The sequence below is a fragment of the Rhinopithecus roxellana genome, chromosome 12 (genome assembly GCF_007565055.1).
Source record: "Rhinopithecus roxellana isolate Shanxi Qingling chromosome 12, ASM756505v1, whole genome shotgun sequence".
Classification (NCBI taxonomy): domain Eukaryota; kingdom Metazoa; phylum Chordata; class Mammalia; order Primates; family Cercopithecidae; genus Rhinopithecus; species Rhinopithecus roxellana.
The window spans coordinates 1,301,783-1,590,140 of record NC_044560.1 but is presented as its reverse complement, the minus strand read 5'-3'; the positions used below and the strand labels follow the sequence as shown (position 1 = coordinate 1,590,140).

General features: G+C 43.6%; 1 protein-coding gene and 1 non-coding gene across 7 annotated transcripts; one reads left to right on the top strand and one right to left on the bottom strand.

The window, feature by feature from the left end:
- Positions 1-53,767: 53,767 nt before the first annotated feature.
- Positions 53,768-53,911, bottom strand: LOC115892568. The gene has a single exon (XR_004052437.1).
- Positions 53,912-57,638: 3,727 nt separating this feature from the next.
- Positions 57,639-189,459, top strand: PRDM2 (PR/SET domain 2). 6 transcript variants are annotated; one of them, XM_030913474.1, is made up of 10 exons: positions 57,639-57,718; positions 72,697-72,770; positions 87,781-87,898; positions 89,580-89,683; positions 101,870-102,022; positions 109,788-109,914; positions 135,392-135,502; positions 141,350-145,748; positions 178,865-179,008; positions 187,533-189,459. In XM_030913474.1, exons 2-9 carry the CDS (start codon positions 72,762-72,764, stop codon positions 178,983-178,985), a joined length of 5,142 nt encoding a protein of 1,713 aa, XP_030769334.1. In that variant the 5' UTR covers positions 57,639-57,718; positions 72,697-72,761; the 3' UTR covers positions 178,986-179,008; positions 187,533-189,459. The 6 variants fall into 6 exon arrangements, with proteins under 6 accessions (XP_030769334.1, XP_030769335.1, XP_030769336.1 ...); XM_030913475.1 differs by lacking the exon at positions 187,533-189,459 and adding an exon at positions 180,955-180,971; XM_030913476.1 differs by lacking the exons at positions 178,865-179,008; positions 187,533-189,459 and adding an exon at positions 149,137-150,697.
- The last annotated feature ends 98,899 nt before the right edge of the window (positions 189,460-288,358 follow it).

The window sequence follows — 288,358 nt, the reverse complement described above, 5'->3', positions numbered from 1 at the left end:
GTCATCACTGGTTGTCATATAAAATCCACTTTTCTTTTCTTTTTTTTTTTTTTGAGACAGAGTCTTACTCTGTCACCCAGGCTGGAGTGCAGTGGCGCGATATCGGCTCACTGCAAGCTCCACCTCCTGGGTTCACGCCATTCTCCTGCCTCAGCCTCCCAAGTAGCTGGGACTACAGGTGCCCACCACAACACCTAGCTAATTTTGTGTATTTTTAGTAGAGACAGGGTTTCACCGTGTTAACCAGGATGGTCTTGATCTCCTAATCTCATGATCCACCCACCTCGGCCTTCCAAAGTGCTGGGATTACAGGCGTGAGCCACTGCGCCCGGCCTTAAAATCTACTTTTCATTGCACGTCACAGCCCAATTGAGAAATGGTTTGCTGTTGTGTGGAGTAAGAGAAGATGACCCTTCAAAACGATGATTTTCTTGACTTTTGATCAGCTCATGAGGCACCCATTTATCAAGCTTTTTCACCTTTCCAATTTGCTTCAAATGCCGAACAATCATAGAATGGTTGATGTTGAGTTCTTTCGCAACTTCTCGTATAGTTGTAAGAAGATCAGCTTTCAGGATGGCTCTCAATTGGTCATTGTCAACTTTCGATGGCCAGCCACTATGCTTCTCATCTTCAAGGTCCTCATCTCCTTTGCAAATCTTCTTGAACCACCACTGCACTGTACGTTCGTTAGCAGGTCCTGGGCAAAATGCGTTGCTGATGTTGCGAGTTGTCTCTGCTGCTTTATGGCCCATTTTGAACTCGAATAAGAAAACCGCTCAAATTTGCTTTTTGTCTAATATTTCCATAACCTAAAATAAACATAAACTAAACAGCAAGTAATAAGTCATTAGCAAAAAAATAAATAAATAAAGCGAGAAATGCCCACTAAAATGATGTATAACATCACCACATTTATTTAGGAATGTATTCCAATATAAAACGGCAAATTCCAACAATGTGAAAACTGTAACTGCTTTTGCACTCACCTATGAACAACCAGGTCTCTCAGGAACTAACAGAGTGAGAGCTCACTCTCACTCCAACCCCTGCAGGGTGGGCATTAATCTGTTCATGAGAGATCCCCCTTAGGTCCCACCTCCAACACTGGGAATCAAATTTCAACACGAGATTTGGGTGGCAAACATCTAAACTATAGCACTGTTGTTCCTTGCAACTGAAGACCTGGTAACTGATACACCATGTGAATTTCTTACTGCTTTAGCAAACGACTGAAATGCGGGGGAATCCATTGAATCAACTTGGTATGTGGAGAACAAGCAAGGATTTCAGTTCTGATCACAGGTTAAGTTTGGATGGGTTTCAGCCAGGGTTCTTTAGTGTGTTTTCATGTAATCAGATCGAGTCACTAAAACGCATCCTTGGGAAGAGGAGCTTTGGCTGTTTTGGTGGCAAGCATCGCCTGGTGGTTAACAGGTGAAGCCATGCAATCAGGCTGGCCTGGATTGAACTCTGGTTCTGCCACTTACTCTTTGTGTGTCCCTGAAAAAGGGAGCTTTATTTCTCTGAGAGACCATTTTTTCATCTGCATCTTCCTTAAAGAGCTGTTGTGAAGATTAAGTGTCATGCTTATGAAGATGTTTTACTTGACATGACCTCAGGGCTATTTTTTGTTTTTCTTTTGAGATGGAGTCTCCCTCTGCCACCCAGGATGGAGTGCAGTGTCGTGATCTCAGCCACTGCAAACTCTGCCTCGAGGGTTCAAGCGATTCTCCTGCCTCAGCCTCCCAAGTGGCTGGGACTACAGGCGCATGCCACCACGCCTGGCTATTTTTTTGTATGTTTGGTAGAGACGGGGTTTCACTGTGTTAGCCAGGATAGTCTCAATCTCCTGACCTCGTGATCCACCCACCTCGGCCTCCCAAAGTGCTGGGATTACAGGCGTGAGCCACCACGCCCAGGCTGGACCTCTTTATACACAAATATTATTAAGCCCACAGAGAGAGCTTTTGTGTATGTGGCATATTTGCCAATAGTTAATATACTAGAAGTTAAAACTGAGAAAATTAAAAATATGTATTTGTCTATTCATTTTAAAATGACAATAATAAACCCATTGCATATTAACATAATGCATTTTATGAAAAATACCTCTTCCAAAACAAAAACAATTTGTGAGAAGAGTGGCATTGTCTTACATTTTTGCAAACCTCCTCCGTGTCTGGCATGATAGGGGATAGCAGGATTCTCATATCTGCTTCTGCGTTCAATTAGTCAGCTTTTGGTTAAAGTATATGAAGAAAATCTTGCCTCACACAGATAGGTTGGAAAAGGGAAAGCAAGTCCTAGGTTCCCTTCTCGGGACTCCATTTCTTCATCTGCGTCTTTCCTAGAGAGCTGTTGCAAGGAATAAGTGTCATGCATAAGAAGAAGGTGCTTTGCTTCTGTAACATGATCTCATGTTACATGCAAGCATTTACTTTACACACAAACATTTCTTAGACCAGGCTTTCTAGTGTGCTCTAGAATCACTGCTGTAGAAAACCAAACATTGATCAATCGATCCAGAAACAAGCTACTGTCTTTTCTGGAAAGTAAGTACTCCAGATAGAAGAAGTATGATGGGCCAGGCGCAGTGGCTCACGCCTGTAATCCCAGCACTTTGGGAGGCCAAGGCTGGCAGATCACGAGGTCAAGACATTAAGACCATCCTGGCCAACATGGTGAAACCTCGTCTCTACTTAAAATTCAAAAATTAACGGCCGGGCGCAGTGGCTCAAGCCTGTAATCCCAGCACTTTGGGAGGCCGAGACGGGCGGATCACGAGGTCAGGAGATCGAGACCATCCTGGCTAACACAGTGAAACCCCGTCTCTACTAAAAAATACAAAAAACTAGCCAGGCGAGGTGGCGGGCGCCTGTAGTCCCAGCTACTCGGGAGGCTGAGGCGGGAGAATGGCATAAACCCGGGAGGCGGAGCTTGCAGTGAGCTGAGATCCGGCCACTGCACTCCAGCCTGGGCGACAGAGCGAGACTCCGTCTCAAAAAAAACAAAAACAAAAACAAAAATTAGCCAGGCGTGGTGGCATGCGCCTGTGGTCCCAGCTACTCGGGGGGCTGAGGCAGGAGAATCGCTTGAACCCAGGAGGCAGAGGTTGTGAAAGAACACAAACATATCACAGCCTTGAGCACATCACATCCCCCCATATGCCTCCACTTCCTGAGCCCGACACAAACACATTCCTCTGTATATTTCAAAGAAAAACAACACCTGGAGAACCTCTGATAAGGTTGCAACCCTTTGTAAAAGCGCAGGAACCAATAAGAAAGCTGCTAAAAGCATAATTTAAAATGTAAACCAATTGTAATGCCTTGTTCCTCTGTAACCTGACAAGTCCTGTTTACCTCAAGCTATAAAAAGCAAGCGCGGGCATTGTTCCAGGCCCTCTTGTATGTTGTAGAATGGAGGGACCAAGTTCGAACTTGCATTAAAGATCCTTGCCGCTTGGCTTTGACTCTGGACTCTGGTGGTCTTCTTCGGGGAATAAACGGTCTGGGCATAACAGTTGCAGTGAGCCGAGATTGCGCCACTGCACTCCAGCCTGGGGACAGAGCGAGACTCCATCTCAAAAAAAAAAAAAAAAAAAAAGGTATGATGGCTGATCCAGTCACAGATAGGGCACCTGTCAGCCTACGGAGCTTTTTATTTGTGAACATGCCTCTGTCATGTACTTTGGCTTGAAACGTACATTTGACATTTCGATGGGCAATGCATGCGTTAAACTGGCAACTGAGTCAGAAAATCAGAAGGTCTCAGAGTGAAAGGGAACCAACAAATGACCTCATAGCTCATGTTCTGTTCATGAATCTCTTGGAAGGAGAAACTCACTGCTGCATGAGAGCGATGTGTTCAAAGAAGCAGCCAAGTTGGGAATCCCCTCAGTGCCATCTCACGCACCATGAAGCAACTTGCTGCAGGCCACACAGTCTGTGATTGGCACAGCTCAGCTCCTCTTATTCCCAACCCAATGTGTTCCCCGGTTTTCTTACGTTCACTTTTTTTTGAGTCCAGATCATAAAAACATGTCTTTTGATGTGCTTGCACTAAAGAAATATTTCTTTCTGGGAATGAGCAAACCAAATTGCTTGGTTTTGCTCTATATATTTTAGGCAGTCAAGGCAAGTCTGGGGACTATGGGACACATTTGCTAAATGAATTGCATCATCCTGTTCCATTGAAGTAAAGGAGGGTTTGGAAATAAAATGTTTCTTTAGTACATAATGAAGACAAAGCAGTTCCACAAGAGCCCCTCTCACTGACTCTTAGTGTGTGCCTCTATTTTTGGCCTGTGTGGAAAAGCCATTATCAGCACAGATGTGACCAGATGGTCCATGCAGAGGTGACCAGATGGTCCATCCAGAGGTGATATATTGATCATCTGAAATATTTTTGGCAAAGTGCCATAATGGTTGACTTTCTTTTTCTTTTCCTTTTTTTTTTTTTTTTTTTTTTGAGAGGCAGTCTCACTCCGTTGTCCAGGCTGGAGTGCAGTGATGTCATCTCCGCTCACTGCAACCTCCACCTTTCTGGGTTCAAGCGATTCTCCTGCCTCACCCTCCTGAGTAGCTGGGACTATAGGCACCCACCACCATGCCTGGCTAATTTTTGTATTTTTAGTAGAGATGGGGGTTTTTAGTAGACATGTTGGTCAAGCTGGTCTTGAACTCCTGACCTCAAATGATCCGCCCACCATGGCCTCCCAAAGTGCTGGGATTACAGGCATGAGCCACCGTGACCAGCCAATGATTGACTTTTAAAAAACATTTTAGTAGAGATGGGGTTTCATCGTGTTAGCCAGGATGGTCTCCGTCTCCTGACCTCGTGATCCGCCCATCTCGGCCTCCCAAAGATACAAAAACCTAGCCGGGCGAGGTGGCGGGCGTCTGTAGTCCCAGCTACTCTGGAGGCTGAGGCAGGAGAATGGCGTAAACCCAGGAGGCAGAGCGTACAGTGAGCTGAGATCGTGCCACTGCACTCCAGCCTGGGTGACAGAGCGAGACTCCATCTCAAAAAAAAAAAAAAATTTATTATAAAGATTTTCATCACAAAAATATAGTAAGTAAGCTAATTAACCCCTGCAGACCCATTTCTCAAATTGAACAATTTCATTGTTTTGATTTTCATCACACTTGCTTGATCTAACCATTCTTTATCTTTCTCTTTCCCTGCCTTTCTTTGTTTTCTTCGTTTGTCATTTAAGGCGCATCTTTGACACCATGTCATTTCACCTGAAAAGACTACTTCACCTCAAAATATTTATGCCTTTGTTTGTTCAAATTGCTTTAAAAATTTTTATTTTAGGTTTGGGGGTACATGTGAAGGTTTGTTACATAGGTAAACTCGTGTCATGAAGGTTTGTCATACAGATTATTTCATCACTCAGCTATTAAATCTAGTACCCAATAGTTATTTTCTTCCTTCAAGTAGACCCCAGTGTCTGCTGTTCTCTTCTTTTTTTTTTGAGATGGAGTCTTGCTCTGTCGCCCAGGCTGGAGTGCAGTGGTGCGATCTCAGCTCACTGCAAGCTCCGTCTCCCGGGTTCACGCCATTCTCCTGCCTCAGCCTCCTGAGTAGCTGGAACTACAGGCGCCCACCACCACGCCCGGCTAATTTTTTCTGTTTTTAGTAGAGACGGGGTTTCACCTTGTTAACCAGGATGGTCTCGATCTCCTGACCTCGTGATCCGCCCGTCTCGGCCTCCCAAAGTGCTGGGATTACAGGCACGAGTCACCGCTCCCGGCCTGTTGTTCTCTTCTTTGTGTTCATGAGTTCTCATCATTTAGCTCTCACTTGTGAGAACATGTGGTATTTGGTTTTCTCTTCCTGCATTAGTTTGCTGAGGATAGTAGCCTCCAGCTCCATCCATGTTCCCACAAAAGACATGACCTCATTCTTTTTTTATGGCTACATGGTATTCCATTCACCTAAAAATATTTCTAAAAAATAAGGCCATTTCTCCTATCATTATCATGTCTAACTTACATTAAAAAATCCTAAATAAGAATGATTAGTCAGTTTATAGTCATATTCCTCCACTCATTGCGTTTGATTATTATGGCTCTTAAGTCTTTTTATAAGCAAGAACATCCCCCACTTCTTTTGCCTCCTGTTTTCCTTATGTCCTTGACTTGTTTTGAAAATTGGATCCGTTTTGCTATAGAATGTTCCACTTTCTGCATTTGTTTGATTACTTTAACTTGCTGGTTTGTCCCTTGTTTCTCTCATAATCTGAAAGGGAAGTCTAAAGGCTGAATTAGGTTTGGTTCAACCTTTTTGACAAGCGCATGTCATGAAATATCCTATTTATGCATCAAACAGTGCATAATCTGGTGCATACATTTAGTGAGGTGAGTCATTTGGTTCAGGTGATGACAGTCCAATCCTTCCACTGTAAATTTCCCTGTCAACCATTTTCCATTAGGTGTGGTGTTAATCTCATCTCTGGACCTACTATTCAAGAAGGGCTTGAAAAAGATGATTTTTAATCTTTTTTGTTCTATTATTCCTTCTAAGTATATTAGCTGGATTTCTCCTGTAAAGAACTTTCCCTGATCAAGTAGGGCTTCTTAGTAACCTGGAAATACAGTTCAGATGTAACAGGCAGGATAAATGTTAAATTCTTTTTCTTAAATTACCAATTCTCAGAGTAAGCAGTTGGTTCCCTAGCTACCTTCAACAGAGCCCTGTGACTTTTTTTTTTAGCTGCTATTGTTTCTGTCTCTGTTTCCATTTCTTTCTCAATCTCACCTCAGTTATCATTATAAACATATTGATTTTTATATACTTGCTATGTTTTAGTCAATTATGGTCATTCTTCTTTTTGATGCGCTAATTATTTTATCTTAGGCCGGGGGAGCCTCACAAGTTGGCTTTTTGATGTGGCTCCCATTAGTCTTTGATAGCATCCTTGCTTCTAGTACAAGAAGCCCCAGGATCAACTCATACTTTGCCTGCCTCCAGTTTGTGCTTAGCCATTTCTCTAAGGAGCCCTGGCTTGTTTTAGTGGGGAATGGTGTATTCATTGTTGTTGTTACTGCTTCTGTTGACTAACCTAGAAAATGAATATTTTTAAAGCCTCAAAAGTTAATGATAATAACTCTATTTCAAATCTGACATCATTAAGTTTTGACTGAACTTGTGTTTTTGTTTGTTTGTTTTATTTTGTTTTGTTTGAGATGGAGTTTCACTCTTGTCGCCCAGGCTGGAGTGCAATGGCATGGTCTCAGCTCACTGCAACCTCTGCCTCCCGGGTTCAAGCCATTCTCCTGCCTCAGCCTCCCAATTACTGGGATTACAGGTGCCTGCCACCACGCCCAACTAATTTTTGTAATTTTAGTAGAGACGGGGTTGCATCATGTTGGCCAGGCTGGTCTCGAACTGCTGACCTCAGGTGATTTGCCCACCTCAGCCTCCCAAAATGCTGGGATTACAGGCGTGAGCCACCATGCCTGGTTTGATTTAACTTCTTTTATTTTATATGTATGTGTCTTTTCTGTTACACACACAAAAATCTTGATTTCTAACAATAGTTTTTATTGCTATAATAATGCATTAATCTTCAAAACGTATATAATAATTTGAAAATTATAGTACCAACATTGCTACTAACCGAAAGACTACTGAATGAAGCTTACATATTTTTGCAGTTCTTTTTTTGACCTCAGAATACATTCTACTAATGATGTACAGTTCAAATGCAGCTTCCAAAAGTACCTTGAACTAGCTCTTTTATCTTTGTGGTACACCATCAATTTGATACATAATTTAGTGCCTATTTGGATTCATTTTCAAGTTTTAAGAGATGCTTTATTTCCTATCTTTTGATTTAAGTTAATTTTTGAATATATAAAATATTCAAATGATTTCGAAGTCAAAGCTTTAGAGCAAGATACATTCAGAGAGGTCTCATTTCCATTACTGTTTCTGCCTCTCACTCTTTCCTGCCTTCTCCCAATATTTCTCCCACTGGTTTTTCCTTCTTGTGTTTTCATTTGAAACTATAAGCAAATTGTGTGTGTGTGTGTGTGTGTGTGTGTGCGTGTGTATTTCCCCTCTTTTTTACTGACAAGGTGGTGTACTACATACACTGTTTTGCAGGTGATATTTTATTTCCTTTTACTGATACACTCTTTTTTTTTTTTTTTTTTTTTTTTTTTTTTTGAGGCAGAGTCTTGCTGTGTTACCCCAGCTGGAGTGCAATTGCACAGTCTCAGTTCACTGCAACCTCTGCCCTCTGGATTCAAGCGATTCTCCTGCCTCAGCCTCCTGAGTAGCTGGGACTACAGGTGTGTGCCACCATGCCCAGCTAATTTTTGTGTTTTTCATAGAGACGGGGTTTCATCATGTTGGCCAGGCTGGTCTTGAACTGCTGGCTTCAGGTGATCCACTGGCCTCAGCCTCCCAAAGTGATGTGATTACAGGCTTGAGTCACTGCTCCCGGCCTTACTGATATATTCTGGGTATCACTCCACATCAGCGCCTATACAGATTTCTTCTTCTTTTTTTTTTTTTCACAGCTTCATTGCACTCCATTATGTAAATTATTATTATTATTATTATTTTTTTTTTTTGAGACGGAGTCTCGCTCTGTCGCCCAGGCTGGAGTGCAGTGGCCGGATCTCAGCTCACTGCAAGCTCCGCCTCCCGGGTTCACGCCATTCTCCTGCCTCAGCCTCCCGAGTAGCTGGGACTACAGGCGCCCGCCAGGTCGCCCGGCTAGTTTTTTGTATTTTTAGTAGAGACGGGGTTTCACCGTGTGAGCCAGGATGGTCTTGATCTCCTGACCTCGTGATCCGCCCGTCTCGGCCTCCCAAAGTGCTGGGATTACAGGCTTGAGCCACCGCGCCCGGCCATGTAAATTATTTTATACTTTAGTCAACTATTTCTTACTGATGGATGTTTGGGTGGTTTCTAATCTTTTGTCATTACAAATAATGTTGGAATGTATAACACAAATATGTCATTTTCTTGTGGTTTTTGTTTGTTTGTTTACAAATGTATCACTAGATTACAGTCCTAGAAATAGAATTGCCAGATCAAAGGATAAATGCATATGGAGTTTTGCCAGATATTGCCAAATTCTCCTCTAAAGAGTTTATATTATTTTGTATTACCACTAATAATTTATGAGGGTTCCTGTTTCCTCCACAGCCTCACTCCAGTCATTTGACGTCAAAGTTTTGAATTTTTGGCAGTCTGTTAGAGTCTGAAAGAGTGTCTTAATGTAATTTTCTCATTTATCCTATGAGTGAGGCTGAGTACGTTTTCATATCTTTAAAGATAATTTGCTTTCCATTTTCTGTGGATTACAACTTCCATCCCTTTAAAAAAAAAATCAGTCTTTTCTCAACTTTTAGGAACCCTCTCTATATTCTTTAACATAAATGGCAAATATTTTTCCCCATTTGTTATTTGCCTTTTGTCTTTGCCTATAGTATTTTAACTATTCAGAAGACTTTGTTGTTGTTATTGTTTGGTAGTTCAATTTACAATCTTTTAAAAAATTCCTTCTAGATTTCAAGTCATTATAAGATTTTTTTCCACTCCTAGACTACAAATGACCTTTATTTCTGCTATTATGTAATTTAATTAATAACATTTAGATCTTTGGTCCAAAAATCATCTTGACTTGTGTGATTGATAGATAATTTTTTTCCTTTTTTCTAAAAATCTATGATTGTGCTTTTGGATCAGTTAATTAAAAAGACTGATAGTTACATCATTAATATCTTTAGTGAGAGTAAAATATTATCTTTTTCAAATTTTCAGCACATTATGATTGACAGGTTAGCACTGAAGAATTTTCTAAAGGTCACAAGTCAACATCATAGGAAACTGTTGTTACTTTCTTTCAGCCCTGTTGTTTTGGAGTTCTCTAACTACACCGCTCACATTCCTCTCTCCATATCAGTGTAGTAGGAAGAGCTCTAGGAAGAGCATATTCATGATTTTTTTGTGTGGTTATCTTTCTACCCCACCACTAATGCCTACTTATGATATGATTGACATTTAAATAGTGAATCAAGCTGACAAGTCAAGCTCCATTTATTTTTTTATTTTATTTTATTTTTTGAGTAGGAGTCTCACTCTTTCGCCCAGGCTGGAGTGCAATGGCGCAATCTCAGCTCACAGCAAACTCTGCCTCCCGGGTTCAAGCAATTCTCCTGCTTCAGCCTCCCGAGTAGCTGGGATTACAGGTGCCCATCACCCCGCTCAGCTACTTTTTGTGTTTTTAGTAGAAACAGAGTTTCACCATATTGTCCAGGCTGGTCTTGAATTCCTGACTTTGTGATCCTCCTGCCTCGGCCTCCCAAAGTGCTGGGATTACAGGCGTGAGCCACCACACCCAGCTGCCCTCTCCATTTCTGATGCATATTATATACCAGATACCGTGAGGGATAGGATAATCTAACACTTGCTATTGACCAAAAACAATAACTCACATGCATCACAAAACATTGCCCATGGGAACACTCTCTGTCTCTGATCGCCACCGAAGCAAACCACTCTAAGTAACTCTTAGAAATGCCATTGCTGACACTTTGGGTGAATTAATTACGCACATTGCAAATAATGATATTTCTGACCCATTTTAATAATTTTTAAAGCAGAATGTATAATGATAATAGTAAAATAAAACAAAACTCAATTTGTGAAAATTTCTTAAGTATTTTGAAGGGTAATAATATACATGAAGCTCAAACAGAAATGGAATTATCAGGATATTTTTACCAACAGATAAATTTTTTCTTCTGTGATTTTTGATCATAAAATCTTCTATCTTTCACTTGTTGAAGATCACAGAAGTGGCCAAAAGCTAGTAGAATGTAAACTTCTGTATTTTTTTCTCTTCAGTAATGGTGAAATACTTACAATGCTCCAAAGCTATAGCAGTATTTTCTTTGACCTCTGTAAAGTGGCTGACTGTAGCCATGGGCTCAAAGGAACTGCACCAGACCAAGAAATAATCAAAATTTTGACTTTAGCCTAATTAGTGGTATACTGTAGTCAACCAAACCAGCTATATTCTAACTGGAATTACAGTTAAGCAACTATTATCTATTACCAGGAAACTGATCACTATTTAAATGTCAATCAAATCATAAAAAGGCATTAGTGGTGGGGTGGAAAGATAACCACACAAAAAAATCATGCAGAAGAAAATAATAATAAAGAACAGAAATAAGAGGAAATAACTATACACTAGAGAGAATCAATAAAGCCAAAAAGTTAGGTCTTTGACATTATAACATTGACAAACTGCTGTGATTCAAATCAGAGAGAGAATTCACAAGTCATTAATGCCAGGAATGAAAAAAGGGGTATCATTATAGGTGCTACAGTCATTCAAAAGAAAATAAAATATTATCGACAACTGTATGACAATGAATTTGAAAATTTAAACCAAATGGACAAATTCTCACGAAAAAATGACTTAGCAAAACTGATTTCAGAAGAAATAAAACTTCTAAAAAGTTCTAAAGTTTCATCAGTAGGGTAAGTCTAACCCTATTGAAGAAACTGAATCAGTAATTTCAAAAGATTTCCATTAAAATTCCAACCAGCCTCCACATGGTGGCTCACACCTATGATCCCAGCACTTTGGGAGGCCAAGGCAGGAGGATCACTTGAGCCCAGAGTTCAAGACCAGCCTGGGCAATATAGTGAGACCTCATCTCTAAAAAAAATATATATATATATATATATATATATTTTTTTTTTGAGATGGAATTTCACTCTTGTTGCCTAGGCTGGAGTGCAATGGTGCGATCTCGGCTCACCACAACCTCCGCCTCCCAGGTTCAAGTGAGTCTGCTGCATCAGCCTCCCGAGTAGCTGGGATTACAGGCATGTGCCACCATGTCTTGCTAATTTTGTATTTTTAGTAGAGACAGGGTTTCTCCATGTTGGTCAGGCTGGTCTCGAACTCCTGACCTCAGGTAATCCACCAGCCTCCATCTCCCAAAGTGCTGAGATTATAGGCATGAGCCACCACGCCCACCCAATTTTTTTTTTTTTTTTGAGACAGAGTCTTGCTCTGTAGCCCAGGCTGGAGTGCAGTGGTGTGATCTCAGCTCACTGCAACTTCTGCCTCCTGGGTTCAAGCAATTCTCCTGCCTCAGCCTCCTGAGTCCGCCACCATGCCCGGGTAATTTTTTTTTGTATTTTTAGTAGAAATGTGGTTTCACCGTGTTAGCCAGGATGGTCTTGATCTCCTGACTTTGTGATCTGCCTGCCTTGGCCTCCCAAAGTGCTGGGACTACAGGTGTGAGCCACCACGCCTGGCCCAATTTTTTAAAAACGAAGCGGGAGGATCGCTTGAGGGTGGGAAAGTGAGGCTGCAATGCGCAGTGATAGCACCACTGCACTCTCACATGGGTAGCCAAGCGAAATCCTGTCTCAAAAGAAAAAAAAGAGAAAGAAAGAAAGAGAGAAAACGAGAGAGAGAAAGAAAGAAATCCAGATCTAGATGACTTTACCGGTGGTTTTCACCAAACATTCATACGAGACATTATTCTAATGTCACACATACTCTTTCACAGAAAAGAGATTTCCCAACTCTTTTTGTGAAGTTAGCATAACCTCAATTCTACACCAAAACAAGATAGCCAAGAAAGAAACATATAAGCAGTCAATCTCACTTGTGAACATAGCGTCAAAAGTCCTGATAGAAAAATTAACAAATCAGATCCAGCATTAAATAAAATGGATAAGCTATGTATTGGGTTTATACCAGGAATACCAGGTGGTTTTATCATTTAAAAATTTCGTTAATGTTACTCACAATATTCAGAAACTAAAGGAAAAATATCATATGCTTGCTTCAATAGAGGCAAAAGAAGTATTTGATGAAATTTCACCCACATTTATGAGAAAGCTTAGCAAAATAAAAACCTACACCAAACACATTAGTGGCAAAAACTCTTCCTTTGCTATCTGGAACAGGACAAAGATCACTGCTATCTATCACCATCACTATTCATCATTGTACAGGAGGCCAAGAAAATACAGTAAGATAAGAAAAATAAAACAAAGTTTTTATTTTGGAAAATATAAATAGGCAACAGAGGAAGAGAAGAACTTGTGTCTACCTGAGGGTGTAATAATACATTTATCAGAAAATGTATCATGTAAATATCACAATGCAAAATAATAAATAGTGGTGCATAGTAAGTAGCAAAAGAGAGCTCTGGCTAGCTAGTTCTGTTTTTTTTTTTTTTTTTTTTTTTTGACTGAGTCTAGCTCTGTCGCCAGGCTGGAGTTTCTATGGTACAATCTTGGCTCACTGCAACTTCCGCCTCCCGGGTTCAAACGATTCTTCTGTCTCAGCCTCCCGAGTAGCTGGGATTACAGGCATGTGCCACCATGCCCGGTTAATTTTGTATTTTTAGTAGAGACGGGGTTTCACCATGTTGGCCAGGCTGGTCTTGATCTCCTGACCTCGTGATCTGCCCACCTCAGCCTCCCAAACTGCTGGGATTATAGGCGTGAACCACCATGCCAGCCAGTTCTGTTACTTTTTTTTAGGGAGGAATTTAACAGCACAAATTTGGGGATTAGTATTTTTGTTATTTATTTATTTTGTTTTGTGGGGGAGGGTTAGTATTTTTATTCAGATACCTTTGTCTTTAAACTCTCTAGCCAAAAATAGGTACCGTTTATATTATCAAATTCAAGACTAATAAAAAGATAAGTTATGTGTTCGAGGTGGAAACGATAGGAAAAACAGAAAATTCTAGTGTCGAAAGAGAGTTTAAAGAGAATCCCATTCAAAAGGACCTCCCTTCGGTGTTTGTAAGTGAAGCTACAGGCTGCAAACACCTGGGCAGGGATGTGAGAACTGCTGCCTCTCTATTGATAAGCCAGACTGTGGACATGATTTAAGGGCATGATGCCAAACAAAGAGGAACGACCCACGCAGGTTGACGAATCATGGCCGGTTCAATGTCACTGCATGCTTACTAAATGGTAGCCTAGCACCAGCTAGTAGCGAGAATTAATGAAGGCATTATTTGCCAGGAAAAATAAAGAGAACATTTGTCATAGGGAAATCTTGTATCTCAATGCCTTAACCTCTTTTTAGGTGCCTTTCACAGTACATAATTTTTACCCTCTTGACTAAATAATACAGACATCGTCATTTAAAATGGTGAAGGATGCTGTTCACCTGAAAAACCAATGAGCGACTTAAGTGGCTCGGTTGTCAGAATCCTGGGAGGATAGTTGAGGATGGGGTGGGTAACGAAGGAAATAAAAGGTCCTCGTATTTGGAAAGAAAGAAATAAACAAAAAACTGCCCTTTAATCTGTGTAGCTTTCACAGATCTTGTTAGCACATTGCAGTTGCTCAGTATTTCACCCTAATTCAGCCTGAAGGATGCTCTAGCTGTCCTCGATGGCTGCTGTTAACCATCAGACCCCAGCCCATTTATCACATCTAATACTATGATGGAAAAGCTGGAGTTTCAAACAGACTCACCAATCACAGTCTATGAGCCAGCTCTGACAAGGTCTTGCTGGCTCTATACAGACAGAAAATTAAGGACTTCTATGGTGTACTTGACATTGGTGGCTATGTTGGTAGCTAACCTGCTTTGCCATTATTACTGTTTACACACCCAGGATATCTAATGAGTTGAGACAAGTACACCCAGCATTATTAGTTCACGATGATTATGAGGTAGGATTAAACTGGGTGCAATATCAATAGCTATTTTTTGTGGCTATAAAGAAAAGGATTGGAAAATGCACTTATCCAAGAAAGATTTATTTATTTATTTTTTAACAACAGCAGGAAGTTTTATTCCATAAAGCTTAAGATATTTTAATGAGAAAACAAAACCTGTTGGGAGAAAAGCTGTGTTGGGAGAGAAGCTGAGGCAGGGCTTGCATGTCTGCTAGACTTGCTGGCTCCTTGCTTCTAGCACTCCCATTATCTCAAGCAGCCATATGTTTCTCATTCACTTGATACACTGTTTCCTTTCAACGCCTGCATCCTCACCACCTGGTTCTTTGTTTGATTACCAATAAATTGTGTGGGCTCCCACAGCTCAGGGCCTTCAAGCAGCATCCACACTCCCAATGGCCCCCTGGTCCCACTTTCTCTCTCAAGCTGTCTTTTTCTCATTCCTTTGACACCTTTGGACTTTGTTGCCCCACCTGGTGTTGGGTCTGATCACCCCAACAAAACCAAACCTTAGTCTCATGTTTCTAACTAAAGACACTCAAAACTAGTTTCTTTCCTGCCCATTCCCCTCCTAGCTGCAACTTTGTGACCATGTAATAAAGGCCAGTTTGAAGATTAAAAAAAAAAAAGTGTAAATCTTTTTTTTTTTTTTTTTTTTTGGGACAAAGTCTTGCTCAGTCGCCCAGGCTGGAGCACAGTGGCCGGATCTCAGCTCACTGCAAGCTCTGCCTCCCGGGTTCACACCATTCTCCTGCCTCAGCTTCCCGAGTAGCTGGGACTACAGGCGCCCGCCACCTCACCCGGCTAGTTTTTTGTATTTTTTTTTTTTTTAGTAGAGATGGGGTTTCACCGTGTTAGCCAGGATGGTCTCGATCTCCTGACCTCGTGATCTGCCCGTCTTGGCCTCCCAAAGTGCTGGGATTACAGGCTTGAGCCACCACACCCAGCCTAAACCTTTTTTAAAAAAAATTAAACAATCAGGTTAGCAAAAAGGTACTCAATACATACTTTCCTTATATCAAACAAGCTAATATTTCAGTACAATATAACTACACAGAATATATACAATACACTTACATTCAGAAAACAAACACTATAAGCTCAGAACAGATTTGTAAAACCATGATATTCATATTGATTACAATAACTCTAAAAACAATTGCAACATTGAAACAGCACTTAGTTTACAGAAAAAAAAAAAAAAATATATATATATATATATTCACCAAGAACTATGGTTCCTGTAAAATACTAATAGCCAGATACTAGTCTATAAAATGTGAAGTTCTGACATTGTATCCATTTTTTGGAAATAAAACAAAATCCAAAACCATTTTTGTTATTGTCAAAAGTCAAACATGCCAAGTAACTTAGCTATGGCCAGTGTCACTAAGTAAAGCCATATTTGAATGAGATGACGACTGGATACAAAGCTGGTGAACTGGGGCCTGGCACAGTTAAGAGTTGTACTAGTTCTAGGACAGGGGTAGAATACATAAAAACACTCATCTGTATAATTTAATTCACATTTTCTCCCCTGCATCACCTTCCCTTGAGAGTTTCACAAAATGCCAGTGCCCAGAAAGAATCATAATGCTATAACTGGCAGGGTAAAAAAGTACTCCCCACCCCGACTGCCTTGCTGCCAGGCTATAGGCAAATATTAAATCATGCACCAGCTACACAAAGTCATCAGTCACCCATCTGGAAGACCATGGTGTACAGTTTCCTCCTAGGCTGGTTGCACTTTTATTTATTTGTTTTTTATTTATTTAGTTTTTGAGATGGAGTCTCTCCCTGTTGCCCAGGCTGGAGTGCAGTGGTGTGATCTCGGTTCACTGCAAGCTCTGCCTCCTGGGTTCACGCCATTCTTCTGCCTCAGCCTCCCAAGTAGCTGGGACTACAGGCGCCCGCCGCCATGCCCGGCTAAGTTTTTGTATTTTTAGTAGAGATGGGGTTTCACCATGTTAGCCAGGATGGTCTCGATCTCCTGACCTTGTGATCCTCCCGCCTCAACCTCCCAAAGTGCTGGGATTACAGGCGTGAGCCACTGCGCCCAGCCGGCTGGTTGTACTTTTAAAACGAAAATCCCAGGAAACAGAATTATCTTGTTAAAGTTAAAATCTGCATTTTAAAAGGTCCTTATCAAAACATTAAAGCTTTACTGGTAGAACATTTTGTTCTATAGTATTTCTAAGATCGGACATATATTTTAAAAAGAGACATACAAACCCACAGAGTAATGTGTTTGTATTAAGAAATTATATATGTGTGTCTATCTGGATATATTTATAAAATCCCAAGACACAATGAAGTTCCTACTGATGTGCTCTGGCCTCTGAAAAGTAATTGACTCAATGGTAATTGGCCTTTAGTGACAATGTACTTTAATGATAGTGGCGTATGTGACCTGCAAGTGTTAAAGTCCCATGTCTTGCTGTGTTCCTTTGTGATAGTGAGTGATACAGTTTGGTTGTATCCCCACCCAAAATATCATCTTGAGTTGTAAACCACATGATTCCCATAATCACTACGTGTCAAGGGGACCAGATGGAGGTAATTGGATCATGGGGGTGCTTCCCCCATGCTGTTCTCGAGATAATGATTTTTCATGAGATCTGATGGTTACATAATCATCTGGCACTCACTCCATGCAGTCACCCTGTGAAGAAGGTGCCTGCTTCTCCTTTGCCTTCCGCCATGATTATAAGTTTCCTGAGGCCTCCCCAGAAATGTGGAACTGTGAGTCAATTAAACCTCTTTCCTTTATAAATTACCAGTCTTGGGTATTTCTTCATAGCAGTGTGAGAACGGACTAATACAGGTTAGTTCTTCTGCAGCTCACCTGCTACTCACAAGTGGAAAGAAGCAGCTCACGGACTCTCCATCTCCAAGAGTCAGACTGTCAGGGCCTCCCTCAGCAAACCTGCATGGCTTCCTCCAAGGCAGAAGTCCAGGGAATTACTTATGTGGTCAGACCCAAAGCAGTCACTCCACCCAATCAGAGGGAGTCCTACGCTGGCTGCTGCCTCCCCACCTTTCTCACCTTGATGCTCAAAACCATGACACCCAGGTCATTGACACCTGTGTCTGTAGCTGGCAGGGTCACAGTTCTGATCACATTCACACAATTCCTTTATTCATCATTTCATTCATTCATATACCCTTATTTGAAAACTGACATATGGTGGATACTGATGTTTCTGAGATGAAGTACCCAGTTTGCTGTTAATGCAAACTAAATACGGCCTGAGAAGGAATCCATACTTCTATATTTGAGTCCCTGTGGACGAACTGTAACCTAGCTTAATAGGTAGACAAGGTTGAAAACCTAATTTAGGAGCATGCACCTGTAACAATTACAATAGTTCGGTCTTGGCCAATCCCAGCGGCCATACTTCAACCACTCAGTGACTGCTAAGTGTTCAAACTGTGTTCAAATAAGGCAAACACCAGCCTGTAACCAATCCAGCTGTTTCTGTACCTCACTGCCGATTTCTGTATGGCACTTCCCTTCCTTTGTCTATACATTTGTTCTGACCAGGGGGCATCCCCAGAGTCTCTCTAAATCTGCTGTGATTCTGGGGGCTGCCTGATTGGCGAATCATGCATTGTTCAATTAAACTCATTTAAAATTAATTTGGCTTAAGTTTTTCTTTTAGCACTGCCATTACTGACTTTGCAGCCCTAGTGGGGAGAAGTCATGTGACAAATACAGAGTGAGGAAAAAACTCCTTAAATTCCTAAACTGCACTACCAATGTGCTAATAACAGATTTATATTATCTCATTTAATCCTCACAACAACATGAGGAGGTGGATACCATTATTATCTTCATTTCACATAGGCACCCCACCCCTGCAAAGAAAAGAGGATTCAGCAACAGACATAGCAATTTGCCCAAGATGACAAAGCTAGAAATGGTGAAAATTAGCCAGGAAGTCACACTGACTACAGACTCTGTGTAACTTACATGTCTCAGGCATCTTTAAAAGAAAAAAGAAAAAAAAAAAAAAAAAGGCCAGGCACAGTGTCTCATGTCTGTAATCCCAGCATTTTGGGAGGCCCCAGTGGGAGGATTGCTTGAGCCCAGGAGTTTGAGACCAGCCTAGGCAATCCCGTCTCGAAAATAAATAAACAATAAATACATAAAAAGCTTTTTAATTCTCTAACCTAGCAATTCTGCTTCTAGAGGAATTGTTTATAATAGTTTATAATGGCAAATAAACTGTCCTACATGTCCATCAAAGAGAGAGTGTTTACAGGACTGTAGTATACTCACCCGGTGAAGTATTTTACACACAGTGAAGAAAATGAGACACGATGGCCACATTCATAAATGTTAGAAACATAAGACTGATTTTATTTTTTTGAGATGGAGTTTTGTTTTTTTTGCTCAGTCTGGAGTGCAGTGGCGCGATCTTGCTCACTGCAACCTCCACCTCATGGGTTCAAGCGATTCTCCTTCCTCAGCCTCCCAAGTAGTTGAGATTACAGGCACCTGCCACCACGCCCAGCTAAGTTTTTGTGTTTTTAGTAGAGATGGGATTTCTCCATGTTGGCCAGGATGGTCTCGATCTCTTGACCTCATGATCCACTCGCCTTGGCCTCCCAAAGTGCTGGGATTACAGGCATGAGCCACCGTGCCCAGCCAAGACTGGATTTTTAAAAGCCCAAGACCACACACCATATGATATTTTGAAAGCTCAAACCCAGTAAAAGAAGATTACACATTGTTTTGACAACACACAGCTTAGGTAAGCAAAAAAAAAAATTTTCTAAGCCAGAGAGCAATAAAGACAAACTTCAGGGTAATGATCATCTGCAGGGATGGATCTAGGGAAGCAGAAGGAGGAATTAGGGGTGGGGGTTGTCCAGGTAAATCTGAGGCTTTCAGTAATGGTTTAATTCCAGGATTGACAAGCTAGAGCCTGCAGGCCAAATCTGGCCCTTCAACTGTTTTTGTAAATAAAGTGGATTTTTTTGTTTGTTTGTTTGGTTGGTTGTTTTGTTTGACTTGGATTCTCGCTCTGTTGCCCAGGCTGGAGTGCAATGGTGCGATCTCACCTCACTGCAACCTCCACCTCCCAGATTCAAGCAATTCTTCTGCCTCAGCCTCCCAAGTAGCTGGGGTTACAGACACCTGCCACCATGCCTGGCTAACTTTTGTATTTATAGGAGGGACAGGGTTTCCCCATGTTGGCCAGGCTGGTCTCTTTGGTGAGGCTGGTCTCGAACTCCTGACCTCGTGATCCACCCAACTCGGCCTCCCAAAGTGCTGGGATTACAGGTGATAAACAAAGTTTTATTTGAACACAGACACATCAATTTATTTACGTATTGTCTATGCCGACACTCACTCTGCAACAGCAGAAATGAGTAGTTGCAATGGAGACTATATGGTCTATAAAGCTTAAAATATTCGCTATCTGACCCTTTACAGAAAAAGTTTGTTGTGACCTCTGTTCTTGCCTTAGATGGAGTAATAGAATCCTCTTTTTAGTAGCAGTAAGACATTCACCTCTCTGGGTCTCAGTTGCCCTATCTGTAAATAGGGGTGATACTACTCTATGAAGTAAGAACCTGTATCATCCTTTAATGTATGGAAATTTTAATGTATGGAAAGTGGATTAGTGGTTTTTTAGGGCCAAAGGATGGTGCTGGGGGGAGATGAGAATATGGAAATAAGGACTGACTACTAACGAGTAAAAAGTTTCTCTTAGGGGGATAAAAAGGTTGTAAATTAGACTGTAGTGATGATTGCACAACCCTACTAAAAGATCCACGGTTTCCTGCGGGATTTCTCAACCTCAGCATGACTGACGTTTGGGGCTGGATACTTCCTTGTGGGGCTATCCTGTCAATGTAGGGATGGTGAGCAGTCTCCCTGGCCTCTACCCATTACGGGCAGTGATGCCAGTAGCACTCACCAAGTTGTGAAAACCAAAATGTCTCCAGACATTGCCACACATCCCTGGAAGCAGCAAGGGGGAGTAAAATCACCCCCAGTTGAAAACCACTGTTCTATAACAATAACCTGAGAAATTTCCTCCGCACAGCATTACCACAGAAAGGAGAGTCAAAAGTCTTGGAGTAAATAGTAGGACCTTTTTACCATGGAATATGATCAGCTTTGAATCACTGCGCAGGGACTGAACTGGGCAAGTCTTTGCAAAGGCAACTTCCAAGGAGCAATAACGGTGGCATTTGAGTTATTTGGAAAGCGATATTAAGCAGGTTGGAAGGCTGCTGTGTTCTGCTCATGAAAACATCTGCACCTAAGTGGTAAGAGTTAGCTGTGTGGTCCTGGCCAATTTCCAGCCCAAGTGATTGCAGTCTTCTGTTCTTAGCCTTCCCTCCAATTTCTCTAGGGCATGGTGCTTTTCTTTACTTCCTGTTCCATACTTGATGACTAAGCCATCGTTAGTCTCTTCTAGTGATTAGTTAGGAAATATTAATTTTAAATCAGCAAAGCACTAGGGGAAGCAAAGGACAACTTGGGTTTCCCTTTTCTTCCCCAAGGGATGTAACAGTGCACCCGTCAAATCCTTGGTGGAGAGAGAAACCTCCTTGAAATTATCTTGCCAAAAGAGAAAAACGGATTAGCCGATAGTTCATAAATTTGAAAGCATAGGGCTTTCTTTTGATGAAGGCCAATTCCTAGAGGAATGGAGAGGAAGCTTGATCACAGAATTTAGACACAGTTGAAGAATGCAGTGTTCCCTGTTTCCCCTCCCACCCATGTCCCTAATCTGATGGGCACCGTACACCCCATCCTTGCAGGAAATTGATTCGCCTTCCAGCCTTTGCTCAATCCTTGCTCCCATTTATTTATTTATTTTGAGATGGAGTCTCACTCTGTCACCCAGGGTGAAGTGCAGTAGTATGATCTCGGCTCACTCCAACCTCCACCTCCCGGGTTCAAGGGATTCTCCTGCCTCAGCCTCCTGAGTAGCTGGGATTACAGGAGCCTGCCACCACACCCCGATAATTTCTGTATTTTTAGTAGGGACGGGGTTACGCCATGTTGACCAGGCTGGTCTCGAACTCCTGATCTCAGGTGATCCACCCGCCTTGGCCTCCCAAAGTGCTGGATTACAGACGTGAGCCACCCAGCCCGGCCCCTTGCTCCCATTTAAACCGTCAGCCCCGAGCTTCAATACTTAGAGGCCTGGTTTCTGCCCAGCATCAGAGTGAATGGGATAGCCCTAAACCGACTTGTCTAGATTGGTCCAAGACTTGGTGGATTTTAGCACTGAAGGAGGTCCCGAGCAATCTTTTGGTCCTCAGCAAAACGAAAGAGTGGGATAGCTTAACTCCCTGAAGGCCACCTCCATATCTCATCTCTCGTAGCCTCAACTCTCTCTGAACACACCTCCCAGCATCCAGGTCAACAAGTGATTGTGCGTCTTAAAACCAAAAAAACAGAGCAAACCACTTGAATGAGACAAGCAAATTGCAAATTAACTGCAACACTTCCTGATGACCAGCAGAGGGCTCCTTCTTCCACATAAACAGCCCTGCTGTGCCCAAAGGGACAGAACATTCCGGATTAGGAGCAATCAAGCAAGTTAAGACGGCTCTGATGGTCACCGCCTCACAGCAGAAGTAAAAGAAGATGGCTACGTCAATGTCATTTCTGCCTCTGTTAACAAACAGAAAACATTGCTTATGAAATGGGTTCTCCATTCATGTTCCAGGAATAGCCTTTATTCCAGATCCTCACCAGAACCTTGCAAAGTGGGAACCGCTGGTGAGTGGCCTAAGGTCACAAAACCATCAAACTTCAAAGCCCGCAGTCTTCCCACTGTACCACATCACCCTGTTATTTCAAAGAACAGTGAAATGAGAGCGTTACAAGCTGTTCCCCGGGCTTAGGGCTGTGGGTGTGGACAAGGGAGAGTGGATGTGGACCCAATGCCTGAAGGGGAATTTGGTCAACAGCCATAATAAAAAGCAGGAATGGGGGTGGGCGTGCAAGGGCATCTCTTCACAGTGTGGACATCAACAGGAGCGAGAGAATAATGGGGAGGCACGAACGACCAGCCCTTGTAAATTCCCAACTCTAAGACAGCTGACAGCAGCGGCCACCATGGCTGCCCCATCTCAGGGAGCTCAGAGCATGCAGCAGATGAGATGCAGGCAGAGAGTTCAAGGCTATTAGGCCTCAGCACTAACCAGGGAGTCCTTAAGGGAACCAGGTGGGACTGTGTGTGCCCCAGGCTCCAGGCCACCTGTGACTGCCACCTGCCAAAAGAAATGGACAGAATCAACCCAAACTAAATTAAGAACCAAAATGCCAAGAGTACCCATAAAAAGAAAGGGTATCTGCCAGTTGTTGTTAAAGGAAAGAAAAAGGAAGAACATGGCAAATCTATGAATGAGCCATGATATGTGTTCACCCTGGGGTCAGTGCAGAGAACACACAACATTCTAGAAAGGGTTGGGATAGTTGAGTGGGGAACTTCTCTTAGAACCGAAATCTTGAAATTCAGTTGGATTTAGACTCCTCTGCTGCTTTCACGCCTTACAGCTACCTGTAGGCCCAGCAGCCCTGGGGTTTGCTTGTTCTCACTTTCTTCTTTTTTGGAGAAAAGTTCAGCATTGGCTTTCACTTTATGACATAGAATAGTTTTTTTTATTTTTCTTTTTGTTTGTTTGTTTGTTTGATTTTTTTAGTCAGTCCCTACCATTTTGACAATCACACTTGGAAGACCTGCTGAGCTGTCAGAAAAGGACTCCTTTCCGTATTACTTTAACCAAAACAACTATGGTTTTTAAAACCATACATTAGGCCGGCCGGGCATGGTGACTCACGTCTGTAATCCCAGGACTTTGGGAGGCTAAGGTGGGGTGGATTGTTTGAGGTCGGGAGTTCAAGACCAGCCTGGCCAACATGGTGAAACCCCGCCTCTACTAAAATTACAAAACTTAGCTGAATGTGGTGGCACATGCCTGTAGTCCCACCTACTTGGGAGCCTGAGGCAGAAGAATCGCTTGAACCCAGGAGGCAGAGGTTGCAGTGAGCCAAGATCGTGCCACTGCACTCCAGCCTGAGCGACAGAGCAAGACTCCATCTCAAAAAAGCAAAACAAAACAAAACAACCTATACATTAGATTACTGTATCGGCCCTCGCTTGCTGGGCTGCCACCAAATGAACGAGGTTATCATTTCTGAGTTGCAAATAATCCTTTCCCCATGGGTATATTTTTATCCAGATAACATCTCTCTAATTCAAGACTTGAAAAGTAGGCCGGGCACGGTGGCTCATGCCTGTAATCCCAGCACTTTGGGAGGCCGAGGCAGGCGGATCACGAGGTCAGGAGATCTAAACCACCCTGGCTAACATGGTGAAACCCCGTCTATACTGAAAATACAAAAAATCAGCAGGGCGTGGTGGCGGGCAGCTGTAGTCCCAGCTACTCAGGAGGCTGAGGCAGAAGAATGGCATGAACCCGGGAGGCAGAGCTTGCAGTGAGCCGAGATCGTGCCACTGCACTCCAGCCTGGGCAACACAGCAAGACTCCGTCTCAAAAAAAAAAAGAAAAATAAAGCCCACGTGATTTCAAGAAGATGAGCACTTCTAAGTCGTGAAGCATGTTGTAGCCTAAAAAAGAAAAACGTAGTCTTCCAAGAGAACCATCTCTCCAGGAAGAAAAAAAAGTTATTTGACTGACAGTTCTTTTCAAGTGCAAATGAGAGTGATGGCAAGAAGAGGTTTAAAATTCTCATTGGGTTGGAGGGTACTTTTGCTTTTTTAATGTAAATATTGGTATGTAATCTGGGTTTGCCCTGTCAGAAAGCATTCATGCATACAAACATGCTCAGGGTTTTTTGTTTTGTTTTGTGTTTGAGACGAGTCTCGCTCTGTCCCCCAGGCTGGAGTACAGTGGCCGGATCTCAGCTCACTGCAAGCTCCACCTCCTGGGTTCACGCCATTCTCCTGCCTCAGCCTCCCAAGTAGCTGGGACTACAGGCACCTGCTACCTCGCCCGCCTAGTTTTTTGTGTTTTTTAGTAGAGACGGGGTTTCACCGTGTTAGCCAGGATGGTCTCGATCTCCTGACCTTGTGATCTGCCCGTCTCGGCCTCCCAAAGTGCTGGGATTACAGGCTTGAGCCACCGCACCCGGCCTGTTTTGTTTTTTTGAGACAGAGTCTCGCTCCGTTACCCAGGCTGGAGTGCAGTGGCATGATCTCAGCTCACTGCAACCTTTATCTCCTGGGTTCAAGTGATTCTCCTGCCTGAGCCTACAGGTGTGCACCACCACGCCTGGCTAATTTTTGTATTTTTAGTAGAGACAGTGTTTCACCATGTTGGTCAGGCTGGTCTCTTACTCCTGACCTTGTGATCAACCTGCCTTGGCCTCCTAAAGTGCTGGGATTACAGGAGTGAGCCACTGCACCCGACTCATGCTCAGGTTTTTATACATATGCTCTGGGTTCCTTTCCTAGGTAGACCCTGTATTCTTTTCTGTCTGTTTTGAGATGGGGTCTCACTTTGTGGCCCAGGCTGGTCTCAAACTTCCAAGTTCAAGTGATCTTCCTGCCTCAACCTCCGACATAGGTGGGATTACAGGCACGTGCCACTGTTCCTGGCCTCTTTTCTTTATAATGCCCTTCTGGGAAGGCAGAGGGTGTGCATTGTGGCTAATTTCAGGAAGGCAACTCTAAAGAGCACCCCAAAAACTTGCCCATAAATCAGTGAAAGAGCCAATATGTTTACATAAATGAAGATCTCATTGTTTTTCTGTCTGGTTCAAGTTTTTTTTCACTAGACTTGTGAAGAAAAGGAGTTGAACATACCGATGTCCAAAACACACACTTCCATATAGAAAGGGAGGGAATGTTGCGAGGCCACCACGGACAGAAGGGTGGCAACACGAAAACCTCGATCAGTGTTTCTCAAATTAGCTGCATCTGTAGAGTACTTAATGGAGCTTTGCTGTACAGCCAGCTGTCTGCATTTTGGTCAACATATTTTAAACTTCATTATAGTTATTTGATATTCAAGCACTATCACAAAGGTGCATTTTAAAATTAAGAATAATACTTGTTTATATTAGTGACCAGGATAATATTGTCTCTTCTCTTTTAAGAAGGAATCCATCTTTTTGTTTGTTTTTTGCTTTCTAGTTAAAACATAAAGTTTATTTTATTTATTTATTGTTAAATTTTACTTTAAGTTCTAGAATACATGTGCAGAACGTGCAGGTTTGTTACATAGGTATACATGTGCCATGGTGGTTTGCTGCACCCATCAACCGGTCATCTAGGTTTTAAGTCCCACATGCATTAGGTATTTGTCCTAATGCTCTTCCTCCCCTTGCCCCCCACCCTCTGACAGGCCCTGGTGGGTGATGTTCCCCTCCCTGTGTCCATGTGTTTTCATTGTTCAACTCCCACTTATGAGTGAGAACATGCGGTGTTCGGTTTTCTGTTCCTGTGTTAGTTTGCTGAGAATGATGGTTTCTAGCTTCGTCCTGTCCCTGCAAAGGACGTGAACTCATTCTTTTTTATGGTTGCATAGTATTCAATGGTGTATATGTGCCACATTTTCTTTATCCTGTCTATCACTGATGGGCATTTGGGCTGGTTCCAAGTCTTTGCTATTGTGAATAGTACTGCAGTAAACATATGTGTGCATGTGTCTTTATAGTAGAATGATTTATAATCCTTTGGGTATATACCCAGTAATGGGATGGCTGGGTCAAATGGTATTTCTGGTTCTAGATTCTTGCAGAATCCCCACACTGTCTTCCACAATGGTTGAACTAATTTACACTCCCACCAACAGTGTAAAAGCGTTTCTATTTCTCCACAGCCTCGCCAACATCTGTTGTTTCCTGATTTTTAATAATCAAGAAGGCCTACATCTTTCATTGATGATGGATAGGTTGAACCAAAATCTGGTTCCAAATCCAATTGGATTTGTCTAGTATTTCTTACTAGTTGCTATATTGGTCAGTCGGCTTTCTGTTGCAAGTGATAAACCTCAAATTAGCTTAATTTTTAAAAAAGGAATTCATTGACTTGTGTAATCAAAAAGTTAAGGCAAACATCTAACTTCAGACACGATGTCATCAAGAAAGGGTCCCTCTTCATCTCTTGACTTCCTGTTTTTGTTTTTGTTTTCTGTGTTGCCTTTATTGTAGGCCTCTGTTCATGTGATGGCAAAGATGACCCCAAACTGCTCCAGACTTACGTGCCCTACTGCCTATGCTCTGAAAACAACAGAGTGTTTCTTTCACAAAAAGCCCTGCGGCCGGGCGTGGTGGCTCACGCCTGTAATCCCAGCACTTTGGGAGGCCAAGGTGGGCAGATCACCTGAGGTAGGGAGTTCGAGACCGGCCCGACCAATATGGAGAAACCCCATCTCTACTAAAAATACAAAATTAGCCGGGCGTGGTGGTGCATGCCTGTAATCCCAGCTACTCGAGAGGCTGAGGCAAGAGAATTGCTTGAACCCAGGAGGCGAAATTTGCAGTGAGCCAAGGTCGCACCATTGCCCTCTGGCCTGTGCAACAAGAACGAAACTCCTTCTCAAAACAAAAACAACAACAGCAAAAAACAACCCTGCAAAAATGTCCCACGGGGCAGATGAATCATTGATCCATCTTCCCAGATGTAAAGCCATCGCTGTGCCCTAGAAATGCTGGTCTCATCTGACAGGTAGCCATCCCTCAAGCACAGGAAGGTGTCTACATGGACCACACAGCCTGGAAGCAGGGAGGGGTAATTTCCCAAGAAAAATGTAGGATGCTGCTATCAAAAAAGAGGGGCATGTCTGGGTGTGGTGGCTCACGCCTGCAATCCCCACACTTTGGGAGGCCAAGGTGGGTGGATCTCCTTAGGTCAGGAGTTTGAGACCAGCCTGGCCAATATGGTGAAACTCTGTCTCTACTAAAAATACAAAAATTAGCCAGGTGTGGTGATGGGCGCCTGTAATCCCAGCTACTTGGGAGGATGAGGCAGGAGAATGGCTTGAACTCGGGAGGCGGAGGTTGTAGTGAGCAGAGATCGCGCCATTGCACTCCAGCCTGGGCAACAGAGCAAGACTCCATCTCAAAAAAAAAAAAAAAAAAAAGTGGGACATAATGCCTGGTAAGTAAAAACAACACTTGTCCACTTCATATACTAACTTAAAAGTTCCTAATTCATAATTTGTGACATTGAGAATGGCAGCAAGCATTTGGTGGCTCTCCCAGGCAGTTCTGAAGATGCAGCTAGAACAAGGACGAGAAACCACAGACAGATCTTTCAGGGAAGTCTGCTCCTTCCCAGGCTCACCCAACCAGCAAGTCCATCTGAAGCTGGAAGATTCTGTGTCCATTTGGGAGGTAGTCGACTGTGAATTCCTCTCTCCTCTTTGGCTGCCATTGTCAGGTAGCATTCCTTTTTGTTGTGTTGCATTTGAATGTGTTACTAAGATTATTTCCAACAATACTTCATTGAGTTATTTCTTCATGGAGTATAGAAAATTCCTGTGTGTTTTTTTGTTTGTTTGTTTGTTTGTTTGTTTGTTGTGAGACAGTGTCTCGTTTTGTCGCCCAGGCTGGAGTGCAGTGGTGCAACCTCAGCTCACTGCAACCTCCACCTCCCAGGTTCAAGCAATTTTCCTACCTCAGCCTCCCAGGTAGCTGGGACTACAGGTGCATGCCACCGCACCCAGCTAATTTTTGTATTTTTGGTAGAGACAGGGTTTCATCATGTTGGCCAGGCTGGTCTCGAACTCCTGAGCTCAGGTGATCCCCCTGCCTTAGTCTTCCAAAGTGCTGGGATTACCGGGGTGAGCCACTGCACCCAGCTGAACATTACTGATTTTTAAGGAAGAAGAAATCAGATTCTTTATGACCGGGTGCATCACAGTTTGATCTTAAAAATCTGAACCTCTTGGCAGGGCGCAGTGGCTCACGCCTGTCATCCCAGCACTTTGGGAGGCTGAGGCAGGCGGATCACAAGGTCAGGAAATCGAGACCATCCTGGCTAACACGGTGAAACCCCGTCTCCACTACAAAAAGTACAAAACATTAGCCAGGCATGGTGGCGGGCGCCTGTAGTCCCAGCTACTTGGGAGGCTTAGGCAGAAAAATGGCGTGAATGAGAGGCGGAGCTTGCAATGAGCAAGTGGTGTGAACCCGGGAGGCTGAGATGGCACCACTGCACTCCAGCCTGGGCGACAGAGCAAGACTCCGTCTTGAAAAAAAAGAAAAAAAATCTGAACTTCTTATAGCTTCAGTGCTAAAATCATGCAGTGTGATCCCTTGAGTAGGAGGCTCAGGTTGGCTGTGAAACTTAACACACACCACACCTGTCTTGATAAAAGTCGTTCTGATCGCATTATCAGAGCAAGAAAGAAAGACTTTTATTATCATTCAGTGTTGAGAACTGTTTAGTTTCCCATTTGTTTCCTCTACAATCTATGAGTTGTTTCTTTCTTCTTTTCTTTTCTTTTTTTTTTTTGAGATGGAGTTTCGCTCTTGCTGCCCAGGCTGGAGTGCAACGGCACGATCTCGTCTCACTGCAACCTCCACCACCTCCTGGGTCCAAGCGATTCTCCTGCCTCAGCCTCCCGAGTAGCTGGGATTACAGGCATGTGCCACCATGCCCGGTTAATTTTGTATTTTTAGTAGAGACGGGGTTTCTCCATATTGGTCTGGCTGGTCGAACTCCCGACCTCAGGTGATCCGCCTGCCTCGGCCTCCCAAAGTGCTGGGATTACAGGAATGAGCCACGGCATCCGGCCAAGTTGTTTCTTAAAGTTATTTAGTTTTCCAGACATGTGGTATTTCTGTGGTCATCTTTTGTTATTAAATCCTAATTTTATTGCATTGTAGCTGAAAAATCTGGTCAATATGGTATGTATGATCCTGTTCCCTTGGAATTTATTGAGGTTTCTTTTATGGCCTAATTTATGGTCTATTTTTCACTAATATTTTTTCCATATGTACTCAAAAATGTGCAGAAAAAGATGATGTATTCTGGCCAGGCACGGTGGCTCATGCCTGTAATCCCAGCACTTCGGGAGGTCAAGGCAGAAGGATCGCTTGAGCTCCGGAGTTCAAGACCAGCCTGGGTAACAGCAAAATCCCATCTCTACAAAAAGTATTCATAAAAAAATTAGCCAGGCTTGGTGGCACGTGCCTGTGGTCCCAGCTACTCAGAAGGCTGAGGTGGGAAGATAGCTTGAGCCTCGGAGGCAGAGGTTGCGGTGAGCTGAGACCACACCACTGCATTTCAGCCTGGGCAACAGTGTGAGACTCCGTCTCAGAAAAAAAAAAAAAGGTATATTCTGTTCTTTAGTATGTAGAGTTTCTTCTCCCTCTCACAAATGTATACATACATATTATATATACAAACGTATATTAATATAAGTAATATGTGTTCTAGATAAACATATGCATGTGTACATATGTTTGTATATGCATATTTATATAGCTTGAATTTATTAATTACATTTTTTAGATCTTTGCTATCTGTGTTTTTTTCCCAAAGAGAAGTTTTTGTTTTTCTTTTGAAGAGACTATGCATCTTGCTGTGCTGCCCAGGCTGGACTCAAACTCCTGAACTGAAACGATCCTCCTGCCTCAGTCTCCACAGTAGCTGGGACTAGAGGTGGGCACCACCATGCCCAGCTTTTATCTGTGTTTTTTATCTCCTTGTCCTATGAGTTTCTATGAAGGTTTGTTGACATCTCTAATGATACCTCTTGATTCATCTATGTTTTAAAACTCATTACTCATTGCTTGGTAAATGTTTGAGCCATAGAGTTAGCAGCATGTATGCTTACAACTGTACACTCTCAGTGAGAAGCAGGATGAAGAGGAGGCTGTGTCTCTGGGCTGAGACCCATGAACCCTGGGAATCTGGAGGCAGAGGGTATTGTTGAGATGACCAGAAAGTAGCCAGTTGGCCCACATCTGTTTCATCAAATCCTCAGCCCAGCAGACATTTGCACTGCCCTCAGACACCAGTGACCTGGGATTTCTGCGGTGAAGAGGGAGCTAATAATGGTGCCAAGCTCACTTGGGGGAAGAAGCAAGAGCAGGACTTAAGATCTTTCCCCCAGTCTGAGCTCTTCATGCCACCCGCCAGCTGCTTCTGCCCCGGCTGGAATCACCAATATCCCACAACCCCTCCTGGGCAGCTTCAGTTAGGACGTCTAACTTCAGTTCCTGTTTTTGTTTGTTTGTGGAGACCATATTCTCTGTTTTTTAAAAATTAATTTCTTGCAGGAGGCTGAGGCAGGAGAATCGCTTGAACTTGGGAGGTGGAGGTTGCAGTGAGCTGAGATGGTTCCCTTGCACTCCAGCCTGGGCAATAAGAGTGAAACTCCATCTCTCACACACACACACAAATTTTAAAAAAGTTTTAAAAAATCATTTCTCTAAGGTTGATTTTGGGGGGAAGGAAACTGCAACCAGCACTGGTTTGCCATTTTGACACAAATCAGAAAAATTACCCCTGCATCCAAAAAAAAAAAAAAAGTGTTCACTTAGTTTTCCCTTCAGTCATCTGCGGTGCTTTCCTTCTCAGCCTATGTATCCAAACTGTACTTATAGCTTATTTTATTGCACCACATGCTCAAAGGATGTAATTCAGTGATAGAGATTTGATTATCTTTGCCATTTTTAAAATGAAGGTAGAGTTGGCATATCATAAAATCACTCCATTAAGCTATACAATCCAGTGATCTTGAGCATATGCACAAAGTTGGACAGCCATCACCAAATTGCAGAAAATTTTCATCACCCCAAAAGAATTGCAGAAAACGTTCATCACTCCATTTGCAGTCATTTCTTTCTGTCCTCAGCCCTGGAAATCACAAGTCTATTTTCTGTCTCTACGGATTTGATTTGGTATTTTGGCTAATTTGTATACATGAAATCATACAATATGTGGCCTTTTGTGTCTGGCTTCTTTCACTAGTATAATGTTTTCAAGGTTCATTCTTACTGACTATTGGTGCTTCATTCTGTTCTGTTTTACAACTAAATAATTTGCATTTTGGGGCTATTAGAAATGATGCTGTACTGAATCTTTGTGTGCAAATTTTTGTGTGAGCACATGTTTTCAATTTTCTTGGATATGTATCTAGAAGTGGAATTGTTGGGTCACACAGGAACTCTATGTTTAACTTTTTGAGGACCTGCCAGACTATTTTCCGAAGCAGCTGCATTATTTTACATTCTCATCAGCAATGAGTGAAGGCTCCAATTTCCCACATCGTTGTCGACATTTGCTATTGTCTGCCTTTCTGATGATAGCCATGTCAGTGGTGTGCAGTGGTATCTTACAGCGGTTTTGATTTGCATATCCCTAAAGACAAATGAAATTGAACATCTTTTCATGTGTTTATTAGTCATTTGTATATCTTCTTTGGAGAAATGTCTATACAAATCCTTGGCCCTTTTAAAAATGGGGCTATTGGCCGGGCGCAGAGGCTCACACCTGTAATCCCAGCACTTTGGGAGGCTGAGGTGGGAGGATCACAAGGTCAGGAGATCGAGTCCATCCTGGCTAACATGGTGAAACCCCGTCTCTACTAAAAATACAAAAAAAAAAAAAAGAAAAATTAGCCAGGCGAGGTGGCGGGCACCTGTAGTCCCAGCTACTCAGGAGGCTGAGGCAGGAGAATGGCGTGAACCCAGGAGGCGGAGCTTGCAATGAGCCGAGATCACGCCACTGCACTCCAGCCTGGGCGACAGAGCGAGACTCTGTCTCAAAAAATAAATAAATAAAATAAAATGGGGCTATTATTCTTTTTATTGTTGATTTGTAACAGTTCTTTATATATTCTGGATATTGGACCCTTATCAGATATATGATTTATAAATATTTTCTCCCATTGTCTGGGTTGCTTTGTACTTTCTTAATAATGTCCTTTGATGCACAGGAATTTTCATTTCTTTTTTGGACTAGGGTCTCGCTCTGTTGCCCAGGCTGAAGTGCAGTGGTGCAATCTCGGCCCACTGCAACCTCTGCCTCCCAGGCTCAATTGATCCTCCTACCTCAGCCTCCCGAGTAGCTGGGACTGTAGGCACCAACCACTACACCTGGCTAATTTTTGTATTTTTTGTGAAGATGGGGTTTCGCCATGTTGCCCAGGCTTGAACTCCTGAGCTCAAGCAATCCACCTGCCTCAGCCTTCAAAACTGCTAGGATTACAGGCATGAGCCACTGCTCCCAGACAAGAGTTTTTAATTTTGATGAAGTTCGAGTTATTTTTTTTTCTTTAGTTGTTTTTGCTTTTGTTATCACATCTAAGACACCATTGCCTACCAAATGCTATAGAGATTTACTCCTCTGTTTTCTTCTACAAGTTTGATGGTATTATCTTTTACATTTAAGTATTTTACTTTTTTTTTTTTTTTTTTTGAGATGGAGTTTCGCTCTTGTAGCCCAGGCTGGAGTGTGGAGTACAATGGTGTGATCACTGCAGCCTCTGCCTTCCGGGTTCAAGCAATTCTCCTGTCTCAGCCTCCTGCGTAGCTGGGATTACAGGCATGCAGCACCACACCTGGCTAATTTTGTATTTTTGGTAGAGACAAGGTTTCTCCTTGTTGGTCAGGCTGGTCCCAATGTGAAAAGTAGGTGTGTTGTTCCATTTTGCATTACTATAAAGGAATACCTGAGGCTGGGTAATTTATCAAGAAAAGAGGTTTATTTGGCTCATGGTTCTGCAGGCTGTATAGGAAGCATGGCACCAGCATCTGCTTCTGGTGAGGAGTTCAGAAAGCTTCCACTCATGGTGGAAGGTGAAGAGGGAGCAGGTGCATCACAGGCAAGAGAAGGAGGTTGTTGGAGGATAGTGCTGCACTCTTAAACAGCCAGATCTCCTGTGAACTCAGAGCAAGAACTCTGAGGGATTCATGAGGGATCTACCCCCAAGACACAACACCTCCCACCAGCCCCACCTCCGACACTGGGGATCACATTTTAACATGAGATTTGGAGGGGACAAGCATCCAAACCATATCAGTTGGGGGTCCAACCTCACTTTTTGCATGTGGCTATGCAGTTGTTCTAGCACCGTTTGTCAAATAGATTATTCTTTCCCCCTTGAATTTTCTTGGCAATCTTGTCAAAAATCAATTGACCATAACTGTATGGGTTTATTTCTGGTCTCTGGATTCTATTCCATTGATGTATGTCTGTTCCTATGCCACCATCACAGTTTTTTTTTGAGATTGGGTCTTACTATATTGCCCAGGCTGGAATCGAACTCCTGGATCCAAGTAATTTTCCCACCTCAGCCTCCTAAGTGGTTGAGACTACAAGTATGCACCACTGTGCCCAGCTTTTATTTTCAAATTGTATATATTTAAGGTGTCCACTATGATGTTTTGATATACATATACATAGTAAAATGATTACTATAGTCAAGAAAGGATTACTACAATCAAGCCCATTAACATATCCATCATCTCACATAGTTAACTTTCTTTTTATGGTAAGAGCACCTAAAATTGTCTCTCTTAGCAAATTCTCAGTATATATAATACAAAATTATTAACTGTAGTACTCATGGCATACATTAGATCTCTAGACTTACATTCATAACTGCAATTGTGTGTCCTTTGACTTGTATCTCCCCATTCTTTCCCTCAAATTCCACCTCTGGTAACCACTGTGTTACTGTTTCCATGTGTTTGACTTTTTTTTTTTTTTTTTTTTTTTGTGAGACGGAGTCTTGCTCTGCCACCCAGGCTGGAGTGCAGTGGCCGGATCTCAGCTCACTGCAAGCTCCGCCTCCCGGGTTTACGCCATTCTCCTGCCTCAGCCTCCCGAGTAGCTGGGACTACAGGCGCCTGCCTCGTCGCCCGGCTAGTTTTTTTTTTTTTTTGTATTTTTAAGTGGAGACAGGGTTTCACCGTATTAGCCAGGATGGTCTCGATCTCCTGACCTCGTGATCCGCCCGTCTCGGCCTCCCAAAGTGCTGGGATTACAGGCTTGAGCTACCGCACCCGGCCCATGTGTTTGACTTTTTAAAGAAAGGTTCCACATATGTGAGAGACCATACAATAGCTTTCTTTCTGTATCTGGCTTATTTCACTTAACATAATGTCTTCCAGTTTCATCCATGTTATTGCAAATGGCAGGATCTCCTTTTTATGGCTGAATAATATTCCATTGCCTATATATGCCACAAATCATTATCCAGTCATCCATCAATGGACACTTAAACGTTGTTTCCAGTACTGCACTCTTGATTGCTGTAGCTTTGTAGTAACTTTTAAAACCAAGTAACCAAGTATGAATCTTGTACCTTTGTTCTTCTTTGTTGAGATTGTTGCATCAATATTTGATATTTGAATATTTCATGCAGACAGCATGGATTACAATGATACCTGTTTCTTTTTACTCTTTTAGTAATTGCCACTAGAAAATTTAAGATTATGTATATGGCTCACATTCTATTTTGATTGGACAGCACTGATCTGTGTGAAGGTATGGTGTCACATGGGATGGGCCAGGATCTTTTGTGATTCTCTCGGCCCTTCTCTCTTTTCTGTGTGTTATGCTCAAGCTGTATCATGTAATGTCACAAGTGACTGCAGGTAAAATTGGGGTGACAAGATTTTTTGTTCATGTCTAACAGGAAAGAGGAAGAGAGAAAAAGAGACTATCGACTATGGGATTTCAGCTCTTCCCTTGAATTGTCTCCAGAAATAATCATACGTCCAATCCCAGTCCGATAACAGCTTCCAGGAGAATGGCACTGTATTAGTCCGTTCTCATGCTGCTAATAAAGATATACCTGAGACTAGGTAATTTATAAAGGAAAGAGGTTTAATGGACTCACAGTTCCAAATGGCTGCGGAGGCCTCACAATCATGGTGGAAGGCAACGTAGGAGCAAAGTCACGTCTTACATGGCGGCAGGCAAGAGAGAGCATGTGTAGGGGAGAACTGCCCTTTATAAAACCATCAGATCTCTTGAGACTTATTCACTATCATGAGAACAGCACAGGAAAGACCCACCCCATGATTCAATTACATTCCACCAGGTCCCTCCCACAACACGTGGGATTTGTGGGAGCTACAATTCAAGATGAGATTTGGGTGGGGACACAGCAAAGCCATATAAGGCACACACTGATTGGCTGCATTCTGATTTTCCCATCTATTATAGAAAAAGGAATGTGATTATCATGATTAGATTAGCCTACTCCAGCTCCACCTCCAAGTCTAGATATCCTCTTGGGGAGGACAACTGAACAAAATATGGCTTCTGTTATGTAAGCAAAAAAGGTGAAGGCACCCTGGGCAGACAAACAACAGAGTCTGCTCCATCTAATTTCAAACTTCTTTCTGTTGGTGTTTCTCTACTTATAGAAGCAGGGTTATTCATTCATTCAATTCATCTTCATATCCCTAGTGGCTAACACGGAACTCATGATGGTGGAGGTCATCTGACTGGTGGTAACAAAGCTTCATTGATGAGTTTTGGGGTTCCCATGGACAACAGGCAAATCTCATAAAACTGAAGATCCTAACTTCTTTCTCAGGTTTCCTGCAGTGTTTATGTTGGAATTTAACTTCTAATGCAGACAAGAAAATAGAATCAAGGGGCCACAGCTAAAGTGTCTTCACATTGTATCTTTTTTTGGTGTTTCTAACTGGATCTGTGATTTAAAGTTAAATAATTAATCTGTAAGTTCATACAGACCCTGGTTCCATAGTAAAAAGCTGATGGCAGGTACAGCTTGCTTTCTAGATCTTACTAAAGTTAGGCACAGAGTTTAGCTTTGATAACCAACTTCTCCATCTCTGGTTCATTCTGCTGGCATGCAACACCATACCTTCCCACAGGCTGGTCCCTCTCTACCCCATAGCCATATTACTGTGACTGCTTTCTTCCCAACTTTATTGCCACCAAATTCATTTTCTTCTAATTGGAAAAACAGCTTCTGCAGAAATCATTTTCTCTGCCAAGGATGGTGTCAGTTTCATTTTTCTGCATACTTTCCATGCGTTTGTTTGAATTATAAATGGTTTAACCTCTCATCTCAGGCTCTTCCAGCATCAGTACCTCAGAGCTCTTGGATATAACTTGATCCTTGCAAAAACAAAACTCCACTTTCTAGTCTGACTTTCAGTATCATTCATAAATTGCCAGTGTTGCATGGAATTTTCCTGCCTGATCTCTAAATGGAAAAGAGAGTCATGGTATTGGGAACATTGGCAATTTGATTTTGATTTTTTTTTTTTTTTTAGACGGTGTCTCGCTTTGTTGCCAGGCTGGAGTGTGATCTTGGCTCACTGCAATCTCCGCCTTCTAGGTTCAAGTGATTCCCCTGCCTCAGCCTCCTGAGTAGCTGGGATTATAGGCGCCCACCACCACGCCCAGCTAATTTTTTGTATTTTAGTAGAGACAGGGTTTCACCACGTTGGCCAGGATGGTCTTGATCTCCTGACCTCTTGATCCACCTGCCTTGGCCTTCCAAAGTGCTGGGATTACAGATGTGAGCCACCGTGCCTGGCCTTTGATTTTGATTTTTAAGAATTTTTTCCCTTTTTAAATAATTTTAGTCCAAGCATGGTGGTTTATGCCTGAATCCCAGCACTTTGGGAGGCTGATGTGGGAGGATGTCTTAAGCTCAGAAGTTTGAGACCAGACTGGGCAACATGGCAAAAACCCATCTCTACAAAAAATAAAACAAATCAGCCAGGCGTGTGCTTGTGGTCTCAGCTACCCAGGCGGCTGAGGTGGGAGGATTGCTTGAGCCTGGAAAATCAAGGCTGCAGTGAGCCATGATTATGCCACTGTACTCCAGCCTGGGCAATGGAGTGTTTTTTTTTTTTTTTTTTTACCTTTAACATAGTTTTATCTCCGAAATGCTGAGAGAAGTAATAATCGTGAGATACTTTCATGTATTTTTATTATCTTGGCAAGATTCAGCTCAGCTTCAGCCTTGTTCTGGCTTCTGGCTCTGTGCCAAAGTGAGGGGCACTCTTCACTTTCATATTCAAAGATATACGTTTTTTTTTTTTGAGATGGAGTCTCGCTCTGTCACCCAGGCTGGAGTATGGTGATGCGATCTCGGCTCACTGCAAGCTCCACCTCCTGGGTTCACGCCATTCTCCTGTCTCAGCCTCCCGAGTAACTGGGACTACAGGCGCCCACCATCCTGCCCAGCTAATTTTTTATATTTTTAGTAGAGACAGTGTTTCACTGTATTAGCCAGGATGGTCTTGATTTCCTGACCTCGTGACCCCCCGCCTTGGCCTCCCAAAGCACTGGGATTACAGGAGTGAGCCACTGCGCCCTGCCAAGGAGATACAATTTTTACAGCACACTGAACTCATAATCCTACCCCTCACGTATTCAATCCACAAACATGTTGAGTACCTGCTGTGGGTAAGGCACTGTGGCAGAGGTAGAGGCGATATCCCTCTTTAATGAACACCATGCCACCATGTCCTACTATGTGACAGAGATTTCATCATAAATGGCTTATTTTTATATGCATTGTCTCTAACTTCATAACCTCCCACTGAGGCAAGTTAATAATTATTTACAATAATAATAATATTATTATTAAACCATTGGCATTATCATTGTTATTCATGGAGAGCTAGAAATGTTTAGTGACTTGTCTAAGGTCACACAGTTAGTAAGTGGTGGAGGCAGAATTTAAACCCAAGACTACTAAGTGCAGAGTGTAAAGCTGATTTTCACACTGCTATGGAGAAATATCCAAGACTGCGTAATTTATAAAGGAAAGAGGTTTCATTGACTCACAGTTCTGCATGGCCGGTGAGGCCTCAGGAAATTTACAATCATGGTGGAAGGGGAAGCAAACACATTCTTCTTCACAAGACGGCAGGAGAGAGGAGTGCCAAGCAAAGGCAGAAAAGCCCCTTATAAAACCATCAGCTTTCATGAGAATTAATTCACTATCACGAGACCAGCAAGGGGGAAACTGCCCCCATGATCCAATTACTGCCCACTGGGTCCCTCCTATGACATATGAACTACAATTCAAGATGAGATTTGGGTGGGGACAGAGCCAAACTATATAAGGTACTAATTAAAAAGTGCTTTAAAGAGATGCCCATTGCAGGAGACCCAAGAAGGAGGGCTTCCACCTGGGAGGTCAGGAAAGGTTTCTCAAAGCAAAAGGCAGTAAATTGAATTGTAAAGGCTGAGAACATATTTAGGAAGCAGAAATAGAGGAAAAGACATTCTTAGGAGCATATTTTGAGCAAAGTTATGCAAGTTTGTGATGGGTTAGAGGAAAAGTGTGAACTGGAACTTGATTCAGCTGGATGTGTAAGGCATTGAGTCTTAACCGAGAGGCAAAATAGATCTGTGGAGAGATCACAAAAGGATTAGGAAAGCATCAGAGAAGGGGTGATTTGAGATGTGAGGGAAGGGAAATGGGAGGAATAGATTTCTGCTCAAGAGGAAGATGACTGTCAAGTCTGATACTGTAACTGAAGATCGGTTGGGTCTGAAGAAGGCAGGGACTGAGGGCCAGAAAACGTTTCTCTACACCCTTTAAAATCAAGGTTATGTATCCAGATTTCTATATAAGGTTGAGATATTAATCATATCCTTCAATATTTAAGGGGAAGTAGGATGGAAAGTTGTCATTGCAAACGTTTCTAGAACTGGAATGTTGATGTTTGCACCCCAACTCACTTTTCAAATCAGACTAAATGAGGTTAAGTGATTGCCCATTCATTAATGTATTTGTCCCATAAGCATCTATCACATGCAGGGTGCTGTGACAGGTACAGTAACAGGAATAAATAGCCTTGGATCCTGTCTTAAGGGAATTAACAGTCTAGTGGTGGAGGTAAGTCAGGCGTGCAAATACAGCTGGTCCCCCACTTACAGTGGTGCGATTTATGATTTTTGACTTTACAACGGTGCAAAAGCAATAAGCATTTAGTAGAAACCATATTTCAAATTTTGAATTTTTATCTTTTCCTAGGCTATCACTATGTTTCACTTTATTCACTTCATTATAAAATAAACTTTGTGTTAGATGATTTTGCCCAACTGCAGACTAAAGTGTGTGCTGAACCTGTTTAAGCTAGGCTAGGCAAAGTTCTGATGTTCTGTAAGTTAGGTGCATTAAATGCATTTTCTATTTATCATATTTTCAGCTTAAAATGGGCTTATCAGCATGTAACCCCATGATGAGTTAAGGAGCATTCATAATGAAATTATAAGGCAGAAAGTTCTAAATGTGATCACAGAGGACTGATGAGCTCTAGGAAGAATAGACAGTTTAGAAATGGAGGGAGGGGCGCATTTCTCCACACTGTGGGGTGAGGAAGAACAAGGAATGGCTCACAAAGAGGCAGGTGGGCAGGGTCTTGAAGAGTGAAGAGAATGTGAACTCATAGACAGGAAGAAGGGCTTCCCTGGAAACAGGGAGTTAGGAAGAGAAGTCATATGCCAGGGGTGGGGATGACTGAAGGGAATAAAGGCAGATGAAGCTGAAAGGTAAGTTAATGTGATGGCGTGCAAGGCCTTGACTTCCAGGCAGAATACACTGCCTTAATCAGCAGATTGTAAATCCCAGTCCCGTAAAGGCAGGGCCAAGGTCTGCCTTGCTCACAGTAAATCTCCCAAACCTTGCACGGTGCTCAATAAATCTATGCGGAATGAATGAATGAATCTGGAATAATTGAATCTCACTTTGACACCTAGTTAATTTAGTGATACCCACAGCAATGTTTTTTCACAACTCTGACTCAATTCATCTAAACCTGAACAGTGAGGTAAAAATAGGTAAAGGATGCAAGGTGGAAGGAAAGCAGCAGATTCTGTTCCTCCAGAAACCTCAAGAGAAAAAGGTTATTTAAGAGAAATAATAATTTTGACACTTGATGATGTTACATTTGCATTCTTCTTTTTGCTTTTAGTAACATCATTATAAATTTTTTCCAATAAATGCCTTGTGTGCGTATGTGTGCGTGCACTAGAACATAAGCATATTTTGTGTGAGAAATATACATATTTCTCACACAAATATGTATATCCTTTAAAGAAATTATCAACCAATAAGAAATGTATGTGCATATTTTTATATGTAAATATATTTACATTAGTATATGTAATTACATTTACATTTGTAAATGTATTTGTGTATACAAATACATTTCTGTCTATTGGTTGATAATGCTTTAAAAGGTGTTTATATTAAAAATAAATATGTTATAGTACTGAAGCATTAACAAAAATTTCACTAGACCTCATGTCAAGACTCATCTGAGGCCGGGCGTGGTGACTCACGCCTGTAATTCCAGCCCTTTGGGAGGCTGAGGCAGATGAATCACCTGACATCAGGAGTTTGAGACCAGCCTGGCCAACATGGTGAAACCCTTCTCTACTAAAAATACAAAAATTAGCCAGTCGTGGTGGCAGGCCCCTGTAATCTCAGCTACTTGGGAGGCTGAGGCAGGAGAATTGCTTGAACCCAGGAGGCAGACGTTGCAGTGAGCTGAGATCGCACTATTGCACACCAGCTCAGGCAACAACAGTGAAACTCCGTCTCAAAAAAAAAAAAAAGAAAAGAAAGAAAAAGACTCATCTGAATGCCACACAGTAATCTGCAGCTAAAGACATGAAAATACTAAAATATCTGTAAACATGATCACACTTGTCTTCACAGTAATGTATTTTGTTTCATAGTAAGAATCTTTACTGGAAATTTTACACGCACAGGAAAAGAACAAAGTACAACCAAATGCAGATTTGACGGCAAGTATGTAGTGCTACCCTTTCAGATGAAATGTTGTAGATCTGTAAAACCAACTTTATCCACAAGCATGGCCTCCAATACAGAAATCATTGATAGCAGGTATATATCAGATGCCATTTAATAGTATTACTCTATCTTTGTTTTGGTTTATATATTTATTTATTTATTTTGAGATGGAGTCTTTTTCTGTTGCCCAGGCTAGAATGCAGTGGCACGATCTCAGCTCACTGCAACCTCATCTCCTGGGTTCAAGCTATTCTCATGCCTCAGCCTTCCAAGTAGCTGGAATTACAGGTGCGCACCACCACGCCAGGCTAATTTTTGTATTTTTAATAGAGACAGAGTTTTGCCACGTTGGCCAGGCTGGTCTCGAACTTCTGACCTCAGGTGATCCGCCCACCTCGGCCTCTCAAATTGCTGGGATTACAGGCGTGAGCCACTGTGCCCAGCCTGTGTTGGTTTATTTTATGTATCAACTTGGAGGGTGTTTTTGCATGAAATCAACACTTAAATTGACAAATTTAGGGTAAAGCAGATCGTCTTCCATAATGTGTGTGGGCCTCATCCAGTCAGTTGAAGGCCTGAATAGAACAAACAAACAAACAACAAATGGCCTCCACAAGCAAGAGAGCATTCTCCAGCACACTGTTTTCAGACTTCACCTGCACCCTCAGCTCTCCAGAGTCTCAAGTCTACCAGCCTTTGGACTGGAACTGGACTATCGGCTTTCCTAGATTTCAAACCCCCAGCCCATACTGCAGATTTTGGACGTGACAGCCTCCACAATCACATGAGCCTGTATGCAATTAGCATATATACATATATATTATCCCATTGATTCTGTTTCTCTGGAAAGCGCTAATACAATCTTTTTTATTTTTATTTATTTGAACATGTTTAAAGAAGGCTAGGCTAAGCTCTAATGTTCAGTAGGTAGGTGCATTAAATGCATTTTCTATTTATGATACTTTCAACTTAAAATGGGTTTAGCAGGATGTAACCTCATGATAAGTCGAGGAGCATCGGTCATGACATTATAAGGCAGAAAGTTCTAAATGTGATCAAAGAGGACTGATGAGCTCTAGGAAGAACAGAGAGTTTAGAGCTGGGAGGAATTTCTTCACACTGTGGGATGAGGAAGAACCAGGAATGGCTCTTCTCCATCCCACAATATCATTGAGTAGCAATGTTGATGTGATTTTAATGGTAGCCCCTGGCAGAACTGCATTCTCTGATCTTAACTCTGTTGTCATGCTACAGCTGGGGGAGGTTACAAAAATCAGGTGTAGGGCACACAGTATATGCAGACAATGGTATAGAAACATCTGTTGTATTCACTTCTTTTTTTCTTCCATTTTGCTTTCTTTACATATTTTTACCCTATCATACTGTATGTATGTGTGTCAGCCAGCCAGGTTATTTTAGGAATTAGGTGGAATAGGAAAAAAACCACAAATGAATGTATTAATGACTTTTCCTTTATACATTAGGCTCAGAAATCTTAGCAGAAAATTTTCAGCGAAACTAGCAAAATTGAATCACCATTATGATATTGACTAGCCTCATACATACCATTCTTATAATTATATTCAGGCTTTTTGTATTGTAACTGCTTGTTAAATATACATTACAGATCTAGAGAAGATTTTTTTTTTCTGTTTTCAAGTCAACTTTTGTTCTACTATTTAGTAATCTTCCAAGTCGGGGAGAGAATATGAATTTTTTGAATTAAAAAGGATGTTATAAGTGACAGTACTTTTGTACTCTGATTCAAAATAGTGACATATATATATGACTATATATTTTACATTATATAAATATGCTTGCCTATTTCATATTATACTTTCATATTATATTTATATGTTTTTATTTTGTATTTTACATAATACATATTTTTATATATATTTTTATATATCCCTATACATATAAAGTAATGAATTTTGGCTTTTTGTCATTGAAAGAACATCCTCATTTAACTGCAAATGTAGTTAAAATTTCACAGAGACATCTTAAGAGGATACAACATGAAGTCTCAAGTTATATAATTGTGGTTTTCTTTGTTTTGCATTGTCCCCCATATGTCACCTGTGATAAAGCTGAATTACATGTGATTTTTACTTTAAAAGTTTTGTTGAAAATTACCAAAAGTTTTCAGAAATGTGTATAAAATGCGTATTTTAGAGTGTTTCTCACAATGTAAGAGACAGCCTAACTACTATTCTATTTCTAACTCAAAATACCTCTCATTGTCAAATATTGCTGGTTTGGTTTTCAATTATAAAGCAGTCGTGGGGTAATTTATATAAATACAACCAGAATAATAGATTTTAGAACTGGAAGGGATCATAGGGGTTTAGTCTAGCTTCTTAATTTGTCACATATAAAATTCAGGCCCAGAGATGTTAGGTATCATAATTAAAATCATACAAATTCTTTTTTTTATTTTTGAGACGGAGTCTTGCTCTGTCGCCCAGGCTGGAGTGCGGTGGCGAGATCTCCACTCACTGCAAGCTCCGCATCCCGGGTTCATGCCATTCTCCTGCCTCAGCCTCCCGAGGAGCTGGGACTACAGGCGCCCGCCACCACGCCCGGCTAATTTTTTGTATTTTTAGTAGAGATGGGGTTTCACTGTGTTAGCCAGGATGGGCTTGATCTCCTGACCTCGTGATCTGCCCACCTCGGCCTCCCAAAGTGGTGGGATTACAGGCGTGAGCCACTGTGCCCGGCCCATACAAATTCTTAAACCACGAATTCTTAAAAACAAAAAAGAACTAAAAAGTTTTTAGAGGCTGAAAAAAATGTTTTAAAAAGAAACACAGGAGTCCATTTTACAGGTAAGAGTCATTTATAATGTTACATCAAAGATGGGTTTATTCCCTGCTAAAATATTTGTTTGCTCTCATCTAACTATAGCCATAACATTTCACCATGGTCAACTATAAAAAGCAGTTGAGGTATTGTGATTTGTCAAGTCATGTGGGATATAAGAAACAATTCATAAGAATGCCTATTGCTAATTTCAATCATGTCAGAAGAAGGAAAGTTTAACAACATTGTCCAGGGAGTGCGGCTTCCTCTGGCGCTGGTTTCTCTCTCTGAAAGTAGACATAATCCTGACTGGCATAAGAGAATGTTAATGATGCTTCAGTCTTGCTAGTAAATTTTTTTGACATTTGCTCTCAGAATAGCATGCATAAAAAGAATATTATTAATATTTAGCTTTCCGTAGTGCCATCATTATGCATTGCATCGTGAAATCAATCTAGAAGGAGACAAGGTCCCTCTCCAGTCTGCATGGAGCATAAGTTTGTCGATATTTTTAGATCAGGTACTCGCAGTATGCGGAAGTGAAGCTCTGGTTTTCTCATTGTAAGGGGGTTTTAGTTGGTTGCTGGGCATGCTGCCTCTTTGGCTCTGCTAAGCACAGTCTTCACGGATTTTATAATGAGGAGCCAGGTGGCATGAAGAACATTCATTATTAAGAATAATGAGAAAATGGTATAATTCAGAAAAATAAACTACAACATCACCATTTTGACAAATGTATTTAACCTTTGCACTAATCAGCTGTTTCCTCCCTTAATCAGAATGTTATTGATTAGAGGTCATGCACTTTCAACGGGGGCAAAAACTGGTTCTTGAGGGGCACAAAATCTTAACCATAAAAACAGTAAAAAGTTCCTGGCCATAAATTCTCATAATAAAAACCAAACACCAAAAAGTTGTCAAAGCCTGAAAAAGATATTTTAACCAGAAGCATAGGAGCTCAATTTATATTTTAAAACTGTTTATAAGTCCAGAAGTAAACCCACCTATATATGGTCAAATGATGTTCAACAAGGATATCAAGATCATTCAATGGGGAAAAGACTTTTTTCGACAGATGGAGTTGGGAAAACTGGATATCCACCTGTAAAGGAATGAAGCTGGACTCTTACCTTACATCATAAACCAAAGTTAACTCAAAATGGATCAAAGATCTAAGCACTAAGAGCTAAAAGTACAAAATTCTTTTTTTTTTTTTTTTTTTTTTTTTTTGAGACGGAATCTCTCTCTGTCGCCCAGGCTGGAGTGCAGTGGTGCGATCTCAGCTCACTACAAGCTCCACCTCCTGGGTTCACACCATTCTCCTGCCTCAGCCTCCCAAGTAACTGGGACTACAGGCGCCTGCCACCACACCCACCTAATTTTTTTTTTCTTGTATTTTTAGTAGAGACGGGATTTCACCATGTTAGCCAGGATGGTCTTGATCTCCTGACCTTGTGATCTGCCCACCTCAGCCTCCCAAAGTGCTGGGATTACAGGCGTGAGCCACCACACCCGGCCAAAAGTACAAAACTCTTAAAAACTTCGTGGCACTAGATTTGGCAATAATCTCTTGGATATAAGAATAAAATCACGGGCAACAAAAGAAATTTTAGATACACTATATAAATATAGATCCAGCTCAAAGTTAAAATCTTCTGTGCATCAAAGGACACAATTACCGGAGTTAAAAGGCAGCCCACAGAATAGGAGAAAATATTTGCAAATCATATATCTGATAAAGGATTAATAAAGAATCCTACAATCCAACAATAACAAAAACAACCCGATTAAAAAATGAGCAACAGACTTGAATAGACCTGTCTCAAAGAATATATACAAATGACCAGTAAGCGCATAAAAAGATACTCAACATTACAGACCATTAGGGAAATGAAAATCAAAACCACAATGCAATCGCATCTCACACCTATTAGGATGGCTACCATCAAAAACAGAAAACAAGCATTATCGAGGATATGGAGAAACTGGAACCTTTGCGCACTTTTGGTAAGAATGTAAAAATGGTGCAAACCCAGGTGTGGTGGCACATACCTGTAGTCCCAGCTACTGGAAGCCTGAAGTGTGGGGATCACTTCAGTCTAGTAGTTTGAGTCCAGCCCAGGAAACAGAGCGAGACCCCCATCTCTAAAATAAATAAATAAATAAATAAATAAATAAATAAATAAATAAATAAGGTGCAGTCACTACAGAAAACAGTATGGCAGTTTCTCAAAAAATTAAAAATATAATTATCATATGATTCATCAATTCCACACCTGGGTATATACCCCAAAACATGGAAGGCAGGGTCTTGAAGGTATTATTTGTACACTCATGTGCATAGCAGCATTATTTACAATAGCAAAAAGGTGGAAGCAGCCCCAGTGTCCATGGGCCAATGAATGGATAAATAAAATATGATATATATATGCAATGTAATACTATTCAGTCTTTAAAAGGAAGAAAATTCTGACACATGCTACAACATAGATGAACCTTGAAGGCACTATGCTAGGTGAAATAAGCCAGTCCCCAAAAGACAACTACTATAGAATTCCACTTATATGAGGTAACTCATCAAATTCATGGAAATAGAAAGTAGAATGATGGTTGGCAGGGATCGAGGGAAGGGGGAATGGGAAACTATTGTTTAATGGGTATACATTTTCAGTTTTGGGCTGGATATGGGGCCTCACGCCTGTAATCCCAGCATTTTAGGAGGCCAAGATAGTAGGATTGCTTGAGTCCAGGAGCTTGAGACCAGTGTGGGCAACATAGTGAGACTCTGTCTCTACAAAAAATAAACAAAAATTAGCTGGGTATGGTGGCACGCTCCTGTAGTCCCAGATCTTTGGGAGGCTAAAGTGGGAGGATCACTTGAGCCTGGGAGGTCGAGGCTGCAGTGAACTGAGATCATGCCACTGCACTCCAACTCGGGCGACAGAGCAAGACTGTGTCTCAAAACAAGTTTGGTTTTGAAAGATGAAAAGAATTCTAGAGATGGATGGTGGGATGGTTGTACAACAATGTGGCTGTACTTAAATGCCACTAAACTGTACACTTAAAAATGGCTTAGACTGTAAACTTTACATGACATGTATTTTTGCCATAATTTAAAAAAAAAAAAACTCTTTACAATCTTACATAAAAGATTAGCTTGTTGCCTGCTACAATATGTTTGCTCTCCAGTAACTGTAGCCATTATAGCTCACTAAGGTGTCTAAAGCACAGATATTCTATTAGTCCGTTTTCATGCTGCTGGTAAAGACATACCCGATAATGGGCAATTTACAAAAGAAAGAGGTTTATGGGCTCACAGTTCTACATGGCTGGGGAGACCTCACAATCATGGCAGAAGGTGAAAGGCATGTTTCACATGGCAGCAGACAAGAGAAGAGAACTTGTGCAGGGAAACTCACCTTTATAAAACCATCAGATCTCGCGAGACTTATTCACTATCATAAGAATAGCACGGGAAAGATTCGCCTCCCATTATTTAATTACATCCCACAGGGTCCCTCCCACAACATGTGGGAATTGTGGAGCTACAATTCAAGATGAGATTTGGGTGGGGACACAGCCAAACCATACCAGATATTTATACAGTACATAAACAGATATACAGTACATCTATGATACTCAAAGTTCATGGCAGTAGGAGGAGCAATTAGGGAAAAACTGTCTAAAGAAGTCCTTGGGGAGGGAAGGGAAGGGAAGAAGAGAGATATACTTCCTTTCCTTGATGAGTCTGCAGTCCATACTCCAACTGAGTACACAAATGTCTAAAGGTGAGACTTGAAAGTCACATACTGAATAATCGATAGTAGAGTTTTAAAAAAGACCTTTTTGGTAGGGCTTGGTGGCTCACGCCTGTAATCCCAGCACTTTGGGAGCTGGGATTATTTGGAAGCAGCACTTTCATCTCAAAAAAAAAAAAAAAAAAAGACATTTTTGATATCTGGGGTTGAATAATTTTGTGTTGTGGAAAGGGACTGTCCTGTGTATTCTAGAATATTCAGTGGCATTTCTGGTCTCTACCTGCCAGAGGCTAGTAGCAGGCCCCACCCAATTACGATCACTCAGACCATCTCCAGATTTTTTTTTTTTTTGAGAAGAAGTCTCACTCTGTCACCCAGGCTGGAGTTCAATGGCATGATCTCGGCTCACTGCAACCTCTGCCTCTTGGGTTCAAGTGATTCTCCAGCCTCAGCCTCCAGAGTAGCAGGGACTACAGGCATCTGCCACCACGCCCAACTGATTTTTGTATTTTTAGTAGAGACGGGGTTTCACCATATTGGTCAGGCTGCTCTCGAACTCCTGACCTTGTGATCCACCTGCCTTGGCCTCCCAAAGTGCTGGGATTACACACGTGAGCCACCGTGCCCAGCGCTCTCCAGAGATTTCAGAATGTTCCCTTGGGGGCCACTGCTCTCCAGTTAAAGTTAACCACAACTTGGCCAATAAATGAGTTTCAGTAGAGGCTCATATAGGCTGGTTAGCAGGCTTATGAACCTAGCTCAGGTGTCTCAGCCCCGGCAGGTGCTGGCAGGTGTTCATCTTGGTTGTGACACCTGCATGGTTCCCTTATGTTGTTTAAATGATGACTTAAATGTGACAGAGGAATGCCATGCGTTTTTGACCCTGTTTGTGCAGCTTTGGAAAGGTACTGTTATTCTACTGTTAGCCAAAACATCTTGTAATGACAATACAGTTTGAATTCTTAGGGAGGGGTGGAGGAGGGAAACATATAGTCAAGTTAAATTGGAAGAAAAATGACTTCAAAATGCAGGCCCTGAGTTCTTACTTAGCTATGGCTAATGTGTTTCTATTTCAGAGATCATATTTAAATTACAAAATGGTTGTTATCAATCAGCATTATTGACGGAGGAAAGACTTGTACTTACCACTGTTTGGATAGCGGAGATGTGCACAACTCTGTTTACACTCTCAGGGGCTTAAGTTCTGTTTGGGACTTAAGATACACCCATACAGACTGGGCTTGGTGGCTCAGGCCTGTAATCCCACACTTTGGGAGGTCGATTCGATGTCGGTGGATCGCTTGAGCTCAGGAGTTTGAGATCAGCCTGGGCAACATGGCGAAACCTTGTCTCTACAAAAAACACAAAAATTAGGTGGGCATGGTGGTGTATGTTTGTAATCCTAGCTACTTGGGAGGCTGAGGTGGGAGAATGGCTTGTGCCTGGAAGGTTGAGGCTGCAGTGAGCCAAGATTGCACCACTGTACTCCAGCCTGGGCGACAGAGTGAGATCCTGTCCAAAAATAAAAAATATAAAAAGAAGAAAAATTTAAAAAGATACACATACACAGCAATCAGACCCCAAGGGAACACAGTATATGGACAATTGCTGATTGAGGTTATACTTGGATTCATAAAATGAGGAAAGAATGGATGTGGGCTCCACTCCTGTACTGGATTGAACACTGTCCTCCCAAAATCCATGTCCTCCTGGAGTCTCAGAATGTGAACTTATTCAGAAATAGTGTCTTTGAGATGTTATTAGTTAAGATGAGAATGAGCTGTGGTCGCAGTGGCTCATGCCTATACTCCCAGTACTTTGGGATGCCAAGGTGGGCAGATCTCCTGAGCCCAAGAGTTTGAGACCAGCCTGGGTGACATGAAAAAACCCTGTCTCTATTAAAAAAAAACAACAACATAAAAGATGAGGTCATAGTGGACTAGTGTGGGCCTTAAATCTAATGACTAAATCTTTATTCTTATAAAGAAAGCCATGTGAAGACAGAGAGACACAGAGAGAAGACGGCCAGATGAAGACAGGGGCAAATTGGAATAATTTATCTACAAGCCACAGAATGCCAAGGCAACCACCAGAATCTAGGAGAGAGGCATGAAACAGATTGTCCCTCAGACTCTGCAGAAGGAACCAACCCCGAGACACCTCTGAGCCTGTAAGAGAACATATTTCTGTTGTTTCAAACCAGAGGTCCTCAACCTTTTGGGCAACAGGGACTGGTTTCATGGAAAAAAATTTTTCCACCGAATGCTAGGGAGGGGTGAGGTGGCAGGGATGGAGGGATGGTTTTGGGATGATTCAAGCACATTACATTTATTGTGTACTTTATTTCTATTATTACATTACAATATATAATGAAATAATTATACAACTCACCATAATGTATTAGGCTGGTGCAAAAGTCATTGTGGGTTTTGCCATTAAAAAGATAGCAAAAACCACAGTTACTTTTGCACCAACATACAAGAATGTGTGGGAGCCCTGAGCTTGTTTTCCTGTAACTAGATGGTCCCATCTAGGGGAGATGGGAGACAGTGACAGATCATCAGGCATTAGATTCTCATGAGGAGCTCACAACCTAGATCCCTTGTATGCACAGTTCACAATAGGGTTCACGCTCCTATGAGAATCTAATGCTGCCACTGATCTGACAGGAGGGGGAGCTCAGGCAGTAATGCCAGTGATGGGGAGCGGCTTTATAAATACAGATGAAGCTTCCCTGACTCGCCCACTGCCCTCATCCTACTGTGTTGCCCAGTTTCTAACAGGGTATTGGTTTGTGGCCTGGGGGTTGAGGACCCCTGTTTCAAACCATTAAATTTGTTTTGTGGCACTTGGTTACAGCAGCCCTAGGAAACCAATGCAACTATGGGAAGATTTCATCAAAAAGCTGGCTTGTGAGGAAAGGCAAAATTTGGATGCAGGAGAGAAGGGGTGAGAAGTGAATCTTAGACAAAAAGCGGGGTGAAGAAAATGAAGAGCATGACATTTCTAGAATGCAGATAGAGATGGTGAGAAGCACAGATCCAGCGTTAAGAGATGGTTCACCTTGGTGATGAGTGAGCACTGACTGAGTAGGTAGGACGGGTCATCTCATCTACAGATGCCCCTGTAAGGCAACACACCACAGCTTTGAATCTGGGGAAAGAAATCCAGGCTTAGGGTTTTACTATCTCCGTGCAATCTGCTCATTTCTGGACCTGATTTATTTTCTGTTCCTTCTCATGCTGCTTGCTATTTCCAGATGAAAAATATTTTCACTTTATGTCTTTGCTGTCAGTGTGTATGTTTTATTCATGCTCTCAGGGTGGTGTATTAGTGAATTCATTCTGCCTTCAAGGAAGACTTAAACTTCCCTTTGTATCCTCTGGAACAAACTACATGGGCCTTTGAGCTTGTTACATTAAAAGTTTTGAAAGGAGTGACATCTGTTTGGGAAATTCTGAACTTTTCAACTGATTTATTAACATGCTTGGTTCTAAAAAATGTGATATAAGAAATGCAATAGAAAAACCTAGAAACAGTACTCTGGATTTTTTTTGCAGAATGAAGTTATCTCTAGAGTCACGTATTTGAATTGGTTAGAAATTTTAGCATCTTAGGCCAGGTGTGGTGGCTCATGCCTGTAATTCCAGCACTTCGGGAGGCTGAGGCAGGCAGATTACTTGAGCCCCAGAGTTTGAGACCAGCTTGGGCAACATGGCAAAAACTCATCTCTACTAAAAATTCAAAAATTAGCCTGGCATGGTGGCTCGTGCCTGTGGTCCCAGCTACTCTGTAGGCAGGAGGATTGCTTGAGCCTAGGAGGTCAAGGCTGCAGTGAGCTGTGATTGCACTACTGCACTCCTACACTCCAGCATGTGTGACAGAATGACAGAATGAGACTCTGTCTCAAAAAAGAGAAAAAAAGAAATGTTAACATCTTTGAGTCAGTTTTCTTTTCTTTCTTTCTTTCTTTTTTTTTTTTTTTTGAGACGGAGTCTCACTCTGTTGCCCAGGCTGGAGTGCAGTGGCCGGATCTCAGCTCACTGCAAGCTCCACCTCCTGGGTTCATGCCATTCTCCTGCCTCAGCCTCCTGAGTAGCTGGGACTACAGGCGCTTGCCACCATGTCTGGCTAATTTTTTTGTATGTTTTAGTAAAGACGGGTTTTCACTGTGTTAGCCAGAATGGTCTCTATCTCCTGACCTCATGATCCTCCCGCCTTGGCCTCCCAAAGTGCTGGGATTACAGGCGTGAGCCACTGTGCCCGGCCTTTTTTTAATTTTTCTTTTCTTTTCTTTTTTTTTTTTGAGACGGAGTCTTGCTCTGTCGCCCAGGCTGGAGTGCAGTGGCCGGATCTCAGCTCACTGCAAGCTCCGCCTCCCGGGTTTATGCCATTCTCCTGCCTCAGCCTCCCGAGTAGCTGGGACTACAGGCGCCCGCCACCTCGCCCGCCCGGCTAGTTTTTTGTATTTTTAGTAGAGACGGGGTTTCACCGTGTTAGCCAGGATGGTCTCAATCTCCTGACCTCGTGATCCGCCCGTCTCAGCCTCCCAAAGTGCTGGGATTACAGGCTTGAGCCACCGCGCCCGGCTTTTTTTTTCTTAAGAGTAATACTGAAAAGGAAAAAGGTGTGCGGAGCGAGCCATCACGGAGCACGCTGGGAGCACAGGAATGTGGGTCCCGTTTCACACTAGGGCTAGCATGCTTTTTAAGTCCTGTCTCCCCCACTGGATCCTAAGTTCTTGGGAGGACAGGGGTGGCATCTTTGCCTCTAGTGCCTGAGCATCTTGATGACCGGAAGCAGAATGCACAGTGACTCATCATGGACTTTAACATCAGACAAGTCCTTGAATCCTGCCTCTCATACCGGCCAGCTGTGTCTGTCAACAATCTGAGCTTCAGTTTCTTCATCTGCAAAATTAGCAGCTGTTGTCGCTGTCGAGAGGATGAAAAGACAACGCAGTATAAAGTGTCGACTCAGACTCGGGGCTCAGTAAAGGTCACCCCCTTTCCCTTTCTCACATAACTACATTTCACCACTGCCAAGATCTGCCTATATGTTTGAGGCTGTGGGGTTTTTCTCACAGAAACTACGCAGCCAAAAGTGCCTATGACGCGATAAGATGTATCTTTAGCCCCCAGAGTTGCTATGTCTGGACTTCATGCGTGAAGCATGCAAGCTTCAGATCTTTTGGTTGCTGGTGTGCTTGCTTCAATGTCATTCCTTGCTCAGGTAAATGACATGGCAGAGGGATGGCGGGCGAGGAGAGTGAGGTGATGTAACAGAGAAGAGACGCTGGATCTCATGGAACACGATTTGCAGTCACAAGAAAAGGGACTTTTTTGTTGTTGTTAAAGGTAAGCGATGTGTTATCTGAACAAAAGGTGAGTTCATTTGATTCAGCTGCACTAGATTCTCTTCCTCTGCCCATGTCTATGATCTTTTAATCGCTGTTCTTGCCTGACAGTCCAGGGACAGGATTTAGAATGGTGGTTTTATGCATCCAATGTTTTCTAATAACTCTGGCAATGAATTAAAAACATTGTAAAAAAAATTCTTCCCAGCCCCTACCCCGAGTATGTCGGTGGAGGAATGACTAGTTAGGCGCATGTAGTAGCCTGGGTGTGTGTACCAGTTCCTGGTCTAGCGCTCAGGCATGTGTGTCTGCATGTCTGTGTGCATGCATGCTCTGGGGGTGGGGAGGTTGCTTATTAGGGAGCTAAATGGTCTAGGTTCAAAACCTGGTTCGATTACTTTTTTTTCCATCTTAAATTGTCCTCTTGCCTTGCAGAGCTAGTCCTATTCTTACGACCGGCCTTCCTAAACTGAAAGGGAGATGGCTGTGTGTCCTGCCAAACTACCCTATTAGCTTGTTTGTATAACTAATGAGGCAAGTCCTTTTTGAGACAAAGCCTCGCTCTGTCACCCAGGCTGGAGTGTAATGGCACAATCTCAGCTCACTGCAACCTCCACCTCCCGGGTTCCAGCAATTCTCCTGTCTCAGCCTCATGAGTAGCTGGGATTACAGGTGTGCACCACCACACCCAGCTAATTTTTTGTATTTTTAGTAGAGACAGGGTTTCACCATGTTGGCCAGGCTGGTCTTCAACTCCTGACCTCAAGTGATCCACCCACCTCGGCCTCCCAAAGTGCTGGGATTATAGGCATGAGCCACTGTGCCCGGCCAAGGCAGGTTCTTGAATCCTTCCTAGCTTCAGAATCCTCAACTGTAAATGAGGATAGTGCTTATCACACAGGGTATGAGGATGAGTGGGAGAGTGCATGTTAAATACCCAGAACAGAGCCCAGCAGAGAATAAGTATTGTTATCATTCGGGGAATTTGAAGTCCACTTACATTCTCATTGGCAATGTATTATAAACTCTTAGATCTTAGCTGTAAGATCTGTAATCGTTTTGGAAGCTGTGCTACAGGTATTCCAGCTGCTATGCAGGGCAGGAGTGCTGTGGTTCCTATTATAACAATATGAATAATATGCTGTCATTTACATGTACAAGCTGTGGTCTACAACATATTTGCTGTAATACCTCCACATTGAGAGGGCCATGGAGAAGACTTTTTCCCAATTAAAAATATCTATTTAGCACTTATCGTGTAGTGGGATGCTGTCTTCCATCACGTCTTCCATCATGGTACTGCCACGGCAAGGTACAAAACCGGCCAGTACCGGTACCAGGTGTACGGGGGTAGAGTGGAGTTTCATTCATGTTGTCAATTTGGACAGAGTGTATTTTTATACTTCCATCCCCATACAGAAACAGCCTGCAATACATTTCACCTTTTCAAAGGGGCAAAAGATTGATATTTAACACATCACATGGATAGTCAGTGCTCATTAAATTGTATTCTTGATAGCTCTCATCTTTTTTGGATGACATAAATTATACATAATTATTTACCCTGAGAAACAGCACAGGTTGAAAAACAGACATATGTTGAAGAAATACACAGACCAAAAACACACAATGGCTGATTAAGGGTGGGGAGATCTCAGAAACGCTGAGGAGACACCCAGTGTGGTAGGCTACACAATACATTTCACCTTTTCAAAGAGGCAAGAGTGATATTCAACATATCACATGGATAATAAGTGCTCGTTAAACTATTGTATTCTTGATGGCTCTGATCTTTTTTAGATTAAACAAATTATATTATTTACCCTGAGAAATAGCACAGGTTGAAAAATAGACATATGTTCAAGAAATACACAGATTAAAAAACACACAATGGCAGATTAACAGTGGGGTGACCTCAGAAACGCTGAGGGGACACCCAGTGTGGTAGGCTACATAATGGCCCCATACCTAAGTCCACATCCCTAACGTCCAGAATCTGCAAATGCCACTTCATATGTAGTCTTGCAGATGTGATTAAGTGAAGGATCTTGAGATGGCCAGGTTATCTGGGTGGGTCCTAAATGCAATCACATGTATCATTGTAAGAGGGAGACAGAGGGAATTTGCCACATACAGAGAAGATGATATGAAGATGGAGACAGAGATTTGAAGATACTGGCTTTGAAGATAGAGTGATGCAGTCATAAGCCAAGGCATGCTGGCAGCCACCAGAAGCTGGAAAAGGGAAGGAGCAATTCTCTGCTAGAGACTCCAGAGGGAGCCCGGCCCTGCTGCCGCCTTAATTTTGGCTTAGTGGTACTGATTTTGACTACTAGCCTCTAGAGTTGTGAGAGAACAAACTTTTGTTTTTTTAAGCTGTCAGGTTTGGGATAATTTGTTACAGCAGCCACAAGAAACTAACATAGCCAGTAACTTTGGATTAATGAATTAATGACCGGAAAGACAACCACTGGCTACTCTGTTAACCAACCATCTAGTATACATTCTGGTTCACCATGCCACTTTGGATTTAACGTCCTTTATTTTCCTTTTGCCTTCTATTGAGTGCCAGGTAGCCCATAGCTTTTCTCTTAAAATGTTGATTTCTATGTCAGTGTTTTGATGGTGGATGGAACAGTGGCGTCTCACTATTTTCTTCATAGATACCCCAGATAATTTTGATGCATGGATTCAGTTGGAAGGTATTAATCTAGGTAAGGAGTGCAGAAGTCTGATGACTTTGCTCCACAACAAAGAATACTACTTTGATGATATGCATGTGGTTATCTCCCAGATCTAGGATCTCTTTTCCTTGAATAGCAGAGGAAATAAGCAAAACCTTGAGCTTTGATTTCCTTTTTTTCCTTATTTTCTTATGCTCTGTCACTTCTCAAGGCCTTAATAAAATTTACTCTGATAAGGTGATCTTCATTTGTTTACTATAACTGACTAGATCATCAGCTATAGCCTCATTCTTTTACAATAAGATAACATGATATATGTTGATACAACACGTTTTCTTCTTCTTCTTTTTTTTTTTTTTTTTTGAGACAGAGTCTGGTTCTGTGGCCCAGGCTGAAGTGCGGTGGCCCCATCTGGGCTCACTGCAAGCTCCGCCTCCCGGGTTCATGCCATTCTCCTGCCTCACCTTCCCGTGTAGCTGGGACTACAGGCGCCCACCACCTCGCCTGGCTAATTTTTTTTATTTTTAGTAGAGACGGGGTTTCACCATGTTAGCCAGGCTGGTCTCGAACTCCTGACCTCGTGATCCACCCGCCTCGGCCTCCCAAAGTGTTGGGATTATAGGTGTGAGACACCACGCCTGGCCAACACATTTTCTTAAGATTAAACCCGTTACATAAATGATCGTTCATAATTTTTGGAAGCACACCTACCCTTAATATTCTGTCTTTGGATTGGGTGCTTTCTGCAGAGGAACAAAGTTGCCATCACATTCGGATTCTTCCTGACTTCATTCTCAGAGGATTACTTCATCTTGAAGTGCTCAAGGCTCCAGGCACCATCTATAACGACAACTCCCAACTTTCCAGCTCATCTCCAGCCTGTGCTTCTCCCCGACTCAACTCATTTTCAACCACGTGCTAGGCCTCCATCCTTGGATGTCGAAGAGCCATCTCCAGTTCCACCCAGTTCATCTTCATTAGAGCATCTATGAGTCGCCGTCTCTGCAGTCCATTTGTTTGTCTGCTTGGGAACAGTAAGCTCCTTAAGGGCAGGGCTACTACCACGCTGTCAGAGGCGCTGCACTGGAACAGCGCGGGCACAGGGAAGCGACGGTCACTCCTCCTGGGTACTAGGGCAGCAAATAAACCCAGCAGCTGCGTCTGCCTGCCTGGAGTTGGATCTTTTGGGCGAGGGTGTACTGGTCCTTCTGACACCAGCGAAGTATAAGGTCTACGTTTATGTACTTGTCAGATACTTAATGCCCTTCAATGACAGACGTGCCCCCCCAACACCTCCTCCAGTCTTTTTGATTCTTTGAGAACCTTTGAACCACGCAGAATCCTAGCCCTAGGGTGCGGTCGGACCTGCCGCGACGCCAGCCGCCAGGGATCCTTCCCGAGGCGCCGCCATGGGATCCGCGGTGACCTACGAGGGGCGGCGGCCGGCTGGTGGCCGTTGGGCGAAGGCGCAGGGTCAAGGGCCGGGCTCCGGGGGTCGTGGGGAGGCCGGGGGTCCTGGAGCCCCGCAGCCCCACAGCCTCGCAGGCCACTGCCGCGCCACCCGACGTCACTTCCGACTGGAGCCAAGATGGCGGCGGCGCTGCCGCGGGCGCCGGGGCCGGCGGAGCAGCAGTGGCGGCGGCGGCCCTCGGCGCTCTGAGGCGCGGGCGCGGCGGGCGCGGGTAAGGAGCGGCGCGGGTGGGCGGCCTCTGGGCTGGCGCCGGGATGCTGGTCCCTCCCTGCGAGGAGCGCGGCGGCGACGGCGGCGGCGACACGCTGGGGACCCGGCGCCGCAGGGATGTCCGGGCTGGCGGACGCGCCCCCTCAGAGGTCCCGGGCGCGCCGGGGACCCCGGGACGAGGCGCGGGCCTCCGGATCGGTGGTCCCGCTGGTGGGTGGCGGCGCAGGGCCACTCCCTGTCGGCCGTGGGGTCCCCGCGGCGAAGTTCGGGATTCGCTTTGTCGCGGTGAAGAGCCGCGCGCCCCGCGGGGCACGCGTGCGGGCTGCAGAGACTGGCCGGGTGCGGGCGGCGGCTGGGCCACCTGGGACCCCACGTGGGGCCGGGCGCCGTCCCAATTGTCAGGACGCTGTGCTTTTCTCTTTTGTGTTCCTACTGAGTGTGTCTTGCACATTTGCACTCCTAATTTGTTTTTTGTCTTGCGTCTTTGTGTTTCCCAAACAGTTTTTGTGTGGTTTTAACCTGGAGATTGTCTCCCTCAGTGTCCCCACAGACCCACGGGTGTGTGTGTGCGCGTGTGTGTGTTACAGACGTGCAACTCTATGTTACTAATTTTGCTAATAAAGCTATCAATGAACCTCTTTTGATGGTGGCAAGTGAGACATGAAGTAAACCTAACTGAGGTCAGTGTTATTCCCCAAACCTTCGTGGTTCCTTCGATCCACGCGTGAGCCACCGACCCTCCAGTCTTATAGCCTTGTGTCGGGGTGTGAGCTGCGGCAACGACCCCACAGTTAACCGACCCCACAGTTAACCGGGAAGTCCTGATTTCCTGAACTACGCAGCTGAAATTTCCCCTAATAGAAATTTCGTCTGGCCCCTCACCTTTTCTTTCAGTGTTGTATTGAGATTTTGGGTGTATTTGAGACGTGGAACGTCTTTTGCTGAATCCCAGTAGGTCCTTAGATCCTTTTAACCAGACACCAGAACAATCATTTTTACCCCAGAACTCGACTAAAATATTTAAGCTTTTGTTTACTCCAGGTTTATTAAAAGTGACCGAAACTTTTAACAACAAATGAAACCCTTCAATGATTTCTTTTACAATGGGACAGACTTCGCCTCGGTTTGATCGGTTGTGTCCAAGTATCAGAAAAATGTAAGCCTTAAAAAAAAAAATGATAGGAAACTTACGTATATTAAGAAGGAGGAACTGAGACACATAGTCATACGTTCTTTTTTAGTAGGGTTCTGTGTTTTTGAGATGGTCCAAGCTGCCCCATCACTCTAGAGGCTTCCAGACTAACACTTATTGGCCAAATTTTTACATGTAAAATCTTAGTTTAGCCTTGAGATGACCTTTAAAGGTCATTTTTGTTAAACCCTCTCATTTCGAGCTATGGAAACAAATCAAAATTCGTAGTGGAACTAAAACTCATTTACATTTTCTGTGATTCCAGGGCTCTAAAAAGAGCTCAACACATCTGGTTTGGTTTGATTGAAATAAGTTAATACATTTGAAGTGCTTAGAAAAGTGCCAGAACATGATCATACTGCTCAGTAAATGTTTGCTTTTGTTGATTCTGAAGGTGGTTTCTTTAATTGAAAGGTTGGTATGTTCAGGTTTGTTTTTTCCTTATTTTGTGGACAGGGCCTGAAACAGTACAGTTTAAATCTGTAAGAATGTATTAGTTTTGTAAGCACAAAACATAACAAAAGATTCTCACTGTAGAAAATTGGAAAGTAGAGAAAAGCACAAAGAAGAAACAGAAATTGGGCATAGTCTTCCCCCTCTTCAGATAACCATTGTTAACATTTGGCAGATCTTCCTGTCTCTCTTGGTGTGGATGTGCGTATTTCTTTCCTTATTTTACAATTCATTCACGTATATATATTTACATTTTATACAGGATCGATAACATAGTGTATATATTGTTTGTAACCTGTCTTGCCTTATGATATGGTGAGCATGTATCCATGCCACTAACTAGTCAATATTATGTTTAATGGCTATTTAATATGTGGATGGGCTGTAAGTTATCAATCAAGTCCATATTGATCTGTAAGGTTTCTCAAGCCTGAGTTTTCTTTTCAGTAAGATTTGTTTGAAAGTTTTTTTTTCAAATTGTGAGTTTTAAAGTACTGTAATATTTCGAGATTACAGTGAAAAATGTAAATTCTGCTTTTTAGCATCTAAATACGCATTTTTCTTGCTGGTGCATTCACAAGAAGTAACACTCAATTTCAGCTTCCTTTTCTTCCCTTCTCGGCTATGGCTGTGCAGTTATGTATATATGTCTGCACACATTCTTTTGATGATTATTTTACGTTAGATGTTTATTTATTCATGGGACTGTTTCTTTAAGCAGGCTGTCTCTTTTCAAGTTCCAAATCTGATTTACAAACCCTTTTTAAGTCCTGTTAAATCATAGACTTCCCAGGATGGAAAGCACCTTAGGTTATTTACTATTTTCATGTCTTCTGAGTAGCTTTTCATGTTACTTTTAATACCCATGCAGAAAAAAAACCAAAACGGTGGACTTCTACTAGAAAACTCCATGATGGGGATTGGAAGAGGAGTAGGTTGATGGTTGGGGGAAAATCATCAAACTTGCATGATGATGGGTAGCTAAGGGAGTTTCCAGATGATGAGGGACATCACCTGACCATCCTTACCGCAGATAACTGCTGCCCTGTGTCTAGGGCTTCATGGTTTATGCGCTGATCATCAGCTATGCTGTCACCTATGGTTACAACATTTGGTTAGAGGCCTGGGGTGGTAGTCCATCTCTCTATTTTTGAAGCTACAAGTTTCTAGTTAGAGCTGTAAAAACCACCGTCATGGAGTGTCTGAAAGCTGTGGACTCCATTACTGAAAACAATACTTAGCCTCCATTAAAGCAGGGTTTCTCAACTTCTGCATGTACTGACATCTGGGTTGGATAATTCTCTGTTGTGGAGGACTGTCCTGTACATTGTAGAATGTTTAGCAGCATCCCTGTCCTCTATCAAGGAGATGCCAGTAGCACCTCCTTCCAGTGTGACAGCCAATAAAATCTCCAGACATTTCCAAATACCATTTGAACCGCTGCAGTGAAGGAAGGCTCGTCTAACTGTATGGTTGAATTATTGAAACAGATTATTGACTCTCTTTAAGAACTATAAGGATAGACTAGGTGGTTTACACCTTGAAGCCAAGGAATGGACTTCCAGGTCTGTCCACGTTCCTTTCCACCTTTGGTTTTGTGACTTCATTGAATGGTCAGTTTCAGCACTTACGCTTCGGCGTCAGTTTTGTGGCGTAAGGTAAAGCAATGTGAGGTGTCCTGGAGATCATGAAAGGAGTTTTTATGACACGGAATCAGCAGTCTAAGTATACAGATTCAATCATGAAATTTGAATAAATTTGCATAGAGTTGATGCGTGGTAAATCATTTAAGCATGTAGACCATTATGCTAAACAGCGCAGAAACAGTTGTCTTCTAGAAAAACAACTTGGTCCAGCAACCCCTTGAAGATTGGTAGAGGCTATGCTGTAGTTTTTCTGAAACCTGTTTTTTTCAAAACAACCCATTTGAGGTTATGCACAGAAATGGTGAATTTGCCCTGAGGCAGTAAGGCTTACTTTTGAAGTGCTTACCTAACTTTAACTTAATATTTTATAATGTAAAGATAGTTCATGGATCTTTGTGGAAAACATGCAGCATTCATGCAGCTTTCCTCTAGGGGGAAAAGTGTAAGTTGCCAAATCCTTATTTGTAATCTTTGTAAGTGTAGATAGTATTGATTGAAGTTTTATTGTGGCATACGTCATCTTTAGTCAGAATGTATTGATAAATAAAACATATGAAAAGAGATGTGCTTTTGGAGCCACATTTGGTAGGGGTGGTTTTCTGAATTACAGAACATCTGTATAATTTCACTGGAATGAATGCATTTGTCGTTTAAATATTCTTTCTTAAAGAGAATGCCTTTCATTCCCCACCCCCACCTTCCTGAGGCGTGAATTAGAATTATTGTATGTAGTAAATCTGGCTCATTTGGAATGAAATATACTTACAATATTTTTCTTAGTACTGTGTAGTATTTATTCTCAGAGTCTTGGTTCATGTCATGCCTATACTGTGTTTTCATTTATTAGTCCTTTGGAACATGCAATAAAGGAGATTTTACTGAATAGTTATTATTTTCCAGCCATTTTGGTGAAAAGAATATTTTGTAGCTCTTGCAATAAATCATACTCTGGGTTTTGCTTTGAAAGAGCTGAATTACTTCTTGGAACAGCTTGTCTGAAATATGTAAAGCTAAGTGCAACTGTTAGTTTGATTATAGGGGGCAGTCTGTCTGGAAATCGGTAAAACCCACACATTTTATATGTGCTTATATGTAGTTCTAAGACCTATGTTAAACTCTAGTAGGATAATTCCGTGGCACTTGCAAATAATTTAAATGATGCCATCAAAATTTGAATTGTAAGATTCACTAAACCCTAGTATACTTCACTCTGAATCCTGTACATTGCCCAAGACCTTGTTAAGAGAATATAAATTAAATATAATCTGGAGTATCAGTGTAAAAGTGACATTCTAAATGTTCCTCATGCTGTGAGACTTATTTTTTAGGGACTGTGCTATAATTCTGAAAGACTTAATTTTACAGTACATCTGAAAGTAGGAGTTTTCAAAAGGATGGCTCTTGGGATAAATTTAGATTCTTAATTGTGAAGCTCTGTTACCACTTGTTAGAAGGCAGGTCAGCTCACCTGCTTGGGGAGATAAACATATGAATGCAACTCTCGAGTAATTTAATGGAGCCCTACCTCAGTGTACAGAATGACAGTATCACAGATCAAGCATGGAGTACGAGTGATTTTCGGCTGTGGTGGGGGTAGGTGGGTCACTTGTCCCCTGTTGTCTCTTCCTATTTGTAAGGTGAAGACTATGATTACCTTTCTTTTTCATCGGGATGTTTTGAGATGAATAAAGAATAGGCAGGCAATTTGAGATACTTCAAGTTTTTCACGAACATTAGTAGCATTTTTTCGTAGATATTTCTCCTAATACCATGAGTGTTGTGAAATAACATGACAGTTATTATTGAGAGAAAAACCCTCCCAGTTATCTGTTGGGTCCTTAGGCGTTTTGACCTCCCCCCCCAACTCTTACAGAACTTGGTGGAAGGGGCCACTATTTTTTCTAGCTCCTTCCGTGCCTTTCACAAAGCCACATCCTTCACCGTTTGCCCTTCTCTGTGGATATTTTTCCGCTTGGCAATTTCCTTTCCTGAGGTACCCACTTGGGACTTCTGAATCTCCATCCAGATGTTGATGGCCTGTTTGTGCTTCGACCTGTTCTTCCACTTGAGACTGATGTGCACTTCCTGGGAAGGTTGGGCATCTCCTTAGAGTCAGTAAAATGGAGCTCACTGGCCAGGTGCGGTGGGTCATGCCTGTAATCCCAGCACTTTGGGAGGCCAAGGCTGGTGGATCACGAGGTCAGGAGTTCAAGACCAGCCTGGCCAACATGGTGAAACCCCATCTCTACTAAAAATACAAAAATTAGCTGGGTGTGGTGGTGGACACTTGTAATCCAGCTACTCAGGAGGCTGAGGCAGGAGAATTGCTTGAACCTGGGAGGCAGAGGTTGCAGTGAGCCGAGATTGCGCCACTGCACTCCAGCCTGGGAGACAAAGTGAGACTCCGTCTCAAAAAAAAAAAAAAAAAAAATGAAGCTCACCACCTTTCACTTAAGTATTGTTCCTACTCTTGACTGCTCTATCTTTAAAATATATTCAAACTACCATTCCTGCAGTCACTCACATTCCAATTTTGGGATTCATCTTTGCCATTTCTTTTTTACCTCCTGTTCAGTTAGCTAACATTCTGCCCATTCCTTCCCTCTGCAGTGTCAATCATGTTTTTTGTTTCAGCTCTTGACTGCAGTTCAAACCCTAATTGCCTGTTCTCTTGGATTCTGAACCGACTTGCCTGGCCCCAGTCTTTCTGGCTGCCCTCTCCTCACCTACTTCCTCATTCTTTTCTGTCAACTTAACCTTCCTGAAATATTCAATTTTGTCTTGTCGATGGTGCCTTCTAGTCCAGAACTCCTCTTTGCCCATCCCAGGTGCCAAAGCTGCCTTCCTAATGGGCTGCCATGAAACCAGGCTCCTCTTACAGGTGATCATAGGCTCTGCTTCTCAGTCATTCCTCTTCCATCTTCCTCCGCAGACCTTTTGGAATAGGGTGTGGAATAGGATAGTAACCCCTTACACGGTATCTGGGAACTCTACCACAAGGTCAAGTTTCGATTTAGCATGGAACTCAGAGCCCCTTAGAACCGCCCATCTGTTCTGTCCTTGCTCTGCACTGATGCCCACTTGAGTTGCACTGTTTTGTGGACTAAAGCAGACAAACATAAAGACAGTCTTTCATCTTTTTTTTTTTTAATCATAAATGGTTAGGCATTTATTTATCTTCACCTTGAAACAAGAACTACTAATGATTTATTTTGAGGAAATATACTTTTTCCCCCCAAAAAAAGCTCATGTGTGTAGTTTTAAGGACCTCTTAAACTGTAGAACAGGGCACACACTTTGCTCTGCAAACAGCAGGCATTGCCATTATTTTTAAATACTCTAGAGAAGTAGTAACATATTTAGAGAATAAACCCCAAATCTCAAATTATTTAAAATAAAAGAGTCACTTTCTACCAAAAAAAAAAACTTAGTAAAATCTTGGGAGAAGACCTATAGAATCTTGTAGTAATATAAGTGTGCCTGACACTGTAGCAAAAGAGTTTAAGTTGTCATTGTATCTGTTATGACTTCCAGTTTTGCTTTAGGTTATTCACCTGTGGATTCAGGAAGCTTCCCCGTCATTTATGTGCAGGTTGTATGGAAGATGAAGAGAGCTCCGAGCAGCTCCTTGTAAGATGTCTGTATTGCTTAGAGACTCTTCATGGGAGAAATGAAGACCTGGGTGCAAGCACCACTACCCTGTCCGTGCTGCTCTAGCGTTCTTTCGCTTTTCAGGAAATTCACAAGTATTTTGCAGGATTCCTAGACATCTCTTAATTTTAAAAGTAACATCTGCATTGGCAACTCCAGTGGAAAAACGGTAACTCACAGGGGTCAACTGAGGATTCATTTTGTTTTGGGAGTTGTGAAATGAGCTATCATATGGCATCTTGCTTTAGAAATTTTGTCTGAGTTAGAAGCTTGGCATTTGAGCGTTAGTAAAGAATTGATTTAATTTTCCTTTTATAAGTTAAAGTTTTTATACATCTAATGTAGGGAAAATGTCAGAAAAGAATCTTTCATGGAAGCTTCTGTTACTTTAATACTGTTTTGCAGGAGGTAATAATGGCCTTGAATCTGCAGCATAGTTCTCATCAGAGAGCAAGGACTGATTGGAAAACTTGTGTTCTGACCTGCCCCCAGATTTTTACATTTGTGTTTCTTGGCAATTAGTTTTGAAAATAAGGAAAGGAAATTAACATTTTAATTCAAGAGTGCTTTGATTGGATGCAGTTACTTCATGCAGGAAAATTGACAATAATTCTTTGTTGTTGTTGTTTTTTTTTGTACCGTTGGAGGGGAGGAATATCCTATAGTGAGAGCTAAGATAATGTTTTAATTTCTTTAGAGAAACTGGGTATTTTTAATAAGGGGGTTACAGGGAATTATTGTAGGAACTCTAAACAAAGCTTGAGATTTGTGTGTAAATTACATGTTCAGTGGAATATGACTTAGGTGTATAAATTTAATCAAAAGTATGAGGGAGAGCATGTATTAACAGCTGTCAATAACAGCAATCAATAATAAAGAATAAATAATCAGCAACTGTCATACGTTTACTTCCGAGCTGGCTCATTATTAATGGATGCTTGGAGCAGTAGCTTTTGAAAATTTCCCCTTTAATCTTTTTTTTTTTCCCCAAGTAAAGGAAGAGATACTCTGACAGGGAAAAAACCCTGGAATGCTACAATCTAAATGGGGATTTATAGTCCTTTCCTAGCATATCAGCAGGTCCCTTATTTGACATTTTGATATGGTGTTATTTAATTGCTTGAGGCCCATTGGAGCTGGAGGGCTGTTGACCTCAGAGCTCTATAAACTTAGATATTTCAAACAAAAGCTTGAATCAGTCTCATTTTCTCATTGGAGCTCTGCGGCTCTAAAGCCACTGAGAACAGCAGACCCTTGCTTTTTTCTGATCTGTTACATGGAATCTGTGTTATTAGTATCAGATCGTCCCACCTGGAGTAAAGCCGATACACTCCACTTGGCTATTTAGGTTTGTCTGCTCTATGCATTCGGGGAATCGGGGCCTGTGATAGTTGTCTGCATTTTCTGGGCCTCACTGAGGAAACTGATCAATGAAATGGGAGAAATTACTGGTTTATTTGTGAACATTCTATTCTTGTATCTCTTCTTATATATTTGTCGGTAGGGAAATTGCTGTATGTGATATACTCTGTGTTAACCATTGTCTTTTGGTCTTGGGAGAAATCCTTCTGGGGGTGAGAGGCATGAGTGGTTTCAAGCAGAAGGAATTCATTGCCTCTGGTTCAGCCGCTTGCCACCCCTTTCCTGTCTGCGCAGTCTCTCTCTCCACACACATGGAATCTCCTCATTCTTAAAGTATCAGATTTGATTTTTCACTTTATTTAATTTGGTAATATAGTCTGCATTTTAATACCAAGGTTGGGGCTATATTTTTGAGTATGAAGCTAGATGATTACACTCGTGAAATTGTATTATTTTAGAAAGGGAAAACTGATGAATTTTCATTTACCAATTCCTGGGCAGATTCAATATCTGTGCTTTTGTTTAATCTAACAAGTGGGTGCTACGTGTTTTCATATTGATATCTGAAGTTTACAGATTCTAATTGTGGAGATTTTCGGAAGAAAGAAAAGTTCAAAGATTGTAATTTAGGAGTTATACGTGGTAGTTTTCTATGACAGTGAATACCTTAATAGCATTTTTAAATCAATAAAAACTGTTTGTGAGAAGTTGGCATATTTCAGACATTTTTATTATTTTTCTAGAAGTTTCAGGATTGCAAGAATCTTTTGGTCAGAGTAAGTTAAGGTCACTGTTAGACGACACTACAAATCTACTCTGCTAAAAGCTGAATCATCTCTGTATTTGCTACAGTATTTATTTGCCTTGAGATCTTCTTTATGTGGTGATTAGCTTTAGAATTTTTTTTTATGTTGGCCATGAACTTTCTAAGACTCCTTTCCCAAAATGGCAACTTTTTTTCTTATGTCTAGTCCATGTTTTCATTCTGATCTTTTAAATTCCATAAAAACATATTCTCTTACTTATTTCTGTTTTACTCTTTATCCATAAACTTCCTGAATCATAAAAGTTAGTTTTTTTCTGATTCTTGGTGTCACAATGTAGAATTTTTTGTAACTTAAAATAATTATAAAATAGTATCAGTGACCTCTATGTGACTATTGCAAAGTTAATTATTTTCCAGATACTCTTCCCTCCCTACCAGAGATCTAAAGTGATCCTAAAGAAAATTGTAAAAATTATATCAGTGATTTAAAGGTGAATGTACAAATCAAATATGTATTTTCCCAATTCTGTCCCTTCCCTCACAGACTTAAACTAATTTTTAAAAAAAATCTGTTGCTCCTACTTTGCCTTTCATATAGATTTGTAGATTTTTAGAAGTCCATAAAGGGCAGATATGAAGACAGTTTAAGTGTAACATGTATTATATTAATGCTAGTTTGTGTCTTTGTTTAGATAAACCTGCTGTATTTCAGAGGATTGGTAATAGAGAGTGCTGGGGCTGCAGGGCTGGTATGACCCAGGGAAAGGGCTGTCCCACATGGGTCTAGATTTTCTGGTCTCTGGACTTCCGTGTCAGAAGACAGCAGCTTAACAGTTGTTGAGGTTGTGTGGACACTTTATGGGACTAGTATCTTAAAAATGACTCAAATTATTTTATTATTGTTATATTGATACTGGTTAATCATCAAATCATCTTTATGCTATTAATAAATGTTTCTAAGACTGATTTGTCTAGAACTTGAAAGCAGTATCTTGAAAAGTTAAGTGCATATACTCATATACTCATATTAAAATGTTAGATATGTAAAATAGAGATCAAACTCTTATTTTCTAAGAGTGTATGCTGTTATAGGACTGATAAATATTAAGGTGGGATAGAAGGGATATGTTAGACTTATTCAAGGGGTGCTGTAGAAATATTCAAGAAGGTTTGATCAGACATGGAAATCCAGAAAAGAAACTAAGGTATAAGTCAAGGTTGGAGAAGTCCTAGGGATTTAAAGATTTTCAGTATCTGCCGTTAGCAAAGCAGAGGCACTTAATTGTTTGCGCTTTAAAAAAGAGCGTTTGGCAGAGTTGTTAAGGTTTCAGTGATACGCTTGGAAAGATTTCTCTCTGCCTCTGCACTGCTGGATTGATCATTCAGTTTCTCACATTTGATAAAACCTTGGCCTGGAGACACCATGTGTTAGTTACATGGGCGTGTAAAGACAGGACTGTTGAAGTCAACACTGAATATGAAAGTTATGTAGGATTGCCATGGCACTTCCACGGGGGTTTTCAGCAGTGCTGGAGGAATCTTAAGGAAGTTATTCCAAACATTTTTAGATGCTGTAGTTGCTTTAAAATACATTATTATCCTGTTGCAGCTCATCACATGGTTACCACATTCAGAGGTTCTCAGTTGGAAGGGCATTTGAGAATGTGTGTAGGTATTTTCGATTGTCAAAATTATTGGAGGCACTGCTAGTGTTGATTGCTCAGAGCAATGTTAAATGCCCATAAGGAAAGGGACTGTCTTGCTCAAGGAGTTGGCCAGTCCAAAATGCAGGGTTCTTCTGTTGAGACACTCTGCCCAGGTCTTACTTCTTTTCGTTTAATACCCCTTGTTTCTGGTATAGTTGAATAAAGAATTAAGTTTTTAAAATGACATTTGAGAATTCACTATCAGATTTACAGTGTTTTTGTTGTACAGTATTTTATGTATATAGATTGACAATTTTGTGAGTCCAAGAGGCAGAGAGGAAAAAATGAGGGTCTGGTTTTTAGCAATTAGGAATTGGAAGTAACAGGGAGGAGGCTCTCCCCACACAGATATATAGTGAATCTTTAAGAAAAAGATGTTATGATCTTTCTTTTCTCTGGAAAGAAATAATAAGTACATTCTCATTAGGACAGAGAGGAAACAGGTGGTGTAGAAAGAGAAGATTATTAATTATGTAACAATCTGAATTATATTCTAACCTTTTTTTAATTAAGAAAAGATGATAGCCTGGGCAGGCTGGCTGCTCACGCCTGTAATCCCAGCACTTTGGGAAGCCTAGGCAGGCGGATCACGAGGTCAGGAGATCCAGACCATCCTGGCTAACAAGGTGAAACCCCATCTCTACTAAAAATACAAAAAGAAATTAGCCAGGCATAGTGGCGGGCGCCTGTAGTCCCAGCTATTCAGGAGGCTGAGACAGGAGAATGGCATGAACCTGTGAGGCGGAGCTTGCAGTGAGCGGAGATCGCGCCACTGCACTCCAGCCTGGGTAACAGAGCAAGACTCTGTTTCAAAAAAAAAAAAAAAAAAAAGAAAAGAAAAAGATGATAGCCTGGGCAACAAGGTGAGACTCCGTCTTTGCCAATAATAATAATAATAATAATAAATAAATACATAAATAAATAAAAAATAAAAAATAAAAAAAATTAGCTAGGCATGGTGATGCAAGCCTGTTGTCTTAGTTACTTAGGAGGCTGATGTGGGAGGATCACTTGAGCCTAGGAGTTCGAGGCTGCACTGAGCTGCGATTGTGTCACTGCATTCCAACCTGGGTGACAGAGTACTACCCCATCTCCAGAAAAAAAGAAAAACATGAGATTCATTGAGATAATAAAGAATACAATGTTTTAAGTACTATTTTAGTTATTCAACATCAGATGTTAGGATATCTCAGCTGTCTGAATTGTGCCCATGAGCTAGCAATGACAAAAGGTGAGGAAAAGAAAAGAAGTGTTAAATAAAGAGGGCAAACATGAAAAGCAGATGGTAAGAATAAGGCAGCATCTCAGAAAACAGCAGCTCCATCCTCCCATGCCCTCACGACAAAAACCTCAGTGCCATCCCTGACTTCCTTTCTTTCATGCCTAAGATCTAAAACTGCAGTACATCCTGGGTGCTCGAGACCATCATAGTCAACATGGTGAAACTCTGTCTCTACTAAGAATACAAAAATATTGACTGGGTGTGATGGCACACACCTGTAGTACTAGCTACTCGGGAGGCTGAGGCAGGAGAATTGCTTGACCCCCGGGAGGCGGAGCTTGCAGTGAACCGAGATCACACCACTGCACTCCAGCCTGGTGACAGAGCGAGACTCCATCTCAATAAAATAAAAAATAAAATAAAATAAAATAAAATAACATAACATAACATAACATAGCATAACATAACATAACATAACATAACATAACATAACATAACATAACATAACATAAAAATTCTGTCCATCTCTCCCTCCGTCCGTCCATCCAGGATCCAGTTACTTCTCACATCTCTTCTACTGCCTGAGCCATGGCCTCATCGTCTCTTGGTTAGACTGGGCATCACCCTCCCACATTGCTTCTTCATGTGCCCTTCACCGACTGTGTACCAGCCACACCAGCATCCTGACTCCCTCTCTGCTTCCCGAGGCTCGCAGCCTTGTGAGGCTTCTCGCTTTCACTTCCACCTCCACCTCCATATAATATTTCTCCCCATACTTTCCTGTTCGAAGCTCGTCCCTTTCCTGGCTTTTACGTAGACTGCCCCTTCTGAGTCCTTCTCTGACCACATTGTTGAATTTGCACACATAGAGGTAGAGACAGAGATTGTGATAACTATCTTCCTCTCCATAACTCTTTATTTTTTTCTAAAGCACTTTCATTTTCTGGCATGCCACATATTTTACTTATGCATTTACTGTAGCTGTCTTCCCCAAAAGGGCAGGGATCTTCCTCTTTTCCACTGCTCAAGGGTAGTGCTTGACGCATAGTGGGTGCTCATTGGGAGGCAGGAGTAAAAAATGGGTGAAATGTAGTTTAGATGCTTTAGCAGAAACCAAAATTATGAGACCTTGACCGAATTATCTTAAGCTCTTGTTAACTGAGGATGCTGGTGCTGTGCTTATTTTGGTAAAGGGGACCTGAGCCGGTTCACTGAAGGCAGCACAGTGCCTGCTGGTCCTTGGAAGAAGTTTCATAAATGATACTGATGATCATGATACCGACGATTCTTGTGAGAGGGAAAAGGCAAACAAAGGGAAATGGTAAAGCATTATAACTCTTTCCAAACATCTTTTATTAAAACCTTTGCATTTTACCACAGATGTGTTTTGTTCTGTTCCTCAAAGAGAACTCCCCTGAGCCAGTGTTAATACATCTACCCATAAAAGCTTTGTAAGAGGACAAGTGAAACCCCTAACATCTTATTCACCTGGGGGAATAAGGTGTCATGCAGGGCCACCATGTGGAACTAGATAGTAGTAGTAAGTAGGCATTTCTAGTCGCGGCTCAGGTGTGCACATCTGAGGGATGACTAACCGCATCACTATTTAATACCAAAATATACATTTTTAACTTGATAACAATCTTAAGTCTTAGAGAAGAGGGTTGATTATGTTCAATATATGATGTTTACTAAGGCAGGACATGTAAATACAGATGAGAAAGATGCTCAGTATTAAAATGTAAAGGAATGGACTTCATGGTTTAACTTTCAATTCTCTGGCTTTTTTTTTTTTTTTTTCTGAGTACTTGCTTACCAAGAGTTTATATTGGTTTGGCTAGCAGTGCGCTCTCTAACAAGATGCAATCTCATGGAATACATCCTTATGCCAATTATGAATAAAAGTAGTTCAGACGGCCAGGCCCTAACTTAAATATAGTGCCTTTGGTGGTTAAGGGTGATCAGGTGAGTGGTTAAATAGATCAAGAAAAGGAAAGAAAAATCCAACTACCTTATTAAAAAACAAGGGTAAAATATCAAAACAGTGGGTAGGCAGTAGGAAGAATGTATTCTTTGGGTTATTAACAATTAGAACATAATGTTACAATGTAAGCAGAGGCTTGTGAGTCAAGGAAGGAAAGATAAGTTATAAACAAGTGCATAAAGAAATAGGAGAATTATGCCTAATGGTGTGTGTATATAAACTTGTGGGAAATGTTTAGAACCTTACAGTGGAAGTTCTACTTAAAGTGTCGTGATTTAATATATTATGAATTATATCATATGACTCTTAAGGCATACATTGCAGAAAGGACCATTTTCAGAGATTATTATTTAGAAACAAGCATATCATATGCACTTACAAGAAATAATTTTGTCTTCTTAGTTTACTGTACTATGAATACATTGAACACGGGTTTTTAAAGGGACAATGTAGCTGTTTCCGAACATCTTTTATTAAAACATTTGCATTTTACTGCCAGTTTTTTGTTCTTTTCCTCAGAGAGAACTCCCGGTGGCCAATGTTAGTAAATTCACCTTTCTAATTCAGGAACTTGAAAAACAGAATAATGTAATGGGGTCTAATGGTGTTTACATTCAACACAGTATTGGTAAAAGAAAAAGAAGGACACTTATATTGCATAATAAGGTACTCAATAATGCTTTGTATTTCTATTAACAAAGCTAATTTATTTCTTCTTAGGAATGATGCAGTTCCAAAGTAAAGATTTGATGTCATCCTAATGAGTCTGCTTTCAGTTGTAGAGTACAGTGAAGCCCTAGTAAAGAGTAGTAAGAAATCTATTTTACTGGAGATAATAAATCTGATAAGGAAGCTCTCAGCGTAGATTGAAGTTGATTTGGCATAGAGTTGCTTTATAAATAGCCCTTTGAGCAAACTCTACAGTTCTGTATGTGGTTTTAAATCCCTGTAAATTTGTAGGCAGGTACATATTACAATTGTCTGTTTTTCTTTTTAGGGTTCATGTAATCAAAGAAGTTTCTTTGTTGTGTGTATCTTTACAGAACACAACAGGAATTGAAAATGAATCAGGTGAGTTTAAAAATCAGAATTTATACAAATACATGACCTAGATGTTAGACCAGCTCTTGATTTTTACAAGATAGTAGCACACACGTTCATTTCTCCTGGATTCTCATTGTTGTTTCTTAATACCATAAATTAGTTCATTGCATTCATACTGTGCATTTGTTCGTGCAGTGGATGGAATGTGCGTTGTTTGGGCATGGGTTGGCGTTTCTGTGATTCCCTGAGTAGAGGACTCATTCTTAGGGATTTTCATTAAGACTTTCTTTTTGAATTCTGCCTTTCCACACTCTAGTGTGAGTTTTTTTTGTGTGTTTTGAAGCTTATTAAGCTTTCATTTTTGGCATTTTTTATTTTGTGATTATCTGTTGGTTGAAAAGAGAGGATTAAAAGTTATTTATAGAGACCGCAAATGTTCAAAGAAGAAACTTTAAGCATTTTGTCCTTGAAAAACCTGTTCTCAGAATAAAAACAAGAGGGCAGATATTGAAATGTAAGATGTGTTTCTCTTTACAGGAGATGTGGGATTACCTGGTGATTAAATTATTCTGCTATGGATATTTTCATAGCCTCAAGGGTGTTCTGATAAGTAGAACCAGTTATGTGGATCTAATAATATATTCTAGAGTAGGATTCTTATTTTCTGGTTTCAATATCATCTCACTTGTAGTTATAGAAATTCGTGGGTGTCAGAAATGTTCTCTTTTTAAAATCTTCATAAGCACTTATTTTTAAAATAAGAAGGACAAAACCAAAAATATGAAGTATGTAATTTTTTAAGTCCTTAGCTTAAAACTCTCAGACTTGAAAACATTTTGGATCCCTCATCAACTGAAACTTTGGACACCTTTTTATCATTTACAGGTGATTCTAACTAGAGATCACAAGTTCAATTTAATTAGCTGGGCCAAGTTTAATAAATTCAGTCCTGTGTTGCATTGAGAGATGTGAAATTTTTGGAATGGATTCTTTTGATTTCTTTTCATTACCTTCTTTATCAGAAATGTTTATTTTAATGCAGAGGACATATATCATAAAAAATGAATCTGGCGAACACATGGGGCACATGCTATTATTTTAAAACTTGCGGATTTATTGACATGCTTTTGAAGGCAAATTATTTTTGAAATGGTGAGGTGGGGGAGGGAAAAGAGAACAAAGTGGATTTCACAGTCATCGTCCATCAAAGTTATGCTCGTATATATTTCATAGATTTCATTTATTTTCCTGTTTTAAGATTGATTCTTAATATGAACCTGGTCAGTCAAAGGAGCTCAGTTTTCTACGGTCTAGGAACTGTTTTGTTGGAGGAGTCTCGATCCTGTGCTAGAATGGTTGTGAGTTCTTCCAAAGTGGAATCTAAATGTTGATATTGTTCTTGTTGCATTGCTGTTCAGAATCATTTATTTGATGTGTCTACACCTTTAACCTTATGATTAATTATGCCTTAATTCTTGTACAGTATTAGGCTTATAATATTTCTAGTGTATTAGACTTGACACTTCAAACTTTTGCTTTGTATTTCAATTATGTCAAACTTGTGTTTAAAAAAGTCTGCATGCCAGTCAAAAAGTGGTAGCAATAACTACTTCTTTTTTTTTTTTTTTTGGCTCTTTTACAATTTCATTTTGCTTTTGACAAGTTTTAATATCAGATCTGCAGAAGACAGCCTTTGATCCTAAAAGCCAAGTATCAGTGGAAAAGTGTCCTTATGTTTCTAATGGTTAACACATTTCTGATTTGGGTGTCATTTAAATGGTCTGGTAGTAATGAAACTTTTATCTGTAGTATAAAAATTGCCCACTTTTCATGAGAAAAGTTTTTAGCATCTTTTGTTATATTTTCATTATTAGAAGAACATTAGTTATATGCTGTTTAGACCTTATTGTTATGGCATAAAATCTATCAGTGTTTTTCGACAATCACCCCAGGAATTTTTAAGGATTAAGACTTATTTCAGGATAATTTACAGTTTTCCCTTCTCATATTTATGGCTGTCATTTTCAGACAGTGAAAATGAGCAGTAAATGCTCGAAAAACTGAGAAGTATCTACACAACAAAATTCAGATATAAAAAAGTTTGAACTTGAAGAAGATTGACTTATAAATACTTATACATACAATCCTGATGGTTATTTTAGGGTTAGGTTATTCTCTCTGGGAACGGATCAGCATTGCTTTGATGGATTTTAGTTTTCAGTTCTGTTTCTTATGATGTGTATGGTCTTGAAGACAATAGCATAGAACAATTTGTTTATATATGCCTGACAGCTGAGTTTCAGGGACTGCGGGATCCTCGTCATGGGCATATCATATTGTTTGTTATTGATTCCTTTAGAAGAAGCAATAGAGTCCACAGCCTGCCAGTATTTTCAGCACTGACTATTGAGGCAGCATTCTCAGATCATCGGTATCCTACTTGCTTCAATTGCACACCCATCCTGATACTTAACTTTTGAGATGTTCCACTGTTTTCCTTCTTATTTTCCTAGACTTATCTAGGAATGGCTTTATCTCAGGAATGGGTTCATTATCTCAGTTGTCCCTAACATTCATTCATTCCTTCCCTCTTTCATCAGGCACAGACTGTACCCCAGTATGTTGTGGGTTCTGCAGTGAACTAAGTGGGCAAGGGCTCTGCCAGTAACATACTCCAAGAGGGAGACGGTTAAAAAAGCAGGAAGACAAGCAAGGTAATTTCAGATAGTGAAAAGTGCTGTGAAGACAATTAAACAAGATCTTGTTATAAAGGGTGATGGCTCTAGGTGAAAGGTGGTCTTTGGATGACATGGTCAGAGAAGACTATTCTGTGGAGGTGATTGCTAGTAGAACTGAAACTTAGGTAATAGCCGGGAGCCACATAGACACATGAAGATCTGGAAAAAGAAAATTCCAGGCAGAGTGAACACATAGTAGTACAAAGGCCCTGGAGTGGAAATGAGCTTGGTAGTTCACAGGACAGAGAGCAAGCCATGGTCTGGAGCTTGGCCCCGTCAGGGGCTCTGGGATAAGAGGACGTTGGTGTGAGAGCTAAGGTTCGTAGGGCCTTTAGGGCTACTGGACAGTGGCACAAGCTGATTTCCATTTTTAGGATGTCCTCCCCACTGTGCTAGGGAAACCGGATTGTAAGGGAGCAGGAGTGTGGTGATAATGTGTGTTCACTACTGAGATTAACACCAGGCTTTAGGACAGTTTCTTCAGTCGGACAACTTAGTGAACCTGACAGCTTTTTGAAAGAGGGTACTTTTTTGTATTTCAGAACTAATTTGACTCCTGTTCTTTTTCAAAAGTGGTGTATAAGTGTTTCTTGGTTTGTGTTTTCATCTGTTTATTGTTATAGCAGTCCTGCTCGTTTCTTAACCAAATATAATTTAATGCCATTTCAGTAAACTGAAGCTTGTTTGATTTTTATTTTTCCCATCGTTTGTTCCAGCATAGTAGCTTAGATTCTTGTTTGCAAATCTATACAAAAATGGGTTGTTCATAGAATTTTAGAGATTTTAATACTGTGTGATTCTAAGCTGTGTTTTGCTTGTAACAATTACTTTGATGATTATTAGTCTATTGTAGCAATAATACATATTTTAGTATGAATATATTATGAATTGTCCTTAATATTAAGGAAAATTGGGTCTAATGTATTCCATCACGTATTGCTGTCACTTTGTAGTTAGTTTTGATCAAGTCAATATTTAAGAAACTAGGTGCTTTAAATGGATTAAACTGATATAATAATTGCTGATAATTCTCTGGGCAGAGCACATAAAAGGAGTTACTTATATAAATTTAAATGAAACACCAATAAAATTTGCTTATTCTTACATAGTTTTAAAAATAAAAACATTAGTGTGTGTTGGCCATGTGGGATGGTGCATGCAGCTTTATGTAACAGCAGCCAGTGTCAATGTTATGCTGTAGAGCAGAGTTACCTTGCTGATGACAGTCAACATTTGTCTGAAGAATATGGAGAGAAGGGCTGGGTAGGGAGAGTGGAGGAGGTTGGTTCTGTGGTTCAGGTACCTGGAGCAGACCTTAGGAGGGTGGAGTAAATGGTCAAAGAAGTGTGGGCTCAGCTCTCGGGTCACCAGAAGGACCAGAGTAGACTTTGCCAGTGAGATGGGGAAACTTTGGGGGGTTTTGAGTAGAGGACTGTTAGAGTTGAGTTAAAAAATTCTTTTTTTTTTTTTTTTTTTGAGGCAGAGTCTCACTCTGTCGCCCAGGCTGGAGTGCAGTGGCCAGATCTCAGCTCACTGCAAGCTCCGCCTCCCGGGTTTACGCCATTCTCCTGCCTCAGCCTCCCGAGTAGCTGGGACTACAGGCGCCCGACACTTCGCCCGGCTAGTTTTTGTATTTTTAGTAGAGACGGGGTTTCACCGTGTTAGCCGGGATTGTCTCGATCTCCTGACCTCGTGATCCGCCCGTCTCGGCCTCCCAAAGTGCTGGGATTACAGGCTTGAGCCACCACGCCCGGCCAAAAAAATTCTTAATAAATACAAATAATGAAACTATTCTACAGGGCAGAACCAGGACTTGGTTAAAAATAATAATAATAAAAAATATTAACTTACAGTGTTTCCTATATGTCAGGCACTAGCCAAAATGCTTTACAGAAGTTCAGTACGTCATTTACTATTGACCGCAACTGCGTGAGGTGGGCACCATTACTATCCCTATTTGACAGATAAGAAAGTGAACACAATTGAAAATATTTTCTTGGTGCATTAAAGTTCCATTTTAACATGATTTAAAGATGAGAATTTAGGATTTATTGACCGGTTTAGTTATTTGACTTTAAAAATCAACTCTGAGGTATAATCTGCATACAGTAAAAGGTAACTGCTTTAACTGTATAGTACAAGTTTCACACCCGTGTAACTCTTAACCGCTGTCGAGTCATAGGACGTGTCCCTCACCCCCAAAAAAGTTCTTTTCTGCTGCTCTGAAGTTAGTCTTTCCCTGCCCAAGGTCACTACTGATCGTCTCTCTGTTCCTACACACTGGTTTTTCCTATTCCGGGGTTTCATGGGAGTGGAATCATACCGCCCTTGCCCTTTGGCGTTTGTCTTGTGTCAACACACACTTTGTCTGCATACTGTTTCTGAGATTCAGCCGCACTGTTGCATGTATCAGTAGTTCATTTCTTTACAGGAGCTGTTTTATGGGAGACCATCTGACCATCTAGATAGGTCTATCATAATCTTAATTCCAAAGAGTGAAACCCTGGGATAGCTTTCTATCTTTTCATCTTAGTTATATCTCCCCCTTTTTTCTCATTCTAAAAATATACAGGATATAAAAAGTTGAAACCACTTTCACTGTTTTATCATTGTTAATATAGAAGTATATTTTTTGTAGATAATTATAAATATGAATCTGACTTTTTCACTTTTAAAAAAGACTTCTAAGTAAGGTGGTTCCTATGTTTTGACTTAAACCTCAATTAATAAATGTGTAGTTTTGGAAATTAGCATGCTGAATGAATAATGGTGGCACTTGAAATCTCATTTTGAATCATGTATTCTACTAGGTAAATTAGCAATTTTTAGAAAATCTAGGACCTTGTCTTTCTGAATGGAAATATTATTTCTGAAATTCAGAAAAAAATTAACCTGAATAGCATTTCCTTAAGTCACTGGAACAAGCTTGTGGCAAGAAGCCTTTTCTTTTACATTAGGATAGTAACACTTTGGCAGAGAAGGAAGCTGTGGGACTGGTTTTCTCTGCCTCTCCTTTGATACCCTGTAACTCACTCTCCTTGGTCAGTTCTGGCAATGCCATTCCAGCTGTGTGACCTTGGGCAAGTCCTCGGCTTATTTGTGCTCGCTTTCTTATCTGTTAAATGGGGACAGTAATGGGGACAGTAATGGTGCCCACCCCATGTGCCATGTGGTTGCAGTCAATAGTAAATGAGTTACTGGACATAAAGCCCTTAGGCTAATGCCTGACATATAGGAAACACCGTAAGTTGTTATTTATTACTGTTATTTTTCAGCCGGTAACCACGTGCTGATTCTGTCCTATAAAATAGTTTGATTACTATTACTGCTTGAATTCAGACCCAAACATCCCTTGTCTGGGCTATTACGAAAGCTCCTGATTGATTTCCTCACCAGCAGTTTTCCTTCCTATGGGACCATTCTCCACAGGCCTTACAGAACATGCAGCTCACCATCTGGGAAATCAGAAAAGCCAGCAGTCGTTGCGAGTTGTTGGGAACGTTTTCGTGGAGGAGCTGGGATTTGCACTGACCTGGAAGGGTGTGGAGGATATTGACCATCAGAAGAATTGAGGGCCAGGTGAAAGCCTAAATTGAGAAAGGCCCAGAGTAGGAAGGGGACCTAGTATGGTGAGGGTAGGAGGGGCCAGAGGGTGTGCCAGGAACCCAGATGCCTGTAGGGGCCAGGGATGACCTGTCAGAGTAAAATGGGGATTTTTCTGTGATTTCTTCCAATAGATTTTTTTTTTTTTTTTTAAATCCATGGGTAGACCAAACAAACCGCATCTGAGATGAAAGGCTGTAGCCCACAGTTTGCTGCTTTGGATGAAGATAGTTTGAGAAGTTGAAACTCAGTATCATCAGTAACAGCCTCAATGGGAGGCAGAGTAGAAAGCTCCTTCTCCTGCTTACTGACTCCCTGTCACCACTCTCACCCATTCCCATTCTGTATTAGAATTGTCTGGACAAGAGGAGGGGATGAGCCCTCAGGTGTCTTATTTTCTTTGCTTCTCTTGAACGTTGACAGTCTCTAAAGCCAGCAGATGAACGACTAGATTTTATTTAGAAAGTTTAAAAAGCGTTCTGAATCAGATGCTTTGTAGATTGCTTATTCAAGAAGATAAAAGGTTCAGAGAAGTTAAATATAGAGTAGACTAGAAGCCAGAAAGCCTCACCCCATCTTGTCACTCTCCTGCCCAAACCCTCTTGTGTCATCCCACTGCTTTCTGAATGCAGTCCAGCTCTTCTTCCTGCCTTGGTTTTGCAGGTTCCAGTGGCAGCTGCCTCTCCTTTTTTCCCGGCTCTACTCTGGTGCAGCTGCATTGGCCTCTTTATTCCTGAACAGCCCAAGGCCCTTCTCTCCTCAGCATGTTTGCCTGGACTCCTCAGTTCTTAATACATGACTCATTTTCATCTCTTAAGTCCAAGTCCCTGTATGACATCTTCTCTGAGAGACCTTCCCCTGCCATCCTAACTAAAGCTCTGCACTGTCCCCTCCTCATCTCTCTTACATCACTCTTTAGGTCATTGAGACGTGGAGCACCCCTAGTCTGCCACATTAGCTTGGGGTGCAGGTGGGCAGGACCTGCCCCTTCTTTTGGTTGCTGCATTCCCCAGGTAGCACTGCTCCAGCACACGGACACTTGCTGCCAATATGTGCAGGACGATTGGAGATTCCTGAATAGCTTCAGGTTGGAAGATGTCAGTGGCAATGGGAACTGGAGAAAGAGATCGGATGTGACAGATTTTGAAGGATCAGCAGCAGGGTTTGGCTCTGTTGACCACCTCACGTCCCGGAGTCTTCCCTGGCTTTGGTGATGCTATGCGCTTGGTGCCTCTTTGGCTCTGCGATGACTTCTAGGACTGGGACTCATTTGCTGCGCTTTTTCTTCCGTTTCATTCTTTGATAAGGGCATTCTGAGGGCTTTGTTTTTGGCTAGTCTCTCCTTCTCTGCTTTCCATGGAGGCCTCTCATCCACTTCCATGGACTCCATGGCCAGCTGGGGCCATACTGCTCTTACAGCCATCTCTCTGTGCCCAGACCTCTGGGCAGTTGATTGCCAGGCATTTGTTTGCTTGTTTGCAGTGACCACTGCTCTGAGCTGGGTGCTCTGTGCCAGGTTTTATCGAGGTGAGTGAAGCAGAGCCTGCCTGTCTACACCCCTAAATTTGCCTCTCTGGAGAGGTGATTAACCAAGCCAACCAGGAAGGGCTTTCACAATACACAGGGCACACTGTTGCAAGTTGTGGAGAGTGTTGTATCTGAGCCATAGGGGAAATCCTACTAGGTTAGGATAGTGGGGACTGGCTTCTAGGAGGCCAAAGTGTACTCTGGGTAGAGCCGAGGCCTGGAATACAAATGCAAATTGGCCCCTTTTGGTAACCTCACCTTGCTGGGGTCTCAGCTTCACCACCCTGGGGTTTAAAGCATCGGGAACTTTCTTCTGCTTTTTCCTCCGTTCCCTGCAAGAGCCCAAATGGGCATTGACAGTAAGTTGTTGTGTTTAATACTCTGAAGATATTGCAACTTATCTCAGTTTATTCTGGTGTATTTTGCTTTTTCTTCTTTAGAGATTAGCAGTGAAACCCTTCAAATGAAAAAGACTCTTGTGCCTGTTTGGAGAGAGCAAATGTCACAGCCATGTCTTGTTCCCAACTTTGCATACTTGACACTGCTCACTCTCTTTTCAAATGTGCATTGATGTAGAAAGTTATAGAAATTCCTTTTCATGGCTTTTTAAATTATTATTATTTTTATTTTTTAGATAGTCTCGCTCTGTTGTCCAGGTTGAAGTGCAGTGGCGCGATCTCGGCTCACTGCAACCTCCGCCTCCTGGGTTCAAGCGATTCTCCTGCCTCAGCCTCCCGAGTAGCTGAGACTACAGGCACGCTCCACCATGCTCAGCTAATTTTTGTATTTTTAGTAGAGACGGGGTTTCACCATGTTAGCCAGGATGATCTCAATCTCCTGACCTCGTGATCCACCCGCCTCTACCTCCCAAAGTTCATGGCTTATTTTTGAGGGAAAATACATAAAACAAAGTATGGAAGAAAAAGATATTGCAGGGCATAGAGGGAGAAAAAGGAAGGAGGAGGAAGAGGGGAGAAAGCTTATAGTTGTAACGCTTGTAGTTTTTAATGTTAACAGTTGTACTCAGGAAGTGGGGGAGGTGCCCAGGAAGGGGAGAACGTAGGACGTGAATGTTTGGATTAAGCCCCCGCTGCCTCCCTCCACTGTTGTAGGTTTGGTCTCTAGGAATCGGTCCTATCTTCTGCTTCTTAGCCCTGAGAGGGGAGGTACGATGGAAGACTGGAGGCGGTCTTAGTGCAGCAGCAGCTCGAGCTTTTTGGTGATGTTTGTTGTATCTATGGATGTTTACCATATTGGCAATTATAATAAATTATTTTGAAATAGTTATAGATCCACATGAAGTTGTAAGAATAGTGTAGAGAGTCCTGTGTACTCTTATTTATTTATTTTTGAGAAGGAGTCTTGCTTTGTCCCCCAGGCCGGAGTGCAGTGGCATAACCTCTGCTCACTGCAACTTCCGCCTCCTGGGTTCAAGTGATTCTCCTGCCTCAGCCTCTGAATAGCTAGGATTACAGGCGTGTGCCACCAAGCTTGGCTAGTTTTTCTTTTTTTAGTAGAGATAGGGTTTCACCATGTTGGCCAGGCTGGTCTCGAACTCCTGACCTCAAGTGATCTGCCCACCTCGGCCTCCCAAAGTGCTGGGATTACAGGCATGAGCCACCGGCCCAAGTCCTGTGTACTCTTTACCCAGCCGTTTCTAGCAGTAACATCTTACAAAGTTTTAGGACAATATGAAAGCTAGGAAACTGATTTGGTATAATAATGCTAGTTAGACTACAGGCCTTATTGATAAATCAGAAAAAGTTAAAACATAAGATTAAGCAATCACACATTTCATGAACCACCAGAATGATGACATTTTCACATACGATAGCCTCCAGAAAACTCCACTGTACACACCTGAGAGTGAAAAAGGCAGACAACGTTTTAGTGTTGTTATAGCAATAGCTCTGACCTTGTGGGCCCCAGAAAGGGAATTCTCAGGTGTCCACGGACTGTGAGGTATGAGACACCACTGGGTTGGTGGTTAGAATGTAGACTCTGGAATCTGTCTGGATCTTATCTTGGCTCCACTACTTTAAAACTATGTAGCTTGGGAAAGTTACTCAGCAGGGCTGCTCTGTGGCATGGTATTTGAGAATCCAGACCCTGAAGCCAGATTGTCTGGATTGAAATTACCTAGCTCTGCCACCTGCTGGCTCTGACTATGGGCAAGGTTTAGTTTCATCTGTAACATGGGGATCATAATAGTGCCTATAGCAATTGGTAGTGTGCAGATTAAGTGAGGTGATAAGTGCTTGGAATTGTGTCTGACATATCTCGAACGCTCCATCTGTGTTAGTTGTGATTGTTATTGTTGTGAGGATTAAATGAGGTAATGCATGTAAAGTGCTTAGCACAGATCTTGGCCCGGAGGATGGAATAAATGTTGTACTCCCTAAGCTCCTCACCCCGTCCAGCATGGGAAGGTCATCCTGGGTCAGAGGAAATGTATCAGGAAAGCAGTAGAAAGGCCCTTCAGAGGCTCCCTAGCAAGGTCAAACCTCATGAATCAAAATCTCTCTAAGGTGTCTTGTCTCAGGGAGCAGGAACAGAGAAGTTCTTCCTCTAGCCAGTGGGCTTCATGAGGAGGGGGTCCTTGATCCTTACCACCTAGCATGGTGCTAGCTCTGAGCAGACACTCAGGGAGTATGTGAGTGTCTGACGAATGGGCTGAATGAAGGAGGGAGGCTTTGGCGATTAATTGGGGGAAGAGAAGCGAGTAGTGACTTTGAGTTTGAGGTAGGAAGTTGGAAACATTGGATTAATGAGATCAATTATTAGTTAATAACTAAATGACATTAAATTGACTTAAATTTAACATGTTAAATTTAATACATATTGTTCCAGATCTGTTCACTGATACATGTTTAAAGACTGTACTTCATTAAGCAGTCAAATAATGAGTCCTCATTGAGGTCAACTAACAGGGAAGCAGAGAAGTCCTTTAGCTTCTTTCATATCACAGTGATCAGTGTTAAAAACCTGTAAGACAGGAACATACTTCTATTCAGGGGCAGCAAGGATGGGGCGTGCTGGGAGATGCCAGCAGCTGGGGTGCCTTGCAGAGCTTGCGATCTGCTCTCTGCTCTCTGCTTGATGACTTCTACTCCGCTTACTCTGGGTAGACGAGCAAATGGCGATGAGTGTTTCTCAGAGGCCTTACCCCTGCCTGCCCCTCCTGCCTCAGTTCTAGCTGCTTCTCCCACCTTCTCTGCTCTGGACACATGGGTCTGTTTGCCTGGATACTGCTTTTCCTCTTAATTTGAGATTTGGTCCTGGCTGTTTTCTTTTCCTGGCATGTTTCCCTGATATTGTCACAGATTTCCTTTCTACTTCTGGAGAGGCCTCACCTTTCTGTCTGAAAAGGCATCCCCATCCCTATTCCATGACTCCATGACTGTGTTTCCTTTTTTTTTTTTTTGAGACAGTCTCGCACCGTCAGCCAGGCTAGAGTGCAGTGGCACGATCTCGGCTCACTGCAACCTTTGCCTCCTGGGCTCAAGCAGTTCTCTTGCCTCAGCCTTCTGAGTAGCTGGGATTACAGGCGCCCACCACCACGCCTAGCTAAATTTTGTATTTTTAGTAGAGATGGGGTTTCACCATGTTGGCCAGGCTGGTCTCGAACTCCTGACCTCAGGTAATCTGCCTGCCTTGGCCTTCCAAAGTGCTGGAATCACAGGCGTGAGCCACTGCACCTGACGTTCCCCTCTTTTTTTCATTCGCCATTGATCAGAAGGCATGTGTCCCCTTTTTTGTGCTTGAGTTTTCTACAGGGCATCAGCCATTGTATGTATGTGTTTAATTTTGTCTCTATTTCTCACCAGAGTAATGCCTTTTTGAGGCAAGTGTGCTGCCTAGAACATTGCCTGGCCCATAGTAGGGATTCGGAAATATATAAATAAATAAATAGAGTAGATGGTGCAATTTATTTTAGACAAAATCAATCTGGGAAATAGTGCCAGGATCAAATTGTGATTCTTTAGTGTAAGAATCAAGATGAACTGTTTAGATATGATATTACCTCTAATCCTATCAGGATATATACCAAGAAGAGATCCCAGTTTATGCGTATGTGGGGGAGAGAACTTTTTGAAAACATTCCTTTGTTCCTAAGGTTTACTTGTACATTGATTGCTTGGAATTAATGGCATACCACATTTTCTAAAAAAGGCTTCTTATATTGATCCAGAAGAATACCTACCTCACATTCAAGAAATTCAGGCACTTGTGGAGAAGATACTTCCTGATAAATGACCCTGCTCTTTTATTTATTTCTATCCCTTCTTTTTAGAAAAAGCTTTAAGTTAGCTTACAAAGAGCCATGTACTCATTCAAGTATTTAAGTGACAACAAACATTTGAAATCTACTGCTAAGCTGGGGGAACACAACATTGAATAAGATAGACACCATCTGTCTTCACTGCAGTCTCACAGAGGAGGCACACAGTAAACACAGAACTATACAAATAAGCATTTAAAACTGTGGTAAGAGCTATGAAGGAGAACCAAGGAAGAAAAGAGGGTGGTTCTATTTAGGAAGTCCAGCCCATGAGTCTACTTTCTACTGCTCAAATCATTGATTTTCTAGAAATGTTCTAGACAGTTTGCAGCCATAGCCACGGCCATGGAGAGCCCAGTGGGGGTGTGGGCAGAAGGGAGGGAGGGCCCTGGGGCTGCCCAGTGTCTGGGTTGTCCTGCTGTGAACTGAGGTGCTCCTCTTGTAGTTCGGTCCTTTTGTAATGTGAAGGATGCGGCAATAACAGAAAAAGCTTTCCTCTACTGGGTGTATGAGTCCAAAAGGAAAACCAATGTGTCCACTGGGACAAGATGTGTAATAAAAGAGTAATTTAAAAGAAAAAAAAAGACAAAAAATAATGGGTTGATTTGAAACAGATAAACAAATGCATAGGATTTTTTGGTATTTCTTTTTCCCAAGGCATCTCTGCTGAGGTCCTTTATGTTCTTGGGTGCTTCAGAAATTTTAATACACGTGATCTCCAACTTGTACTCAAGTTACACATTTCCTGTGGGAATGACCATTCCTGCCTTAAGTACCATCTCCTGCTGACATTTCCATGGAAATCTGGAAGTTTTAGGGCAGAGGTTCTTAGATGATATTCCAGCAGAATCTTAAGTGAAAACTCCATGGTGGTTAGGACTGACTATGGGCACTCAGATCGGACAGATACGGGTTCAGATCCAGGCTTTGAGCCATTTAAGCAACGTCCGTAAGCTATAATTCCCTGCTCTGTGTGGAGAGGGGGAGACACTGATAATACCTGTCTCTTGGGCTATTTGGAGTAAATTCTCCCCAGCACATAAGACAGCACAGTGCCTTGAGCAGGGAAGTTCTCAGTAAATATGAAGTTGTCATTAGAGTTACTGTGAAAGTGCCTGGAAGTATCCGTTTAGGTTAGCAGACACGGTGACTTTTGAAATCGGCTGTGCTTCTGGGGAGAATAAATGGTGCTGCGTGTTTGCCTAGGGTCCCAACTGAGACAGAAGAAGAAGACCCCCTTTTACTTTACTAAATGGCCAGTGCTGATAGGACATCACTCTGGCTCATATTTGTTAATGTCACTTACTTTATCAGTGTTAGGAAATAATCATTATGTAGCTTAGGATGCCAATGGCAACTACCAATGTAATACCTTTTCCCTCTTTGGAAATAAATTGTTCACATTTCCAAAAATCCATCTTATAGATTAAGAATTTAAAAATGGGGACACTATATTTAAAAGTGAAAAATGTCTGTAGTTAATGTATTCACACTTTAGCTAATTAGAAGTACCAGTAAGACCATTTTCTGGGGCTAATTGGCTATCTTATGTTTCGAAAATGTTTCGGGGATATTGTTGGGACAAAGGTGTAAATCAAGCAGGAACAAAGCATTTGTGTGTCTGAAATGTAGGCTCATTTGGCTCGGCTCTGCACGAGAGACGAACCTGTCTCTAGATGCCCTCTCTTGGGCTCTGCAGCTTGAAGCAGGCCAGAGAGTAGTTGACCATGTTTGTGACTGTGAGATTTATTTCTCTTGAAGTAGACTGTTGATAATTAATAAACCAAAAATTAAAATGCTGAGAGTATACCAGTTTGGATGAAATTCTTTTCTTTGTACATATATTATTGAAGACGACAAGGGCTTCATTGTTGTGGGAAAAATTGATCTTTTTTGTTTGGGGGTTTACTTTTGCCTATGTTGGTTCCTTTAAAAGTCCTGGAGAAATGTTTCCGTGTGCAGTGAAATGAAACACACACAGACTACGAAGCCTATCATTCTTAGCAGTGCCTGTGATACGCATATCAGTTAGACTGGATAAGCACATCAGCTCCGTAGGATATGTGATGTACCGGTTACTAGACCCTTGGTGTTCCTTTGATTTGAAAGTTATCAAAAAATAACAGTCATATTCTACCAGTTGGCTTAAATCTCTCCCTTCCTTACATACATACCCAATAGTAATCTTTTCTTAAGATTATGAATTCCAGCCTAAACTTTGAAAAGTAATTTTAAAAAATTCTCTGTTTCTTAGCAACTCGGCGATATCCTGGTGATTTTGCTGTTTAGTGACTTGGTGAACAGTGGTAAATTACTGTTTCCTGGAAAGGTGGCACTTGCAGTGAGGGACCACAATAAGTTGTCGTGTTTTGGAGTGGAATATTCAGGCCCCATCCAGTTCGGGGTTGTTGCTGGAGGGCAACATGGATGGGGCAGGGTTGAAGGGCCCCAGTAGCCTTCGTGGTGTGTGCTGAAAGCATTCATTGAAGTGGGCAGTGTTGGTTTTTATTTTTTAAATGTGCTAAGGTACTGATGGTAGCCTTTGATTTAGAAGTAAGCTTATGCTATATTTTGCTGCCAGATTCTATTTGAGTTTAAAGCAGTATGGTGCCAGAGATTATCATGTTTTGGAAATGGCCACAGGTGGCTGGAACAAAATAGAGTAACACAGACATGCTTGAAGTCTGCAGTGGTTTCCTTTGGACAGTTACAAACAGGCATCAAAGCAGCTCCTCAAATGCTTGACATCATCGTTTTGGTCTGGCTTGCCAGCTTCAGGTTTCGATTACGTTTTTGCATATTTGCTTATTGAACCAGAAAAAAAAAACAACCCCACGATTTGGGTTTTCTTTCTTTTGCTCTGATCCTTCTATTTCTTGACTTACAGAACACTACTGAGCCTGCGGTGGCCACTGAGACCCTGGCTGAGGTACCCGAACATGTGCTGCGAGGACTTCCGGAGGAAGTGAGGCTTTTCCCTTCTGCTGTTGACAAGACCCGGATTGGTGAGTGCTCCTCCTGTCCCGGAGCAAGTCAGGCAGTAAAGAGCAGGTGGCAGTGCGGCTTCCTGCAGGGGCATGTCAGGTAGGGAGCACACCATAAAAGCAGCGGATTTACCCTTGACTTAGAAGATTTTATGGTGTTGATGCATTTTCCAGTTAAGAATCCAGATTGGACATGGGTTGTAAAAATAAAACTAGGAAAACACACACACACACACACACACACACACACACACGTCCCATCCTTCTTTACTTGCCCAAGTGTCCTCCTCCTATGACTCTCCTTGCTGAACCTCGCCCCACAGAATGTGTTGTTCCCTTCTCTCTGATTTCACCATGATGAGCGTGATTGTGCCATTATATTCACTTCATTGTTTTGTAATTATTTTTACACTTGGCCCTGTTGTTTCTTGTGAGTGCCTTTATTTCTTATGTATCTTTGTGCCTCCAGTACCAGACACTTTGTGGACCCTCAGTAGATACTTGAATGAATGACATGCTGTGAGTGTATCTAAATTCTTCTGGCTGGGATTTCTCCTTGAACACAAACCAAGCTTGTGTGTGTTTGCTCTTTTTGTGGCCTAATCTTTAGACAGAAGGCTAAGGAAGTGAATTGTAAAACTAGTTAAAATACAGTCTTGGAATACATCATATTTATATCTCTGTTTCTTTTTTTTAGATGTACTTCCGATACTCCAATTTATATGTACACGTGTGTGAAAAAATCTTAACACATGCTTTTAAAAATTCTCATTGGAAACTTATTCATTGAGCAGTTTGAATATATTGTTCAAATGAAAGTGGTTGATTTTATAGCTTAACTAATTGATTGTTAGTGTTGTCAAATGCAGTTCATAGCAGATTTACAGAAAAGTGGGATTTGTACATCCTAGCAGGATAGGACTGGCCCAGCCTTTACCCCCCATTCCGTACATGAGGAAACTGAAGCCAAAAGGTGAGGGAACCGATCTGAGGTGCTGCTGTGTGCCAGTTTGTTGACTGCTGGGCCAGACTCCTGCCATTTCACTGCCTGCTTGCTCATTAAATCTCTTTCTGTTATGGTCAGTGCATAGTAAATAGAAATAACCCTAAGAATACTGTGGATGAACAGCTATTTTGGCTGTCAGAAACTGAAAAATGAGCCGTTCCAGTAGCTAAGTTTTCAGGAAGCTTAGTTAGGCAGGAAAGCGTTTTCCACTTTAAGCAAATGAACTTCAAAAATATTTATTCATAAAACTATATTTCTAACCCTTTAAAAGAACAAGTCATGTTCATTAGGGACAATTTGAACTTTATAGACAAGCAGACAGAGGAGTTTAAAAATCAGTTGTAGTTTCACTCCATTCCAATATTTTTTCTCGTCAGTTGTTGTGACTGTTATTCAAGTATTTGTGATCCTACTGTATGGATAGTGTTACATGTAAAACATTTAAAAATATATACAACATTTTTTTCTAATTATAAAACAATATAGGTTCTTTGTAGAACGGAATAGTATAAAGAAGAAAAATAAAAATCCCCATTGAGGACTTGACTTAATTTAACTTGATCTCAGGCTATTTAACATTAGCTTGATTTAGGCAGTCTAGCCTTTTACCTATTTTGTGAAACTTAATCGATTTTAATGGTTTGAATCTTTAAAATAACCATGATACATTATAAAAATACTGATTTTATTTTCTAGGTGTCTGGGCCACTAAACCAATTTTAAAAGGCAAAAAATTTGGGCCATTTGTTGGTGATAAGAAAAAAAGATCTCAGGTTAAGAATAATGTATACATGTGGGAGGTAAGAAGTAATTCTGATTCTTTGTTTTTCAGAGTTTTATGAAATAATTATTCTGTTCTCTCAGAATTTGACATTTTGAAATTAAAACAATCATTTTAATGTGTTCTTTAAAATCAAGAATATTTTTATTAAAGAGAAAATGTGTTTCCCTGGATACAGACTGCTATTTATATATGCTTTTGTATTTTGAAACTGCTTGGCTGTCCTCAACAATAAATGTCAAATCCATGTTTTATATTGCGGTGTCCAGGGTGTTTTGCTTTGCAACTAAGACTTTGACTTCCTGTTCGATGGTTTGTCACTTCACAGGCTTCCAGATAAACCCCATAAAAGACACTATGGTGGCTGCAAAGAAAGCACTGTTAGGTTCTTCTCTATATTTTAGAAAGTAATTTCAGTGTTGCTAGGATATTCAGAGTTGGGTATATTTAGCATATGGCACGTATATAGCGCTTGTAATTTTTCAGGAGTTTTTCATCTATTAATTTCATGTTTTCCGAGCAATCCTGGAAGACAGCAGGGCATCTGCACGCTCCTTTGAGAGGGGAAGCAGTCAGGAGACAGAGCTGAGCTCTCCTTCTCTGTGGGGCTCCACTCGAGAGGCCTGTAGATGCAGAACTAGAATGCATCTCTCCCTGCCTCACTGGGAGGCAGTTAAGGTTTTCATTCCATTGTCTGAGTGCAAATCCTACCTCTAGCTTCGTGACTTGGAGCAGGGTATATAACCTCTGGGCTAGAAAACCCTCAATTTAAAAAATAGAGATAAAAGATATCTCCTAGGATAGTTGTGAAGATAAAATTGGTCATTGTTGCTTTTGTTGTTCCCTGGGGTATTGCATAGGAATTCAGCATTTGTGATGAATTTAGTTCAAGTCAGTGCCCCCTGGAAGTCCCCCGAATTCTTAAAGGAGCTCCATGGTGTGACTCCTTTTCAAAACAAGTTAAGTTTTTGGCTGGTGAGGAAAAGCATTCCTATTAGATTGTCTGAAATTGAATCACATCTGTTTTTTACACATTAACATATAAAAGCCTAAAAATAAAATATGGCTAGGAAATGTGTGGACACTTTTCATCAAGAAGTTCTGTGGCATTTGTATGGTTGAGGTGCGCTGCTGTTTTTCTTCATGCTCTAAGCTGTTTCCCAACTCAAAAAATCCGACAGTTTCTCCCAATAATTTTGAGTTCTTTGTTTCTTATGAATTTGTTATAATGTATCTTCTGACTCTTAAAGGGGGGTGTCTTAGGAAATGAGGATTTACCACAAGAGTCATTGCATTCTGTTATTTCACCACTTTTGAGGTGTAAGAGTTCTGTGTTTGTAGAAAAGCTGCCCGGTCAAAAAATGTTAAGATAATGCCTGCGTGATTAAAAATCTCTTGAACACAAAATTATTCTCCCAAATAAACTGCATTTTTAATTTTAGATGTTTCCCAAGGGAAAGTAACAAATTTGCTCACCAGGTTTAGCACTACGTTTAGTGAGAATAATGTCAAGGAACCAGAAACTGCTTACTCTAGTGCTGTGTTTATAACGCTAATCTTGAACAAGTGCCATCAATATTAAACTTAAGTTAGTAGTACCTATTTTATCCCATGTAACAACTTGATGTTGTTGGGCATATCGTATCATTTATTAATAGTCCTTTTTGTAAATTAAGCTTCATTTGCATTGAGATTCATACATAGTATGACTTGATAGTTGTTGAGAATTTGGAACCATGACTTATTAGAATTTCTTCTATAAACCTGTTAACATCCCATTGTTAATGTAAGATACTTCTTATATACTGTACTACTAGAGTTTGCAAATCCTTGATAAGAATCCTAGTTCTTATCAAGCGTGGCTTTTGTCTTCCTGCAATTAAAAAAAATCTCATTCAAGTAGTTCTGACTACAAAGTATACATTTGCTATAGAAACCTGTAAGCCTTTTGCTCTGTTAAAATAAAAGTCAATAGATGTGACATACATGTGTAAGTATGTATATGGCAAAGGAAGTATAAATTATAATGTAAATATTTCTTAGAAAGAATAAAATGAACATTGAGGTAAGACTTAGTAGTTTCCCATTAATTTATTCCAACTCTGCTCTTACCCTCAGACCTGCATCAGAATGCCTTGTATTAATGTAACAGGAATGGCTTATCATCAGAATCTCATCTTGGGTATTTGTTCTTCCATCAAATCCCCTAAGACCATCTTATCTTTTAGCAGCAGGGTCTTAGACCCCAGCCAGAATTCCATCTTAAAGCTAATCTAAGACAAAGTGTTAAATTGCTCTCCTTGAGCCCTTGATTAACTAACCCAGTCTTAAGTTCTCTAAGCTTTCACTGAAAACATTCTGTTAAATCAGAAATAACAGGAGAGAAACAGTAGAGTATCCTCAGGGTGAATGCATAAAATCGGTTCTCACAAGGAGAGCGTGTTCTTCCATGGGTTTCTGGCAGGGAGCCACTAGCTAGCTGGCGCTCAGGACTTGGTGTTTTCGTTCTCTTGACTCTCGCCATCCGTGCTGAGGAATCTGCCATATTTTAAAACCACCTCTGATAAAAGCCTTTTAGATGTACTTTTATGGGACTCAAATTGCTTCTAATTAACAGAACTTTAGAATTGCTTGGAATAAGAATTATTTTAGTAAGCTTTTTTTTTTTTTTTTTTTTTTGAGACGGAGTCTTGCTCTGTCACCCAGGCTGGAGTGCAGTGGCCGGATCTCAGCTCACTGCAAGCTCCGCCTCTCGGGTTTACGCCATTCTCCTGCCTCAGCCTCCGGAGTAGCTGGGACTACAGGCGCCCGCCACCTCGCCCGGCTAGTTTTTTGTATTTTTTTTTAGTAGAGATGGGGTTTCACCGTGTTAGCCAGGATGGTCTCGATCTCCTGACCTCGTGATCCGCCCGTCTCGGCCTCCCAAAGTGCTGGGATTACAGGCTTGAGCCACCGCGCCCGGCCTGTTTTTTTTTTTTTTTAAATATACTTCGTGTTTTTTTTGGTGCAGTTTTAGGTTCACGGCAAAATTGAGCAAACAGTACAGATAGTTCCCAAATATCCGCTGTCCCCACACATGCACTGCCTTCCCCACTATCAACCTCCTGCGGCAGAGTGGGGCATTTGTCAGCCTATGAACCTGCATTGACACATCGTTATTACCCAAAGTCCACAGTTTACATTAGCGGTCACTCTTTGTGTTATATGTTCTAATAAATCTTTTAAAATTTAAAATTGATACATGCTCACTGCAACATAATAGAAACAATACAGAAAAATACATACAAGAACATAAAAATCATTGAAACTCCTACCATCCAGGTGCAACCACTGTGCACATCTTCTGAACATTCTTTTAACTCCCTGCTTCGTTGCTTCTCTGTTTTCAGCCTCACATATACACTGGTATATTTACAACCCGTATGTAGAAATTTTTACAATTGAGATCAAACAGTACATGCAGTTTATAATGCTTTTTTTTCTTTCAGTATCTTGTGGACATACCTATGTGGACTACTTATTTACGTTATTGTTTCTTTCCCTCCCTCCCTTCTTCCCTCCCTCCCTTCCTTCCTTCCTTTCTTTTTTTTTGAGACAGGGTCTTGCTCTGTTGCCCAGGCTGAAATGCAGTGGCATGTTCACAGCTCATCCTCTGCCTCCTGGGCTCAAGTGGTCTTCCTGCCTCAGCCTCCCGAGTAGCTGGGACAGGCCTGTGCAACTATGCTCAGCTAATTTTTGTATTTTTGGTAGAGATGGGGTTTCACCATGTTGCCCAGGCTGATCTTGAACTCACGGGCTCATGGGCTCAAGCGATCTGCCCGTCTCAGCCTTCCAAAGTGCTAGGATTACAGGTGCGAGCCACTGCACCTGGCTTATTTACATCATTATTCCTACGCCTACCCAGAATTTCATTGTATACCATTCATGATTTATTTAACCAAGCCTTATGTTGGACGTTTAAATTATTTTATTGTTTTTATGATTATAAATAATTCTTCAAAGTATAAAACTCACTGTATATAAATATGTGTTGACTTGTCTGTTTTCTTAAATTTCTAGAAGTATAAGTGTTGTCAAAAAGTTATATACATTTTAACTTTTTATAAATTTTGCCAAACGTTTTCCCTCCAGAAGGATTGTACTATTAATTATTTATACAACCACCAAGGGTATATGTTTCTTGCCAGCCAGATTTTAAAATCCAGTATTGTTAATGTTTTTAATATTATATAGTTAAAAATATCAGTTTTTATAGAGGAAGACCAGTGGTCACTGCTTCTGTTAATATTTGCATTTTATTCATTCAGGCAACAAATTTTGAGGTCAGGAGGATAGAGGGAAGAAAGTAAAATTGCATGTCAGTTAAGATTGATAGAGAAATTGTCTCTGTATAATGAGAAGACTTTAATGTAATTTTTAAAAGATATGTCAACATTTTTTATCAGTCAGCGCTGCTATGATTCAATATTAACAGGTGAGTTTTATAGTCCTTGCTATCTCAGTTCTTCTGATTTCAAATTATTTGTAAGTTAAAATTGCAAGCAAGAAGAAGAGAGAGAAGTCAGCCAGCTGATTCTGCGGAACCTTTTCTCAGAAAATACTTTTCAGCTCTCAGTGCTGCTTTCTAGCAGTGGGAAAAGGTTTGGATCACTAAGGAAATCCAACCTGCCACCTGTTTATTTCAGCGCTGGAGCTAAGAATGGTTTTTACATTTTTAAATGATTGGAAAAATAAAAACGTTTTGTGACATATGAAAATTATATGAAATTCAAATTTCAGTTTATGAGTAAAGTTTTATTGGAACACAGCTATGGTCATTCATCTAAATATTACGTATGGCTTCTTTTGGCCCATAATTGCAGAGTTGAGCAGTGGTGATGGAGACCATATGGCCTGCAAAGCTGCAGATATTTGTGTGTGGCCCTTTACAGAAAGTTTGCTCAGCCTTGGTCTTGATGTGTAGGGAAGAGGAGCAGTAGGAGTGAATGTGATGATGTCTGGTTTCAGGTTTGCTGAGAAGCTGAGTGGTTAATAGCAGTGCATAGGTTTTGAACAAAGTAATTAAAGGTGGGATGGCTGTAGAACTGGTTGTCATAGAAACAGATGAGTCAATTACATTCCTCTTCTCTCAGGAACTGCAGGACAGATGAGGACATTGAAGTACAGAGAATTAAATGATCTTTTTGAACAGGTTAACTTGTACTCAGATTGGCAGCTTGGTCTGGTACAAAAAAAAAATTCTCTTTGAGAGTTTGTTTATTCATTCATTTAACCCCTGTTAAACTTTTAGCACGTACCAGGCACTGTCTTAAGTTCTTGAACACCATGCTGGGCATAAAATGTTTGTGGTGTTACAAACTACTGGTAATACCTCACGGAAATTTTTATTTGTGGAATAAAGAAATATTAGAAATGACCTAGATCTTTCCACAGGAGAGAAATCTGAGTTCTACGTGCCTTCATGAAGTTCCTAACAAATCTATTAGGAACTTACTGTCATTTAAAAGTAGGAATAAATTTAAAAAAGATGATCTCACTTTGGTAAAAAAGTGTTTCAATGAAAGCCTTTTTAAAATAAAGGCCTTTTTAAAAATAATATTCTTAGAATATTAGTCCTGGAATCAGGCCAGGAGCCCGTTTCTTGGTTGATTATTCAGTCTTCTTCCTGTTAGCAAAGCCCAGAGACTCTTACACTTTTTTGTGTTGTGGACCCTTTTGAGAATCTCCCCAGAAAACACACAAATGCACATATGTACACAAAATTTTGCATGTTACCTATAGGATTATATGGGATTCTTAAACATCTATGGTTCATAGATAGAACTTCTGATTTAAGAGTGAAAATAAATTATTTGTCCAGCAGCTGTTCATTGGGTGCCTACTGTGAACCAGTTAACACTCATTGTGCATTTGTTGTCGGGAGATTTTCCAGAACATTTGTCTACTTGTATGAAATCTAGTCAGTCTAATTTTAAAAGAGAGGCTCTGTTAGTGCGGCTTCAAGGGCTTGAGAGGCCAAGCTATTTATTTTTTAAATTTGTGTTCTAGAATCTCTATAAAAGTAACTTGTGTATTGGGAAATGTGCTCTGACAAGTGTGCTTATTGAAATAAAATGTGCTGTCACCTGTTAGATTCTCTTTTATTTCCCTTATTCTAGAATTTTCAGAACATTTTAGAATATAGTGATGTATTAGAATAGTTCTTAAAATAAGTCTCGGATCTCCTACAGTCATCTGAGCAGTGAAGTAGCTGATACTGAAGACCCATTTTTGTCTGTGGTCACCAGGAAGTTAATTTTGTAGGATGTCAGTTTTACAATCTTCAGCAAACCCTTCAGGTATCTAATTCTGTAACTGAAAAACAACTGGAATTTGAACATACCAAGAAGGTATAGTATTTTCTAGGTAGCAATGTCAATAAAATCCTTTATTTAAAAAAGGCTTTCATTGAAACACTTTTTTACTGAAGTGAGATTATCTTTTTTTTCTTTATTCCTACTTTTAAATGAGGGTAAGTTCCTAACAGATTTGTTTTACTACAAATTAGATAATGTATATGAAATTAGTTGATATAGACATCTCTGGCTCAGTTAATGTTAGTTGAACCTGAACACCAAAGAAAAACACTTGGATTGGATGATGTTTTTTTTTTTTTTTTGTAGAGTTCTTTTAAAAATATAACCAAGTAGACCTTATTCCTTCTATCCACCTGGATGTTTGTACCCATTAAATGTTTGAGGTGATGAAATCCTTAAATACCCTAATTTGATTATTACACATGCTATGCATGTATCAAAATAACACGTACTCCATAAGTATAATTATTGCATATCAATGATTTTTTAAAATAGATGCTATAGATATTTTCCTCATTAACAAATATGAGTTGAAATAAAAAAAGATTACCAATTCAGTAATCTCTTAATTATTGCCTAGAATCGCTTTTTCCCCTAATGTTAGAGGATATGGGCTGTTATTTTGAACCAAGAAAATGAGAATAATAATGGGAAAGGGTGTAGATTCCAGAACTGACATCCGAAAGTTCTCCGAGTCAAGGTTTACCGACGGGGACTCATTGGAGGTTAAATGTGAACCTCCTGCCTATCTTTTGGGAACAGACAGGGGAAGTGCAAAGCAGGGTATAGATTATAACATTGGAAATTCAACAAGCTAGATCCCCAGAAAAATGAAAATATGAAAAGGAGCCTCAGGAGGTGTGGACAAAGGCCCACTGAAATGGGAGCTCAGGTCTCCAAGAGACATTCTGTCTCCATGTGTTAGAGCCCCAGGTTACGTGCAGTGGAAGGGAAATACAGAACACAGCCAGCAGAAATGGTTTTATTGCTGTAGACTCTAACTTTGGAGAGCTGGTTTGAGTGAAGATACATTTTCTCTCAACGTGGGAGTTGCTATAGTATGAGGAGGTTTCTTCATTGCCTTGTCCTAATTCCTGAGTGGTTTCTATCAAAATAAGTTGGTTACTGTAAGTTTTGATTGATTGAGGTGCTTATAGGTGAACAGTTGAGGATTCAAATGATGGTATGTTTGCAATAGTGGAATCAGAATTTTTTTTAAATTTATAAATTTGAATTAATACATGTAATAGGTAGATGATAAGGAAGGCTATAAGTTATAACCCTCACTCCTATCCCCTGAGGTAACTAATAATTTGGTTTGTTTTTTGCAAACCTTTCTCTATATAGCATAAAATATTTAATTTTGAATGTGTCTTTAAATTGGCACGTGTACTAAAATTTGAATTTAGATTATTTTATAGCTATTTTATAACTGGATTAAATTGAATGGAAATTGGGTGGTATGAAAATTACATTCTGCTTGACAAGAATTACTACTCAGTCTCTGTTAGGTGGTAGAGGCAGAAAGGAGGTAGGGCCTGACCAACTTGTGGGAGGTTAGGGATGGAAAGAGGGGTCTGGAAAGAGGGAAAATAGAAAGGCAAGTTGAGAACTCCTTGCCTGTCTGCATATCTGTTTTATTTTGGCATAGGAAGAAATGAGGGGATCAGGTTTGAATCCTGGCTGTGATTTTTAGTGACTTAATTATCCTGTTGAAGTTACCAACCTTCTATAAGTTTGTTTACTTATGAAGGAGCTTAGTGATATTTCATAGTTATTTTTAAAATTCTTTTTTTTTTTTTTTTTTTGAGACGGAGTTTTTGCTCTTGTTGCCCAGGCTGTAGTGCAATGGGACGATCTCAGCTCACTGCATCCCCCGCCTCCCAGGTTCAAGCTATTGTCCTGCATCAGCCTCCTGCGTAGCTGGGATTACAGGTGCCCGTACCATGCCCAGCTAATTTTTGGTATTTTTAGTAGAGGCAGGATTTCACCATGTTGGCCAGGCTGGTCTCGAACTCTTGACCTCAGGTGATCCACCTGCCTCGGCCTCCCAAAGTGCTGGGATTATAGGCATCACACCCAGCCTATTTTATAAATTCTTAAAAGAGTTAAATAACATGTAAGTCATCTAGCCCACTGCTTGGTTCAGTGGTCCCTCTCTTTCTTCGTTCTTTCGAAGTAGGGAGTTTGAATTTGAAAGTTAGTTAACTTATCAAAATTCATTTTTCATGATATATAATTAGATACCTTTGCCTTTTTAAAAAGGACTGTTTTATAGACTAAATCAATAAAAAGATAATTGATTATAAGGTAGTATTTCTCTGGGATCAAGTCAGTTGAATATTTGTTGGCCCTTATAAAGATCTGGAAATTAATTATTCATTGATAGAGGAAGCAAAATTATGTCACATTTTGGAGATAGGGTCAGTGTGTCAATCACTGAAATTAATTTGATTGGAAACAAAGGTTTGACCAAGTAAGATGGGAATTGTATGAAAACACATTTTAATCTCAGTTTCTTAAACATAAGTTGAACTCTCAATAAAAATGTGAAAGCTATAAGATTTTTAGAAATACCTGTGGAGGAGGAAGAAGATGAGGAGGATTTTAGCTTAGCATTCAGCAGACCTTGGCTACCTTCATTCAAACTTAGATTTTCATTCAGAAGACTAAGTTGCTTTTCCCACCTTCCTCCCATTTTTACCATGTAGAATATACCAAATCAGTGGGGGAAAGATAGAAAATTAAAGAAAATAAAAATTATGGATTATCCCCCTTCTCAGAGAAAACCATTGTTGACATTTTAATGTATTTAGTTTCAGATTTTTTTTTCCTATTCATGTGTTCATATACTTAAAACAAAAATGATATACTTTAAAAATACTTTTTATAAATGCTTTTTTATTTATTTATTTTTTTGAGACAGAGTTTCACTCTGTCGCCCAGGCTGGAGTGCAGTGGCGTGATCTCGGTTCACTGCAAGCTCCACTCCCCCAGGTTCACGCCATTCTCCTGCCTCAGTCTCCCGAGTAGCTGGGACTACAGGTGCCTGCCACCACACCTGGCTAACTTTTTTGTATTTTTAGTAGAGACGGGGTTTCGCCATATTAGCCAGGATGGTCTCGATCTCCTGACCTCATGATCCACCCGTCTCAGCCTCCCAAAGTGCTGGGATTAAAGGCATGAGCCACCGTGCCTGGCCTGTAAATGCTTTATTCAATCAAATGTATTGTGAATGCCTTTATGCTGATAAATGTATTTCCACAACATATGGTTATCTTTGCTCTCTTCTAATTACAGAAATAATGCATGTTTATTGGAAAAAATTTTCAAGTATATCGGTATATCTAACAGGAAATAAATCTTGCCATGTAATCTAATTAATCATTTGTACCACAGTACTTTTTAGTGTCTTAGGTTTCAGCTATATGGATGGACTATAATTTACTGAGTTAATTCCATATTGTTTTCCATTTAGCCATGAATTAGAAGCAATTTACAGTAAACCACACTGCTGTGAGCATTTTTGTATATACATCTGGGTACAGTTGTTCAATGATCTCATTAGAATGAATTCCTACAAGTGTATGTGCTGGTTAGTGTGTGTATATTTTAAAGATTTTTTTTTTTTTTTTTTGGTCAGGTACTGCTAAATTCTTTCCAAAATCAGTGTGTTCTCTGATCAGCAGTGTTTGGGGGAATATCTGTGTTTTTTCACACCCGTTCCTATCTTTAAGAAAAATTTTTTGTGTGTGCCCATTTAAAAGGTTAAAACTGTTTTACTTTCAAGTTATTTTTTATTAACTGAGTTTACTATTAGGAGGTTTTGGCTACATGTATTCGTTTGTGAATTACTTCTTGGCCTATTTCTAAAAATTGAAGTTTCATCTTTTTCTACAAAAGCAAGTATTCCCTTTTTGTACATCAGTCAGTATGACTTAGAAGATGCCTTAGTCTCCTTTGAAACAAAATGAGTTACGTATGAATAAAAAATTTACTCAACTGTAACACTTTGCTTTTTGCATATGGCTATATTGACCTGAGAGCCAGGAAGTTCTGGCACAACCTGTATTTTTATCCTGAGGCAGGTAGATAGACTCCAGCTACCTTGTGAACTGTGTGGTTTTCTTGGCAACTCTCTCTGTGTTTGTCTCTGCAGTCTCATCAGTCTTGGTAGCTGTGCCAGTATTCAGGTGAGGAGTGAGTGGGACTCTGTCATCACTGCAGTAAATTAAAGTGAAACTTACTATCCCTGAGCCCAGGGGCAGTTGATATTGCAGATGGGGGAATAATGTCTGTGTAAGTTACTGTGCACAGATACTCTCCTTGGTGCCTATGGTGATGAAAGTAACTACAGTGCACCTTGTAGCATGGTACCTGTTACACAGTAGATGCTCATTAGATGTTGGTAGTTCAGTTAACCAGGATGGTCAAGGAAGGCAGTGATAAATAGAAGACAAGCAGATCTGAGTTGAGGCCCTTCATGACAATTAAACAGGTGACTTTGGGAAAGTTATTTAACTTTTGAGCCTCAATTTTCACATGTTGAAAGGAGAGCTAATAAGCCTGCTACACAGGGTTAAATGAGATAATATGTCAGGCATGTAGCATTATGCCTGATGTTGGACTTTCCAGAGGAAGAAGGCGGTGTTAGGGCCTGGTCAGGTGGATGCTGCCCCTTGGCAATCACAGGCCTGGACACCCAGGCATGCCCAGAAGAGCAGCATCCTCACCATCAGTGGGCAGAGTGGGAGCTTTGTTCCAGAAGGAAAGGTGCAGTGAAGAAAGGTGGTTAACGTGGGGAGGGGAGGGAAGAAGGCATGAATGATGGGAATCATGAGGAAAAAATGGAAACATCTAGATTATATCCTTTCTTCCTAAAAATCAAGTAAAAGACTCATTTCTTTTGCCCAGCATGTCTGTCAGCCAGTTGATTCTGCAGTTCTGTTTCAGTGCCTACTCGAGTGTTTTGTAGACTGGTTTTGGGAAAATGTGTATATATAGATGCATGTATACACAAAATTAAAGTTAAAAATAGTTGCCAAATAGATGTTCTTTTAAAATGAAGGATGATAAATAAGTGCTGGAAGCCTCTGTGGGAGGAATTGGTGTGGGTGAGAAGGGAAGGCTTCTTGCAAGAGGAGATTTGATTTGACTCCTGAAAGGGGTTGAAGTTTTGGTCCTTTTCTTCTTGAAGGCCACTGATATTTCCCAGTCTGTTCCATTGCCCCTTCGTCCTTGCAGATGCTTTGTTTGGATGGAGTCTATTTTAAGGGTCAGCTGAGTTTGCAGAAGCATCATATCCTGTCACCCATGTGCCTGGTTCACAATGCTTGTTCACTCCTGAAGTCCCTGTCAACCCTGCCAGAAAGGGACCTGCTCAACTGTATAGCCTGGCGGGGCCAGGTGCCATACTCGATTAGCGGAGCAACCCAGAAAGCTTGGGATCTTTGTGCTGCTGAACACCACTGCAAGCTGTTTTCCTTTCTAAGTCACACTTTACGGAGCATAGTTGTCATTTGTCTCTGTGTACATATTTGTAAAGCATTTGGAGATACCAAGCATGTTAACTGTAGCTCTTTAAGTGTGTGTGTGTGTAGGGAGGGGGGGTTGGGAGGTGGGGCAGGTGGAAACAAGCCTAAGTAGAAAAATAGTGAGAATTACACTTTTGAATTCCAGTTTTCACCTTGAATTTTTCTTTTCTCTGTCGCTTGTTTTGTTTTTATGAAATGCTTTATATAGAGTACTTGCATATAATGAAAAAGAATTATCCTTAAAAGTTAAGAATGGAAACATTTTAAAGATACTCCTATTTTAACAAAAGTTTTTTATTTTTCTCCATTTTCAAGGTATATTACCCAAATTTGGGATGGATGTGCATTGATGCCACTGATCCAGAGAAGGGAAACTGGCTGCGATATGTGAATTGGGCTTGCTCAGGAGAAGAGCAAAATTTATTCCCACTGGAAATCAACAGAGCCATTTACTATAAAACTTTAAAGGTAACAGTGTTAGAATTAATTTACTGTTAGTTACACTGCTTATATTTTCCTTTTTTTTTTTTTTTTTTTTTTTTGAGATGGTCTCATTCTGTTGCCCAGGCTGGAGTGCAGGGGCTCCATCAGGGCTCATTGCAGCCTAAGCCTCCCCAGGCTTGGGTGATCCTCGGACTTCAACCTCCTGAGTAGCCAGGACTATGGGCACATGCCACCACACCCGGCTAAGTTTTGAATTTTTTGTAAAGACAGAGCTTTGCTATGTTATCCAGGCTGGTCTCAAACTGCTGGGCTCAGCGATCTACCTGCCTTAGCCTCCCAAAGTGCTGGGATTACCGGCACAAGCCACAATGCCTGGGCGTGCTTACGTTTTTCTAATGCTGTCCTTAGTTGTGACTGACAATGATTTTGCAGACCTGGAAAGGATTATATTTGGAAGTGCTTCATCCACACTCTCAGGATTCTGTGTTTTAATATATGGTTGTCGTGTGTGTCAGGGAGCTAAAGCATGAATATTGTGTTAAGTAATTACACAGTGCATCTTTAAAGATACTGATGAGTTAAGCATGTGGCAGCTGCTTCCCTCCTCCTATGACACAGAGGCATTAGGAAATGTCTGGCAGATTTATCCAAATGTAAGAAACTATCAGTAGGTATGGTGGGTCTGTGTTAACTGAATACACAATGTTAGTCTTTGATATTAATGCAGCCTTGGATTAGCTTTTCTTTTCCCTAAATTTTACTGAGAATAGAAATTGAACAGAACATGTTTCTTCTTTCTGCCAAATTTTTCCTTGGTGATATTAATTGTTGAAAAGAAGAAAGTCATGTTTTAGGATTGATAATGAGATTATGGAGCACATTCAGGGACATGAATGTGAGGAAGCATGGAGTGTTGCTGCATTTCTTCGTGGAGCAAAGGCCATGTCTCCCTAATTTTCATGGGTCACATTCTTTAAGAAGACAAATCCGGCCAGACTTGGTGGCTCACGCCTGTAATCCCAGCACTTTTGGGAGGCCCAGGTGGGCAGATTATGAGGTCAGGAGATCAAGACCATCCTGGCTAATACGGTGAAACCCCATCTCTACTAAAAACAAAAAATAAGCTGGGCATGGTGTCGGGCGCCTGTAGTCCCAGCTTCTCGGGAGGCTGAGGCAGGAGAAGGGCGTGAACCCGGGAGGCAGAGTTTGCAGTGAGCCGAGATCATGCCATTGCACTCTAGCCTGGGTGACAGAGCAAGACTCCGTCTCAAAAAAAAAAAAAGATCCTCACATTATACATGGAGATATTCTAAGGCAAAATTTCAAGCCTGTTAAGATGGATGGTTGTTGCTTTTTGCGTTAGATAGGCAACATTGCTATAAGGCAAATTTCTCTTTATTCACTTCCATTAAAAATGTCATACGTTGGAGAATAGTCTACGAAAAAAATGATCTCCATGGAGTCGAACACTTTTGATGAGCACATATTTCAAATCGTGGCCGGCTTTGCAGTGTGCTGTGTTTTGTTAGTGTAGTGGCAACAGGCCTTCTGGAAGTTTAGTTAACCTGTAGCTGTTGAATTGTGCTGCATCTTTCCTGGCATTGTTAGCCAACTAGACTGACTGTTACCACGTTTCTACCCAGGTCCTTGTGTCCAATCCCTGCAGGCTTTTTGTTACACTTTCTTATTTAGGACTTTAAAAACCTGTTTTCAATTTTTATTCTGCTAGATCGTGGTAGCATGCTTTTCTACTAGGTATTACTCTACAGTTTTCTTATATTGGAGTTTGAAGTTGGATTCAAGAATGCATTCTGTTTCTCAAAAGTATTTAAAGTGAGAAATACCTATGGTTGAATCAGTGAGGTAGAATCCTAGTGGAGATGAAATACTCACTAGGGGGTGAATATGAGACAATCAAGGTAATAGGAAGGAAGTGTTTTTTTTTTTTTTTTTTGACACGAGTGTCGCTCTGTCACCCAGGCTGGAGTGCAGTGGCATGATCTTGGCTCACTACAAGCTCTACCTCCTGGGTTCACGCCATTCCCCTGCCTCAGCCTCCCAAGTAGCTGGGACTACAGGCGCCCGCCACCATGCCCGGCTAATTTTTTGTATTTTTAGTAGAGACGGGGTTTCACCATGTTAGCCAGGATGGTCTCGATCTCCTGACCTCGTGATCCGTCTGCCTTGGCCTCCCAAAGTGCTGGGATTACAGGCTTGAGCCACCGTACCCGGCAGGAAGGAAGTTTTGAAGGCATGCAAGCTCATGTAGATATTAGGACACTGCAATTCCTTCATTATACCTCAAATTAAAATGTGTTCATCTCTGATGCAAATTCACAGAAACACTGAGAAGCAAGATAGAATAGTGGTTGGGAGAGTGAACTCTGAGGCCAGACTGCCTGTTTTAGATCTTGACTTGCTGTGATCCAAGGCAAGTAGGTGTGACCTGACTAGCTTTGCAACCTTAGCTAAGTCCCTCTTTGTGCCTCAATTCCCTCATTGTAAGATACCGGTAATTATGGTATTGACCTCATAGGGTGGTTGTGATGATTGCACGGGTGAATACAGATAGAGCTCCAGCACCTAGTAAGTGCTAATAAATGATTGCTGTTATTTTTCACAAGGTGGTATGGTGTCATGGTCAGGAGTGGGGACTCTGGAGCAGACTGTCTTGTGAGCAAATTTGGGCTTCTAGATATGTGACCATGTGAAGGATCTCTCTGTGTCTTAGTTTTCTCATCCATAAAATGGAGGTAATAATAAAACTGCTTGATAGTTTGTTGTGAAGGTTAAACAAGCCAATATATATATATAAGATTCTGGGAACAGTTCTTAGTTCAGTGTAAGTCCTCAAGTGTTAACTAGCTATACTAGTACTATTATTTTTACCTTTGTCCGAAATAACATAGTTCTGATTTTTGAAGACCTCCCCCAGTCTTGATCTTTGATATTTGCTCAAGTATGTACAAAGCCTTTCAGATTTTTTACTAGTGATTATCTTAACTCTATTCTTCTAGATTAAGTGTTCCGTGGGTTAGGTTTTCTAAAGAAATTACATGTGATGCTCTGTGGGCTCTGTATCTTCTCAGCTTATTATTACACCCAGATAATTGGGAAATCTCAACACTGGTTTTGTTTGTAATATGATTAAAAATGATTTAAAATTCCTGAAAGTTAGCTGTTAAGTCTGCTATCTATTTATTCCTCTGTTCATTAGTTTGGTGAATATTTATTGAGGGTCTGCTGTGTACCGAGTACTCTCCTATGGTAGTGAACAGGATAGACAAGGTTTCTGGTCTGGTGGATGTTCCGTGTTACAGGGGAAGAGGCAGATAGTAAGTAAATAAGAAAGTAATTTCCGGTAGCGATTAGTGTGTTAAGACAGTAAAATGTGGCTGGGCGCGGTGGCTCAAGCCTGTAATCCCAGCACTTTGGGAGGCCGAGACGGGCGGATCACGAGGTCAGGAGATCGAGACCATCCTGGCTAACATGGTGAAACCCCGTCTCTACTAAAAAGTACAAAAACCTAGCCGGCGCGGTGGCGGGCGCCTGTAGTCCCAGCTACTCGGGAGGCTGAGGCAGGAGAATGGCGTAAACCCGGGAGGCGGAGCTTGCAGTGAGCTGAGATCAGGCCACTGCACTCCAGCCTGGGCGACAGAGTGAGACTCCGCCTCAAAAAAAAAAAAAAAAAAAAAAAAAAAAAAGGCAGTAAAATGTGATAAGAGACTAGCTAGGTAGGAGAGGGCTGCTTTGTCTCCAGTGAGTCAGGGAAGGCCTTCCTGAGGAAAGACGTTCGAACCCCACTCCTTGGATAGGAAGGAGCTGGCTACGCAAAGGTCTGCTGGAAGAGCAATCCAGGAAGAGGAGTGGTAGGAGCAAAGGCTTTGGAGTAAGTATAAGCTAATAGTTTTTTTTTTTTTTTTTTTTTTTTTTTGAGATGTAGTCATGCTCTGTCGCCCAGGCTGGAGTGCAATGGTGCAATCTCGGCTCATTGCTACCTCTCCTGGGCTCAAACGATTCTCCTGCCCCAGCCTCCTGAGTAGCTGGGACTATGGGCGTGTGCCACCATGCCCAGCTAATTTTTGTATTTTCAGTAGAGACGGAGTTTCACCACATTGGTCAGGCTGGTCTCCAACTCCTGACCTCGTCATCTGTCCACCTTGGCCTCCCAGAGTGCTGGGACTACAGGCGTGAGCCACCGCTTTTGTTTTTTATTTTAAAGGAATAGAACAAAAGCCCATGTGGCTGGAGGGAGGAGGAGAGGAATCTTAGGAGATGAGGCTGGTGAGGTCCACAGGGATGGGTGAGTTTTAGGCTTAAGTGCTGTTCACCCATTGGAGAGTTGAGGCCGTGAGCTGACCGATGACTTTTTAAAATTTAACCGAGCTGGGGACTGGATTGTAGGTGGGTATGACTGGATGCACTTTGTGTGTTCGAGTGATTCTGGAATACTTCTCTAATTTTCTAATATTTCTGACACATTTTTCTATGATTCCTTATCCAGTACAAAAATATTAGAACCCTTGCTTCTTCCCAATTTGTTTGGTAAACTTTCAAGTTTATTTATATATGCTGATGTTTAAACAAGAGAATATAGAGCAGATTCCTGGTTTTATACCTGTCTGAAGCCAAAGAGAAAGTGGGAAGAGTTTAAAATCTTTGTTGTTGTTAATTTTTTCTTTAATATCAAAATATATTTAAAAAGAGGTTGGTCTTTTGATTTTATTTTTTTAATGTGGATTTATATTTCCATTGTTGAAGGGATTAATTTTTCTTTTCTTCTGAATTTGACTTAAAAATGCTAACCTGTACAGAAGAAAATAAAATATATAGTATGGAAGAAAACAAGCCTTGGTTTAAAAAAAAAATTATTATTTTCCTCTTCATAGGGTCTATTGGTGTAGCTGTTTTAATATAAAGTTGCGAAGCATATATAGCTCCGTAATATAACCATTTCAAGTTGCTAATAATTTTGTGTTGTGTTGTTTTATTTTCTACTACTTGTTTGTTTATTTTTATTTATTTATTTATTTATTTTTAAGATAGGGTCTCGCTCTGTCTCCTAGGCTGGAGTGCAGTGACACAATCTTGGCTTACTGCAGCCTCCGCCTCCCAAGCTCAAGTGATCTGCCACTTCAGCCTCCCGAATCACTGTGACTGCAGGCACACACCACCATGCCTGGTTAGTTTTTATATTTTTAGTAGAGACAGAGTCTCGCCATGTTGCCCAGGCTGGTCTCAAACTCCTGAGCTCAAGCAGTTTGCCCACCGTGGCCTCCCAAAGTTCTGGAATTGCAGCCATGAGCCACTATGCCCGCTAATAATTTTGAAGGCTGTTTAGCAGCTAACAGATATGTTCCTCTTGATCTAACACTTCACCAGTGCTAGAAATTTTATATTTGATTTGTGATACAGATTCTGGTGTGTTTTTAGTTTGTGTGTTTTGCAGCAACAAGAATATCATAGGACATGAGCGCCCTCACCAAGTTGCTAGTTCAGTTATCACTTCACTGACAACTGCCGTGGAGTGAACAGGGAAACTTAAGTTCTTATTCTTAGAGGTATCTTGAAAATGTCCAGTGGTATCTTCTAGCCAGTTCTCTGGTTATGTCATTTCAGTGGGGAATTAATGGGGAATGCCTTTGTTTTCACTCCTTCCCATACTCTTTTTTGCATTGGTTTTAAGACTTTACATATTTCTGAGAACTCTAGTCATTTCAGGTATTAGTTGACAGCACCATTTCTTAAATATGTGACTTTCAACAAAAAATAGAGAAACTATGCATTTGGAATTTACATAATCCAGAAACAGTTTACTTTAACATAAGCCTGCTGTTTCAACAGATTAGCTCATCAGAATGCCAAAAGTTGTTTGTGATGGCTGTGTTAACTCATTACTATCTTATATATTAAAGTAAGTTTTTTGGTTAGATTTAACTGATTCAAGAAGGGAAATCATGTATTGGTTCAAAAATAAGAAAAAGGCAGATTTTAGCCTTCTTAGGGGTGGGGGAGAGCCAAGGAAACAGCTGCCTTTTCTTTTAAATAATTTAGAATATTTTAAAATTTGGACTATAGAAACAGAGTTCTGCAGTGAATTAAACCAAGTAATATTTACTTCTAGGGGCTTTATCTAGACTAGAAGGTATGTTGAAGTGAGGAACTATTTTGTTTCTAAACTGTAGGTGGAATTTCCCTCCCTGCAAAAAAAAAAAAGAAAAAAAGAAAAAGAAAAAAACAAAAAGCAGGATCACTTTCTTAGATAACCATTGTGCAATGATCCAAATCAGGAAGCTAACAGCAACACATTGTTTTATTAGGTAATATGTACACCTGACTCAAATTCTGTCAATTGTTCCAGTCATCTCTTTGTAGGAAAAGAAAACGTTTTCACATTCGGTTGTCATGTCTCATGTGTTTGGCTGGTACCTTAGTCTTTGTTTTTTACAACCTTTCAGTTTTGAGAACTGGTTGGTTATTTTGTAGAATGTCCCAAAGTTTGAGCTTCTCTTATGTTTCATCATGATTAGATTCGATGTATGCATTTTGGGTAGAAATCTACCAGAAGTGATGCTCTGTTTTCTGTGCATTTTATCAGGAGACATATGACGTTGATATCTCTTATTACAAAAGTGTTTTTTTCTTTTGTAATACATAAGTATTTTATGGGGAGATATTCTGAGGCTATGTATTTTGTTACTCCTGCAACTTTTACCTACTTTTAGCATCCATTTATGATTCTTGCCTGAATTAATCATTACTGTGATGATTGCCAAATGACGATTTTCTAATTCCAACATTTCTTTTTTACTGATTAGTTGGGATCTCCTTTAAGGAAGAGCTTTCCTTTTTATTTACTTGATCATTCCTTCATTCATTCACATCAGGCTGGACTCATGGATTCTTATTGCATTCAGTGGATTTTAGATAGAATTTTACTTATATCGATAGCCTTGAAACTTTTCTCACAGATCAATCGCTGTGAGAGAAACCAATAAGCTGTTTCCCCAAATTCTAGGGGTGTGAACTTTGCACTCAGTGGATCTTTTCTTCGGGATCTTGTTCTGGGTGGAATCAATTTGATGGTGGCCCTCACTGCTTCCAGTCATACGTGGCTTAAGAATGTGATGGTTTAGGAGCATAATACATGGGAAATACTTCCTGCTGTATTTAAAAGTTAAAATGTGGAAGTCTGATGTCCGGTAGGAAGAGCGAGGCACTGACCTCCCTGGACCCAAGCAGGTTGGCGGCTCTGGGATAGAAACACGGCGCATTTGTAAGTGCTTGCGCGTGGTTCCTCCTAGTTGTCCTGTTCAAGTTGTTCTTGGTCTGGAAGGCGCGCTGGTTATCTTTCAGCACTCCGCGTTCCACACCGCACGCTTTTCAGTTATGCTTTACACTTCTCCTCCACTTAGATTTCGTGAGCTTTTAAAATGGTCCCATGTTTTATTTTTTCTCGTGCGTGGGCCATCGTGAGGCTTTATACAGGAAGCTGTGACAGCACCCGGGCTCCGCTGCTCGTCACCTGGCCTTCTGCACCCCTCGCCCCGCGCCGCGGGTGCGGTCCTCCCTCCAGCAGAGGGTTCCGGGCGCCCGCGCGGCCCGCACGGGGACGGGAGCCCTTCCTGCCGGCCGGGTGCGCGCCGACGCCGCCGACTGCTGTTCGCCATCGGCGCCGCTCCCGCCCGCGTCCAGGTGCGCGCTCCGCTCCCGCCCGCGTCCCGGGCTCCGCCCCCGCCAACAACCGCCGCTCTGATTGGCCCGGCGCTTGTCTCTTCTCTCCCCGCAGCCAATCGCGCCGGGCGAGGAGCTCCTGGTCTGGTACAATGGGGAAGACAAACCTGAGATAGCAGCTGCGATTGAGGAAGAGCGAGCCAGCGCCCGGAGCAAGCGGAGCTTCCCCAAGAGCCGGAAAGGTAGGAGACCCCGGCCGGCCCGCCCGCCCGGTCCGGGCGCCACGCCCGTCCGGGACGCCGCCCTGCCGCCCCCGCCGCTGCTGGCCCGACCGCGAGGCGGGTCGCGGGCTCAGGCGGCGGCGCCCGCGGCGTCTCGGTGACCTTTTCCGGACTCGGCCGGATCCCGGCCCCGCTCCCGCCCCGCGGTCCCGCTCAGGCCCTACGATCACCGCCCTCCCGCCCTGCCGGCCGGCCCCGCTGCTGAATCACGGCCTCCGCGCGCTCCGGCTGTTTCCTAACTTGTGACTTAGCTCCCGGCGGCGGAAAGTGCGCGGACGCCGCTCCGGGGCCGCACATTCTCCCGCTGGCTCCCCGAGCAGCGCTCCGCAGTTGCGCTCACGGCGGGCGCTCGAGTCGTCTCGCGGCTGACTTGACAGCCCCGGCTCCGCAGACTCGGGCCCGCCGCGCAGGACGCTGGCCGCGTCGGCGGCGGAGTCGGGGTGGGGGCGTGGGGGAGGCAGAGACAGAGAGAGACAAGAGACAGGAGGCGGCGGGGAGGGCAGGGAGACAGCGGGCGCGGTGGGCTTCCGAAAGGATGCCCAGGGGGATATGGAAGTTAGAGAGCGTGTTGTTTTGTCGTTTTGACTTAATTCTCATAGTTTTACGACTTCTGATGATTTCGAACAAAAGGTAAAAGTGTAGTCACACTTAAAAAGGAAGGGGGGTAGTTTCTGGGTAGGAAAATAGTTTGGTTGGCTGTATCGTATTTCCAGCTGGCATACTGACATGTTGGGATTTTTTTTTAATGAAGAATTTTAATGTGAATTCAGGAATCGTTCGTAGATCCCGGTTTGAAAATATGCCAAAGCACAGTATGATAGTTTCCTACTGATTCCAATACAGATTTGTGGTTTGTTTTTTTTTTTTTTGCTCGCCTGAGGTGTTAAGTAGATTTTTTTTAGTCATCTGACCGAACGAGTCTATTCTTTACCCAGAACATTGCAAAGTGAGTTGTGGAAGTCATACTGTAAATAAAATCATGTCGTAAACTCGATTTAGGAAAATGTTAAAATCGACTTTAAGGAATGTAGGCAAGAAGTCTGTTCTGATTTTTCAAGTATGTATTCTTTGTATATCACCACAACATGGAAATACAATTAATTTCCCCGTGAGAGTTAGTAGGCCTTTTACTGAATATGCGTTGTCTATTTATTGAATGTGATTTAGTCACTGCTTTAGAGCGCTCAATGCTTTTGATCCTGAATCAGATGATCAGAGTCTAGAAAATTCCCAGTTTTTTTTTTTTTTTTTTTAAGTTTTAACTGAGTTCTGGGATTTTGTTGATATTAGGCTTAGTGCTTAATTGTTTGCAGTGAAAACTTTTTATGTAATTCAACTTGTTCCTTTATTTAGTCTTCCTTTTGTTTACAACGAATGTTACCAGCCTTCCAGGTAAGTTGTTATTTGTAGGGCGCTGGAGATGGGGAGGACAGGACCCTCTTTACTGTGCCACTAATCATAACTAACTCCTGTACTTAAATAGATGTGTAGTTTAATAGCAACCTTACTTGAACGCTTTTCTCTGTTGGGCATATTTGTTGTGCGTGTTTGGAACATACGTCATTGCTCTGTTGATTTTTTGTTTATCTGTTTATTTTTCTCCGTCGGATTTGGGGAAAAACTTGAACATATACTTTGTTTTATTAGTGATATATGAGCTTAATATCTGCATTTTTATACCTGCGTAAACTGTTGGTGTTTCGTATTGACTTAAATAGTTCATATTTCTTACTATCCTATTATTTTGTACTACTCTGGGCAGCCTATAACCCAGAATCCTAGGTTTTAATTAATTAAAAGACTTATGCTTATGCAAAGCTCTGTCTTGGAACTTACAGTCTGTGTTTAACAGCTTGCTGGTAAAGAGATCTGTTTCCTCTCTAAGACTTAAGCTTTGGAGAGTTTAATGAGTCAAACCTTTTTTACTTTTAAATTAAATACTCAGTTAAAACCGATAAACCGATTTATAGCTTTCAAAGACCTGAAATGGAGTCTTTTTTTTTTTAGTATTAACTCAGTTCTATTTAGGTCTTATGTGTGACCTCAAACATTTAAATAGTATCTTTTCAGGCAGTGATGTCAGAGAGCGAATCAACATAAATGTCATTCAGAGGCAATGTTAACTTAGTATTGCTGAGAGCCGCATGTTGAATACATAGAGCCGACAGGTAGATTGACAGTGGGCGTGACTTCATTTTCATGATGAGACAGAGAAAAACAAAGGGCTGAATTCTTCATAGTTCTGGACCTCAGCTCCTTTGCATGACAGCTGCTATACTTACAGCTGTGCGTTGCATGTGGTGCCTTTCAGAATTCATCAGATCGCTGGTGGATCATAAGGCGTGTTTGGGCAGAGCAAAGCCCTGATTTCTTTACATACGAAGTAGTGGCCTCTCCTCTCTCCCCTCCCCACGTCTCCTTTCTCCTCCCCTCCCCGTATTCATTCATTCATCTCATGTTTATTGAGCCCCTGCTGTGTATTGGGCTCTCTGCTGGGTTGTAGCACACAGTGATGAGCGTAAAAGCAGTGGTAACTCTTCTCATGGCGCCCGTAGTCTAGTGGGGAAGACAAACATTAAATCAGTAAACAGCTGATCAGCGCCTAGATGGTGGGCATGTAGTAGGCCCTCAATAAATATTCATTGATTGACAAGGACTCACACAAATGTTTTAGGAAGGAAAAAAATGCAGTGCGGTGAGAACACAGTTCATATTGGCTGCGACCATGGAGCATGCAATTTTGCCATGGGCCAAAGATGGATGTACATCAGGCATTTTAAACTGGAGTTTAATTTGGATTCCCAGTTTTGTAATTGAGCTTCTTCACTTTTTACACATCTGAGCCGCCTCTATGCAATGAAAAATAAGTTCCTTAGATGGAATAGGTTAAGCTTTCAGGTAGAGAGCAAGGAGGGTTTTTAGTGTCCTGGTGTTTCAGGCTATTTTAATGTGAACCACAGAAAAAGTACAATTATAAAATAGCATAGAAACAGCCAAATTTAGAAGTATTTCTCATCTTCTTGATCTCTGTCCCCTGTTTGTTTTGGTGACAAATGAGAAATTGAATTTGCTTGTTAGCAGTAAGCAATGACTGTTGGCAAATGCTCTTCCAGAGTGTAGATTATAATAGCAGAGTGTTTGCTCTATCAGTTACATAAGAGCCTTACCTGAAGTTCTCTTACCTGGAGAAACAACAGTGGCTTTCTACCAATGGGCTTAGTGGAAGGAATGAAAAAGATGGGATGCCTGGGGCATTTACCAGGTGTGCGACTTTGGACAACTCATGTCACCTTTCTGTGATGAAGTTTCCCTAGCCTGAAAAAGGAATATCATCATATCGATGATGCTTGTGCCACCTAACCTCACAAAGTTGTCAAGAGCAAGTGAGATAATCGAAACGTGCTTTGTGAAGCTGTGGGCTCTTGGGAACTGTAAGTACCAAGTCTTACAACATGGCTGGCGTTTACTTCCCTGCTACTTGCGGAGGAACGACTGAGTTGGTGACTCATTTAATCAATGGGGATTTATGGAGCACCTGTGTAAGCTCAAAATAAGCACTGGGTCTCTTCTTTCCCTCTTCCTTCCTACGTCACAGCCCTATTCTGTGCTGATTCACCCTTATTTTAGGCCTAAGTTCTAACCTATTGACCTTCGCTGTTCACAGAAGATTGAGAGAGAAGAGTTTGTATTTATAGCAGCAAGAAGTTTTCTACCTGAAAGCTGGACAGAGAAGAAGACAGAAGGTTTATAACAAAATCAGTAATGAATTATAAAGAACAAGTTCCTTAAGGTCAGTTAGTAGGTTCAGATAGTCCTTCCTAAAAACCGTAAGTAGTGCCTGAGAATATCAACCGGTTTATAAGTATTTATCTCAGCGACTTTTAGTCGCCACAGAACAGTTAAATTATAATCAGCTTAGCAAAGTAATATTTTATCTGTCTCTACGATCAGAATTTAAATTAAAAATCTTGGTACTGTGAAGAACACTCAAGTTTTTTGAAATTGTATATATTTGAAATTCTTCTATAAAGGTGCTAAATAACAAGCCTTTAGAAACTTAAAATATAGGGAGGTAAGAGAGCCACATGCAAAGATACCTCAGTCTAAGGTAGTCTAAAAAAAAGTGCACCACGGATTGTATAGGCAGTAAGGACTATTGGCCCTCTCTAAGAGCAGGAAAAAGGGATGCTGAGCTGGGCTGGCCAGGGAGCCTTTATGTAGAAAGGGTGGCAGGATAGGGACATTTCAGAACAGAGAGAGGAAGGAGGAGGACGTCAGGAGGAACCTTGGGGCCTGAGAAGTTGTAACTGTCTGGATGATCTTCCTCTCTGTTATTGAACAAGTATTCCTTGTGTCTGTGTCAGGCACTATTCTGGGTGCTGGAGTTTCAGCAAAGAACTAAAATGACAAGGGTCCCTGTTCACATGGAATCACATTCGGGAGAGTGGGGAGTACAGGCCAACAGCTGAAGTAGGTAAACCTTGTCAATAGTGTTTTGTAGGGTGGGTGGGGGAGGTATGGCCTGACTGTAGGTGGGAGGTCGGGGTGACCATTCTGAGGTTGTGACATAAATGACACAGGAAGTTCTAGGGGCTGAGGGCTCCGGGAAGAGGGACCCAGTTCTTTTAGCTACATGAGTATTTTTGGATTAGGAAACTCAGTTCTGCAAATGGACATATATTGGCCCTTTTTCTGCCAGGCGCTGCACCGAGTGGCTGGGTTGGTTGGTGGGGGAGATGAGAGAGATGACTATAGCAGGCACCATCCTCCTCTAGTGTGGAGTCTCCAGTCTGTTTCATGACAGCCACGCGCAGGTCAGACTTAGTGGGTGTTCTGGTTGATGTGGGAGAGAAGGAAATGGACACTTTGCAAAATTGGATTAAGTTGTCCAAGATCGCCCTACCAATGAGTGTCACAGTCGGAATTGGAACCAGGTTTCCCATGCCTTTTCTTCTATGTGATATGGAGCTTTTTGTCCACTTCTACATGCGGTTGACAACTACAGAAGTGACAACATTGGTTCCATTTAAAGTTGAAATTAGAGAATACATTTAATAAACGCAGAGAGTGGACGGGCTTCCGTGGAGTTTGATCTCCTAACCTTTTGTAGCAGCCAGCAGCTATGTTTCAGGCTCCAAGCTGAATGACAGAGGCCTGACTCTGGTGTCTGAGGATGATGATAGATGGGCCCTATGCCTACTGGGTGCCTGGTGGGCAGGTCGTGTGCCCGCTAACTTACAGGGCACTGGCCTGTGGTTCCTGTTTGCAGGTGCTGGAGCAGGATGTGGAGTGCTTGGACATGGCAGTGTGTTCCTGTGTCCAGGCTTTAATGCTGGCAAGCTTGTGGCATTAGACACAAATGAGCTGTTTCCAGGTTGGTCAGTCTTAGAGGGGCCTGTCTCTGCTGTAGCTTTCTGGCTGCCTCCTAGCTGAGGGTGCCTTTTGCTGAGCATTGAATGTTCCATCTCTAGTGGTTGCCTGCCAGGAGGAACTCTCTGCTGCTGTTGTAGTGGTGGTCTGTTTTTAAGAGCTCAGTATGGTTTTAATTCGTACTTTTTCAATAGTAGGAGTTAGGGAATTGTTAAAAATTTGCAGTTCTGCTGCTGCTACTAAATTGCTCCAAATTTAGATGAAAATGTTGGTCAGCATTTTCGTTTTGTGCCTTTGATTCTTATGTCTATCCCTGTTTACAGGGAAATTATGTGGATTAACTTAAATTTTTCAAAGCATTTTGCAAATTTTTCAACTGTATTTTACTTGGTGAATTTGTAAAAATCCTAACATGCCATGATTAAAAAGTTTTAAATATCATAATTGAGTGTATTGGGAACCACGCTGTGCCCTATTTTTAGGTTATTTTGGTTCTCTTGTCCATATGTAAATTGGAAAGTGAGACTTGCCTAATACAGAAAAAAGGTTTGATTATGATTAAATTTTCTAAACAATATAAAAGAGGTCACAAGACCCTTATAGTTAGTTCAAAATACTTTAGTTGATTTTAACAAATGCACTTATAATTTGAAAGTAGAAAACCCAGTTTCCTGTGTTTTCCTTAAATATGAACACTAGGTTATTTTTCTAAATGATGAATTTTTATTTTTGTTTAAACTCTTGCAGTGTTTTTTTTTCCCCTGGGCAATTTCATGTTCCAGTTTACAGATAGCTGTTACGATATTCAAACTTAATGTTCGTGGGAGCATTATAGAGAGGAGGGTGTAGTTACTTTATTTTTAAATAAAATAACTTTTAAAGTTTATTTATTTATTTTGTAGAGACAGAGTTTTTCTGTGTTGCTCAGGTTGAACTCGAACCCCTGAGCTCAAGCTGTCTTCCTACCTTGGCCTCCCTAATAGTTGGTATTACAGGCATGCACACGGTGTAGCTTTGTATTTAAAGTTGCCTCTAAAGAATTGAGGAATTGGAGGCCGGGCGCGGTGGCGCATGCCTGTAATCCCAGCACTTTGGGAGGCCGAGGCGGGTGGATCACAAGGTCAGGAGATGAAGACCATCCTGGCTAACATGGTGAAACCCCATCTCTACTTAAAAAAGAAAATACAAAAAAATGAGCCAAGCGTGGTGGCGGGCCCCTGTAGTCCCAGCTACTTGGGAGGCTGAGGCAGGAGAATGGCATGAACCTGGGAGGCAGAGCTTGCAGTGAGTGAGCTGAGATCGCTCCACTGCACTGCAGCCTGGGCGACAGAGAGAGACTCCTTCTCAAAAAAGAATTGAGAAATTGGATAAATATCCCAAGAACACCATTGTCGAGGTTAAAAATAGGCATTTCTTTTAGTGAAAGGTTGTGTGGAGAACTGCAGTTGAAGTTTCAGGTAGACTGGCGTGGTACTTGGTTGGCATTCAGATGGCTTGTTTCTATTTCACATGCTGCCAAGTACAGGCCAAAAGTTTTATTTTGGCCATCCATCTGGCTCAGAGTGTTTTATTAGTGTTCATAATTTGGTTGAAATAGTTTAGAGGAGCTGAATGACCTGGAGAAGCAAAAGTTACTTGAAAATGCTATCGTTTCTCTAAGTGAAAAAGTGAAATACTGAAAGTAGCTGTTTTTCTTTTTGCCACTCAGTTAAACCAGTTTTCATACAAGAGTTCTTGGCTGAATTCATTTATTACAATGTATTTTGATATGGGCATATGTCATGACTTGACACTTATTTGCACATCATGTCATTATGCTGTGAATCACTCATTTCTATTGATGGTGGCAGTGACAGCAGTTACACTTGTTTCTAGCATTGTGCTGGTTGCCCTGTGTATAGCATAGCCAATCCTCCCAATAACCCTGCAAAGTTGAGATCCGTGTCCTCATTTGTAGAAGAGGAAACCGATGCTCCGTGGGGCTTACATACTTCGGCCAAGTTCCCACAAGGTCCTAAATAAAAGGCTCTGCCTGTCTAAATCCAGTTTTTATGAATAATGTTTCTAAGTAGGACAGTTATACTGTATAAGTTGCCATGTTTTATTTGCTTTACTCACTGGCCAAGTTGTATTTTCACTGCCCACTGTAAGAAGTGCCCACTTTAATCCTAAATACCAAGACTATCGTTAAGTGAAGTGTTTGGTGTAGGAAAGCCCAGTCATGGCGACACCTTCAGCTGTTTCTGCTTTGGAGATTTATGGATTGCATAGGTATATTGTATTCTTTTGAGCACCCCAAATAAACAGTTTTTAAAAACACAGATTGCATTTTCACCCCTTTCCAGCTGTTGTCTGTCAAGTGTTTTTTAAATGACGTATTTGTCGGTTTAAGTTTCTAATGAATATTTTCTTTCTCTTAGGTTTTATGTTATTTTGGCATTAGTTTGAAACCAAAAGAGCACAGTGAGACATTGCTTTTGCCCAACTCCCTCTGCAGTGCAGAGTCTAGGATTATAGAGCTCTTTCATGTTGTCTTACTGATGAGAAGCTTTAGCTTCCAGCTCTGTAGCACTGGTCTTGTGTTGAGACTGGCTTAACAGTCTGACTGTTCCACCAATAAAAATACACATGTTAAAGTTTTCTTAAGTTGAATGTTACAGATAATGAACATGCTTTAATTAATGTGTACTCTAAAGATTAATTACAGAAACTGTAAGTGCAATTCTGATTTGTTTGTGGATATAATTGAGTTATATCCTGCTTGTTTTTCAGTTTTGTGTGGTGACATTTTGTTTATTTGTTTTGCCAAAATGTTTATTTGGGGGGGGTAGAATATATATATATATATTTTACTTTTTCATTTAAGAGAAATGCACATGAACTATTTGAAGCAGTACCTTCTTCAGAGGTTTTGTTTGCTGATAAAGCTTTCCTATTCTAGCTGCTTGACTCATTCCAGAGGAGAACCATTAAAGGAGACCAGAAGGTGAAAACAGTCACCCTAACCTAGCCGTGTGTGCTCTTGAATTTTCCTAAGAAGGGGCATGCGTTGATTTCCTCATTGTCTTTATCACACAATAGATTCTTAGAATATGTGTGTCTATATAAAATTTTTAAAGCTGCTTGAGTTTGTAGGCAAACGTAATGTGGCTTTTTCTACTTGGAACTTTTACTGAGAGTACTTTATTCGATTGTTCCTTAAAGACTTCGTAAGTAGTGGTCAGTCGCGGTGGCTCACACCTGTAATCCCAGCACTTTGGGAGGCAGAGGTGGGTCGATCACCCGAGGTCAGGAGTATGAGAACATCCTGGACAACATGGTGAAACCCCGTCTCGACTAAAAAAACAAAAATTAGGTGGGCGTGGTGGTGGCTGGCACCTGTAATCCTAGCTACTCTGGAGGCTGAGGCACGAGAATCGCTTGAACTCGGGAGGCGGAGGTTGCCCTTGAGCTGAGATTGCGCCACTGCACTCCATCCTGGGCGACAGAGTGAGACTTTGTCTCAAAAAAAAAGACATAGTAAGTAGTTAACACCTCCCCAACCCCCCAGACATACTGTAGGCAAGGCAAAACTGCAGTTTGTAATCTATACTTTCATTTTTCAAAGTTCTTTAGCATTTTTCTTTGTGTTCTAACCTGTTCTTTGAAAAATAGGAGAAGGTATGTATTTTTTTAGTAGAGACGGGGTTTCACCATGTTAGCCAGGATGGTCTCGATCTTCTGACCTTGTGATCCGCCCGCCTCGGCCTCCCAAAGTGCTGGGATTACAGGCTTGAGCCACCGCGCCCGGCCGGTAACTTTGTTTAAAAGGTTAAAACTCGGTGCGTATATTAAAGTATTCTGAGGGATTCTGGGTAAGAGACTAGAAAATTCTCAGTGTTCTGGAGCATTTATTGTAGCTGCTTGCTATTTCCTGCTTCTGTGGCCATGATCCTGAAATTTAAAAATATTGTGATGAAAGTTTTAATAATCTAGTCAATGTGTAGTTATTTTAGATGGTTATATATTAAAAGTACATGCCATTTTTATTTTTAATGTGAGAATATTTGAATAGTTTCAGAGGCAAGAGATTTATTCCAGTGAATGAGATAATTGTGTGTGTGGTATAAAAAATAACACAGTTTATAAGATAAGAATATAACAGCTAAAATACTGCTAGTTTGATACTTAACTTTCAGTTTTATATGTTCTTATTAGTTTAATCAGTGTCTGAATGATGAAAAACTAATTGCACTCTCAATGAATTAGCTGTCTGTTACCAGTTATGGACAGTAGCAAAGGATTGACCGGTTAAAAAGAAAACTAGGCTGGGCGCGGTGGCTCAAGCCTGTAATCCCAGCACTTTGGGAGGCCGAGACGGGCGGATCATGAGGTCAGGAGATCGAGACCATCCTGGCTAACACAGTGAAACCCTGTCTCTACTAAAAAATACAAAAAACTAGCCGGGCGAGGTGGCGGGCGCCTGTAGTCCCAGCTGCTCGGGAGGCTGAGGCAGGAGAATGGCGTAAACCCGGGAGGCGGAGCTTGCAGTGAGCTGAGATCCGGCCAGTGCACTCCAGCCTGGGCGACAGAATGAGACTCCGTCTCAAAAAAAAAAAAAAAAAAAAAAAAAAAGAAAAAAGAAAACTCATACAGCATTGCTTAGGCCACAAAATGAAGGCAAACTGGTTTGTTCACCCGTGTTTAGAACCCCAAAACGGAATTATGTGCAATGTTTGAAGTTGCAATGCCATTCAGAATGGGCAACAATGCAATTTCTGAGCCTTTTGTTATTCTTTTTACCATTTGGCCTCTCAGGTTCAGTTCTCATTCTCTTGCCAGTTTGAGATGTAGGATATGCCTTTCTGGTTCTGTTGACTACATTTTCGTCTTTCATGTATGGGATTATCAGAGCGTGCTTCTCTGGAATAAAGAGATTACTGGCCATAAGCAGAATGTCTAAGGGCCTGTGAGAAATGAGGGTTCCTACTGTCCACCTCTTGCCTTGGTACTTTTGCCATGAGGATGTTAATGTTGGTAATAGCTGGGTCCTGAGTCTTCTAACCTTCTATGGCAGGTTTACGCTGTGAGCAGCACCATGATGATAATAGTTGTAGTTTTGATCTTTTACACGTGGAACAATCTCCTAGACTCTTTACACATGATGGACTGTAATTTTTGTAGGATTAGCACTAATGTTGAAATTACAATTTCCCTCTGACATCCAAGAAAATAAGTAAAAAGTATCAATAATAATAATAAATATCATATGTTGCCAGTAGTCTCAATCTTGGACTTTTGGACCAGGGGTTGAAGATTCCAAATCTACTTGATTTTAGGAATTTTGCTAATTGCTAAAGGTGTGATCCACAGTGTCCTTCCCTTGTTAGATGGGTCATGGGCGTGTTTGATAAAAAGATCGACTTTGAGTGGTAAGCATAATATCTATTTTTAGTTATTATAAATCCAGGAATTCAGGATAGAAGAGAATGTAAATTACTGTCTGTATGCCAAGATAAAATTTGGGGTTTTAGTAGAGTGCAGAAAATATTAAATCAAGAAAAAGTGATACTTATTCAGTTTCTCTCTGATCCTTTTACGTTTTAAGGACAGGGTCGTATAAATCTCATGGGTGATTGTCAAAAAGTACATGGAATTGGTGAACTTTGTTTTCATAGCGAATGATTCTTGTGCTTCCCCCTACTCTTCAGTTTCTATGCCAAGCACATTAAAGAAAAAAAAAAACTTACCTCAAATTTTTTTTTAGTGGGTGGGGATATACTGCTTGGGCTTCACTGTTGCTTTTGCATTAGATGCAGATTGATCAGTACTTTGAAAATGGATAGCTTGTTTAAAATGAGCCAGGAGTGTGCGTGTATGTTGGGTAGGAGGGGAAAGGGGAAAAATTGCTGACCCAGCTATACCTTGAGTGTTAGGAGATGTGCAGTATGCAGAATTTATTGTGATACACCAGAACATAGCCTTGGAATTAAGAGACCAGGTTCAAGTACCAGCTCCACCAGTTAATAGGCATTGTGACTTCGGATGGGTTACTCTCCATGTTTGGGTCTTTAATTTGCCTGTCTGTAAAATGGGAATATGAGCTACCTACCCTACAGGGTTGCTGTGAGCATTAAGTGAGAATGTTACAGGAATATTCCTGGCACACTGACCTTTGGTTCGTCCCATTGTAATGGTGGGCACCAGCAAAATTCATTCCGTGGTAACTGCCGTTCTCTGGCCGGTTGGCACACTTCTAAAACAAAAAAATGAACAGTTTTGCCATCTGGTGTAACATGTTCTCTTAAGATCCCTAGGTTTTCCTTTCGCATGGTGGAGTGAATTCAGTTGATTTCAAATTAGATAAGAGCAAAGGGCCTCTTTGGATCTGCAACTAAATAGATACATCGTGGCATTAAGGAATTCTTCATGTGCAAGAAACCTGCCTCTCTCTTAAAAGCTGTCTTGTTTCACTGTTACCCAAATGAGAACACCTGTGGTGACATAGGTTGGTGCATTAGGTAACTCTTGGAATTTGATTTGTTCCAGTTGCCTGGGCAGAAGCAAACACATCTCACTGTTTGCTTGCCTTACCTTTCTGTGGTCCAAAGCACTCAGGACAGTTACAACAGGATTTTATGTGAATGAATTTTTCTTACCATTTTCTTAGGTCTTAAATTACCAGACAGCCCTGAAAGTCATTGTGTGCGAGCAGTTTCAGGACTGTCTATGCCAGATTTTTAAAATAGTCTTTCTGGGGGTGAAATCAGGAAAAAACCAAATGGGTCAAAGAACCATTTTCTTAGAAGGTGCTAATTAATTTGACGATAATCAGTTTTCTGGCAAGAAATGTCCTGATGATCTGAGCAGCATCTTGACTGGGTATTCTGAAGAGTTGGATTCTTTTTCAGGGATCACACAGGTACGTTCCTTCTATTAATACACAATGCTTGTACAAACTCACAGCTTAACTTTGTAATAACACAGGAGTCCCTGACCCCCAATGTTGTCTACCAAGTGTTGTGTTTACGTCCATTTGTGAATGTCTGGGGAGAAGGGCCTTAGGTGTTACTTGATACTCAGAGGGGTCTGAAGTCTCCTTTCTGAAAGATTAAGAACCACCACAGTGAACCTGTATGTTCCCTTTTCAGACTCAAGCACAGTTAGAAGCAATAAAAGCAGTAGGTTACAGACTTTAAAAACGAAATACATTCACAGCTTACACTGTTAGAGCATTAATATATACTGATGTGGACATGAGTGAGTGAGTGACAGAATTCTGTCAAACTTCTGTCCTCATTGGACTTGTACATTTTTATAATAATACCTGGGTGGGATCACGTGAATCAGTGGAGAACAAATGAACAGAACAAATGGATGAATTCGGATTTGTTAGTGGAAGCAGAATGCCATTGTCTTCGTATGAAGGAACATATGCCGACAATTGAGATTTGTAGGCGTGCACTTTCTGTGATTTGTTTAGTAGAATCTGTGGATACTCCTTACAATCGATTCCATTTATTGAGTCTGCGCCAGGCACTATGTGGCATTCGTTTTGTGCGTTACCTCATTTACTTCTCTTTGACGGCAGTATCAGATCAGTATTACCAGTATATATTAGAGCTGGTTCCCATTTGCTTCGAATGGGATTATTTCTCGTTAAGCAAGTCATGGTCCAAGGGCTGCGCAGCAGCGTTTCATGCTATTTCACTTTTACGGGTTTCTGTTTTTGAGGACCAAACTTATCTTGAGGACCTACTTTATTCTGGGTGCCACCACCACACTGGGGAAGGGGACAAGAGCCTAGCCCACTGTCTCACCTCAGTTAGGGTCAGCTCTTTGCAGGGAGCACGGGTAACCTTGGAGACACAGGAACCTGCTGGGAGCAGGTGAAATGCGTGTGTAGGTTGAGAGACTCTTTCCGCCAGCCATGGGTACTGGTCTAGGAAGGACTCCTGATTCAAGCCCTAGTCCTCTGTGAGCCCTCCTCCCAGGCTCAATTTGTTCCCTGTGGGCATTATTTTACGCCTATGTTGGCAAAAAATAGAAAAGCATCAGCTCAGGGACAATGTGGGATAATCCTTGGAGACCAGCACCAAGGAAGATTGTGTGCTTCTGAAAGGCTCCATTCTCAGTGCCAGAGCCTGTTAGCAAGGCCAGGTCCACAACATGCGCTCCTCAGGCTTCCTGGCTTTACCTGGCTCCCTTGTTGGATGGTACTTTACATCCTCCCCTCCTCCCTCTCTTCTCCTTCTCTTTCTCTCCTGACTCCTTGCTGCTTTCACTGTCCCTCCCTTCTTTTTTCTCTGTTTTTAATGAAATACAGATTCTCTGGAAGATCTTTTCCACTCAAACTTTGCTTCTTGTTAACATTAGCAGGGCGTTTCTGCAGAGGGACTTGTTTTTTGCAAAGTTAAAGAGGTATGTAACTCCAATTTTAAATTCTTTCATTATAGACATCTTTGTAGTAATACATATTTGTATTCCCTTTAGCTCATAAGTGTTGTATAGCTAATAAGCAGCCAAAGAAAATTATCAGAATACTTCTTTACCTTAATTCCAGAAACTTTACAAAGTACTCAAGAAATTTTTAAAAAATCTATCAAGAAGAATAAGTTTGGGCTAAATTTGAATAGTAATCTGATGTAGCCTGAATAGCTAGCACATCTGAGAATGAGATACACGTTGCTGAATAGGCTAGTAGAATTTTGTATTTAGGTGGAGATCTGTTTTAAAAATCTGGATTTAAGCTGGGTGTGGTGGCTCACGTCTATAATCCCAGCACTTTGGGAGGTCCAGGTGGGCAGATCACCTGGGGTCAGCAAACTCCTGACCAACATGGTGAAACCCCCTGTATTAAAAATACAAAATTAGCCGGGCCATGGTGGCTCATGCCTGTAATCCCAGCTTCTTGGGAGGCTGAGGCAGGAGAATCTCCTGAGCCCGGGAGGCAGAGGTTGCAGTGAGCTGAGATTGCACCGCTGCACCCCAGCCTGAGTGACAGAGCAAGACTGTCTCCCAAAAAAAAAAAAAAAAAAAAATCTAGATTTGAATTTAAATGTAACTTGTGATTTAAAAGAGTTTATGAGGAGAATATGTTTTAGTTTCGTCCTGCTCTTCAATCTGAAGGACAGCCTTGGCAGCTCTGAGTTTATCAGAGGGGAACAGTTTGTGCCAGCCAGTGTGCATGCGGAAGCCTGAAAAGGTCCCAGGTCTTTTTCCTTGGAGCGGTTATATGGATGGTGTGTCGGTCCGTAAGTGCTGATAGAGGCGCAGCTGCCGGCGGGAGGTGGCTGGGCACAGTTGAGATCTTCCACAGCGGTGGGATCTGGTTGATCAGCTGCAGTGGGGCTGAGTCTGAAAACCTGTGCTGGAATAAAAGTGCCTCATTTCATGGTAGGCCGAGTGATTAGGTAGCTTAATACCTCTGTAAATGCTCTTGTTTTTCTAAACCTCTGCTAAAATGTGGCATATTCAAATACCATTGCTAAGTCTTTGCATTTTTAAGAGAAGTAAAATATAAAGCGGAAATAAAGAATGATTATCCCAGCCAACTGCCAAGACATCAACCCTTAGGTTAATACCAGCAGGCACTCAACATGATTGTTTAAATTAGATATTTGATTTAAATAATGATGGGTATAATAACCGAGTGCAGTGAACAGGAAAAAAAGAATATGGGGTATGTGACTGTTTGGAAAGAGGAAACATTAATTTTTTTGTTTGAAGTCATGTGTTGCATAGAATTGAAAGATGTCTACCAAAAGGTTAACAGGGGTAATTTGAATGCTGAGCATTTATGGCTGTTTAATAGTATCTGTTGTATTTTTACTCCCTTTAAAGTCTGTATAACTGTGTGTCCATTGTGAGTTTGATGTTACTGGGATCGTGGTTTTTTCTTGAACGGTTTTCCTGAGTCGTACGGGTGGGCAGTAGACAACACTTGAGCAGTACTTTTTGCCATCCAGGCCAAGTAGAGGCTTTTTGCAAATAGCACTTATAAAACTGCAAATTTTACAAAAGTTTAAAATGTTATATTTTATCTCAACCAATAAAAACATTTTCAGTTATCTTGTTAATTTTACTTCTGTTGGTATTTTCTCTATGAAAAATCATGTATTCTTATTTTTTTATGTAATATAACCAAGTGCTCATCTGAGAAAATACTAGCAGGTAGAGATACCATACTCTTATCAATACTGTCTCACTGGGAGCCACCTGCCAAAATCTGAATGTATATCCTCGTGATGTCCCTTAAATTTATCTCTGTGGGGACATCATAGCCTGATTTGATTAATTAGTCATGTGGCTTGACCATTGTTCGTATGGGCGTTTCTGTAACCAAATGTGAGGAATGAATTTTGAATGTTTTCATTGTATCTTGTTGCATATTTATGTCAAATTTTTACTCCTTGAAAATATTTTAAAATGATGTTGTAGTTACTTCATCAGGATGCAGTATTGTAAAATTTGTCTTGGGCTTTAAAGGGGAAAACATGATTTTCTTCTTAGCTGAGACGAAGCAGTTCTCGAGGGTGTGGCCGTCTCCTCGGTTTTCAGGGTTGCCAGGGCACTGGAAACACACCTCTTCTACAACACAGCCAGGCACTGGAAACACACCTCTTCTACAACACAGCCAGGCACTGGAAACACACCTCTTCCACAACACAGCCAGGCACTGGAAACACACCTCTTCCACAACACATCCAGGCACTGGAAACACACCTCTTCCACAACACAGCCAGGCACTGGAAACACACCTCTTCCACAACAGCCAGGCACTGGAAACACACCTCTTCCACAACACAGCCAGGCACTGGAAACACACCTCTTCCACAACGCAGCCAGGCACTGGAAACACACCTCTTCCACAACAGCCAGGCGCTGGAAACACACCTCTTCCACAACACAGCCAGGCGCTGGAAACACACCTCTTCCACAACACAGCCAGGCGCTGGAAACACACCTCTTCCACAACACAGCCAGGCGCTGGAAACACCTCTTCCACAACACAGCCAGGCGCTGGAAACACACCTCTTCCACAACACAGCCAGGCGCTGGAAACACACCTCTTCCACAACACAGCCAGGCGCTGGAAACACACCTCTTCCACAACACAGCCAGGCGCTGGAAACACACCTCTTCCACAACACCCAGCACTGGAAACACACCTCTTCCACAACACAGCCAGGCACTGGAAACACACCTCTTCCACAACACAGCCAGGCACTGGAAACACACCTCTTCCACAACACCTCTCACTTTGGTTTTTTCAGCCACAGGGGGCCGAGTCCGTAACTTGAATTAGGTTCTTTATTTTGTAGTTGCCTCTTCATTATTTAAGGTTTTCAGATTTTAGGTACATTTTTCAGGCTACTAAAAAAGCACGAGAAAGAAACCTAGAAATTGATTATAAAGTAGAACAGGTCAGCAGCTTGTTTATATTTGATTATTCTCCCACATCATTTTGTTCATGCCACAACACTTTTTGAGGCTCCAAAGAAGGTAAGGACAGTTAATGCTTTCTTATCTTGAATTTGGTGAAGTTTATTTGGGAAGCCCTTTCTTCAGATTTGGAATTATCCGGTCCAAACCACTGAAAGCCTTTTTCTAACAACATAAAAGCTCAGACTCCCTTCCGATGGATCGTTGCTGTTCTCCCATCAGCCTGACATTTGGAAGAGTTAGGGGAGCCCGCGGCTCCACAGCTGCAGAGGCTGTGCAGCAGCCCCCCCGGTGGGAAGCAAGCATTTCAGGAATTTATACTGCAGTCTGCAGAACTGCAAAATCTAAAACTTTTCCATTGTTTCTGTCGGAAGCAAAACCTAGAGTTGTGTATAATACCATGAGCTACTTAAAATCAGAGAGGTTTTATTTTTATAATTTGCCTCCAGGATTACAGATAGTTCTTGGTGAGTTTAATTGCAGAAAAAGACTTGAAATTATGCCAAAGGAGCTTAACAGAATTTTTTACTGTCAGATAAGTTTCAAAGTTATTTTAAGTGAAAAAGGAAACTATAGAAAATGCATGGCATGTTACTTTTATAAAAACTAACTGTTGCAGCATCTTACTACTTCAGATCTACGGGGCTTGCTTTGCCACTGATCGCACCGTGACCAGTTGTAACAGCCACTTGTGATCCTCTGATAATCACCCCCACCCCCCTGCTGACCTTTCTGAAAGCATTTCTGGTTGAGGCACACTGGTGCCCCCTCAGTCCTTCTGCCCAAGTCTCCCAGTTCTTTTGTTAATGACATTTGATGACTTCCAGAGTACCAAGTCATTCTCTTACATTAAAGCATACATTAAGAATATTGAAATGAACTGTTAATTCCTTATGGAAACCTTAGTTTTAGGTATCCATTTCCAGCTTCTCTCTTTCTGTCATCAACCCAACTGCAGAATGTTAAACTACTAGGCACATATGCAGCAGAGCTGAGGTCTGGTTCCAGTCGACCTTCACCATCTCACACATAGCATCACTCGGCGGTTTTTTTTTTGTTTGTTTGTTTGTTTGTTTTTTTTTTTTTTTTGAGATGGAGTCTTGCTCTGTCGCCCTGACTGGAGTGCAGTAGCATGATCTAGGCGCACTGCAGCCTCCGCCTCCTGGGTTCAAGTGATTATCCTGTCTCAGCCTCCTGAGTAGCTGGGATTACAGGCATGCCATCAAGCCTGGCTAATTTTTGTATTTTTAGTAGAGATGGGGTTTCACCATGTTGGTCAGGCTGGTCTCGAACTCCTGACCTTGTGATCTGCCTGCCTCGGCCTCCCAAAGTGTTGGGATTACAGGCATGAGCCACTGTGTCCTGGTCGGCACTTGGCCATTCTTAAGATAACAACTTTGCCATTATCCATCGATTCCCCTTCCTTACCAACACAATCTATTAAGATTGTGATTTTTAAAAATTTTATAGGAGTCATTTCACATGTACTTTGTACTTTTCTCCTCCCAGTTAAGCCTTTTCCACTTGCTTTGAGAACTCTTACTTTCTCTCCAAACCAGATGTATCCTGAGTGATACTAGTGCCACAGCTGGCCTGCTGTCACAGAAGACACCTTTGACTTTGAAAAATTTGAGAGGCTGGATATTATAATGTATTGCTCGTTCTTACCTGAAATGCAGCTGACGGAGATGACCTTCAAGGCTTTTTTTGCTCCAGAGTGTTCTGGTTCTTCTCTGCGCCTTGAGCATAGTGAGTTCAACATTTACCCTGTTGCCTCGGGTCTGTGCCCTCAGCTTAGTCATATGCTTTCATCAAAGCCTTTCTTCCACCTAGTGTGAAAGCATGGTTCCAGTCTTCAGTTTCCTAGGAAGGGCCGTCTTACCTAGGGGCAGGAAGAAGAGGTAAGACTGCAAAAGGGCGAGATTCTAGATGGTAGTGTCTTAAGGCTGGGGGGGGAGTTATAAGAGTGAAAGAAATACCAAGTTGTCAAATGTGAAGGAGAAACTTGGGGCAAATAAAGCCTGAAGAACTGTTGGGTTTTGTAATTATGGTATTAGTGGTCACCATGGGAATTGGATTCCTGTAGAGAGGGTGGAAGTTCAGTTGCAAGGATGAAGGACTGATGGAGGGCAGAGGAACTGGAGGCAGCAGACACAACCCACCTTGGTGAGTTGGTATCAGCGCTGTTGGGAAGCCCGTGTCCTTGATGACCATTCATGGTACAGCTGTGGAAATCTCCCGGTTGGAGTCTTGTCTGATTTGGAACCAACTGTGTATCTGAGTAAGAGGATGAGCTCCCTGAGTGAAGATTGGATGGACCTAGCTTCTGTGCACAGATATTTAATTCTGATTTTATCCTTCAGAGTTGGATAGCTCCCCAGTGAGGAGGCAGCACATGTAGAGTTACATATAGTTTTAAATTTAATTCATTTAAATCACCAAATGCATGAGCCTTCGCTGTTGTGATGAATTTTTAATGTAACTTGAGCAGGCCTCCCAGAATTTTGCGTTCTCTCTACTGCCTGAACATTTTAAAGTGAAACGTTATTCTCTAGAATTTCCTAGTGTGTCTGTCCAGTTTATTAGGATAGTAGAACATAGTCCAGACCTAGGTTAAATTTTTCATGCGATGCTTTAGGCGATTTTGATTGTATAACTCATATCACAGGCATCAGCAGTATAATGCTATACACTGTCTTAGAAAATAGGCATTATGGCTGTTGAATGTCTTTGGTAGCTATTTCATGACAAAATCCAGTTTTGTTGATACTCTTCAGTGGTGAATCATACTTGGTCAGATCAGAGTTCTGTGCTATTGACTTGTTTCTGGCACAAGATAAAATAAAATAAAAAAAAGCGTTCCAATTTGATTGTTGCTTAAAAAAAACAAACAAAACTATAAATGCAGTTTAAGTCTTTGTTTTGTTTTTGAGACAATCTCTGTCGCCCATGCTGGAGTGCAGTGGCATGATCATGGCTAACGGCAGCCTTGACCTTCTGGGCTCAAGTGATCCTCCCACCTCAGCCTCCCAAGCAGCTGACTCCATAGGCATACACCACCATGCACAGCTAATTTTTTCTTTTTTGATAGATACGGGAGTCTCACAGTGTTGCCCAGGCTGGTCTTGAGCCCCTAAGCTTAAGCAATCTGCCTACCTTGGCCTCCCAAAGTGCTAGGATTACAGGCATGAGCCACTGTGCCTGGCCAAGCAAGTCTTTATGCAACTTTCTTCACTTGCCCTTGAAACCAGTGAAATAATGGATATAAAATGCTTTGTAAAGTAAGGTATGCTGCTGGATGCTGTGGCTACACCTGTAATCCCAGCACTTTGAGAGGCCAAGGCAAGAGGATTGCTGAGTCCAGGAGTTCGAGACCAGCCTAGGCAACACAGCAAGATCTTGTCTCTACAAAAAAGAAACAAAATTTAGCCAGGCATGGTATCACATTCCTGTAGTTTCAGCTACATAGGAGGCTGAGGCGGGAAGGATCACCTGAGCCCAGGAGGTCGAGGCTGCAGTGAATCGAGATCGTGCCATTGCACTCTAGCCTGGATGACAGTGAGAGACAGAGTAAGACCCTGTCTCAAAAGAAAAAAAAAAAGTATGCATATTAAGTTATTATTGATATTAAGAATTAACTGTAAGAGAAAGAACATTTTGTCCTTGAGTTTTTTGTTTGTTTGTTTGTTTGTTTTTTTTAGACGGAGTCTCGCTCTGTTGCCTAGGCTGGAGTCCAGTGGCACGATCTTGGCTCACTGCAAGCTCTACCTCCCCAGGTTCACGCCATTCTCCTGCCTCAGCCTCCTGAGTAGCTGGGACTATACTGCGGGCACCCGCCACCACACCCGGCTGATTTTTTGTAGTTTTAGTAGAGAATGGGTTTCACCGCATTAGCCAGGATGGTCCTCGATCTCCTGACTTCGTGATCCACCCAAAAGTGCTGGGATTACAGGCGTGAGCCACCACGCCTGGCCTTCTTTTTTTGTTTAAGATGGAGTTTTGCTCTAGTCATTCAGGCTAGAATGCAGGTGGCATTATCTTGGCTCACTGCAACCTCCACCTCCCGGGTTCAAGTGATTCTCCTGCCTCAGCCTCCCAAGTAGCTGGGATTACAGGTGCCCTCCACCATGGCTGGCTAATTTTTGTATTTTTCGTAGAGATGGGGTTTCACCCACTATGTTGGCCAGGCTGGTCTCGAACTCCTAACCTCAGGTGATCTGCCTGCCTCGGCCTCCCAAAGTGCTGGGATTACAGGTGTGACCCACTGCTCCCGGCCCTTGAGTTTTCATTCTGGCTTTACAGCTACTGTAGTCGTGTGGCATTGGGCAGGTTATTTCACATCTCTGCTCTTTGGGTGTCTCCCTTGTAAAGTGATTTATGTGTTGGGACTTTGGGGGCTTCTAGCAAAATGGATGCATTAAGTGGTAGGGGCATCAGTTTTAGAATAAGGGCACAGTACAGGCCCAAGAATGAATACACTACATTGGTCTTATTCTCAGCAACTAAGTACACAGTTAAACATTAGTTTTGGTATGTGAGCATCTTGATGCAGTAGGTAACTGCTGTTTTCCTTCTGTTGCATTCAGTCTCTCATCTTGATGTATTCCTTTCTTTTCCTCATGCACATGGTGGTGTTCTGTCCCTCTGCTGTTCTTGTCATCATTTCCATTTCACTTTCCTTGTGTTTCATTCCTCTGTCTTTCTTGTCTAGACCAAGTGGAGCAGCCAGCTGGCAGTAGCACCCTGTAGGACCCCCAGGACCCGATGGTAAGTGCACTTGTGTGCTTGCCAGGCTCCCAGTGGCTCCTGCTCCTCTGCTTCACAGAGAGAAGCTCACAGATTCCATCTCCTCTTTGTAAATGTCCTTATGGGTTTAGTTTTTTTCTTTTAATTTGATGACATATAGGACAGAAACCAGGCGTCAGAAGACATCAGTACTGGTTTAAGGAAATGTGGCAGGTTCCACCACCTGTTGCTGCAATATTTGGAGGTTGTGAGGGACACCAAGCATGTGTATGTGTGGGCAGGACCCCTGGTTCTGCTTCCTGTTCTGCCATAGACTAATTAGTCCCCCTCTGGCCCTGGCCTTCACTTTCTCCCACAAAATTGAAGGCAGGACAGGTGGTTTCGATAGCTCCTTTATCCTAGTCTAAGGCCGTCATGACGAGAAGTAACTTAACAGATGGTTCTCATGAAGATTGAGAACATTGTTTCAGGTGTCAGATAATCTCAATTCCATGACAGACTCGTGATACACTCATTTCCTTGATAAACTAAGTCTGTTGGTGTTGACCAAATTTAGTTTGGTGGTAAATTTAGTTCTTCATGGCTCCATTTTAGAATTGGCTTATTAGTGTTATTCAAGTACTTTTTGTAATTTTTAATACATATATAGATTGTTAAGTTTCACAGGTCTTTAGTGACACAGAAATGCATTGGTCTAGCCCAGTGGTTCTTAACCTGAGGAAATCTCCCCAGGGGACATCTGGCCATGTCTAGAGACTTTGGATTGTCACAGTTAGAAGCGGGGTACCACTGGCATCTACTAACTAGAGGCTACAGGTGCTGTTAAACGTCTTCCAGTGCATCAGACAGCCCACCCCACAGCCAAGGATTGATTATCTGGCCCAGATGTCATTCGTGGTGTGGTTGAGGCACCTTGGTACCCCGTAGCGGTCTGTGGCGGGATACCTTCCTTAGTCCTCTGATAGGATACAGGAGATGTACCTACTACAAATGGCTTCTACTCATAGTGGACTAGGTTTCCAGGGTCATGACTTTTAAAGAGGACACCTGGGGAGAGAAAAGGGAGTTCTCACTGATTAGTTTTGGTTGTCCAAAAAAGGACGCTTGATATTTAGAGTCAGCTAGGTGCGCTAACGTTCTTGTTATAAAACTTAAAATAGCACTTTACCTTTTAGATAGTATGTGATTTCGAGTGCATCTTAATGGTATTAAGATTGTACTTCCTTTTGTTAAGATTTCGTCTAGACATTTTACTTATTTAATACTCTATTTACATATAGAACAGTGTACTTTGCTTTTTATATGACCTACAGACTGGGTTTGTACAGCACTTGGGAGTTTGTGGAAAATCTTTGCATTTCTTTTGCAAGTGATTGTGTTACAGCAAATTGACATCTGTTTTTCTGTTAAATTTTACAGCGTGGCCCTTCTTTAAATGTGTGTAAGGTTTATGCAAGGAGTGAACGTTTACATTACACGTCTCCATTTTATTTTATTGTAAAAGCTCATGCTAAGTACTCAGTAAATGATCAGTAAAAAGAAGGGCACAGTTCCTTGGCCTGTTTGGGGTACCTGAGGGGGTATGTCTTATGAAAATGTCATTGGATTCAGGGAAAAAGCTTCTGAATATGATTTTTGAATCTGTGGGCTACGCCAGGAACTCTCTCTTCACATGGTAATAAAAGAAGCCATGGATTTCCTCACACATCAGTTGCAGCACAGAGAAGTTATGTCAGTAGTCATTTATATTTGTATTATGGATGTGTTTGGGCAATAAGCATTTTGTTTGCTATCAGTAATCTAATGTGGGCTGAGCATTACACACAGACAGAACTAGCTTATGTCATAAGTGTAAGAAAACTGATGGAAAAAGGAGGTAGAATCCAAATTCCCTTAAAACTGGATCCCTGAAGAACCTTTGTCGTTATCTGATTTAGACAAAGTGCTGTTAAGTTGACACAGGGAGAAAGAATCACAAGAGTAGGTTATGCCTGTGGAAAGGTGCTTAGATGTTTGTGCCCCTTATGGAGGGAGATTGGCGTATAATTCTTCACCTGGAGACACGTGTTAGTCAGCTCTGTGCAGATCCTTCACTCTTGTTACCACCGGAGTGTGGTCCCAGTAAAGTGTGTGCTCGTTTCTTGCATTCCATTTTAAGTGCCTTTGGAAGTGAATGGATAGACAGGCTATGAGGAATTTATTTGCTCAAACCCTTATAAATGTAGTGGCAAAAAAATCGGATTTCCTATGGGCTGAAGAATTAGGTGTTTAGGCCGGGCGCAGTGGCTCACGCCTGTAATCCCAGCACTTTTGGGAGGCCGAAGCAGGCAGATCACGAGGCCAGGAGATTGAGACCATCGTGGCTAACACAGTGAAACCTCATCTCGACTAAAAATACAGAAAATTAGCCAGGTGTGGTGGCGGGTACCTGTAGTCCCAGCTACTCAGGAGGCTGAGGCAGGAGAATGGCATGAACCTGCGAGGCGGAGCTTGCAGTGAGCAGAGATTGCACCACTGCACTCCAGCCTGGATGATAGAGTAAGACTCCGTCTCAAAAAAAGGAAAAAAAAAAAAGTGTTTAAAATGGTATTTTAGAATTTACATTTTAAGACTAACAAGCAAAATTACTGTTAAGGTTATTTCTCTAAAATTTTTTATCAAAATCTGGTGGTGTTTTTTAGGATTTGTTTTTGCTTTGTATTGTACTTGATGTTTCTACTTTTAATCTAGATGTTTTCAATGATGCTGTTTTATGTCTCTGACCTCATTTTTGTTTGTTTACAGTTTTAGCTAATTATGCTTCCTGGTAGTGATTCTCTGTTATGGAGAATATAACTTTATGTGTGTATAGCAGCTTTAAGTCGTTTTTAGTTTGATTTTACTAATGCAGAGATAAGTGTCAGAGGCTTGTAGTTCTGGAAGCTGGTGGAGGTTTGTCTGGGGGAGAGCAGTGGAGAAAAAGGAGGATTGTTAGGGAAGAATGGGGATCTGTCTGGATCTGAAGACTGTGAAACAGCAGCTTCCAGAAAAATAGAAATCTGGTAATTAAAAAATGTAAAAGAAAGGTTAAAAATTCTGGTTAAATCCTAAAGAAACTGGGCTTCTGACTTCTTCAGTCTAATTACTCCTATAGATAATTGTTTCTTACCTTCATGACTTGAGTTCGTTGTTCCAGCTTATCAGAATGATGTTGCAATTTAATCATACCTTCTAAACGTGTGGTATCACTTGGAATGCAGTCAGTGTTTCTGAATTCCATCCTCTGAATTGTTAATGAAATACTGACCTGGGCTGGACCTACAGTCGGGTCCCTCAGGGCTCTCTGAGTGCCATGCTGGTGGACAGTGAATTATTCCTAATTACTCTGAATTTGGTATTTGAGCCATTGTGAATGTGTATCTTTTGAAATTCAGTAGAATCTCTGCTTCTCTTGTTTTGCTTCCAGCAATTATGGATGATCATGTCTTAGTTAAAAGGGCCCCAAGTTATAACATTGTTTTTCTCTAATATGCTTCTTACAAATAGTCAGTCCCTATTAACTATGTGGCATTGAAATTCAATGCTGTTACTAATTTTCCTTTGACATCAATAGTAACTTTTTGAGAATACCTTACCTCATAATTTGATGGTCATTATAGCTATGAAGGGAACTAATGCCCAAGATTCTCAAAAATACAAGATTGATGGGTTTCTTTCTCTTCCCCTCTGTCATCATTTACCTGTATAACATAGTATTTATAGTCATGATTCATTCCTTTCTTTAGGAATCCAAAGTGATAATTGCCCAGGAATATACAGTGTGCTTGATTGGATTAATAATTGTCTTCTTCAGTAATTCAGAATAACACATGAGCGAATGAAAGAATAAATGAATAAATAAATAAAAATTGTGTTTCAGGGAAGAAAAAATCCCAGGAAAATAAAAACAAAGGAAACAAAATCCAAGACATACAACTGAAGACAAGTGAGCCAGATTTCACCTCTGCAAATATGAGAGATTCTGCAGAAGGTAAGCTTGTGATATTGTCCTGGTCTGAATTGAGTATATATGTACCCAGTGAATTGAACTTTGTGTCTCCTTGTATTGTCCTTCTGAGAATCATTTAGGATCTTTACGAGGTTAAACAGCAAAAAAGCTGCCTAAATTTAATATGGTAAGCTGAGCCTTCTATATGCTACTTTCCCTTCAAATAATTATGAAAGACTTTTCTTCTTAAAAATGAGCTTGTTCTAGGCCGGGCGCGGTGGCTCAAGCCTGTAATCCCAGCACTTTGGGAGGCCGAGACGGGCGGATCACGAGGTCAGGAGATCGAGACCATCCTGGCTAACACAGTGAAACCCCGTCTCTACTAAAAAATACAAAAAACTAGCCGGGCGAGGTGGCGGGCGCCTGTAGTCCCAGCTACTCGGGAGGCTGAGGCAGGAGAATGGCATAAACCCGGGAGGCGGAGCTTGCAGTGAGCTGAGATCCGGCCACTGCACTCCAGCCTGGGCGACAGAACGAGACTCCGTCTCAAAACAAACAAACAAAAAAAAATGAGCTTGTTCCCTTGTTAAAATAAAATGAGACCAAGCGTGGTGGCTCACGCCTGTAATCCCAACACTTTGGGAGGCTGAGCCAGAAGGATCTCTTGAGGCCAGGAGTTTGAAACCAGCTTGGGCAACATAGTGAGACCTTGTTTCTACAAAAGAAAATGAAATAAGAACATTCACTAAGATGATGGCATGTGCCTGTAGTCCTGGCTACTTGACAGGCTGAGGTGCAGGGATCACTAGTGCCCAGGAGTTTGAGGCTATTGAGCTGTGATCCCCTCACTGTACTCCAGCCTGGGTAACAGGGTGAGACTCTGTCTCTAAAAAAAATAAAAATGATAATAAAATGAAACGTATGATTGCATTTAAAAATAGCATAAAGTTCAAAACCATCAAAAAATAATAATAGCAAAGGACATGAGGAGGCCCCTGAGGTGCTCGTTGTTTTCTGTTACTCATCTGTGTCGCATGGGTATATGTATTTAGTGAACATTTTATCTTGCTATATATATACTTAACTGTTTGTACACTTTAATACATGGATGTTTTATACTTCAAGTTAAGCATTTACTTAAAATATCAAAGAGCTTTGATTTTTGTATAACAGAACGAAAAGTGTACAGAATGAAGTGTGTTTCTGTTTTTTGTTAGAATTTAAATTCTTGGCCGGGCGTGGTGGCTCAAGCCTGTAATCCCAGCACTTTGGGAGGCCGAGACGGGCGGATCACGAGGTCAGGAGATCGAGACCATCCTGGCTAACACTGTGAAACCCCGTCTCTACTAAAAAATACAAAAAACTAGCCGGGCGAGGTGGCGGGCGCCTGTAGTCCCAGCTACTCGGGAGGCTGAGGCAGGAGAATGGCGTAAACCCGGGAGGCAGAGCTTGCAGTGAACTGAGATCCGGCCACTGCACTCCAGCCTGGGCGACACAGTGAGACTCCGTCTCAAAAAAAAAAAAAAGAATTTAAATTCTTATTTTCTCTCTTCGTGTTTCTTCCCTTAAAATTTTCTCCTTTATAATCCCTCTGCTGATTAATATTCTAGGCCTGCTGTGACGTAAGAATCCAACCAAGAGGCATGGATTGAAAGTCAGAAAGACAGCTTGCCCTGTGCTCATTGCAGTTAGGCCACCATATTGAGACTATTAATACAGAAGGGAAAGAGGTGTGTCTTAATTCGCCATGGGCAAATTTTCGCAGATTGGAGCTTACTTGAGTTGTTTATAGTGACCCAAGTAGGCAAATTTCAGAGGACAGGTTTGTGACTCTTTAAGAAATATTTGTAGAGGAAAATAACCAAAATATTTTGGATGCCTTTCATAACCATTTTTAAGCACCGTTTGTGATGATAACACTCATAAAAGATTATAATTTTCTGTGCCATTTTATGAAGCAAGAATAGTCAAGTTCATTTCCCAGAGTCTTAAAACTAAGTTCTGCCTCCTTATTGCAGATTTGCCGAGAGTTTTTTTTGAACAACAAAAATCAGTAAGGAACCTTAACTACCTTTGGTGGCAGAATTAGAAGACAGGTTCAACAGTCGCCTACTCCCCTTGAGTAATTCAAGACAATTATTTTTCTTCTGATGCAACATCAGGTCCCATGAAAAATGACACTTGCTGGCCCAGTGCGGTGGCTCATGCCTGTAATCCTAGCACTTTGGGAGGCTGAGGCAGGTGGATCACAAAGTCAGGAGATTGAGACCATCCGGGCTAACACGGTGAAATCTCGTCTCTACTAAAAATACAAAAAAATTAGCCGGGCGTAGTGGTGGGCACCTGTAGTTCCAGCTACTTGGGAGGCGGAGGCAGGAGAATAGCATGAACCTGGGAGGTGGAGCTTGCAGTGAGCTGAGATCGCGTCCCTGCACTCCAGCCTGGGAGACAGAGCGAGACTACGTCTCAAAAAAAAAAAAGAAAGAAAGAAAAGAAAAATGACACTTGCTCTTTATCCCCCAGTATGTGGCACAGCTGGTCAAAGTGGGGTCGTAGGCTTCCCCTGAATGTTCTGCATTGTCCTCAGCTAATGGTCTGTATCACGAGCAAACAGTTCAGACTCTTCTTTGTGCTCCCAAACCTCCCTTTATGTTAAAACTCCACAGATCACATCAAGTGCGTGGACCCACTCTGGCATGGGCCGTACTTGTTAATAGAGCTGGTCGGTCTTTGGTTTGTATTACTTTGGACAGTTTTAAATCTGGGATTGTTTACCAGTCATGGGGAAAGACATTTTTTCCCCATCAAAAGAAGCCACAGATTTTGACTGAAAATGAAGTTTATTAGGAAATTTCTGAGCCTTAGAATTGCATTTTCTGTGTCTCATTTCAACTCTTTTGGCAGTATTCTGGGTCTCTATTGAAAATGTCTTTGAAAAGAGAGGTAGCTCCTAATTTGAAATACATTACTACCATCGAATGACTGGTTGCCCAGTTTGTGGAAAGCTCATGGAATTTATGAAATTAGTCTAGGGGGAGAGAAGGCTGTTTCTGTTTGGAAACAGAAACCTCATTGCTAGTAAATGTAGTAGCAGATGGGAAAAATTAGTTCCCCGTATTCCTGGGAAACAGCAAGGGGGCTAGGGCTGAATAAGTGAGCTTGTTGAATAGTACCTGGCATTGACCTCTTCCCCACTGTGTCCACACAGTCCCCATGTCCAGTAGCAGGCCTCTTGGATCATGAGGGTCTGGCTGCTCTTTTCTGCCTCCACTGCTTCTTCCCCTTTCCTTCTTAGCACAGCAGCCAGCATCTCCATTCTCATTCTGCTCTGCCAGTCTTGCTCCTCGGCCTCCAGGGATGACCTTCCCCCATCCTTTCACCCACCCTGCAGCCGAATCTCCCAGATGGCACTCTCCTGCTTTCAGATACCTTCAGCGGCTCCCCACTGTCCCCAGATAAGTCCACATTAATTTATAATGTTCTCTATGTTTTGATTCTTCTCTGCTTGCTTTTCCTGTTCTGTCCTTAATTCTTGTATCTTTCAGGTTCAGTCTGCTTAGCCCTTTCTCTGAGAATCCTTTCCTGATGAATCAAGCCCGTGTGAGATGCTTCCGTACCACACTCGCTTCCATAAACACAGCCATTAATGTTCTATAGTTTCATTGCCTTCCTGCTTGTGTGTGGCTTCTATGAAAGTGAAGCTCTTTGTGGGTAAGGATCTTGACAGTCTTGTTTACCCAGTACTGGCAGATAGTGGGTGCTAAGTCAGTATCTGCAAGTGCCTAGGGGAACAGCCAGGTAATGTAGCCTGGAGAAGTCAGAATAGCTCTGCCTGCTCCACGGAGCCTTTCTTAACTCTCCTAGTGCCTGCAGTAGAGGGGCCCGGTTCTGCAGTGCAGCAAGTGGGACTGTCGCGACAGCAGCATCGGGGACCATTCCTACTAGCACGAAACCATGATTACAGCGTCTGTCTTTAAGAATCCTCTGTTGTCCCTGTGTTCTCTTCCAGTCTCTTCTGCATTTCTTCTTCTTTACAGCTAAATTTGAAAGAGTTGCTAATAGTTTCCCTGTCTCTCCCGTCTCCTTCCCTTCTCTTAGGAACTCTGTTAGGCATTTGTCCCCACCACTCCACTTGCTGTCGCAATCACCAGACTTCTGCCTTGGCAGATGGAATGTTCCATTCTCAGTCCTTATCCAACCCAGCAGGAGTTCTGAACACAGCTGATCATTCCTCCGTGAAGCAGTTTGTTTACTTAGCTGAAGGGCCACCTCTCTCTTGCTTCTCCGGATACCTCACTGGCCTTTCCCCCAGCCTCAGTTGTGGAGTCATCTGGGACACAGTCGTCTCATCCCTCTTCTGCCTGTGTTCACTTGCCAGGTGACCTCATCCAGTCCGATACCTTCTCTGGCCTTCTCTAGGATTTTGAAATTTCCAGGCCAGCCTCTTTGTTGAATTCCAGATTCATATAAAGCTGTCTACTTAATGTATTCAGGTACCTTAAACTCTAGCACGTCTTAAGTAAGCTCTTGACTTCCCCCACAACATGCACATGCACACAGACCACAGTTGCTTTTCTTGTGGTCTTCAACATTTTCTTAGCCAGGATTATCGCAGTTCTGTGGAATCTCGTCTTCTCTGTCACCACAACCAGTCAGCAGGCACATTGTCAACTTCATCACCAAAGTATATCCAGAGCACTTGTAGTCCCGCCCTGCTGCCACCCCTGTGCCACCATCCTGCCTCTCCTGGAGGATGCAGTGGGCCCCGTCTTGTCCATCTGCCTCCACCCTTGTCACCTAGGGTTCACTATCTTCCTTGTAGTAACCAGAGTGATTCTCTTGAATACAAATCAGTTTATATATTTCTATCTGGTAGCCTGCCGTTTTCACTCAGAGTAAAGGCCAGCAGCCTGCAGGGGCTTGTGTAAGTAGGCCCCGTTTGCATCTCCGGTCTTATCTCCTGCCCTCACTTTCCCCAGCTTCCCCACCTCACCTCACTGACGTCTTTGCTGTTCTTTGAACGCATCTAGTATGTTCTTGACTCAGTGCTTGTGCATTTTGAGGGTTCCTCTATCGAGTAGGGCTCCTCCTCCCCCCGCCCCCCCCAGTATTTGCATGCCTCATTTTCCTTAGGTCTCTCCTCCACTGTCACCTTCTAAGCAAGTCCTTCCCTGACCGCCTTCTACCACCCACCTCAGGTGGGCTTGGCCTAGGGACTCCGAAGTGACTGCAGATTTCTGTCCCCTTCAGTGAGATGCTCCTGAGTTCTTAATAACTTGGCTAGGCTTAGAAGAGATGATCTCCAAAGATTATCTAGCTTGAAAAACTTGTGATTACATGATTCTGGAAAATGTTCTAGCTTCTGAATATTACGTTGTAGTTAAGAAAGAGAGAGGATCATTTACTCCAGACAGACTTTCAAGGATCTAATCTGGTGATATGTCTGGTAATGAACTATTTCCAGTTTGGAATCATGAGAAATTAGAATTTACAACTACTCTCCTAAAATGTAGTTTTACCCCAACACAATTTTAGACACTGCAGTTTCTGTAAACAGAGTTGTATGTATGTGCAACTAAACACAAAAGCCCAGCTCCACACGGACATCCTTGTCTGTTGCATTCGTGTCTGTGTCCTCACTGCCGGGAATATTGCCTGGTGTGTAGCTGGTACCCTAAATACTTGTTGAATGAATGGATGAATGAAATGGATTCATATCCAATACAACTTTATCAATTAAGTATATAAAATAGAAGTAATTTATTGTTCCTCATCATCTCCCTCATGTTTTAGGTAGTAAGAGAAATCACTTGAATCATACAAATTATTCACCAAGTAGCTGGTTTCCCATGCTTCACTTCCATGCTTCTGCTTCCATGTGCTTTCTAGGTCCTAAAGAAGACGAAGAGAAGCCTTCAGCCTCATCACTTGAGCAGCCGGCCACCCTCCAGGAGGTGGCCAGTCAGGAGGTTCCTCCAGAACTAGCAACCCCTGCCCCTGCCTGGGAGCCACAGCCAGAACCAGACGAGCGATTAGAAGCAGCAGATTGTGAGGTGAATGATTTGGGGGAAGAGGAGGAGGAGGAAGAGGAGGAGGATGAAGAAGAAGATGATGATGATGAGTTGGAAGAAGAGGGGGAAGAAGAAGCCAGCATGCCAAATGAAAGTTGTGTGAAAGAGCCAGAAATACGGTGTGATGAGAAGCCAGAAGATTTATTAGAGGAACCAAAAACAACTTCAGAAGAAACTCTTGAAGACTTGTCAGAGGTAACACCTGCCTTGCAAATCCCCAGAACTAGAGAAGAGGCCAATGGTGATGTATTTGAAACGTTTATGTTTCCATGTCAGCATTGTGAAAGGAAGTTTACAACCAAACAGGGGCTTGAGCGTCACATGCATATCCATATATCCACCGTCAATCATGCTTTCAAATGTAAGTACTGTGGGAAAGCCTTTGGCACACAGATTAACCGGCGGCGGCATGAGCGGCGCCACGAAGCAGGGTTAAAGCGGAAACCCAGCCAAACACTACAGCCGTCAGAGGACCTGGCTGATGGCAAAGCATCTGGAGAAAACGTTGCTTCAAGAGATGAATTGAGTCCTCCCAGTCTTGGGCCAGACTGTCTGATCATGAATTCAGAGAAGGCTTCCCAAGACACAGTAAATTCTGTTGTAGAAGAGAATGGGGAAGTTAAAGAACTTCATCCGTGCAAATATTGTAAAAAGGTTTTTGGAACTCATACTAATATGAGACGGCATCAGCGTAGAGTTCACGAACGCCATCTGATTCCCAAAGGTGTACGGCGAAAAGGAGGCCTTGAAGAGCCCCAGCCTCCAGCAGAACAGGCCCAGGCCACCCAGAACGTCTATGTACCAAGCACAGAGCCAGAGGAGGAAGGGGAAGCAGATGATGTGTACATCATGGACATTTCTAGCAATATCTCTGAAAACTTAAATTACTATATTGATGGTAAAATTCAAACTAATAACAGCACTAGTAACTGTGATGTGATTGAGATGGAGTCTGCTTCGGCAGATTTGTATGGTATAAATTGTCTGCTCACTCCAGTTACGGTGGAAATTACTCAAAATATAAAGACCACACAGGTCCCTGTAACAGAAGATCTTCCTAAAGAGCCTTCGGGCAGCACAAATAGTGAGGCCAAGAAACGGAGAACGGCGAGCCCGCCTGCACTGCCCAAAATTAAGGCCGAAACAGATTCTGACCCCATGGCCCCCTCCTGCTCCTTAAGTCTTCCTCTTAGCATATCAACAACGGAGGCAGTGTCTTTCCATAAAGAGAAAAGTGTTTATTTGTCATCAAAGCTCAAGCAACTTCTTCAAACCCAAGATAAACTAACTCCTCCTGCAGGGATTTCGGCAACTGAAATAGCTAAATTAGGTCCTGTTTGTGTGTCTGCTCCTGCATCAATGTTGCCTGTGACCTCAAGTAGGTTTAAGAGGCGGACCAGCTCTCCTCCCAGTTCTCCACAGCACAGTCCTGCCCTGCGAGACTTTGGAAAGCCAAGTGATGGGAAAGCAGCATGGACCGATGCAGTGCTGACTTCCAAAAAATCCAAATTAGAAAGTCATAGCGACTCACCAGCATGGAGTTTGTCTGGGAGAGATGAGAGAGAAACTGTGAGCCCTCCATGCTTTGATGAATATAAAATGTCTAAAGAGTGGACAGCCAGTTCTGCTTTTAGCAATGTGTGCAACCAGCAGCCACTGGATTTATCCAGCGGTGTCAAACAGAAGACTGAGGGTACAGGCAAGACTCCAGTCCCGTGGGAATCTGTCTTAGATCTCAGTGTGCATAAAAAGCCTTGTAGTGACTCTGAAGGCAAGGAATTCAAAGAGAATCATTCAGTGCAGCCTACGTGTAGTGCTGTAAAGAAAAGGAAGCCAACCACCTGCATGCTGCAGAAGGTTCTTCTCAATGAATATAATGGCGTCGATTTACCTGTAGAAAACCCTGCAGATGTGACCAGGAGCCCAAGTCCTTGTAAATCCCTAGAAGCTCAGCCAGATCCTGACCTCGGTCCGGACTCTGTCCCTGTCCCTCCTGTTGAGTCCCCACCTGATGTTTGTCCTTCATCACCTGCCCTGCAGACCCCCTCCCTTTCATCCGGTCAGCTGCCTCCTCTCTTGATGCCCACAGATCCCTCTTCCCCTCCACCCTGTCCCCCGGTATTAACTGTTGCCACTCCGCCCCCTCCCCTCCTTCCTACCGTACCTCTTCCAGCCCCCTCTTCCAGTGCATCTCCACATCCATGCCCTTCTCCACTCTCAAATGCCACCGCACAGTCCCCACTTCCAATTCTGTCCCCAACAGTGTCCCCCTCTCCCTCTCCCATTCCTCCTGTGGAGTCCCTGATGTCTGCCGCCTCGCCCGGGCCTCCAACACTTTCTTCTTCCTCCTCTTCATCTTCCTCCTCCTCCTCATTTTCTTCTTCATCTTCCTCCTCTTCTCCTTCTCCACCTCCTCTCTCCGCTATCTCGTCTGTTGTTTCCTCTGGTGATAATCTGGAGGCTTCTCTCCCCATGATATCTTTCAAACAGGAGGAATTAGAGAATGAAGGTCTGAAACCCAGGGAAGAGCCCCAGTCTGCTGCTGAACAGGGTGTTGTTCAGGAAACATTCAACAAAAACTTTGTTTGCAACGTCTGTGAATCACCTTTTCTTTCCATTAAAGATCTAACCAAACATTTATCTATTCATGCTGAAGAATGGCCCTTCAAATGTGAATTTTGTGTGCAGCTTTTTAAGGATAAAACGGACTTGTCAGAACATCGCTTTTTGCTTCATGGAGTTGGAAATATCTTTGTGTGTTCTGTTTGTAAAAAAGAATTTGCTTTTTTGTGCAATTTGCAGCAGCACCAGCGAGATCTCCACCCAGATAAGGTGTGCACACATCACCAGTTTGAAAGCGGGACTCTGAGGCCCCAAAACTTTACAGATCCCAGCAAGGCCCATGTAGAGCATATGCAGAGCTTGCCAGAAGATCCTTTAGAAACTTCTAAAGAAGAAGAGGAGTTAAACGATTCCTCTGAAGAGCTTTACACGACTATAAAAATAATGGCTTCTGGAATAAAGACAAAAGATCCAGATGTTCGATTAGGCCTCAATCAGCATTACCCAAGCTTTAAACCACCTCCATTTCAGTACCATCACCGTAACCCCATGGGGATTGGTGTGACAGCCACAAATTTCACTACACACAATATTCCACAGACTTTTACTACTGCCATTCGCTGCACCAAGTGTGGAAAAGGTGTCGACAACATGCCAGAGTTGCACAAACATATCCTGGCGTGTGCTTCTGCAAGTGACAAGAAGAGGTACACGCCTAAGAAGAACCCAGTACCATTAAAACAAACTGTGCAACCCAAAAATGGCGTGGTGGTTTTAGATAACTCTGGGAAAAATGCCTTCCGACGAATGGGACAGCCCAAAAGGCTAAACTTTAGTGTTGAGCTCAGCAAAATGTCGTCGAATAAGCTCAAATTAAATGCATTGAAGAAAAAAAATCAGCTTGTACAGAAAGCAATTCTTCAGAAAAACAAATCTGCAAAGCAGAAGGCTGACTTGAAAAATGCTTGTGAGTCATCCTCTCACATCTGCCCTTACTGTAATCGAGAGTTCACTTACATTGGAAGCCTGAATAAACACGCCGCTTTCAGCTGTCCCAAGAAACCCCTTTCCCCTCCCAAAAAAAAAGTTTCTCATTCATCTAAGAAAGGTGGACACTCATCACCTTCAAGTAGTGACAAAAACAGCAACAGCAACCACCGCAGACGGACAGCGGATGCGGAGATTAAAATGCAAAGCATGCAGACTCCGTTGGGCAAGACCAGAGCCCGCAGCTCAGGCCCCACCCAAGTCCCGCTCCCCTCCTCATCCTTCAGGTCCAAGCAGAACGTCAAGTTTGCAGCTTCGGTGAAATCCAAAAAACCAAGCTCCTCCTCTTTAAGGAACTCCAGCCCGATAAGAATGGCCAAAATAACTCATGTTGAGGGGAAGAAACCTAAAGCTGTGGCCAAAACTCATTCTGCTCAGCTTTCCAGCAAAACATCGCGGAGCCTGCACGTGAGGGTACAGAAAAGCAAAGCCGTTTTACAAAGCAAATCCACCTTGGCGAGTAAGAGAAGAACAGACCGGTTCAATATAAAATCTAGAGAGCGGAGTGGGGGGCCAGTCACCCGAAGCCTTCAACTGGCAGCTGCTGCTGACTTGAGTGAGAACAAGAGAGAGGACGGCAGCGCCAAGCAGGAGCTGAAGGATTTCAGGTAAGCCCAGGAGCTGGTGGGAGGGAAAGACTGGGAAGGCGACAGTATCCTTCTTGCCTACGGGCGGTTTTTGGTTTCTTGTTGCTTCCCCCCCCCCCCCCGTAAAATTTCGACCTAAACACTGAAAGGAAATAGCTGTTGCATAAGTTAAAGGCATGAAGGGTCACTGCTTTGGCTGCTTTTAGAGATGAATAAATAGTTTTAATTTCAGACTTAGGACTCACAAAGTGGTGCCACTTCTTTAATATGGCCAGATGTAAATTGAATTTGAAACTATAGAAAAGCTCTCAAAAGCACTCTAAGAAAATATGAAATCCTCTCAAACTGCTTTTTGTCTTGGGTAATAATAGCTCAGTGTCACGTGTCTTATTTCCCGATCGTAGGACATTTCTTAGGTTAAGACGGGTCGCTTAAGTTCATTAGTAAACCTTGTTACAATCTTGTTTAATATTTCTGTGACTTCAGTATAGATCTAGTACCTGAGACTTTCTTTCATTGCCAATGCTTAAATTTTAACAACTGATTGCATTGGTCAAAACAAAACAAAACATAGTCCTTTAAAAAGGCCTTAGCCCTGTCCGCCACCTCCTGAGCTCAGCCATAGGACAGTAAACAAGTCAGGTTCTGGTTGGGAAGCAGAGTAGGAGAGACATGCTTGGAACTCCAAGCAGGACCCTTGGCGGCTCTTTCAGGCCGGTGTGATACCCAGGGCATGGCAGCCTCGTTGGTCAGTACCTTTGTCTCCCCATTAATGATAGAAGGATTTGTCTTAGATTTGAAGTGACTTTACTGCTTTATTGCCTGTGCTTCCTATATTAAGAACTGTTCTCAGTGACAGATGAAGAGAGGGCAGTGGTTGAATTTGTCACATTGGATTCTCAGACTTTCTAAATCCTTTCTCCGAAGTGGATGTGTATTGGAATTCCTGCTGTTTCTCTCTGAATAGTTCAGTCTCCTGAAAATTAGTCATCAGATAGCATTTCTGCAAAATACTTGTAAATCTTGTCTTTTCATGATATGCCACCTGACTCTAGGCCTTCATGCTATAGCTTTTGGTGTCTGAAAATTCTTTGGTGTTTTAAGCAAGCAGAATTAGGGATCCTAAGTGTGGACGCGACTGCCGTTTTGTAGAGGTCACGAGGACACAGGTGCCATTAGCTCTGCATAATTGATCAGGTAGAATTTTTAATGCTGGTGTGCCTTAAATCACAGCTAAAGATAGAGAAGAATCATTAACTCAGGCTGATTTGTATGATTTACTGTAGGATTAATGGATCAGATTTTTAAAAAACTACTTCATAAATGTGTTAAATATTTAGTTGCCATAGGTCTGACCAACACTTGGTCTCTGGCCACGGCACATACGTAGGTAGCATCTTGGAGGTTAGCTCTGCTGAAAATAAGCACCTGTGTTATCAGTTGTCAAAACTGCTTGCGTTTAGTAATTGAATTGTGCACCTGTTTGCGCTCAGTCTGTGTTCTTGAGGTGCCACACCAACAGGACATGATCGAATTGAATCCTTTTCAAGTTGCTTATGTCTTCAACAAGTAGAATGTGCCTTCGTTTTCACAGATTGTACTATAAACCCCTCTCAGGTGGTTGATGCTTTGGAATGTACTGTTTCTATCCTTTTTGTCTTCAGTGTTATCTAAAAGAAGGGCTTGTTTTGTACTGGGCCCTACTTACACAGTTCAGGGTTAAAGTTGATTTGGAAAAATTAAGTTCTGCAAAGAATAGCTGTCAGAGTGACTATAAATTTATCAAGTCTATTCAGATAGCCTCCACCCAGTGTCTTTTGAGTAACCTTTAAGGCTACAAAGGACTAAAGTGCCTTAAAAATCGTGTCTCTTCTTTGCTCCAGTTCATTTTCATTATTTTGCTTTGTTTGATAGTTAACAGTGGGTTATCTTGCTGGAGTGAAATTTGGCCTAAAAGGAAGCACAGAAGAATCAGATAAGAAAACATTGGTATGGTCCTAACCGTAGACGGTAATGACAGGCATTGGTGGCAGCTCTGTGTGAGGTGCTGGAACTGTGCTGTGGACACATCTGTAGTTCAGGAATGTGATCCAAGGGTCCATTTACCAAGTCACCGTAAACCTGAGAAGTGTTCTTGGGAATTAGAAAACAAATGTTCATCAAGATAAATATTTTGACTATCTGGACACAAAAGTGGGCATTTCTTTGAAGTGTTTGTTTTGGTCTTAGTACTTTGTAGTCAGTTTAGCACAAAACTGGGATTCGTAAACTTAGACCTGGGTAATATGATGATTGTCATTAACATGTCGCCCAGGGCTCTTAAAGAGGCGGCCTCAGCCTCAGTGCATATTTGTTGCATTACACTAATAAGGAGTTGTTTGAACTACAGTCGTCTTTCTGTTTAAGTATAGTTCTACTTGTAAATTTTGTGTAGGGATGATTCCTGACACAAGGAATCATCACATCTATTACATGTCTAGGAATACTTTCACTCTGTTTGCAGCTTGCTTTACTTACCCTGTTGAGTACACAGGGACGACTTATAGAACAGGCAGCACATCCTTGTCCTGTGTATATCTTTACCACAAGCTGTGATTAAGAGCTAATTTTCGATACTCAGATATTTTACATTTCAATGCCACTTTAGGATTCCACAGTTTTTCAAGTATATGCTTGCAATTAGCCATGTGATTTTTCCATGAGTTTTCTACTTAATACTGAGGGTCATTTCCTGGAACATAAGCCATGGTGCCAGACAAGGTGTCAGAAAGCCATGTGCTCCAAATATTTTTCTTAGGACAAAACACAGGAAAGCAGGGATGCCACGGTCATTCAGGTTCTCCTGTTGCAGCTCTTACTACAGTGACCCACCTCCCACCCCTCACCATGGCTTTCGGTAGTGCCGAGTTTAAATCTGTTGCTAAGGGATCATTTCCATGGGCTCCAATAAAACAGAAAGGGAAGGAAAGAGGTACATTCTCTACTCACCTCCTGCCCATCTTTCATCTTTGTATACCCCATGGTGTTTTTGGGTTCTTTAATACTTCTTTTAGGGCCACTTTTTTCTTTTCAAACTGAGTTCCCATCGCAGTCAGTCAAGAAAACTTAAAGGTAGAGAAGCAAAATGAAACTCTAGACCAAGTGTTTCCATTTACCAGGAATTGATTAAAAAAAATAAAGTGCTAATTTCTCCTCCATCTCTGCTACACCCCTTGGAAATAAATGCGTGTAGTTCCTTGCAGGGTGTATCTTCTGGGTAGGACGCTCGTTCCTAAATACCTTCAGTCATGTGTGTGTTGTTGTCTTAATAACATTTGTCTTACGGTCTATTCACCTTTTTCTTTAACATGGTCAATTCATGTAAGGTTATGTTATGTTGTCATTTATCTTCAGTTTTCTTATTTTCTAGGAACTTCCTGTAGAAAAGCCCCCAAAACAAAACAAACTTTAATTGACTAAAAGGTATTGCATGCTCAACTTAGGATAAGCACTACGGCAAAGGATACGAAATCTACCAAGCTTGCAAGACCAGTTGAAGCTGACTCAAAAATCCTAACATTCAACTGATTGCCGGCAGGCTTAGAGTCAGGCATCTGCTGCTTCGGTGGGGCCCAACGCGCATGCTGGGCGCCCGGGTGATTGAGATCCAAAGAGAAGGGCACTGTAAGACGGGCCAGATGAACTGGCTCCTCGTCATGGGACTGGTACCTCAGATCTGAGCATGGCCCTTGTTTTTGGCACGTAGCGGAGAAAGGAATGATTTGAACTTAACCTTGCAAAGCAAGTTCTCTGTTTTAGCAGTAGTTTGTTGTAGGTTTCAGGGATGACAAATTTGGATGCACTCATTTAAAATGTTTTGGTCACATATCAGCTCTTGATGCCTTTCTTTTAAATTAATTATAGACAGAGAGAGGCATTTAGCTGATCTCTTACCCTGGTATTTCTTGTTTTTTTGTTGTTTTTGTTTTTTTAAATCACAAGTAGATTGCCAGCATAATGGAGAGGAAACCAGATTGGATATGGACTCTTTTTTTATGCCTATTCTGGTGTTGCGTTTGTATATCCAAATGGACATTATCCTCTCAGATTCTTATCTGGCACTAATTTATAACTATTATATTATCAGAGACTATTTAGCAATATATCAATGCACAGGCGCATCCCAGGCCTGTACAGATGTATGTCTACACGTAAGTATAAATGAATTTGCATACCAGGTTTTACACTTGCATCTCTAATAAGAGATTAAAAACAACAAATTGGCCTCTTCCTAAGTATATTAATACCATTTATCCTTGCATTTTATGCCTCCCCCTAAATTAATGACTGAGTTGGTGGAAAGCGGCTAGGTTTTATTCATACTGTTTTTTTGTTCTCGACTTCAAAAGTAATCTACCTCTTAAAAATTTGTAGTTTAATATTTGTTTGGTGAATTTGTGCCACTTTAATCCTTCCACTATCATTCCCATTTTGTTACATTTCTGTTATGGGGACTTTATGTTGAAATATTGTATAAAGCATTTGTAGCAGTTTAAAAATAAAATATTTAAAATTATTTAAATTGTTTTGGACGCTTCAATTGTATTATATGTGATTTACATTTCACTTCTTTGTTGGCGTTGTTAACCCGGAGAGTGCTCCTGTATTGAACTTTGCTGTTAGTTATTTTATTGCTTCTTTTTGGAGAGTGCTATAAAAGACTATTCTAATGAAAACATTAAAATTTACAATTTGACATACAAAAAGGGGTTGTCCATTGATTTTAACCAATGTAGCATTGAGAGAGAGAGAGGTTAATTATAGATAGACAAGAGTGGTGTTTGCTGTTTTTCCCCTCCAGCATTGAAATCATTGGGGCTCGTCAGATGTATTAAAAAAAGTTTTCTGTGCTATTGCTGCAAACACTTAATAACTAGAGGAGAATTTAAACTGCATTTTATATTATTGTAACCAATAAAAAACTTTCTAAACATCTGTGAAAGGACTGCATTTTGTACATAATTGGGAGCAGTTAGGGGGTAAAACAAGGTGTGTGGAGGACTATTCAAAGGCCACACTCTAATTTAAAAGTGCGACGTCTGCTCAGCCCACCTGGCGTCTGTTCACTTGTTTCTATTTGACAGCGACTGAACGTGCTCATTCCAGTTGGAATTCTTTGTAGAGGGTGGACATGTAGTCAGGCAACGATGCCAAGAAGTACCTTGTGAACTCACTCGGGTAAGAGTAAAATATAAAATAATTTCATCTGTGGGGTCTCTGTGCTTCCTGACAGTTTACTCTAATTTGTGGATTGATGTTTATTTCTATGGATTTCCAAGGAATGCAACCAAAAAGTTGTGACATACTCAGTTTATATGAAATAGCTGGGGTTTTTTAAGATTAAAAATGGCTGACTATAAGCAGTTTCCTGTAGTTTATCATCATAGCAGTTTGCTAACCACATCTGTCTGTCACTCCTCAGGGAAAGGTGGTGAAGGGATAGCCAGCTTCCATTGGCCAGATGCTCACGTTTCTGGCATACGATATATCTCCCTTAGAAAAACACGGAGGAGGAGAGAGGTTGGTGGGAATCTGGAAGTGGTCTTTGATATTAGGAGTTTTAAACAAATGAGGATTGAACACGCAGCAGTGCCCTGTGAGGAGCTGAATGTTGTGAGAAAGAGCATGATCTTGGGGGAGAACTGGGTTTCCATCCGAACCCATCTGCCGGCCGTTCGTCCCTTCCCGTACCTTCAGTAAACGGGCCTCCAGCAAGCGCCCTCCATGGCTGTATCTTTGGTGTTTTAGCCTTGGGCAAGTTCCTTTACATTCTGGATCATAGTTCCCAGTCTGCAAAAAGTGGGGAGTGGACTGGCTGGTTTCTGAGTGTGACTTCTAGGAGGAGATCTTTTTTCCTGGATCTGGACGCTGTCAGACACAAGCACTGGACTGAAAGAGTGGGGTGATGGTTTGGTCTCCACAGTGTCCCTGGCTCTGCCTGGAACACGACAGGGACTCAGATGTTTACTGGAGGAGTCACCAAGGAACCACGTCACATCCATCTCACCAAGGGAGAAGCTGCCTTGTTGGGGTTGCTTTGACTCTTTTATGATAGAGTTAAAACATTTTTTAAAAAATCAAGAGCTAATTAAAGCCTTCCGTCCCTGTTACCATTGAAACATTTCACAGTGTTTCTGGTAAATGCCTTGCTAGGCTGGCTGTCTCATCTCGGGTGTTACAAGTACTTTCTAGCAAGATATTTTACAAAATCAACTTAATTTATTGAGTACTTAGTGTATGCCTGGCTGTGTTCTAGGTGCTTAGGATACATCACTGAACAAAAGGGACAAAAATCCTGACCTCTGTGGGGCTTATATTTTCATAGTGGCTTTTTTCCCCACTTTATACTTCATATTCCAGACCTCCTCGCTGTCACAATTCCCCAAAGGCTAAGTGGTCAAGAAGATGCTTCTAGCTTAATATCTGAGTGCCGATAATCTAGATGACTGCCGGCTTTTAATACTTACGTTAAAATGACTCTACTAAAATTATCGCTCACTTAATGCATTTGATTTTTTATTCATGTGGATTTTGATTTGATATTGAACCTCGCTTTGAATATATTGACTTGAATCCATAAAAAAAATCATAAAGGGTAATTTACCTTGAAAGTGGATTAGAGTACAGGCGGATGAGAAAAGGGTTGACTTGGATATAAAGGCCACATTTAAAGTGCTTCAAAGACCAGGCTGATAGCTACAGAAAATGGTTTGTCGTTCCCCATCAGCCTTTACAGGCCCAGCTGTCATGGCCTCTTTCCTGCCTGATGGCACCACCCCTGCAGCTGCCGCTTCGGGCAGCCTCAGTGAAGGTGCTGGTAAAGCACTGCTGTTGAGCGTATGTTCGAGGGCGTTGGAGGTGTGGATGGGCCGTTCTGCTAGACTTAACAAAATGGGGAGCCACAAGCCCTGCCCTTCAACACTGTGGGTTCCACACTTCACCTGGGGAGCTTGTCAAAACTACTAGTTGCAAGGCCCTACAAGTGGACTTTCCAATGAGTCCATTTAGGGCTGGGACCTACCTGCATAATATGTACTTTAAAGACCCCAGGTAAATTCAGGGCACAGGAGAATTTCTGAATTTAATATGGGAAAAATAACAAGATGAGGGTAGCTCTCAATTGCTAGAGAATTGTGTGTGCTTTAGGCCTCGCAGTGCTGCATGTCATCCTTATAATCATCCTGCAAAGTGGGCACTGTTTTCCCATTCTTCCTCAGGCTGGCGGGGGCGTGCAGCTGGCGTTAGGGCATCAGGGTTATTCTGAAGCCAATCCTGAGCCGTGTCCACTCGGTGGAAAGAGGAGGTGGGAGGCCTTGAGGGTGAAGGAACCATGGGCCTAATGTGTAGTTTCTCTCTGGCTTATGTTGATTCCAAGGCCCAAGCCCCATTGGGCCCTGCCCTTCTGGTGGCTTGATCTTTCCTGAAGGGTTTGCCTCACAAGCAGAACCTTGAATACACAGTATTATGGGATAAGAAAAATAAAGGTCCAGATTGGTGAGAATGGTGACATGTGGACATTAAGATTTTAGACCAAACGTCTAATGTCAAAATAGAAATTGAATACGGTTTGAGGTTTGAGTGGGTGGCATGTAGGGAAAAAAGTGTGAAACTGCTCCTTGGTGGTGCCATGGATCTCTGTGCTGCGGCCCCAGGCCCGATCCTTGCTGCCACCTACACAGGGTCACGTCACTTCCTCCCTCCCCGCCTTCTGCCCTTGTGCCACTTCCTCTGAGTGGTGGTGGAATGATCTGAGAAGCTTTAGGGTGGACTTAGCGTGGCTTTCCAACGCTTGCTGTGCGCTGGGTTCTCTGCTGAGCATCTACAAAACAAGTCTTGGCAGTGACAGCCTGAGGTTGGTGTCATTTACTCATGGAGAAACAGATTTGGGGAAAGTGATTTTGTTCCAAGGGCACACAACTCTAAGGTGGCAAGTTGGGATTTGAACCCCAAGCTGCACTGTGCAGTCCATCATTTTTATAGGTAGGTTTTTTTTTTGTTTGTTTTTTAAGGAATTTTATTTCGTCTAAATGTAGAAAACAGGATGCAGTCCCTTCTCCATAAAAGCTTCTTGAAGCATTAGTGAGCAAGTAGAACAGCCATTTGTGGGTAAGGAAATCTTCCTGGTGCACCGAGACTTGTCAGGAGTTGCTCCTGGACCTATTTGCTTTTAGCTTCCTTCTCACTGTGGAATAAACTTCTACCCCCATCACAGAGCAATTAGTTCAGGTCAATCAAGCTGGCTTTATAGAGCCATCTGCTTCATCAACGGCAATGTGACTGTTTAATGGAAGCCAAGCTCATTATAGTAATACCCTTTGATTTTGGAGATGATTCTCAAGGCCCTGGGATCCTCAAGCATCTCCTCAGATACCAGCGGAGAACCTTGAGCTGCTGGGCATTAACCCAAAAAGTAAGTTGGTCTAGGCTGCCTCCCAACTTCAGCAAGTAGTGTGTTACATGCAAAACAAATAGGTATTTGAGTTCTGCCAATAGGTTATTTTTAAAGTACAGGATTACAACCTGGAGGGGGTATGTAGATTTCATTTAGTTTTCTAGATTAAGAATTGACAAAACCATCATGACTCTGCATTAGATTACTTGCAGTTGCAAAAATCACATTCAATTGTGAATCATTAAAAGGTACCCAGAAATACTAGAGTAAACTTGTCGACCTGTTGGCGGGTAATAGGATTTGCACATGCTTGCATTTCTGCCTCCTTTATGCCAGCTGGATTTCTTTTCAACTCTTTTTTACAATAGAAATTCAGGTGGACATTCTGGAAACCATAAACATTTTACGGAAGACTGGTGCCTAAATGTGCCTTCCCATGTCCAGCTAATAAACTATGACAGGAAGTCAACAGAACAAGCCATGTTTCTGAACATCCTTGCCTAGGTACCACCTGAGTTACTTAGTGAGGGGAGAGAACTGGAGTGTCATTTCAGCAACCACAGAAAGCTACAGGTGGATTTTAAAGCCCAGGTTTGTGTTCTGATTCAGAACATACTTAAGCTAAAAATATTTCCTTATTAATGTTTGAACAGGAGCCTATGATATAATCTGGAATCCTGCTTACATATCTACTGAGTCTTAGCATTAAATGTAAATGTACATTTAAAATAGGACTCACTTTTAAAAAATCTGGAATTTGTTACACAGGTAAGTTAACAAAAGGGCATTTAGGCCTTAGGAGACAGTTGTGGCTATTTTAATTTTTTAACTTAAAAACAATTTCAATGTACAGTGGTTGCATTTGTCATAGCATTTAATTATTGGCCCAAAATATATTTTAATATTTTTTATTGGAATGAAGGTATTTAAAACTCATGGATTCAATTTTCCTTGCAGTAACATTCTCTTCTCACTTGCTTTTTATAATCGCATCCAGTCCTTGCCAACCCAGCTAAAGTTTAGAACATTTTCAGATGGCTTCTATTTCCAGGCTATTATTGGACTTGTGAATTCAGGCACATTCTCCTGTTGTGATTCAGTTAGCCAGCCATTCAGAAAACATCTTTCAACAGCCAATCTGAATCATCAAGGTCTCAGGCTGTAGACCTGGAGGACTTTGTCCTAGGACTCTTAAGCACCCTCGGGGTGTAGCTAACCACTATGGAGGGAGTTGAGGGTGCACCTGGAGTATCACTGGCCTTTCCAATGGTTGGGGGCAGTTTTCTGAGTGCTTTACATTTTGAGCTCTCACACACCTGACGGAGATGGTATTCTCATTTACAGATAGATCAGCCGAGTCTGAGAGAGGCAACATCACTTGAAATCTTTCCCATAGCTACAAGTGGGGACCCCAAACCCGGCCATCTGGTTCCAGAGCCAAGTTCAACTACAATTTGAAACCACCTAATCACTGTGCCATTGGGTTTTGGAGAGACTTGCATGTCCATAGCTGTTGTGTGCCCCATATGAGATGCTGGTGGCCAGAGAGCAGTTTTACCGCAGAGAGAGTGTATAGGATCATGGGAAAAACATGGGAGTTGAATGCCTACCCATCTGGGTGTTCCTTACCTGGGTGTTGGTAGTTACTGAAAGGCAGGGCACGCTGCCAGCGGCATCCCAGCGTCCTGGCCTGCGGGGGAGCTCTGTGCCCCCCACCTACCATGTACCGTGCACATTACAGAAGGCAGCATGTGCTCCCAGTGAGGATCCAGTGGCTGATGGCTGTGGTGGCGCTGGTGATGACAGCGGATGCTTAATCGGCGCCAGGTGCTCAAGTCATCACAAAAACAGACCTAGGGAGGCACCGCTAAGGAAACTGCCAGGTCTTAGTAGCCGGCCCCGGGTGGAAAGGGGCAGCATGTGGGGACCTTGGGTGATGGTGATCACTAAAGAACTTGAGGAAGAGGCTGTTGCCGAAACGACTCTCACATTTCAAAAGCCCTGAAAGAGAAAAAAAGTCCTTTGTGGAAACTGAGAAGCATAAGTTTCTATTAATTTCATGAGTGGGTGGTTCTATCCTTTGGTGAGGCTAGAGCTTTGTCAGAATTTTTAAAACACTCCTAAAGGCTCCTAGAATGATGTGTTCTTCTCTGTCTAGGTAAGTGCGGAGCGATTGAGCCACGGGGTTCACGGAGAGTAGAGAGCAGGGATGTCCAATCTTTTGCCTTTCCTGGCCCACGTTGGAAGAATTAGGTCACACACAAAAGACAGTAACGTGATAGCTGATGAGCTAAAAAAAAGAAAAAAAAAAAAATACCACAAACAAACCCTCATAATGTTTTAAGAAAGTGTATGAATTTGTGTTGGGCTATACGTGGCTTGTGGGCTGCAGATCGGACAAACTTGGTACGTGGGGAGCTCTGGACATTCAGCCTCCTAGGATCGCCGGAGCCTTTCTCAGTCTCAGACCAGGGCCCCTCATGGGAGCAATGCAAGTTGAGACAGAGCTTCAGTTCAGCCTGGTCTGCTGTGATGACATAGAAATGGAAATTCAAAGTTCAGAATTTCCTGAAGGCCACTTGCATTCCACAAAAGAGATGGTGAGGTGCAGGCCAGCGCTAGCCGGGGTTGAGGTTCTACTGTTTTCATGACAGCGAAATGTAGGTACAGGCATTGGCTCTGGACCTGGAAGGCTGCTCAGCTGGCACCTCCTCCAAGAAGCCTTTCCTGACCATTGGTCTGTCACACTGCCTGGTCCCTCATCCCTTTCCTTGCTGTGCTTTACTGTTCAAGACCCTTAAGCCTTCTGTACATTCTGTTTATGGACTCATTATGTTTGTTTCCTCTATGTCTCCCCTTCTTAGATGAGAGTTCTACCCAGGCAGGAAATTCGTTTTCTTCACTGCTGCATTCCCAGCATCTGTTAATAGAATGGAGCCTGGCATGTAGTAGCTGTTCAATAAATATTTGTTGAATAAAATATTTGAATTCTGGCTTTATCACATATAGTTCTGTAAGCTTAATCTATGCAAGTCACTCAACCTCTCTGAGCCCCCGTTTTCCTTTTGGTGGAAGGGAGATAATCAATCTGACCACAGAGAATTGCCACGAAGACAACTTTAGAGCAGCCTGGAAGGACCACAGATGCTGTTCACCCCAGTGAGTGCTGTCAGCGTCTGCTGCTGTCAGCATCACTATTATGACTGAATGATGTCCTCTCTAATCTCAGTTTGAATCCGATGAAAAGTTGAGCCTGGCAATGCCATGTATAAGATTTCATGACAGCGTGAGTTGTAGTAGCCAGAACATTCCCTCATCTCCTGCCTCTGCCCAGAGAGAAAGCGCTCAAGTGGCCTGTAACTCCTGGTTTGGCCACCAGTGACACCGAGGACCTTAGCCGTGTCTTTGCCAGGCCAGAGTTGTTCCTATGTGGACCAGAGCTGCTTCCTTTTTATAGCAGGTTCTCCCACCCATCAGAACTAAAGAGAAGTGCGCTGTAAGACAGGAAATCATTTTTCAATTCAAAGTGAGAAAAAAAGATGATTCATTCTTATTCTGTCATCTCCTCCCTGTAACTTTCTATTTCTCTTGGTTTTGAATTTCAAAACCAAATGTCAATTTTTAAAAGGTAAGTTCAGAAGAAAGCATTTTATTAGCTCTGTAAAACCATGAAAGCCAAATCACCTCGATTTGCTGAAACAATAATAATGTAAGGATGATCACCAATGCTTGCTGGCCACGATGTTAAGGGCTTTCCATATATTACCTCATTTAATCTTCAAAAGAGCCCTGTGAATACTTTTATGTTCTCCCATTTTACAAATGGGGAAACTGAAGCACGGAGAAGTCAAGCAATTTGCCTGAAGTCACAGATGGCAGGAGGTGAGCCAGGAGTCAAGTCCAGGCAGTCTGGCTCATCTTTTAATCACGAGTCTGTTCTATCTCTTGTCTGTGGGTCTGGGAGTGAGGAGGCAGAAGGGAGCCCCTGGGCACGCCCCTGTGCCGCCTTCCAGTGGCATCGCCATCAAGCAGCAGACAATGTGACTTAGCACCTTGTCTGCAAGACAAGAAGCACCAGCAGATTTGAAGGAGCTTAAAAGTGTGTTGCAGGTGAATGGATGTCTTAGTTCTTCCCGGGATGAACCCATTGTGTATGTTCTTGGGAAACCAGCATGCCTGAGGTTTTGGCCAGGCCTCGTTGGTTTGTTGACCAGGGATGGAGCCTTATCCCTCCAGCTCTGTTAGAGAAGAAGCAGATCTAGATACTGACCAGCCCAGAGGATGGATGAGCCTACTCTCTGGGGTCAACTTCTCCCCCTTCTATTTTCACAGAAGTCTTTCCAAGCCATGGTTGACAAGCAGGTTTCCATTTGTGTAGGGGGAGCAGTTGCCCAGGGTGCTGCATAAAACTGGATTCTGAAGCTGGGTTCACACTCAGGGAAAGAGGGGTGGCTAAGTGATCCGTGTCTGTCTTGCATGCACAAAGGCGAAGTGGTTCTGGAGTGCCACGTATTTGCTGCCTGTGGTCTCGTGTCTGCTACTTTTCTGCTTTTTAAGACTCCACTGGACTCAATTTCACCCTTCTTTGAGGGTTTGAAGTAACCATCAATTAATACTTTGTTGTAGAAAAGATGATTCTGGCATATAGGAGATCCTGACCCCACACTAGAGGATCCAGAAGCTTGAGATGTGACTTTTGAGAAGAGCGTACTCCTCAAGATCTCCTATTCCATCTGTCACTCATGGATATTGTCTGTGCTTCCTGGCATCCTTTAGTTATGCTGCTGTTAATTGTGGGCTGGGAAGCTAGATTGTGCTCCTGTTAATTATCATATGTAAGCAAAGAGATGGTAGGCCCTGAGAGATCTCCCAAGGACCTCCCTTACAAGTGCATTAAATCCAGAACATGGATTTTTGGACACGGTTTGCTCACTCATTAACAATAGGTCTTGACCAGATGCGGTGGCTCACACCTGTGATCCCAGCACTTTGGGAGGCTGAGGCAGGAGGATCATTTGAACTCAGGAGTTCAAGACCAGCCTGGGCAACACAGTGAGACCCCCATCTCTACAAAAAATAAAAAAGCCAGGTACAGTGGCACACACCTGTAGTCCTAGCTACTCAGGAGGCTGAGATGGGAGGATTGTTTAAGCCCAGGAAGCCAAGGCTGCAGTGAGCTATGGTTGCACCACTATGTTCCTGCCTGGGCAACAGAGCGAGACCCTGTCTCCAAGAAAGCCAAAAACCAAAACACAATAGACTTTGGCTTTTGATCTGTGCTGGTAAGTGATGTTGCTGGGACAAGTGACCTAGATAGGAGAGTATTAAGTATAACACACATATAATGGACTGCTTTTTTTCCTTTTAAGCTCTCAAAACACATGAGTTAAAGAAATGATCTGTGGAGAGAATGAAACAAAAGTTTGGGTTAAAGTGCGATCAATTCCTTTCTCAGCAAATATTTGTTGCCAGGTGAAGTTCCTTAGTTCTAAAACAAGAGTTTCCTTCTCTTTACCATCCTGTGTCCTTTAATTTATGTTTACAATAAATCTATTTGGTGCCAAGTGGTTGAATCTTGATAGTTGTAGAGAGCTGGTCCTTACAAACTCATGGAAGTACCTGTAGTTCACTACCTTTAGCAGAGATTGATGGACCTGCCCATGAAACGGATTTCTCTTACGGATTCAGGATGTTTCTCTGGAATCATTTTGGAATTTCTCTAATAGCCAGTGTATATGTTAACAGGTGTGAGTTTTATACTCTTACTGTCTTCATGCTTATGTTAGGCTCCTGTGATTGAATTTTACAAGTGAGTTTAGTGAAAACAAATCTGTGTTAACTTTACAAACTTCATGTAGGAGCCAACCATTTGATAGGCCTCAATGACCTGGTGTCAGATATTGTAGTTGAAATATATACCGTGCCAGGTTATTTCAACCCTGTAATTAATGATAGGTTTATATCCTTTGAAAGTATTTTTTAAAATTACAGACACAGCCTGTGAGTGCCAGCTAACAGCAGGTGTTTTATTAAGGTGTTGTTCCGAGTTGTGTGTGGCACATGGCGAGGTAAGAGCATTTTGTGGTTTGGTTTGCATTGTTAATTACAGCTTTAAGTGCTGTTTCCTGCCTGTGTTCCTGGGTGTGAGATGGAGCACTAGTTTGGATTGTCTCCCCAGGATGTTTGCTCAGTGGACCACCTACATTAAAAAATCACCTGGGTGATTAAAAGTTTCAGACCTACTGAACCATAATCTCTGGGGGTGGGACTTTGAAATCTTCATTTTTATCAGCTTGTCAAATGAGTCTTACCCGGACTTCAGAGGGCTTTTAAAGTTTTTGTTTTTTTAAAATTTTTAAATTTTTAATGGCATGGTATCCCTCATCACTGAATTTCTTCTGATTTTAATTTTAAATTCTTTTCCTTTGCTTGTTTGCCATCTCTTTGATATACTTACAGCGCGTTTCAACTCTCAGAACACTTTCAATTATGTTTTTCCTTAATTCTTATAACAACCCAGTGATAGATGCGTCAGGGGCAGCTCAGGAGCTGGGGACGTTTCTGAGTGTCGTAGGTAAGAAAGAATTGGGGGTTTGCCAACACTGCGCCCTGCGTATGTGTGTTCACCTCCACCCACCATAGCCCTGAGCATGTGGTAGGAACTCAGTATTTGTGGAAGAAAAAGAAAAATCCTCAAGGATAATAGAGCCAAAGCTACCGCTCCACTTCTTATAAGTACATAAGTAGTTAGGACCTACTTATGTGACCCTAACTTGTGACCTCTTGGTTTAAAATGTGAATGTTGGGGCAACTAACTGCTGATGATTGAACAGAGAATGTCCTGTCCATGGGTAAATGATCCATTAAAATCAAGCCGAAAGAAATGGCTGGTGATAGCTAATTAAAATTAGTGTTCCTGCCTCTGGGCATAGTCCTTAAGGTTAACAATGCATGATGAAAGCCAGTCAGTAACCCATAGAGACCAGCATAAAACTGTGCTAGAAACCCAGGACAGCAGAGTTTATTAATTCAAAGGTACTGGTGGAATTATAGTCTCCCCTCCCAGTCTACACTGGTACACACACCAACGACACGAGTCCTCCTCACAGGCTATGTTTGACGATAACTGAACATCCTGAACTTCATGAGGGTGAACTATTCAACTGTTCCTTCAGATTTCTAGGTTCTTTTCTCCCTATTTTTGGACCGGAAGATAGGATCACCCTTTCTGTGGTACCAAGCTTGAATTTCCGTCTCCTGACACTTGACCTCCTAAGTTATGGGAATGGAGAGATCCTTCCCTAGTAGAGCCTCCCCAAATACATAGCAATGGATGACTTTCCTTGCAGATTTTCTGACTTTTGCTCAAAATAATGAATCATCATCTTAGGGTTTAAACACTGACGGGTTTCATGGTGCCATATGCATTTGAATGGGCCGTGTTAACAAAGCTGTTCCAAAAACTGGATCTGCAACACAGTATCGCTTGCCTTGGACATTTCTCCTTCACCCGAATGAGTCACAACCACTCCAAGCAAACACAGAGGTCTCCTCCACTTAGTCACTAAGTCCAGCATGTTCACCCTTGCCTAAGGAAGAACAGAGAATTAAGAATTGTGAGGCTGGCGCGGTGGCTCATGCATGTAATCCTAGCACTTTGGGAGGCCAAGGCAGGCGGATCACCCGAGGTCAGGAGTTCGAGACCAGCCTGGCCAACATGGTGAAACTCCGTCTCTACTAAAAACACCAAAAATTAGCTGGGCGTAGTGGCGGGCATCGGTAATCCCAGCTACTCAGGAGACTGAGACAGGATAATCCTGTCTTTGAACCCGGGAGGCAGAGGTTGCAGTGAGCTGAGATCGCACCATTGCACTCCAGCCTGGGCAACAAGAGCGAAACTCCATCTAAAAAAAAAAAAAAAAAGTGAGAACATTTTGCAAAGCACAGGGCCTTGGAGAATGGAATGGAACCAGAAATCCTTCTGAACTTTTGTTGGAACGCCAACTGTGGATAAAACATACCGTTGAAGCCCAACTGACTTTAGTTTGACCAACCCACCATATTAATGCATGCTCTTCATTGCCTCTGGAAATCCTGACTACTGCTCATGGAGAGAGTCCATGTGCTTCCATTCCCAGCAGCCAAGTGAAATGCATGCCAAAGGTCAGTTGCATTGGTTCCCAAACCTGTTTATGCCACTTGTATTTATTATCACACTTGCACAATCGAATTAAATATTATACAAGCCGATGAATAGCATAGAGCTCTTTATGAAAAACAAGTTGAATGCTTAGAAAGGCTCACAGTAATTCGCTTAAAAATTGCAGTCCAACTAGGTATGGGTAAGAAAATTAAAAATTTGCAGGGACCAGGGCAGAGATCATAAAGGCATAGGAAGATTTTGTACTCAGATTCCCTTTATAAGTGTTTTAGGTTCTCTCCTCACTTTTAACAAAAACTGGAAGTTACAGATGATGTAATGTGGGTGTGATTTAGTCCAGAAAGTGCAGATCTTGGCCATTCATTCATTCATTCATAAATGTGGGGCCTACACCTGCTGTTACATGCCTGGCACTGCTCTAGGTGCCAGGGGATATAGCAGTGAACAAAACTCACACAATGTCCTACTCCATGTAATTTATGTTATAGTTGGTAGAGACAGGAAAGCAAGTAAATAGCATGTCAGATGATAAATGCTAGGGAGAGAAAGAAAACATAGATGCAGGAATAGAGACTTCTGGAGTGGAAATGGGGAGTGCCTTGATTGCCTGAAAGAGGATGGGGCCTGGCACCCATGGGAGGAGTGGGGCTCAGGAGAGGGCATCCCACCTTACAAGGAAGAAGGCAGCTGGGAAGGGAGGCAGGGCACAAACTGTGGGAGTCTTGTTCCACCATCAGTGTGTGCCATAGGGAGCGTAATCGTTGGAGATGAGTGAGGATGGGGAGATGTGGAGGAAGAGGGGAGATGGTGAACAGCAGCCATGTGGGTAATCAAGGGAACGGTACCAGGGAACAGACAAGGGCTGCCAGGGGGCATATGCGCTGGGAGCCCACTGGAGTTTTGGGTTCATGAATTTAAAATGTGGTCAGGCAGCATGTTTGTGTGTTTTTCTCCATCAGAAAGGTTGGTGAACACACACACATCCCTCTATTTCTGATTAAGAAATGCTTGAGGAATGTACTCATGCTGATTTACTGATTCCCTGCTTTGATCTGCTGGGCCGGCTCTCTCTGAAGGAGGGTGGGAGGGGTCTCCTCTTGTAAGAGCCTCTCTGGATTGAGCTCCATTGAGCTCCTGCTCTGTTCCAGGCACCATGCAGGCAGAGTTGGGAATGCTTCCCCAGCCGTACAAAGTTGGCGTTAGGCTCATTTCATAAAGGAAACTGTACTGAGGGGGCAGGTGACCCGTTCAGGCTGCTGGTGGCGGAGTTAGGACTGTCACACTTACCTCATGGTCTCTGCCTCTCCAGGAGCACCAGGTCAAACCAGATGGGTCAAAAGGCTCCATGTGCCTAGTGTTCCCGTAGCGCCCCCTGGGGCTGGAGAGGAGGCCATGCAGGCACAGGCATTGACGTGAGCGAGGACTGAAGTGACATCCCATGGAGGGAGCAAGAGGACAGTTCAGGCCAGGGCCCTTGTGTGTGGGAAGCCACTCTCCTGGAACCGAGTAGGGATAGGCTTTGACAAAGCCATCCCTTGCAGAATTCCCCTTGTGCGTTCAGAGCGTGTGTTTGCTCGGCTCAGCACTGTAACCCACAGTAACTGGCAGAGTGAGCGGTCAGTGGCTATCAGATAACTAAGGGAAATAAGTTTGGGGTAGATGACAACATGTCTCCTCTTCTTAGGAATTTACAGTGCCTGTCAGCACATGAAAGGCCCGGAAATTCTGCAGAGACACGCCCGTTTGGTTTCACAAGCCTGTGCTCCAGAGGTAAATGGCTCGGGCTTCCACCCCAGTTCTGCCGCCTGCCAGCTGTGTGTTCTTGGGCAAGTTGCCTAACTTCTCTGTGCCTTAGTTCCTCATCCGTAAAATGCAGTAGTGCCTGTCTCATAAGGTTCTTGGGAAGATTAAATTCATTATTCCGTATCAAACACTTGACACAGTTCTTGGCACACAGTAAGCAGAAAATGTGAGCTGCAATTATGCAAATGATCATGAGGACACATACAGCGTCTGTGGGAACCAGTTCCACTGAACCTGGTTTTGGGAAATGCTGATAACGTGTAAGAAACATTGGGAGACTTTTCATTCCACATACGCCATCTGGCCATCATTCTGTGGTCTCCCCACATAGTGCCTGGCTGGGCTGGGTGTCTGTTTGAGCAGTTCTCAACCGGAATGGAGTGCAGGATCCTGGGAAGGTCTGAGCAGTCCAGGGTGGGGCCAGACGGCCGGGATCAGAGTCATCTGACACCTGCAGGCCCCTGTAGGCTCCTCACGTGTAAGGTAGAGTGAGTTGTCCTGTCCTGGCCACCTTACAGCCTGTTTGAGGACTTTGGGGATCACGAGCAGAAAGGGAGAAGGCAGGAGAGCCGACTTTACTATTCAACCCTGCACCCTGGGCACATTCTGAGGATGAGGCCTCCAGCCCCACAGCCCATGGTGCTCTTGCCCTTCGAGCAGCGTCATCCCCATGTTGACCCACACCCGTTCAGGCACCGAGTGTGGCTTTCCCGTGACAGTGCCAGCCCTGCATCTGGGACGCCCTGCCAGGCAGGCACACCCAGGCCCCCCGAGACAAGTTGGTTTTGACCTCTTGGGTAGCAAAGAACCCCAAGCTCCCACAGGCTTCTTGAGTATCAAGGCAGGAGCAGAGAGCACCGCAGGGAGCAGCTGCCTCATTGTTAGCATCCCTGGGCCGGCTCCGGGTCCAGTGCAGGCGTCATCATCATGTTCTAGAAATTCTCGGTCCAGCACAGATGCTACATGAGGCTTCTGAGACTCAGCCCCAGCAACTCCAGACCACACGCAGGGTGAGCTCTTCCTTTCTCCATCCTGGGGGTTTATGTAATCCTTTTGACTTCTTTGACCTAGATCATCTTTAAAAGACGGAGTGGTGACAGTAACGAAGTCTTAGTGTCCTTACAGAATCTTACCGTCTAAAAAGGGCTCTTCTGCTGGATCTCATAAGGGACCATCATCTCTTGCTTCCCAAGTTGGGAATCTGCTTTTTCTATGTTCATCAGTCTTCACACACTTTGTGTTCGTGTTTTCTTTTTGGCGTCCCTCCTGCTCTTAGAAGCTGCCTTTTGAAGAAAGCAATCTGTTTCAGCTCCACTGGAGAGGAAAGAAGGGACAGGATTTGGGGCAGCCTAGAACCGGGTGTCTGCAGGGGAGCGTGTGATGGGAGGTGTGAAGGCAGAGGAGGGAGGAAGCTGTGAAGCTGGAGGAGCTGCTCCTCCACCCTGCTGGGCTTCTCTCACCCGGGCTGGTCATGTCACAGGCAATGACGGTGTTTCCAGCTGAGGTGACATTCTCCAGACTCAAACCCCTGCGCTGAATGGAGTGGGGAAGGTGGGCTCGGGAGGCCTGAGGGCTGTAGGGTTAGGTGCACAGACCTGTCATAAAAATGGAGAACTTGTCCTGCCCAGGGTTTGGGCAGGAGCTTGGCAATGAGAGAAACCTTATGGGAAGCCATGCTGGGAGGGTTTGGTTTTTGAGCAGCATGGACGGGTACATTTCAGGGTTGAACCGCACCAGGAGCCTGGCTTTGCCATCTGTTTGCTCAGGAAATGTTCTCTGAGCACCTACCTGTACTAGGCTCCGTGGCAGGTTCAATGGGTGAGAAGTGAATAGACTTCAACCATGCTCTCCTGGCGCTGCCAGTCCAGTGGGGGAGCCAGGCAGGTAGAGCCAGTTACAGAGATCTGAGTGGCCTCAGCGAGTCCTCAGGGGCTTCAACTACCCTTCTTCCCATCATCAATGTCCCCAAATAAGCAGTGAGCCTAGTCCTGTCCCCTCACTGCTCCCAAGGAACTACCTGGCATGTGACTGTGAGCGAGTGCCTTGCTCGCTCTCCTCGGTTTCCTCGTCTGTAAGGGAAGGGCTGCTCCCTGCGGCCTCTGGGGTCCCCTGCAAAAGAGGCAGCCACAGCCAGGCTTTCCCCACCGTCAGGTTCCCCGGGCCGAGGTCACCTGCCCTCCCTGTCAACTGGGTCAGGTGTTACGAGCTTGTCACATGCTGGGTATTTAGAGTTCAACCCAAACAGGTTTGGGGAATTCATGGCCTCTGAAGACCACAGAACCTGGCTTAGAAGCTCCACAAAGCAGGGACGTGATTGATCTTTTGGGAGCGTGGAGGCCACATTGGGGTCTCAGCAGTGGGCTGATGGGAAGGAAGAAAAATGTGTCTGCTGAGGCTGACTTCAGCCCTGGAATCAGATCTGGGTACGAATCTTCCCTCCCTTTGTCCTTCTATTCACACTTCTTAAGTACTTAACCTCTCTGTGTTGCTGTCCCCTCCGCCATAAAAAGGGTATAACAGCCCATCTCCCGGGGCTAAAGGGAGGATGACATGAAGACAGCGCATGGACAGGCGTGTACTAATTCCTCACAGTCAGCTCTGGTGTCCCCATCGTCCCCACCGGTGGTACTCAAGGGCTCTGTCTCACCTGAAGGCACCCCAGCGACTCCTTGTGCCCGTGGCGTCACACCTTTACCACTGCCTGCTGAGGCCTGCTTTCATTCTCTCCCCTTCGGCCCTCTCATTTGGAGACTTTGTCTACAGAACTTCACCAAGCAGCAGCTCCTCACCAGAGTTCAGAACGGGCGCCTGCTGCCCACTGCAGCCTAGTAGGCTGCCCACACTCGAGACTCCCCAGCCCTGTGCTCCTGCGGCGTCCGCATGCAGATGCCTCTCCCAGGGATCTTCTTAAACTGCAGATTCTGACTCGGAGTGGGTGGGAGCTGAGAGTCTGCATTACCAACAAGCTCCCAGGGGAAAATGATGCCGCTGGTCTGGGGACCACATTTTGAGTACAAGGATCTAGACCAGTGGCCTGCAAAGGCACCTTTTAATATTCCCAATGCCTGGGCTGTACCTGAAAGCAGCGAAATCAGAACTTGTTGGGATAGAAAGCAGGCATCAGGATTGGTTTCGTAACCCCGGGGACTGCAGTGAACACCCGAGGTTGAGGTTCTCTGTTCCAGTGCCCTCTGAGCAAAGGTGGGTCCAGCCCGAAACCGACTGCCAGAGTGGTGGGTGGTCAGTGCAGCTGCTCTGTGGGCAAAGGCTCACCCCCACCCGGCTTTGGGATATTGGAAAGAATTCTTCAATCCTCACTACTACAGGGACTGTGTCAGGAAGTGGGGCATGGGCTTCGGTATCAAATGGTCCTGGATTCAAATCTTGGCTGCTTCTCTATTGGCCGAGGGAACTTGAGTGTCCAGCTTCTTTATTTCTCTGAGCCTCGGCACCCTCCTCTGTAAACCGGGACGATCACGGGCCCAGCCTTACAGGACTGCTGGGAATTTGAGGAGCTCCCAGAAGCTACCCAAAGTAGCTCCTGGTGCATAGAAAGTGCTCAGTGGATGATGCGATTAGGTTGTTTTTTTTTTTTTTCCTCTTGCTTGACATCCTCATTTTACAGGCAAGACTCCTACAGCTCAGCAAGGTAGAGGCATTTTCCAGTGGCCACACAGCAAGTCAGTAATGGAGCTAGGATTCCAGCTCTGGGCTCTGGAATCCCCACCCCATCCTCCTTTGGGTTCCTGCCCTGCTTCTTTCTTCTCTGTCTTCTCAGCCCCTCCCCCAGGCTGGGGGCTTCATTTGAATGGGCGGGGGCTCCCTGGAGCACGTGGGCCTTCCCACTTGGGGAAGGTGGGTCCTATAGTGGATGTCGACTGTTCCTGGAAGTGGTTGAGGGCCGGTGGCTCCCACAGCTCCCACCTGTGGGCCCTCACCCGGCCTCCAGGGAGTATCAGCATGATCACAGGCTTGTCTTACCTTTGCACCATCTCCCCACCCTCTGCCTCTCCCCTACTTTCAGCAAAAGTGCAGAGAACATCAGACACTGACTTCAAATGAATTGCACTCTGAGAATTTAGAGAGAGTCGTGTAAGACTTCTGCAGCCAGCAATGTGGCCTAACCAGCTTTCTGCATGGTTGTCCCAGGAGATCCCTCCTGAAGACTGCAAGAGAAAGGTGCAAGGAGGGACCAGGGGAGGCAGGAGTCCCAACCCAGGATGTCCATGGAAGGCTGACAGGGAGCTTGGAAGAGCACCGTGGCCAGGTGGGGACCCTGGAGCCCTGGAGCGCCCATGTCCTCAGAAAGCCGGCAGCTCCTTCCTTCCCAAATTCCTTTCCCTCCATCCTTCTTGAAGCATCCTCTGGGTTCCTGCCTCCAGTGTCTCTCCTCCCCCTCTCTCTCGAGCTCACTTTCAGGGATTTGGCTCTTCTTCAGGAGCCATCAAACCAAGGTTACCAGCAGCCCCCAGGATGCTCAATGCCGTGGTTGGTTTCCAGCCCCATCTCCCTTGGCCCATCTGCAGCGGTGGACGCTGTTAATCCTCCTCTTCCTTGAAATACTCTCCACCTGGACACCACCCTTTCCTGGTCTCTGCACATTACTGGCTGCTCCCCCTCATCCTGCCTCTGTCCCTAGGCCCTGTCCCCTCGCTCCGTCTCTGCTCTCCCTTGGTGATCTCATCCAGTAACACGTGTTAAATACCACCCGGATGCTGACCAATCCCAGGTTTCCACTCTCATTAGAGTCTCCAATCAGCCGCCCACCTGACATCTCCCTTGAGTGTCTAGATTTAAATTTAATCTTTCCAAAATGAAACTCTCTCCATGAAGCCTCCCTCCACTGCTATCCTCCCTATGTGGGCTGAATGGAAATGGTCCTGCTTGGAGTCCTGCTAGACTCAAACCTCTTCCTCCATCCCCACATTCCCAAATGCACCCGGAATCCACAGCTTCTCCCAGCTTGGCCTTCTCAGCTGCCCGGAGGTCCAGGCCACCATCATCTCCCTGGGTGGTGGCAGCCACCTCCTTGCTGGTGTCCCCAATTCCTTCCCTGTCAACCACAGTCTGTGCCCAGCACAGCAGCCACTTTGGGTCCTGACATTCCTCTGCCCAGAAGGACAGCCTGGCTGCCACCTCACTTGAAGGCCTATGAGACCCTCCCCTCTACCCACATCACCTCTGGCATTCCTGGTGGGTCTCACCTCAGGGCCTTTGCACTTCCTGTCCCCACTTTCTGGAACGCACAAGGCCCAGCTATCCGGACGGATTGATCCCCCCCACCCCAGGTCGTAGCCCACACGCTACCATTTTCCATGTCACCTTTCCCTGTCTTCTCCTCCACTCTCACCTTCACCTCTGTTTCTTCAGTTTCTCTTGTATACTTCAGTGTGTCTGGATTTCTCCCTTATCCAAAACCACTGGGGGCTGAATAAAAACGTGCTCATTTGGGAGCCAGGAGGCCTGAGTCTTGACCTCGTACAGGGATCAAACTCCTTCTGAAATGAGTATGTTTCCTCTCTAGGCTACGCTAAGTGACACGTAAAACTACACTATATGTAGAGAACTTGACTTGTTTTATTCACCAAAACTCGCATTGGCAAAGCACTTGGCACAGAATAGACACATCACTCACCCCACAAATAGTGGATGAATGCCTACTGTGTGCCAACCAGCGGCCAGGGTACTCAGGGTGCCTCTGTGACAAACCAGCCTCCAGTGCACCCCCTCGTGGAGCCTACTAGACAGACAGTAAACAATAACCAGTAAATGCAGGTCTGTTGATGGGGATAAGCACGACTGAGAAAGTAAAAGGGAGTCGAGATGAGGAGTGTCAGGGGGATTTGCGATTTCAGAGTGGTTAAGTGAGGCTTACTGGGAAGGAGACATTTGAACAGAAACTTGAAAGGGGGCCCGGGGGTGAGCCACAAGACCACCTGAGGGAAGAGCATCCCAGGAACAGCCTGTGCCGAGTCCCTGATGCAAGAATGGGCCACCAGAAATCTGAATGACTGATTGAAAGAATGAATGTGTCCTTGAGGCCAGGAATAGAACAGATGTTCTATTTCTAGACATGTTCTATTATACGTTCTATTGTATAGACAACGCCCTTGCTTTGTCTTCAAACTAGCATGGGATTCTGACAAGCAAGAAATTAGGATCCACAGGAGACGATGCTCTGAAGCACCATTTCTGAGCCTTCCTATGAGCCAGGAGTGGCCCAGGTGTTTGAGCTCTGTCCTCTGCCCAATCCTTCCCCGACTGTACAGATTGGATGGTGTATGACATCCCCTTGTGCTTTCAAAGTCCATTAGTTTTTGTTCTAAGTAAAATGTCCAGAAATTTCCCTCCTACGGTAGGCAGTGGAGCACTTTGCCAGGGGCAAGACACTTCTGGGTAAAGTCTGTGTGGGGCACACAGCAGGTTCCTCCCAACCCTGCCACTAGGTTTAAAATGTTCAACCACTGTGTTTGAAAATCTTACCAAGGTAATGCTACACCGCCCTGCTTTCTAAAAACAGTTGATGCTGGGCCAGACATGGTAGCTCGTGCCTGTAATCCCAACACTTTGGGAGGCCGAGGCAGGCGGATCACAAAGTCAGGAGATCAAGACCATCCTGGCTAACATGGTGAAACCCCATTTCTACTAAAAATACAAAAAATTAGCTGGGCGTGGTGGGGGGTACCTGTAGTCCCAGCTACTCAGGAGGCTGAGGCAGGAGAATGGCGTGAACCCGGGAGGCGGAGCTTGCAGTGAGTGGAGATCGTGCCACTGCACTCCAGCCTGGCAGCAGAGCGAGACACTTGATGCTGAACTTCTTCAACCGTTTCTTGATGTCTGGGATTTAGGACTACATATCTCATTCATTTTGCCAGGATTTTATGGAGGAACATCTTTGGGAGCATAGTAAGTCCATTTTCCCTCCCCTGCACTGAATGGTGTCTGAGGACAGCTGTGCAGTGGGAATATCACAGAGTCTTGAATCGCTCATTTCTTCCTTCCTTACATGTTGAGGGTCTGTTATTCACTCACTCACAATTAGGTACTAAGAATACAATGATGAGCAAAACTCAGCCAAGCTCTGCCATCAGAGACCTTACGGTCCCCTGGGGATACCTGCATTTATCAGACAGTCACAGATGCCTGAGAAACTGCCCGTGAGGGGGCAGGTGCCGTGGGAACCTGACCAGGGCCATGTTGCCTCAAGAGGGCGGCCCAGAAGCATCTCCAGAGCAGTGGTTCTCAACCCAGCTGCGTGTTGGAATCACTAAAGAGCTTAAAAATACCATAGTCCAATCCTGCCCCAGAGATCCTGATGTCATGGCCTGGCGTGCAGCCCAGGCCTCTCTGGGTGAATCTTGTGAGGAGCCGGGGCTAGAGGCCACCGGGAAATGGGTTCTACCCAGGTAAGCTGGAGTAACAAGAACGGAAGGGGAGAGATGGGCTGGCAGGGCAGTGCAGGCTGGACTTGATGTATTAAGGAATTTGGATTGTGTCCTGGGAATCATGGGGTTTTGACAGGTTGCAGCAGGGGCGTGTCGTGGTCCATTTTGCCTTTTGGGAAGATGGTCACACTTCTGTGGAACAGATGGGAGGGGAGCCGTGTGGAAGTGAGAAGTCCAGTGAGGAAGGTGCCTTGCAGGACTCCAGGCGAGAGGTGGTCCCCGATAGTGGTAGAAGAGGAAGGAGGTGGACTAGATGGAGCCAGTGGCAGGTGATGTGTAGCAGGAGAGGGTGACAGAGGGACCATGTTGACTCCCAGGTCTCTGGCTTTCAGGGCACAAATGCAGTGCTGTTCACCAAGAACAGGAGCGGGGTGGGGTGCCAGGTGTGAGGCAGGGTCATAATTTAAATTCAGGACCTGATTTAAGGGGCCTTCTAGATGTCCAAGAGATGTCATGTCAGCGCGTGAATGGAGTTCAAAGGCCAGATGTGGGCTGGGCGTGGGCGCCGGTGGGTCATCTGTGTGAGGTTGGCCATGGACGCCAAAGCCATGGATGCACCCCTAGGGAGGGAGTCATGTGCAGAGATGACAGGCTGTGGTCCAGACCCCATGTTCAGACCCTAATGTCACCAAGCATGACTCTGGGCAAGTTGTTTTAACAAAATTTGGGCTGCCATAACAAAATACCGTGGACTAGGTGGCTTAAATGACAGAAATTTATTTTTTTCACCGTTCTGGAGACTGGAAGTTCAAGACTGGGGTGCCGCATGCTTTGTTTCTGGTCGGGGCTCTCTTCCTGGTTCACAGACTGCCACCTTCTGTCTGTGTCCTCACATGACCTTTCTCGGGCACACGCATCTTCTTACAAGGCACATGCACTAATTGCATCATGAATGTCCCATCCTCATGCCTCAGTAAACCCTGTCACTTCCCGAAGGTCCCACCTCTAAATACGATCACACTGGGGGTTGGGGCTTCAGCACATGAATGGGGTGCAGGGGGCACAAATGTTCCATCTGTAACATTAGTTAACCTCTCTCAAGTCGGTTGACCTCTCAGGTTCCCCAAGGACAAAATTAAGCGTGCATGGACCCAGAACATCATGGCACATACATGGCCTGGCACATCGTTTTTCCCTGCCCTTGAACTTGCCCTCCTTTCCCGCTTCCAGGGAAGTGACTGCTGTCTGCTACAGACTCTGTATTTGCTTCAATCTAACGGCTCTTTTCTTCCTCTTCTATTCATTTTGCTGCTTCTGATTGGCCATGGACTTGGAAGCCATCGGCCATATTCGTTTGGATTGTGTGTACAGTAAGAGCAGCATGCACTGAACGTGAAAGATTGGGTTCTTCTTCTTTTTTTTTTTTTTTTTTTTTTTTTGAGACAGAGTCTCCCTTTGTCGCCTGGGTTGGAGTGCAGTGGTGCTTTCTTGGCTCACTGCAAGCTCCGCCTCCCAGGTTCGTGCCATTCTCCTTCCTCAGCCTCCGGAGTAGCTGGGACTACAGGCGCCTGACCACGCCCGGCTACTTTTTTGTATTTTTAGTAGAGACGGGGTTTCACCATGTTAGCCAGGATGGTCTCAATCTCCTGACCTCGTGATCCGCCTGCCTCGACCTCCCAAAGTGCTGGGATTATAGTTGTGAGCCACTGTGCCGGGCTGAAAGCTTGAGTTCTGTGTGGCTTTGCTCCTTAGGGACAGGCTGCAGGCCCAGGCATGAATCTTAGTGCCTGCATGCAGTGAGCTTCTGTCAGAGTTTACAGATCAGGGGCCGGGCATGGTAGCTCACGCTTATAATCCCAGCACTTTGGGAGGCTGAGGTGGGTGGATCACCTGCGGTCAGGAGTTGAGACCAACCTGGCCAACATGGTGAAACCTTGTCTCTACTAAAAATACAAAAATTATCCGGGCGTGGTGGCGGGCGCCTGTAGTCCCAGGTACTCAGGAGGCTGAGGCGGGAGAATCGCTTGAATCTGGGAGGCGGAGATTGCAGTGAGCCAAGAAAGCGCCACTGCATTCCAGCCTGAGTGACAGAGTGAGACTCCATCTCAAAAGAAAAAAAACGAGTTTACAGATCAGTGGGCACTGGTTGTGGATGACGCAGACTTTCCACAACGTTCTAGGCTGTTCTCGGGATTGTGAAGGTTAACAGGCCTCTGGATAAGCCAGGCACTGACTCGTGAACACTTGCACAGCGACGATGCCATCACCATAACCTACAGGAAGCATCCTGTGACACTGTGCTCGCCCCCTGCTGGCTGACAGGGCATCCCCTTGTAACTGGAGGCAGTGCTGGGAGCGCTCGGGCTGTCCTTGTGCAGGAGACTCTGGGCTCTGCGGTCCCTGGGCAGGGGCCAGGCCAGGGGAGGGTGTGTGGTCCTGAGACCATGTTTCCTCCACCTGCAAACCAGGGGCATCCCTCATGGCTGCCTCTACCCACCCACCCAACATTTCCTGTGCCAAGTCCTGTGCCTGGCGACACAGGGGATTCCACTGTCAGCAAGACTCAGTCCCTGCCCTCAAAGACATCCTCTTTTAGTGGTGAAGGAGTCAGCAACTCGACAGGCAAGGTGATTGCTGTGGGAAGAGCTGTGAGCGAAAGGCCCAGAAAGTCACAGAAGGACAGAAGGAAGACAGAAAGGAAACTCCAGAGGCTATGAGAACAGGGCTGGGGTGTCCGCAAACACGGGGAGGTCAAAGAAGGCCTCTTTCAGAAGACACTTAAGCGGAGACCCAAAAGGTGGGAGGGAGGGAGCTGCGGGCAGAGGAGGGCAGGGCAGGGCAAAGTCAAGCAGGGAGCAACCAGATAAGAAGAGCTTGCCTGGCTGAGAGACAAGTGTACAGGGCAAACGCAGAGTGCGTGAGGGGACCGGGAGGGTGGCGGGCAGGCGCACAACGCTCTAATAATGTGGGAAGGCTTGGGCCACTTTTGCACTGGGCAGTCACGTGGTCCAGTGTGGTGGTCACATCCAGTGGTCCTTATAAAGGCTTCTCTTGTTGCTTAGTGGTGAATGGATTGGGGGGGAGGCAGCATCAAAGTGGGGACAGTGCAGTGGCAATTGCCACAGTCCTCATGGAAGGCGTTGATGCCACAGGTTGAGCTGGGTGGTGGCAGTGGGAGTGGAGAGAGGTGTGTGGACTTGGAGGCAGAGTTAAGGAACCCGGAGATGGATCAGCTTGGGGGTGGGCACAGCGGGGGTCTCACAGGCTCTATGATCACAGCACACTGCCCTGACAGTGCACCTGCTTCCAGTGAGCGTGGTTTCTAGGTCTAGGGCCAATCCGAAGCAGCAAAATGAATAGAAGAGGAAGAAAAGGGCTACCGGGCTTTAGTTGTAACAACAACATGTTTGGCATTGCCATTTCCTGAGAAAAGTGACAAGCGTCCGGTGTGGCTGGAGCCTAGTAGGGGCAGGAGCAAGGTGGGACCCTACGATGTGCCACTTTGCCGTGTTAAAGTGAGACGCTCATTAGACATCCAAGTGGAGGGGCCGGGCAGGCAGTGGATGTGCAGGTGTGGAGCTCTGCACAGGAGTTTGAGCCAAAAGTCTGACTAAAGCATTGACACAGAGGTCTTACTTGACCAGTCTTTAAGGACCGGTCAGGACCTTGGCTCACCTCCTGCTCCAATGCTTCCTGGGGTCATACCCAGTAGGAGCATCTCACATGTGCTGGATTCTTCCCAGAAAGCAAAATGCTCCCAATCCTGGTCACCAAAATGCTTCCAGCCCTGCTCTCTGTTGGCAGGCTGGCAGGGACTGTCTCCATTTTACAGAGGGGGAAGCTGAGCCTCCGAGGCTGAGAGACAGGGAGTGGCTTACCCTGAGCCATACAGTCAATGAGAATGAGGATCGGAGGCCACCCCCAGGCGGCCATACTGCATCCTCCTGGGATGGTGACTATTCCATATGTGTCCACCACCCGCAACTGCCACAGTCATGACACTGTGCTGGTACCCACTGGAGGGCCAGGATGCCCTGCACGGAGACCTTTCTCCAAAGTTAATCATTACTGTAACCCCAAATTGGTCTTCCTGCTTTGCAGAAGATCAACCTGGAGCTCAGACAGGTCCACGACTCCCTGAGGTCGCACAGCTAGTGGGTGGGAACCAAGAATCATGAGGCTCTGCGCTAACTGCTACTGTGCCCTGGAGAAGCACCCAACTCCGGAGCTTTGGTCCTCGGTATTTAACATCTCGGGGCTTGGGGCGCTGCGCTCTCATGAGTTCTTTGACAGTGAAGCGCTTCTTGATCAGGAAGGACAATCCCCCAGGACATCCTGTCCCCGTCCTAACAGGAAACACCCAATTGGTGACCTGATGTTTCTTCAAAATTGTGGCCCAAGGAGCTGAAAGGCCTGCGCTCTGCTCCCTAGGGAAACTCTTCTTATCCATCTGAGCCTCAGTTTTCTCATCTGTGAAAGGGGTATAATAAAAGCACTTGTTCTTCCTATTTTCTGGGCTGCTGGGAGGGTTCAGAGAGAAAGCTGAGAAAGTCCTTAGGAGTCATAGAGGCCATGTTCATGTTGGCTGGCGTGGTCCTCCATTAGGCCAGGCAGTGGATGAGGGGTGGCAGAGGGGCCTCTGCCTTCAGAGGTTTTGCCTCGATCCACTCCCTCCACCCAGGTGGACGCCCTGAGCCGGGGAGGAGGCGCGCCCCCTGGTGGAGACGCTATGGTTGCTGCATCCGCAGGAGCCGAAGGGAGCGGAGACACACTGGCTGGCTAGAGAGGCCTGGGAGGTCGAGGTGTTATTTTTGTGTGATTGATCTGGCTTTTGGATATTTAATAACAGAGAGAGGGAGAAGCTGGGTACTGATGATGCAGAGCATGTCTGTCTCCAAAGCTTCTGCTGGTCTTGCTACACCACTGTGGACATTTCCCTAGGAAGCAGGATGTCGTAGGGAGGGGACCTGCTCTTTGCCAGCTCTGTTTCTTATTCCCCAACAGGACATAGGAGTCCATGTCTCCAGCAGCCTCCCAGCTGGCTGTATCCTCCCAGGTTGGGTCTCCTGGGGCACCAGCCAGCTAGAATGGGGTTGGGGGGTGGCCACTAGCTACAGAGACAGCCCCCCACCTCAGGCCCCCTCATGGGCCTTGGTGGCCCGTCAGGAGCACAGTTGCATGAAGCATGGGTCCTCCGTTTCTTCCTTAACTCTTGCACAGGCGAGTAGACTGAGCTGACCATGGGCCTTGGCTGCACAGCACGGGGGAGGAATTCAAACAGGGGCAGCCCTGACCTTGACGGAGAGCCAGGCCCTCGGGGGAGGCTCACTCGTGACAACAGCAGGTCTCTTCGTCTTGTCTAAGGCTTTTCTCTGGCACCTTCTACATTTGCTCGTCTGTTGATACATTTGGGTATTTTAATAGGATTGAGGGCTCCCTTGCCAACGTTGGCACTATCAGCATTTGGGGCTGGTTAAATCTTTGTTGCGGAGGCCTGTCCTGGGTAGGAGGTTTCGCAGCACCCCTGACCTTACCCTCCAGATGCCAGTAGCAGCACCCTTCTCTCAGGTGTGAAAGCCAACAGTGTCTCCAGACATTACCAAGTGTGTGCCCTGATTGAGAGCCACTGATGTGAGCTCTTCCATGTGCCAGCTTTGAGCTGGACTCCATTCCCGTCTCCTGTTCCCTCAGGCAGAGCTGGCTCTGCAAACTACCAGAGCAGGTGGCGTTCTGGGCGTATTTGTCCCTCCTGCTTTCCTACCTGCCTGGCCTCCCACCTCCTCTGACCTGGGCCACCTTGTCCGGAGGCCCCCTCACTTTCCATTCTTCCATCTAGAGAGGCAGACAGGTGACAGGCTCTCTGTGCCTCAGTTTCCCCATCTGTAAATGAAGGATAATAACAGTATCCACCTGGGTAGGCTGTGTGAAGAATTAGATTGTTTGTCTGTGTAAAATACCTAGCACAGTTCTGGACACGCAGTGAGCCCGTATGGATCACTCTTACTCAGTGGATGTTTGTTTGTTTATTTATTTATTTGAGATGGAGTCTTGCTCTGTCGCCCAGGCTGGAGTACAATGGAACAATTTTGGCTCACTGCAGCCTCTGCCTACTGGGTTCAAGCGATTCTCCTGTCTCAGCTTCCCAAGTAACTGTGATTACAGGCATCCACCACCACGCCTGGCTAATTTTTTGTATTTTTAGTAGAGACAGGGTTTCACCATGTTGGCCAGGCTGGTCTTGAACTCCTGACCTCAGGTGATCCACCCACCTCAGCCTCCTAAAGTGCTGGGATTACAGGCATGAGCTACCGCACCTGGCCGGATGTTTATTTTTATTGTGCCAAGCTGGGGATGCAACAATGAACGAGACAAAGATCTTGACCTTGGGATCTCAGAGCTCATGAGAAAGGCAGACACCTTATTCTGGGCTTTTAATTCAGTGTAGCAAGTGCTGGGATGGGGACACACACGTAAGGGGCCTGTTGGAGGAACACCCTACCCAGGAGTTAAAGAAGGAAAGCTTCCTGGAGGAGGTAACATCCCAGCTGGGATATGGAAGAGAAGGACGAGTTAGCTGAGTGAGGAAAGGAAAGGAATAATTGTGTGAATCATCTATCTTTTAAATAAAATTTTTAAAGGCCCTTCTGAAAAAAATCAAATCGCATTTACTGGGATGGGGCGGGGGAGCTTTTTTGTATAAATAGGGCAAAACCATGCCCCCCCAAAATCCTAGATTCACCTCTTTGGGAAGCCACGCCACCCCCGTGAGATACTCAGCATGGAAGTGCTCGGCACAGGATAGATGCGGAGTGTGGGGTTAAGGGCAGGGAGGGGACCTGCCTCCATCCCCCACAACCCAGCCCATATGCAGGTGTGTTTGTACTTTGGTAACAGTAACCTCCCCAGATGCTTTCGGCCTTATGGGTGTTGGGGCCTGGCAGGAGGGGAGAACAGGGAGGCGCCTAGGGAAATAGAATCAGAGAAGGGCAAAGCCATTATTTTGATGCAATCGGAATCATTCTGGCTCATCTGCATATCCACTGGGGGTCACCAGACGGCGCTGCCCATCATGGTGGCTCAGAACCAGCCCAATGGACACTCCTCTTGCCCGTGCTTCTGCAGTCGTCTCCGAGGGAAGAGAATTGGTGGACTGGACATGGAGAAGTACACATTGGTGGTTTAAGCTCATGTCCTGTTAGCTAACGCCAGGCACCTGACCTCAAGGTGTCCAGGAAGTACAGTCCTGCCCAGGCCTGGGAAGTGGTGACCAGCACTAAGGAAGCCCCCCAGCAATGTCTAGGGAGGGCACTGGGCTGGGCTCCTGGTGACAACGTGTGTTGTTCCTCTTCCTACACAGCTACAGCCTCCGCTTGGCATCCCGATGCTCTCCACCAGCGGCCCCGTACATCACCAGGCAGTGTAGGAAGGTCAAAGCCCCGGCTGCAGCCCAGTTCCAGGGACCATTCTTCAAAGAGTAGACACTCTGCCTGCTCCCTGACAGGTACGAGGCAGGACGGAACAGCTTCTGGCACTGTGTGGGTGGGTCTGGGGGTCGAGAGGGTGTGGGCTTGGGTCTTGGGTGGGGAGGGAAGGAGAGAAAGGGGTGGGCGTGATTGCTTGTGTGTATCAGGCACGGCGCAGGGTCTCCCTCCAGGAGGGCACGTGGCTGAGTGCAGACTCTGGACCACCTGTTTCACATCCCAGCTCTGCCACTTCCTGGCTGCGAACTTCAAGCAAATTACTTAGTCTTTCTGAGCCTCAGTTTCCACATTTGTACAGTGGGCACTACAATAGTACCTACTTTATAGGGTGGTTGTGAGAATTGCAAGTGTCAAATGTGCAAAGCACCTAGAAGAGTGTCAGCCACATAGTAAGCACTAGGTGAGTCGTTATTGGAGTAATAATGATAAAAATACTAATTATACTCAGTTCTCAATTGCCTCAGAGGCCGTAAGCCCAGAAAAGATAGCAGAGTTCCTATTCTCACAATGTATTTGAAAGTAAAAATAATACAGGCTGAGTAACCCTAATCCAAAAATCCAAAATCTGGAATGCCCCAAAATCTGAAACTGGAGTAAGGACATGACACTCGAAGGAAATGCTCATTGGAACATTTCAGATTTCAGATAATAGAAAAATCAGATTTATTTTGGACCAAAACAGTCTCTTCCTAGGTTTTCTGATAGTAAAAGCGTGGAATCACTCTTAAGATTTCTGTTGGATAAAAACGTGGAAACCAGACTTTTCATTTGTGGAGTACCTGGGTTCTGCTGGTGACCGATGAGCACGCTTGGCGCTCCCTGTTGGTGACACCACACGACTGCATTCATTGTGTCCCCAAGGCCAGCATCTCAAAGTGTGATCAGAAGACCTCACACATCAGAAGATCTAAGATGCTGTTATAAATACAGATCTCAGAGTCCAGTTCCAAATATACAAAATGGCCAAAAAGGCTCAAATCCCATTTACTGGACTATAATATGAATAGGGCCAAACCCCGTTAAAAAATCCCGAATTCGGCCAGGCGCGGTGGCTCACGCCTGTAATCTCGGCACTTTGGGAGGCCGAGGAGGACGGATCACGAGGTCAGGAGATTGAGACCATCCTGGCTAACACAGTGAAACCCCCGTCTCTACTAAAAATACAAAAAAGTTAGCTGGGCGTGGTAGCGGGCGCCTGTAGTCCCAGCTACGTGGGAGGCTGAGGCAGGAGAATGGCTTGAACCTGGGAGGTGGAGCTTGCAGTGAGCCGAGATTACACCACTGGACTCCAGCCTGGGTGACAGAGCGAGACTTCATCTCAAAAAAAAAAAAAAAAAAAACCAAAAAATCACGAGTTCACATCTCTGTGGGAAGTCACATCAGCCCGGTGAGATACCCAGGATGGAAGTGGTTGGCACAGGACAGACGCTGAATACAGGGTGAATGGGAGAGGGGACTGGCCACCACCCCTCACAGTGCTGCTTGTATTTGTGGGTGGGTATTGTTGGCACAGGCCCATCTTGGTGGGTGTGACCAGGGAACCTGCACTAGCAGTTGACCCCCTGGGTTCTGGGACACACTTAGGTTTGGGGATGCCTGCTTAACACAAGGCAGGGGTTAAAACAAGCCAGGGTTGTTTGGGATGAGTGTAGTTCAAGGCAAGAATGGGCTGAATTCTGAAACTCTGAGGTCTTTTGTGTTATGCCAGGAAGAGAAGACCCTTTCTTCCTTCTGCCTGCCCTCCCTCCCCAAGACCTCACTTCTCTCTTTCCCTTTTTTTTTTTTTTGAGACGGAGTCTCACTCTGTTGCCAGGCTGGAACGTAGTGGCACGATCTTGGCTCACTGCAACCTCTACCTCTCAGGTTCAAAAGATTCCCCTGCCTCAGCCTCCTGAGTAGCTGGAACTACAAGCACCCGCAACTACGCCCAGCTAATTTTTTTTTTTTTTTTTTTTTTGTATTTTAGTAGAGACGGGGTTTCACCATGTTGGCCAGGATGGTCTTGATCTCCTGACCTCGTGATCTGCCCGCCTCTCCCTCCCAAAGTGTTGGGATTACAGGCGTGAGCCACCGCGCCCGGCTGTTTACTTCTCTCTTTCTTAAGCAGTTGGAGTTTCCGGCTTGGCTTTATTCCTCTGGGGTTTGGGGAGGGGAGCAAAAATAAAATCCACTCTTCCCCAGAGAGTCTGTTGTCTGCTGCTGGAACTGAACCTGTCTCTCTGGGGCCAGCTGCTCCCTGACAGGGGAACCTGGAGACTAGACCCTGGACTGGAGTCTCATGGAACAATGTTGAAATGGTCTCTAAGATAGTACAGAACTCGGAGGCCCTGGGAGATGAACCTCCCATTTTATAGATGGAAAAATTGAGGCCCCAAGAGAAGAGACATAGGACATGGCTAGAGTCTTCTAGAAAATGAGAGGCCATGCCAGGATGAGCAATTCCACCTCTGGGAACCATTTGTGTCCAGCATCCTCTTTGTGGCCAAGGCTGCTGCATGAACCTTCTGGGTTGATGGGCACCGGGGAATTGCGTCCACCCCAGAGCAGGTGTTCTCTGCAGCCGGAGGAGAGCCAGGTGCAACTGGGCTGGCTTCCTTCCGAAACAGACCGGGCCATTTCTGTCGGCCACTGCAGGCTTGGCCATGACGAAGATGAAATGTATGTAGCATTTGCCAAGCCTTATGAATTTAGGCTGTGTCCCAGGGCCAGGCACTGTCCTAGGTGGCGGCCTTCTTTTTCCTTCTTTAAAAACGCATACAGTTTCCCAAGCTAGCTGATCAAATGAAGAGAGGCCTAACGTCATTTGCCTCTGCATCTTACGGTCTCTGTTTGCTTACCAACAACGAAGGCTCCAAACTGAGCAGTTTCATGTCTAAGTGACTAAAACTTGCTCCTTAAAATCTTAGGTAGCTTTTTTTCCATTTTATAAATTGGTACTTACACCAAGCATGTGCTACTTTTATTATTTTTAAAATAATTTTTTAAAAAATCTTCTTTATACTGTTTGCCTTAGTTAGCTCAGGCTGCCATCACAAAATACCACTGACTGCGTGGCTTAAATATTGAACAGAAATTTATTTCCTGATGGTTCTTGAGGCTGGAAGTACCAGATCAGGGTGCCACTATAGCCAGGTTCTGGTGAGGGCTTGCTTCCTGGCTTGCAGACGGCCACCTTACTGCGGTGTCCTCACGTGGCGGGAGCCTGGGGGAGACCAAGCTCTCTGGTGTCTCTTCTTAGAAGTCCACGCATCTCATCATGAGCCGTGCTTCATGATCTCATCTAACCCTAATCACCTCCCAAAGGCCCCACCTCCAAATACCATCACATGGCGGGGTTAGGGCTTCAGCATAAGGGTTTTAGGGGGACACAGTTCAGTCCATAGCACTGTTTGACACAGTTCCAGATTTATCAGAATGCCACAACCAAGTATTTTAGTTCAGGAAGGTGTGCAGGTCAAAGCCCTCATTTTACAGAGACGGAAACTGACATGAATGGGCGTGTGGCAGAGCTGGCATCAACACTCTGGTCTCCTGATTCCCGGGACGGATCCTGGACTTTTAAGTGGACCGTGCCTCCTTCATGCAAAACTGTGTGTGCGTGTGGGTTTTGTTCAGAGAAAAGGATGACCTTCTTGAAGGACCCACGGCCTTGGCTGCTTTGCCTGCTCTTGCCCATTCCGATTTCAAGGCTTCGTCACCCGTCTCCTGGACGGTCTGAATGCAGGAAGAATGAACACGGAGAAGCATGATTTCTGGCAAGCACTGCCTTTCACCAGTCTCTGTGGCACCCCCTTTCCTGCGGCTCACACAAAGCCCAGAGGTTTCTGTTCACTTTTAAGTGCAGAAAAGTGCCGCACTGCCTAGTCTATAGGGAAGCTTCCTTTGCACATCCTGTGTTCACCCCGCGTCTTTCCCACCCCAGGGGTTCAGCAAGAGGCCCAGGGAAGGGACAGCCTCTCACCTGTCTGGCCACCATTGTGATCCTTCTCTCGGCTGTTGCTGCTCCTTTGGCTAAGACTGGCAGCCTCAGGGCCCTCTGTGGGCAGGATTTCTGACGTGGGCTCTCTCCCGGGGTCCTGGGAGTGGAGTGTGTAGAGGTTGCCCATCCTGGCCCATCTCCCTTGTATGAGAGCTGCCCTCCACCTCAGGTCCAGCCCCCAGCTCCTGCTGCTGTGACCTCCCCAGAGGGCTGCACTCTCGGTGGAGGACTGGCAAGATGGGCTTCTTTAATGGATCCCATGTGACCCAGGGGAGACCCACACTTGCTGGCTACGCCAGGCCAAGGGAATGCAGCCACTCCATAGCTGGCCCCACCTCTGCTTCCTTTTCTCCCCCTGCCCTGGCTCATGGGCACAGGCAGACAGGCCAGTCTGCTGCATAAGCGGGCGTCCTCTGGGAAGGGACACGACTTCTCTTGAAGACATCCCACTCCCCACAAACAGCCCTTTCCAGTCCCATGGAGACATTTCAGGAAACTGAAATGAACATAGCGTAGTGGTTAGGTGCACAGTGTCTCACTCCCTGCAAACAGCCCTTTCCAGCCCCATCGAGACATTTCAGGAAACTGAAATGAACATAGCGTCGTGGTTAGGTGCACAGTGTCCCACTCCCCACAAACAGCCCTTTCCAGTCCCATGGAGACATTTCAAGGAATTGAAATGAACATAGCGTCGTGGTTAGGTGCACAGTGTCCCACTCCCCACAAACAGCCCTTTCCAGTCCCATGGAGACATTTCAAGGAATTGAAATGAACATAGCGTCGTGGTTAGGTGCACAGTGTCCCACTCCCCACAAACAGCCCTTTCCAGTCCCATGGAGACATTTCAGGAAACTGAAATGAACATAGCGTCGTGGTTAGGTGCACAGTGTCCCACTCCCCACAAACAGCCCTTTCCAGTCCCATGGAGACATTTCAGGAAACTGAAATGAACATAGCGTCGTGGTTAGGTGCACAGTGTCCCACTCCCCACAAACAGCCCTTTCCAGTCCCATGGAGACATTTCAAGGAATTGAAATGAACATAGCGTCGTGGTTAGGTGCACAGTGTCCCACTCCCCACAAACAGCCCTTTCCAGTCCCATGGAGACATTTCAGGAAACTGAAATGAACATAGCGTCGTGGTTAGGTGCACAGTGTCCCACTCCCCACAAACAGCCCTTTCCAGTCCCATGGAGACATTTCAGGAAACTGAAATGAACATAGCGTCGTGGTTAGGTGCACAGTGTCCCACTCCCCACAAACAGCCCTTTCCAGTCCCATGGAGACATTTCAGGAAACTGAAATGAACATAGCGTCGTGGTTAGGTGCACAGTGTCCCACTCCCCACAAACAGCCCTTTCCAGTCCCATGGAGACATTTCAGGAAACTGAAATGAACATAGCGTCGTGGTTAGGTGCACAGTGTCCCACTCCCCACAAACAGCCCTTTCCAGTCCCATGGAGACATTTCAAGGAATTGAAATGAACATAGCGTCGTGGTTAGGTGCACAGTGTCCCACTCCCCACAAACAGCCCTTTCCAGTCCCATGGAGACATTTCAGGAAACTGAAATGAACATAGCGTCGTGGTTAGGTGCACAGTGTCCCACTCCCCACAAACAGCCCTTTCCAGTCCCATGGAGACATTTCAGGAAACTGAAATGAACATAGCGTCGTGGTTAGGTGCACAGTGTCCCACTCCCCACAAACAGCCCTTTCCAGTCCCATGGAGACATTTCAGGAAACTGAAATGAACATAGCGTCGTGGTTAGGTGCACAGTGTCCCACTCCCCACAAACAGCCCTTTCCAGTCCCATGGAGACATTTCAAGGAATTGAAATGAACATAGCGTCGTGGTTAGGTGCACAGTGTCCCACTCCCCACAAACAGCCCTTTCCAGTCCCATGGAGACATTTCAGGAAACTGAAATGAACATAGCGTCGTGGTTAGGTGCACAGTGTCTCACTCCCCACAAACAGCCCTTTCCAGTCCCATGGAGACATTTCAGGAAACTGAAATGAACATAGCGTCGTGGTTAGGTGCACAGTGTCCCACTCCCCACAAACAGCCCTTTCCAGTCCCATGGAGACATTTCAAGGAATTGAAATGAACATAGCGTCGTGGTTAGGTGCACAGTGTCCCACTCCCCACAAACAGCCCTTTCCAGTCCCATGGAGACATTTCAAGGAATTGAAATGAACATAGCGTCGTGGTTAGGTGCACAGTGTCCCACTCCCCACAAACAGCCCTTTCCAGTCCCATGGAGACATTTCAGGAAACTGAAATGAACATAGCGTCGTGGTTAGGTGCACAGTGTCCCACTCCCCACAAACAGCCCTTTCCAGTCCCATGGAGACATTTCAAGGAATTGAAATGAACATAGCGTCGTGGTTAGGTGCACAGTGTCCCACTCCCCACAAACAGCCCTTTCCAGTCCCATGGAGACATTTCAAGGAATTGAAATGAACATAGCGTCGTGGTTAGGTGCACAGTGTCCCACTCCCCACAAACAGCCCTTTCCAGTCCCATGGAGACATTTCAAGGAATTGAAATGAACATAGCGTCGTGGTTAGGTGCACAGTGTCCCACTCCCCACAAACAGCCCTTTCCAGTCCCATGGAGACATTTCAAGGAATTGAAATGAACATAGCGTCGTGGTTAGGTGCACAGTGTCTCACTCCCTGCAAACAGCCCTTTCCAGCCCCATCGAGACATTTCAGGAAACTGAAATGAACATAGCGTCGTGGTTAGGTGCACAGTGTCTCACTCCCTGCAAACAGCCCTTTCCAGCCCCATCGAGACATTTCAGGAAACTGAAATGAACATAGCGTCGTGGTTAGGTGCACAGTGTCTGGAGCTATGCCTTCAGTGGCTACTTCACTCCTGTGGGTTTCAATTCATGCATCTGTGAAATGGGTTAATAATAATAATACCTCTGTCATGGGTTTGTTGAGAGGATTGCATAGCTTAGTGAATGAAAAGCCCTTAGCAAAGTGCCTGGTATGCAGTAAGCCTTCCATAAACAACTGGTTTTATTATTATTGAAATGTTACATTATTAGTGGTAGTAATAATAATAGCAGTAGTTACTTTTAGCAGTAGTGACCAGGTCCACTGGGCAAGAGAACTGTATCCCTGAACTTGGCCCAGCCAATTCAACCCAATGCAGTGAACATTATTTATTTATTTATTTATTTATTTATTTATTTAGAGACAGGGTCTCACTCTGTCGCCCAGGCTGGAGTGCAGTGGTGCAGTCTTGGCTCACTGTAACCTCTGCCTTCTGGGTTCAAGGGGTTCTCCTGCCTCAGCCTCCTGAGTAGCTGGGATTACAGGCACCCACCACCACACCTGGCTAAGTTTTGTATTTTTAGTAGAGTCGGGGGTTTCACCATGTTGGCCAGGCTGGTCTCGAACTCCTGACCTTCAATGATCTGCCCACCTCAGCCTCCCAAAGTGCTAGGATTACAGGCGTGAGCCACCGCACCTGGTCTTTAGTGAACATTACTAAGGGTTCACCCATATTTTCAGCTCTGGACTAAGCACTGTAAATGTGGTTTCTGCGGAGGAAACATGCGGGAACAGCCATCCCCTCCTGACTGGAAGAGCACACACATGCTGGAGTGAATGAGCCTGGCCTGGGTTCAAGCCTCACCTCTGCTGCTCATCATCGGCAGACTTGTAAAAGTTACTTCTCCTTTCTGAGCCTCCACTTCTTTCATATAAAATGGGGATCTGTGTTGCCTGTCATGAGGGTTGTTATGAACATCCAAAGGAAATTAAGCGGGAGTACCATCACTTTGGAAGACTGTTTGGCAGTGTCGACTGATGCTGAACACGTGGGTACCTCAGGACCCAGCAGTTCCCACTGCTGGGGACACATTCAGCAGCTATGTACCCACGTGCACCAGGAAACAACTGCGAGAATGCTGATATGTTATCTATGAACGTCCTACGACCCAGCACTTCCGCTCAGCAGATATGCATACATATATGTGCCATACGTGTCTTCTAGACACATACAAGAATGTTCTAGCAGCATGACTCACATGGCACCAAACTGGAAGTTCCCAGTAGTGGATCAGCAGAGGAGTAGATGGATAGAGGTGGTGTATTTCTATAGTAGCACACTACACAACAACAAGGTTGAAAACATCAACCACACGTGCAGAATGGGTGACTCTCACAAACACTCAGTGGAAAAAGCCAGACGCAGGAGATGTACTGATTGACCCTATTTATTTAACTTAAAAAATGGGTGAAATCAGTCTATGGTGTTAGAGGTGAGGACAGTGGTTCTTCCGGAGGGCAGGAGGGTTCATGTATCCTTAAAGGGGTCACGGGTCGGGGGCTGATGAGCGACTGTCATGTTCTGGTTTTTTATCTGGGTGCCAGCTCTGCAGGTGTATTGACTGTGAAAATTCATCAAGCTGCGCTTTTTGCTGTATGTATGGTATGTTTCAATAAACAGTTTAATTACAAAATTTAAGTGCAATAATGCATGGACCACTGTGATCGGCACTGAATATGTGCTCACCGTTATTATTTTTATTTTCTTTTTCTCCTCAGCACCTGAAGTGACCTGGAATCAGTGAAGCCAAAGGGACTGGCAGTCTGCCCTGCAGGGAGTACCGACCTATCCCAGTTGTGTGAGCCTGCAAGAGAAAGGGAGTGCATGTGTGTGCGTGCATGTGTGCGTGCGTGTGTGTTCACATGTTCTCGTGCGGGTGCGCGAGTGGTCTTCAAACAAGGGTCCCGAACCCCGGGGCGGCAGGAAGGCGGCCGACTCCACGCTGTCCTTTGGGATGATACTTGGATGCAGCTCTTGGGACCGTGTTCTGCAGCTCAGCCTTCTTGTTGGGGTGGGGCCTCTCCTACTATGCAATTTTTCAAGAGCTCCTTGACCCTGCTTTTAGCTTCTTGAGTTGTCTTTTGCCATTATGGGGACTTTTGTCTGACCCAAGGGTCAGCCTTAGGAAGGCCTTCAGGAGGAGGCCGAGTTCCCCTTCAGTACCACCCCTGTCTCCCCACCTTCCCTCTCCCCGCAACATCTCTGGGAATCAATAGCATATTGGCACGTTGGAGCCAAGCCTGAACATTCCCCTTGGCCCCAGCACATGGAAAGTCCCCTTCCTTGCCTAAGGTGTCTCGAGTTTCTGGCTCTTGAGTCATTTCCAGACTTGAAATTCTCATCAGTCCATTGCTCTTGAGTCTTTGCAGAGAACCTCAAATCAGGTGCACCTGGGAGAAAGACTTTGTCCCCACTTACAGATCTATTTCCTCCCTTGGGAAGGGCAGGGAATGGGGATGGTGTATGGAGGGGAGGGATCTCCTGTGCCCTTCATTGCCACACTTGGTGGGACCATGAACACCTTTAATGTCTGAGCTTCTCAAATTAGCTGCAATAGGAAGCAAACAAATTGGGAAATGAAAAAAAAAAAAAATGGGAAGATTAAAAAGCACACAGGGAAGAAGAAGAGATTTCGGAGGCCATCCTGCCAGGGGCGGACGGGGCTGACTCCTGCTGTCTGGAGGACAGTCAGTCCATGTCTCGGAGAAACGGGTGAGCTGAGCTTGGCGTTCGAACCCAGTTCAGTGAAGTTCTTGGGTTTTGTGCCTTTGGGGCAGACCCCAGACGAGGATGTCCGAGACCATTTGGGTGCTGTTTTCTCAGCTCCAATTTCGGTAGTGAGCTATCAAACCCAGAGTGGAAGGAGGGAGCTCTGATGAGCACGATTTGTCACACAATAAAGGGATTTTTTTTTTTCAGGGCTACTATGGTTGATCTTGCAACTCTGTAAATATGTATGTAGACACTTTTAAAAGCACGTATTTATGTCCCTGACTGTAAATGCCCCATTTTTAAAGTTTTATAACTTGTGTTATTTAATGAGTCAGTCAATCGGCTGCAGTATGGGGTCTGATAAGGATCTAGGAGAAGGGTCTCATGCGGACCCTCACATGGGCAGAAAAATGGTGATCATTGGCCGACATCACAGTTTTCCTGTTTCCCACCCAGCTAAAAACCGTGGTTCGCTTTACATTTTCATAGACTGGAATCCTTCCACTGGCTCCTACAGTTAACCCTCACAAGCATGAAGCGCTGTGGCTGTTCCTTATCCTAATGATACGCTTTTGTCCCGTAAATGTCAACACTCATGAGCCATACCCCGGCCTCTCAGTTCTTGAGGGCCTCCCCCTTCAGCAGCGAGGAGAGCTCACAAACCCCAAACCTGGCAAGTCACCTGCAGCCCATGGTGAGCGCTGGGAAGTGTGGCTGAGGCCTTGGGGTCACTCCTTTTTTGCATGTGCAAATGTGCTGGTCACCCTTCAGTGCTCCCAAATGGTCAGGAAAACTGTTCCAATCCTGAAAAGGGGGGATGGCTTTGTAAAAGTGGCGTTTCCTGGTCAGTGGTGGTCTTCAAGACGACAGCTCTGTGTCTGCCATGTGAAGAGAAATAACAATAAAAGTGTGAAGAGCGATTGTGAGGAACAAGCGTGGGAGTGATCATTTTGGTTTCTGTGCTCTGTCTTCTGTGGTGGTGGTTTCGGTGGGAGTGGGGTGCGGGTCCCTGAATGCTCCCTCCCAGCAACAGGAGGAACCAAGAGCTCGAGGAAGCTCAGTCTGGAAACATCCCACCTGGTAAGCAAGGCTACTCTGCCACCTGCCAGCCAGTGAGTTGAACCACATCACTAAGACCAGAAAGACCTCTTTTGATTGCAAATATATTCTTGTCTTTAAACAGCTTTATTGAGAGCTAATCCACAGATCATACCACTTACCCACTGAAGCGTACACATCAGTGGCTTTTAGTATATTCAGTGTCACGCAGCCATCTCCACAATCAATTTCAGAACATTTCCATCACCCCTAAAAAGAAACCACAGGCCCATTAGCAGTTACTCCCCATTTCTCCCACGGCCCCTACCCTTAGGCAACCACAGATCGACTTTGTGTTCCTGTAGATTTATCTATTCTGGACATTTCATAGAAGTCGAACTGAACTAGATAATATGTGGTCTTTTGTGACTGGCTTCTTTTACTTGGCATAATGTTTTCAAGGTTTGTCTAGGTTGCAGCACATGTTAGTACTTCATTCCTTTTTATGGCCAAATGTTCCATTGTAGGAATAGACCATATTTCACTCACTCATTCTTCAGGTGATTTACTTTGGGGCTGGTTCTGCTTTTTGGCTATTAAGAATGTTGCTGCTATGAACATTCGTGTGACAGTTTTTGTGTGGACATAGATCTTCTTGGATATATAGCTAGGAGTGAACTAGGTCATATGGCAACTCTATATTTCACATTTTGAGGAACTGCCAAACTGTTTTCCAAAGTAGCTGCACTATTTCACATCCCCACCCATAAGGATTCCAGTTTCCCCACATTCTTGTCAGCACTTGGCACTGTCTTTTTTTAAAATTTAGCCACCCTACTGGGTATGAATGTAAATGAATTCTTTGAAGGAATAACCATCCCTCTGATGACAAATCCTGGCAGAGTTAGATATCTGAGTCCCAAGAGGATGGGGATGGGTACAGGGGATTCTGATGGGGAGTGAAAGACAAGTGTATTCTTGGGTTTGGGTGGAAGGAGACCCCAAAAATGGTCTTTGTCCACATCCAAATATTGCAGAAAAGTAGGAGGAAGAACCCAAAGTTCTAGCTTTTCACTTAAACGCTTCCTCTAAAAAAGAGAAGAGGTGATGTGTTAGAGTTCTCCAGAGAAACAGAACCAGGTGAGATATATATATATATATATATATTATTTATTATGATGAATTGGCTCACATGACTGTGAAGGCTGAGAAGTCCCCAGATCTGCTGTCTGCAAGCTGGAGACCCAGGAAAGCCAGTGGTGTAACTGAGTCCGAGTCCAAGTCCAAAGGTCTGAGAACCAGGGGAGTTGATATAAATCCCCGTCTGAGGGCAGGAGAAGATGAGATGAGATGTCCCAGCTCAACAGTGGGGCAGGGGAAAGGGGTGAGTTACTCCTTCCACTTTTTGCTCTCTCCGGGTCCTTAATGGATTGGACAATGCCACCCACACTGGGGAGGGCCATCTACTGAGTCCGCAGACTTAAATGCAAATTCTCATCTGGAAACACCCTCACAGATACACTCAGAAGTAACATTTAATCTGGGTACCCCGGGGTCAATTCAAGTTGACACATACAATGAACGATCTACTCTTTGAAGGACAGTTATCTAGAAAGTAAACAGAGTAGACTCCCAGTGAGGTGAAATCCAGGCATGCAACTCATCAGCACTGGCTGGTCCCTTAGTCTGGGCAGACAGAGATGAATTTCACATGGGCCTTGCTAAGGGGGACTCACAGAGGGTGGTGATGGCTGAGGGAGGTGGGGTGAGTAGATGGAGGAGAAAGTAAAGAATTTAAGGGAATGGAAAGTGTGGAGGCCAATCCTGGATGCATTGAGAGCATAGCAATGGGATCTCAAATCCAGCCTGGGGCATCCGGGAAAGCTTTCCGAAGGAGGAGGGGGCCCAGGGGACCCAGATCCCAATGAGGTCTCCCCACCTAACCTCCACATTAGGCTTTAGAAAGATTCATGAAGGGAAGAGAGGTTTTCTTGGTATTGCAAGTAGCCTGGAATTAAAATGAAAATGATGACATCCATCAGTGGACTACTTTTCAGCTTCATCAGATATTCTCACGCATAATTCCATCCCATTCTTCCAACGGGCTTTAAGATGTGCAGGGCGGGTCTAATGTGTGTTCTGCACTGATGTCGCCCAGTGAACTGGGTGACTCTTCCAGGTCACACCTACTCAGCATCAACCCGGACCCAAGCCAGCCTTTGCCTCCAAGACCAGGGCTGCTATTCTCATACAGGCACCCTTTACTGAGCACTGTGATGTGCCAGGTATTTCCTCCACATCCCCTCTCATCTCACAACCCAGCAGTGTGAGTATCTCGATAGCTGTTTCACAGATGAAAAGTGTGAGGCTCAGAGATGTCCGATGATTTGACTAGGGTCACATAGCTGATAGATGTGGACCAGGTATTGGACGCAGGACGTTCAGGGCCCCAGGGCCAAGATGTCCTACTCACCCATCCTTGTCCCTCACTGCGCCCTTTACCACTGTTTCAGCAATTCCTCATGATCTCAAGCCACCTTGAAAGTGGAAACATTATAACAGAGGTCGGTCCCTGACTCCCAGGGTACAGCAATCAGCTCCTTGGGCTTTTGCTTTGCCCAGGTTTGTACCCATACAAGATGCACAGGTTTACAAGGTGTTGGAGCATCATGCCCAGGTTCATCTCAGCTCTGCTCCATACTGGTTATGACCCCGGGCTGGTCATTGGTCTCAGCTTGGTTCCTTGTTTGTACAGGGGGATGGTAGTCACTCCCACTTTCCTACGTTTCAATGAGGATAAAATTACCTACTACTGGGTCTCTTTAGGGTAAGTAAACTTACCTGTTTCCTGGGATCACCTGATCCTATTGTTAAAAGAGAGATTCTTGGTTTCCACCCCAGCCCGTGTTGAATCAGAATGGGGTTCGGATTGTTGTCAACAAGCTTGGCATGTCCCGCCAAGTTGAATGCCCGCTGTTTGAGGATTATGGCCGTAGCAATGATTGAAAATAGCATTCCAGCCTCCAGCAGAACAACAAATCGAGGTTGCCAGAGGCTCTGGAGTTTGCATTCAACAGCGTCTCTGGTGACTCTTTTCGAACATTGCACTGGGCTACTCCTAGGAGAGGGGAGGACTGGCTCTGGCAACGCCCACCTTCCAGGTGCCTCACAGAGCCTGCTGAACCTGACCACCTGTGTTCAGTGGAGAACCAGGACAGCAGTACTGAGACAGGGGTCAGGAAACAGGGAGCCCCCACAGACCTCTGCGGTAGCAGCACGCAGAATGCGGACAGCCTCGACTTCCTTGGGTCAGGTTAGAGGGAACCCAGTGGGGATTGCAATGGAGGATCTAGTACCTCGGTGAGGTCTGGGATTTGGCAACCTGCTGAGTGACCAGGACTGTGCGTGTGTCCACCAAGGGAACCCGAGGAGGCCACACACACAGCTCCCCAAACACATCAGCTGTGGCTGGGACATAGGCTTCTTAGGTACCGCAGGTGGGAGCGGGGCAGAGGAGCGACCCGGCAGCTCACCTGAGGCTGTGATACCACCTCTCGCCAGCAGATGGGGACCTCCCTCAAGTCCAGGCCCCAGGACATCCGGCTTTTGCCCAGGCAGGGGGTAGGTCAAGTAGGTGAGCCCAGTGCTCCCGGTTATGGCTGAAGGTATAAGGAGCCTTGGGGGCCACAAAGCTGCTCAGCTGAGGGGGTGGGAAGCAGCCCCTGAGCTCCCTGCTTCACAGAGGCAGGCTTGGGGCCCCCTCTGGCGTGAGGTAAGGGGCGAGATGCAGTGATGTGAGGTGGGGCGCCCGGCTGAGGGGGAGAGTCCGCTGGGCTGGAGGGCCAGAAACTCAAACTGTCCTGACAGCTTTGCTGGCCATGGCTCGGCTGAGAAGACAGAACTGCTGACCCCCAGCTCTAGGAAGCCTGTGTCCGAGATGAGAGCCTGGCCTGGAGTCTCTCCTTCGTTACAATAGGCTGGTGGGGAGGGGCCAGGGGGCCAACCCATAGCAAACAAGACCTTCAGCTGATCCCCGAAGGGCCGAGTGCCGAGTAAAGCTCTCCCATGCCCTCCCGATCCTTCCTTCTAGTCCAGAGCAGGTCAGACAGGGAGGGCGGGTTTGCTGAGAGGGTGAGACTGGTCATGTGATTCAGTCATCAGGTGGCTTCTGTGCAGGGTTTGGGAGAGGGGACTGAGGGCCAGTAAAAGTCAGTGCATAGACAGATCTGAGATTGAGGGTCTCCTTGCATTTCCCACCCTGACCACCTTACTTGTCTGCCCCCGGTTCTGGTCCTGGCAGCTTAGGATGCTGTGTGTTTCTTTGGGCGGTGTGCACATCTCTGAATCCAATCAAGTCATTCTAAAAATGCTCCAAAGCCTTCCCATGCACTTAGAATAAAATTCAACTCCCCTTTCTGGTTTAGATGCCCCCCTAGCCTCACCCTGCACCCTTCCCCCCACCCCCATTACCCTCTTCATTGCAGTCTCAGTAGTCTTTCTGCTCCTGGGCCACATAAACTGTCTTCTGCCACGGGGCCTTTGCACAAACTAATTCCTCTGCCTGCAATGATTGTCCCTGCTTAGTCACGTGGCTTTCAGCTTGAATGTCCTCTTCTCAGCGTCCTTCCCTGAACACAGCATCCAAAGTAGCTCATCACGTCTCATTTGGGCCTATTGGTTTATTCTTCCCACTTATCATTACCTGAGACTTTCTGGTCTCCCGGCTTCTCCTGAATGTCGGTCCCATGAAAGCAGAGGGACCACATCTGTCTTGTTCAATGCTGTATCTGGTGCCAGTGACAGCACCCAGCACCTGTCACTGGGGACCTACCTGTCAGTAGGTCCTCGGGATTCATTATGGGGTACACTGGGAGTCTTCCCTCAGAGAAATCGACCTCGGAGGAGCCCTTGCTGACTCCAACGCAGTTGTGTGAAACTAGCTGGTTTGCAGCTTGCAGGATGGGCAGAGCACTCTGTCCAATTCTCATCCATGGCCTGCTTCTCTATGTGAGTCTCCCTTGTCCACCTTCAGGGCCGGGGGAAAAATGAGGGAAATTTTGTTTTAAACATCACTGCCTCAGAGGTAGGGTATGGGATGCCCAGTTCAATTTGAATTTCAGATAACAAATAGTTTTTAAAGTACAAATATGTCCCCAGTATTGTATGGGACATATGTATACTAAAAATAAAAAATAAAAAAGGTTTATTTGAAATTCAAATGGAACTGAGAATTCTGTTTTGTTATTTGCTAAATCTGGCAACCCTATTCAGAGGGCCAGGTCCCTCAACGATGCCCTTCTCTTCTTGGTCATCTTGAGGGGTTCCAGCTGGTCACTCTGAAAGCTCTCAGCCAGTCCTGGCCCTCTGCCCGGCAGCCAGGCAGCGGCTTCCTCTGCTCTTAACAGCAGCTCATGCCTTGGATGTGAAGGTCCACAAATGTCAAGTGGGGCCCTGAGGACTCTAAAGAGTGTTCAAGTGGCTCTTGGTGCCTGCCTACATCTTGGGATTGTGGCTCTGATCCTTGTGATGCATAAAATTTAAAAAAAAATTTTTTTTTTAAAATAAGCAGCCTCCCTTTCTTGCCATCAGATGTGAAAGATTGCATGACAGAAAGGCAAACAAGTAGACTGATTTTGGCATCAACGGGTAGGATTTCGCAAAATAACATCATTTTTGGGCATCTGCAGCTTTGGTCCCCTGCCCCTTCCCAGGGCCATGCTGGGCGAGCACTTCCAAACCAGCTGTTGTGGAAATTTGGGCACTGGAGTGGTCTATATATGTCTGTCTTACCCAAGTGCCATTAGATGCTACCAGCAGAAGGCTGAGGCTGAGAGTGGAGGGGAGGCAGGGTCCTGGCACACACCAATGCCCACCCTGAAGCCCAGGACAGGGAGGCCTCCACTATAAGCCGTCTCTCCCTCTGTGACCTCTTAGGCCTGGGGTGTGCCCTAAGGCACTCACAACATGTGTGTCCTACCTCAGCACTGAGGAATGGGGAAATTCCTGCGTGTGATTGCTTAGACACAAAACTTTTTATTTTCTAGTTAGAAAATGTACATGGTTATTAACCCCATAAAAATAGAGAAAATCCAAAGAAATCCTGCCGCTGATGGCTGTTTTGTTTTTTTTTTTTTTTTTTTTTTTTTTTTTTTTTTTTTTGATGGAATTTCCCTCTTGTTGCCCAGGCTGGAGTGCAGTGGTGCGATCTTGGCTCACTGCAACCTCCTCCTCCCAGGTTCAAGCAATTCTCCTGCCTCAGCCTCCGAAGTAGCTGGGATTACAGGTGCCTGCCATCATGCCCAGCTAATTTTGTATTTTTAGTAGAGATGAGGTGTCACCATGTTGGCCAGGCTGGTCTCGAACTCCTGACCTCAGGTGATCCACCCACCTTGGCCTCCCAAAGTGCTGGAATTACAGGCGTGAGCCACCACGCCTGGCCTGATGGACCCTTTAGTGTATAATCCCTCAGGTTTTTATGATATAAATATTAGCAACTGGCTGTGACATCAACGGGCTGTGTGACCTCAAGAAGTTGTTGAACCTCCTCATGCCTCAGTTTTCTCATCTGTAAAGTGGGCATGATCATAGTTCCTTCCTCACAGGGTTATTAGGAAAATTGTTTGTTACGTCAAAACACTTAGTGCCTGGCTTCAGAACTGTAAAGTGTTAGTTATGATGTTAATCACACTGGGCTTTTAAATTTTAAGATGATTATTACTTCTACATTACCTTTAATGGTGATGTTTGTGGGGGTACATAATGTAGGCAGAATTTAGGTTACTTCCGTTTTCACATAGACACTGACAGTTTGGTACGTGTTTGCTGAGGGAGTGGCATGGCTGCGTCAAGAGGCAATGACAGATCAGTCTTATTGGATACACACCATGTGCCTTGCACTGGATGTGTTTGCCTTAGGCAACCCCCTTGGAGGTGGGCTCCATTATTGCTCCTATATTTATGGAGGAGGAAACAAGCTCAAAGGGATTGGCCTCCCCTGAGGTCACAAATGGTGGAGCAAACCACTGGTCTGGTTCTTGAAGGTGGAAGATGCCCCATGCTCAAATCCCAGTGGAGCATCCTCCAATGGCTGCAGCTGTCTGTGGTCCAAGGCCTCCTAAGGCTCTGTGGTTTGCCTGATGCCACTCCAGGTCCATCTCCTCTAAATTAGGAGACACTGCAGGGCTCCTGCTTGGAGAGGAGGGTAGGAGAAACTCAGAGAGTGTCCAAGAGCAAGGCCCTTCTGGCACAGGTAGGGATCCAGGTGCAAACCAGCTACCCTGAGGCCTGCTCAGCTGGATTCCACTGTCTTGTGGAAATTACAATTTTACCAACACGCCCTTTGTCTTCTGGGCACAGCCACGTGGAAGAGAGGCATGGGGAGGATTTGTAGGCAGAGGGCAAGCATGGGCAATCTTTCCCCTTCTGGTTTGTTTGTTTGTTTGCTTTGTATTTAGATCTTTAATGATGCACACTGATATGAAACCAAAGAGCCTGATTTCTGTGACTAGGTGCTGCCCACTGCGGCATCCTGAAGCCGTGGACTTGTGGGAGAGGCTGTTGTCCAAGCAGAACATAGGTCGAGATGATGCTGGGTGACTTAATCGGGGGCCATCCCCCCCATTTCCCATTCATTGTGCTGGGAAAGGGCCAATCATTTCTTAACATGGTCCTTCCGAGCCTGGCATTCTAGGTGGGCTTGTCTAGCACCAGCTCTGTGTACATCTGTTCTGCAGAGCCCCTGCTGCTCCTGAAGGTCAAATCTAAATCTTGCGATGCAGCATTCCTGTGAAGGCACCTGCAGGGAGCAGGATCCTCAGGCAGGAGGGATGCGAAGAAGGAAGGGAGTGGCAGAAGGTGCCATCAGCGCTGCTGAAAAGCTGTACCTTGGATGGCCAGGGTCAGCTCTGTTTGCTTATTCTAGCTTCCCTCTACCCTGCCCTTTCCAACATCATACACCTACTCACTGCTCCTGGTGGAGCATGCGTGTGCTTTTCCATGCGTGTGCAAGCTGGGAACAGGTATGTGCTCCACACTGCACCCGCTGAGGCAGTGGTTGGGAGGGGACTCTTAGTTTCACCATTCCTGCCAACTAGATGGGGCCCGGGCTGGGTACAGCGCCTCGGGGGCTCCATCCCCTCTTCTTGACATGAGGCCTATTCTCTGGTATGTCTGTCTCTTCTGAACACCATCCCTCCCTGGGTCCCCAGTGGATGCTGTCGGCCCATGCAGGAGCAGCCCCAGTGCGCTGCCCTTTTCCTTAAGAGGAGGAAGATCTTTTTAACCTGGAGAGTGTGAGGTTGTGTGCACAGGAAGAGAGGGGATGGGCAGGGGGCAATATGAGGGTGTCATTGTCCCCAAATGCTTACCGTGATTTCCCCCAATACAGGACCTAACGTGTGGCCTCGGGACAGAGCTATGACCTGTGGCATGGAAGATACAAGGGAACAGATTAGCCTAAGTGAAGGCTTGATTACTTTTGTTTTTTTGAGACAGTGTCTCTCTCTGTAGCCCAGGCTGGAGTGCGATGGCACGATCTGCTCACTGCAACCTCCGCCTCCAGGCCCAAGTGAATCTCCTGCCTCAGCCTCCCCAGTAGCTGGGATTACAGGCACCCATCACCATGCCTGGCTACTTTTTGTATTTTTTTTGTAGAGATGGGGTTTCACCATGTTGGCCAGGCTGGTGTCGAACTCCTGACCTCAGGTGATCTACCCGCCTTGGCCTCCCAAAGTGCTGGGATTATAGGCGTGAGCCACCGCCTATAATTTTTCTGCAGTCTTTCTGGGTCTTTCTGCAGCAGTGAGGAGGGATCAAACAGCAGCTTTGCTTTTCTTTACAGCCTTTTGTGTTTTGCCAATTTTTCCTAAATCGGGCTCATTTAGCATATGCTTTGTGAACCCCAAAAATCTGAAACAGGTCTCAGTCAATTGAGGAAGTTTATTTCACCAAAGTTAAGGATGTGCACCCATGACAAAGCCTCAGGAGGTCCTGAAGACACATGCTCAAGGTAGTCCGGGCACAGCTTGGTTTTGTACATTTTAGGGAGACATGAGACATCAATCGATATATGTAAGATGAATGCTGGTTTTGTCCAGAAAGGCGAGACAACTCAAAGCAAAAGCAGGACAACTGGAAGTGGGGAGGGGGTTTCCAGGTCATAGGTAGATAAGAGACAAGTGGTTGTATTCTTTTACGTTTCTGATTAGTGTTTTCAAAGGAGGCAATCAGATACGCTTATCTCAGCGAGCAGAGGGATGACTTTGAATAGAATGAGAGGCAGGTTTGCCCTAAGCAGTTCCCAGCTTGACTTTTCCCTTTACATTGGTAATTTGGGAGCCCCAAGATTTATTTTTCTCTCACAGTCTGTTGCCAGTGTTTTATATTTGGGATGCATTCAACCCTATGAAAAGTGAAATGACCTCTTTGTAAAGGTGTGCTTACATTCTCCATATAGACAAATGACAAGAGCTCGATGATTGCTTTGGGGGATAGGATGGGGACATGAGAGAGTCCCTTCTGAATCCAGGAGGACACTTGCAGGCTGGGAAAACTGTTCTTCCCATGTTCACAGCGGGAGACTGCGTCCTGGACCATCCTCCCCAGACCTTGGTAGACCTGAAGAGTCCCTTGTAGATTTAAGAACCCTTGAAACTTGCCAGAGCAAGCTGGGTGACCCCCACTCTAGAAGAGCGCTCTCCTGGAATCTTATCTGTTTAGAAAATGGTAGCACCATGCAGGCTGCTGCTAGACAAGAGACACACGCAGCCAGCCACCCTCTGACACTGCCCACGTGGACCAAAGTGGCTGATTTGTGCACCTGCTCGTCATCCCTGTTGGAAGCAGCCGTATCCCTTGCAGGTGAGGGTAGAGGTTCAGGGAGATGAGACAGTGATGGCAGAGGTGTGTTCTCTGCTGATGGAGCTGCCACCACACCGAAATCCCCAGTCCTGCCCCTACTGAAACCGTGCTTATGCTCAATGCTGGTTCCAGGCTTCCTGTTTATCTCCACCTCCACTCTGTAATGTGCTGGGCATAGGTAGGCAGCAATCTGCAATGGATGGGTGGCGCGGCTGAATGAAATGATCTGTTCCTATTGGTGCAAGATTGTCATCTGATGTTTTAGTGGACAATTTGTGTCCTGGGGTGTACTAGTCTGCTCTGGTCACCACAGTGAAATACCTTGGAGTTCTGGAAACCTAAAATCAAAGTGTCAGAAGGCACGGTCTCTCCTGAGTCCTCTCTCCTTGGCTTGCAGACGGCTGCCTTCTCACTGTGTCCTGACATGGTCTTTCTTCTGTGTGAAGACACATCCTGGTGTCTCTCCCTCTTCCCTCTATTGGATTAAGACCCATCTGTATAATCTCATAAATAGCCTTAATTACTTCTTTAAAGGCCCTATCTCCAAATATCATGTTCTGAGGTGTATTGGGAGTTGGGATTTCAACAGATAAATTTGGAGGAGTGGGGCACGATTTAGTCTGAAACCTATGCAGGGAATTTGTCTTAGTTGTTGCTTACTTAACATTATCAAACAGTCCTCTCTACCCGCCACCGCCAAGGGCACACTGCCATTCCTTGCTAGATTCACTGGTTCTAAGTGAACCAATGGGCCCTGGAATTCAGACAACTTATCTCTAAACTGTCCTACTGTATAAGTATCAGTCGGGATGTGCCGATTACACTGCTGTAACAAGCAGCAGAATCTTAGTTGCTGATGATAAATGCTTAGTTCTTGCTCATAATACATGTCAATTGTGGACTGACTAGGAATACTTTCTCATATTTGCTAACTTCAGGATCTAGACAGACGAAGTAGCTGCTTTTTTTTTTTTTTTTTTTTTTTTTTTTTTTTAATGTATTGTAAAACCAGACACAGGTACAGAAAACCACACAAAACAAATGCATACTTTGGTAAATTACAGAAACTTCCTGGTAACTACCTCCAGGTCAGGAAGGAAATGTTACCAGCCACTCATTCCCAATCACAGCTCCCACTTTCCCTCCAGAAGTAATTGCTGTCCTAACTTTCATGGGGATCACTTCCTTGTATTTTTTTAATTAAACTTTTTTATTTTAGGATAATTGTAGATTTGCATGTAGTTGTAAGAATTGTCTTACATTTCTTTGCCCATATTCTAATTGAATTGTTCACATCTAATTTAAGAAATAATGCAGAGGTTCTGTGTACCTTTGTCCAGCTTCCCCCAGTGGTAGACACAATCCAACATTACAACCAGGATATTGACAGTGATGAAGTCAAGATACATGACATTCCCAGCATCACAAGGATCCCTCATGTTGCCCCTTTATGGCCACACCAACTTCCCTCTCACCCCACCTTCCCCTGAACCTCTGACAACCACTAATCAATTCCTCATTTCTGTAGTCATACGGTATGTATCCTTTCAGGGTTTGCTGGTTTTTTTTTTTTTTTTTTTTTTTTTGAGGCAGAGTCTTACTCTGTCATCCAGGCTGAAGTGCAGTGACAGGATCATGACTCACTGCAGCCTCACCCTCCTGGGCTCAATTGATCCTCTTACCTCAGCCTCCTGAGTAGCTGGGGCTACTAGTGCCTGCCACCACACTTGGTTAATTAAATTTTTTTTTTTTTTTGTAGAGATGGTGTCTCCCTATGTTGCTCAGGCTGGTCTTGAACTCCTGGGTTCAAGTGATCCTCCCACCTCAGCCTCCCAAAGTGTTGAGGTTGTAGGTATGAGCCACTGCGCCCGGCTGGGGTTGGCTTTTTAACTCAGCATCATTCCCTGGGGATTCTTCAAGGTTGTGGTGTGTATCAATAGTTTGTTCCTTTTCATTGCTAAGTAGTGTTTCATGTTACAGATGTTCCACAGTTTGTTTAGCCATTTACCTGATGAAAGGCATTTATTTCCAGTTTTTGGCTATGATCAGTATTGCAGCACTATTTACAATAGTAAAGACATGAAATTAACCTAGATGCCCATCAATGGGAGACTGGATAACGCCCCCCTACTTTCTTTCCTTTCTCTCCTTTCTCTCCTTCTCTCCTTTTCCCGCCCTCCCTCCCTCCCTCCCTTCCTCCCTTCCTCCCTTCCTCCCTTCCTTCTTTCCTTCCTTTATAGAAATGGCCAAACTGTTCCAGAGTGGTTGTACCATTTAATGCTCCCATCAGCAATGTGCAAGTGATTCAGTTTCTCTGCATTCTTGACAGTACTTGGCATTGTCACTATTTTTTTTTTTTTTTTTTTTTTTTTTTTTTTTTTTGCCATTGTGGTTTTAATTTGCAGTTCCCTCATGGCTAAGGGTGCATATCTTTTCATGTGATTATTTGTCATCTGTATCTCCTTCTCAGTAAAATGCTGGCTCATGTTTTTGCCCATGTTTTGATTGAATTGGTTTCTCAATATTGAGTTTTGATAATTCTTTATATAGTCTGCATACCAGTTCTTTGTTGGATATGTGGTTTGTATATATACGTTTCTAGTCTACAGCCTGTCTTTTCATCTTTTTAGCAGGGTTTTTCATGAAGCAAGCATTTTGAATCTTGATGAAATCTGATTTATCAATTTATGCTCTTATGGATCATGCTTTTGGTGTTGTCTATCAATTCCCCCCAGCCCTAGGGTTTTCCTATGTTTTTCCTACATGATTTATAGTTTTACATTTAAGCCCATGATCCATTTTGAATTAATTTTGTGTAATGTGTAAGACTTAGGTCAAGGTTGTTTTTTTCTTTTTCACCTATAAATATCCACTTACTCCAGCATCATTTGTCAAAAAGGCCATGTTTCCTCCATTGAAATACTTTTGCATCTTGTCAAAAATCAGTTGGGCATATATGCGTGGGTGGGTCTATTTCTGTATTCTATTTTGTTTCATAGATTGTCTTTTCTTTTGCCTTCTCATGGCACTTGGAAATTGACTGTTTGCCAATATCATGCAGTCTTAATTACCGTAGCTATACATTGTTTCTTTCTTTTCTTTTCTTCTTCTTTCTTTCCTTCCTTCCTTCCTTCCTCCCTCCCTCCCTCCCTCCCTCCCTCCCTCCCTCCCTTCCTTCTTCCTTTCTTTCCTTTCTTTTCTTTTCTTTTGAAATCTCACTGTGTTGTCTAGGCTGGAGTGAACTGTCATGATCTGAGCTCACTGCAACCTCTGCCTCCTGGGTTCAAGTGATTCTACTGCCTCAGCCTCCTGAATAGCTGGGATTACAGGTGCCTGCCACTACACCGGGCTAATTTTTTGTATTTTTAGTAGAGATGGGGTTTCATCATGTTGGTGAGGCTGGTCTCGAACTCCTGACCTCAGGTGATCCACCCACCTTGGCCTCCCAAAGTGCTAGGATTACAGGTGTGAGCCACTGCAGCCAGCCTTACAATAAGTCTTTCTTAAAAAAAACTTTTATTTTAGGTTCATGGATACATGTGCAAGTTTGTTATACAAGTAAACTGTTTATCACAAGGGTCTGGTGTACAGATCCCTTAACATGAAGGGATGTTGAATTTCATTATCTGGGTAATAAGCATAGCACTGGACAGGTATTTTTTCTGATCCTCTCCCTCCTACCACCTTCTACCCCCAACTAGGCCCCAGCATCTGTTGTTCCCCTCCTTGTATCCATACGTTCTGTTTTTTAGCTTCCACTTATAAGTGAGAAAATAGAGTATTTGATTTTCTGTTGCTGTGTTAGTTCACTAAGGATAATGGCCTCCAGCTCTATCTATGTTGCTGCAGAGAACATGATGTTGTTCTTTTTTGTGGCTGCATAGTATTCCATGGTGTATATGTACCACATTTTCTTTATCCAGCCTACTGTTGATGGGCATCTAGGTTAATTTCATGTCTTTGATATTGTGGATAGTACTGCAATGAACACGGAGGTGCATGTATCTTCATGGTAGAATGATTTCTATTTCTTTGGGTATATACCCAATAATGGGATTGCTGGGTTGAATGGTAGATCTGTTTTAAGTTCTTTGAGGAATTGCCACACTGCTTTTCACAAGAGCTGAACTAATTTACACTCTTACCAGAAGTGTATAAGTGTTCCCTTTTCTTCACAATTGTGCCAGCATCTGTTATTTTTTGATGTTTTAACAATAGCCATTCTGGCTTGTGAGAGATCGTATCTCATTGTGGTTTTGATTTGCATTCCTTTAATGATTAGTGATGTCAAGCATTTTTTATATGCTTATTGGCCACATGTATATCTTCTTTTGAAAAATGTCTGTTCATGTTCTTTGCCCACTTTTTAATGGGGTTGTTGTAAATTTGTTTAAGTTCCTTATAGATTCTGGATATTAGATCTTTGTCAGATGCATAGTTTGCAAATATTTTCTCCCATCCTGTAGGATGTCTGTTTACTCTGTTGATAGTTTCTTTTGCTGTGCAGAAAGTCTTTAGTTTAATTAGATTCCATTTGTCAACATTTGTTTTGTTGCAGTTGCTTTTGGCATTTTTGTTGTGAAATCTTTGCCAAGACCTATGTCCAGAATGGTATTTCCTAGATTATCTTCCAAGGTTCTTATAGTTTCAGGTTTTATATTTAAGTTTTAACCCATCTTGAGTTGATTTTTGTATGTGGTGTTAGGTAGGTTTTCAGTTTCAATATTCTGCATATGGCTAGCCAGTTATCCCTGCACCATTTATTGATGAGGGAGTCCTTTCCCCATGGCTTATGTTTGAAGCTTTGTTGAAGAACAGATGGTTGTAGGTGTGCAGCATTATTTCTGGGCTTTATATTCTCTCCCAATGGTCTATGTGTCTTTTTTTGTACCAGTACCATGCTGTTTTGGTTACTGTAGCCCTGTAGTATAATTTGAAGGCAGGTAACATGATGCCTCCAGCTTTGTTCTTTTTGCTTAGGATTGCATTGGTTATTCAGGCTCTTTTTTGATTCCATATGAATTTTTAAATAGTTTTTTTCTAATTCTGTGAAGAATATCATTGGTAGTTTGATAGAAATAGCATTGAACCTGTAAATTGCTTTGGGGAGTATGACCATTTTTATGATATTGATTCTTCCCATTGATGAGCATGGAATGTTTTTTCGTTGGTTTGTGTCATCTCTGATTTCTTTGACAAGTGTTTTGTAATTGTTGTTGTAGAGATTTTCCAACTCCCTGGTTAGCTATATTCCTATGTATTTTATTCTTTTTGTGACAATTATGAATGGAATTACATTCCTGATTTGGCTCTCAGCATGGATGTTGTTGGTGTATAGGAAGGCTGCTGACTTTTGTACGTTGATTTGGTATCCTGAAACTTGCTGAAGTTGTTACCTAGCTCAAGGAGCTTTTGGGCAGAGAATACGGGGTTTTCTAAATATAGAATCATTCATTTACAAACAGAGATAGTTTGACTTTCTCTATTCCTATTTGAATGCCTTTTATTTCTTTCTCTTGCCTGGTTTCTTTGGCCAGGACTTCTTACACTATTTTGAATAGGAGTGGTGAGAGAGGGTATCCTTGTCTTGTGCTGGTTTTCAAGGGTTCTTGTGCTTCTGGCTTATGCCCATTTAGTATGATGCTGACTGTTGGTTTGTCATAGGTGGTTCTTAATATTTTAAAGTATGTTCCTTCAATACCTAGTTTATTGAGGGTTTTTAACATGAAGGGATGTTGGGTTTTATCAAAAGCCTTTTCTGCATCTGCTAATTGTGTGTTTTTTGTTTTTACTTCTGTTTATGTGAATTACATTTACTGATTTGCACATGTTGAGCCAACCTTGTATCTCAAAAATAAAGCCTACTTGACTATAGTGGATAAGCTTTTTCATGTGCTGCTGGATTCAGTTTGTAGTGTTTTGTTGAGAACTTTTGCATCTATGTTCATCAAGGATATTGGCCTAAACGTTTCTTTTTTTGTTGTGTCTCTGCCAGGGATTGGTATTGGGATGACGCTATCCTTACAGAATGAGGTGGGGAGGAGTCTCTTCTTGTATTAGTCCATTGTCACACTGCTATAGACATAGCTGAGGCTAGGTAATTTATAACGGAGGAAGTTTAATTTACAGTTCTACATGACTGGAGAGGCCTCAGGAAACTTACAATCATGGTGGGAGGGGAAGCAGGCACCTTCTTCACAAGGCTGCAGGAGAGAGAGAAAGTGTGTGAAGGAGGAATTGTCAAACATTTCTACAACCCTCAGATCTTGTGAGAACTCACTCACTATCATGAGAACAGCATGGGGGAAACTGCCCCCACCATAATCCAATCATCTCCCATCAGGTCCCTCCCTTGACATATGGGCATTATGGGGATTACAGTTTGAGGTGAGATTTGGTTGGGCTCACAGAGACAAACCATATCACTCCTTCTCAACTTTTTGGAATAGTTACAGTAGGAATGGTGTCAGCTCTTCTTTGTACATTAGGTATAATTCGGCTGTGAATCCATTTGGTCCCAGACTTTTTATTAGTTGGTAAGCTTTTTATTACTGATTCAATTTTGGAACTCATCATTGGATTCAGTTCCCTCCTGGTTCAGTCTTGGGAGGTTGTATTGTCTAGGAAATTATCCATTTCTTCTAGATTTTTTAGTTTGTGTGCATAGAGGTGTTCATAGTAGCCTCTGATTTTTTGTTTCCTCTGGGATCAGTGGTAGTGCCCTCTTTGTCGCTTCTAGTTGTGTTTATTTGGATATTCTCTCTTATTTTTCTTTATTAGTCTAGCTAGCAGTCTAATCTTTTTCAAAGAACCGCTTTCTGTATTCATTGATCTTTTGTATGGTTTTTCATGTCTCAATTTTCTTCAGTTCAGCTCTGATTTTGGTTATTTCTTGTCTTCTGCTAGCTTTAGAGTTGGTTTGCTCTTGCTTCTCTAGTTCTTCTAGTTGTGATGTTAGGTTGTTAATTTGAGATCTTTCTAATTTTTTGATATAGGCATTTAGAGCTATAAAATCCCTCTTAATACTGCCTTAGTTGTATGTTGTATCTTTTGCTCATTAGTTTCAAAGGATTTCTTGATTTCTTCCTTGATTTCATTGTTTACCCCAAAATCACTCAGGAGCAAGTTGTTTAATTTTCACTTAATTGTATGGTCTTGAGTGATTTTCTTAGTATTGATTTCTATTTTTATTGTGCTGTAGTCTGATAGTGTGTTGATCTGACTTCGTTTTTTTGAATTTGCTAAGTACTGTTTTATGTCCAATTGTGTAGTTGATTTGGAGTATGTGCCATGTGGCAATGAAAAGAATGCATATTCTGTTGTTTTGGGGTGGAGAGTTCTGTAGATGTCTATTAGGTCCATTTGGACAAATGCTGAGTTCAGGTCCTGAATACCCTTGTTAATTTTCTGCCTCAATAATCTGTCTAATACTGTCAATGGGGTGTTAAAGTCTCTAATATTGTGTAGGACTCTAAGTTTCTTTGTAAGAAATTTGCTTTATGAATCTGGGTGCTTCTGTGTTGGGTGTATATATACTTAGGATAGTTGGGTCTTCCTCATGAATTGAACACTTTACCATTATATAATGCCATTCTTTATCTTTTTTTATCTACGTTGGTGTAAAGTCCATTTTTTCCCCCTGAAATTAGGATTGTAACCCCTGCTTTTTCTGTTTTCTATTTTCTTGGTAGTTGTTTTCCATTTTCTTATTTTGAGCCTATGAATGTCATTGTTCATAACATGTGAGATGGGCCTCTTGAAGAGAGCATGCCATTGGGTCTTGATTCTTTATCCAGCTTGCCATTCTATACCTCTTAATTGGGGCATTTAGCTTGTTTACATTCAGGGTTGGTATTGATATGTATGAATTTGATCCTGTCACAATGTTGTTAACTGGTTATTATGCTTCTTTATTATAGACTTCTTTGTGCGGTAGCTTTAGTGTGTCACTGGTCAGTGTACTTAAGTGTGTTTTGTAGTGCCTGGTAATGGTGTTTCCTTTCCATATTTAGTGTTCCCTTCAGGACCTCTTGTAAGGCAGGTCTGGTGGTAACAAATATAAAAGGGTCTTATTTCTTTCATTTATGATGCTTAGTTTAGCTGGATATGAAATTCTTGGCTGGAATTTTTTTTTCTTTAAGAATGCTAAATATAGGCCTCCAATCTCTTTTGCCTTATAGAATTTCTGCTGAAAGGGCCACTGTTAGCTTGATGGGGGTCCCTTTGTAGGTGACCTGCCCCTTCTCTCTGGGTCTCTTTTAACATTTTCTCTTTCATTTGGACCTGTGGGGGTCCAACCCACAGACGCTGACCCAGCGATGGAAGAGAGATGTACACTGACAGATATTCTGCCTGTCAGTCTGGCTAAGATAGGCTCTGCTCTGAGTCTGGTGCATCGCCTCCATAAGCCAGCAAAGATCGCATTTAATTAGTACAGATTAAATGACAATGGTCTCTAGTAAACACCATTAGAAGGTAATTAACATTACTCCCTGAGTAGAGAGCAATTATGCACCCATGGTTGATCAAAGGTTGGTCTTAAGACCACATGAGTAAACAAGCTATTTAGATAAACTCCCCACATTCCCTTATTGTTTGCTTTTTTGCCATCAACTAAAGGTAAAGAGGATTAACCTGCCTTCAGCCAAATTTGTTACTGAAGCTATGCAAACCCCCTGTCCTTCCAAGAAGATTTATGTCTCTTCCCTATAATTTTTTCCAACCACACTGATTGATCCCCTACATGGACCCTGGGTGGGGAGGGGAGAGATCTCACTCACTCACTCACCCTTTCCTATTTGGTTAGGTTCTCCTGGCTCATGTGCTGAGCCCACAGATGCTGGTGCCTAGCTTTGCTCTTCTCTGCTTTGTGTTCCCCTGCTGCTTTGATGCAACCCACCATGGTTTCTCACTGACCTGTAGAGTCAGTGCTCACAAACCCTTTTGTTTACACTCCATGACAGCAGCAGCACACAAGAGCTGCTTCTAGTCTACCCTCTTGACACTGGCCTACAATGTCTTAATTCCTCCAGCTTTATTCTTTTTTTCCAAGGATTATTTTAACTACTACAGTTCCTTTGCATTACTATAAAACTTTGGAATAATTTTGTTTGTATGTATAAAGAATCTTGCTGGGGTTTTGACAGAAATTGTGTAAAAACCTATACATCAATTTAGGAATAATATTCATCTTTACTATGTCGAGTTTTCCAATCTGTGAACATGGTAGCTCTTCATTTATCTAGATATTCTTTGATTTCTTTCATAAATGTTGTGCAGTTTTCAGAATAAAAGTCCGATATAGACTCAGAAAATGTAATACTTAGATGTAAGTCTAAATAATTTTAAAGGGTATTACGTCTGGAACTGGTGGGTTCTTGGTCTTGCTGACTTCAAAAATGAAGCCACGGACCCTCGCAGTGAGTGTTACAGCTCCTAAAGATGGTGTGTCCAGAATCTGTTCCTTCAGATGCTCAGATGTGTTTGGAGTTTCTTTCTTCAGGTGGATTCATGGTCTTGCTGGCTTCAGGAGTGAAACTGCAGACCTTCACAGTGATTTACAGCTCATAAAGGCAGCATGGACCCAAACAGTATGCAGCAACAAGACTGATGCTAGAGAGCATAAAAATAAAGCTCCCAAAGCATGCAAGGCATTGCAAGCAGATTGGGACTGCAAGCTCTGGCAGCCTGCTTTTGTTCCCTTATCTGACCCCACCCACATCCTGCTGATTGGTCCATTTTACAGAGAGCAATTGGTCAATTTTACAGAGAGCTGATTGGTCCATTTTACAGAGCACTGATTGGTCCGTTTTACAGAGCTGATTGGTCCATTTCAACAGAGTGCTGATTGGTGAATTTACAATCCTTTAGCTAGACACAGAGTGCTGATTGGTGTATTTACAATCCCTTAGCTAGATATAAAGGTTCTCCAAGTCCCCACCTGGACTCAGGCGCCCAGCTGGCTTCAGCTGTAGGATCCCGCACCAGGGCCGCCGGCGTAGCTGCCCGCCAGTCCCCCGCCCTGAGCCGGCACTCTTCAGCCCTTGGGTGGTTGGTGGGACCCGGCACCACGGAGCAGGGGGCGGTGCTCGTCAGGGAGGCTCAGGCTGCGCAGGAGCCCACTGTCCCTGTCCCGTGGGGAGGCAGCTGAGGCCAGGTGAGAATTTGAGCGCAGTGTCGGCCGGCCGGCAGTCCTGGGTGACCCGGCGCACCCTCTGCAGCTGCTGGCCCGGTTGCTAAGCCCTTCACTGTCCTGGGGCCCCGGGGCTGGCGGCGTCTACCGGCCATTCGGGGGGAGGGGGGGGTGGGCGTGGTGGGCCCGCGGAGCCCATGCCCACTCGGAACTCGCGCCGGCCCGCGAGCACCGCCGCGGGCCCGGTTCCCGCCCGTGCGTCTCCCTCCACACCTCCCCGCAGGCAGAGGGAGCTGGCTCTGGCTTCGGCCAGCCCACAGAGGGGCTTGCGCAGTGTAGCCGCAGACTGAAGGGCTCCTCAAGCGCGGCCAGAGTGGATGCCACGGCCGAGGAGTCGCGAGCGAGGGCTGCCAGCACGCTGTCACCTCTCAGTATTACATTTTAAATGTTGATGTCCATGTGTTCCTTGTGAGTATAGAAAATGCGGTTGATTTTTGGGTATATATCTTGTATCTTGTGACTTCGATAAACTCACTCAGTAGTTCTAAGAGTTTTTGGTAGTTTTTTTTGGATTTTGTATGTATTATAGGAAACCATGTTAATCTGCAAATAGAAACAGCTTCCTCCCTCCCTCCCTTACTCCCTTCCTTGCTTCTTTTCTTTTCTTTTCTTTTCTTTTCTTTCTTTCTTTCTTTTCTCTCTTTCTTTCTCTTTCTTTCCTTTCTTTCTTCTTTTATATATGCTTTTTTTTTTTTTTTTTTTTTTTTTTTTTTTTTTTTTTTTGCCTTATTGCGCTGTCTAGAACTTCCAGAACTCTGTTGAATAAGAGCTGTGAGAGCATATATTCTTGCCTTGTTTCCAACCTTAGGGGAAAAGCATTCAGTCTTTTGCAATTAAGTATAATGTTAGCTCTAGGTCTTTTGTAGATGGTCTTTATTAAGTTGAGGAAGTTCCTGTTCTTCCTACTTTCTGAGAGTTTTATGTTGTAAGTGGATGTTGACTTTTGTCAAATGCCTTTTCCTGCATCAATTGATACCATCGTGTGACTTTCACTTTTTAGACTGTTAATATGGTATATCACATTGATTAATTTTTGAATCAGAAATCAGCCTTGCATTCCTGGGATAAACCCCACTTGGTTATGTTGTATAATTCTTTTAATATATTTGCTAATATTTGGTTTGTTAAATTTTTTTGTCTATATTCAGAAAGAATGCTGACCTACAGTTGTCTTTTTTTGTACCATCTGTTTGGCTTTGGTATCAAGGTAGAACTATCTTTATACATTCAATTGGGAGTATGCTCTTCTTTTCTGTTTTTTGGAAGACATTGGAATTAGTGTTAATTCTTCTTTAAATGTTTGGTAGAATCCTCAGGTAAAACTGTTTGGGCCTGGAGATTTCCTTTTTGGGAGTTTTTTTTTTTAACATTATGAATTTTAATAGTTACAGGGTTATTGAAATAATGTATTACAAATTGGATGAGTTGTGGTAGTACATGTTTTTAGATGAAATAGATCACTTCCTCAAAGTTGTCAAATATATGTGTGTATTGACAGTATTCTGTTATTCTCCTTTCAATCCCCTGTATTATTCCTGATGTTTCTAGTTCTGTCAGTCTAGCTGTGTTTATCTGTTTTCTGATCTTGTCAAAGAACCAACCAACTCTTTTCATTAATTGTCTATATTATTTTCTGTTTTAAATTTCATTGATTTTTAAAATATTATCTTTATTATTTCACTCCTTCTCTTGCTTTGGGTTTCTTCTTCCTTTTCTAGGTTCTTGAGATAAAAGGTTATTTACTTGAGAGTTTTTCTTCAGATATATGCATTTAGTGCTATAAATTTCCTTTTCAGTTTTAGCTGAGTCCCAGAAATTTTGTTATGTTGTATTTTCACTTTCATTCAGTTTAATGTATTTTTAATTTTTCTCGAGACTTTCTTTTTGATTTATGGATTATTTAGATGTATGTTGCTTAGTTTCTAAGTGTTTGGAAGTTTTCCTCTCATCTTCTGTTTTTGTTCTCTGACCACATACATATTCTGTATGATTTTATTTTTAAAAATTGTTGAGGTTTGTTTTATGACACAGGACATAGGATATCGGTGGGCACTTGCAAAGAATGTGTATTCTGTTGTTGGGGTGAGTGTTGTAAAAATGTCAGTTAGAACTTACTTGTTTGTAGTTGATATGATTTGGCTCTCTGTCCCCACCCAGATCTCACCTTCAGTGGTAATGCCCATAATCCCTGCTTGTCAAGAGCATGACCAGGTAAAGGTAATTAAATCATGGGGGTGGTTTTTCCCCGTGCTGTGCTCATGATAATGAGTGAGTCTCATGAGATCGGATGATTTTATAAGCATCTGGCATTTTCCCTGCTTGCACTCACTGTGTCCTGCCATCTGTGAAGAAGGTGCTTATTTCTCCTTTGCCTTCCGCCATGATTGTTAAGTTTCCTCAGGCTTCCCCGGCAATGTGGAACTGGGAGTCAATTAAACCTCTTTCCTTTATAAATTATCCAGTCTTGGGCAGTTCTTTATAGAAGTATGAAAACAGGCTAATACAGTAAATTGGTACTTCGGAGAGTGGGGTGCTGCTACTTAGATATCTGAAAATGTGGAAGTTACTTTGTAACTGGGTAATAGGCAGATTGGAACAGTTTGGAGGGCTCAATAAAAGACAAATATGTGGGAAAGTTTGGAACATCCTAGAGAATTGTTGAATGGCTTTGACCAAAATGCTGATAGTGATATGGACAGTGAAGTTCAGGTGGAGGTGGTCTCAGATGGAGAGGAGAAACTTGGGAGTAAAGATGACTCTTCCTATGCTTTAACAAAGAGACTGGTGGCATTTAGCCCCTGCCCTAGAGATCTGTGAAACTTTGAACTTGATAGAGATGATTTAGGGTATCTGGTGGAAGAAATTTCTAGGAAGCAAAGTGTTCCAGAGGGAGCAAAGCATAAAGGTTTTGAAAATTTGTAGCCTGGCCATGATGTAGAAAAGAAAAACCTGTTTTCTGGGGAGACCTTCCAGCCAGCTGCTGAAATTTGCATAACTAATAAGAAGCCAAGTGTTTTTTTTTTTTTTTTTTTTTGAGACGGAGTCTCGCTCTGTCGCCCAGGCTGGAGTGCAGTGGCCGGATCTCAGCTCACTGCAAGCTCCGCCTCCCGGGTTTACGCCATTCTCCTGCCTCAGCCTCCCAAGTAGCTGGGACTACAGGCACCCGCCAACTCGCCCGGCTAGTTTTTTGTATTTTTTAGTAGAGACGGGGTTTCGCCGTGTTAGCCAGGATGGTCTCGATCTCCTGACCTCGCGATCCACCCGTCTCGGCCTCCCAAAGTGCTGGGATTACAGGCTTGAGCCACCGCGCCCAGCCAAGAAGCCAAGTGTTAATCATCAAGACAATGGGGAAAATGTCTCCAGGGCATGTCGGAGGTCTTCAGGCAGCCTCTTCCATCACAGACCCAGAGGCCTTGAAGGGAAAAATCATTTCGTGAGCCAGGCCCAGGGCCTTGATGCTTTGTGCAGTCTTAGGACTTGATGCCCTGCATTCCAGCTGTGGCTAAAAAGGGCCAACATACAGCTCAGGCCATTGCTTCAGAGGGTGCAAGCCCTAAGTCTTGGCAGCCTATATGTGTTGTTGGGCCTCCAGGTGCACAGGGGCAGAGCCCTCAGGGAGAACCTCTGTTAGGGCAGTGCGGAAGGGAAATATGGGGTCAGGGTCCCCGCACAGAATCTCCGCGAGGGCACTGCCTAGCGGAGCTGTGAGAAGAGGGCCACCATCCTCCAGACCCCAGAATGGTAGACCCACCGACAGTTTGCACTATACTCCTGAAAAAGCCAGACACTCAACACAAGGCCATGAAAGTGGATGGGAGGGGGCTGTATCCTGTAAAGCCACAGGGGCAGAACTGGCCCAAGACCATGGGAGCCCACCTCTTGCATCGGCTTAACGTGGATGTGAGACATGGAGTCAAAGGAGATAATTTTGGAACTTTAAGCTTTAATGACTGCCCTGTTGAATTTTGGACTTGCATGGAGCCTGTGGCCCCTTTGTTTTGGCCAATTTCTCCCATTTGGACCAGGAGCATTTATCTGATGCCTGTACCTTCATTTTATCTAGGAGGTAATTAACTTGGTTAATTTTACAAGCTTATACGCAGAAGGGACATGCCTTGTCTCAGATGAGACTTTGGACTGTGGACTTGGGAGTTAATGCTGAAATGAGACTTTGGGGGACTGTTGGGAAGGCATGATTGGTTTTGAAATGTGAAGATATGAGATTTGGGAGGGGCCGGGGTGGAATGATATGGTTTGGTTCATCTTGACTGTAACTTCCACAATTCCCACATGTTGTGGGAGGAACCTGATGGGAGGTAATTGAACTAGGAGGGCAGGTGTTTCCTGCTCTGTTCTCATGATAGTAAATGAGTCTTATGCCATCTGGTGGTTTTAAAAATGGAAGTTTCTCTGCACAGGCTCTCTGTTTGCCGGCCACCATCCACATAAGATGTGACTTGCTCCTCCTTGCCTTTTGCCATGATTATGAGGCCTCCCCAGACATGTGGAACTGTGAGGCCAGTTAAACCTCTTTCTTTTGTAAATTGCCCAGTCTCGGGTGTGTCTTTATCAGCAGCCTGAACAGGGACTAATACATCCCCTTAATTTCTACTTGTTAAGGGCAGGACCAGGAGGAGGTGATTGAATCATGGGGGCAGTTTCCCTCGTGCTGTTCTCATGATAATGAGTGATTCTCGTGAGATCTGACGGTTTATAAGTGTCTGGCATTGCGCTCACCCTGTCCTGCCACCCTGTGAAGAAGGTTCCTGCTTCTCCTTTGCCTTCCACCATGATTGTAAGTTTCCTGAAGCCTCCCCAGCAATGTGGAACTGTAAGTCAATTAAACCTATTTTCTTTATAAACTACCTAGTCTCAGGCAGTTCTTTATAGCAATATGAGAATGGACTAATACCAGTAGTGTTTTGATTTTTCGTATCTTAGCTGGTTTCTTGTTATTTTATCAGTTGTTGAAAGAAGGCTGTTAAAGTTTCCAACTATTTTTATGGATCTGTCTATTATTCTATCCAGTTGTATCAGTTGTATTTCCCATATTTGGAGTTCTGTTATTTGGTGTATACATGCTTAGGATTTCTATGGGCCATGTAAAAAATACTTTGTCAATTTATACCTTTTAATTCATATAATTAGATTATTTACATTTCATTCAATTGTTGATATGTTGGAGGTTAAGTCCATAATTTAAATTTTGTTTTTTCTTCCCATCTTTTATTTGTTTTATTTACCTTTGTGTGAGTTAATTGACCGTTTAAAAATTCAATTTTAATCTATTGGTAGTGTTTTTGAGTGCATCTTTTTGTATCTTTTTACAGGTCTTTTAGTGGTTGCCCTAGGCATTATATTATACATACACAACTATCAGAGCCTACTGGTATCATCATTTTACGACTTCAAGTGAAGTGTCAAAATTTTACCTACCTTATGCTCTTTACCTTTCCCTATTTATAACATAATTACATTAGATATTTCCCTTATATACATTTAGAACCGGATCCGACAGTGATATGTTTGCTTTATCGATCAAATATAGTTTAGAAAACTCAAAATAAGGAAAGCCTGTTATATTTACTCATAATTTTGTTTACCCTTTTTTTATTTCTGGTTGTATTAGTTGCTGCTGTAACAGATTACCCCAAAGTTGATGGCTTAAGACACAGCAATTTTTTATTATCTTATAGTTCTGGAGGTCAGAAGTCTAAAATGGGTTGGCAGGGGTACATTTCTTTTGAAGAATTTAAGAGAGTATCTGCTCCTTTGCTGATTGTTGTAATGGAGCGAATCTGTTCTCTTGCCTTTTCTAGTTTTTGGTGGCCACCTGTATTCCGTGGTTTATGATCCCTTCTTCCATCTGAAAGCCATCAGTGTAGCATCTTTAAATCCTCCTCTTTCTTTCTGCTTTCATTGTCACAGTCTTTTCTAATCTCTCTCTCCTGCCTCCTTCGTAAAGGGACCTCTGTAATTATATTAAGCCCATCTGGGCAATCCAGGATAATCTTATATCAATGTCCTTAATTTAATTACATCTGAAAAGTTCTCTTTATTATGTTAAATAACATGTCCACAGATTCCTAGGATTAGGATGCAGACATCTTTAGGAGGCCATTCTTTTTACCACAATGATATTCCAAGTGTAATCTTTTTTTCATTTCCTTTCTGTTTAGAGAACTTTTAGCAGAGAAAGGGTAGATTACTGGTGACAAATTCTCCTACTTTTCCTTCATCTGAGAATGTCTTGGTTTGCCCTTTATTCCTCAAGGATATTTTCACTGGCTGTAGGATTCTAAGTTGACAGTTCTTTTCTTTCAGTGGTTGAAAACTTTGTCACTCCTTTCTGGCATCTATGGTTTCTGAATGAAAAACTCCCTGTCTTACAAATTGCTTTTCCCCCACTGGGTATAGTTTCCCTGCTATCTTATGTGCCCAGGCACTTTTTGTACATTTCCTGCCCCAGACACACCTGGAATCAGCCATTTCTCCAAGAAACCCTGGTTTCTTCTAATGAGGAATGTTGCTTCACAGTGACAATTGGGTGCTAGGGAATGCTCCTTGCCACTGGGCCTGGAATACAACCAATGTTTTCTCTATTTTTTTTTTTTTGTTCATTTAAAAAAAAATTATTTTAGGTTTTGGGGTACACGTGAAGGCTTTTTACATAGGTAAACACATGTCACAGGGTTTGTTGTACATATTATTTCATTACCCAGGTATTAAGCCCAGTACCCAATAGTTGTCTTTTTTGCTCTTCTTCTTCCTCCCACCCTCCCCCTTCAAATAAACCCCGGTGTCTGGGTGTCTGTTGTTTTCTTCTTTGTCTTCACAGGTTCTTATCATTTAGCTCCTACTTATAAGTGAGAACATGCAGTAATTGGTTTTCTGCTCCTGCATTAGTGATATGGTTCGGCTTTGTTTCCCCACCCAAATTTCATCTTTAATTGTAACCCCATGTATTGAGGGAGGGACTTGGTGGGAGGTGATTGGATCATGGGGGAGGTTTCTCCCATGCTGTTCTTGTGATAGCGAGGGAGTTCTTGTGAGATCTCATATTTTAAAAGTGACAATTTCCCCTGCATGCTCTTTCTCTCCCGCTGCCATGTATGAAGGTGCTTGCTTCTCCGTAGCCTTCCACCGTGATTGTAAGTTTCCTGTGGCCTCCACAGCCATGTGGAACTGTGTGTCAATTAAGCGACTTTTCTTTATAGATTACACAGTTTCAAATACTATCTTTATAGCAGTATGAAAGCAGACTAATACAGAAAATTGATACCAGGAGAGGGGTATGCTCTAAAGATAACCTGAAAATGTGGAAGTGACTTTGGAACTGAGTAATGGGCAGAGGTTGGAACAGTTTGGAGGACTCACAAGAAGACAGAAAGATGTGTGAAAGTTTGAAAGTTCCTAGAAACTTGTTGAATGGTTTTGATCAAAATGCTGATAGTAATATGGACAGTGAAGTCCAGGCTTAGGTGGTCTCAGATGGAGATGAGGAACTTCTTAGAAACTGGAGCAAATATCACTCTTACTATGCTTTAGCGAAAAGACTGGTGGCGTTTTGCCTCTGCCCTAGAGATCTGTGGAACTTTGAACATAAGAGAGATGATTTAGGGTATCTGGTGGAAGAAATTTCTAAGCAGAAAAGCATTCAAGAGGTAACCTGGCTGATTCTGAAAATATTCAGTCATATGTGCTCACAAAGAGATGATCTAAAACTGGAACTTTTATTTAAAAGAGAAGCAGAGCATAAAAGTTTGAACAATTTGCAGCCTGACCATGAGATAGAAAAGAAAAACCCATTTTCTGCGGAGAAATTCAAGCCACCTGCAGAAACGTGCATAAGTACGAGGAACAGAATGTTAATCCCGAAGACAGTGGGGAAAATGTCTCCAGGGCATTTCCGAGATCTTCATGGCAGCCCCTCGTATCACAGTCTGAAAGGCCTAGGAGGAGAAAATGGTTTTGTGGGCTGGTCCCAGGGTCCTGCTTCTCTCTGCAGCCTGGGAACTTGGTGCCCTGTGTCCCAGCCACTCTGGCTCCAGTCATAGCTAAAAGGGGCCAGTGTACAGCTTAAGCCATTGCTGCAGTTGGTGCAAACCCCAAGCTAGGTGGCTTCCATGTGGTGTTGGGCCTGTGAGTGTGCAGAAGACAATAGGTGAGGTTTGAGCGTGCAGAAGACAATAGGTGAGGTTTGAGAACCTCTGCCTAGGTTTCAGAGGATTTATGGAAATGTCTGAATGTCAAGGCAGAAGTCTGCTGCAGGGGTGGAGTCCTCATGGAGAACCTCTAGTAGGACAATGCAGAGGGGAAATGTGGAGTTGGAGCTTCCACACAGGGTCTCCACTGGGGGACTGCCTCGTGGAGCTGTGAGAAGATGGCCACAATTCTCCAGTCCCCAGAATGGTACATCTACTGATAGCTTGCACTGTGCACCTGAAAAAGCTGTAGGCATTCAACGTCAGCCCATGAAAACACCCTTGGGAACTATGCCCTGCAGAGCCACAGGGGCAGAACTGTCCTTGGCCTTGGGAGCCCACCCTTTGCATTGGTGCATCCTGGATGTGAGACATGGAGTCAAAGGAGATTATTTTGGAGCTCTAAGATTTAATGAATGTCCTGCTGGGTTTTGGACTTGCATGGGGCCTGGGGCCCTTTGTTTTGGCCAATTTCTCCCATTTGCAGTGGGAACATTTGTCTAATGCTTGTTGTACTCACATTGTATCTTGGAAGTAACTAACTTCTTTTTTATTTTACAGGCTTATAGGCAGAAGGGACATGCCTTGTCTCAGATGAGACTTTGGACTTGGACTTTTGAGTTAATGCTAGAAGACTTTGGGGAACTGTTGGGAGGGCAAGATTGGTTTTGAAATGTGAAAAGGACATGAGATTTGGGAGGGGCTGTGGTGGAATGACATGGTTTAGCTTTGTGTTTCCACCCAAATCTCATCTCGACTTGTAATGCCCACATGTCGAGAGAGGGACCTGATGGGAGGTGATTGGATCATGGCGGTGGTTTTCCCTATGCTGTTCTTGTGATAGTGAGGCAGTTCCTTTGAGATCTGATTGTTTAAAAGTGGCAGTTTTCCTCTCTCTCTCTCTCTCTCTCTCTCTCTCTCTCTCTCTCTCTCTCTCTCTCTCTCTCTCTCTCTCTCTCTCCTCTCTCTCTCTCTCTCCCCCCCCCTCCCTCCCTCCTCTGCCACCATGCAAGAAGATGCTTGCTTCTCTTTTGCCTTCTGCCATGATTGTAAGTTTGCTAAGGTCTTCCCAGCTATATGGAACCGTAAGCCAATTAAGCCTCTCTACCCAGTCTCAGATAGCATCTTTATAGCAGTATACGGACTAATACAGTTACTTTGCTAAAGGTGATAGCCTCCTGCTCCATCCATGTTCCCACAAAAGACACAATCTCAGTCTTTTATGGCCGCATAATATTCCATGGTGTGTATATACCACATTTTCTTTATCCAGTCTGTCATTGATGGGCATTTAGGTTATTCCATATCTTTGCTACTGTAAATAGTGCTGCAGTGAACATTTGTGTGCATGCGTCTTTATGCTAGAATGCTTTATATTCCTCTGGGTAAATATCCAGTAATGGAATTGCTGGGTTAAATGGTAGTTCTGCTTTTAGCTCTTCGAGGACTTGCCATACCGCTTTCCCCAATGGTTGAACTAATTTTACATTCCCACCAACAGAGTATAAATGTTCTCTTTTCTTTACAGCTTCATCAGCATCTGTTATTTTTTTGACATTTTAATAACAGGCATTCTGATTGGTGTGAGATGATATCTCATTGTGGTTTTGATTTGCATTTCTTTAATAATCAGTGATGTTGAGCTTTTCATGTGCTTGTTGGCTGTGTGTATGTCTTCTTTTGAGAAATGTCTGTTCATGCCTTTGCCACATTTTAACGGGCACTTGCCTTGTCTCAGATGAGACTGAGACTGTTTTTTTCTTGTAGAGTTGTTCAAGTTCCTTACAGATGTTGGATATTGGATCTTTGTCAGATGCATAGTTTGCAAATATTTTCTCCCATTCTGTAGGTTGTCTGTTTGTTGATATTTTCTTTTGCTGTGCAGCTCTTAACGTTTATTTAGATTCTACTTGTCAATTTTTGCTTTAGTTACAATTGCTTTTGGTGCTCTTGTCATTAAATCTTTGCCAAATCCTATGTTCAGAATGCTGTTGCCTAGGTTGCCTTCCAGGGTTTTTATAGTTTTGGGTTTTACATTTAAGTATTTAATCCATCATGAGTTGACTTTTGTATATGGTATAAGAAAAGGGTCTAGCTTCAATCTTCTTCAATGGTTAACCAGTTATCCTGGCACCATTTATTGAATAGGGAGTCTTTTTCCCGTTGTTTTTGTCACCTTTGTCAAAGATCAGATGGTCATAGATGTGCAACTTTATTTCAGGGCTCTCTCTTTTTTCCATTGGTCTGTGTGCCTGTTTTTGTACCATTGCCATGCTGTTTGGGTTACTGTTGCCTTGTAGTATAGTTTGAAGTCAGGTAACGTGATGCCTACAGCTTTGTTTTTTTTTTTTTTTTTTTTGCTTAGGATTGCCTGGGCTGGGCTATTCATGCTCTTTTTTTTGGTTCCATATACATTTAAAAATATTTTTTACTAGTTCTGTGAAGAATGTTCTTGGTAGTTTGACAGGAATAGCATTGAATCTCTAAATTGCTTTGGGCAGTATAGGCATTTTAATGATACTGATTTTTGCTATCCATGAGCCTGGAATTTTTTTTTTTTTATTTGTGTCATCTCTGATTTTTTTTTAGCAGTGTTTTGTAATTCTTATTATAGAGATATTTTACTTCCTTGGTTAGCTATATTTCTAGGTATTTTGTGTGTGGCAATTATAAATGGGATTGCCTTTCTGATTTGACTCTTGGTTTGACTGTTGGTGTATAGGAATGATAGTGATTTTTGTACATTGATTTTTGTATCCTGCAACTTTGCTGAAGTTGTTTATCAGCTGAAGGAGATTTTGGGCTAAGACTATGAGGTTTTCTTTTCTTTTTTTTTTTTTTTGAGACGGAATCTTGCTCTGTCACCCAGGCTGGAGTGCAGTGGCCGGATCTCAGCTCACTGCAAGCTCTGTCTCCCGGGTTTATGCCATTACTATGAGGTTTTCTAGATATAGAATCATGTCGTCTGCAAACAGAGATAGTTCGACTTCCTCTCTTCCTATTTGGATGTTCTTTATTTCTTTCTCTGATTGCCTGATTACTCTGGCTAGGACTTCTAATACTATGTTGAATAGACTATAACCAGTGTTTTCAATGGGCATGTAGCTACAATCTTGAATTTTTCTAATCACTAATGCAGAGAAAAAGGGGACTCTGGAGTGTTTTACATCTGCAACTAAATGTTCTGCCATAGAATAATGCATGTTACTTCCATTCCTAACTCATTGGCGAAGACTAGTTGCCTGGCCTTATGCAATCATAAGGGGAAATGCACTCCTATCATGAATCTTGGAAGGAAAAATGGAAAATATGGTAGTAATGTACACCACAGTACGAGAACCCCATATGCAACCTGGTCTAATCAATTAGACATCAAATTAGTGTTTAGAAAATTTGTTGAATCAGAATTAAAAGTGGTAGGGACAAACACAATTTTTGAAGTCAGACCTATGTTTGAATCTTGATTCCTCTGCTATCTACTTCTGTTTCCCTGAATGAGTTATATATTGCCTCTTTCTGTATTTGAACTGTAGATGATGATTGCATATTATTTTGTGGGATTTAGGATTAATGGAGAATGCATGTAAAGCTTCTAGCCTGTTTTCTGGAACACAGTAAGTGCTCAATACTTAGTAACTCTGCTATTTTCTCTTGGCAGAAATTTCTACCTATATTTTTTGAAACTTAAAAAAATTCTGTTACTACCTAGGCTGCCATTATTAAACTTAATTTAAAAAAAAAATAAAGTAATATGCATTCATAGTTTAAAAGTTAAATCATCATGTCTGATAACAAAAATAACAGAACTCTTGCCAGCCTTTTTACCCCAAATTTTCATTTCCAGAAGAAACCACTTTTAATATTTTTAGTTGCTTCTGGTATTACCCATTTACATATGGTATGCTAATGTCGCCTAAAATTGGCAAAGTCAATGAATATTATCTATTATAGTTGGCCCTGCATATCCATGGGTTTTATATCTATGGATTCAACCAACTGTAGATAAAAACCTGCAGATATGAAGGGTTGACTGTACTACACCATTTTACAATAAGGGACTGGAGGATCCCCAGAATTTGTTATTCACAGAGAATCCTAGAACTGATCCATCATGGATACAGAGGGCTGACTGTACACATCTGTAAGAGAAAATGAGGATTAAACTTCCATAGCAACCTCTCCCACTATAACCCATAAATTACAATTTTGCATTGAGTTAATAGTCAATAGTCAGTCTTTGTTGTGATGATGCAAACATGTTCTATGCTGAGCCAGTAATATATTGTGATTGCTTTTTTTTCAACTTCTCCACTCCCGCATTTTGTTTTATTTGCTTAGTTATTTATTTGCCTTATTTTCTGTGCCCATCCCCAGAGTGTTCGCCGGAGCTGTAAAACACCTCAATATGGTCAAACTGGTTCTCTTGCTTTCTTGTTCTTGCTCACTCTCTCACACTCTTTGAGATATTACCCCTAGAGTCCTAATCCTTTTGTTACCAACTAGACTGGATGCTCCCTTGGTGACTCAATAGCTGCCACTCTCCTTGGTCTTCCTTTCACTATCGTTTCAAGGATTCATGTCATATCCTCTTGTGTTAGGATCTCAGAAGCAGGAGTTCCGTGGGGCCACCTTTCTTGGTTTATTCCCTTTCTTTATTGGATTCTACCTTTTAGTAGCTTCCTGAAAAGGGTGCATGGGAATGAAATTTGAGTCTCTACTAATCTAAAGATTTTTTTTTTTTGTACTTTCATGCTTCTTTTATAACTTAACGCAGTAGAATTCTAAGTTGAAAATTACATTTTTAAGGACTTTGTTTCGTCCTTTTTCAGCCTCCAATGTTCTTGCTGTCAAGAAATCCAGTATGCTGGATGCCATACCTGTTTTTCTTCAGAAGCTTTTAGGATCTTCTCTTGATCGCTGATGTTTAGACAGAAACTTCACAGTGTGGCTAGGTATGAGTCCCTTTACATTTGCAGTATTTGGTGGGTGCACTGCTGGGATTCTGAAATGTTGTTATAATTCTTGAATATTATGAAAGAAGTATTTCATTTATCTTTCTGGAACATTTATTATTTAGACATTTAGCTCCTGGAATGATCTATTTGTTTTGCTCTTGATTCATTTGTTCTATATTTTTTTGTGAGACTTTCTCAATATTACACTTCAAGTCTCTTAAAAATTAAATCATTTTTGCCTTTTTTTTTGTTTTTTTGAGACAGAGTTTCACTCTTGTCACCAAGGCTGGAGTGTAATGGCACAATCTCGGCTCACTGCAACCTCTATCTCCTGGGTTCAAGCTATTTTCCTGCCTCAGCCTCCCCAGTAGCTGGAATTACAGGCGTCTGCCACCATGCCTGGCTAATTTTTGTATTTTTAGTAGAGATGGGGTTTCACCATGTTGGCTGGTCTGGTCTCGAACTCCTGACCTCAAGTGATCGACTCATCTCGGCCTCCCAAAGGGCTGAGATTACAGGCATGAACCGCCATGCCTGGTCTCATTTTCACTTTTTAAGATGTCTATTTTGTTATTCCTTGGTATTAGCATCTCACAATTTCATGGGTATGAAATCATCTCTAAATCATCTTTTTTGCAGTCATCTGATACATAATACATCGACTATTTCTAGAGAGCTTCTTGTTTTAACTTTTATTTAAATTATATAGTTCTTTTGTATTCCAGTAACTATTCTAGGTGGTTTTTGCAAGTATTTACTTACTTTATAATCTACCACTTGTGAGGAAGGTATTATGAAGCGATCCAAAGTCATTTGTTCAAGTCCCACAGATTGCAGATGGCAGAGCTGGGATTTGAACCCAGGCCTTTGACTCTAGAGCGCATGCTCTTAGCCACAATAACTAGGAGCTGCATGCTTCTCTCAGGGGTCAGTCATGTCAAAGGGGGCTGTTGTGTCATACTTCGAGAGACACAATGCTGACAGGAAGCCTTGTATGCATGGGTGATGCTTGTCTACTGGTGAGCCTCTCACAGGGTGTTTGGGTAGAGACCTGGACATTCAGCAGGAACTCCTAAATGTCAGTATCTCAGGAGTATCCTGAAAGGAGATGTATCCGGGTGACAAAGAACTGGCTTTAGCATTCTGATTGCTGAGTGGAGAAATACAATATATAGGCTTTTTCTTAATTTCCCTGTCTTTATTACAGCCTTGCTCTTGCCTTTAGCTGTGCTTGGCGTTCATTGAGTCCTGGGACTTCCTGGCTCAGCTACTCTCTGCAGTGTCCTTACCGTTAAAAAAAATCACATTGCGGGAAGGGGGGATGGGCAATCTAAGTGTTCCTTACACATTTTCAATTCCTCTTCCTAGTTTTCAGCCCTCTTCCAATACCTACCTTCAGAAATGCCTTCTGCCTCTAGTTCTGAGTCTCTCTGGATTTCTGTGGTGTGTGTTGCAGCTTTCTGTTGACTGCCCTCCACTCCTCCTTGCCATCTGACTCCACTTTCATCTTTCTCTGCCTTATGATGATCATCCCTTAGATATCTCCCTTCCAGCTCTCCGTGTTTGTTGACATTTTGCTTCTCCCATCTCCCTTCTCCTTGTTGCCTCAGTGGGTTTCTACCTTTTTATTTAAAAAATTATCATTCTGCCCAGGTGTGGTGACTCACACCTGTAATCCCAGCACTTTGGGAGGCTGAGGCAGGCGGATCACCTGAGGTCAGGAGTTCAAGACCAGCCTGGCCAACACGGTAAAACCCTGTCTCTACAAAAATACAAAACTTAGCTGGGCATGATGACAGGTGCCTGTAATCCCAGCTACTTGGGAGGATGAGACAGGAGAATCACTTGAACCCAGGAGGTGGATGTTGTAATGAGCCGAGATCACGCCATTGCACTACAGCCTGCGCGACAAAGTGAGACTCTGTCTCAAAGAATGGATCATTCTATTGGAGTTGTGGGAAGAGACTATTATAAATGTATGTTTAATCTATCACATTTAAACTATTTATTTATTTATGAGACAGGGTCTTGCTCTGTCATCCAGGCTGGAGTACAATGGAGCAATTATGGCTCACTGCAGCCTCGACCTCCCAGGCTCAAGCGATCCTCCCACCTCAGCCTCCCAAGTAGCTACAGGTGTGCGCCAACATGCGCGGCTAATTTTTAAGTTTTTTTTTTTTTTTTTTTTTTAATAGAGATGAGATCTTAACTGTGTTGCCCAGGCTGGACTCAAACTCCTATCCTCAAGCAGTCCTCCCACCTCAGCCTCTCAAAGTGCTGGGATTACAGGCATGAGCCACCATGTCCAGCCTGAACAACTACTTTTAAAAGAGGGAAACACTATCCTTACAGTGATCCAGACCTGAGCCTGTAGGTGAAGACCTCTTGAGAAAGAAGGCGCAGTAGAAGGGCAGGGCATTTGAGAATGATGGCTTTGTGCAGTACCTGGTATGTGATAGCAAGGCGTTTGTCATCTGTATGAAGAAGGTGTCACTTCACATTAGAAAAGAGTAAAAGAAGGATAAGAAATGACTCTGATCTGGGAGACATAAAAGATAAGACAAGTATAGATTAGGGAATTCTACTTCTTGTAGCTTTTCCATTTTCTAGCCTAGCCCCCTGGGAACCTGTTTCTGGCATAGAATATAATCAATGTCTGGAGTCCTCTCTGCATGTGAGGTCAGTTTTTATGTGTTGTAGCTATTGAAATGTATTTTCAGGTCAGAGTTACCTGGAGGATATAGCACCTGTCTTTGCTTGGATACTATAGGGAGAATAATTGCTTCATAGTCTTTCAAAGGGTGAACTTTCATTGTGTGTAATAGACTCTGGCAATTTTGCCAGCTCAGCACTCATACTCTCTTCCTAACATTTTCTTGATATTTTCAGGGGTTACTTCTTCCCCTATGTGGGTGCTTTAGCCAGGACAAGTCAGGTCAGTTCTTCGCATCCTGTTTAGTTGCTGAGAGGGCATTTCCTTCCTCATGCCATCCTAATAGAGCCTGGGAGTAGGCAGGGGACCCAAGCTCTGTCAGTCAGATGCCCTTGTTTGAGACTGAATTCTGAGTGATGCAACAGCAGAAAAAAATGGTTGGCAGTCATGCATCTCAGCTGTTGTTCACTGATCAGATACTTCTGCCTTATAAGTATACTTGACTTCTTCAGTCTCTGCTTCCAAGTCCCTAGAGGTATCTTAGATGTTCTTGTACCAATTAGGGTTTTGGTTGCAAGCTACAGTGCTGACTGTGGCTTTCTCAAGTAAGAGCAAGGAATGTATTGGAAGGATATGGAAACTAGAAATTGGTGGGAGGCTAAAGGACCAGACTTAGAACCGGGGCATGAACCTAACATGCTCTAGAGTGTTAAGAAGTAGGAAGCATGAAAATCAGATTTTAATAGAAACAGTCCACGAGAACAAATTTGCAGCTGCTGACACACGCTGCTATGTCATTAAGCCACCCCCATAGCTACCTTGGGATTATTATTACTATTATTTTGAGACGGAGTCTCACTCTGTTGCCCAGGCTGGAGTGCAGTGGCGCGATCTCGGCTCACTGCAAGCTCTGCCTCCTGGGTTCGCGCCATTCTCTTGCCTCAGCCTCCAGAGTAACTGGGACTGTAGGCGCCCGCCACCACGACCGGCTAAGTTTTTGTATTTTTAGTAGAAATGGAGTGGGATTATCCTTAATTGTCCTTTTGTCTCTACCACTCTCTGCAGATTCAAAGTGTCCCTGGATGGAGGGTGTGCCAAGACTGGGTCACATACCCGCCCACTGATTTTGAGTTCTATGCAGCCAGAAGTGGGCAGGCCCACCAAACTGCTGGTTTCCTCTCCAGGTTTCCCTAGCTTCATGTGAGTTCTGCAAATTCCCAGTTTCTTTCCAATAACTTCTCTTCGTTCACTTAGCCGGAAGCCTGTGTCTTACACCCAAAGATCCCTCCACAGTGCGGTAGGTATCATCGTCCCCACCACACTCTGTTTATTGATGCATCTTAGAACTTTGGAAATCTTGAATTGTAGACTGAGAATTTGTTCTTGACGCATCAGCTTGATTATAATGTTCAGGGGAGAAAATCACTTGTACATCTTCTGCTTAGAGCCGTTTATCGCAGACTGGCCACGAAAAGCGTTTTCTACGTTCTTGGCCCAGGAGCTGGCAGTTCGCATTGAAGTGTCAGCAGTGAGCACGGCGCCAGCACTTGGAGATGGGCCTGTAAGATGAGTCAGTGTGGCCAATCCATTCTCACTGGGCACATTCCAGCTCGAGTCCTTTTCTCTGAGGAGTTCATTATTGTGGGGGTAGGGAGGCAGTTTCATGTAAACATGAACAAGAAACTACTTTGTCCACTACTATAATTTGGTTAAGGAGATTTAACCAGTTCTGGGGAACCAGAACCCCCTGGGAAGCTGTGTGTAAAATGTTCTTGTGTGTAGGCATGCATGCTGACTTTTTGGAGGAGAGGGTCCCTGGTTTTTAGGAACCAATAGGGGTCTACAATACCTCAAAATACCCATTGAATTGTGTTGTGAATTCTGAGCTTCTTAAAAATGAAGAAGTGGTGATAGCCACATAACTCTGAATGTACTAAAAACCATTGAATTGTATGTTTAGATGGGTAACTTGCACGGTATATGAATGATAGCTCAAGAAAGCTTTTAAAAACTAACCCTTGGGCCAGGTGCGATGGCTCATGCCTGTAATCCCAGCAGTTTGGGAGGCCAAGGCAGGTGGGTCACAAGGTCAAGAGATCAAGACCATCCTGGTCAACATGGTGAAACCCCATCTCTATTAAAAATACAAAAATTAACTGGGCGTGGTGGTGCATGCCTATAGTCCCAGCTACTCAGGAGGCTGAGGTAGGAGAATTGCTTGAACCTGGGAGGCGGAGGTTTCAGTGAGCCAAGATTGCACCACTGCACTCTCCAGCCTGGCAAAAGAGCAAGACTCCATCTCAAAACAAATAAATAAATAAATAAAAATAAAAAATAAATACTAATCCTTCAGTACTAACCTATTTTTGAGCTGGGGATTGCCTGAATGATAGGCTCGTCTTGGGTCCTCAATGAATTTGGGTATTATTGAGCTTGTTGGGATGTCATTGCCTGATAACCCAAATACAGTCATTTTGTGGTGCTTCTAAGTGAATTATTGGCTTTCAGTCCTGGACCGAGGACCATGTCTAATCCTATGATGAGTAAAAGAAAGTGCTTATTTCTTTTGCTGCCCTAAAAATGGTTGTAGTTCTGGTAATGGGTGAAGATATGAGTGCACTGAAAGTTTAGCCAAAATCCTTCACTTTAATGAGCCTCAATTCCCTCCAGCTGGTACCTGTCACCCTGTTAAATGATCAGGACTCAAGATATTTTGTATTATTTGCGGGGGAAGTGCTACGTAGTGATATTGGGGACTATTGCCCTCAAACTGAAACAAAAATAAGAAAAATTAATGTCGGACCCTCCTGGGATCCTACGGAACACGTCAGGCAATTGGGGGTCAACATAGCGAGCATTAAGGAAACATAAGTCAAATCTATCTTATGTGTAGCCCTAAAAATGCAAGCCTGCCTGTATCCTGTGCATGGCTCATTCTTGGGAGGCTTCTATCACAGCTGCACAGAGTCTGAGCTTGTTACCATGGCCTGGGTGGCCCTCTGACGTTGGCCCATTGCTCTGTTCCACCTGCTCCCCGCCACTTGCCCCTCCGAGCCCGCCATGCTCTTTTTTCATCTTTGAAGCTTTGTTTGTGCTCCTCAGGATCATTCCCTTCCACCTAGCCAGCTCGTCGTCTTTTCCACTCTAAAAGTTTCCCTGCTATTGTCTCTTCCAAGAATCCTCCATGGCTCTGAAGCATGCTTAGGTATCCTACTCCCAGCTTGTTACCATCACTTCCTTTACCACCCTGTGCCATTTGTAATACCACTTCCTTACACCCATGTGCGCTTGGGTGGGCAGGAGGCTTTTTGAAGCTGTAGTGCCCTATGTTATTTATACACAAAATTCCTGCAACTGCTGTCTCCATGGGTAGCAGCTACTCTTGTAGCTACCCGCGTTGAAGAGATCAGTGAGAGCCAGGTCTGCCTGGAGATGGGGTAGAGAAGGCTCGGGGGTCCCCACTGAGACTTGTGCTCTAGAGAACAGCTGGCTCCAGATTCTGAAGTTCAAGGGCTATGTTAGTTTCCTAGGGCTGCCATGACAAATTTTTTATAAACTGGGAGACTTAAAACAGCAGAAACTTACTCTGTCACAATTCTGGAGGTCAAAAGTCCTAAATCAAGGTATCAGCAGGGCCATACTCCCTCCAAAAGCTCTAAAGGAGGGTCATTCTTTGTCCCTTCCAGCTGCTGGTGATGACCAGCAATCCTTGGTGCTCCTTGGCTTACATAATTCCAGTCTCTGCCTCCATCTGCACGTGGCCTTTCTCCTGTGTGTCCCTGTGTCCAGATTGCCTTTCTCTTATAAAGGCACTAGCTATTGAGTTAGCATCATGTCCTAATTTGGATGTAAGGGGGATGTGGCCTGCCCTAAACCAGTATGACCTCATTTTAACCTGATTACATCTGCAAAGACCTTATTTCCAAATAAGGTCACGTTCACAGGTTCCAGACAGACATGGATTTTTTTGGGGGTTACTGTTCAACCCAGTCTATGAGCTCCTCCTTCAAATGTTCCCCCTTCACTAAATAGCTCGTGCATCCTCTCATTTGCCAGCTTTAAAAGCCTGAAAGTTGGCCGGGCGCGGTGGCTCAAGCCTGTAATCCTAGCACTTTGGGAGGCCGAGACGGGTGGATCACGAGGTCAGGAGATCGAGACCATCCTGGCCTACACGGTGAAACCCCGTCTCTACTAAAAAATACAAAAAACTAGCCGGGCGAGGTGGCGGGTGCCCGTAGTCCCAGCTACTCCGGAGGCTGAGGCAGGAGAATGGCGTGAACCTGGGAGGCAGAGCTTGCAGTGAGCTGAGATCCGGCCACTGCACTCCAGCCTGGGCGACAGAGTGAGACTCCGTCTTAAAAAAAAAAAAAAAAAAGCCTGAAAGTCACTTTTTTTTTTTTTTTTGAGATGGAGTCTCGCTGTGTCGCCCCGGCTGGAGTGCAGTGGCGCCATCTCTGCTCACTGCAAGCTCCGCCTCCCGGGTTCATGCCATTCTTCTGCCTCAGCCTCCTGAGGAGCTGGGACTACGGGCGCCTGCCGCCATGCCCGGCTAATTTTTTGTATTTGTAGTGGAGACGGGGTTTCACCGTGTTAGCCAGGATGGTCTCGATCTCCTGACCTCTTGATCCGCCCGCCTCGGCCTCCCAAAGTGCTGGGATTACAGGTGTGAGCCACCACGCTCGACCACCTGGAAGTCACTCTTAATATTCTTCCCCCCACCCCCACTCTATTCTATCTCTGAAACAGTTCCCACATTGATCACATTTATCTGTCTTTCCATTTCTTCCCAACCACCCTGGCTGGAGCTATGATCAGAATGACTTTGATTGCTTCCCCCGTTGCCTTACTATGGCCCATCCTCTCTTCTGCAGCTGGGGGGATCTGTTTGAAGTTTAAATCAGGATGCTACTTGGATTGACCCTTCCAAAGCCTGCCCGTTGTGCATTACAGTAAACCCCAAAGACTTATGGCTTGTGAGGCTCTATGTGGTCCAGCTGCTGCCTCCTGTCCCAGCGTCACTTCCTACCACTCTCCCTGTGGTAGCCACAGTGACACCTTTCGGTTCCCAGGACACATTTGCACGTCCTTTCCTTAGCACGTGTCCTCACTGTTCTCCCGCAACCCCCAATGCCTACCCCTTTACCAGCTAATTAACCAATCATGCAGGTATTTGCTTCAATGTCATTTTCTTGATTTAGATACTTCTCTGACCCCTGAGTCTACAGGGGTGCCCCTGTCAATCTCATTATGGCCTTTGTGGGGACGATGCACTGGTCCCTTGCAATTATGTTTCTGTGATTGCCTGTTTAATCTATGTCCACCCTGTTAGACTATTAGCTCCATGAGGGCATGGGTCACCTTGTTCACAGCTGTATCCCTTATACCTGGAAGAACATCTGGCACAGATACTTGCAGGAATTAATCTTAGCCATCACCTCCCCGTCTCCCCAGTTATTTCTTCGCTCATTAGGTATTCAGGGGCCCAGTTAGTCCTTGATCTTGTGCAGCACTAGGGAAGATAAGATGTGTGGCACTTGATCTCGTTTCTGTGTTGTACTGGAACTCTTCCCTTTTTATACAGCGTCCTGTGGCTGGTTGGAGCAGGCCTCACGCTGTAGAAAAACACGTGTATTGGACATGCACCTTGCAGCTACAGGTCCCTGTGGCCTACTTTTCTGTGCCGTTTTAGGTTCCTTCCTGCTTGGCCCCTAGTGTGCCTACAGACTTCTCATCGCCCACGGACAGATCCAGGAGGAACAGGCTGTGGCCCCAGGAACCTCCTTCTGGAATCCTGGTATGACTGAATTACTCTTCTCAGGGTGGGCACTATCCTAGAAACCTTGCATCTGGATTTTGTTTATGCCCTATTATTAAAAGGCGCTGGTTGTTTTCTAGGTGAGGGATCGAGACCTGCAAAGGGTCGGAGTTTCACACTGTGTGGCCCAACCTCGCCTGGCCAGGGAGTTTGACTCTGGAGATGACGCTCTTAGCTGCCCCACTGTCACTGTCTGGGTTCTTTGGAATGCAGACTGTGAGTCAGAATTAATACTAAGGGAGGTTTTAGGGAAGCGCTCTTGGGGCCCACCTTAGGGAGGAGGTAGAGTCAGGACTGGATAGATCGAGAAGTTCATTACCATGCAGGCCCCACAGCCTGGCTGACCCCGCAGGTTGCTTGGAAGCTGAAATGGCTTGTTGGAGTGCCCCACATTGAACCAGAATGGCTGGGCCATCTTTAGATATGAGGAGTGGAGGGTTCGTGGGAGCAGGAGGGACGTGCCCTTGGGCCTCTCTGCAGCTGAGGCCATCCTGCAGGACCTTTAGTACCACTAGCAGCAGGGCAGCCAGCTCTTTCTGGAAGGAGGGATCTCAGATCTCATCTGCTACACTCTCTCCTCCTACTCTCTTTTTGTGGATAATTCTAGAACTTTCCACCACTTATCTGTAAGTGGAGTTTTTCTCACCTTAGATAATTGTTGCAGTTCTTGAAAGTGAAATATCCTTTAAAAACTGCTAGTGGTCATTTCAAGGATAATCTGGCCCAACCAGCTGTATCATCCCAAGCTTTTAGACTTATTTATCCGTCAAAGCCAAGGGCCATCTGCTCAGTGTGGCAGAGAGGGCTGTGGAATGGTGGCACACCAAGACTCTTGATAAGGAATAAGTTAAAGAGGATTGTTTGCAATGTAGAAGCCCCTTAGTCTGAACGCAGAGCTAAGTCTTAGTAGTTAAGCAGAGGGAATAGAAAAGGAGCATGAAGAGAAAAACCCAGTTGAGTTTCTGCTAAGTGAAAAATCAGCAGGGGGCCACCTGGTACATTCTAGCTGCCCTGGTGATCTGCCACAGGAAACTTCTCTTGTCTCCTCCCACCTCCTGGAAGAACTTAGAAGTCATTCTTATCTGGGAAATCAAACGTAGTTCTTCATTTATATCAGGGCACGGCAAACTTGTTTGGTACGTATATTGTTCTGTATGTACATTGTGTAAATGTACATTTATAGAACGTACGTATATTCTTCACAGTTACATCTAAATTGGCATTAAAAAAAATGAAACTGTCCCGTTCCGTCTCTGCGTGACCAGCCAGCACCATTAAGCTACTGCTATGTGCCAGGCTCTGAATAAGTGCTTTGAATAGGATATTTCTTTCTTTCTTTTTTTAACTTTTAAGTTTAGGCGTACAAGTACAGGTTTGTTACATAGGTAAACTTGAGTCATGGGGGTTGTTGTATTGTACAGATTATTTCATCACCCAGGTATTAAACCTAGTATCCATTAGTTACTTTTCCTGATCCTCTTCTGCCTCCTACCTCCACCCTTCAAAAAGGCCCCAGTGTGTGTTGTTCCCCTCTACGTGTCCATGGGTTCTCATCATTTCGCTCCCACTTCTTTTTTTTTTTTTCTTTTTGAGACGGAGTCTCGCTCTGTCGCCCAGGCTGGAGTGCAGTGGCGCAATCTCGGCTCACTATAAGCTCCGCCTCCCGGGTTTACGCCATTCTCCTGCCTCAGCCTCCCGAGTAGCTGGGACTACAGGTGCCCGCCATCTCGCCTGGCTAGTTTTTTTGTATTTTTTAAGTAGAGACGGGGTTTCACCGTGTAGGCCAGGATGGTCTCGATCTCCTGACCTCGTGATCCACCCGTCTTGGCCTCCCAAAGTGCTGGGATTACAGGCTTGAGCCACCGCGCCCGGTCTCACTCCCACTTCTAAGTGAGAACATGCAGTATTTGGTTTTCTGTTCCTGTGTTAGTTTACTAAGAATAATGGCCTCCAGCTCTATCTGTGTCCTGCAAAGGACATTATCTTGTTCTTTTTTATGGCTGCATATTATTTCATGGTGTATATGTAATACATTTTCTTTATCTGGTCTATCATTGATGGGCATTTAGGCTGATTCCACATCTTTGCTGTTGTGAATAGTGCTGCAGTGAACATACATGTGTATGTGTCTTTATAACAGAACTATTTATATTCCTTTGGGCATATACTCAGTAATGGGATTGCTGGGTCCAATGGTATTTCTGTCTTTAGGTTTTTGACGAATCACCACACTGTCTTCCACAATGGCTGAACTAATTTACACTCCCACCAACAGTGTATAAGTGTTCCTTTTTCTCCACAACCTTGCCAGCATCTGTTATTTTTTGACTTTTTGATAATCACCATTTTGTCTGGTGTTAGATGGTATTGTAGTGTGGTTTTGATTTGCATTTCTCTAACGATCAGTGATGTTGAGCTTTTTTTCATATGCTTGTTTGGCCACATGTACGTGTTCTTCTGAAAAATGTCTGTTCATGTCCTTTGCTTTTTTGTAGTTTTTTTTCTTGTAAATTGTTTCTTATAGTGCATAGGGTATTTTGTGGAATCCTCACAACCCCGTGAGACAGGATGTATTCATTTTTCATAAGATAAAAACCAAGGTTTAGAAAAGTTCACCAAATTGCTGGGAGCTACACAAATGGAGAGCAGGAAATAATAGAATTCTGTCTTGGGTCTTGATTCTACAGCTGTTAACCTTGCTCCCTGTACCTCCTATTAGAACAGGATTCCTGTCTGTGCTTCCTCCGCATGCTCCTGACCATGTGCAGTTTGCTTCCTGGGGGGAGTTGGCTGGGAAGGGGTGGAGTGAGCATCGTGGTCATTGTGTGTTATGGGTGAGCAGGTAAACCACCAACTAGACTAGGACCAGCACACACTGGCCAAATATGGGCCATGGCTCTTGAATGGTTTTTACATTTTTATTAGTTTATTTATTTTTAACTTTTATTTTAGGTTTGGGGTACATGTGAAGGTTTGTTACATAGGTAAGCATGGGTTGTACATATTACATATTGTTGTATGTATTATTTCATCACCCAGGTATTAAACCTAGTACCCAATAGTTATCTTTTTTGTTCCTTTCCCTCTTCCTACCCTCCCCTGTCAAGTAGACCCCAGCGTCTGTTCTTTCCTTCTTTGTGTTCCTAAGTTCTTTATTTAGCTCCTGGGTTTTTACATTTTTAAATGGCTGAGAAAAACATCAAAAGAAAACTACTTTGTGACACATGAAAATTACATGACATTGAAGTTTCAGTGTCCATAAATAAAGTTTTATTGGTACACACCCATGCTGATTTGTTTACGTGCCATCCATGGCTGCTTTTGTGCTATGACAGCAAAGTGGAGTGCAACAGAGACTGGATGGCTTGCAAAATATTTGCTATCTGGCCCTTTGCAGAAAAATTTCGTTGACTCGTGATCTAAGATAAAGAATAATGTTTGATCTCTCAGATAAGAATGACCTTCTAAGCTCTTCTGGAGGTGGGAGGAGATGGGACACTTTTTAGGGGGCAGATCCAAAGGGCAGCTGGATAAAAAGTCGGATTAATTGAATTGTATATATGCTTATATGCATTGTTCTGGAACATTCTTTGCAGTAACCAGGTACTTGCTTTTCAATAGGTCTTGAGCGAATGTCTCTGTGTTAGCTGTGCTCTGATGAATTAGTGCTTTTCCTGCAAGCTCTTGCCTTGAAGCCTGATGTGTTTCTATTATGTCATGTTCCTCTCCAAGTGCTGGCACCCCTGAGCAGCTTTGTCAGTATAGGATGCTTGTCAATTTGACAGCTTTTGCCACAGCAGATCAAAGCAGCATTACTTAATGATTAGCACAAGGAGTTTCTACTCAATAAACTAGTGAAGAGTTGCCATGTACCAAGCCCTGCACTAGATCCTGAGGGCATGGAGGTGAGTGACAGCCACTGTTCTTAGGCCATCACTACGTAGAGTGATGGGTGAGATGTCAGAGGATCTCAGGATTCTTTGGTTGTAAGCAACAGAAGAAGATTCTGGCTGATCTCAGCCAAAGTCTGTGCATAGGGAGGCTATGGAATAATTCACAGGAGAAGCTGAGCAGCCAGGCTCCCAAAGGACAGGGATATGCAGCTCTGGGGACCTGAAGAGAGGAAATACAGTCAGTCTCTTCTGGAGTCTATGGTGTTGGGACAGATTTGTTCTCCCCATTTTTCTCAACTTGATCAATATCAGGTTGCCTCAGCATGAGAATCTGGCGTGACTTCAGTCCTGTGTCCACTTCTTTGGCTAGAAGAGAACAGGACTTTTGATTGACAGTGTGCCAAGGCTGTTGCAGGAATGCAGGGGACTTCCCAAAGGAAATGAGGTTCTGTTGTTAGAAAAAGGAGTAAGTGCTGTTGGGCACGGAAAACCAGGTTATGCAAGTCCTACGCATTGTGGAAGCATAGAGGAAGATGCCCAACCCAGCCTGATAGGTCAGGGAAGACTTCGTGGAGGAGGAAACAACCACGCCGAAACCGGAATGACAAGTCAGGTTAACCAAGGCAAGGGGCAAGAAGGAAATAAAACATTACAGGCCAAGAGAATTACAGGTGCAAAGGCCTGGAGGCCAAGGGCATTACTGTTGTCTGTAAAATAAAAGCTCTTCCCTGCGGTCTGTAGGAGTGATGGGTCACTTTGCCCAAAGACGTGTACTTTTAAAGATCAGAGTCCACGCTCCCTCCATCCCTCTAGAGTCCTTGAGCTTCCCAAGGTCAACTGAGCCTCATGAAAAACCTCAGGCTGTGACTCTCTCTCTCCCAGGGAGTCTGCAGGCTTAAATGAAATCTTGAACCTCCAGCACTGAGACTTGATAGGAAAAAAAAAATGCTGCTGCAGCCTTGAGCATTTTTATTGCTCCTCTCTGGCTCCGGTGGGGGAGGCCTCCAGTTGAGAGCTGCCTGAACTGATTCGCACTGGCCTTAGTCACAAATTGTGGCTTGACATTTATAGCAGCCACAATCCACGTGTATCGATTATTTAGAAAAAGAAATGAAGAGATGGCCGAGCAGCTGCCTCCTTAAACATCTGCTCTTGTCACATTTCATCCTGACGGAAGAGGGGGCTCAAACTGGGAAAGGGGCAGTAAGCTCTATCTCCAGTTTAGATCTTGTTCGTGTCTTGGGAGATAGCCAGCAGCTTTTATTCACTGTCTTTGATTAATCAGTTCCTCTTTATTCTTGTGAAAAATCCACAATCACCCGGGGGGCTCCTTGGAAGGATTCATTGTTCTTTGCGGGCTGGGCTCAGTTGCTTCTGTTTTGTGTTCATGGGGCTAATGAAAGTGGAGCCACTGTCTCTGTTGGCTGTGCTTTGATGAATTGGCGCCTCTCCTGAAAACTATATTTCTCTGATTAAGCCGATGAGTTTGCTTTCTCCCTTCCCTTTGGTCATTAGGAGGTTGTTCCTTCCATGCTAATGATGGTGGGAGCTGTGGGGAAGAGTTTGGGCCTCCTTTCCATTCAGAGAGCACTTGGTCATGCAATTATAGTCCAGGATCCTTCGATGGAGTGAGCCCAGAGGTGAAAAAAACAAAACCCACAGTAGCGCCAACCCTAGAATGGAAAGAAGCCGAGTTATCGCCTGCGGTTGAAGAGTTGAATGGCGCCTTGACCTACAGTGGGTATGCTCTTCAGTGCCACTTGGGAGGGAGGCAGACCCCTCCCTCTTCCCCCAGCCAGCTTGACTGGAGCTGGCCAGGTTTGATCAGATTCTGGCCAAGCTCTGCTTTAACTCGGACAAGTCACTGGCTCTCTGTGATATAGCTGCCCCCCGTAGAATGAGGGGATTGAACTAGATACGTGTGTTAGTCTACCTAGGCTGCCATAAGAGAATGTGACAGACAGGGAGGGGGCTTAAATGACAAATTTATTTTCTCACAGTTCTACAGGCTGAAGTCCAAGACTGAGGTGCAGGCAGAGTTGCCTTCTGGCGAGGCCTCTCTTCCTGGTGGGCAGGTGATTACCTCTGTGTCCTCCCTCCAGCTCTCTCTCTGCTTGCTCAACCCCATGCCTCTCCTGCGTCTCAGGAGGACACCAGTCCTATTGGGTTAGGGCCCCACCCTTATGATCTCATTTAATCCTCCTTACCCTCTTGTAGATCCTTTCTCCAAACACAGTCACGTTGGGGGTTAGGGCTTCAACATGAAAACACAATTCAGTCCATAACAATGAGAAAACTTGCACTCCAAAAAGTAAGGGAAGTTGTTGATATTTCCATACAAAGTATCAATTGTTGGGTGATGGGAGAGGACTTTTTCCAGCTATACAATCATCTCTCACCCCATTTCTACTTGAGAAACCCCTGCCGTGCTGAGCTAGTCTCACGGACACCATGATGAGCTGCTAGCACTGGTGGCTGGGTTTTCCCCTCCTTGTATTGAGTTGTAGCAAACTCCACTGGTTGCCCACCCGAAAGCTATTTACCCCCTCTCCTTTGTTGGCCGAAGGATTCCCATGATGACTTTTGTGGGTTCTGGGTACTTTTGCCCTTGGGGGCTCCATTCCTCCACAAAAAACATTAAAAAATTATATAAATGATGTTGGAAGTAGACACCTTGCTTATTGTGAGAAGTAAACCATTTCTGTGGGCTTCTAAAGGTGTTGTTGGCTCTAGGCCCTGGTGCCTACCCTGCTTCATGGGTAAGTCAAACCGGGGTCCACCCTTCACCACCTTCTGTAGGGAAGGATGAGCTTCTACCAGCCACATGGGAATATCGGGAGGGGGGAAAACCATTCCCACAGCTGCTGACCTGGCTTAGCCAGGGAGTGCTATCTGGCCAGTGAGATGCAAGAGACAGTTTCCCAGAGAACTCCTGAAAAGGGTTTCTTTTCCCTTAATGAGATGCGTGAGGGAGAAATAGCCCTTCTTTTCCTGGGCTTTCTCATGCCTGTGTGTGGTAGCTGTTTGGAGATGATGAGGCAATGCTGACTCACCAGGGGTGGCGGGGGCAGCACACACAGGGTGGAGGGGACCCGAGTCCCAGATGATGCCGTGGAGCCATGGCATTAACCATCACGGAACTGTCTTGGTCTCTGCTAGGGCTGCCGTGATGGTGACAAAGTACCACAAAAGAGATGGCTTAAACTACAGACATTTACTGAATCTCAATTCTGGAGGCTGGATGTCTGAGATCAAGGTGCCGGCAGGGTGGGTTCTTTCTGGAGGCTGTGAGGAAGAATCTGTTCCATGCCTCTCCAACTTCTGGGGGGTTTTCTGGCAGTCATTAGCCTCATTTTACCTGTAAAAGCATTCCCCGTCTCCGTCTTCATCTCTGCATGGCTTTTTCCCTCTGTGTGTGCCCGTATCCAAATATCCCTTTTTAAATAAGGACATCAGTCATATTGGCTCAGGGCCACTCTAATGCCCTCATTTTAACTTGATGACCTTTGTGGAGACCTCATCTCCAAGGCTGCATTCTGAGGTTCTAGGGGGTAGGACTTCTACGTAGAAACTTTTGGGGACACAGTGCAGTGCATAACACCTACCTTGAGACTGGTTTTGGGGTGACAAATCCACTTATTTTTTATTTTTATTTATTTATTATTATATTTTTAGAGACAAGGTCTCTCTCTGTTGCTCAGGCTGGAGTGCAGTGGTGTGATCATAGCTCACTGCAGCCTCCAACTCCTGGGCTCAAGCAATCCTCTTGCTTCAGCCTTTTGAGTACCTGGGACTACAGGTGTGCTCCACCATGCCTGACTAATGTCTTTAGACCAGTTACTGATCAAGCCTTTTGAGTTGGGTTTTGTTACCTGTCATCTGCCTGACACTCGAATTGCCGAAAGAGATCTCCATAGGGTTGTCCTGTTCTAGCCTGTGGCATCATGGGTTTCCCTTCTCATCCTCAGGCCCTACTGGGAACTGTTTTTGTTTTTGTTTCTGTTTTTGTTTTTGTTTTTAAGACAGGCTCTTACTCTGTCGCCCAGGCTGGAGTGCAGTGGCATGATCTTGGCTCACCGCAGCCTTGGCCTCCTAGCCTCAAGTAATCCTCCCACCTCAGCCTCCCAAATAGCTGGGACTTACAGGCACATACCAGCACATCTGGCTAAGTTTTATGGTTTTTTTTTTTTTTTTTTGAGATGAAGTTTTACTCTGTTGCCCAGGGTGGAGTGCAATGGCACAATCTTGGCTCACTGCAACCTCCACCTTCTGGTTCAAGCGATTCTCCTGCCTCAGCCTCCTGAGTAGCTGGGATTGTAGGCGCCTGCCACCACGCCCAGCTAATTTTTTGTTTTTTTAGTAGAGACGGGGTTTCATCATATTGGCCAGGCTGGACTTGAACTCCTGACCTCAGATGATTCACCTGCCTCAGCCTCCCAAAGTGCCGGGATTACAGGTGTGAGCCACCGTGCCCGGCCAGTTTTATGTTGTTTTTGTAGAGACAGGGTTTGGTCCAGTTACCCAGGCTGATCTTGAACTCCTAGGCGCAAGTGATCTGCCCACCTTGGCATCCCAGAGTTCTGGGATCACCGGCATGAGCCTCCATACCCAGCCCCCTGCTGGGAATTATACTCATTTTCTTGCTGTTGGAGATGTTCATGGACAGGTCCATGAACCAAAGCCCCGCACAGACATTCCAGCTCAGAGAGCAGCACACGCAAAGGCCCTGAGGGCAGAAAGAGCTCAGGGTGTTTGAAGAAACCACAGAAATGAAATGGCACTGATGTCCTTGCCTTTTCTGTTAGCCATCTGCACTGCCTGGCTGGTGGCCCTGTCTTCTGTCTTCCAAGCATATTACTCTGATTTCTGCTTCCATCATCACATCGCCTTTCCTCTTACAGAGACTGTGGTGAAGAACCAGGCCTGCCTGGGCATGCGGGATCATCTCCCCACCTCGGGCTCCTTCACACAGTCCCATCTGCAAAGTCCCTTTAGCCACATAAGGTAACATATGCCCAGATTCTGGGTCTTAGGACATGGACATCTTTGAAGGGGGCATTATTTAACCTACTACAGGGAATTAGACTGTCACATGTGTTGATTTATCTCATAGTGCAGTGGCTGCTTAGAAGTGGATGCTTTCCTGCCCATTTCTGCTCGTGGTGTTGAAGTAATTACTTTCTTATACCTTGATGCAGAGGGTGGGAGGTGGAGTGAAGAAACTCTATGCCCTGCATCAGCAGCACCAGCAGCACCAGTGTCTCCTGGGAGCCTGTTAGACATGCAGATCCTCCGGCCCCAGCCCAGACCTGGGAATCAGAAACCCTGGGGATGTGGCTTAGCCATCTGGACTTGAAGCCCTGCCTCATGACCCTGCCTTTATTTAAAATTTTGATTTTTGCATTTAATTCGAAGTATTTGGAATTAAGATACTACTTGTCTTGACTATTGAGATTTTTTGGTCTCTGCTTCCCTTTTGCACCTGGGGGACTGCCTCGATTGCCTTACCGTAGAAAACAAAGGTCACTGAATCTCAGATCAAAACCTGATTCCCCCAGGAGGTCTGTTTCGTGTGTGACACAGATGTCGACCTACTCGGGCAATCACAGATGCCTTTCGTGAGGACATGATGTCAGGACTGAGAACTGAAGGCTGGAAGGAGTTAACCTGGTGAACAAAAGGTAGGGGCATCCCAGGCAGAGAGAGACGTAGAAGCAAAAGCTGGATGTTTGGAGGGAATGCAGCAGAGAGAGGGCCTGGGGAGAACACTGTGTGTGTGATTCCTTTAACAAAGATTCATTGAGCTCCTGTTGTGAGCACTGGGGTCTCCTGGCCTTTAACAACCCAGAATTCCCCCCACATACTGACTTGGAAAAGCCTAAGAGAGGCAATCTGAACGAAGGTTAGGTCTTGGCATGCCTCGGTCATGTTGGCAAAGGATGCCCCAGGTACTCTTCCGCCCGGAAATGGTATTTGGCACCCAGCAAATCAGCCAGGAAAAGTACAAAAGGCCCTGCATCTCATAAAAGATACATTTAGCGCAGGTTTCTATTTCAGAGCTAATGGCATTAGCTGTTTTGTAGAAAGTAAGAAAGCACAATTACCCTGTTTTAATCACATGGTTGACAGCACAGCTCTAATCCTGGGGGATCATGGGTTTACATTCTGAGGTTGCTGTAGCAAGTGAGTTCTTAGTACCAAGCTGGCGTGTAGCCTTAGATCCCAGTTTGCCTAAAACGCTCCCAGTTTATACCTCATATTTATTGATAGCACCCCCTTTCACCTTCTAGTGTCCCAGTTTGGGCAATAAATGACATGATCACCTTAGTGACACAAAACTGAGAACGCTAAGCCCATGCTTGATGGAGCAGCTCCCCGCCGGCTCCTTAGAGAAATCCACCTCTAGGAAAAAAACAACTCACCAAATCTCAGACTGTGCCCCTTTATCCGTTAATGTTTGAGGCCATGTCCGTGCTAGGTATTGCTCTAAAATCCAGGCAAACAGACTTCCTAGGATCTGATATCAGACTTTTCATTGTACTTAGGAAAATGCTTAAGTAGAACAAGGGGAAACAAAGACATCAGTAAGAGAAAGTAGCACTCACCTTCATTTAATAGGCCACTCCTCAAACGTGAAGGCTTTTCCAGTGACAATGGTTGGGGAATAGAAAACCTTCTCGGTGAAAGCAAATAGATTGCTCCAATTCAGTGTTTAATTGTTTAAAAAATTACAACTATACAAGTTTGTTTTGGACAATTCAAGGGAATAATGGCAGTGCTCTCAGTTGTCCTACTGCTTTACGGTAAGAGTTATTAAGTTTGATTGGAATCCACCCAGACTTTTAAAAGTAAATTTTATTGAAGTGTAACAACAGCAAGAACACAGATGGTAAGATGGAGCTGCTGTGTCCAGAGAACATTGCAAGCCCCAGGAGCCTCACTGTGGGTCCTCCCAATTACCAGCCACCATCCTTAAAGGGGACTACCATCCTGATCTCTCAGGCTCATGATTCTATGAAGTCCAAAAAGATAAAACGAAATATAGTTATGCATGTATTTTATGTCTGGCTTTTTCCTCCAACCTTGAGAATCATCGATGTTGTGTGTATTTTTTGCTCACTTTTATTCCTGGGTGCGTTCCGTTGTATGAATATACCCTTTCATTTTGTTCTGCTGTTGATGAAAACTTGGATTATTTGCATTTGGGGGCCACTATGAATCATGAATGCATCTGTGAGCATTCTGGTAATATGTTGGTGCACCTGTGAATGCATTCGGCCAGGTACCTGGGAGTAGAATTGTTAGATCATAGAGCAGATGGATGCTCAACTTTAAAATATCATAGCAAACAGTTTTCCAAAGTGTTTGCATGACTTGATGCTTACATCAGTAGGGTCTGCGAGTTCCTATTGTTCCACAACTTTTGCAACACTTGGAGTTGTCGATCCAATGTTGGCTATTATGGTGGGTATGTGTTTGAATTTCATTGTGGTTTTAATTGGCTTTTCCCGTGAATAATGGGGGTGAGCATCTTTTCATATTGGCCATTTTAAATACCTTCTTTTGTGAAATGCTTTGTCCAAATATTCCTATTTTTGTTTGTTTTGTTTTTGATTTTTGAGACAGGGTCTGGCTCTGTTGCTTAGGCTGGAGTGCAGTGGCACAATCTCGGCTCACTGCAACTTGAGCCTCCTGAGCTCAAGCCATCAGCCCACTTCCGCCTCCTGAGTAGCTGGGACCACAGGCACACACCAATATGCCCGGCAAATTTTTGTATTTTTTATAGAGACAGGGTTTCACTGTGTTGTGTAGGCTGGTCTTGAACTCCTGGACTCAAGCAATCCGCCCGCCTCAGCCTCCCAAAGTGCTGGGATTACAGGCGTGAGCCACTGCATCCAGTCCTGTCTGTGTTTTAATGGAGTTTTTTTTGCCTTATTGATTTGGGGGAGTTCTTTCTATAATGAGAATATGAATATTTTCTTGGTTATAGGTGTTACAAATTTCTTTCCTTCATCAAGAAACAATAATAAGAGAGTAGAAAGACTAGTCACAGAAATGGGAGACGTTCTTAACTTTAATATCTAATTTATCAATCTTTTCCCTAATTGTTGGTGCTTTTTGTGTCTCATTTAAGAAGTATTGCCTGCCCACGTTTACCACAGCCATAGAGGTATTCTCTATCATTGTCAAGACGTTTTTTTTTTGGCCGGGTGTGTTGGCTCACACCTGTAATCCCAGCATTTTGGGAACCTGAGGTGGGCGGATCACTTGAGGTCAGGAGTTCAAGACCAGCCTGGCCAACACAGTGAAACCCTGTCTCTACTAAAAATACAAAATCAGGTGGGCGTGGTGGTGGGCGCCTGTAATCCCAGCTACTCGGGAGGCTGAGGCAGGAGAATCTCTTTAACCCAGGAGGCGGAGTTTGCAGTGAGCCGAGATCGCACCACTGCACTCCAGCTTGGGTGACAGAGCAAGACTCTGTCTGGAAAAAGAAAAAAAAAAAAGTTTTGTTTTGATTTCACATTGAAATCTACAATCTGCATGTAACTCACTTTGATCTATGGTGTAAAGCGGGGGTCAAGTTTCACTTTTTTTTCTCCGTATAAGTTTTCACTTGACTGACTGCCATTAAGCGCTGCTCTGCAGTGATGGTGTTGCCCTAATGCCATGAGTGAGTCAGCTTCTGGACACTTTATTCTCATTATTGATCTCTCTGTGTATTCTTAGCCCAGTACCACGTTCTCCTAACTGCTGGAGCTTAATGATCTGTCTGGAGGATCTGGTGGAGCAAGTCTACATTTCTGGTGGCTTTCACCAATAGCTTTCTGCCCTTTGCCTTTCCAGTTATAGGCTAGAATCATCTTGTCAATATTCACAGAAAATCTCAAATTTTGATCTGATTAAATGTGTAGATTAATTTGGGAGAATTGAAGTTTTTACAACATCGAGTCATCAAATTATGACTCAGTGGTGCATGTCTTCATTTGTTGAGGTTTCTTTCCTTTCTGCCCATCTCATAGATTTCTGTGGAGTGCTCTTAAGGGCTTTTTGTTAGATTTATTCCTTGTTATTTTGATATATTTTGATGTTAATGTTATATTTTCTTAAAGTTTATTTTGTTTCACATCCAGAAATATAATTTACATTTTAACGTATACCTTATGCTTATGTGGCAATGTTGCTAAGTTTATTCTAATAATTTATCTGTATACTTTTCTTCTGGGATTTTCTACCACAATCATGCCAACTGCAAATAGTGACAATTCTGTTCTTCTGTTTCAAACCTCAAATTTTATCTCTTTTACTTCCAGTATAATGTTGTATAGAAATGATAGTGGTCATTCTTGTCTCATTGCTGAGCTTAAGAGGAAGCCTTCAATATTTCATGAATGTGAATGATGTCTTCTGTAGGATTTTTAATACAAATTATTTATCAGATTAAAACAATTCTTTTTATTCTGTGACACTTTTTGAGATGTGAATAAGGTCTGGCAAAGGGACAATTTTTGTAATGTTCTCTGTGTCTTTTTTTTTTTTTTTTAAAAGAATGTATACGCTGTACTTGGCAGGCACAACTGATCCATTAGATATGTCTGTTGGTCAATATGTTAATTATGTTCAATTTTTCTATATTGTTTGCTTTTTGTTTAGTTTTTCACTTCTGAGTTTTTTTTTTGCAGTTTGTCAATTTTTTGCTCATGTTTGGAGGCTTGTTAAATTGATCATTTTGTTATTATGTAGGATGTTTTTGGTTGCTAGAACTGGTTTTTTTATCTTTAAGTCTACTTTGTCTGATAGCAACATAGTATACTAGCTTTCTTTGCAATTCTTTTTCCTCTCCTTTCCTGACATCTTTTGGATTGATTATTTTTATACTCATTTTCCCTTATTAGTATGGTAATTTTGTATGCTTTTATAAACTTTCAGTGCTTATACAAGAGATTACAGTGTGTATCCTCGACTTATTAAGGTATAATCTGTTTTTCCCTGGACAATGCAAGGACCTTAGAACATTTAAATTCCGTTGTTCTTCTTTCAACTTCTAAGCTATTTTTGCTCTGTATTTTATTTCTATATATACTTTAAATCCCACAGTGCATCATTGATCTATTAATATAAGATAAATTAATGTTAACCATTAGTAATTATGAATTCATAGTCAACATTATATTTCATTTAGACTTAGCCACAGTTAACCTTTTCACAGCTCTTTGTTCCTTTCTATGGCTCTGAGCTTCCATTTGGCTTCATTTTTCTCCTCCCTGAAGAAACTCCCTTTAGTGTCTTCTTGATGTGTCTGCTGGTGTTATATTTTCCTAGATCTCTTTGGTCTGAAAATATCTTTATTTCACCTACATTATTGAAGGATATTTTCAATGGGTATAGAGTTCTACATGGCAATTACTCTCCTTGAGCACTTTGAAAGTCTCATTCACTGACTTCTGGTTTCCCTAGTTGGTGCTGAAGTCAAATCTGAGTGGGTCTCTGTTGTATCGAAGGTTCTTTGTTTTCTGCTCATCCTGACTTCTACAGCTGCTTTTAAGACTTTCTCTGTTATTGGTTTTCAGCTTATTACTATGATAAGCCTAGGTATGATTTTCTTTTTATTTATCCTATTTAGGGTTCATTGAGCTTTTTAAGTATTAATTTACACCGTTGCAAAGTTGTATTGATCAAGGTTCTTCAGAAAAACAGTGCCAGTCAGATATACATAGACATAGAAGAGGAAATTGATAATGCATCTTGGCTTGCATGATTACAGAAGTCGAGTAGTTCCACGATCTGCTGTCTGCAAGCTGGAGACCCAGGAAAGCTGGCGATGTCATTCAGTCTGAGTCCAAAGGCCTGAGAACAAGGGGAGCTAATGTTATATCTCCCAGTCTAAGGTTGAAGGCCTGAGAGCTGTGGTGGGGGCTGCTGGTATAAGTCCTGGGGTTTGAAGACCCAAGAACCAGGAGCCCCAGTATCCAAGAGAAGGCAAAGATGAATGCCCCAGCTCCTCAAGAAGACACAGAGAGAGGGATTTGACTTTCTCTCTCTTGTTTTTTTTTTTTTTTGTTCTGTTCAGGCCTCAACATATATTGGATGATGTTCACCCACATAGGTGAGGGTGGACCTTCTTTACTCAGTTGCTGATGCAGACACTTACCTCTTCCGGAACCACCCTCACCAACACACCCAGAAGTAACCAGCTCTCTGAGTATCCTTTAACCCCCCATCAAAAGCTTCTTGCAAGAGGAGATTTGATCTGACTACTGAAAGGGGTTTTGTTTTGGGTCCTTTGTTTTTTGAAGGGCACTGATACTGCCTAGAGTCTGTCCCATTGCCCCTTCATCCTTGCAGATGCTCTGGATGGAGCATGTTTTAAGAAAGGGTCAGCTAAGTTTGCAGAAGCATCATATCCTGTCACCCATGTGCCAGGTTCACAATACATGTTCACTCCCAAAGTCCCTGACAACCCTGCCAGAAAGGGACCTGCTGAACTGTCTAGTGTTAACCCTGTCATGTTGACACATACACTTCACCATTCCAGGTATTAACAGTTTTCTGTTGGTATTGCTTCTACTCCTTTTGTCCTACTACTTTTCTTCATCCTCTCTTTATTGTTTGTTCTCTCCTTCTGGGATGACAGTTAAACCCATGTCAGTCCTTTTAACTGAATCCCAATGTCTCGTCCTTTCCTCTGTCTTTCCTATCCTGTTGTCTGTGCTTCACTCTTTCTTCTGACTGATCTACCATTTCACTAATTCTTTCCATCTGTGTCTAATATCAGTTTGGTAAACTGATCTTCCTTCCTTCCTTCCTTCCTTCCTTCCTTCCTTCCTTCCTTCCTTCCTTCCTTCCTTCCTCCCTCCCTCCCTCCCTCCCTCCCTCCCTCCCTCCTTCTTCTTTTTCTTTTCTTGATAGAGTCTTGCTCTGTTGCCCAGGCTGGAATGCAGTGGTGTGATCTTGGCTCCCTACAATCTCTGCCTCTCAGGCTCAAGCTATCCTCCCACCTCAGCCTCCCCAGTAGCTGGGACTACAGGTGTGCACCACCATGTCCAGCTAATTTTTGTATTTTTTTTGTAGAGACAGGGTCTCACCATATTGCCCAGGCTGGTCTTGAACTCCTGAGCTCCAGCAATCCATCCACCTCAGCCTCCCAAGGTGTTGGGATTACAAGCGTGAGACACTGTGCCTGGCCTGGGGGTTTTCTTTTTGTTGTGTGTTTCTCTTGCCCTTTGACCATATTGTCTTTGTCCAACTAATTGTTTTTCTTAAACTGTAGGAAAACTGAAAGAATAGTAAACATTCCTCCTACAAGTCATTTGAGAGTCTGCTGTAGACACGATGCTCCATCATTCCCAAATGTTTTAGTGTGTGTTTCCTACACATCAAGGACATTCTCCTACTTACCACAGCACAACTATCAAATTCAAGGAATTAACATTGATCCATCACTACTCTCTTAATTTGCAAGCTCCTTTCAAGTTTTATTGGAACAATTCAGGATCACAGGCTGCATTTAGTCCTGTTGCCTTTTTACTTGCTTTCTATTTGGAACAGTTCCTCAGATTTTCCTTAACTTTTATGACGTCGCCACTTAAAAAAATTATAGGACAGTTATTTTGTAGGCTGTTCTTCAGTGTGGGTTTATAAAACGTTTTCCTGATTAGTTGCAAGTAATAGATCTTTGTCAGGAATACTGCAGAAGTGATGCTGAGTTCTTATTGCATCCTTTTTAGGTGGTATGTGGTTTTGATTTATCCTATGACTAATGAGGTTAACTTTGTAACTAACTTTGATTAAGATAGTGTCTTCCAGGTTTGCCGGCTGTAAAGTCACTCCTTTTACTTTTTGTGATTAATAAAGATTTTGTGGGGACCGAGTTTGAAGCTGTAAGTTTACTGTTTCTCATCAAGCTTTCACCCACTAGATTTAGCATTCATTGACATTTCCTGCCTGAATTATAACTATGAGAGGCTGTCAAATGGCAATTGTCCAAGTCCATCATTTTGTGCATCTATTGGTTGGCATTTGACTGTAAAGAAGAACTTTTTCTTCTCTCTATGCATTTATTTGTGGATATATTTATGTATCCATCCATCCATCATCCTTCCATCCATATGGACCTATAGGTTTCTATTCAATGAGTTATAATTCATTATCATCACTTTTATATAAAAATTATTCTTGATTTGGCCAGTGGGAGTTTCTTCAAGCTGGCTACTGTGTCTTTTGGAATGTCTCCATCCATCTTGGAGAAATTCCTTACTTCCTGGCTAAACAAGATATCAAGATATCTTTGTGTTTTTCATGCACCAGCCCTAGACCAATCAGCTCTGGTTCGTTTTAGTGGAGGAATGATATTTAGAGCATAGATCTTGTTTCTAGGATAGCACATTGCTAATGGGGTATCATTGTTCCCAGGCCCTCTCAGTGGACAGAATTAGGGAATAGAGTATGTATGTTCTGATACACACAGCTGGATACACACCTACATCTAAATCTAGATATATTTATGTGACTATATATAGATTAAAAACACCAATGTTTATAATTTCTATTCAGCACCACAGATTTCATTCTAGCTTTCCCTTGTCTCTAGCAGTGAGACCTGGCTCCCATTATCCTCAATATATTTACTTATTTGCTCAATCTCATCCCGTATAACCAATCTCCTGTTGCTGTTGCTGCTGCTTGTGTGAATGCCTTACTCATCTTACTAGGTCTGTGACCGTAAGGGATTTCTGTCATCCCTCCTTACATCACAGATGTTGTAAGTTTCTGCAGTGCAGTGATGATCACATTTGCCTGACAAATGCCCCTTTATCTTGCTTGGGTTTCTGAATTAGTATTGGGCTCCACCACCTACCCCTTTGGCAGGGATTTCTACTTCTCTTACCCAGTGTTTTGCATTGAGTTGAATTCTTGAGGAAGGAAGGAAGGAAGGAAGGAAGGAAGGAAGAAAAGTAGTTACCTTGTTATTTTAAATTCAGTGCTAGACAGTGTTTATGAAATTATAAAAATAAGACTTAGGGATAATGATATAGTGATGAGTGATGATAATGATACTCCTCCAGAGAAACATTATATTCATTCCTATGGGTTCTGTTGTGACAATAAAAGACAATGTTAGCTCTTTCTTGCCTGGATCTATTGATCAGTGATTTCTCTAGTCAAAGAAAGGGTTAACTTTATAGATAAGTCTCTTTAGAAATCTAATGAAGCTCCTTTTGAGCCAGTTACTATTTCAGCACCTGCCATTTTTAAGGTTATGAGAATAATAGGACTTAGCTCTGCATCAAGCCATTAGAGCCCTCATATACAGCTGCTAGGAATGCAAAATAATAAAGCCACAGGAAAACACTTTGGCAGTTCCTCAAAGCATTAAACATAGTTACCATATGGCCCAGCAATTCTGTTCCTTGACCTATACTCAAGAAAAATAAAACAAATGCCCACACCAAAAATTATACACAAATGGTTATAGTGGCATTATTCATAATAGCCAAAATGTCGAAACAACCTGATGTCTATCAACAGATGAATGTATAAACAAAATGTGGTATAGCCATACAGTGAAATACTACTCAGTCATTAAAAGAAATGAAATATTGGTATATATTACAAGATGAATAAACCTTGAAAAGATCATGCTAATTGAAAGAAGCCAGACACAAAGGTTCACGTATGACATCATTCTATTCATAGGAAAATCCAGAAGATGGAGATGAATAGATACAGAAGGTAGATGAGTGGTAGTTGAGGGTTGAGGGGCTGTCGTGGAGTTCGGGGTGAGAGCTAAAGTGTACAGGTATCTTTCTGAGGTGGCGAAAGGGTTCTAACATCGACTGTGGTGTGATGGTTGTGCATGTATTTGCATATACTAAAGATCACTGAGTTGTACACTTCAAGTGGGTGAACCGTATGACATGTGAATTATATTCCAATAAAGCTACTTAAACATTAAAAAAATAAAGACATTCATTGTGACTTGCTAGGAACCTTGGATCAATCTGGAAACATTTGTGGAATATAAGCTAATAGCACAACTTCTTAAGGACATAGATAATAGCTAGTTTCAAAGCAGAGGACCAACCTATAGGCCCATTCATCCTGTAGATTACTGTGAATGGCTATGTAACTTTCTGCTGGGTAATCTTGGGCAAAGGACATGAATTTCTCTAAGCCCAGGTTTCCTCATCTTGGAAGAGGGCACATTAGAATCTGTCATTAAATAAGAACGTTTGTGGAGCTCCTGATGCCCTACAGCTCATGTCATATAGCAGCCTCCACTTACTTTCTTTCTCATAATAAGTTACCAGTATCATAAAACAAGTTGCTCTGAGCTTGGTGTCATGTTTTCCTAAATTGCTCTTCATTTTATCTCTGTCTATAACAGCTGGCTGGGGTGCTCTGCACCTTTTGGGAACTGTAACAGCTGATGTATTGAGCCTGGGTTGATGTGTGCAAGCAGCTCTTAACTCCTGTGAGAGTATGAGAGTGTGAGCACAGTCAAGGAGCACTTTGGGGCGAGTCAATTGAAAGCCTATCAGACTGAAAACATACCAAGGAGATTGCCGGGTCTGTCCTTCAGACCCTGGCTGGTGGATGAAATGAGTACTCAGACAGAGGTATGCATTATAAGAGCAGCTAGGTGGCTGCCTGGCTCTAGTGGCCAGAGAGCAGCCCCAAGAAGCTGGAGCTGCTTACTTTTATTCAGTGCAGGCACAATGCCGAAAACCTGGAGCCAACACAACCTGTAGGTAATTAACATTTATTGTTCCCCTTTCAGGGAAGTCGTGGGCGGATGATCGAAGGTCAATTCCTGGTCAACATAAGTACACAAGCCTGTTTAAGTTCAATTCCCCCACACTCCCTTATACCTACTCCTTGCCCTCTACCTCAGGGTTATAGGACAGTTGCCTTCAGCTAGTCTCCCCCAGGGCTCTCTAGAACCTTCTGACCGTTCAGAAGGTTTGTGTCCTTTCCCTATAGTTTTTCCTACCACTCTGACAGATCCCCTACAGGAAATCTTAAAAATGAGGAGATAATTAGTGATTTGAACCAGAGTAAATTTGTATTATTTCTTATCTAAAAAGCCCGAACTGGACTTTAAAGTGTTTTCAGTATAATAGGATATTTATGCTAGCCTTGTCCTAATGACTTGCCCAAATTCCCTCCCCAACCCAATCCTCTTCCTTCTGCTGAAACAAATCCTACTTCTCTTCTCAGACCCAGGTCTAACACTGCCTCCTTTAAAGCGCTCCCTGAAGGCTCCAGCTGTCACCTGCATTAGAATGACAAGACCTTTCATGGCCATAATTCCCAGTGTGGTTTTGTGTCTTTCCACTTGTGTGGTTAATCATTGTTTGTGTTTATCATATATACATAGATATATTTTGTGTTGCTTTTCCCACTGTCTCTTCATTCCTTCCCTCTACCACTTTCCGTGCATACCACTATCCCATCTACCTGTGGTTAGCGTAGGGTTAGAGATCAAATAGATATTAAATAAATGATCCTTATTAATGCATATGTAACAAGAGTCCTATACATCAGTTAATGACTTCTCCTGTATGACTTTCTTTTGACCTCTATCTCCAGTGACATTTCAATACCTGAACACTTCTCTGTGAGGAATAGGCTTGTATTACAAATGAATGCAGACCATGCTGGGTGTAACAGGATGGCAAGCATTCCATATAAAGGGGGCAATTGCTGCTCCAATTTATTGTGGCGTGAGACATGCAGACTCAACTCTATCAAATCTGACTTGTCTTGAAAAATTCAGAATCCAAACTTCTTAAAATGTTGGCCACTAACTTTAAAATTTGAACATTGATAGCATACTTTGAGGAATCAGTAGATAGGATAGAGAGCTCAAGAATACACTCATGTGTATGGAAACATGATAGATAATAATAGTGGTGCCACAGTGGAAAAAGGTAGGTAGGGGGCCTTGGTCAGTGTGAGCTGCTGTAGTGGAATGCCATAGACTGGGTATAAACAACAGAAATGTATTTCTCACAGTTCTAGAGGCTGGAAGTCTGAGACCAGGGTGTCAGCATGGCCTGGTTCTGGTGAGGGTCCACTTGCAGATTGCAGGCTGCCAGCTTCTATGTCCTCACTTGGTGGAAAGACAGAAAGTTCCCTGGGATCCCTTTTATAAGGGCAGCAATCCCATTCACAATGGCTCCACCCTCATGATCTAATCACCCCCCAAAGGCTTTACCTCCTAATTGTATCATATCCAGGGTTAGGATTTCTACATAGCAGTTTTGGGGGAACATAAACATTCAGTCCATTGCATAAGGAAAAGATGGTTTTGGGAAAACTGTTTCAGAATCTTGAGGAGAAAAAGGTGAACCCTACCGAATACCAGATATAAAAGTAAACTCCAGATAGACCTGAGTATGAAAGGTAAAACTATATAAAAGATAACTTTGTAATCAAGAGAGAAGGATGTTTTAAGCAAGACCCCCAGATCAGACTATAAGTCAAAAAGCAACCGACCTGACTACCCTAAAATTAATTATTTCAAGCCAAGGAAAGACAGTATCAGTTGGATGACCAACTGGGAGAAGATAACTTGTAAAATCTAAGTAGATTAGAGGTTAATATCTAGCAAAACCAATGAACTCTAATGAATCAACAAGAATGCTGGAAAATAGTAAAATGACTGAGAAAATGGGCAAAGACGATGAACAGGAAATTTCCTGAGGAGGAAGCCTCCATAGCTGGTAAGCTTTTCAAGAAGTACTTGACTTAGTAATTAAGGAAAGGCAAATCAAAACAATGAATTATAATGAACTGTAGCTATTAAATTTCCTAGCTTTCTAATTTCTGCCAACAACAGTTATAGGCAAAAGTGTGGGAAAGTGGGAGTACGAGCACCGTGTGTATTACTAGTGGGCGTATAAACCAGCACAGCCATTCTGGAGTAGTACTTGGAAGCATTTAATGAAATTAAATTTGCATTTATCCTTGAACAGTTTTACTCCTGGTTGTGTAGCCAGGGAAATTCTTGTGCAGTTCTCCATCTCTCCTGGTTTATGCCATGTATCCCGGTGTAATTATCAGTGGCACCTCCACTCACTTTCAAAGTCCTGATTTGGACAATATATTGCTTGATGACCTTACTGCTTGATGGCATCATCACCGTGCTGCTTTTTTTCTTTTTTTTTTGAGACCGAGTCTCGCTCTGTTACCCAGGCTGGAGTGCAGTGGCGAGATACTGGCTCACTGCAGCCTCTGCCTCCAAGGTTCAAGCGATTCTCCTGCCTCAGCCTCCCGAGCAGCTGGGATTATAGGCACCCACCACCACACTCAGCTAATTTATTTTTATTTTTATTTTTAGCAGAGATGGCATTTCACCGTGTTGGCCAGGCTGGTCTCAAACTCCTAACCTCAGGTGATCCGCTTGCCTTGGCCTCTCAAAGTGCTGAGATTACAGGTGTGAGCCACTGCTCCCAGTGCTGTGCTGTTTATAGGAGGAGAGCTTCGGAAGCAAGTCAGTTGCCCGGTGGTGCTAAGGGAGCAGATAGAGTAAAATGGTACATTTAATATATGAAACACCATATAGCAGTGAGAAGCAATGGACTGGGTATACAGAGAATGGAGGAAGACATAGATTGCCAAACAGAAGACATCTGCAGCTTGAACTACTATATAAAGGTTCACTTTGGATTTTTTTTTTTTTTTTAACAGCAGCTAATAGGCCATTGCTGGGATGCATTATAACTTCCATTTCCACTCAGACCTGAGAAACCACTCTATTTCCCTTCCTGCGTGGGGTTTCTGCAGATATCAAGAGATCTGGTCTTCTAACCCTAGCTCTGGACCACCTTAGACCCCTAGAGAGAAATGGTCCCTGGTGTCCTACAATTTCATGACGTGGAGAAGAGCCTCTTGCATGACAAGAAAAGGGATGCCAATCACTTAAACTACCTGGAAGCATTAACAAAGTCAGACTTCATTTAAACTCTTGGAACCACTTTAAGGCTCCTCTGCCTCGTCTTACCCATCCCAAGGAACCCTCAAAACAACACTAAGCTGTATGTCTTTGCTGGCCAGGGGCGCTAAAGGAAAAAGGCTCCGTTTGAGAGTCTTTCTGGCCCCTCGATCAGTTGTGAGTTTATCTACCATTACTTAAATACAGAAGAGGCAAATGGCTTTTCTAAATCAAAGTTCTCCGGAGGGAAACAGACGCAGGTGCTTTGATGGCTGCAGCTGTGCTGATTGTGGCACAGCCTCTCTCTCTCTGCACGTGTGTTGCTGCCTAGCAAGGTGATTGCCAGTGCCAATGTCGCAGCAGAATCCTCAAGCAAAGTACCCCCAAATGCTGGCCCAAGATGATGCAGCCTTTCTGGAGTTAGCATCTTCATGATTAGCAGGTGGAATTTAGCAAAATAAACCCAGCATTGGCAGAAATAGCTGTTGGAATCATGCAAAAAGTACTCCCCCTCCTCCTTTTCCAGAGAAGCGGCCCCTTTGGGTTTGGAGCAGGGGACAGATCCTTCTTCATACACAGCAGGGCTGGGTCGGCTAAGATGAGGCACTCAGATCTCCGTATCACCGGAGCGCCCTACGGGATGTGTGTCATTTTCTCCTTTTCTCTTGGTCTCTGGATTTTATCGCAGGCAATCGGGTCTCCCGTGCCTGGCACTTCCTTGACTGTGGGCAGGAAGAGGTTACAGCAGCCCTGGAGCCTGCTGGGCTGAGTTAGCACTTCCCTCTGCATCCAGAATATCTCCCAGGAACGGCCCCCCTTTGCATCACGGCACGGGGTGGCGGCGCAGGCTGGGGGCCACCGCAGCAGGTCTCAGTCCCTCCCTGCTGCCCCGCGAGGAGTGGGGAGCTGCAAGGCCGACGCGTCCGGAGTGGAGGATGAGCGGGGGACGCCTGCGGGTCTGGAGCTGCACCGCGCCCGCACCTCCCGCGCTCTGCCTTTGGCAGCAGTCGGACGCTCTGCGCGCGCAGGACCTGGGACCGCGGCACTTGCGCGGGGACGCAGGAGCCCAGGACAGGCGCTGCGGGCAGCGGGGCGGCACCAGCAAGGCCAGCTCCCCAGGGAGCCTGGAGCAGCATCGCGCCCTGCACGCCTCCCTGGACGGAGACGCCGCGGGGCCTGGGCAGCGCTTTGCCGGCAGCTGGTGCTGGAACGCGGCCGGGGCTGAGCCGCTCCCGGGGACTCTACCCCTTCCAGGTGACCCCAGGGAAGGCAGCCCGGGGGTCAAGTTCTAGCCACCCTTCCGGGCCAAGAAGCAACGACTCCTAGTTAGGGGGAAACTTCGATTTTTGTTTTGCATGGAACTGCTGTGCAAGATTTGCCAAGCCTTATAGGGTTTCATTTTTTACTTGATTGGTGTTTGAGAAAAACTGCAAGGAAAGGGTGGCGAAAGGAAGAAACACTATAAACTTTGGGGTGGACATTTTCTTGGAAGTGATAAGTAGCCTCAGATCTGCAGTTCCTGGGCCAGCGACGGCATCCTCTGCTCTGACACTCCAAGGGTCTGGACGCTTCCACATGACCAACACCAAAGACCCCAAAAGAGCCATGGAATCCACGTTGGCGACATCCAGTTCTGCTACAGGCCCCGTCACCTTCTCCCACGTCTTTGGTCAGCAGTGCCAACTTATGCAAGCAGGTAGGAATTGTGTCGTGTGTGATGTGCCCAGAGAATGGGAAGTGGAACGTTATCCTGGGTCCCCAAAAACAGAGGTCTGTGTGTGTCTGTGTGTCTGTCTGCCTGGTCTCTTTCTTGATGTAATTTGGGATGTAAGACTTAACTAGCTAGTGACAGGTTTGCCTGGCATTGATCACTGTAAAAGATAAAGTTTTTAGGACTTGCCATGAGATAACGCGCTGCTTTTGCAACGTGTGAGGGGCCTTTTTTGTCCTTGGTCATCGATTTTCTCTGTGGCTAGCTGAGGGGTGAAGGAGGGTGCGTCAGGATGGATCTGATGATGCCATGCTGTGGCCATCTTTCGAGGGCAGGTGCCAGTCCTAGCCTGGTTGCCTTTGTCAGCTTGCCTATCTCTGCTCCTAAGAGTTATGTTTCATCTATGCCCCACCAGCCCCTGCTGGAGTAACTTCCATGCTTGTGAGTGTCCGTTCTGAGCAGCCTCTCCCAGGCTTTGGCTTGGTTGTGGGGATTCCTCATTAGTCTTTGCTCATGAATTTGTCTTCCAAATGGCTCGCGTTTTATACGGAAGGGAAAGATTGGCATGGGCTGCGGGCCTTATAACCCATGCTAGCCATCTTGCTAGGATGCACATGTGGTCACATAGGAAAAAAAAAAGGTGAGGATGGATGGCTTTGGTGCAAATAGTCACCGTACTCTAACTCACAAGTGGTGCTTGAGACATGCTTATGATTGGGTTGGAGTCACATGCGACATAGGATGCCTGTTTCTCTGCTTTTTTGGAGTTAATTCCCACTGGGAAAACAACCACATGTTCCTCCAATGTTTTCCTGGGTGTTATAGGGTTAATTGTGCATTTTGGCTTGAGTCTCAGGAAGATGGTGAGAAGAGCACTGTATCAGGACTCTGGGGGCCTGAGTCAGTGGTTGATGCTTTCACTAGGTAGTTGCATGACCTTGGAAATTGCAGACCGCACCCCGCTTCCTGGGGTATCCATCCCCTGCTGCAAAACAAGAGAACTGGATTCAGGGCTGCTGGGTCCATCCAGGCCTGAGATTCTGTGAGCTCAGAGGAGCACATCTTGGATGTGTCTGCACAGAGAGGCAGCTTGTGGAGTGGGTGAGGGCGGGCTCTGGAGCTGACTGCCTGGGTTGGGGTCCCAGTTTCACTTACTAAAAACTGTGTGATCTCAGGCAAGTTACGTAGCCTCTCTGTGCCTCAGTTTCCTCTTTTGTAAAATGGAGATACTAGGCACTCCTTCATAAGGTCATTGCAAATATTAATTAAGTTAATATGTGAAAACATCCTTCTATGGGTCAGTCAAGTCTTCTCTGATTGCGGGGAGGCACACAGCTGCCTTTGGTCATAGACAATGGAAGCGTTGAACGCACACCCTCCGCCATCCACTGCACTCCTCACTTGATTTTGGTTTGTCCAGAAGGTTGGAAATCTTCCACTCCCTACATCTGTGGAATATTTTATCTGGAATGCATTAGGTAGGAGGGCTTGGAAGCTTTCCTGGACTGAGGTTCCCTCGCCTTGCCCTTTTTACTTCTCTGAGACTCCTGTGGGAAGGCACATCGGATTTCTAAAGTACCTCCCCTGCGGCTTCATTCACTTTCTTTTAGAAGCACCCAGGCCTAAATCAGGCCATGAAATCCTCTGCCTCTTCTTAAAAAAAAAAACATCCTTTATGTCAAGAAAGCAATGCAACATGGAATAATAATGACCAGCAGTCTCCAGGGAGAAAACCCTCCCTGAAGAAAGGCAAAGGGGAATCATTAACCTTAAGTCGAAAGAGCTCACTCAATTAGGACGCGAAAGGGATTGAGACCTGCACTGATATGTCTCCAGCCAGCCATTTACAGTCTAGTGAGTATCACAAATGAGATCTTAAATGTATGTGAAAATGATTCGCAGACTCTAGGGGTTTACAGCTGGGTTAATCACATATGTCCCAAGTGAGAGGTAGCTACAGATCCCATGTACTTGCTGAGTACCTACTACGTACAGCGCCAGGAACCACAGGATCTGGAGAGTAAGTTATGGCTCATACTCCTGGAGATGTTGGTCTTGCTGGTGTAAACATAAAGCATATTGAGGAAAAGAGAATTACACACAGTGTGACTTTTCAATGATACCATTTTCTGAACAACCCTTCCTATATGTTTTACATAAACCAGCTCCTGTAATTTTTATAATTTTTTATTTTTTGAGATAGAGTCTTGCTTTATTGCCCAGGCTACAGTGCAGTGTCATGATCATAGCTCACTGCGACCTCAGCCTCCTAGGCTCAAGTGGTCCTCCTGCCTCAGTCTCCTGCTACCTATGCTGGTCTAGGCCAGGGGTTAACAAAGGTTTTGTTTCTTCTGCAAAGAGCCAGATAATAAATCTTGTTGGCTTTATAGTCCACATGTTTTTGTTTATGACTACTTGGCTCTGCCATTGTAGCACAAAAGCAGCCACAGACAAAGTGTATATGAATGGGCATGGCTGTGTGCCAACAAAACTTTATTTGCAAAAGCAAATGGCGGGCCAGGCCGTAGTGCAGTGGCATGATCATAGCTCACTGCAGCCTTGACCACCTAGGCTCAAGCGATCTTCCCATCTCAGTCTCCCAAGTAGCTGGGACCACAGGCATGTACCACCATTCCCAGTTAACTTTTAATTTTTTTTTTGTAGAGATGAAGTCTCGTTATGTTTCCCAGGCTGGTCTTGAACTCCTGGGCTCAAGTGATCCTTCTGTCTCAGCCTCCCCAAATGCTGGGATCATAGGAGTGAGCCACCATGCTAGGTTCCTGTAATTTTTTAAAACCCTAGCCAATTTCCATAGGCAAAGGAAATACGCAGGGGTTGCCTGCATGCCCACATTCACACCATTTGGGAAGGAAAGCCTTGATCTGGTGCTCAGGCCTGTCCCTTTCACCTCTAAAGTGAATGGTCCCTAGTGGCAACTGGGGCAAATCTTTTATATCTGTAAGTATCTCATGTCTTAGGAGAAAAAATTGATTTCCAGGAATGGAGCAGTAAGGATATTTAAAGAGGTGGGGATGGGAGGGGGTTGTGCACTAAATGGCGCCTAGGATTTAGTAGGGCAGCAGAGATACATTTTTGGGAGGCAGGGTGAAATTGGGCATGGGTGAGACCAATGAAAACTTTGACCCATTTAGCAGTAGTGGGAGCATAAAGGTCTGGTGGGGCCATGGGAAGAGCATGTGGTTCTTTCTCATTTAGTCCCAGTTTGGCTGTTGCTGGCTGTGTGAGCTTCAAACCAAAGGCTGGCAAACTACAGCCCTGGGGCCAAATCTGGCCCACTACTTGCTTTTGTAAATAAAGTTTTATTGACACACAGCCATGCCAATTTATGTACAATTTGTCTGTGGCTGCTTTTGTGCTACAGTGGCAGAGTCAAGTAGTCATGAGTGAAACCATGTGAACCATAAAGCCAACAATATTTATTATCTGGCTCTTTGCAGAGAAAACAAAAACTTTGCTGACTCCTCCCTTAGACCAGCATAGGAAGCACAGAATGGGGTTAAACAGAATTTGTGTGGGACAATGTGAAAGGGATCAAGCCTGAGAATGTGGCTCTGAAAGATGCTTATTTGCCAGTGCCCTTCATGCTACGTGGTGCTGTGGTTTTCTCGTTCTTTTCCACCATCCACACACCACCTCATACATGTATGTAGGGGGTTGCTTCGGGGAGCTTTTAGAATAGGTCTGAAAGTCCTGGCAAGAAGAGAGTTCTCAGCATGTGCCCAAATCTATAGCACCTGAGCTAGACAAGATCACATCTGCCTCAGTGTGTTCTGACATTCCAGACAAAGATTTGCCATGGCAGACTGCTGGCAATTGGGCACAACCATAGGTGGCACTTATTGGGTAGTTATTCTGGGATGGTTATTGTGCCACCCTGAAGGGTGGATGGAGTATTTCCTGGTGAACAGGTGAGATTTCCATGTTGGCAGAGTTGGGATTTAAATTTCAGGCAGCCCAACCCCAAAGCCTGTGCTCACAAAAGGTAATTCCACAGCTTCTGCAAAGGGTTTTAAACAATGTGTCTTGTCTCGCTCAAGGATTTAGAGGAGAGAGCAGCACTCTGGATCTTGGGGTGACTTTGATGCTGTTGCCCACCCTCCTCCCTCTCCAGGTCCTTCATCCCACTCTTAATAGTCCTATGAGGAAGTTCATCCTCTTCTATTTCTAACCCCTAACCCAAATTTCTTTCACTTGCCTTTGCCCCTGCTATGGCCCAAAATGGTAGGTAAGAAGTTGGTCTGGCCAGGCAGGCATGACCGATGGAAGCTGCCATTGTCCATTCTTGCTGCCTGACCTCCTTCAGGTGGGAGCTTAAGGCCACACTTCCAGGCAGGGTATCTGCTGGCATTGTGATATTCAGAATCATAGAGGGGTTCAGCTGTGTCCAACATCTGAGGATGTTGGGGGGACCTCTGAAGCGATAGGCAGTACAGACTCAAGCTGGTATGCTAGTGGCCTCAGTGCAGCTGGACAAGTCCCCTTGTGCATATTCTCCTGGGTTCCCAAAACGTTTAACTGGACACCCCCTACCCCCTGACCTGGCATTTGGCTGCGTCTCTGCAGAGGGCTATTGCCCCATCCCCTGGCCTGGCAGTCTGTTGGTTGGGTGACCTCCAGCTTGCAGACCATAGCTGGTGGGGACTTCATCTATTGTGCCAAGTTCTGACTTGCTAAGTTGTCCCTGTGTCACGGAAGTTGATTTCCAACCCATTTCATGTGGGCAGAAAGCATTTCTGCAGTTACCTTGCTTGACCGGAACAACCAAAGTCATTTTGTCCAATATGTCCTGCTGACGCTGCCTGAATCCAGGCCCAGCTCAAGGAGGGTGGAAGGGAGATGAGAACAGGAAGGTGACAGGACTTCAGCACCTGGACTGCTGCTGCTTGGCACTGTTCCTGGGCTGCAGCTCAGATGCCACCTGCAAGGCTCCTCGTTTGCATGGTTAGTGAGGGATTGGTCGCCTGCACCACACCATGCAGAAACTCAGAGATGTGCAAGCCATGCCTGTCTGTCTGTCTCTCTCATCTGTCAGACTGGTACCTGCAGCTGTGGTATGGGCAGCTTTTGACTTTATTATCATGTTCCTTCTGAAGGCTGCCAGCTGAACCCCTTTCCCTGCCTTTTAAACAATATAGGGGTCTTTCTGAATATGAAGCCTATCTACATTTGGAAGCCACTTGCCAAATTTATAACTAAGAAGGCAAGGGAACCAACATTTACGGCATCTGTGGTGAGCTGGGCACATTGAGGACTTTTGCAAAAGTTAAACAGATGAAGATGAGCAAAGAAGCAAGAGCACACTTGCTGTCGTTCCGTTCATGGGAATGGGAGCACGGCTTTAAGGTTTCCTTGTAGATCCCTGAGGGGTGGTATGTAGGACCTGTTTCTTGCCTGACTGTTTCTCCAGTGGAAAGGGTGTGTTCTGACATTCCAAAGATTCGCCATGGCGAACTGCTGGCAATTGGGCACAACCATAGGTGGCACTTATTGGGTACTTATTCTGGGATGGTTATTGTGCTAAGTGCTTTACGTGTTACCTTGTTTGACCTTGTTGCATCCTCAGAAGGCAAGTGAAATCATCCCCATTTTATAGCTGAGAAAACTCAAGGCCTATAAAGAGAAATATTTCTCTTAACTAGTTAGTGGTTGGGCCAGGATTCAAATTCAAGCCGTCTGTATCTGAAGTCCCTATTTATTCCTGTTCTTCCTTCTAGAATCCTTCCTGCTCTCTCCCCCCAGAAATTAATCTCCAGAAATGTTGCTTGAACATCTGTGTCAGCTAAGGAATGTTTGTTGAATGAATGTGGAATCTGTTAACACTGGGGTGACAGTCACTCCTCATAACATGTTAGGTTGGGTTGTGATTTCTGTTCATTAATGTCTTCTGTGTTAGACTATAAGCTTCCTGAGGTCAACAGCTATTATGTTGGTTGTCGTTTTCTTTTTTTCTTTTCTTTTTTTTTTTTCTTTTTTTGAGTTGGAATTTCACTCTTGTTGCCCAGGCTGGAGTGCAATGGTGTGATCTCGGGCCACTGCAACCTCTGCCTCCTGGGTTCAAGCGATTCTCCTGCCTCAGCCTCCTGAGTAGCTGGGATTACAAGCATGTGCCACCACGCCCAGCTAATTTTTGTATTTTTAGTAGAGATGGGGTTTCACCATGTTGGCCAGGCTGGTCTTGAACTCATGACCTCAGGTGATCTACCCGCCTCGGCCTCCCAAAGTGCACCCGGTCTATCTTGGTTTTCTTCGGATCCTCTTTGCCTCATATGGTGCTGGCAATGTAGCAGCTTTCATCAGTAAGATATTGATGCATCTGTTTTAGACCACATCATTAGTTGTTTTACAGGGCGGCTGTCATCCTTATGAGTAGCTGTTAGCATGATGGAATGGTGTTAGTGGAATCTGGGAAAGCAAAATTGCAGTTATGTTCATTCTGTTTCTCAAGACTAATTCTTCTTGATAGTCCTCAAGTTTACCTCGACCTGGATTCCAGGTCAGCGGGGAAAACAACTTATTCCAGTAGTCCCTTGGACTGATCAGATGGAGTACTCTGAACTCCAGGCCTTAAAGGGAAAGAGACATCCGTTAGGCATAATGGACAAAGAGGTGGGCGTCAGCCTCTCATTCCTCTCCTCCAGCAGCCCCTCCCTGCTCAATCCCCCACCCTCAGCCGCAAGATAGAGTATTCCCTACCAGCCCCTGGTGATCTCCTTGAGACTCATGCAGCTGGTGGTGCAAGCACTTACTGTCAATGATGCCCCTTGGACCACTAGTTGACCTTGTAGAAGTTCCCACAAGTTGCTTATTTTCTCAGGAAAAAGCATCAGGGTGAAGTGGGATCCTCATAGCCTTGAAGTAAGCAGCATACGCAGTGGTCTCAGCTTGTGAGCAGCACGGGCCTCCCACATCGGAAGCAGTCTTATTTTTCCAGAGACCTATTTGTCAGCGGCAGGGGCATGTGATGTTTAGTATGAATTTAAGAGCTCCATGGCTTGGGTTCAAATTCCACTTCTGCTCTTCACTAGCTGTGTGACCTTGGGCAAGTACCTTAACCTCTCTGTGCCACATTTTTCTCGTTTGCACTAGGAGAATAATAGTTTACTACTTCATGGGTTTGTGATGAGTTTGACAATGAGTTACTATGGGTAAAATGTTTCTCACAGTGCCTGACACACAATGCTATTATAGATCAACATTTGCTATCACTATTACTATTTGTTATTAGTGCAATTGCTGTATTTTATTTAATGAGAGGAAGTTTAATAACACTAGGAATTAAAACATTTCTTCTGGTCGTGTCTTTCTGACAAGTAAAAAAGTTGCTACTTGTTTTCCTTGGCTAATCATTGGGGAAAAAAAAAAAACAAAAAACCTCAACATTTTTTTTTCTTGATTCCCAAGGCCAAGAACCAACCAGTTATAAAAACAGCCATCCCTCTCCCCTCCAATCCCAAAAGGATGTTTAAAGAAGGGCCCTCATTGGACCGAGTTTGCCTGGGGTTTGTGTGTCTCTTCCTGGTATAATTAACAGCATCAACATTCATTCTCAAGCATGTCTTTGTTTGCATGTTAAATCATACGCTTACCCTTCATAAGAGGCAGCTGAATAAATAAAATTCCAATATTACTTAAACAAAATGCGGGTCATCTGATCCCAGAGGAAGCAGTTTAAGGTTAAAAAGACAGTCACGGGAAGAAGCGGATATTTGGTCTGAAACGGGGCTGGACAGGTCAGGTGAGCTGGGTGCCACTTCTCAAAGATTGTATTAGGATTTCCGGTGTTGCCAGATCATGTTTTCAAAGAGAAACCTGGAGTCCCAGTGTTCCTATAAAGCCCTGCAATCTGTGGATGTGCATTACCAATGAAAGGTTTAAAATTCCAGAGGTCCAACTCTCCAGCTGTGTCCTGCCAGTGGGCCACGAGGTTACAAGCTGTGGTTTAAGCGTTCAGTTCTAATTAGCAGGTGTCCTGTGCCAGCTTAAAAGCCGCTTCTGGCATCAGCGATACTCTTACCTTTTGCTCTTGTTTCACCCTTGTGCATGAGATATCCACTGTTTGACAGGCATCTGAGTTCTGCCACGTGTGAACACGTGTCTCTACAGCTGTCAGCTTCTTGCATCCTTGCCTAGATTGTTGTATGATGAAGTATGTGGTAGGATTGTGATAAAGGTGCTTTACTTATGCTACTGATGTTTACTCCCTTTCCTTGGTCACGGGTTCCTGAAGGCCTGGCGGGGGATGTGGGTAAGAAACACATAGCCCCAAGGCTCTGAGGTGTTTCAGTTTTGGACCCGAGATTGTCCAGTGCAGAAAGGGAAGGCCTTAGATGAATCGCTGATGCACATGGTCCCAGGCAGCCCCGGGGTGCTCAGCCGTAGAGCTGGCTCTCTGCCCTTGATGGTGGCACCACAGGGCAAGAGGGGTGTCTCTGGATTTGGTGAGACAATGGGGGGTGTTTTTGAGAAAGAAGAAAAATGGCCCATTTGTGGGAGAATAACTTGGCGATCCTACTTTACCATTGGTTCTTTCTTCTGAAAGTGCTGGGATTAAATGGCTGGTGGGTTTCCTCCTTTGAGGAAAGGCTTCCTCATGGCTTCCATGATACCAAAAATCCATAAGGAATGGGACCATGAAGGTCTTTGTCTTTCCCAGGGTGTAGGGGGTATATACTTAGCCTTAGGGTTGGTCTCATTCTTGCGCATGTGTAATCAACCAGCTTAACTTCACACAGGCTGTTTTCGTTAGGCCTGATGTGGATATGTAAACCAGCTTCCGAACAACTTTAAGAGTTGATTTTTCTCATTTGTGTTCCCAAACTCTGGTGGTTACCAGAGGCAGAAAGGAAGAGAGGGAAGAGGGGGAATAGAAAGGGGCTGATGATGAATGGGTGCAAAAATACAGATAGGTAGAAGGAATACGATCTAGTGTTTGATAGCTCTGGAGGGTGATTGTAGTTAATTGCGTATTTCAAAATAGCTAGAGGAGAAGAATGTGAATGTGCCTGGCATAAAGAAAAGACAAATGTTTGAGATGATGGATATTTCTCCCTTTTACCCTGATTTGATCATTACACATTATATGAATGTAACGAAATATGGCATACATCCTCAAAATATGAACAACTATTATGTATCAATTGAAATACCTACGTAAATAAATTGAGGGAAAAGCTCTTAACCAGACAAAATTACCCTCTCCATTCTTCCTAAATAAAATGGAATGGCTGTAGTTTTAACAAAACCTCCATGATGGTCCCCATGATATGGCCATGGGTGAGTAAGGCTCAGCCCGTGACAGGAACCACAAGGCAAGAAGCAAACGAAGTGGTTTTCCACATAGGTCAGTGGGAAACCCTAAGGCAACAGGGATTATTTGAAGTCTTAACACTGACAATGTGATGTTTGGAGTAGGGAAGATTACAAAAGTCTTGCTGTAAAATGCTGTGAAAATACAAAATTATATACTAATGATGTACTGGCATTCCGACCCCCCTACCCCCATCTCTCTGGGCGATGACGTTCAGACCTTGATGAATAACCCAGTTGTGGTTTTACGGTCTTGGACCACATTTTTCTTTTGTACATTAGTTCCTTGACCAACTCGGATCACATCTATCTTTCTAGGGATGTAAGGAATGAGATAGATGAAACAGACATGGAGTCTGTACTTTCGTCTGAAAAGTAACTGCGTTTTTATTGGTCTTTTATATCAAGCATCCTCTTTAGTGCCTGCATTTACCTTTTGTTTTCATCTGCAGGGTCTAGTGTCAGTGTGGCTAGGAGGGAGACTCAGCCTCAGACACCAAAGGGGAGGACAGCCAGTGGGGGATTCCCATCGAAGGACAAAGACAATGTCATGATGGTGGCCAAGTGGCCAGGCTAGATTCCACTTGCCTGGACTTCCTGAAATTTGAAATCTTCTCTTTGATCTCCCCAAAGCCATTACCAGTTACATATAGTGAGGACGAGTTGGTTCACTTAAAGAAAGAACTGGTTTGGGGACCAGGAGTAGAGGAAAAAATGGAGGAGGATGTTTTCATCTCCGCTGGTCGAGGGAATGAGAGGAGTGATGGGCAGGAGGAAGACAGTCACTGCTGGGGGAGATTTAAAGAGATTTTGAGCAGCTCTAAGAGGGTAGTGCTCTTGACTAATTGAAAAGACAGAAATTTTGACCTTGATTCCATGATGAGAAGCGAATCTAAAAAGGAATGTACGTGGTGGGTCCCTCTGAGTCTCTGGGTAACTGTAGCCGCACTCAGGAGCACCAGGAGCAACAGGTCTCCAGGAAGGGATGCAAGCTCTAGAGAGGCATGAACCATTCGGCACAGAGACATGGTAGACTCAGAAATGTGTCAGGAAACGTAGAAAGGTCTGTTTGGAGACTGAGGCAGGGTATACAATGTCATCAGTGCTTAATATGGAGCAGTTGTCTGAAAGGCTGGGTAGAGAGATCTGAAGCAGGACTAGGGCAACGGAGCAGAGGACGGAGAGGCAGAAGGCAGGGCAAGGAGATGCCCTTGGATGCTGGAGACCAGCATGCACCTTCATCAGCACAGAGGAAATAGCCACTTCCAAGACAGTTGAAAAGGAATAGTATCTCAGGAAGGGAACCCCTCACGCCTCCTCCCTTCCATTAATAGGCAATACCCCATGGCCTGTTAAGCAGGAAGTATTGCAGGTAGAACTCCCAGGTTGGGACCAGGCCAGTCACAGCTGAGATGATCATCTACGATCAGGACCAATCTGAACTGGAGGCCAGGACCAGCTACAGCAAAGCCTCCACAGCTGGGTCTCCAGAATGTTTAGTTTTATTTTGACTACTGTTACTGGATAATGTCAGCTGGATATAGATTTCTAAGTTGAGTTATTTTCTCTCAACATTTTGGAAAGGATGTTCCTCTGTTTCTGGCTTCTACTATTGTTGGTCTTTGATTTTGGGGTCATTTCTCTGTAGGTGATCTCTCTTTTCTATGGATTTGCTTTGAAAGTCTTTGTCCTGGAAGCTCTGTAGTTTCACCACAGTGTGGCTAGGGTAGATCTAATTTTATTTATCCTATTTGGGGTTTGTGCTTCTCAGATCTGAACTTGTGTTCAGTTACTCATGTTCAGTTATTCAAGTAACTCATGTTCAGTTACTTATTTCTTTGAACACTGATTCCCATTATTTCTATCCCTCCCTTAGAAATTCCTTTGTGACTTGTGTTAGACTTGTCAATTTGAACTCTTTTTCATATTTCCCGTCTTTGTCTCTCTGTTGCATTCTGGATAATGACTTTAAAAACTGTCTTCTGGTTCATTAATTTTCTTTCTAGCTGTTTCTAATCTTCAGCTGAACTCAGGCAATTCATTTTTCATTTAATGTCTTTTTTTAACCTCTGGAAGTTCTCATTGAATAGTTTTCAAATCTCCTAGGTGTTATTTTAAGGTAATCTTTGTCTCTCTTGCTCTTGATCATATGTTTAATTTACTTAATCATTTAAAATGAATGCTTATCTGATAAAGGATTTTACAATCCGATTCTGGCACTCCTGAGTACGTTTCTTCTGCTTTTTTGTTGACTCATGTCTAAGATAGCTTATTACCTCATGCACTTTGCAAGATTGGATTTTGAGCTTATTCTTGGAATTTTATCTGTGAGATATTATTACCACAGGTAATGTTAATTTCCAGGCTGGAGACTTCCATACACTCCCAGGTAGTATAAATTTGAACCCCAACTCATATGAGGATAAGCTTGGAGTAATGACTTATTAAGGGGGATCACGCTCAACCCCTCTCAATCCAGGACTCAGACTGAGACAGACAAGCTTTCTTACCTCCCTGTGCCTGTGTTCAGGACCCACATCCAAGTCTCATCTTCCCTGACGACGAGCCCTCTAAGATAGCTGGCGTGTGAATGTGTGTGTGGAAAGTATTGCAGTTCTAATTCCTCTATCCCAGCATAACCTAAAACCTTGCCATCTATCCCATGTGACTAATAAAACTCTAGCATTCATTTTACAAGATCAGCAATTGCCTCCAAACAGCCAATCTTAGTGTGTGCTATTACTCTGGTTTTCGGTTTTGTAATTTTTTTGTTAGTTTGTTTTGTGGATATATTAGTTTCCTATAGCCATTATGACAAATTACCACAACCTCGGTGACTGAAAACAACAGCAATGTTTTATCTCGTTGTTCCAGAGGCCAGAAATCCAAAATCAGTATCTCTGGACTGAAATCAAGGTCTCAAAAGGCCTGAGTTCCTTCTGGGGGCTCCAATCTCTCTCCATGGTTACCCAGCTCCTCCTCCTCATCTATATATGTGATCTCCCTCTGACTCTGTCTTCTAAGGACACTTGTGATGGCAATTAGAGCCCACTCGGATAATCCAGGATAATCTCCCCATTACTAGATTCTTAGCTTCAGTCACATTATTCGAAAAAAGAGACACTTTTCCCAAATAGCATAACATTTATAAGTTCTAGGGATTAGGATGTAAGTGTCTTTTGCAGGGGGCATTTTCAGCCCACTACAGTAGATTTCTATTACTTTGAGAGTTCAGTTTTGTATTTCTAAGGATGCCTATTATATTTCCAAATGTTTTATAGCCTTTCCACCTAAGTCTACCATACTAACTCCCTGAAAAAGAAACAGCGTACCTCCAGGCTGGAGAGAGAAATGCACAGCCTCCTGAGGGTGGGCTTCATTTTCGGAGAGCCAGGAGTTGGAGATGTTGAGGCGTAGGTGCTTACAGGTGTGAGGAAGTGATGCTTCTAAAACCTTGTGGGGCAGAAAGGCTGTGCTACTGATAAGAAGATGCCGCTGCCTGGGCTGGACTTGCCCAGGTTTCCAGTCTGCCTCTTCTCATTCTTCTGGCCTAACTTTGTCTCTTGGCTTCCATAGGCGTGTGATTGACTTTGGCTTACTGCTCTTCTTTGACCTTAGTGTCTTCCATTCTGACAGCTAGCACTGACCTTGAGTCTGTTTCTCATTGTTCCCTTTGCCTCAGACACTGGACAGGACATTCACCTGGGAATCTCCCAGGGATTCACTCTGTGCCAACTGGGCGTGGCCAAAACCAGAGCAGGACCAGGACCAGAACTGACCATTATTACACAGCATGCTATGCTGCAGATGCCACCATGGGAGAGAGACGAACGCATTCCCGAAAATTCTATTATGGGGCACATCTTCATTCCTAGCAACAGTCAGGCAAACTGACCAAGAGACTATGTCATGCTTGTGGGATTCTTTGGGAAGTAAGACTTCCAGCCTGTGTAAAGGCCGTTGCAAAGTGAAGCACCCAGTGTCTGCAGGTAATGTGTGGAGTGGTTAGGGTGGGCTTCTTGTTCCAGTAGCTCAGAGAAAAGAAATATCCACGTGGGTGATTTTTGTGCCTGCCCCTTTGATGTGGTGTCTCTGTCTTCAGTTAATGTGAATGGCTAAAACCTTGATGAAAAGTGTGTTTGCAGCTGGATTTCTCCTGAAACGGTATCTCCACCATGCAATAGAACCTTGCAGCACCACAGGGCACCCCCTCCAAGACTAGAGTCCCACTGAAGGCTGGAAGCACATTTTGTTCCTCTCATGCCAGTATTCGGGATCAGTTGGCGAATGTCTCCCTATAGTGAGGTGGAGTGGCCCCTGGGGACTGTGCTTGGCAGGGTGGGAGCTAGGACCTAAATTCAGTTTAATAGCAGGAAGTGGTAGAGAAGACCCCAGCCCAGGGGTATGGGCCCAGGCCTGGCAGAAGGAGTGACAGGATTTAAGGCAAGGCCTTTAAGGGGTGTGTATGAGGGTGTGTGTGTGTGTGTGTGTGTGTGTGTGTGTGTGTGTGTGTGTTGGGTGGAGGGGGAGGGGTGGTCTTGGAATGAGCAAGGCTGGCATTATCTGGTCTCTGTTACTCTCAGGTCCAAGCTCTCTTATCCAGGGGGAAATTCTAAAGGTAACCCAGTCCCTGGAGCCACTGATGTTATCTCCTGGTCCAACTAACCCTTCCACAACCTAACCAAATGTATGCTATTTGTACCCAGTTTCAAAATATTTTCTGAGAAACATAAGGCTGAATTAGTCTGGCAACCTTCAGACTGGCTTCTCATGAAAGCTTGGCCTCCCCATGAGACATTTTTGGATGGGTTTGGGAGTAACTTCTCCCACCGCAACATTTTTTTTGGCTTGGATGATACTTCTTGTGCCCCTGTTCGGTGAGGTTATAAGACTGTGTAGTTCATAGAGAAAAAGAGAATGTGCTTCTGCTAAACAAGAGCTGATTCTCTGAGAATTATTGGGGTCTGAAGACAGCAGTCCTGGTGCACACATTTATAATATGATTAGCAGTGGTAGCAGGAGACGGAATAGATGACAAGACAGAGAGAACATTTGCTGTCGGCTGGCCTGCAGGAACTTAATAATTTAAGGAAAGTGCCAGCCACATCTTGGCAGTCCATTTTTCTACTTGAAACAGAATTCCTGGACTTTGTTTCATACTGAAGACATGGTTTATTTTTAGTTACATCAGAAAGCCTGTAGCTGGGGTTATTCAGAAAGCTAGACTGCCCATGAGAAACAGGCAGCATCAACACATTGTCTTGTGGTTCAGAAAGACTCTCTTGCCTGCTCTAGCATGAAGGACCAGCCACTTGCCTTTGAGGGTAATGAGAGAGGTCATGAGAAAGCTAGGGGGTTTCAAAGCAGTCCACGCTTTCTTGCACAAAGCGATTGCTATAGGCTGAAGCTTGGCTTTTTGACCTTGACGGCTTTTTGGCCAAGAAAGCTCCAGCTGAAATAGCTAATTCTCCTGGGTCCTAAGTGTTCATTAAAAATCCAGTTTGTCAGGTGGTACCACCCTGGTTGTCCCCAATTTAAACAGAAGTTCCTTTGTGGACACTGGCACTTGGAAATGGAAACTTGGAGCCATGTCGAGGCCAGATGGCAGCCAGCAGACACTTCATAGCTTTTCTTGGGTAGGCATTGATCACTGATAAAAGAACTCAGCATTACAGAAGAACCCTTTGCTATTATCTTGTCCCTTGGCAAACTAAAGCATGGTGGGGCCTGTGCTTCCCTTTCAAGGGTCATAAACTTCTCAGGTGATGGAACAGGCCTGAGCTAGGATGCTGAGCTGCAAAATGATTGTGTGTGCAGAAATCCACGGTGGCAAGACCTGTGTTCACCCCAAGTAGCATCATGGCAGAGCTGTTAAGGACTTCCGTGAGCTGGAGGAGAACATGAAATAAACACATCTTTTATGAGACCAAAGAGAGTAAGTACGAGGCTACTTCTTGGGCTGCCTTTTGTTTTTGCAAAGCAGGTAGACCTTGCAAGTTTGCCTCTTCTCCTCTCTTCTTGGTACCTGTAGGTAGACGAAGTCCACCAATTCAGGGAAAGTCGGTAGGTGCTTTCTTATCCCTGCAAGAGGAAAAGATAGGCATTGGCAGGGGGCATTTAGGTATAAACATTTCTTATGGAAATATAAGGTTATTGGTAATATTAGTGTCCAGCCTTGAATTGTGGAATTGGCGGACACACCATTTAATTTCACTGGTTCTTAAATACCAACGGTAACAACAGTGTATCTGCAAGCTCAGAGTTCCGATAACGTCAGAGGTGATTTCAATTAGGAGATAAAATAGTGTGGGTCTTTCTCCTTCCTGGGATGCCTGACAATAAAGAAAAAAATCTGTAAACCTATGACAGATTATGTTTCTTCAGGGGCGAGAGGGTGAGGAGGGAGGTACAGATTTCTTTCTTCGGTAGTGAGGCGGAGAGCTCCCGTCTAGCGTTGGAAGGTGGGGGAGGTTGTGAATAAGGAGGAATCTGCCTGGATCTGTTCTATCTCAGCCAGGGTTTCCCCCACAAAATGCTCTTCTTGCGCCCTGCTTTGCCACCCACCTGTTCCTACACCCACATTTTCTTCAGAGAATTGTAAATCAATACTGAATATTGATTTGGGCTTATTTATTAATAAGCTTGGGCTTATTTAGGATAAAATGTCTTTCTTGGCTGCTGCTTATGATGAAGGCCTGGTTTAAAAATGTAGTGAGACGAATTAAGCATTTATGAGGGCAGAGTCCTCCTCCTGCCAGCCTTATGGAAAGATTTGGTCTGAGTTGAACCCTGAGAATAAGGTGAGTAATTTACAGGGGTGGAAGTGTAGAAAGGAGACCAGAGGCAGCTCTAGCCCCTCTTCTAGGCTGGCTTCAGGGAATCCGCTTCAAATGTTGAGGCTCATGGAGGCCTCGTTTAAGCCCAGATGATGGTGGTCAGTCTCACCCAAGTGGAGAAAGCTGATCAGGAAGGGCCCAGATGCCACTCCCAATAGCTGACATTTGGACTGGATACTTTCAGTGGGGTCTAGTATGGTTTGGATCTGTGTCCCTGCCCAAATCTCATGTTGCATGGTAATCCCTAATGTTGGAAGTGTGGCCTGGTGGGAGGTGATTGGATCATGAAGGCAAGTTCTTGTGGTTTAACACTATCCTCCTTGATGCTGTCGCGGCGATAGTGAATTCTCATGAGATCTGATTGTTTAAAAGCATATGACACAGGCCCAGTGTGGTGACTCATGCCTGTAATCCCAGCACTTTGGGAGGCCGAGGCAGGCGGATCACGAAGTTGGGAGATGGAGACCATCCTGGCCGACATGGTGAAACCCCGTCTCTACTAAAAATACAAAAAATTAGCTGGGCGTGGTGACACGTGCCTGTAATCCCAGCTACTTGGGAGGCCGAGGCAGGAGAATCGCTTGAACCAGGCAGTCGGAGGTTGCAGTGAGCCGAGATTGTGCCACCGCACTCCAGCCTGGCAACAGAGCGAGACTCTGTCTAAAAAAAAAAAAACAACTGTGTGACACGCCCCCTCCCTTGCCCCACACCGCCTCTTGCTCCTGCCTCACCATATAAAGTGCCTGGCTCCCTGTTTGCCTTCCGCCACAATTGTGAGTTTCCTGAGGCTTCCCCAGAAGTGGAACAGATGCTAGCATCATGCTTCCTGTATAGTCTACAGAACCATGAGCCAGTTAAACTCCTTTTCTTTATAAATTGCTCAGTCTCAGATTTTTTTTTTTAATAGTAATGTGAAAACAGACTAATACAGGGCCTAACTCCCACCCAATTTCCAGGTGCTTTTCCATAATAAGAGATAATGTAGGTGTATTTAGCTGTTCTTGCACTGCTACAAAAAAATACTTGAGACCGGGTAATTTATAAAGAAAAGGGGTTTTATTGGTTCACGGTTCTGCAAGCTGTACAGGAAGCATGGCGTCATCTGTTTCTGGGAAACCCCAGAAAGCTTTCAATCATGATGGAAGGCAAAGGGGAAGGAGGTGCATCACCTGGGGAAAACAAGAACAAGAGAGAGATGGAGGAAATGCCACACACTTCTGTTTTGTTTTGTTTTGGAGATGGAGTCTCACTCTGTCCCCAGGCTGGAGTGCAATGGCACCATCTCAGCTTACTGCAACCTCCGCCTCCCAGGTTCAAGAAATCCTCCTGCCTCAGCCTCCAAGTAGCTGGAATTACAGGTGCCCACCACCATGCATGGCTAATTTTTGTATTTTTGGTAGAGATGGGGTTTCACCATGTGGGCCAGGCTGATCTTGAACTCCTGACCTCAGGTAGTTCACCCGCCTCGGCCTCCCAAAGTGCTGGGATTACAGGTGTGAGCCACTGCGCCTGGCTGGTGCTACACACTTATAAACAACCAGATCTTGGAGAACCCACTCACTGTCAGGATCCTGAAGTCAACACCAAGCCATGAGGAATCTGTCCCCATGACCCAAACACCTGTCACCAGGCCCCACCTTCAGCAGTGGGGACCACAATTCAGCATGAGATTTGGGTGGGGACAAGTATCCAGACGGTATCAGGAGAAACTATTATAATCCATCGTGATTAAGCCAGAAGAAATGAGATTCTCCTCCTTTCTGATGCTGAAGGAAGACATCACTTCCTTTGAGGTCTGTATACATTGTCCTACTTTAAAAATTTTCATTCACAACATACATCACCTGGTAGGCCAGACAGAAGCCTTTTGAGTTTGTTATATGATATCGCTTAATGTATTATATCCTTAGTCCTTAAATAAAAAATGTCATAAGGCATGATGCAGCTTGGCAGAAAGGGAAGATGTGATTGATGAGGACGGTTATCTGCTGGAAGTTGGAGTTGGGTTTGGGCCCCCAGAAGTCCCTTCTAGGTGGTTCTAAGATGTGAAGAATATGGGTTTGGTGTCAGATTTGCATTCTGGCTGTGCTTGGCTGTTTATTGTCATGTCACTTTGGACAAGTTTCTTTTACCCCATTGCCGTTGTTTTAAATCTGTCTGAGCCATGGCTTTTTATGTGAAGTGGAGATGGCAAGTCTCTAAGGTAGGAACTGTAAGGATTATATTAAAATGCATGGAAAATGCTAGAGGACCATGTGCTTGGAGTAACACAAAGACCAGTGCTCACGATCAAAGGCAGCTTCCCAGCCGAGCACTGGGCTGCCTTGGTCACCCCCTTTACCCAGCACACAGGTCAAATCTTATTCTTGGTAAGCACTGTAGAGTGTCTGTTCAGGTCAGAAGAGAACCCCCGTCTTTCCTCCTGTGCCTAATGAGTCCGCGGCAGTTTCTTACTGAAACTGCTTTATCTGGCCTCTGCTGAGTTGGTGATTTGTCCGATCTGCTTGTGAGCACACACTTAAGATAAAAGGCCACATGAAACCGTGTGCTGCTTGATGGGATCAATAAGTGCCATTGAAGATACTTCAGTCCACTCAACTCCCAGGACCAGGGCTGGGCTTCTCTTCCTTCAAGGTCTAAAGGAAGAGGCTGAGAGCAGGGGAAGAGCTCATGTTGACACCCATTTAAAAAGTAGATCAGATGATAAAATTGATAAAGTGTTGATTGAGTTTTTATATCTGTAAAAATGAAATCCTACCTAATGCAAATTCTATTTTGTTTTTTGTTTTTGTTTTTTTTTTTTTGAGATGGAGTCTTACTCTGTTGCCCAGGCTGGAGTGCAGTGGCACAGTCTTGGCTCACTGCAGCCTCTGCCTCCCAGGTTCGAGCAGTTCTCCCACCTCAGCCTCCCAAGTAGCTGGGATTACAGGGGTGCATCACCACACCTGGCTAATTTTTTGCAGAGATGGGGTTTCACTATGTTGGCCAGGGTAGTCTTGAACGCCTGATCTCAGGTGATCCACCCACCTCGGCCTCCCAAAGTACTGGGATTACATGCATGAGCCACTGTGCTCAGACCTAATGCAAATTCTATAATTCCGTGCACGATTTACCTGCTGGCTGTACAGCGTAAATAAACCAAAGGAACACCTGGGTGGGGACCAGGAGCTGCATCCTGCATGGCCCCTAAGAAGACTGGCTTAGATGAAGCTGGAACTCTCCTTTATCATCTTACTGGGTCATGGGGCTGGGGTTGGGGCACTGGAACCTCTCCTAATGTTAATATTGGACTGCAAGAGGCACTTAACTAAGCACCTACTAGTTTCCCCCAAGACAAGGTGTTCTAGGGCATACAGGAGAGACAGAAGTCTAGCCCTTGCCAGCTCAGATAGACAGACATCAGGAAGAAGTAGAGGATGCCAGCAAGTTAGAGAGAAACTATAGAGGAATCATTTTGGTATAAACTGGTGGTATGTTCTGTGTGACCTCTGTCTGGTCAAGCAGAGGAGACTTGTGGGAGGTGGTGGGTCTTGCAATGGATCTTTCCAGATACTTTACGCTGTGGATTTGGTATTTTGGGGTAGGAATCTCAGGCTTCCAGGCCTGTGGTGGAGCTAGAGACAGTCACCAGCTGCTTCCCAGAGTTGCCTCTGCCAACGTGAAAGGGCTTGGCTGGATGGTGGGAGAGTTTTGAGCCCTGTAAGGTCAGGAACTGATTACGCAGCTCCATTCTTCCCAAGGGCTCCTTCTTCTGCAGCAAGGCAATTCTTACATATTTGCAAATCTGGTTTTCTTCAGGCCTCAGGGGAGATAAAGCTATGTTATTGCATGGCTCTGCTCTGAGCTCTCCTCTTAGCTAGGATTTCTTAGACTTTTCCAATTCATGTAGGCCAAACAAGAAACCATTGGAGGGGATGATCCTTTTTGAAGTGGTTTTCTAACTTCAGTGTTTCATAATTCTTTGGAAGGTGGTTTAAAACACAGGCTCTCAGCTCCGCCTCAGGAATTCTGATTACTGGGTCTCACTGCAGGCCTGTTTATTCAACAAGGACCCCTAGAGCTCCTGCTTCAGGTGATTTGAGAATCATTAAACTAGTGCAGTGGGTCTTGAACTGGGATCCTTGGACCAGCATCACCTGGGAACTTGTTAGAAATGCAGATTCTCAGGCCTCAGCTGAGAGCTGCTCAGAGACTCTGGGGGTGAGGCCCGGTTATCTGAGTTTCAGCACATTCTGTCCTGACTAAGGCTTGAGAACCAATGTGCTAGGGTTTGCAACAGCTGAAGACGCGCTGAAGGAATTTCAAGCTCACGGGACTGGAGAACCAAATCCCAGTAGGAATAGTCAGGGTACAAGTTTGATTTGGTACCAATCTGGTGGTACCTGGTTTTGCTAAAAACAACAAGGAAGCTACTCATGATTAGAAATCTCACTATTGCTCTCCTGCTGTGTCTCGGGCACATCACTCCGCACCAGGGATGCTTTGTGAGCCTGGCGGTTCATTTAACCCCCTGAGCATCAGTTTCCTTAACTGTAATGGGGATAATATTGTTGACCTCACAGTGCTAAAACTTATGTGAATTGCACAGAACAGTACCTGGCTCAGACGCAAGCTAATAGAGCTACTGATATTTGCTAAAGCTCCTGTGGCAGGCAGTGTTCTGGTGGGTGGGGTCTGTGCCTGTAATGGGATGTCACCCCCTTGATTGGGTTATGTTATACGGCCCTATATAGGGGTGATGTCCCTCCTGTGAGTACAGGGTATTCCATGACTCCTTCTTAGCTGCCCATGGAGAGATTTTCCTGCTGACCTTGACAAAGCAAGAAGCCACACTGTGAGAGGGCCTGGTGGCAAAGTCTTAGGGCCCTTAAGAATTATGCTAAATATGGCTAGGTGTAGTGGCTCACACCTGTAATCCCAGCACTCTGGGGGGCCGAGTTGGGAGGATCACTTGGGCCTGAGGGAAGTTCCCAGGAGCCCAGAGTGAACTTGAATGTCAGGTGGCTGGAATGGGAACCTCAGTGAGACAGCCATAAGGAAATAAGTCTTGCTCACAGTCTGAGTGAACTTGGAAGTGAATTCTTTCTTAGAACCTCTAGATGAGAGTGCAAACCAGCTGACACCTCTTTTGCAGCCTGAGCAGGGGACCCAATTATGCTGTGCCTGGATCCGTGACCCTTGGAATGGAGATAATAGATAGTGTTGCTAACTTAGTGGTAATTTGTTACACAGTAATAGAAAACATACACAATCACGTGTGTGTGTAAATTTATACACATGCATGTGTATACATGCAGGTGTGTGTATGTGCAGATGTGTATAGACATGCACACAGACACAAACACAGGCACACATGTATATGATCTGTCTTTCCCCAGCAGGGAGAGTTTTCTTATGGTGAAACCAAAAAAAATCTTAGCAACCCCTTGGGGACACAGTGCCTGGGGACCACAATACTTTTAGGAACTCATAAAATTGTTTTAATTTCTTTTAAAAGAAGAAAAAAAATGCACTTGGAAGCTGACAAAAATGTTTTAGTCTATAACATTAATATATTTGTCTTCATACCAACATAGTCGTAAAGTATAACTTATATTTTATGGAGAACTTGCAATAGCAAAAGTGCTTGGGCACTTTGGGGCCCATAAACGTCATAATATGGCCCTGGCAGATGGTGAAGAGGAGTCCTGCCCTCTCCATGTCAATTTCCTCCTCGTCCTCTGTCCGCCCCCCAGTCCTGGGACTGTGTGCACCAAGGTTTCTTCTCCTTCCACCCCAGTGCCCCGTTGCCCTCTGCTTCCATCCTTGGTTGGAACATCTCCTATCTGGTGACCATTCCAGATGAAGGAGGAAGCATGAGAAAGGACCCAGGTCATGAGGCCAAAGACCTTGCTGTTCACTTTTTAGCACTAGAGAGAGAGAGAGGCTTGAGCCCGGACTCCACCTCGTTCCACCTTATCTCTGAACACCTTCTGCATAGTCTGTGACACATTTCAGTGTTCACTCCTTGCTTTGATTAGGATTCTTTGGTTGTGAGCCACATAAACTAATTCTAGATGGAAAACAATTCGGACAGCATTAGGGAGATTTCAGAGAATAGGAGAGGTGAAGATCCAGGATATGAAAAAGACTGGTGTTAGGGTATCATTGGTGGAAGCTGTGGCAGGGGTTGGGCCCGGGGAGTTGGGGTTCAGACCAAGCCCTAAATAGTAAGGTCTTTGAGCCTTCACCGGCAGGATGATCAGCCCCAGGTGCCTTTGGTGCTTGCATCCTGCAGGCCAGATGTGGCTTTCCAGGAGTGAGGGTCTTCTTGGGTGAGGGCAGTCATGGGCTCACCTATCCTGATGGGAAATTAGGGACCCTGGATGGAGAGTCCCACCCCAGCTGCACATGAAGGGTGGGGGATATCTCCCCAGAAAGAGGAAAGAATGACATTTACCTGAAATAGGAAGGGATGGCATGCAGCAGGAGTTGCCTCTGATTATGTTCTGTTTTGTATTTTCTGATTGCCTCACGAGTCTGTGTCCGAGACCCCCGCTGGGACTCTAAGCATCAGGAGAGAGGGGCTGTGTCTTAGCCTGCCGGGTATTTCCCATACTGCTTAGTATATAGATGGTAGGTGTTCACAGACTGCTTTATTAGTGTTTGTTTTCCCTATCCACTCAGCACCCCTGTGTGCCAGGTGCTACACGTTTAGAAGTGGACAGAACAGGGTCCCTGTGTTCTTGTTGCTCAGAAAATAGCAGAGAGAATTAGACATTCACCAAATCATACAAATGTGTGTAAAATTCCAACACAGAGCAGGTTATGAAGGGGTGGCAGAACTGTAATCAGGGCAGCTGAACTGCAGCGGGGGAGTTCAATAGACACTTCCTCCCTGAAGTGATGACTAAACTGAGATCTGCAGGTGGGCAAGATCCGCCTGGGGAGCCACCGAAAGGCCTTCTAGGCACAGGAAGCCTCCTGTAGCTGGAGGCAATGTGGCCTCACTGGGGGAGCGGAATGGGGCCCCATGGTCGAGGTAAGTTGAGCTTGGGGAGAATGGAGGAGAGGAGAGAGGGAGAGGCAGGGCTGCAACTCACAAGACTTTGTACACATGTGGAGGAGGCTGGCATGCTCCGTGGGTAACCATGGAAGGATTTTGAACAAAGGAGGAACTCGTCTTGATTTCTATTTGATTCAATTAAAAGAATTCTCTGGATGCTAAGATAGCCAGGCTTCCACTTCCCTTGAAGTATGTGTTTGTGTGTGTGTGTGCACATGTGCATGCATGCACACCCATGTGTGTAATACAGATTTAATTCGTTTAATGTAAAGTAGCTCCTACCATACATTAGAGGAAAGAAGCCATTTCTATAACATAAAAGTTCAAGGTGAAGGAGCAAGTGTTGATGGAGAAGCTGCAGTAAGTTATCCAGAATATCAAGCTAAGGTCATTGATGAAGGTGGCTACCCTACACAACAGATTCTCAATGGAGATGAAGTAGTCTTCTATTGGAAGAGGATGGCATTTAGGACTTACATAGCTAGAGAGGAAAGGCTGATGCTTGGCTTCCAAGTTTCAAGGACAGGTTGACCCTCTTATGAGTGACCAATGCAGTTGGTGATTTTAAGTTGAAGCCAATGCTCATTCACCATTTTGAAAATCTTAGGGCCCTTAAGAATTCTGCTAAATATGGCTGGATGTGGGGGCTCACACCTGTAATCCCAGTACTTTGGGAGACCGAGTTGGGAGGATCACTTGAGCCCAGGAGTTCAAGATCAGCCTGGACACAACATGGTGAGACATCATTTCTACAAAAAATTAAAAAAAAATTGGACGTGGTGATGTGGCTTTGTGAGTCCCAGCTACTTGGGAGGCTGAGGGAGGAGGATCACTGGAGCCCAGAAGGTCGAGGATACAGTGAGCTGTGTTCACATTACTGCACTCCCGCCTAGGTGACAGAGAAAGACCTGTGTCGTAAAAAAAAAAAAAAAAAAAAAAAAGAAAAAAGAAAAAAAAAGAAAAGAAATTATGCTAAATCTACTCTGCCTGTGCTCTATAAATGGAACAACAAAACCTGATGACAGCACATGTTTACAGTATGGTTTACTGAATATTTTAAACCCACTGTTGAGACCTGCTGCTCAGGTAAGATTCCTTTCAAAATATTACTGCTCATAGACAATGCACCTGGAAACCCAAGAGATCTGATGAAGATGTACAAGAAGATTAATGTTGTTTTCATGCCTACTAACACAACATTCATTCTGTAGCCCATGAAACAGGGAGTAATTTAGACTTTCAAGTCTTGCTATTTAAGATGTACATTCTGTAAGGCTATAGCTGTCACAGATAGTGATTCCTCTGATGGATCTGGGCAAAGTCAGTTGAAACCTTCTAGAAGGGATTCACCATTCTAGATGCTATTAAGAACATTCATGATTTATGAGAAAAAGTCAAAATACCATTATTAACAGGAGTTGGAAGAAGTTGATTCTAACCCTCATGGATGACTTTGAGGGTTCAAGATTTAAGGGGAGAAAGTAACTGCAGTTGTGGTGAAAATAGCAGAAGAACTAGGAATAAAAGTGGAGTCTGAATATGTAACTGAATTATTGCAGTCTCATGATAAAACTTAAATGGAGGAGAAGTTGCTTCTTATGGTTGGGCAAAGAAAGTGTTTATTGAGATGGAATCTACTCCTGATGAAGATACTGTGAACATTGCTGAAATGACAACAAAAGATTTGTAATAATTACATAAACTTAGTTGACAAAGCAGTGGCAGGATTTGAGAGGACTGACTTCAATTTTGAAAGAAGTTCTACTGTGTATAAAATGCTATCAAACAGCATTGCATCTTTCCTGAAAGGAAGAGTCCATTGATGTGGCAAACTTTACTGTTGTCTTGTTTTAAGAAATGGCCACAGCTGTTCCAACCTTCAGCAACCACCACCCTGATCAGTCGGCAGGCATCAACATCAAAACAAGAGTACTCCACCAGTAAGAATATTACACCTTGCTAAAGGCTCAGAAGAGCATTAGCATTTTTTATCTTTTTTTTTTTTTTTTTTTTTTTTTTTTTGTGAAACAGGGTCTCAGTCTGTGGTCCAGGCTGGAGCACAGTGGCAAGATTGTAGCTCAGTGTAGTTTTGACCTCTTATGGTGGTCAAATTTTTTTTTTTTCCTTTTTGGAATAAAATTGAGATTAGATAGTGGGCCTTCTTAATGTTCTTACTCAGCAAGGTAAACAATTAGCAAACGTATCTTTGTCCACACAAGGGACCTTGAAACTTTTGAAATTGAAGTACAGCATTTACTAATCAGAAGTGTAGTGTGGCTCAGTGAGTTATCACAAGTGAATAAATCTGTATAACCACTTCTCAGCACACAAAGTGCACTGCACTTATCTACTCTTGGAAATGCCTCATGCCTCCTTTTAGTCATCTCTCCCAACTTCTCCCAAGCATGACCTCTATCCTGACTTCTTCCAAAGTAGTGTAGTTTTGCCTGTTTTTGACCTTAGATGAATGGAATCATAGAAGATGCTTTCCTTTCTGTCTGGCTCCTTTTGCTCAACCCATTTTGGGATTTCTCCATGTTGTATGCAGCAGTAGTTGGCTCTTTCTCATTGCTATATAGTATTCTGCTGTATGAACATATCACACACATTTAATATGTCTGCTCTACACTTAATGGTCTTTTGGGTTATTTCTAGTTGGGACTGTTACGAAAAGTACATGATAATGCATTCTTTTCCAAGTTTTGTTGGTGTACATGTACACATATTCCTAGGAGTAGAACTGGATCATGGATGTGTCTGTGTTCAGCATTTAAAAAGATATTTAAATTGGCCATTTGGACATCTGTTGTCAAGTGTTTGTTCAAGGCTTTTGTCCATTTCTGTATTGGGTTATCTGTGTTTTCCTTTTTAACTTTTATAAGTTTATATATAGTGTGCATGCCAGTCTTTGGGGCATATGGATAGTGGATGTGGCTTGCCTTTTCACCCTCTGACATTGTTGATGAGCAGAAACTTCCGATTTTAATGTAATCCACAATATTAATATTTTTCATAGGCCACCACACCCAGCCTATGTTATCTTTTAGAAGCTTTATTGTTAACCTTTTATATTTGGATCTAAAATCTACCTGAAATTGATTTTTGTGTATGGTGTGAGTTAGGGATCATGATTCTTCCTTTTTTGTATGAATATCCTATTGACCCACAGCCATTTATTAAAAAGGTTATTTTGCTGAGGCGGTTGGATCATAAGGTCAGGAGTTTGAGACCGGCCTGGCCAATATGGTGAAACCCCGTCTCTAATACAATTGCATAAATTAGCTGGGGGTGGTGGCAGATGACTGTAGTCCCAGCTTCTTGGGAGACTGTGAGACAGAAGAATCACTTGAACCCGGGAGGCGGAGGTTGCAGTGAGCTGAGATTGTGCCACTGCACTCCAGTAACACAGCGAGACCCCCATCTCAAAAAAAAAAGTTATTTTTCTGTCCCATGTTCTGAAGTACTCTTTTTGCTATGAATCGTGTCTGTCTATGTGGTCTGTTTTGGACTCTATTCTGTTCTTTGATCTGTTTACCTATCCTATACTCACACCATACTGTTTTAATTACTTCGGGGTATCGGGCTTGCTATTCAAGAGTGTAAGTCCTCCAGCTTTGCTTGGAATCTAACTGGTGAAGTTGGCAGGCTTACCAGATGCACATGCTGTAAGAGTTAAAGAAAGAAGAAAGAAACATGAAACGTGGCTCAACAGTCAAAGACAGGTTTGTTTTGGAGAATAAACCTGAGAGGGGCTTCTGGCTGGTTTTGGTCAGGAGCCTTCTCTCTTACAAAGGGTGTTTAAGGGTTTGGGGAAGGAGAGCTTATCACAGGCTCAGAATGTTTCTGTGTAGAGGAGTTTTATTGAGGGATTGGGATGTCTCTGGTTGGTGGGGAGGTTATCATGGGACTGGCACGTTTCTCATCAGAGGGGAATTTATCTCAGGACTGGAATGTTTCTGGTCAGTTATCACTTGTAGTGTATGGTCATGCTAACATTCCCCGTTAGGCTGATGTTTTTGGGCTGGATTTAGGTGGTTTTCAATCAAGGGGAACTTAAAATGGTGGTGTTTGTCCAAGATGGGGATGCTTCTGTGCTGTCACATGTCAGATGTACAGCTCAGAGGAGTGTGCACATAGCATCTGGAAAGGCAATAAGCTGACTTTTCTGTGTGCGCATTGTGTCCCAGACCCACGCTAAGCCATCTATGTGCATTGTTTTAGTTATTCTTTGAGGTTCTTGTTATCCAAGGGTGACTGATACCAGAAAAGGTCTCTCAAACTTAGATTGCCTTGATTGTTCTTGGTGTTTTTTATTTCCATAATACATTTTATAATCAGTTTATCAATGTTCACAATGACATCTAAATGTAATTTATATTTTATTGATTCATGGTCAATTTGAGAATAGACATCTTTTCAGTATCAAATCTAGTGCAGGGGTCAGCAAACTTTGTCTGTAAAGATACTGATAGTAAATATTTCCGGCTTTGCAGACCAGATAGTATCTGTCACAGTACTCAACTCTGTCATTGCAGTGTGAAAGTAGCCATAGGCAATATGCAAGCAAATGAATGTGGCTGTGTTTCAATAAGACTTTATTTACAAAAAGAGGCAGTGGGTCAGATTCAGCCACGGGTGATAGTTTACTGACATCTGTTCTAATCCATGAGCATGCCTTCCAAGTTCTTTCATATCTGTGAAATCAAGAAATATGGGAATCATATCCTGTTATCCTCATCCTTTGTAATCTTTCCTCGTGCTTCTGTCTTGCCTTGCACTATAGTTGTTTGAATTTTTTTTTTTTTTTTTTTTTTAATTTGAGACAGAGTCTTGCTCTGTTGCCCAGGCTGGAGTGCAGTGGTACGATCTCGGCTCACTGCAAGCTCTGCCTCCCAGGTTCATGCCATTCTCCTGCCTCAGCCTCCCGAGTAGCTGGGACTACAGGTGACTGCCACCACACCTAGCTAATTTTTTAATATTTTTAGTAGAGACGGAGTTTCACCGTGTTAGCTAGGCTGGTCTCAATCTCCTGACCTCGTGATCTGCCTGCCTCGGCCTCCTGAAGTGCTGAGATTACAGGCATGAGCCACTGCACCTGGCCCCAGTTGTTTGCATTTTTATTGGCATCTATGATCAGGTCATGAGCCACTGGAGACCAGGGACTGGGCTTTTTCCATGTGTCTTTTTCCTTTGATGCTCTATACAGGGTCTGACACATGTACTGGTGCAATAAGTTATTAGGGTCTGAATCTGATGTTGAAGAGAAACTGGGAAAGGATGGGGTTTAGAAGCTCACCCTTAGGTGCCTGGGCCCTGGCTTTTTCTGCCTTTTCTGTAGTGCTTTGGGGAAAATCCATGGCACCAAGACTTGGCTCTGTCTGTTCTTTACAGATCATTGGTCCCCACTGCCCCCCACTCTCGTATTCTTCCAGTAAAGTTCTGCCTCCTGTGAAGATACAGAAAGATCATGTAGGTATTAGACTTTGGGCCACTTGAAAGCTATGTCTGTGTTTACTGATCCCCTGGCCTCTAACATAGCATTTCGTCAGTTTTGAATAATTGAAGGGACTAACAGAAGGAGAAGGTTATTTCTGTTTCCTATTGGAAATCCCTTGGAAATATCTCTTGTGGTCGCATTTCTATCGGGATGGCTACACTTTGCATCTGGCTTCTTAGGAGAGGGGTTTATTTGGGGCTGCTTTTTCAGCACCACCTGGCAGAGCTGCTTGTGCTTGATGTGCTTGGAGTTTTTGCTGCAGTCTGCCCGTGAATAGGAAGGATGGGAATCGTGGCTGAACGCAGCTGGGGTTTCCGTCTCTCCCAGATTTACAGCTTTGAAGGCACCCTGAGACAGCATGACTCATCAAGTCACAGTCTTGGAGGCTCTTGGGACCAATCAGGGCAGCTGGCATGAGGACACCCTGTCCAGCTTTAGAGTCAGTGGCGGGATCACCTTCCAGAATTCCCCAGTGGAGCTCAAATCTGGCTCTTTTGGAATGTTTTTTTCTTACTTTTGGTTGTATTTTGTGAAGCTGTACCATTTTATTTCTGTAGTTTAGTGCTTAGAACTTTGGTCAGCACAGAGTAGATGGAGAATGACTTATAACCTAACTAATGAGGTTGATGGGCTCGTCAGGTGCGCAGGTCAGAAGGACAGCTCAGGGGAATGTGCACACAGCAGCTGGAATGGCCATACACTTGACCTTGAGCAACTTGGGGGTTAGGAGTACTGACGTTTTCCTCCTGGACAAAAATCCATGTATAACTTTTGGCTTTCCAGAACTTAACTACCAATAGCCTACTGCTGACCGGAAACCTTACTGATAATATACACAATTGATTAGCACATATTTTGTAGGTTATGTGCGTTATGTACTGTATCCTGACAACAGAGTAAGCTAGAGAAAAAAATGTTATTAAGAAAATCATAAAGAAAATATAATTACCGTTTGTTAAGTGGAAGTCGATGATGATAAAGGTCATCATCCTCGTCACCTTCATGCTGAGTAGGCTGAGGAGGAGGAGGACGAGGAGGGGTTGGTCTTGCTGTCTTAGGGGTGGCAGAGGCAGAAGAGGTGTGGTGGAGGTGGAAGGAGAGGCAGGAAAGGCACAATTGATGTCACTTTTATTGAAATACATCCTATATAGGTGGACCCATGCGGTTCAAAGCTGTGTTGTTCGAGGGCCCACTATAGTTAAATCCTAGGAAATGTCCAGTTCATGTATAGTTAAATCCTAGGATTTGCTGATGGGTTGAATACTGGGGAGTGAGGGCAAGAGAAGAGTGGATGCTGACTGTGCGGGTCTCCCCTGGATGGCCTGTAGGATGGAGTAGCCATTGGCTGAGACAGTAGAGAATGTACGGGAGGGGCAACTATGGGGTGGTGGGGAAGAGCGTGATTTGGTTTTGATAATGTTCTCTCTGTACTTTTGTTTATTTCATGACTCACTGCTTCCCAGAGCCATAAACTCAATCTGCAAGCACTGGCTCAGTTATTCTTTGAGATTTTTATCATCCAAAGACCACTAGAACTAGAAAAGGCCCCTCAAGATAAATCTATGTAAATGAAGGCTAAAAATTCAAATGAAGGCTAAAAAAAAATTTAAAAGATTGAAGACTCAGCAGTAAAACTGTAATTAAAAAATTTTAAATAATTTTTTAATGTAACAAAATTTACGTGGGTGTGAAGGGGACTTCAGTAATATTTTCTTTTATTAAAATACACTGAAGCAAATAAAGGGATCATGTTTTAATTCTAGGTGGTATAGTTCTTTTTAAAAAACAGCTTTATTGAGATTTAATTTATATATTGTGAAAGGAAAATAAATCTTGGGGCCCCAGTATCACTAATCTAAAGGGAAAAGTCAAGCTGGGAACTGCTTAGGGCAAACCTGCCTCTGATTCTATTCACTGAGATAAATGCATATCTGATTGCCTCCTTTGGAAAACGCTAATCAGAAACTCAAAAGAATACAACCGTTTGTGTTTTAGCTACCTATGACCTGGAAGCTGCCTCCCCAACTTCGAGTCGTCCAGCAATTGCTTCGAGTTGTCTGCCTTTCCAGACTGAACCGGTGTTCCTCTTACATATGTTGATTGATGTCTTACGCTTCCCTAAAATGTATAAAGCCTGGCTCACGCCTGTAATCCCAGCACTTTGGGAGGCCAAGGCAGGCGGATCATGAGGTCAGGAGATCAAGACCATCCTGGCAAACACGGTGAAACCCCGTCTCTACTAAAAATACAAAAAAAAAATCAGCCAGGTGTAGTGGTGGGTGCCTGTATTCCCAGCTACACGGGAGGCTGAGGCAGGAGAATGGCGTAAATCCGGGAGGCGGAGTTTGCAGTGAGCGGAGATCGTGCCAGTGCACTCCAGCCTGGGTGACAGAGTGAGACTCTGTCTCAAAAAAAAAAAAAAAAAAATGTATAAAACCAAGCTGTGCTCTGAACACCTCGGGCACGTGTTGTCATCAGGACCCCCTGAGGGTATGTCATGGGCGTGGGTCTTCAACCTTGGCAAAATAAACTTTCTAAATTAACTGAGACCTTTCTCAGATATTCAGTGTTCACAACATCATACAATTCACCCATTTGAAGTGTACAATTCAGTGATTTTTAGTATATTCACAGGTGTTATGCCACCGTCAACAAAGTCAAATTTAGAGCATTTTTATCAGTTCACATAGAACCCCATACACTTTAGGTCTCGCCCACTCCATATCCCCCAAATCCTTCCACCCCAGGCGACCACTCATCTGCTTTCTGTTTCTATGTATTTATCTATTCTGGACATTTCACAGCAATGGGATCATAGATTATGTGGTCTTTTTGTGACTGGCATCTTGCACTTTGCATAATGTTTTTGAGTAATTTCAGATACAATCCATGTTGCTGCATGTATCAGTGCTTTATTCCTTTTTATGGCTGGTATAGTTCTTTATACCTTGCCATAGTTTTGAAAGAGTCACCACTTGGCAGGATAATCTAATGTGGTTATGTTGAAAGGATGTTCTTATCTGTGAGAGCTAAATAAAGTGTCAAAGGAGGATGGGAGTGCGGGTGGCTGGGAAATGCCTCAGTGTGGTGGTGGTATTTCAGCAAAGATCTGAAAGAGGTGTGAGTACCTGGGACATGGTGCTCCAGGCAGATGGGCTGGGAGATCTGAAGACCCTGCGATAAATTAAGAAATGTCAAGGTGGGCAATGAACAAGGAGGCAATAGCAGGAAGTGAGGCCCAAGAGGCACTGAGCTGGGGTAAGCTATGGAGATCACTTAGGACCTTGTAGACTGTTGAAGAGAATTTAGATTTTGTTATGGATGAAAGGGGAAGCTGGGAATGCAGAAGTGCCTTGACTGACATACAAGTTCAAGGAAGTCTCTGGCCACCGGTTGAAAATGGACCATAAGCACTAGAGGACAGAGGTGGACAGTCCAGGTTGGGAAGAGTAGGTGTGACCATGAATTGGACTCAAGCACTGGGAGTTGCAAATGGAGTTGGGATCCATTTCAAAAATAGTACTTGGAGGATTTGCTGATGATTGAAGTTGGGGAGTGGGGGCAGCGGAGTGAATGAACGCAAAGGTCTCCCCTGGTGGCCCATGGGATGGAGTAGCCATTGACTGAGATGGTAGAGACTTGGGAGAGGCACATACAGGGTGGTTGTGGGGAAGAGCATGATTTGGTTTTGATAATGGTTTCTCTCTCCCTTGGTTTTTTTTTTTTTTTTTTTCATTTCAAAGGATCTAGTTCCCATTTGAGTCTTCACTAATGAGTCACTTCTCCTAGGAAGCTTTCACTGATTCTCTCCCAAACTGGGCTGGGGTCTTGCTGGCTCCGACAGCACTTTGTGCTTCTCTATGCCCTGGCT

Excerpts from the sequence above, each read along its gene's own strand:
- PRDM2 (XM_030913474.1), top strand. Across the intron at positions 102,023-109,787 it reads TTTACTATAAAACTTTAAAG|CCAATCGCGCCGGGCGAGGA; the intron begins GTAACAGTGTTA and ends CTCTCCCCGCAG. Across the intron at positions 135,503-141,349 it reads TATGAGAGATTCTGCAGAAG|GTCCTAAAGAAGACGAAGAG; the intron begins GTAAGCTTGTGA and ends TGTGCTTTCTAG.